The following is a 268,691-nucleotide window of genomic DNA, read 5'->3' as shown; positions in this document are numbered from 1 at the left end:
TGGGACAATAATACTGGTAGAAGAGCTATTGATAGCTCTCTTTCCTTAATGTTGACATGTTGATACCGCACACCCCAAGCAATGAGTGTGTCACAGAGAGAGGGAGCCTACACACACACACACACACACACACACACACACACACATTGGACAAGGATATATACCATTTATATTTTTTCCATTCCTACTCAGGACTTTGAAGTGGAGGGGCAGCTGAGCCCTGAGCAAGTGAGTGTGCAGGAAGATGTATACAATAATGCCAAGATGCTGTCTTGACTTAAGATGAGTTGGCAGAGGGAAAGTAAACAGGCGGGGTTCCCCAAGCGGCTGTTGTTATAATCGGGGGTGTGTTGAGAAGGGCTCAAGCTGTTTATTTTTATATGGGAACTCGGTGTCTTTTTAAAGTGCCCTCACTGCACTCTCTTTTCTCTCTGTGTGTCTTGACCCCATTTGCCCATTTCCACCAAAACCCTGCCGTGACCGTCCCACAACCACCGCCCACCACTGCCCCCACCGTCTATCCTCCACGGGGCTCTCGCCAGAAGCAGCTAATTAATAGCCGGTTCTGCTCCATCGTTCCTCTGTGTTTGTCCCACTTCTTCGCCGCCGCCGGTTAAGGCGTATGAGCGCGCCGCCTGCTTCACTGTGCAGTGATTTGGTGGAGAAATGTCAGGTGTGCGCGTTTGTCAGGTGCATCTTTCAGCTTGCGTGATTTATTCCGATCGCGCGTCTCATCTCAGCTGAGGTGAACATGAGATGTAATACGACACTCGGCTCCATTTATGTTTAATCAATAATTTGCTCAGGTTTTATAGTGTAATAAATGACTGACTTGAATATATAATATGTGGGGAGTAGTGCGGAAATACCAAAAGGTAACAGTTCACATTTTAATAATACAGTAGCAGTTTCAGCTTTGTCAGAACCTATTATTAAATACCTGTTTTTGATATTGGATAATAGGAGATAAGGAACCCATGAGTATTTGGTTTACTAACATTCATAGATGCCAACCATGAAGTTTTTCTTATTGTTCTCATAGTTGAGTGTCAGATGAATTAGACTGAATTAGACTCCCATGCTCTCAAACTCTTTTTCTTTTTTTTCTTTTTTTTTTTAAACAACATACAAACTGATGGAACTAATCAGACCACTAAGCATTAATGATGGATGATCTTGCAGTCTGGGGTCATCTTTCCTAGTTTGCCCAGTTTTTAACCCAACCTTGCCAATGTGGTGTACCTAGACCTAGGGTAGTGGGTTTAAAAAAAAAAGGCACAGGTTATATTGTTAAGAAGACATGTTGGCCTGGAATATTACCTGTTTCTAATTGGTTTGTTCGTTGGCATTATGTTTAATGTGCTCATCCAGTCATTAGCATATGAATGAGCTAGTATGCTAATAAACAATGTGTTTGGGGTTATATAGACTATTCGACAGTGGTGTTAGGCAACACTTTTAAAGATTCAGGACAGATTAAAAATTACCAGTTGTCCTCTGCTGGAACCCAACAACAGGACAATCTGGACAAGGTCCTAAAATACACGAAGAATTCTTTAAGAAAAGAAACACGTCAAGGTGGATTTCATTTGACATCAGAATTTGGCCACATAAGCATGGATTTCTTATTTAAGCAGATACTGCGTATTTTAAGGTCCCAATGGAGAGAATATTTTAAATTTAACTTATAAATCAGTAGTTTGACATGATCTCTCCAATTAATGAGTTTATGATAATTCATTTTATATTTCAGCTACAAGCTACAGGTGATGTTCACTAACATTTATTCTCATCAAACACTAGTGTGACTAATAACACTAATGATAACGTCCTTCCTTTAAGCTGTTTTTGGTTCCAGTACCTCTACTGTGTGTGCATGCAACCTTATTAACCTCATTACTAGCACTTGAGCTTTCCTTGCTATGACAAGTCTGGTTATTACTTTGGCCGGATTTCTAATTGTATGCATTTCTAATGTCTCTTATTATAAAAACTTTAAATATTATGAGTGGAAGAACAACACTAGTTTGTTGCTTCCAGATGGTCTGAGTGAAGAGCGCAGAAAAGGTCAGCGGTCTGACTGAGCGTTGCACGCGTTTCGCCACAAGATGGCGCCCTCTCCCCACTGAAAACCACGGTGGAGGGGTTTCCGTCTGCACAAGGTAAGCATCTCTTCTTGCGCCCAGCAGCAGGAGTGCCAAAAAATGAAGCGAGGAAAAAGCCGGAGGCTGACATTTTCTCCAGGGTGTCCGCCGCAGGGAACCCAGCGCTGAGAGCCCCGGGCTTTGAACAGACACACCACTGAGGCTTGTTTTGCAGACACAATCAGGACACTGATCCAAGTGCAACAACTCTTAAGGGCAGAGGAGTGCTCCCCGCTTGAATCCCATCTGACAGCAAGTGAGTGTGTTGCATGTTGTTGCTCTTGTTTTCTTTCATTTTGTCCAGTTCAGTCCTTCCAACCAGTGAGTGGGGAGATATTGTGCATGTTGGTTCTAGCTGCCGGAGCTCTATTTCATCAAATGCGTCAAAAACGGGCCCTCTCTGGATCAGTGCCTGGACATGGAATGTACTGCGACTGTGTGACGAGGACTGCGATTGTAGTTTTGAGCTTGGTGGCCTGTTAACAACATTTTGTACAAATACAGGACAGTTTGTTGCAGCTAATTTATGAGGGCCTGTTTGGGTATTTTTTCTCCTACTTTCTCAAAGAATTTCGCTCAGAACGTCCTCCTCACTTTAAGAGGAGATTGAAAGAGTTAACAGTGTCGAATGAAGACCAGTGAACGCTCAAAAATTAAATTAGTTGAGAATTTATTATAAAACTAATTTAGGCTCGTCGTTATTCGCATGGGAATATCGAGCAGAGGAGCAAGAGATTTAAAATTAAGAACTGACTAAACTAGTCTTTAAACAACAACGTAATACTACAAAAAAAAAACAGATGAGGAAAGTTATTGAGATAAATACACAACGGTGAGAGATTTTCAAGACGAAAATGGATAAAACAAAAACTCGTAATATTCATTGCGCACAGCAGAGAGACTATGTATCCAAGCAAGCGCTCATCGTCTATTTTAATCGAATGTAATTAATTGTAACCTATTTTTCATGAAGTTGGCACCAGTTTTTACTTCTCTTTTCATACCCATTAACTCGCTGTCTTTTTCTTTTTTCTTTTTTTCATTTTCATTTCTCTCTCCACCGCCTTTGTGTTCATTGACACCGTTAATTAGTGCTGGCTGCAGGTGTGCTCCCAAGGCTTTATATGCGCACGCACGGGATTGAGGTTAAACCTTATTATTTTTTTAATTCTCCGCGGGGTTTAATACGTGTTTAAACTGCCTTTGTTTGAGATTAATTACTGGAATAGAGGCACTAAAGCGCAGCTCGGTTGATTCCGGGACCAGGAGGAGACGAGCAGGGGGCGAGTCGAGTCAAGCCGGGCCGGGCCGTGCCGAGCCGAGCCGAGCCGGGCTGTTCCCCCCAGAGGATGGTACTGTGAACAGCCCACAGTAGGAATGTTGATCAGCTTACAGCGGAGCCAGGAGCCGCTCGGGATTTGATCGGCCGCGATGCTGGTATAATGAGCCGCCGGTAGGAAGGCTGCACCTGCAATAACACGCCGAGCAACACGCGAGCTGTCGCCTGTAAATTAACGGGAATCACAAATAGGCTTGTGGCCGTCATCGCGGTTCTGCTGGGCTGGTTTTACACGTGTAACACATGTTATTCTGTGTGCCTTTGCAAAATGAATTCTGCTGGTCGGATGTGATTTGCCGGGGCAATTTGAACGTCTTTACGGGAAAATCAATGAGCGCATTCAGTCCTCGAAGAAAAGTCAACACTTACGTTCTCTGGCTGCTTTGTGTAAAAATATCAACGGTACATGTCCAAATGTGATCCATTAGCCAACCGTTCACTGTGTCTGAAATGTTTTAACCTTAACTCGTCGTAATCTGTTGACCTCTCCCGTGCGCTTTTACGCACACTCCCCCGGACGGGCTATATTACATTGTGCACTCATCATGACAAACCACATGCTCTTTAACTGGCAGATTAAGAGACGGGTATAAAGCCATGTGAACGCAGTTAATGAGTTAATGTGATGTTGTCATAGCCAGGGGCACAGGACCACATTTTCTGTGCTAAAAACGAGCCTCTCTTAACACTCACAACCAATGAAGACCATCCCCAAGATGGAAATGCGACCCAAAATAGACAATATTTATTTTGATGCTGCGTTTATTATTACATAGTAAAGCCATCAACACTTAAGCATGGCCGGTACCTTGACACACGGGTGTGCGTGTGCTAATAAACCCAACATGTGTTGGACTGTTATTGGGATTAATAAGTTCTAACATTCTGCATCTGCCTCTTGTTTCTGTGGGCCCCGGAGCCCCGCCAAGCCTACTCTGTTTCAACAGGTTCAACGTTGTGTGCTCATTACGACCTCCATATGGCTGCCCGTGAACACAGCGAGGCATGGAGCATTTAGGGCAGGCGGCTAACAATCAGTCCGTAAAGCGGCGGAGGTATTTGTTGTAAAAAGTGAGACCAGTTGTGTTAGCTGAGGGAAGGGAAGCTGTTGAAACGGGTGGCGGTTTGGTCAATAGTTTATTTTGTTTGCGCATATTTCTGGCTACCAAGTGAATTTTACGCATCGCCAAATTACAGGTAAAATGAAACTGAAGTTAACTAAACACAGTGGGCTGTCCGATTCTCTCTCCCTCCCTCTCTCTCTCTCTCTCTCTTTCTCTCTCTCTGTCGGGCGCGCTCTAGCTGTCTTGCACACATGGTTTGGGAAAATCTGGGTTTGATTTTAATGGGGAGTAGCCTACCCTGCGCTCGCTTTACATATGGATGTACTGGACACTTTCAGTTGGTTTGAGCTCCGGACGCGGATGGGTCCACTTGTCCACCTCCTCTCGTCATCTTCCCACTTATGACTCTGTCGCGTTTCTTTTGTGCTTTAATGTTTTAAAGAGGTGTCCGCGAGAAAGACGAGACACCTTTGCGTTTGGAGAGGACAGTTTGACGGAAGGGGCTAATTGGTTTGGATCTGTCTCAAGGGACGTCTTGACACTGACGACTTGACGCTGGGGTAAGTTTTTAATATTTATCACGCGCGGCGCGTTTGTGTTTTTTGCGAGAGCAGAATTCAATTTTACGCATGACTCATTTTCTTTGAGGAGGAGTGAGCGGCGCGCGGCGCTTGCTGTGACGGGCTGTCCATTATCTGCCATTTGCTCTAAACGAAGGCAACGACTGTCATTATCTTATTACAGAGTGAGGTCGCGTGAATGTAAGTAGGGTATTTCAGTTGCTTAATCTGCGGGGCGCACTGGATCAGAGTGGTGGACACCGCGGACAGGTGTCAGCCTCCTCGGTTTACACCTGGCCCGTAGGTCGCCGTGAGACAACGACCAAAACCACCCGACTCGAGGATTTACCGGTGGTTGTAAGAAGTGGGCCATACGGAGCCCGTGAGTTTTAATAAATCTTGGAGCAGCTTCTCGGTCCGCGGTCCGCGTTCTGTCGGCACCATTCGCTCAGTTTCCTAGAGCATTTATCAGTTCTGATGTTGTTCTTTTTCGTCTAGACGTCACCACGTGCAAATCGAAAACACGTTTGTGCGCAAAAGTCTCATAATAGTAACAATAATAATGTCCGAGATAAACACATTGTTAAAGGTCAGGTCAGATTGTAGAGCAACTCTGCGCTTTGTGGAGCCTTTGAGTGACGACAAGTTTGCCTTGGCATTGACGCTTATTGTGAGCAAGGTGTGACAGGAAACAATTGCCCTGAAAATGATGATGAACTCCACCCTCTCCAAGCTCATCTACACTCTGCTCTCAAGTGGCTACAAGCCCCGAGGCGAAAGCGAGAGTCCCGTACTGATTGCTTATCTTAACTGCTTCAATAGACTTAAAGTATGCCCCTATTGCGCACTGAAACAGTGTCAGCCACTTGACCTACTTCTCACTCCCACCGCAAATGACTGGATGCGGTCCATGAAGAAGGCCTCTGAATCCGCACTGCTCACCATGGTCAGAAAGAATTTAAGATGTCACGCTTAAACCGGGGGATTGACTGCGTCTTAAGTTAAGTGCTGCTCCTCTGGAGCTCAGCCACCTCTTCCCTGTTTTTGCAAATTAATCATCATTATTTAATTGCATCTCACAGCGCTTCCATCAGTAACAGGGTGAGGGCAGGCTGAGCCTGGAGCAGCCGAAGGCACATGATGTGGAAGCTAATCCAAAGCAACATAGTGCAGATTTTATTCACTCCTGGAAATGTTTTTGTGTGTGTGCAGTTTTTGTGTGCGCGGTGCTCGTGAACCCCAGTGAAGGGCGAGTGGATGGAGCTGGAGAAAGCTGTAGTAACACAAGCAGATCGTTTTCCTCTGCCTTGAAAAGCAAGATCGCTCAGGACTCTTGGCTCGGTCCACCTGAGTGAGTAAAGTCAACACTTCCAATATATTTTTCTTCTGTGGCTCGAGCCGTTTGACGGGGCAGAGTAATGCTAGATCTCTCTTTCTGTCAGTTCATACTCTTCTGTTTTAGTTGAGTGTAACATCATCCCCTCCTCGAGTCAAGCATTTGTCATTTTGAATTAATGACAAGCCGATAAAAACAATTTGCACCGCTTTGCCACGACCCTGCTGGATAAGCTGTGAATGAACTCTGTGATCAGAAAAATCACATTTGTGCTTAATAACACAGCAAACACAGGGATCAAAATATTCGTGAATAACAGATGTGTCGGCTTGACACTATGCAAATTTTTCCGTCTTCCTACATCAGCTCCATGCCCATTTATTTTTAGACCGTGAGATGAATGCGGTGTAACAGAGTACCCACATTACACGCGCTCACTCACACATTCACTTCAGAGGTGAGAACGAAGTCGAAACGTTGTCTCGCCGCCGACTCGAGTGGCTCCGTGTTTTCTCTTCCAGTGACAAATTGGGTGCTTGTGTGTGCTTACCTCCCCTGTTAAAACACCCGTCATTCGTCAGCGCGACACCCAAGATGTTCCTCGCTGAGGGGAGAGGATCCAGGGGCAAAGATTCACATGCTTTATCCTGCTACTTCCTGCACCCTGCCGGGCCTGCATTTTCTAGCCACACATTTCGTCCAGATGCAGAGTGATATGTGTGTGAGGTCTTTTTTTTCTTTAAGTGTGTGTGCACTTACCACCGATCGGTTGTGGCTGTAGATTTCAGGTGTGATGTGTGGATAACTATATTAAAATATTACACTTCTTTCATTAAACTTGGCTACGATCTGACCATGCAAACACCTCTGAGTGTGCAGTGAAACTGGATGAACAGCAAAAAAAAAGGGGAGGAAAGTAATAAGGAAAGAGGGGAAAGGGAGTTGTCTGATTAGTCACAAGCCTTGGCATCCTTTACAACGTGCCAACATATGTGAAAGCCAACTGTGAACGCGGCTATAGGGAGCATGTGTTTGTCCGTCAACAACGTGTGCGTTTAAGTGTAATGTACGCAACCTTGCGAGTATTCCAGGCACTTAATAAAGTGATTTGTGGTTTTTTCCCCCTGTGAGTTCAAAGCAGGTCCGTGCTTTTGGCTGTGGGGTAGAGGTTGCTCTTGAGCAATGGAAAAAAAAAAATGGACTGTTTTCCTGTTGGGGGGGGGGGTTGCTTTTTTGGGAAAACCACAACTCTGCCTACCGCAGCCAACCTTCAAAGAGCTTTGAAAGAGCGTTCACCTCTCTCCTCCTTAAACCCTTCCATCCCACCAAACGAGCTACTTCCTCTCATATCCAGGAAAACCTCACCTGCCCCTCAAGCTTGCGGTCTGGGTCGCGCTTCTGTCCATGGGAAATGTTCAATCAGGGAGCCCTCGGTCCGCCCACATGCACTGAAAGCAGGCCGCTTTGGGAAGTTTAACCTCTCAGCATCTCTCGCATACCTTTATCATCTCTGTAATCGCATCGCATGACAGCTTCCGTCCAATAATAAACCGGGAGAGGGAATCTGGCGCTCGGCTCGTCATCGCAGGACTGTGGGTGTCATCCTGTTCTCAGGCGCATCTTGACAGCACATGTAGGGGGAATATTTCTTGTATCTGAAAGCGGATCACGTCTTGACATAGGCCGCTATAAATTTCTGGACTTTAGGCTCTTTGCTCCATCATCCTGTCAGTTAAAAATCCAAGACAAATAGGGCTTTTTTTTTTTCGTGCGTTTCACTCAAGTTCCAGCTACATTTTTTCATTCGTTGAATAATTATTCAGGCAATAAACTATGTGGGAGCTTCTTGGCTCCTCCAAACTCTACTTTTACTTTTGAAAGGTAGCGTATTTGTTAATACACTGACATCCAGATAGCGTGTAATTCAAATCTAACGGATTTGCGTAGCATGTGTTTTACTGACTTACTATTATACAGTACTATGATAAAGTTTAAATTACATTATTATTATTGATTTGGCTTTGGAATTCATTGTTTTTATGGAACCACGGATTTTATCGCGCGTTTATGTTGAAGTAGGTGAAAGCTGATATCAAGTTCTTGGTGAAAATCAGATTTTTATAATCCAATTCAAGTACCTCATGGCTGAACTCTTTATTATTTTTTTTTTCTTTACTTTAGAAGCTTGTACTTAACATCACCACATTTGCACTTTGTCTCCAAGTGGAAATATTTTGGCACTGCAATCCAATAAAAAAAAAAAAAAGTGCAGTATACGATTTCTTCTCGCTGCAAAAAACACAGCAGCTGTATTTGTGGAGACAGAAGTGTGTGAAACTACTGAGATGGAAAAAAAAAATCTTTATTCAGCGCATCAGTGTTTTTGCCTGGTTCGGTTCTCACAAATGATCCTTTAATCTGAGCAAAGTGAGTCACAAAAAAATTTCTGCCTGCTCATAGTTTAAAAAACACTGACCTCAATGAACCCTCCGTGTACAGAAAACCACACCACAACCTGTCCTATCAGCAGTTTGCGTTTGCGCTAAAGTGTGCTTGTGCATAAATGCAGAACACGGCGGCTGAGCACAACTTCCTGTCGGGGTGTGCGAGAACCAGCTTGACCTCATATTCCACCTTGCGCTGTCAGTCTTCTCTCCGCCCGTTTCGGTTCTGGATCGGGTTCTGTTGATTTAAAGAGCTGCTGTCAGACTGTGCGCCAGCCGTGTGGGCCGGGCCACAGAAGCTGCTGCATTCCTCCGCTGGGCGTTCAGTCTTTCCTCCCTGCAGTGTCCTTTTCTGTCAGATGGAAAGGTAGAGAACATTTCGCTTCCTGCTTTGTCTTAAGCCACACAGCGATGTGTTATTTGGTATCCCAGCAACGGAGAGCAACCGAACCTGTAGCCGTTTTCCCTCAAGTGAGGTGACGGGGAACAGTTTGGAAGTTTGGATCAGAGTCGAGTGAAATGAGCCCGTGGATGTTGTTGAAACTGCGCCTTTAAATTGAACCCGGGATGCACGCACAGAACCTGGGAACGTGCGTAAGTGGGCTTTAATAATTTGTCAGTGATCCCCCCGGCTAATGACGCCCTCAGCTGTGAGAGCTGACCCCCTCCTGCCCTCGGCCCTCCCTGCTCCTCCTCCCCTCCCCTCGGCCCCTGATGAATGCCAGTGAGGAGCTTAGCATGTCCCTCACCCCCACATCCACCACCCACTCTCTTTCACACACACACACACACACACACACACACACACACACATAGACAGAGGGATCCTCGACACCACTGCGGACGCGGACACCACCGTGTTAATTTCAGGCCGCTGAGATCTGACCCCTGTTACCTGAGGCCTGTCAATCATGGTGATTCACATGGAGGAACTTATTTTCTTATCAAACAAAAGTGTGTGTGTGTGTAGTATCAGTACTGAGAGGATATAAAAGGATGCTTAGATCACAGACCAATTTGAATTTTTAACACTTTTGATGGAATAAGACTAATTCTGATTTCTAAAGTAAGAAACAGCATCAAACGACCTGCAGCCTGTGTGCAGGGGGATTCCTCTCATTGTGCTCTTATTCATTTCATTGATATTCATACGGTCTATCTCTCTATAATGGTAATGAGAGTAAAGGTGGCCCTGTTGTGAGCCTATTAAAAAGAAAAAAAATCATCCATGACTCTTGGCTGAAAGTAATAACCCCACTAGGGATTACTGTACAGCAGGCTGGAGAGGTAGCAGGGCACCAGCCTGGACCCCAGCTTGCCGTCGCCTCGGACAGGCAGCCACAGAAGACGGCCACTCACCCCCGGCCCCGGAGCGTGGCCACCACGGCAACTCTCCAGAACAGCGTGAAAGGCTCCCACCTGGGCTACAAAGTGGCTCAGCTGTCTCTCTCCCATCCTCACCTCCCCTGGCGCCCTCCTCTACACCCAAGCCAAATAAAGCCTCTCAGCGGCTTCTGTTTTCCTAATCTGTGAACTCTGACAGAAGTGCCCACGCTTGAAAGAGAGACATCTCAACATGGGATGATCTCCCGGTGACAGAGAGAAGCTGAAAAAACGTTCCCTGGAATGTCTCTCGCTGAAACCACCAGACCACCCTGTCCTCTTCCTGTTCCTCCGCTTCTCTCGCTCTGTCTCCCCCACCGCCTCTCTCTTCCTGCCTCTGTTTTGCCCCCCCCCCCCTCCCCTCCTCCCCATTCCTCACCCACCTTTTTTAATCTAATTTCCCTTCCTTTTACCCCCATCATCTACCTCCTCTAATTGGGCTGTCACTGGTTGATTAAACCCACTGAATCTGTTCCAACCGCCAAATGGCCCAAGTATTGTGCGAAGCAAAAACTACTTATCCAAAGGGGGGGCTTCCACTCTGAAAGCCCCATATTTTCTCATTCTCTCACATACTGTACCCACATTACTAATGAGCTAATCATTTAACACTGCTGAGAGGCCGAGGATTGTAGCGCACCAGCACGAGTACATTTTCCTCACCATTAATCCACAGCGGAATGTTGTAGTGACAAATTGGCTTTGCAGTTTGTATTTGTCGCCGTGCTCCCAGTAGCCTTTCACTTGGAAATGACTTAGCTGCCACAGGAACGGTTTGTTTTTTAACTCGCCAGATGGTGGTGGGCATTAGATCAGATTCAGCACATGTGTAAATATAAGCAGAATATCACAAATAAAACTATATATATTGTATATAAATTCCACTTAATGGTTTTGGTAAAATGGGACTGCGTGAAAGTTGATAAATCTAAGAAAAAGTGTGTGGGCTGGTGCATGGTTAGCATGAGTGTAGGGATAATGATGGCATACAACTACACGGCCATAATAGTAGTTTTTCTTTTGTAGTTCAGATTAAATGTGTTAATGAATGAAGTTGTCTTTGACTCTTGACCTGATAGTGTGCTTCCCAAACATGTGAAAACATTGCCTTATTGCTCTCTGCATTTTTAAAGTGCAGTCTCTCTGAAAAGCTTCAGTCCTAACCTGAGCGACTCCTGAAAACGCTGCAGTTAACTCGACATTCCTGCGTGGTATTCATTGTCTTCTTCAGAAAGACAGAGACGTTGGCCTGCAGCAGCTGCTACTTTAACCACATTTAATAAAAGACAATTTCTTCTCCCACAGAGTGGAGCTTGTGGCTTGTTAAACACACTGTCATTGCTGAGAGCGGAGAATCAGTTTTTGCCGAAACAGATTCGCAGCGTTTCGAGGGTCAGCCAGCCACCGTGCTGACGCCCTGGCAGGGCTTGCAAATACTGAGAGATTTTGTGGACCTGGCTCACGTTGTACAGATTTTATGGTGATATGGAATAAGTTTGTAATAAAGATCAGGTTTTTTGCCACAGTAGTTGCCGTTGGACTGTCCCGGAGAGCTGTTAACACTTGCTGCGAGGCTAGCATCCATTTCAGAGGGCGGCCTGAGAGGAATTAAACAGCCAAGTCACTGTTCTCTCTCTGTTTAACCTACACGCTCATCTGACAGCACCAGACCCTGGAAGAGTCTCCCAGCAGGCCCGGCAGCACATGGACCGCACCATATTTAGTCATCCAAAGTCCAGACACAGGCCAATGCCGTCCTCCACCTTAATCTCTTTCTCTCTCTCTCTCTCTCTCTCTCTCTCTCATTTTTTATGTCCTTCCCTCAACTCCCTCCCTCCATCTCTGTCACTTTCCCTCTCTCTCCGACTGCTCCCATTCATCTCTGTCCTTGCTCGCCCTCCCTCGAGTCATTTCTGCTTTATCACTGTCGTGCCCCTCACCGTTTCTCCCCTCCTCATATGTCCCTCTTTACCTTCTTACCTACCAAACTCTTCTCTTGTGCCTCTTTGTCCTCTTTTTTCAGTCTCTTGCGTCCGTCTGTTACTTTCCCAACCTCGTCTTTCTCCCTCAACAACATGCCCATCAAATCTTAAGTCGGACTAATTCCCTCTTCCTGTTGTTCTTTTTCTCCTCCTTTCACCTGCCATAATTTCTTACCCTTGTCCCTGCTTCTTTCTACCCCCTCCTCCTTTCCTCCTCCTCCTCCTCCTCCTGGTCTATTTTCTCTGATGAACATACTCCTAATGGAAGCTGGGCCTCAATGCTAATGAGTTGCTAATTCTATCAGCCGTCTCTCCGTGCCCTCCCCAGTGGGTGGCAGGCTCGCCAGCTTTACCGTGGCCGGCCTTTTGATGGAGTGCTCTGGCTGATGAACTCCCGCCTGCGTGCCCACTTTAACCTCCTCGTCCTCAGACACATGTCGTTGATCACTGTCCTTATCTTTCCTGGCAAGGCCTCTTGCTCAAATCACTCACGGTCAAAGCCACTCTCTGCAATCCACACCGAATATTGTAATAGCATTTTTTTTGTAGAACATTTTCAGGATCAATCCTCTGGACTGTATTGCTTGAAAAAAAATGTTTTCTTTAAATTCCACGTAGTAAAAAGCCGCTGTAGTTCGGGTTTCTCTCACTCACAGCCTTTCTGCTTTATACAATGCCCTCCCACTATTTTCCTTTAATATCCAATCTGCGCTTGAGAATCGGCCAAATGGTTGGGCTTAAGCACTTGAGCCCAGAAGACTGGTCCTATTTACAGGCCACTCGGCTCTTCTTTGAGGGTCGCTAGCTTTGGACCCTTCACACGAGAAAAGAACAGAACTTTTGTTTTTTCCACCCGCTTTAAATCCGTCTGTCTGCCTTCCCTACTTGACCAAAGTGGATACAGAGGCCGCCTTTTGTTCTACCAAGATGAAGAGGGATGTTGTAGTATAAGAGGGTTGGAGGAGGTGGGTGCCATTCATTGTAATTTAATAAATACCTTGCAAAGATGGCCGGGGAGCCTTCTCAACCCCTCAGCTGTCTGTTTTGAAATGGGGCTCTTCAAGATTTGACACCCAGGGAAGTAAAAAGAGGATTAGGGAAGGAAAAGCTCTGGGCCATATACATCTCTTTCTCTGTCTCTTTCTTTGCTCCGAGGCTTTTCTTTCTCCCTTTGAGACCAGGCGGCCTCACGTCTAGCTGTGAGCATATGAATGATGCCATCCAGGTACTGTCTTGACCCAGAGGTTTAGAAAAGCTTGAATGGAGCCGTATAGCCGCAGCACTTCTAATGCAGACTATAATCCTCAAATAGCTATCACTTTTGGTGAATTTTCGGGTTGAGTGACTGAACATAATGCTGCCTCTTCTGCAGGGTCAGCACTGCGCAACAATGGTGTTGTAATGGTTGATTTCCTTTAAAATTCCTCCATTCTCGGTAAGAGCTAAAAACTGCAGCTACGTCCTCGTCTGTAAAATAGTTTCCTTTTTTTCATGACCAGCTCCTCCAACAGAGCTTTGACCAGGGTCATACATGGTCCACTGCTTTGCGGCGCTACCAGGGATTATGGGGTGACTTCTGCCATGGTGCTCAAGCATGACCAGAAGGCTTGGCCGGTTTTGACCTGAATAGAAGTACTGAATGAGAGGCTGCCATTGAAATTCAGGATGCAGTTGCTTGCAGTTACTAATGTCTCTCTTTAAATGGTCACATCCTTTCTCTTGGCCCTTCATCTGACTGTCTCCTCCTTTGACAGGCTTTTAGTCAATGAAAACATTCACTTGTAATTGGACAGCACAAAGATCTCATTTAATTTCCTTTATAAGGGCAAATATAAGTCGGTTTGAAGATACACAGCTTTCTTTTCATGTAGTAGATCAGGGTGTCTTTCCATTTAATATCCTATTATGGTAAAATATGTCTCTGACTTTGACCTTTCTGTTTATTTCTCTCTCTTACAGGAAAGACTCCGGTCAGCCCGAGTGAAGGGTCACTGAGCTCAGACTCTCGCCTTCCCCTGACTCACAACTGTACACACAGAGAAGAAAGTCACACACACAGACACATCTGAGCAACCGCGCACACACACTCAGTTTACACAAAGACTCTTGGATACACAAAACCTCATCCTTGCATAAGTGCAGACACACACTCAAACACAGGCCCTTCAAGCAGGATGAGGGAACCTTGGAGGTACCTGCTGGGCCTGTGCCTCCTGGCATGCACAGCCTCCACCCACAGTGCCACCAACCCCTTCGCAGGGCAGCAGACCCCTCCGGACCCCTGCTACGAGGACACAGGTGCGGCCCGCCGCTGCATCCCCGAGTTTATCAACGCCGCCTTTGGCAAGGAGGTAACGGTTTCCAGTGTCTGTGGCCGGCCCTCGTCCCGCTCCTGCAGCGTGGTGGAGCGGGGCGACGAAAGGCCCTCCGTACGCGCATGCCAAATCTGCGATGCAGCCGATCCTCGCCGCGCCCACCCTGCTTCCTACCTCACCGACCTGAACTCAGCTCACAACCTCACCTGCTGGCAGTCGGAGAACCTGAACGCCTCTCCGTACAATGTGACTCTCACCCTCTCGCTGGGTAAAAAGTTTGAGATCACCTACGTCAGCCTGCAGTTCTGCTCGCCTCGACCTGAGTCCCTGGCCATATACAAGAGCATGGACTACGGCAAAACATGGATGCCCTACCAGTTCTACTCCTCGCAGTGCCGGCGCATGTACAATCGGCCCAACAAAGCGACCATTACCAAACAGAACGAGCAGGAGGCTCTTTGCACAGATGGCCACACTGACCTCTACCCTCTTTCTGGAGGACTCATTGCTTTCAGCACTCTGGATGGACGACCCTCCGGTAAAGACTTTGACAACAGCCCGGTCCTCCAGGACTGGGTCACCGTCACCGATATCCGTGTGGTCTTCAGCCGGCCTCAGCTGCCCCGGGAGCTGGGGCCTGGGCCTGGAAGCAACAACGGAGGGAGGGACGACGACCCCATGGCAGTCACGTCGACACTGCCGACCTATTTCTATGCGGTGGGAGATTTCCAGGTGGGCGGGAGGTGTAAATGCAACGGCCATGCCTCACGCTGTCTGAAAGACAAGGAAGGCAAACTGGTGTGCGACTGCAAACACAACACAGAAGGACCCGAATGTGACCGCTGCAAGCCCTTTCACTACGACCGGCCGTGGCAGAGGGCCAATGCTCGAGAGGCCAATGAGTGTCTGCGTAAGTCCTTCCCTCTATCTATCATTCTCAATGTGCTTTTAAACAAGTATCATTTCATCCCACGAAGGAATCTCGACTCAGTACTTTCAGAACATTAAATTGAGCAAAAGAGTTTGTCTAATGAAATTTCTCTGTCATTTTCGGCTTGAACTCAAAGCAGTTTGAAGTGCACAGAAGTAAAACAATAGAACAACAGCTTAGGTGTGGATGAACACACAATTCATAATTATTTAAGCCTTTATTCAGTGGCTACAGTTGGACCGTGCAAATGTAAATACACAGCTCTGATTTTCATCCCACGTTCTTGTTTCTTTCGCAATAAATCTGCGAATTCCTAGTGAAGAAATGGGATTGAGGTTTTTTTTTTTTTTGCACAAAGATTGGTGCAACTGGTACAAATACCCCTTTCTCAGAGTGTATGGGCTGTTTATTTATAAGCTGGGCCTTTTCATGCCATGACCTTTCCACCACCCATTTTCAGAATACGCAGGATTTTCAGAATGAATACGCATTTTCAGAATAGGCATGAACGTAAAGTCAGGCCAGCGAACCGAATTTGTGTATACACACAGGGAAAGAAGGTAGAAAAGGACGGATTTAACTAGGAAGACCTGTACTTGACTGTCACAAGGGTAATTAATCGTGTTGCCAGAACTTACCGGATGGGTTTGTGTTTATACAGGTGGACAGCTGTAGTGGCAGCTCAGCGGCCGTGGTTGAGCTGGCAAATTTGGCAACGGCCCTCAAAACATAAGCCTGTACGTTCCCTTCATTTCTCATCAGCCTCTTGCGTTTAACGTTCCTCTACTGGGAAACGGCGTACTGTGTGTTTTCTGGAATTGTCTGTGAAGAAACTCTTTCGCACAAGCAAGTCTAAACAGTAGATGACAACAGCTCGACTCATTGGCACGCCGCTACAGCTAAGTCATCCAAGAATGTTATTTGGCAGCGTTCGCCTTTACCTCAAGACATGCTCAGTAAAAGTCATCCAGACGTGCTCTGAAAGCCTGCCAGGAAAAATTATAGCAATTTCTGTGACAATTTCTGTTAATGTAACTGGATTGTCTTTGTACGGGATTAAGCTGTTCTGCGATAACATGTTTTTGATGTGATCTTCAGTGCCGTTGCTGCACAGAGGGTTTCCATACGTGCCGCGCTGGTTGCATGTTTGTTTTCTTTTTAGCCAGATTCGTCCTTTAATAGATTTCTGTGGCGGTAATTTTTACAGCATTTCTCTGTTGGTATAAACAGTCATAGGCGGAACTTAATTCAGGTCAATTATGCTTGTCAAAAAAATTAGTTGGAGCAGGAAAATAAAATCATATTAGAAACCGCTGTCCCCGTTTTAACCTTTCCTCATAATGAAATGAAATTACAGCCAGTGAGAAAAAAAACAGGAGTAGAACATTGAAAACAGTGTATATTTTTCTAACATGTTGTAATTGCCCAGTGAGCTGGCCTGAGATCATATTTAGCAATGAACAGTGCCAGATTTGTTTAAAGGGGACACAGAGTGACAGAGCCAGAGGAGCATGAGACCGGCCAACGAATCCATCCCTTCCCCAGTCTGCGCTCCCAAACCTCCCATGCCAACTCTACCTTACTTTGGCTTCTCGTGTGTCCTTGACACCCTCACTTTACTCACGGACACAGGCAAACGCGCACACGCATATAGCCTCTATAACAATATCCTGTCAATCCCTCAGTGTTTTCTGTTTCATACTTTCGCCCACGCCCTCTTTCAAATGTCCTGTAGCTGAAGTGTTACACCCGCTTCCCGTAGATCTCTTCTCTGTGGGATTGACATGTCACTTCTATCCAGGATTTCTGGACTAAACAGCCCGGCTGCACTGGCCAACTCTGATGACCTAATCCCAGTGTTGATACAGGGCAGTTAAAGCCCTTTGCTAGCTGCACGCTATACCTGATCACACATCCGGACGTGCCAGAAAACGCCGTCCCAGTTGTCCCTAATTTCATGTTCCGAAAGCCTCTTTACGGCTTATTCCGGCAGAACTGCTTCCAAAATATCCGCAAAGTAGCAAGAGAGTCTTTAAAAAAGCCCCTCCAGTGTGTGTTAAAGAACATTTTTAAAGCGCGCCCTGCCCCTTGTTGATTTCTTCGCTTGTTTTTCTTTCTGACACGGTGCACAAATGGGGTCTGCAGCGCGAGCCCCGGGGCAGACCACTGTGGCTGAGAGGTGTAAGTATTTAGACTGGAAAAGTGTGTGAGAGTGACAAGCTGCACAGCCCGGGAGTCCCCGAGGTATCACGAGGGCCTTCACGAGGTCCTGGGGTTGTTTGGGTTCTGTGGGAGAGTTTGAGGGGTCGTGATCCTTTGTGCAGTGGCGACAGAGTTAAGTCGACTCGGAGACAGTTTGTGGATAATGAGGAATTCAGAGTGCGTATGTAGAGCCACGTCGATGGTTGTTTCATAGCCTAGTCACCTCTCATTGGAAATGATCTTCCTTATTCCTGATTCCTTTTTGCTCGGATTCATCTCAGTCTCGACTTGAAACTTAACCTGCACAACAAGAGCATTGTCTCCAACAGGCCTGCTTGACTCTTCCTGAGTTTCGCTAAATGTCTGACATGCCCCGCACCAAGATTACTGTCTTTGCCCTTGGCAAGCTCCTGCACCGTCTCCAGACACAAGCCATGCACACACACGCCCATCTGCCGCCTCCCCGCTCTATGAATCCTGCCTCGAGACATTGGTTTACAAATCCCTGCTGTAGTAGTCGGAGAGGGCAGCCTCGTAAAGAAGCGTGTCTGTTTGCATTGAGGGAGACATGATGGAAAAAGCCGTGATTTATCTGCCACGGGACAGAACGAGGAAACAGACGGATAAGAGCTATTTGGTTACTAGTTCTGATGAAGTATCGGCTTTTCTGCTGGCATGGCCGATGCCTTAATGTAAACACTTGATGTTGACTTAAAATCGGGAGACCCTATATCACGGCGTAATAGAGGCTGCCAAAATCACGGTATAAGACGAAGAGGCCTCTTGTGGAGTCGACGACAATGTGACATCCTGAGTAGATGATAATTTATGGTGTTGTAGTAGCTCTCCGCTCTTGGCCGCGTCTGCAGCCATTTTGGCCGTGTTTAAACCGCGGCACCAAGCTGCTCTATTCTCCAGTCCTTCCTCTTTCTCATTTGTACTCAACCTGCAGGAAGTCAAGAGTACTGCTCTGGGACACTGCGAGCTCGGGGCCAGACACCATCCATCCCTAATGGACCAGCCAAGCCACGTCTGCTCCCAGTGTTGTGGCAGGCACACTGGTATGCATTCATAGCGCTAAGCGCAGAGGTCATGTGAAGGCTGTTTGAACTGCCATTTCGGCTGATTGCCAGAAACGCAGGTGAGCCGCGGTTGGTAGCAGAGCTCCGCTTTCCGCCTCTGCTGCAGCGTTTGGGTGTGGCGTTGAATATTTTCGAACAGGAAATTTGACATATTGAGTCCGCTGGGGCAATGAGTGATACGCTGTTCTGTTTCTGCGCAAGAACCGGAGTTTCCTTTGAAATGAAATCAATCAGCGAAGTAACTGTTCGCCGCGTAGACGCTCGTTTTACATCGGGCCATTTCATCGCCTGAAGGAAATCCCACAAGTTAGTTATTACCTTAGAAAAACTCATTGCCTGTTATATAATAGATGCGATTAGATCATGTCTTCCAAACGAATTACATCTCCTTTTTTTTTTTTTTTTTTACCGTGGAAGGAATAGCAGCAGAACAGACAGATTTTGGAGTTGCAAACCTTGTCAAAAACCTGCTTAAATCTTCTAAGGGGTCTTTTGGCTATTTGGAAACTATTAGCTGGAATTAGAAAGGCATTGACAGATGTGTTTTTTACTGAGAGCAGTGTGATCCAGCAGCAGTGTATGTGTGTGTGTGTGTGAACGAGCGTGTGAGAGGAAGAGGCCAGCCAGGAACAATTGCACAGGACCGTGGCTCAGATGAGTCTCTCAGATCTGAACCGGGGCCGAAAACTCGCAAGACCACAGAAGCACAAACTCTCCTTTTTTTTTTTTTCGTTTCTCTCGCTGACAGGGGGCAGATGGTTATTTAATGCTGATTAGAATTTCAAAACAGGCCTCCATCCTTTCACAGCATCGCCCCCTCCAACCTCTCCTAGCGAGGGCAGGCAGGGGTCAGGCCCGCGTCCCGGTCGTGGAGCGGATTCGCCGGGACGCTTTTTAGGCGAGACGATTGAGAAATGACCTCATTCTTCAACACACCGCACATGAAACCACCTCAGCACAATTTGTGAGGTTGCATGATTTGGATAGGATGAACAACAGGATGTTGAAATTTTTGGTCTTAGTTTTTGTTCTTGCGACACAGTGTTATTCATGATGAATAAAACTGAGCTACCTTCACCAGAGACTTCCAGAGAGTCTGGGAGTAGTAGTCAGAACCTTAAAATCTCCAGAGAACATCCTGATATGAAGCTAAGATAAGCTGCTTCCATATTCCTGCATGTACGTAGCATGTCCACACTTTCAGTAAATGAGTCAAAAGTCCTCCCACCTCTGCTGCCTGTCCCTTGAGGCTAACAGGGAACCGACACTTCAATTACTTAGCGCGACTCTCAAATGAGCAGGAGATGTTTGTGTGCGTTGATGGGGGTTGCCGAGCGCAAGAAAGTGATTCTGAAAACGAACCCCCTTGTGCTTTCAAATAATTACACAGCCACAGAATGTTGTTCCAACATCATCGCTTCTGGGCTAGTTAGCGTGAGACGCTACGGTACGGAGAGAGAGGGAGCCAGCAGAGATGTAAGGGTATGGGTTTTGTTTTGGCGGCGGAACGTTTTGGGGATTTGAAGCGGCGAGACAGCGTCGGAGCGTCAGAGTCGGGTCAGCCTGATCGCTTCGTACTGCAGCTTCGCTCTCCGCTTTTATTCCCTCCGTCAGTATTGCACCTTTGGTCCTCGGCCAACCCGCGAGGGATAGATGCATTTCTCGCGAAGCCACCCATAAAGGCTTTCTGGCAAGAACGGGACGTGGTGAAACAAATGTTAAGGACAGCACAGTGTCAAATAACAGCCCTAATGTCAGCTGGGTTAAAACGCTGGATGCTTGAGAAATGCTCCGCGGCAGCCCGAGGCCCTGCGTGTGTGAGTGTGTGTGTCTGTGTGTGCGTGTGCGTGTGCATCTCCGTGCATTTGTGCATGTGTGCGAGCCACATGTAATCTAGTAGTGCGACGCAGCAGTGTTTCATCCCGGTGCCAAAGCAAACTGGCGGGGCTGCAGTGTGTGCCCACCCTGCTCTCCTAGGCCCACATCGACGCTCTCCCACAGATGGTAGCAATCACCTCCTGAGGTGCCCGTCACCGCCGGCGCTCTCTTCCTCTCTGTCCTTGTGTAACAGCCTCTTGTCAAAGATTAACTCTTTGCCTGGACATTTTCCCGCCGGCTACCTCTCATTCCGTAGTCTTCTCGTTTTGCTGAAATCAGCCTTCTTTTTTTTCCCGTGCTATTACTGAATTCTTTGTGTTTTGGTAACAGTTTGCCTCCCTTTGTGCTGTCGCAAGCCTCTGTGCTCTCTTGCCTGAGAAAATATGCGGTCTTTGGCTGCCAGCCGGTATCGCTGGTGGCAGCAAGATTCAGAGTTTGTTAAGACAAAATATATGTCTGTTTGTTAACCGTGCGTGCATGACAATGACTCTGCTCCCTGCGGCCGTGGTTCCGTTGGTCTGTGGCTATCTGACAGATCTGTCGCTGACTTGTTGTTTGAGATTGCACATGCATATGAAATCGAAGGTGCTGCGTCTGAATAAGATGGGTCTGGTGTCGGTGTATAAAAATGTTAAAATTTGGAACAGGCTAGTTTAAGATGTAATTCAGGATGCCAAGTACGCCGCACGCCAAGAGGAAAACTGCCACAGTTTGCCTTGTTTTGATCAATACTTCATGATAGTGTGATTGCGCAACATCCTCAGCCAGCTTCTTCCCCTGACTCTAGGAGATTGCCTTAGGAGGAAAAAAGTGAAGTGAGACAGACAGAAAGCGAAGGCAAAGCCAGGGCAGAGATAACAATGTTTAGATGTGGGTAAGTGAAGTGGACCAGTGAGAGGGAACGGAGCTAAGGCCTCGACTCTCCACTGACACCAGGCCCCCCAACCTGGCAACCCTCCAGTCTAATCTTGTTAAAATCTCTCCCTGCCTGATGCCATCCAGAGAGAGAGAGGGGAGATGAAGGATAGGACGGACAAGAGAGGGAGAGAGAGATGAGGAAGGAAGCAAGCCAAAAGACTTGAGAGGCGACCACTAGGAGTATTTGAGATGGGGTCTTATGAAAGTAAGAGGAGAGGGGGAGGGAGGGAGAGGAGGCTTATGGAAGGGGTGGGAGAGGAATTAAGGGGGCTCTAAGTTCAAAAGGGCTCCCGAGAGCCTGCTCTTAAGCCCACGGCGTGAGGCTAACCGCAGAAACCAGCGGAGGGGAGGGGAAGACGGAGACACGGTGTCAAAGCTAGAAGTGAAAGACGTGTCTGAGCGGAAGAAGGCGAAGGAGCAAGTGGAGCTGAAGTGGCTCCGGAACGACGACGTGTCCTCGGCCCGTTGTTTCCGTACCTCATTAGAGCTCTCAGTATTTACACGTCTCGGACTCGCTCCTTTTCCGTCGGGCTTGTGCGTTGAGTCACTCGCTCCTTATCGGTTCGTGAGGAATGAAAACACTGTCCGCTGCCTTGGCTGTAATGAGGAGCTCATTAACCGGGTGTTCCCCTCAGTGCCCTGAGCAGGTGGCTGGAGCAGCCAGGTGGAACCCAGCCTAAACACACGCACCACACACACACACACACACACACTCACTGGCACACACACACACATCATGGCAGGAGACCATATCATAGCAGAGCCTGTTTGGCCAGGCGGGGAGAGGACCTGAAGGGGGGCTGCAGCAGGTCTGGACTGCGGTCTGGGCCAAGAGGGGAAAGGTGGCGGTGTCAGCCGTCCAGTTTTCAAGGACCAATTTTAGCCATGGGATCTGGGTTTCGCGCAGGCATCCAAAATCAATTGGCTGTGCTCACCGGCTTGGCTTTGTTCGAGCTGGAGGAAAAATGAGGTTGGATTCATCCCTGACATATGGAGCGGAGAAGAGCGGCCACGCACTCCACAAACACGCTCGCATTTTATTTGTCCAGCGCAGTTTTCAAGGATTTGTCAGAGGACAGATGACAGATCTGGCTGAGAACTTGTTTAAAGCACATTTATTTACCGAGGCACCTGTTATGATATCTGAAAGTTTTCCCTTTCTCTCCGTCTGCCTCGCTAAAAAATCCCAATTTTCATGGATTTAAAACGTAAGCAGATGCGTGCAAACTATGCAGAGGAATAAATTGGGTAAAAATAAGCTTCACTCTAGAAGTTGTTCCACGCTCTTGGCGCTGTTCAGTTCGATGACAAGGTGGCGAAACAATTCTCTAATATTTTCCAAAGGATTCTTCCTCCTCTCCCTCCAACCACTCCTTCATTTTAGTCCCGGCATCCCCCCTGTTTGCCAAGCCTCGTGTTTGTTGTTGAATTTCCAAGACAACACGAGGAACCGGCGTTACCCATCCTTGAACGGGACGCTGACCCACGACGGAACGACTTCCCACCACCCACAGAACTCCTCTCCGGTGCCGTAACTTCTGTTTACTCCTGCAACAGATAAGAATTAGCGAGTGTTTTTTTTTTTTTTTTTTGCGGGGACGCAGTGAAGCTTTGATGTGTTAATGAATTGAAAAATGGCCTTCAACAGTGTTCGGTTATCCCCGCTGAGCCTAATTTGGGCGGAGGGGTGCAGGGGTGGGGGTGCAGGGGGGGTGGCAGGTTGGTGGGAGGTGGGGTGTCAGCATGTGTGAGCGCACAAGCACTTCAAAACAAACCCATAAACATTCCAGGATCCTTGGGCAGCTGTAGCTCTGAGCTGAGTTCAACTGCGCGCGGGTTGTAGAAAACACGCACACAGGTACCACACAAACATCTACCTGCGTTCAGCTGACGGATCCTATCACCCATTCACCTCAGCCCATGTTTTCTCTCGCTCTTCGCTTTTCTCTAATAATTTCCAGTCATGTTTCTCTGTCCAATCGCCTGTTCCTACCAGCCTCCGATCCGCTCGTTCCTTCTGTCACGAAGTATCTGGCTGCTGTTAAAGCCGTGCGCAGCCAGCGCAGTTCCACATGCTAAATCATTTAGAGGTTCAATTCTGGAGCTTTCTTTGCATTCTCCACACTTGAACGTAGCCACTCTCGCGCCGGACTTTGTTGGCCGATCCTGTTGCACGGCAGTAAATCGAGAGGATGCCATGAGAGGGTTCCGCCGGTGCCTCCCTCAGCTGGTGGAGAAAACGCAGCCCGTCGCTTTCATGTTCGGCTACAAGGTGTTAATGGACACAAGTGCTCGCAGCTGTGTGTGTTTGAGATGCTTGATCACAATCACATTCCCCCCCACACCTCCATGTCCCCCCGCCCTCGCAGCCCCAGCCGCCCGCTGGAGCTGGTGTGTTCTTTGTCACTTTTCCCTTAGAAGAAGTCGGACAGGCTGTTTAGTTTCTCTCTCAGAGAGAATGAAGCAGTTACCTAGCCAGTGTGTCATCAATTCGCCCCATATTGTTTTTTTCCTCTTAAAGCAGGGATAAACTATATCTCTACCACTAAAAACACACTTAAGGAAAAAGGCTTTGAACTCAGTCATGAAGCTTCCGTCACCATCCCTCGTTGCCATAGCGTCCCTTTCTCCCGCACGTCCCCTTCAGACGTTTCCCTCAGGTCGAGGGTCACCTCTTATCTCCCGCTCCGTCCGCTAAAGTGAAGAAATCCAGCGGCGTCTTTACACAAACAGAGCTGCCCCGATATGAATGCATTTTTACACAAAACAGTATTTCATTAAGCGCAGAATTCCATACAAATTGAGCCACATAACAACCAGATGGAATTGGGAAACAGTCTGGGAATGTGCTCCCCCCTTTTTTTTTCCAAGGAAAACTGGGCCTCTTTCCCAACCAGGTGCCAGGCTTCCCTCTGAGTGTGGATGGAGATGCATATTGTTCACTGCTTGTATAGTCCTTATTACTTAACACTTGTATTCAGGTGATAATTATTTTTCATCCATGAGAATACTGTTAGCACTTAGATATTTTTACTATGAGTGCAGAGGCCAACATAATAATTCTATTTTAGATTGGCAGTCATGTTTCAATAGCCGTTTATCGTAAAGCATAATATTGACGAGAAATAGTAATGATTTGGTAATGATTGACTAATACTGCAATAGCCGATTAAATCTAGGCTATTACAAAACATCTGTAACCTCTGTAGCTTGTAGGCGACATTTGTTTTTTGTTTATTCTTTTCATTGTGGTGGATTTTTCTGGTGCAGACTTTGAATCAAACACGTCATCTGCGTCTTTGCAGCTTGCAACATGCATCGGCTATGATACAAAAAAAAAAAACACATCTGGACCTTAATGCGGGTAAAATTTAGACTATTGTAGCCAAATTCAAGAACAGCTTGTTGAATATATTATAAGCTCATTTCAAGCTGTTGCAAAAGTTGAGCCGTCTGAACTTGGGAGCAACGACACCAGCGTCTCTGCATCCAGCGATGGCCTGTTCCCTGTGATCACTATTACAAGACATTTTGGCAAATTTTTACCTTGCGTGTCGTTTCTTTTCAATAACTGAAGGCCATTTTAAATAACTGTTCTTACTTGTTCCAACTTAAACCTTGCTTCATATAACCCAAGGCCTAACCTCAGCGAGCAGGCAGAGAAACGACTTTCATCTGCTGATGGGGGGGAAATGTCTTTTAAAGTCATTACGCTGCTGCAACCTTTGAATCTGCGTCTGTATTAAAAGTATTTAATTGAAGTTACCTAATTAAATTTGACAAATGTGGATGCATCTGGATCAGGCTCGTTCCAGCGCGTCCCACAGATACTTGATCAGTTTGGGATCTAGTGAATTAGGAGGTCAGGCCAACACCATGTGCTGTTCTTCATGTGTGTGTCTGTGTCAGGCTGCGTCCTGCTGGTGATGGCTGCTGCTGCTGTCATAGCCATGGGGTGAGGGGGTCTGGTCTGGTCCGGTCTAGGTGTGTGCTACATGTCTAAGTAACATCCAGATGAATGCCAGGTCACTCATTGTGTGATCGATGTATTAAGGTACCAGTGCATGAGTGAGGAAGCAAACAAACGTCAGAGTAATCATTTAATGAAGTCACGTATTAAAGCGCAAAATAAAAGCATGAAGTTTCTCGTTGACAGTTTGATCCCAGCTGTGTGTTACACGCTGTATCTGACATAGTTTTGATACTGAAACATTAACTGCGAACTGTGGAAAATGCTGTAAGGCCTCATTCATTATACTCACTTTTAGATATATGTCTTTAAGCCGACTCTCCAGTCACTGTGCTGCTCCAAAAGCCACACACACACACACAAAGACACACACACACAGAAAAACTTCCCAGTGCTCCAGTCAGTCTGTCTTTACTTATTCCCCATTGTTGTGTCTCATTCTGCTCTAAACATTCACTGTTAGTGAAATCTATTTTCTCAAGCACGCTCCCATCTAGCTTTACTTAATAATATCACTCTGTTGTGATCCCCTAATAATCCTCCAGTGCCACAACTGTTGACATTTTTGGTCAAACAGCTCCGCTGTTGTTTACCCCTTTCCAATTTATGTGCGGATAACTTTGAACTGGAACTAAGCTCAGTAACAGTCGACTTTGAAGCCACGGCCAAGTCTTCAGGTCCCAGGTCTGACTCTCATTTAACCAGCAGAGGGTCTGGATCATACTCCCTTACACAAACAAGAAGGGCAGGTTTCTCATTAGACATCTCGAATCCAAACCCCACATGTAGAGAGTGAACAGAGTTTATCAATACTGTCAGAGCTGGTGAATGTGGCCTTATGTAGAGGAATCAATGGAAAGACTCGTGCGCCAAGGAACCCATTGGATTTGGAGAGACTGTGAAGAGCCATAACCTCACTTCACATGTCCCATATATCCCGCTCACCTCATTTAGAAGACAGCGAGCTCGAGCCCACTCCTTTATCTGAACTGGCCGTGCTTTTAATAGATCTCAGAAGTCTTTGCTCATCAGTGATTCATGAAATGAATGTCTCTCTTTCCAGTGATTAATAACTAATGGGCTGAGAAAAGCTGAATTCATTAATTATGAAATGGAGAAAATGAGCTCTACAAATATCACTTTTGATTGATGAGCTCTGGAATAGCAGCCAAGCGCACCGCCGCAGTGTAGATATAAACCACTCACAGTTATAGTGCCTTGCTGGAAAATCTCTCCCAGCTCTCTTGCGGTACACATAGTAGCAAGCATATGTTTCACTGCAGTGTGCGCTCCATGAGAACATTTCATTTAGGCTAACTTCTATTGGAACTCTTAAATAAATACCTAAGAGATGGGTTTTGTAAACTTTCACGCTTTGTCCTGCTCTCCTCCGCTGACGCAATGACTTTCCTCTTCCCTCCCTGCAGCGTGCAACTGCAACCTCCACGCCCGCCGCTGCCGATTCAACATGGAGCTGTACAAGCTGTCCGGGAGGAAGAGCGGAGGGGTCTGCATGAACTGCCGTCACAATACGGCAGGACGCCACTGCCACTACTGCAAGGAGGGCTTTTACAGAGATATGGCCAGACCAATCACTCACAGAAAAGCCTGCAAAGGTAAGAGTTGACGGGGTTCACAGTGCTCCACCTGCCATTAAAATGATTGAACTGCCTGCCACACGTGTCCATGAACAAGGATCACTTTGTGTAATATCAGTCATTAATAGACCAACAGAACATTTCTAAGATTATTTCATTGTATAAAAACGTCACAGATTATTACTTTAACCTGAGCTCATTTGCGAACGCACCGCGCTAAATGTTTACAGGACGTTCAAACAGGAGATGATGTTCTAAACCCGCTAATACTCTCACAATCATTGCGTTTCTGAGAAAGTGTAAAAAGAGTAACGTGTTATGATCGGAAACACATGCAGTCATGGTAACTTTCAATAAAAAATAAAAAAAAAAGTAGCAACATGTCTGATTGGCCATACCATAGCAGGGAGAAACCAATTGATGCTGTGCCCGAAGGTTTTCTGGCCGTCGAACCAAATGTTTCCCCATACCACATGCACCACATAGGATTATCATCTGACCAAGGCATTTCTCATGGAAAAAAAGTCTTTATTATTTCACATTTGTAGTGAATATTTCTCAGCCTGATATTATGCTGGAAGAGTTGCAAAAATAACACCAGTATCCTGTAGTTGTTGCTCAGGAAAATATTAAAACAAACAGCGGAGAGTTTGTTTTGTTTTTTTTGTTTTTTTTCTTGCCCCTGCTCATAGTAAAGAATCACTTCCAGAGTATGAAAACAGCGTTAGAGAGAGCTGCCAACGCTCATAGCCGCGTAGATCTTTTGGTTGAAAGTTCAAGGCGAGAATCTCTCACTGGCTTCTGCTCAGTTTTCCTTCTGCGGCTGTAACACAACCCCAGGAGGTTAGAAATGGCACGACATCAGGCCGCAGTTGCCCATGTTAGTTGCACAGAGATGCTGAGCCATTCATCATGTAATGGCAAAAACTCCTCAGTGACTTGGACACATACCTTCAAACTTAAGTCATTTGACCTGTTACTGCACCGAAACAATAATAGAAAGAGATCCGCTGCGATCCTGACAGGAGATCAGTTCTGAGATGCGTGCCCCTCTGAGCAAATAGTCCCCTCGTCTTCTGTTTCCTGCAGTACCTGGACGTGTAATGCCTCACATGTAAGCACCTACAATTTGTTCCAGTCAAAGCCGAGTGCTCAGGTGATAAACAGTTTATCACCACGCTTCACAGAGGCTCCAGATGTAACATCCAAAAAAAAAAAAAGAAAAGAAAAGAAAACTCTCCTGAGCAGAAGTTGATGAGAACAATCCACCAGGCTTCTAGGAGCTGTCATTTCCCTTTTCTTCAGCCTTTGCTCTTTTTTTTTTTATTTCTATCTCCCCGGAAAGTTTACGACCACCACCACCAATTGCTCCCAGACTTCTCACTTCCCTTAACCATGACTCACTACAAACCTTTAAAACCTTTCTTTTATTCTTTCACCGTGACATCCCCCGATTTTATTTTTCAGCCCTCGCTCCTCTCCGTCTACATGTGTCCAGGTTACGGTAGAGGTCAGGGGTACGGCGCGGCTCGGAGGGGGCGAGTGTCGTGTCTGAAATAGGCTTTACGACAATAAAATACAGGTGTTTTCTACGGGGGAGACGGGAGCGGGGAGGGGGGGGCTCTAAGAAGATGAATGGGTTGTGTCTGTTTCTAATCAAACTCACTCTAGATGGGTGTCTATACACACTCTGAGGAGTATATGAAGAAATATAAACACGCACTCAGTCTTCCATGTGTAATACTGAAATCTCGGTTCAAAGTGATTCTGAAGGCCATCTCTGCAAATGCCAAAACAGCAGCATCTCTGTGAGGCCTTTAATGTGTCAAAGCATTAAAACATTCTGCACAATCGTAGAAACATTGCCACATGGCCTGGCTGTAGTATTTGAGAATTTAACACTATTTATGTGAGTCTTAGATATACAGATATACAGATATACAGCTTGTTGATCTGGAACAATGGTTACGTGTGCACTGGCACCAGTATTCCACTAATAATCTGAACAATAGCTCCATCGGAACAAAAACACCTCATGTAGCCACCTCAGTCAGGACCAGCTGGACCGGTCTGGCCCAATTTGGAAGGAATACTTAGTTGGATTGTGGTGTAACCTGTTAATAACCATATGTGAGCGCTGGATCTGGTGCTGTTTTCTCTCTGGTTGGAATAAATACAGTATCCTTGAGGGACAGAAACGCTGAGGTAGGAAAAGCTATTTGTTGTTCCAACAACAAAGCTGGAAACAGTTGCGTTGGAGTCTGTTAACAAAGTTATATCTATCAGGTTAAAGAAACATTGGCTGTATAAATGTAGCCATTGGTGAAAGGCATCAGGAATGAGCCCTTAGTACATATGAGGTAAAGTTAAGTGCATTAGATTGGCTTTATCGCAAATATAACACAAGAAATTATTCATTTCTAAAGCCGGGTGTGAGGATATATGTCGACAGAAACCACTGCAGACGAAACAGATTTGCTGAGATCATATCAAGTGAGTAGTTTTGTGTCTTACATACCAGCTTTTACCAGGACCTGTGACCAGGAGCCACTTAAAACGTCAGAGATGTAACGTGTGCAGCAGCTCAACTGACAGCTGTTATTACATGAAATGCTAATTTAATGGTAATATTTTATAACCCCTCAAACATCAAAATATGCACATTTGAACGCTTTTGTTTATTTTCGCCAAGAACTCGCCAGAAGAACATTTGACAATTAAAAGCACATTTCCAGCTAAAGGTACAAATAACACCATCCCCTCCAAATGTGACGGCTGCCAGTACCTGCAGACAAAGAGCAGTCCCCAACAGTATTTCAGCCCATATGCACTCACACATGCCCCGGGTAACACTAATCAGTTAAACTGAACAAACGCCTGTCAAAGGACTACAAATCCCAACGCGGTGCCTGTCACGGCCGCAGTCGCGCAGGCTTGAAAAGTCATCAACATCTGAGGACGTTTTTATTGCTTCTTAACTGGCTCTAGCGCCAGCACATAAAACTTCAGAAAAACAGTTTGAGAAGGAGAGCAGAGGGTGTAGATTGACACCACCAACCCCCCCCACCCCACACACACACACACACACACACACACACACACCCCTCCAAAACCCTCATCCTGCCCCCTCACCGCCCATTCAGATCTGGCAGTGGCTAGTTGTTTACTGAACAGTGTGGACAGTAAAGTCTTAACAGTCCATGCGTGTTTAGGAGGGAAGTGAGAATGTCAAACATCATTCCCTGCTTGTTTATACTGACCAGGTTGATAGCCTGTGCTGTTGGGTGATCAGCGTGGAAACAATGGCACGTCAGTCCTCTTGCTTTGCCACATGTCTCAGCAGGCGTGCTACACCAGCACCAGACTCGCATCCAGCGGATTGAATAACACGGGTTTATCCCATGTGTGCTTTTGGACATATCTATTCACAGGCAGAATAAACTTCACGAAAAACCTTCACAGTGGATCCAACAACAAGTACAACACTGGCTTCACAAGATTGACGTGTTGGTGTGGTAATCAGTTGGATTTCATGTGAGGACACAATCTTTAGAAATGCCAGAAATTCCCAAATGGCGCTGCAGCACCTGGGTTCGTTGGCAGTGGCTCGGGCCCTGGCTGACGAACGGGGCCGAAATTTTGGTTGGCGCAGAGCAAAGGCTGACGGTTTACATCATATCTGTATTCCCTTTAGGTTAGTCACAAAGTTTCACCAAGTGTCATCAAAGCTTAGGTTTCCTGGTGGAGCCCGCCCGACTCGAGCAGTGGGGATTTCGAAAGCACCAGATTTACATCTCCGCACAGCTTCAAACAGAAAGCAGCCACTTTGACACCTGTGGACTGGGCGGCCGTGCCCGGAAAAGGCGAGCGTGTTTTGTGAAGATCTGAGCTGCAGTTAATCTCTCCTCCACCCCGCTGCCAGGCTCACGCACTCTTGGGTCAGTTTCAGCCGCTTAAAGCCTCCGTTTCGCCCGTTCAACAGGTGGCAGGGTCCTCTCCTCTCTTTGTTGTAGCAGCTAAAAAATGTCAGGCGCAAATAAACACATTCGCAGCTCTGTCAGGTGGTGGGAAGGAACCGTGGCATGTTCGCAGCTGCCTTTCTCTGGCAAGCCCTGCAGAAAACTGTTGGGTTACAGGGTTTTTCCCCAAAGCGTAGCTTCTCGTCTTTTCTTGAGAAGCTCGGACAATTACGTCTATTGTGTTACAGTCGAATCTCCTGTAAGTTTGCTGCGTTCATTTTGCATTGAGCTGCATGTGATTTCCAAATAATTACATACAAGATGAGGGGAAACTCTGAGGAGCTTGCCTGTAGGTATGAGATGGACTTTTTGTTCAGGAGAGAGAGATAAAACTGCAGAGGACTCCACAAGAAGATCTGAAACCCTTTCATTTGTTTTTTCTTTAGTGTTGTGTTTGTCTTTCTGGATTGCTGTGAAATGATGTGACTGTGTGTTTATTACTTCAAGAGCAAATGGCTGTTTTTTTTTTTCTTTTAGCAGAGTTAGAGTGACCACAGTTTGGTTAGATTCACTGTTTACCATGGTGAGCACGACAGAGGCTCCGTTTGGGCTTTTACAGGAGCTCGTGTCATGTCTCCTGTGATGTCTTGCTTTCCGCCTCTGCTTCATAAACCTTTACCAAAGGCCTCCAGACCTCCGGAGCTTGTAGTTAACGGCTCTTTATACTTTAAAACCTCTACGTAGGTTAATGTGACTTGAACAAATCAGCCAAAACTTGCGAAACCAAGAAGAGTGTTGCCAGAGCGAGGTGACCGGAGCACTGCCTGTTGCTGTTGGCATTTGCCAGACATCAACTGAGCTTTCGGGAAGTGATGAAACCGCAGAGTGTGTGTTAGCAGGCAGGCGCACATTATTTAGGAGAGACTCAGCAAGCGCACAGGACAGAGGAGGGGACATCCTTTTCCCTCCTGCCATTGGCTGCATTCATGTAGACTGTAATTAATCATCAGATCAACAGCCAAGCCACAACAACAGAGCAATCACAACACACCCTGATTGCAAGGAATTTTTAATTGGACCGAGAGGGCTGGTGTAAATCAGTGGTTCCCAACCTGGGGTCCGCGCCCCACCAACAGGGGCGCCAGAGATCACAGAGGGTCCGCCAAAACTTGTCTGAGCTCCTCATCAGTTTTCACCTGTCTCACCAGTCGCCAGTTTTTATGTTGTATTGGTTGTGTTTCCCTACATGTATGATGCAGGTCTTAAATTATTCTGGCACCGTGTGGGATCTCCAGCGTGTGGCGTTCGATCACGATTACAAAAAAGATGAACCTTTAGAAAAAAATGTTGATGCAGTTGGAGCAGTTAATTGAGTTCGTCTACCAACAGAATAGTAATAGAGTAACGCAGCTTTCCCTCTCCAAACTAACATCACTAGCCAATCAGAAGTAGGGTGGGGGAAAACTGCATTCAAGAGAACTTGGGAAAAAAATTAGTTCTGAGTTGTCAAACTCAGAAATTACTGCTTCCAAAATAAAAATTAAAAAAATAGCTGCTGCACATATTTTAATGTTCAGCAAATGGTGACGATATACCAAACTTATTTTTTCTCCCCCGAGTTAACGTGTAACATGAACGCTATGATATCGGAAGTCTGAAATTTTCGAGTTGGAATGTAGAATTTCCGAGTTTTCCCAAAGGCATCATCTGTTGGTGAGGCTGTTGACTTAGAAGTCATCAAAGTCAGCAAGATGGAGAGTAAAATTTACGAAGCGAAGAGAATGTGTACAAACTACAAACATGGACTTAAAAATATTAAAAATAATAATAACTAATATAAAATGTTAGGATGTAAAGTTTGCAGTTTTTTCTGTTATATTTCCCACTGATTCTATGCTCCACAGCGAGCAGAACCACATTGCGCATGTCATAAATGTTAAACTGTGACTGGGATGTTTTGGGTGCATGTAATAACATACACCTTATTACATCATTGTTATTTAGCATACATGTAAACTTAGAAGTTTGAATATTTAACCACAATCATTTCAGTCGAGCTGAAGAGCTATTATCCATGTAATCATGAGCAGGGATGCACTACATGCATCACGTCATCTTATGTTCCCTGATGTCTCCTACGTTCACGCATACATTATTTCTCACTTACTGAGTTACTCTTTCTCTCTATAAAGATACACATGCAAAAGGTTTAGCAGTGCGTTATTCAGTGAAGCGCAAAAGGCTGCAGGAAAGAGGCTGCCTGAAGTCCTGAGCCAAACATTCAGTCCTAATGCATATTTGTTGCCCGCTGGCAAAAAGAGAAGATTACAAGATTTAACCCAGCGCCCCGCAGAGACCCGGGTCATTGTCTTGTGGGTGTCACTTTGGCAACACGTTTAAGGGACTGGCATCTAATAATATTTTCTCTGTTCTTTGTTTCTTATACCACCGCTCTCCCTCCCCCGTTTTTTACACCTGTCCCCCACCCCCACCCCCACCCCCACCCCAGCATGTGACTGCCATCCTGTGGGCGCAGCCGGCAAGACGTGCAACCAGACCACAGGCCAGTGTCCCTGCAAGGACGGCGTCACCGGCGTCACCTGCAACCGCTGCGCCAAGGGCTACCAGCAGAGCCGCTCCCCTGTGGCCCCCTGCATCAGTGAGTGACTCATGTGACACCGATAATAGTGACTATACTTTCTCTCCATCGATGGTGTAGATATAATTGCTCTAACTGACAGGCTGCATTGAGAAAAACTCAGCATATACCCAAACTATGGAGATTACAGAACATAATTGAAAGCACACTTTCTTGTAGCCTAAAGTAATACTGGCTGATCTCACAGATATACCCAACCAGATCTCTGCACTTCCTAGTACATGTGTTTTGTGGGTTTGCGTAGCCCTTTATAAGGCAATGAGTGAAACTCCTAAGACTAAAGAAGCTGGAGTTGGTTTTGGTTCATGTCAGTTAAGAGCTGGCAAAGTGACAAAGTGGCAAAGTTATTCCACTTTTTTTTTTTGTTTTTGTCTTTCCATGTCAACTGCCTGTCAGGTTTTTAATTTCCTGTGACAAGCTTGTGCGTGCGTACATAGTGGGTTATACATTTTCGCGAGTGGCCCAGCACATGCGGGCATGTGTCATCGAGGACGACTCTCCACCACACTGTGTGCCACATTGCACGCGCTCACAGGACAGCCACAGCCGAAGCGAATCGTGCGGTGCCGCCCAGTGCCGGGCCCAGCTCCGCCACACTGTGCCACATGGTGCCATGTTGTTTCTGTCACATACAGCTCCGGAGCAGATGGTGGATGGGCTACGAGGAGAAGACAACCGTGGTCATGGATGGCAGACCGCGCTAGTTTGAGTGCCTTCTAGTGAGAACAAGAAGGATACAGTGGGTGTGTGCGTGTTTAAGCGATGCACACGTTCAGATCCATTACTAATAATGTTAATGACAGCTGTATGCAGAATGGCCTCATGGTGAGCATCCCACCTCTCCTCTTGGGGCTCCTGTAACCCATGACAGAACACAAGCCCATTAAGCAGCCAATTAGTATGACGGCAGCAACCCACATCTGAATCGCCCTTTCATCATGTGTCCATCTTCACAAGACGTGGCCGTGAGGGCGCACAGACTCAAAGTGGCTTCTAGCAGCTGCGTCTGCCTCCACAAAGCTCTGTGCCCTTGTTTGTTTTTGTTGGCAGGGCGTCCATAATTTTGGAGAGACAACTGCTGCTCTTTTTCCTAAAAAACAGCTTTACAAGAAAGCCCCCCCGTCTCCCGCCAACACACTCCCACTCACTTGGTTCAAACCTTCAACCTCCAAATCCAATCAAAAGCAGATCCTCTGGGCGGACGCTAAGCTGGCGTTCCAGTAATTCTGTTTACGCTAAAAAGCAAAGGGTCCGTTGTTAGCATTAGCATTTGTATTGGAAAGTTGCATACAATTAGAGGAGAAGTCCTGGAGGAATTCCATAAGGCACTTTTTTGTGTAGCCAGCGGGCACAGCAAGGGAGGGCTGCATCTGTCTCAAGACGCTCCAACCAAAATTGCCCCCTTGCCATCTGTCCATCTGTCTATACATGCTCGCATGGAGATTACACAGCAGTGTTAACCCAGCATCTGTTAGGGGACAACGAGACTGATCTTGCGCGGCCACCTCTCCATTTTAATCAGCGGGACGCAAAGAACCAACCTCTGTCAGATGTTTCAAGTGGGACGACTTTGAATTCGCTGACTTCTTCGAGTTGGTTGCCGGCCACTTTTGTGCTGCGCCTCCTGAGTTTCGCTCTAAATTTAGTCCTCCGTGCCTCCATTATTTCTTTCGCTTAAACTGTCTCAGTGTATTCTTTAAACTGCACGACAGTGAAACCACCACATTAGTCCATGGCATGCACGGTTTATTTGAGCCTGTCTTCCCTCTGACCACCAATAAGTATCCCTGTCAGTGTTAACTTCCACGTCTGTCTACAAAGCCCCATGTGTTTGTCTAGTCTAGTTGACATAGAGTACATCACAGTGTAACCCGTCTGTTAGAAAACCCTGTTTTCCATTATTGATCTTGATGAGGAAAGGCAGTTCCTTCTATTTCCCAGTACTTATAATATAGTCGTAAAACATGGAGTCTGTTTTAATTTGGACAACTTCATATTTAGCTGAAAGGTATGGATTTACATTTAACCAGTGAAATAACTTTGTGTTTCTTGCGTGTGTTTCAGAAATCCCTGTGGTCAACCCCACAGCTGTGGTGAGCAGCACAGAGGAACCAGCAGGTTAGTGTACACTCTCTGCACCTCACCCATAAGAACCGCTGCTTTACGAGAGGAACAAAAACATAGTTTTTAATATTTCTGGACACGAATTTTAAGGTGTGGAATAAATATTAATAGAGGGCGGGTCTCGTCGTTTGATGTTTGGCGAAGAGAGCGAGCGCACCGGGGAAAGCAGAATTTTTCCATTGTCTTAAAAACCGGCGACCTTGGCACAGTTTCCCCAACGGCTAGCCTCACGTTAGTGGAGCCTGGCTGTGCTCGAAGTATAGCTGCGGCTTAAAGCCGAGGCCAGCCGATAGGCAGCAGAGGTGATTAGTTACAGTTTAGCTGGGAGATATATAGGAAGGCAGAGTTCTGAGGCGTGAAAATAGTCTTGGCAAGTGGCTGGGGGGGAAATTTGTTCAGTCTCTCCAATTCAGGCTCCGGTCATTTACCCCGTCTGTATTTTTCATCCTGCGACTGTTTGGTTTGAACTGTGGTGATGATTTGGAAATCCCGATTCATTAGTAGGTTCATAACATACATACATATATATATATATATCATCACTTGGCAGCAGGTTATGGTCCCCCCCACTTTGCCGCCAATGCTTTTCAAATCATAACATATTTTCACTGCTTTTACAGCCTTTCTCTTCTGACAGCTTTATTTTTTTAGAAACCTAACTATGCTTCTTTTTGATTTTTAGACTTGGCTTTAACTTTTGATTTATACATTCTTACTTTGCAAAGTTTAGGGTTAGGATTAATACATATAAAAAAAAAACAGGTTTGAGTTACAGAGATCAAGATGTTTATAATGGCTGATACCTTAACTCTAGCTGAAGGCCTAGTTTGGTAACACAGTAAAAACGTGTACTGTAACTACATAAAAATCTCTTATTAAATATAAAGGTATGAAATAAAATAATAATAATTTAAAAAAAAAAATTGAAAAAGAAGAAGTAGAAACTGCTTTCCTGCCAAAGTGCAATGAGAAAACTGTTACGACGCTTTTAGACTTAGCAGTTCTCTGGACTCTCTGAGCGTCTAGATGAGTTCATGGGGAGCTACCCGACAACTATTGAGCTTCAAAGATAATTTTTCTCTTGCATTCAACGACCACAGCAACTTTGAAGTGACATAATAGCTGACTGGCAGCTGGTGCATCAAAACCACTTAGCTCTGCGTGGCATACCACCATGTCACGTCATGTATGCTCAATAAAGCCTGGACTTTACACTGGGTCCATTCATCTGTGTCTTGACCCATTTTTAAGCACACAAAACATTTAGATCTCTTGTCCGCACAGCTAACATTTTTCTGTAAACTGTGGCTGCTGCTGCTGCATTCGTGTGTTTGACAAATCAACACAAACTTATGTTACCAGTGGCTCCGACTTAATGAGTATGGTCATGTTGTCTTTTCTAATAGTTTTGGGAACGTCTGAGGTGTGATAAGCTAAGGAAAAAACAAATTGTAGTGTACTGCAAAATCTGCAAAGAGAAATAGACTTGTAAGTGGATTTCTGTTTGCACAGAACCAGGCTAGCTGCTAAGCTAATGTAGCCAGCTCCATCGTCCAGTGTCATATTCACTCTACAGACACAACAGTTGCGTCAATCTTATGTGAATAATCCTATTTCTCATAATGCAACCTTTTCAAGCTGAAATAGATATTGGGAATACGGTTTTCACATTTTAATTACAAATCCTCTCATTCTTCCTCCTCTCATTATTTGGGCTGTTTCTTTAGCCTTTTGGACATAAAAAAGCAGAGTCCAGCCCTTTCTTCTTTACTACTTCCCTGGGAAAATGTTACAGGGTCTAAGAACACAAGAGTCATTAATTGCCAATTCACCTCAGCTTCTACCAAACGCACCGGAGCATTTCCCCATCTTTCTCCTTCCTTGAACTACCATAGAACTAGCTTCAGCATCAGATCCCAAGGCGCCCAAAATCTTTTTGTGTAAGGGGCGGTGGATGCAATTTGTCCTTGTCATGGCACCGTGAAAGGGGCTCAAGTGAAAGAGGGCACCGAGAGCCCCGGAGCCAATTGTGCATGTTTTCAGTGGGCAGATCTCATGGGTCATTGGACGATTCACCGAGAGCTTTTCCAGGTGAACAGCCAGCAGTAAGTGACTCTTCATGGGAAAACACACACTGTCCCCCAGCCAGCATTTCATCACTGATAAACTCCAGGTCAGCCACTGTCTACCGTACACACACACACACACACACACACACAGTGGCAGCGGCATTTAATGAAATCCATGCACCTCATCTCATACAAATGCATGCCTGTCACAGCTGCGTGCACACTTACATGATAATGATCTGCACATGAAAAACACACGCTCTTATTATGAAAAGAAAAAGACCTGTAGCAAGCAATGATATTAAACGTTTATTAAAGTCTGTGAATAAAGTAGAATACACATAAATCCGTCGACACGCACACCTCTGCGCCCATCCACATCTACACCTCCACTCGTGGTTTTTTTAACGTCACCCGTCTCAGGGTTATTGGAAGCTGCTCTTTCTTTCCTTTTCTGTTCCCTCTCTGGATAATAAAATCTCCAGCGCTCTGATATACAGCCAAACCTTCTAGACATTTTTATGGGCTCCTTGGTCCCCTGTTTCTTCCTCCTCCTCCTCCTCCTCCTCCTCCTCCTCCACCTCTTCAATCCTTCCCCCAAAAATGAACAATGCAACACCCTTGCACTCAAACATCAGCGAAAGCGTAATTTTTCTCTCTCACGACTCCTTTTTGTGTGTGTGTGTGTGTGTGTGTGTGTGTAATTGGTGCATTTCGTGTACAGCAGTTTTATTTGATTTGCTTTGGAAAGCTACATGACTGAATGGTTTTCCGTTTGAAGGCAATGAGAGGCCTGGCCGCAGATACCAGTCCAGTTACCAGCATGTGGTTTTTCAGTTTCATGCCCTGACATTCCAAGTGAGCAGTATGGTCAGCTTTTAACGTCCCCCCACTCAAACTGACTGAAACCGCGCTGAAAAACGGCCTCCATGGCATTCCCCCGCTATTTAAATCCGTCATTTTCAAATATTTTTTTATTAACTTTGTGTCCTTCTCATAGTTTTGTAATTGAAATAAGTGGAGCCAAAATTCTATGGTTCAGAAAATCTAGTGGCATTCGGTCAAGCACAACAGAGCCCCGCTAATGATCAGCAGTGTCTTTTCCATTCTTGTCACAGCTCCAGTAACAGTAGTTACCATGAGCACGATTCAAAAACACAGTGCAAATGCTTTGAATCTCATAAAGGATTCTTGCCATTCTATCTGAACGTGAGCCCTTCCATCTGCTTTTGAGCGTTCATTTAATTTTGCTTATCTTTGCTCCCCATTTCCCCCCCGCTCTCAACGGATGGAAAACGTATTCCACGAACCCAGAGAAGTAAAGCTTTTAATGTCGAGATGACAAAATAAATATTTCAGGATCACAGGAAAACAAACCATGGGAAATAATTACATGCATGTGCTCGACAGCCTTTGAAGGCTTCCATATCTGAATTAACTCATCTCCAACCTTCTTGGTCTATGGAAATCATGGCGTACAGTCATTATTCAACATCAAATTAGAAATAAATTCAGTAATGTCAGTGGTCATTTTTAACTCAAGCTGCACGTGTACATTTAGTGTCAGTGAGTGCAGATCAAATATGTTGGAAGAAAAAGGAATTTGCTTATCAATGACGACTCAGCTAAACCACGATCTGAGCTCAGTCAATGCGCCGAGAAACCAACTTTAACCGCCACGATCGTAAACGTAGCCCTGCATCGCTTGAAACCCCACCTACGACTGGTCAGTGAAGGTCATCTGTCCAGTGTGTGGTCCCAGTCGTCACAGTGGCAGCCAAGGCCTTTTCACATTCATCCAACCATGACCTGCTTCTACCGCGCTCTGTCTTTTCTCCACAATCCAGAAAACATGTCAGACCGAACACTTTTAACCCTCTGGTATGTTTCACTTGCCTCCCAGCACCGGCTGTAGCAGGGGTTTGATGTGCGATTTGTCAAAAGTAGTATTTTAGCGCACAAAAAGCACACCGAGCTCAACATAATCCAACTCTCCCCAGTTTTCCTTGGAGCCTTGGGCCCTGTCAGTGAATATGTATAACTCTGTGAGGGCAAGTGTCAACACTGTGTTAAAACAATACAGCAACACATATTTAAGCAGTAGATAGAGCTTTCATGCTCATACATTCACGTGTTAAAACCTTGGCATGAGTTCACGCGTTGGTTGTTCTCGTTTTGCAGATTGTGAGTCCTATTGCAAACCAGTGAAGGGCAACTTAAAGATCAACATGAAGAAATACTGCAAAAAGGATTATGGTAAGGGAGCAGGGTGATTTATCAGACTATAATCAGGGTGTTGATGTTTTGGTCTGACTTCATTTCTCGTTCGTGTTCTCTCAGCGGTGCAAGTCAACGTGGTGGACATGGAGACGGTGGGAGACTGGGCCAAGTTCGCGGTCAGCGTGGTGTCGGTGTACAAGAGCCGCGGCGAACCCCTGAAGCGGGGCGACAACATCCTGTGGGTGCACATGAAGGACCTGGCCTGCAAGTGTCCCAAGATCCAGATGAGCAAGCGGTTCCTGGTGATGGGCGGCAGCGAAGGCGGAACGGGCCCGGGGGCGGGTCCCGGAGTCGGGCCCGGGGGCGGAGCCACCAGTCCGGGAGGAGAGCGCATAGGCCTGATGGCTGATAAGAACAGCCTGGTGATCCAGTGGAGGGACGTTTGGACGAGACGTCTGAGGAAATTCCAACGCAAAGAGAAGAAGGGGAAGTGCGGCAAAGCATGATGGGAAAGCAGCGTCCATCCCTACCTCTCCCTCCATCACACACCTCCATGAACCCTGACTTTTGACCCCCCCCCCCGAATCCTTCCTCTCCTTCCACTGTGGGAACACTGCACATTACAAAGACGGCATGTACCCTACCTGTTTTAAGGACCACGTTTTGTGTATATTGTATAATTATTTTCCTTTTTATTTTTTGGAGATTTGTCTTTGTAATGCCACTTGTGTTTTTGTCCAATTGGTTTGCCTTAAAAAGGGACCGTTAAAAAGGGTTTGAAGTGTAGACAAAAGCAGGCGCCATTCCCTCACTCGACAAAAACAGCGGAATTGTCCACACGTCCCCCAACCGCAACCTTGTCCCCGTGTTAAAAGTACCAGTGTTCACGCGTCACACTCCTCTGAGGATTTTATTCCACAGTGTTTGACTGACAAGCCGGGCTGCACACCTTCAGCTTGGCGCCCTCATGTTTCATTTTTGAAACCAACCCCAGCACGAGCTGGACAACCTTTCCATGTTTGCTGTTAAAAATGTTCATATAAAATGGGCCTACTTGCTCCAGGTCGCCGCAGCTCGTTTGGACTGAATGAAAGCTTCTGGTCCCGTGAGGAACTAAGGGCTCCCTTTGCAGGGACACAGCAACGCTCAGTCACACCGACACCACGCAGCCCTCACAGAATGAACTGCTCATGTTCGTCAGAGTTGTATCTACACATACTGTATGCGATGCCACGGCTCATAATAGAGTTTGTATTGTTTGTGTGGCTTCTTGTTATCTCATCAGTCCATACCCCATCCATGTCCTATTTTGACGTTTGTTTCATTTCAAGCAGAAAAAAAAAAAAAAAAAAGAAACCCTGTTGGCATGTGTGAGTCACAGCCCAGGCCTCCGGGGCTGTGCCTCTTCACCACTGGTCCCTCTCATGAGTAGTTTATAAAGTCATGCATCACCATCATGACTCATTGCTTGTCACTTACTCTGGAAGATAGATTAAGCGGTGTGGACAAATGGCTGGAATTTCAGAACAATACTAATATTTCCAAGGAGACTTTTTGCCTCACGGATAATGTCTTCCGCTCGGTACTAGTCTTCCAGATGTGGCGGAGCGGCCGGTGTCGTTTCTTCGTCTTTAAGCGAACATTTTCTGATGCGTCTGAGGACTGGCGAGGCATCGTTGTGCCGTATTAAGAGATTGAAACGAGAGTTCCTTTTAATGCAGTATGAAGAAGAAGAAGAAGAAAAAAAAATCAACAAGTCACACAAACAACATGTTTTTCTCTGGTGTATTTTGACAAAATGAATGAGGCTGGAAAGTTTTTAGTGCTCACTGATTGTATTATGACATGAGAGGCTCATATTACATTCCGCATGTGCTTTGTTATGTTTGCATGTTTGTGGTTTTTGCTGGTCCATCAAAACCTTACAGCGAGCAGAGGGAGAACTAAACTAATACGAGCATCAAGATCCAAAGGAAAGCGTCTCGAGTCGTCCTCCACCGCTCGCCCCAGCCTAACGCAGAAGCCTGTCATCCTTTGCCAAATAAGCGTAGTCACTTTTTAAATTCAATTAAGAGCCTACGAAAGGACAGACGCAAACCACACAGAGAGCCGTCTGGTTGCCCCGAAGCTTTTTATCTGCCTTCTGCTGTTATTCCATTTTTGTGAAGGACGTTACGTTTTATTTAAGAGGAGCACAAGATAAACACGGTTCTCGAGGGGCACGCCGAGCTAGCATAGCAGCGTGTCCACAGGCATCTCATGCTAGCTGGTGGTTGCGTTCTTTTGGCCGCCGTGGTATGTTTGGCTTGTCACTCCTCCAAAAGTGTCTCTCCTCTGCTCTCGTCTCTGTGTCAGCCACCACCCTCCCCAGACTCGGCTTTTAACCCGTTTCGCATGTTGTGTATTTAGTGTCTTAGGTAGGCGACAGCACGGAAAAGAGGCCGCCGGACTCCTCTGTGGTGTAATAGTGCTGCACTGTAGTTCTTATTTTCACGTCCTCAGAGAATGTAACTGCAAAGAACGCGGCCACGCGGGAGAGCGGTCTGATCCGACCGCGTGTGAAACAACCAGAGTTAAGAACGTGGACGGCCGCTCCAGACGTGGTTACACGTCTTCGCGCCTATATGTCTGTGCGACATTTTTGTAGTCCAATCCAAAAACGACTCGTAACCAAAATGAGTTCTGCCGTGTGACAAAATAAAGCAAAGAGGAACAAAACGAGCATTGGAGTTTATGATAGCTCCACACCTGGGGCACCAATCCCAACTGATGGAATTTCACAAAAATGCAGAACCAAACAGTCAATTATTTGTGCGTCGGCCGTCCGCAAGTGGCCGGTCAGACAGGTGGTGTTGCAGCGGCACCGGCCTCCTCGCCCTGGTATGTGGGTCTGGCGTGACACATGATGGATGGTCGGAGTACGTGCCCGTGAGGCCTGTCTGGCACTCAGCTCCTCGAAGCATGGAGAAACCATTTCTTTCGAATAGCGTTGCACAAAATTCTGTACTGGCCTTGCTTTCTTTAAGTGCCCACCCTGAACGTTGGAATAAAATGTTCGAATCAGCCAGATTTTGTTCGGGGGGGTGGAAGCGCAGCCCTCGTGAAAACCATTTAGCGAGCCTCATAGGGAGAGCCGTCCTGTTGTTTTATATTAACAAGCCCAGCAGCTTGGCAGTGGAACTGAGGCCACGTAACTGCTTTACTTTGTTTCCCCTCCGCTTTTGAGCATTTATGGCGTTCACAGGTGTATGCGTGTGAGTTTGTGTGCTTAATTAACCTTCCAGAGCAAACAAGTCGCATTCACGTGAACTGAAAGCGCGTGGGGGTAAGAGGACTCTCGTTGTGAAGGGGCGAAGTCGCTGAGTTTTACAGCTGGTTAATGTGCGCGCGGGAGTCTGGAGAGTCCACGGCGAAGAATCATCACACACACACGTCCCGTCATCCTCCGTTCGGCCCGTTTGAGAAGTCTCGATGCATTTTTGACGTTGTAAATATGTACTGAACTGCCTCTGCCATTCATGTTGTCTTTTGTGAAGCGTCTTCTCGGGCCTGGGATGACTCACACGTATGGATGTACAAACCAGATGATTATGGATGTTATATGGATGTAGAAACCAGGAACATATGCTTTTGTGATCACGACCAGAAGATGTGGTTCAGATGTTACACAGAATGTATTCCCCCCTTTTTTTTCTCTTTTTTTTTTCTTGTTTTATGTTGTTTCCAGACAACAGCCGCCCAGCTGTAAACGACTTTGAGGTGAATCGAGTAAAAAAAAAAAAAAAAAATGTGACTGATCGGACCCTCTACTTTTCCCATAGAGGTGCAATCGAAAAAACCGACGCAACAGCTCACAATGTTCTGTTACATTAATGTCCCGGGAATGGTGGGGAATCATTCACACTAAAAATGTCCGCCTACCTTTCTTTGGGGAACAAAGGGAGTCCTTCCCTCAGTCCACAGCCCTGCTTTTCACTTCTGTTATATCAAAGTCTTCCTTGTACATTTTCCTCTGAGGCAATGAACCACTGACTTTTTAATCTAAACGGTAAAAAAAATAAATTATTAGTTAATGAACTGTGTGCTGTGTTGATCATCTGTCTCTATAATGGCAGCCATTAGGCCGTGCTGTGGGAATGATCTACTGTAAAATTGATATGTGTTTCTCATTGGAAAGTATGCTCACATACAGTGGGCACTGCTCTGGTATGTTTCCACTCACAGGGGCTGGACGGGGATTTGAAGGAGGGAGAGTATTGTGTGGAGCGGCTCCCCTCCTCTATGGACGCAGCGAGAGCTAAAGTTCTGTAAATAAACAAAAAGGAGGCGCGCGAACACACACACACACACACACACACACACACACACACACACACACACACACACACTTTAATGCATGCCTCACCTCAGTGGAAACCCAACTCCCAAGTCAGGCCCTGAGCAGGAAACTCTCTTTCTCCTTTTTCCTCTTCGCGCCTCCTCTCTCACCTACAGTCTCCTCTTTCCTCTTCTCCCCACCCTCTAACCAAACAGGCCAGTTCCATCCATTCTCCTGAAGGTAAATTACAGGAAAGCACCCATTTATCATCACCCTCCCCAGGCATGGCCATCAAGGCGCTGAGAAGGGGTTACCGAGACGCGGGTCCCTGCGTGGAGCACATCCCGACCTCCCGTCAGCCGGCCACCGAAAAGTTTTTTTTTTTTTTTTTCAACCGGATGCAACCAAACGGACGTCGAACATCCAGATTTATGCTCCTGCGAGAGACCGAGCTGTTCAGAGCCAGGCCTGAATCTCTCTAAGACACATTTTGTGACTTCACAAGATTAATGGAAATCTTTTTCCCCCTCTCTTCTCGCTGCAGTTGAGATGTCAACTGGCAAATCACGAGCCTCGCAGCGAGTTGTCAGGGTTGGGAAATAGCACAGAAAATGTTTTCTCTCAACCTAGAGTTGCCAAAGCCGTGACCTTAAACCCTGATAAAAGAGCGTATCCTGAAAGTGTCTCAAGCCAGCAGGCCAATACTCCACCTCTTAGCCGCCCTCATTGGGACCATGGGAAATCAAAGCAGTACTAGTGACTGAAAAAACTCTTTATCTGTCTGGTCTGAGGAGCTTTAAAAGTCAACAAGCAGTTTGCTAACACCATGCTATGTTAGCATGTTGGAGAACGTTTCCTGCCATCATGGAAAATGAGTTATCTTCACATCTATGATGTGTTTGTAGCTGCATCAGTTGAAGACTAGACGGACTGTTGAGAGTCAAGATGCTGCAAGGATACACAAAAATGAATATTTGGAGCCCTGTATTATTTTAATAGCTTAATATTGGTAAAGATATTATTATATGTATTAATATTCATAAATAGCACTAGGCTGAGTTTAATATAGAACACATATAAAAGGTAGAGTAGGGGTCTCTGCTTAACCTCTCCATCAATTTGGGGGGAAAAACATTGAAGAGCCCTTCACTAGAGTCTTAATGTGAGTGTTAAGGAATCCACCCCATTGTTTGTAGATAAACTGAATAAAAGAGTTTTTTTTTTTTTAGGGAAGACGTGATGCCTAGAGAAAAAGAGCAGAGCAGATCAAGCCAAATACTGTCTATTCTTCCCCTCCCTGTCCAACTGATACTACACACACACACACACACACACACACACACACCCAGCGGCATGAGGGGGGCTTACCAATCGCGCTTTCATAAGCTGCCAAAGCGGCTTCATTGGCTTTAAATGGAGCCTCATTACCACTGCGCTTCAAAGCTCGACAACGGCATTTTCCAGCATGGGGTCTCTCTGTATGTGTGCGTAGGTCTGTTTCCTAAATCTGCTTCTTTCACTTTTCACCACATTCACAACTTTCCATTCTTACGGTCCCTGTGACTTATTTCTTTTTTTTTTTTTTTTTTTTTTTCTCCCCCCACACGCACAAGAGCACATGTGTATGTGTGAACAGCGGCGCGCACACAGGCACATCCACCCCACCCCACCCCACCCCACCTTCCACCCCCCCGAGAAAAAACCGCAAAAAAATGTGGCGAGAAATCTGTGCGGACCGAGATCATAAATATTCAGTGGTGAAGGTCTGATCTCTTTCTCCGCAGCATGTCTCTTTCTGAGTGAAACCAGCTGTCGTCTGAAGAGACACCGCTCCCTCTGGAACTGACAACATGCGTGACAGCGGCCACGCCCCCGCTCGCACATCTGTCATCCTTCAATCTCTTCATCGTCCCATTTTCGCCGTTTACTTTAAAAAAAAAAAAAAAAAAAAAAAAAAGCACATATCTGCAGGAGCCGTCTTCGTCTCCCCCTCTCGGCCCTTCCACTCTCCCCGAACCGGGCTAATCACGTACGAGACAGATACAAACAGACAGTGTGAGGGGCTGCGCGGCACCGCCGTTGCACAATACTGGTATTCAGTGTTCTCTCTTCTGTCTGTTTTTATTGGAGAAACAAACTTTATTGGGCTAGTGAGTGATTGAAAATGAGCGAGGAATAAGGGGGTAATTTAAAACCAATGTGGTCCCTGATAGGAGCATTGTGCAGCACAAGCCTGCTCCTAATCCGCCCCTCAGCTTTGTGTTTGATTGGGTACTGTTGAAAATGGGGATGAGTCTGCCTCTTCAAAGCCTGTAACATAAGAGGAATGCGTGTGTGTGTGTGTGTTAAGGTGATCACAAAAAGCGAACTGTGTGCAGATGGACAAATAGACATTACACCGGTAAATTTTCCCTTTGTCTCACTTATTACACCACATTTTATTAATAATAATAAAAAAAAAATACTATTTTGGCTTTTGGTCCGAGTGACTGTTAAACAGAAATGCATTTAATCATGTATTTAAAAAAAAAAACGTGTGCTCAGTGTTGTGCTTGGCTAAATATCCTCCATCTGATTGTGGTGGTGTAGTTTAGGATCAGGCCCGGGGGAAGAATTTTGATTTGGGATGAAGGTTGCAAACCGAAAAACTTGGCTTGATTTTCATCAAATCTGAGGAGAAAGTAATGCCAGAAAGATTTCTCTTTTCAAGCGCTTTCCACGACAGTTGAGTTGGAAATATAACGACAGAAGACAGGCGTAGCGGATCTGGTTAAATTGGGATCAGTGAATCACTTTTGTGGGACATAAATGTCACAAAATCCAGATTACCTCTAAAATAATCACGAGGAAACTGCTCTCGGAGCGTGCTATAAAGACTCCAACATTTTATTGGTAAACTCTATTCTGATTTATTAGTTTTCTGAGAGTGCGATTAATTATTTTTAGAGGTGATGACAGATTGATTGGTGAAAATGTGCCATTTGAGGAATATCCACTGGACCGGCTTCAAGATAGATGGTTTGTCTCAGCCAAACACATGACGATAATGCATCACTGTGCACAATTCAGTGTGAAACCAGGGGGCAATCTGAATATTAAATGGATATGACTCATTTTTTGGAATATACAAACTATTGCCTTTTAACGTGGACTGGAAGAAAAAATGCGGTTAAGGTCTCCAAGTCCAAGGAGGAATGGTCTTTTAGAAGTTAATCTCAGATAAGTCCCAGATTCAATAGTTTTTCCAATAACAAAAACAAATTTCCTTCATTTCTGGAGCCAGATTACCTTGAAGGTTGTCAACTTTTCTCTCTGCAGCTTTCCACACTGCCAACTCTTCCACTTCTCGCTCATAAAAAGGCAGATTTAGTGAGAATGCTCCTCTTTCCTCCAGGCTCAGGCCCTTTTTTTTTTTTTTTTTCAGCTCAACGCCCCGGGCTGTACTGTAACACACTGCGTTAGTTCTGGGACGATCCACTTCAGGCCCCATCTGTTGGCATTTAGCACCAGCTTCCCCGCCTCTGCACTGATCTCCGGTCCACATTAACTGCCCTAATTTGTCTGCCAAAGCCCACACTGATTGCTACCATGTGAAGTTATGTGAAAGGTGAGGGATGCCTGCTTATCTGCGAGGACAGACGGAGAGACGGAGCAGGGGGAGAGTTCAAAACAAGAGAGGGCAAGTAGGGTTAGATAAAAAAATAAAAGCGAGGAAAGGAAAGTGACCCGGCAGTGACATGGAGTATACCGCGGGACAATGTGGGAATGGGGTGGGAAAATGGACAGCGGTTAAAGTTGCTCATAAAATGTTTAAGAAACTGACGTGTGTGGTTTTGGTGGTTTCGTGAAGACGGGGGGCTTTCCCTCCAGAGAAAACCAAGACAGTGATGGTTCCAGACAGATGACATCTGTCTCCACAGTCCACCAGGACCTTCGCTGTCACGCTCTAAGGTCTACAGGCCGAGACAAGCGCCGAGCAAAGAAGAGATATCCCGATTCCTTCGAAAAATTCAAATCCGCTCTCTATTCTCAAGCAGGGAGGCCTTTCAAATACCAGAGGGAATTGTAGGCATTTGTGTTTGTGACAGCTGGCAGAGGAGATAAAGAGTGGAAAGAGCGTCAGGGCCCATCTTCTTGTCGAGTCGTGCCTTGTTAACTAACGAGATTAAATCAGGAAGAGCAACACACGGAATCCCATCAGCTTCATTCAGATGATGATTTTGCAGAGCACCAGCTAAGGATGAGGCTGAATCTGTTTATATGATGGACTATGCAGATATGTAAAGATAAATGGAATTAGCTCAGTTCAGTGACAGCGTCTGTTGCGATCCTGGCAATGCTTAACTCTTGACTAATTCTAAAAGAGGCAAACAGGTGACATGTGAATGGATGGGAGGCAGGTAGGTGATACCTAGGCACACACTAATCACTCAAAGAGTTGTAATATGGTTAGATATGGAGGTCTATCACCCATTTTTGAAGCCACTCAAAGAACCACAGCTTTTGAAACTTCTATAGTGGGGTACAAATCATACAAATACCACGGAGCAGGCAAGTAGCCGCCAATGGCTCACTTGGCAATAGCAAATACTGGCCAAAGAATAGAAATGAAACATTTAAAATGGTTGGGCTTTATGTAATGCTTACTGCTTACTTACTCTAAAGCAGGGGTCTTCAAATTTTTTCAGGCCAAGGACCCACAAACTGATGGAAAGATTAAGAAGGGACCCCCTACCTACTATATGTGTTCTATATTAAACTCAGCCTAGTGCTATTTATGAATATACGTTATGATCATTATCATTTTGCATTTCATATTAAGCTATCCTTCAACCCTTTACTAAAGTATGTTGGATTCATGTTAATGTGTATTTAAAGAAATTTAAATTTGTGGGAGAAAATTTAAAAATATACATATGCATAAAAAATGTCTAATCAACCAAAGATTTTGCTGTTGAAGACCTGTACTTTAAACTGCTGTAGCAACTGCAGTCTTGTCCTCCATTTCTCAGAGTAGGGTTCTGGGTTTCACTCATAGACTGTATATTTATACAGATATTATACAGATATTTATACAGTCTACAGTTTTCTTGTCAGGCATTAACTTGACAGATGTTCACCGAGCCATAAATCTGGTCTTGAAGCAGAGCGCTGGACATTATATCACCTTCAAGGTCCAAGCTGACGGCTCATTCCTTGACGAGACGTCACTCCTTCAAAGAGATCTTCACGTCTCTCTTCAAACAGCTGAAACTCCAGCGTGCTACGGAGGAATGAAGTGTTAACAGTGCGGCTATCGCAGGTAAACTGTTTACATTCTTTGTCCCAGCTGCGTTGTCTCTCTGGCTTTACTGTGCTGATGGACGCACATTTTATGGTTTGAATTGTGAACTTGTGAGTGAAAGTGTGTCACTACGCGCATACATGTACGCATATGTAGTTGTGGTTGTGTGACAGCCCACTGAGACATTGTCAGCAAAGGTCCTCCACCAGGTGTTATGACTTTATTTATTTTTTATTTTCATTTTTTTGTCTGCACCTGTGTTTTACCTGAAAATAGACGTCCACTTCAACAAAATTTGAACAAACTTCAAGTCATTTATTGCATTTTATTTTCCTTCTTTTTATCCTGTGGGCAGTGCTGAAAGTTCAGATTTGTTGAACTGTGACCTTTTACATTTATGGGTGAACAGACAAATAGCCAGGTAGCCCACCTGTGTTTCTAAATTAAAATGCACATACAAAGAAGGACACACAAAACTGTTGTCCATAGCCGTCACCGTGTTGCCAGTGCTTGACTGGGATGAAGCCACATGTGACTGAAAGCCTTGATATCATTTAAATGGGTGAGCTCTTTAAAAAAGAGTTGCCTGCACAGCTGCACAGCTGACGGGGAATTAATGAGTGACCTGGCAGAGATCTTAGAGTGACGTACTGTCATGAATGGTTTGTCTTTTTCCATGATCACGGCTTGAGTTTCCTGTTTTATTTTGTTAAGTCCCTCGGTTTCCTGTTTTGTGTTACTCCCCGTGTTGTCCCTTGATTACTTTATTGGTTTCTCCTGGTGAGATCCGCCCTGATTAGTTTCACCTGTGGCTCGTCACCCCCTCAGCCCACTTGTGTGTATATATCTCCCCGTCTTCCCCTTCGTTCTCTGTTGTTTGTCATTTTGTCATCATCCTGCTTTTGTGTCTTTCTGCCATGTTTTTGTCATCTTGATAATTTGTTATCATTCTGTGGCATTACTACTTCTATTTTCCCGCGTACTCTTTTTCTTATTTTCATTAAATGCCTTTTGATTGAACTCTCCTCGTCTCCTGGGTCCCACAACAGCACCACCAGCAGCAGCAGTCCCTGACATGTACTGTAGTCATACACATCATCTGAGCGCCATGGAGCTGAATGTGTTTAAAACGAAATGGCTCAGATTGGTTGACTGACTAAATCTAATTTTCAGCAGAGGTATTTTCTCTCTGTGTATCAGCTGAGGACACATGATGAATCCAAGAGGCATGTTATTGACTCACATTCTGGTGAGAATAAATTACCTTGCTACTCCAGTACAGGTCCCTGTAAGACTACTGGGTTTATTTGACTCACTCAGGGAGGCTGCCTCAAGAGGCCATTAGAGGACCTGCAGTTTTTGTGTATTTTGTGTTGATTTAGTTTTTCATCCCTGGAGGCTGTCTAATATGACTGTAACAAAAGTAGTGTTGTCGGTGTTGGTAATATTAGCTGAAGTAGTGTTCACTATATTTTTGGCTGTTTCTAATAGAGACCTGTCAAAGCTACAGCTCCAGTCAAAATCTGGATATTTGCACTTAAATATGATGATGTAACATTAAAAATAGTCAGAGAGCAAATTACTTGATCCGTGGCGCTTTTTGACAGACATGACATTAACTCACTCACTGGCCCAATAAAGAAATGTCTCTTATAAACTTGGTAAGTAGTAAAAACCTGAGTCAAACTGTGCTGCCATATGTTACAATCTGGGTGCACTGTGCAGAGCAGAGGTGGTATCGCTCTGCACAAAATACTCGTTAACACAAATTTATTTATTGAAGGAGATGGACTGGTTAGACTCTGAGAAAGGACATTTTGAAAGAGAATGATTCTTAAAAGAGCAGAGAGACTCCTTTCCTCCTCCCGCCCCAATTCACCAGGGGAAGTTCTGGACAACCAGGGCCTTGTGTTTGCCAGGGAAAGCAGGAATCAGGCTCTTGGTTCAACAACACAAGCACCTGTGAAAATATGGGCAGCGCACCACGTATCAAACCAAATAAACTCACACTGGCGTAGAGTGTGGGCACTCTCTGATGAAAGATGCCACTCGGCAGGCGCACCCACGGTCCAATAAAACACCTCACTGGCGTGATGGTAGATCTGAGGACTAGATCTGGTTTTCATGGCACAGAGGCTCAATTTCTGTAATAGTGCCGGCATTCACTTTCTGGTTTTAGCAGTTGACAGGAAAAAAAAACACCGACAGTTCAACTATATGAAGTGTTCTGGACTGCAAAATAGCGAAGTGACATGAACAAAACACGAAACTGTCACACAATGAAAGCTTGACGCTGCAGTCACTTTTTAATAAAAGCAAATTCCTATGAGTGTATGTAACAGCTCAGTGGCTAGCAGGTCCGTGCAGGACCCAGGGCTTGACATGGTGCTGTAAAACCAGAGGAAACCACACTTCCTGTCCTCTACTCTTGTTTCTTTAGCGGTAATGGCTGGAGCTACGCTACGACCAGGGCAACACAAGTGTTGTGGTAGAACCAGGCAATTTAATCCGGCACCCTAACCTCAGGCCAGTGTTACTACCAACACTCACTGAGACTGCCACATGACATATTCAGGCAAGAACCATCCTTGTTTTGTTTTTCTTTTCTTTTTTTTTTTAAGGCATAATCAGAGTCATGCTTTGAGGCAGTGTGGTAAAAATTTACTGTCAAGGAGAAAATGTTCCTCCTTCTGTTGGCCAGAAATTCAGAACTGCTGGCTGCATCACCAAATCTACTGTTTCCTTTTTTAAATCATGAAAAAAACAAGTCTGACTCCATGGTCTTCAGGGAACCTCTTTCAGTCACATAATAAATACAGTTAATACTGGATGAAAGTCACATTTATGACATTGTTAATGATCCATAATCTCCTTGAGTCTTTCTTGATCCAATGATAATCTGACGTTTACCACCTGTAACCCAGTACTAGTAAATTATCACATTTGAAAGTTCCATGCGGTTTTAATTTTTGTGACCCATCTCCACCTTAAACTGCAGAACTTCAGGCATCTGCAGTTTAACATACTGTGTCCTGGTGTTTTTTTTCCCTCTATATTTGGAGCGTGTTATTCATATAAAAGCTTCCTGTGGAGATCCTATTCCTGCCACAATCGAAGTGCCAAACACTATTTTATTTATCATCCATACAATAAATTGAATCCTCCCCATTGTCTTTATCACAAGTCTCTGCTCACTGAAGTGAATCGATCTTGCGTAGTTTGGCTTGGAGTGAAAAACCCACAGTATTTGGCCTCACGCAAACAATTCATATCACAGAAGATGTTAATGCACGTGTTTGCTTTGAAGTCACTCGTCAAATGAGACGAACACCTCATGTATGAAAAAAGATGAAACACAGGTGTACCAACCTTCCAGCAATCCAAGGCCAATGATATTCTAAGATATGGAACTGTCAGTAAGGAGCAATAGAGAGGATCTTTGAGTAATGCTCCACCTGAATGTGCACCTGTAGTAGGTATCCCAGACCCCAGAGATAGGGGTGGGGTTAGGGAAACCCCCACTGGAGTGATTGAGACAGAGCCAGATGTGGTTCTTGGTGATATTTCAGACCTTGTGTGCGGAGGGGACCCATCTTATAGGTCGGAGCATGTGCATCTCGCATGCACCCTCAAGTGACCTTTGACTTCTTACTATATTTTCTGTGGTGCTTTGAAAAGTCAACATGATGTTCATATATGAAGGTTCAGCTGTTTACATAGCCCTCTGACAAAAGCAAGTCATTTCGCAGAAGGATGAAGCAGCTTTGCACATAATCAAAAACACAGCAGCCCCGAAAGCAGCGTCATGAAGAAGCACTTAACTCTACAATCCACCTCTATCCTATGTGCTACAGTGGAACAAAAAAAAAAAACCTACAAATGACAGGTATCTGCACGGTCCAAGCAATTGGGGCTCCTGCTCAGGGGCAGCGGTACCACACAAAAAGCACGCGTAATAACAACCAGGTGAGAGGGCTTCGTAAGCACACTGGAATGCAAAACACTCCTCAATCTGGCTTGTTATAGGAATAAAAAGGATGTATAAGTAAATTAAGAGAAACAAAGAAAAGGGAGAAGATAGTAGGATTTTCTATATCATCCATTTGTTTGAAACACTATACAAATTGCAAAACACGTACATGTGGGTAACTCAAACTTTCACCGAAGCTCTCTGGCACCTCACATGTTTCACTCCTCTGCCTTCCTTATTTATCTTTCAACAAATGTAACTACTTTGTCAGTCAGTTAAAGCCAGCATTCAGTGGGAATCAATTACAGGACACCTTTTGAAAAGTCCCTGAAGACCTGTTGGTTTGTGGTGCGAACAGCAGTATCACGTTACGCATTTAAAGTGGCCCGCAATAGGCTACCAGTCATTAGAAGGTGTTGAGCTACAATATGGCTAACACCAGCCTTACAATAACCACAGTGGTTATGACTTTTCAGCGGCGGTTTGCGGGGCCTACTGTGGAGTTTGATCAACTCAAGGGCTTTGGAGTGAATTAATGCTGACTTGTAGCCATTAACGTTTTACCCCAGAAATATATGGACCTGAATAGTTATTTGTAGCTAGCTGATTAAAAGCAGATTTGTGACATGTGTCATTGTTTTTTCTCCCCCTCTTTCAGGGTCTTCTGTAAGGTTTAGGTGAAAGGAGAATTTAGCAGATGAATGTGAGGTTTGACAATTTGACAGAGGTCCACTCAAAACTGGCATCCAACCTTTAAATGTCATATGTTTTCCTTTTACAAACTGCCAAACCTTTCACAGATCAGTCAAACCCTTCAAGCTCATTGTATTGTGATTCACTGAAAACACAAGATTATTTGTGTGATCACAAGTTGTTATTCAGGTGAGTGTCTGCGTTTTTCTAAGTGTAGAGCGTGCTTTCATTTTTCTTATTCTTTTTTTTTTTTTTTTTAACTGCCAACATCTGTTTTTAATTAAGGGGCCATATGGATACCCCCACCTCATACTCCCAACCCCCACAAAAGATGGAAAGTTACACATGTAGGCGCTCACTTTTTATACCTGAGAGGTGAAAGACTGGCCCTGATGAACACTGACAGACACTGTGAAGAGAGCTGCTTTAGCTGAGGTGTTTCTTTAATTTGGACTGGAGCTGAGTGGAAAATCTAGATGATATATAAATCAGCATGAATGAAAAAGAAAACTTGCGGTGATATGTAGACTACGGTTGTTAAAACTATTCAGAGTTGAGCCTTTATGGCTCCTGAGGCGACTCAGAGTACGCGACAACCTCGGAAGTTAACGCGGAAGTGCCAAAAACTGCAGTTCCTTAAATGGCCACTTGAGGCTGCCTTCAAAAGTGAGTCAATCCCCATAGACGTCAACGTGAAAATGTCCAGTGTGACAGCAGAAATAAATATGTTTATAGTCTGGTACAAAACAGTTTGGCTTCTCTAGGTAATGTTCCCATTCATGACAAGTGCATGGTGTTGACTTTTATATAACTTGCCTGTTTGAATTACATCAAGTCTTAAAAGTATGCATAATTAAGGGCGCGGCTACAACTATGGAGTGACAGGTAGGTGCTTTCTCACATTGCTAGCTGTCTACCTCAGCATGACCAGTCTGCCTCAGCTCTACTCACATTCTAACTCTTTGCCTAATTTTGAATTAGCTGGAGTCAGACTGTGCCAAGATGGCGGCAGCTGGTGCCACACACATTGAGCTTCAAAACTCCTCTATGGGCGTCTTCAAGGAGGTCCTTGACGACTTGAATGATGCTTGGCTGCTCGGCTTTGATTTGATGTGTTGGATCAATCGGTCTTCTCTTGTTATCTTGATTGATCATAAGCTTGGACCCCAACTCTAACCCATACGTCCTTCTAAACCAAACTTCATCAAACCTTGATGCCAGTTCTTATTATGGATTTTTTTTCTTTTATAATACATTTAGCCACCTTCTTCTTAAAATATAACTGTACAGTAAAAATGTGTTTTTTTTCTTCAGCAGTTGCAGAGAGGCCAATATCTGTGGTGCCACCGCAAACATCAAAAGTGCAGTGATTCCATTGAATCTGAGTCAAACCTTAAAGCCAACTTGCGTCCCCAACAGTTATCTCCTCGCCTCTGTTCTCTCAGCCTTGGCCTAACACAAGGATTCCACTCACTCCCTCTCTTTTTGTCTATTTGTCTTCACAACTTTTACCATGGTGCTAGATGCTGTGTCTATCTCTCAGCCTTTCTCCCACGGTGGGAGAAGGCAGGCTGCAGATGGCATGGACCTCCGCCCATTCAGAGTATTCCACCTCACAGCCCCGTGCATACCTGTGGCCGGGCCCAGCTGCAGTAGTACAAACATACAAAACGCCTGCATTCCTATACACACTGCCTGTCTGCTTAGCTTCAGCCACTGACTGTTGAACTGTTACTATAATGTTGTGGCAATGTTAGCGTAATGCTGGTTGATGCCCACTGTGAGCACAGTCACTGCAGCAACCATGGGCATGTAGTATACAAAGAGTTGATTAGTCCTTCAGACAAGATGCAGTGAACATATTTAAAAGTTAAATCAACTTCCTTAGACTTAGGCTTAGACTGAGTCTAGTCTTCCTATAGACCAGTATAGCCCAGACCATATAGAAAAGCCTAAAATTATCATACCAAATAAGTTTTCCAAACATCCACAAACCATACATTAGTTGCGGTATGTTCTAAGGCTGCCACATTTCAGTTGCATATCAAGTGAGCAGTCTTCACCTGCAGAAAAAGATCGTGTGATAGGATAAAATACTCCGGAACAGCTGCTAGATAGGCCTTGTGGTGAGATTGTTGGTAACCATGATTTTTAAGGACAAGAATGGACTTGTTTAGGACACCTCTCTCACTTCTCACGTAAATTGTGATTTTGGTTCAGGGAATGTATTTAGTTTGAGTTAAACAGGTTTACGTGTTTAAATGTAAATACCATGTAATGTTAAAATGGTCAACAACTGTACAACTGCGAGGAACAGAAAAAAGGTCCTTACCTTTCTGAGATGTCCTCGAGACGTCCTCAAAAGTCAAAGTTCCCACAAAGATAGCTGGACAAGAGCACACACACAGGCTCACGTGCATATACGCCTCTCTCCCTCCTATCATTTGCTTTAACTGGATGCATCAGGATCAGGACCTGGATCTCATCCAGGTGAAATAAAAGCCTCTTCTTGTTGAAACCGTGCTCAATTTAAAAAGTAAACTTGGCAGTGTCATGTTGTTATGAAATGTAGACATAACCCTTTTAACATTTTTGTATCACACTGTTGATGGATTTGTCTTAATCCTGACTTAATACCTTTGGTCTTTTATACCACCATAACAGTGCTGTCTTATTTAAAGATTAGGAGAAACGCTTTCATAAATGTCATAAGCTCATGTGTATCCCAAGTTAGCATTCTCGTTCTCCAAGTTTTACACAATACTGGCATATTTTGCCAGGTTTAAATTCTTAAGTGAAGTATTTTAAATTCAACACAACTTTTGAATTATGTTAATTTCATTTATCATGATACTTTTATAGATACTTTCAGTCCACTGCTGTTTAATCTGGGGAGATAATTCAAGGCGAGATCAAAATCCTAAAAGTATGTTGTGTCTCTTCACTGGTTAGAGACAGATGATAAGATCCAAGATAACACTCTCATACCTGATTGCTGAACACTGATCTACAACCAGAACAGCCAGAAGCCTGCACACACTAGCATTTAACAACTGTGAATGGTAAATGTAACTGTATTTACTCTTGAGCAGACATGATCTCAATTAACATTTTACTTCTTGTTTGATCTTATTTTGGGGCAAAACCAACTTTTTCACAAGACTCTAATTAGATTCAACTGATTTCAAATGATACAACTTCTGTGTACCATAGGTCTTCAACATGGCCCCTAGAGGGTTCATGGAGGTACTGCGGGGGGACATTTTTTAGATTTTATTTTATTTTTTAATTTTTCCGCACAAATTAAAATTTTGCTGAGCCTGCAATCAGAAGAGAAGCTAACAGTCCAGCTCACTCCCATCAGGATGGCTGGTGATTCACTGTCCCCACATTATTAGCTTTGTCAATAAATGTAGCATAGCAGTTCTGATTGTTACCAAGATGGCTGCCAAGTGGCAAGACTGGTTCATGAGGATATTGCGAGTTAAACAGCTGTCCAACCATTTGAAATTCATTGTAAAATACCATTTGGGGAATAATCTCCAAAGAGCTATAACAGCAACTGATTGTTTCTCCTGAATGGAAACATAATTGGTTTGTTGCGACTGTGAAAAAAGTGACTGTGATTGACTCAATCTATTATTGAGTCTTCTTATGTTTGTGTGCCTGTGTGTCAGCTTTTATTCCTATCGGACCCAGACAGCCTCATTAAATGCATCTCCACGCTTGTAAAGACCCTTCAGAGAACCACACCTGAGCCGACTCGTAAAGCCTCCAGCCCGAGCGACCTGTGCAGCTGTCTGCTTGCCTTGCTATCTGGCCATTAGCTCCCTGTTACACATCACTTTTACAGCTAACCCAACACCTGCTGTTCATGTACGCTCAGCTTCAGGGTCAGGCTTTTCATAATTGATTTTGATGCAACACATGCTGCTTCTGGGTGGACGCGATGAGTCGGTTGTGGTGGTACGTTTACCTTCAGAATTTCTTGTTTGTAATTCAGCCCTTGTCACTTTTATCACCACCACACACCTGCACATTCACTTAAATACCTGTTGTGGTTCCAGACCCTTCATTTACTTTCCCTCTGTGGCTTTTCCTCCCAGGCCCAATGGTTAAGTGCATGTTTGTGTGAGCTTAATGTTTTCTCACCACAATTATTTGCACACACTGAAATGCACACACACAGCCACAGTCACCTCCCTCCTGTGGGTCGGTCTGATTATGAGGGTGGAAGGTGAGCTTTTCCCATTGGGAGCGCTGCCAGTTTTCTTTTCATTACTCTACCTGGAGGCCGAACCCCCACTATCACAATAAGCTTTATTTTTATCGACATGTCCAGACGGAAGAGGCATTCCAGGGAATTAGGCTCAATTACACTTGGCCTCCAGTGTTTTTAGGGAACGCCGTACGCTTACAACTGCCCCCGTCTTCTTCTTAATTCTTTTGCATATGGAAAACGCAGCTCACTAAATATCACCCTGACATTGTATAGTGTTATTCCAGTGCTGAGAGTTATTTGCCTTTCTGAAAGTATTCACTGTAGCAGTTATTGTGCAGTCACCTGAAGACTCTGTTTACACCCCTCATGCTGGTATTCATCCGAACTTGCCAAAAAAGATACGCGTCAAAGACATCTTTATCAGATTAAAAGCAAAAACCTGCTTGGAAATATGTATCATGTGTTGTCTGATAAGACAGTGTGACATTCCACCTGGCAGCCAGAGCAGCAACTGCTACGTGAAATGTAGTATCTACCATAGCTTGCATACTTAGGAGAGCCAGAACGGCCACATACTTGTCCGGTATTATGTGTGAGCAGCGGTCCTCTGAGGAATGGTCACAGTTGTTGTCAGAAACCCAGACTGCTGTCGTCTGTAAATCAGCTTCTAGACGCACAGAGGAGTCTGTTTTTTGCTATCCATCACACTGCCACTGTTTAACACGTGTTCTCAAAATTGGCCACACTTGCAAACATGGAAGGAATAAGACCTAATTATACACATTAATCCAGTCCTGATGAGTAAGAACAGACAATAAAACTCTTGTGTTTTTTTTGTGTTTACCACTGTGTCAAATTGGGATACTTGATTGTAAATCAGATATTCCACAGAGGTCACAAGGATCTGTAAAATGAATCTACTATATGATTAAAGAATTCATCATATACCATTTTGACCACCTGGTGCTGTTGGAGCACAACTAATATAGGGTAAGGTGATCTAATGAAAGTGTTAATGTTGCTAAAATAACCTTTTTTTTCCCCCCAGAGAAACCTACCCTGTCAGGATGTGATGTTTTCTGTATCTCCAGCTGCAGCAACAGAGGTTGTTTTCAGAATAAAGAGAAGAACTCAATAGTGAGCTTGTCCAGGGTATATGCACTCATACGGAGGGTAAAGAGTGGGGACTGCGTAAAGTTAAATTTGATCAAAATTCGATAGTGTTTGGTTAATACTGGGAGTCTCCTTACCCATAATTTACTCTAGTGCGTAGGTCTTCAACACGGGGTCCACGTACGTACTGCAGGGAGTCGAACTTGATTGATTAGAATTGTTTTATTATATATATATGTGTATATATATATATATTTTAGCCTTTAATTGAAAGGACAGTAGAGAGAGACAGGAAATGGGGAGGCAGAGATGGGGGGAATGACGTGCAGGAAAGGCCGCTCAGGATTAAAATCAGTCATTATTAATCAGTCGATGACAAAAAAGATCCAAACACAAACCCATATTATGTCCCAGAGGACTACTAGCAAAGCACAATCAATATTTAGTCCAATAAACTTGTTGTAAATTAATAATAGAAAACCGCAAGTGTTCAATAAATATCTTCTGTCTGTCTAGTAAATGATGATGAGCAATGTAATTCAACATAAATCTTTTCATTATTTAACAAGAAAGTAAGCAAGAGAGCTAATGTATGGGGTGTAACTGCCATTTTCACTTTGACGGCTCTTAGTTTAATATACAAACGACTGTGGAGCTTATTCTTTGTGAACGTGTGTGGAATGTCTGGATGCAGTATAGTCATTTACTGCCTGTTTGTCCCACTCTAATGCAGCCAGTGCTTGAGGCACATCCAAAAACCTGGAGCCTCCAGACACAAACTCTCACACTCAAACAGGAAAGTCTGTCTGTTTTTCTTTCTCCCAGTTATTTTTTTTCTTTCTGCAGCGAAACCCGGGACCATAATTGAGCCGGCCTCTTTGTGTTTTTGATCATCATGGCAAAATAAACCGCGTTCCGTATTAATTTATTAAGTAATGTAACATTTGTTCCTTTAATTAACAGACGATGTTTTATGCAGCGCGGTTTGTAATTCCAGCCCGGACCATGTCAGCATGTCTGGAATGAGAGAGTGTGGGAGAAACACTGCTATTAGTGGCAGAGGTTAAACCACTGACTGTGGCAACTGTATCTGCAGCTTCTGGGTCAAACCACAAGTTGCAAGTGAGTGATTTACACAGTGATCCCTCAAACTGTGTAAAATGACCAGAAGAGAATTGCCCAATATATGAAAATAGATGATGAAGATGAAGTAATAATCATTTTTATCCACCTGTGAAGGTTCAGTTTCCGGTGTTATGATAAGGAAATAAACTTCTGGCAGCAGCAGCAGCATTAGCTTGAGCCTATTAGTGTTTTATCATTAAAGCTTAGAGGTAGGGAGGCTTGGTTGTGAGGGTTAGGGGCAGGTTGACCTCGCCTGGTGGTGCCTACTCCTCAGTCTGAGCCTCTGTACAGAGCACCCCACCTGTAATTATCTGGGGATTACCCCTGTATATGAGCAAGCTTTATAGCATCCGAAGGGAGCTCCTGCTTTCCCCCCGAAACCCTCCAATAAAAAGCCACCTCTGTAACATCGCAGCAGGGCGTCGGCCAATCAGTGATCCCTGATCCTGATCCCCAGATCCCTGGGTTGACTAAGTGGATTTTTAAGAAAATGAGGATAACAGCAAGTTGCGAAATATACTCAATCATTAACAGCTGCTCTATCAGTGTGAGCGAATGAGAAGGCGTGAGATCGTGAAGTTTGCTTCAGTTTCCTCTCTTTTTGTGTATCTGTCCGGATTAAACACGTTCCCAGGAAGAAAAAAATAAATAAATAAAAAACAGCTCCGATTTGAACCGATTTCTCTGGATGTTTTCTAGCTCAGAGCCTATAGGCTAAGCCACCCCTCCTAATCCAAGGGGACAAGGAAAAGGAAAGAACTGTAAAATCAGACAGGAATTCTGTTTATGGGGCGCCAGAACACAGCTGCCTGCTGGAGCTGGCGATGGAAGTCCATGTCACAGGAAAAGGTGCAAGCTGCTGGAGCTATAGTGGCATTTACCAGATGCTTAAGTCTTTTAAGCTCACAAATATATAGAGAGTGACAGATTTAACAACACCGCGGCCTACTACAGGTGCATCCACTGTCTGCGCGGTGCACAGAGCTACCCTACATCGCACCAGATATGTTATTGCTCCTGACCGCGCCTCTGCAACTTGTAGCAGCGCTGTCGCACGCAATGTGCCGACTGAAAGTCACAGAGAGAGAGGGGAAGCCAAAGTGGGAGGGAAGAACGGTGGGAGCATGCAAAGGATTAAGACACAGGGCACACGGGCATGCAAAAAGAAAAAGACTAATAAGTGACTTGTCTAGCTTTGCCAAACAACGTCATTTCGGTTCCAGCTATATTCCACCGACATGTCCGGTCCCCACTGTGAAAAATCATTTTCGTGGATCGAGATTTAAGTCTTCATTTAAAGTTGAAGGAAATCCAGGGGAACGTTCAGCTAAACCTCCATCCTGCACTGGTGAAAATATACAGCTTCTATTCCAAAAGTTGAAAAATTAAAACGAGTTTGAAAACTTTAAAATTAGAAGCCAGCGTGCGCAGGTGGCTTGGAGAAAAAAAATACTCACCAAACAGTCAGTTTTACAAGCCTTAAAAAACCCTACGGTGCATGTCGCGTGACTCATTCTGGGTTGTGCTCGGACTGTTTTCCTGGCCCGTAAAAGCGTGCATATTTCAAGTTAATTATGAGAAGCACGGAGAAAGAAAGATATGAAGAAACGGTTGTGGTTCTGCCCTCTTTACAGGGATTATTGTTGACCTTTAGAAGAAAGAACAAGAACTGTAGGCACCGAGGTGTAGGGCACGCTCTTAAACAGTACAAGTCTTCACTGGCAGTGACTTTTTTTGTAACTTTTTTTTCATTCTAGTTTTTATTCTGTAAACACACCACTGCCTTGTTATTACATTTTAACTGTTATGTAAAGCTAATTTCACAACGTTAGCATTTGACTTACGTTTTTCCTGATATTCACAACTTTTACCTCGACCTGCTTCTCGGGTGGAAATATCCAGCTCTTTTCAGGTGTCTGGGCATGTTAGAGTTTTTCACTTTGAAAAGAAAACTGATGATGATGAGAGTCATGAAAGTGAAATGGACACGAAACCAATAAAATAAACTGAAATTCACCAAAGCTACTGTAGAGCAGAGCACTCTGCGGGCTATCAAAATGAATCAGTTTGAAAGTATTTGTGCGTTTTATTACTCCTCTCCAAGTGAATTGTTTCTTTAGCCGATGGAGCAATCTAGCAAAGACAATAATGCAGCTTTGCTCAAGATACAGGATCTACAATTCTGGATCATACACATGGGGCTGGTTTATGTCATTAAGAATCTCCTCCTTTTTCGGTCTCTGAATGTCTAACTCTACTTAACAATTACAACCAGATGCTAACAGGTGGTCAAGAAGACTCATTCCTTTTTATTAAAGGGTTTATTTAAAATAATATTTGAGGGGGGTGAGAATAGTATGATACTCCATCATTTTTTTGGTGCTGTGTTTTCTTTGTAGCACATGTTTCCATAGCAGGTGCTGACACTGCTTCTCCACATCTCCCCTCTATTCCAAGACCCTTTCACTCTCTCCGTAGTCTCACACTCACTTCCTCTCTCTCCTCCTATTGTTCCCTTTTTAATTGCAGATATAAAAATGGCCAAATTCTGCCCTTTGATGGGGAGGCACATTCTTGCCGTCTCTCAGATGTCTGCGCTGCTCTTCGGTAACCCTACTCTGGTTGAAAGCATTTTCCTGGGGGGGGGGGGGGCAGCTCGCAGTCGGCGGGGCGCAGGGACACCTGCAGCTCTGGAGCAGCGGTGACTACAGATCAGTCTTGGACGTGACTCAACGCGGACCCGAAACGCATGAGCGCGAGCACACACCCTGACCCTTGCATTCGCGCAGAACAAGTGGCCCTAGCTTTCGCCACGCTTCCACACACGTACTGTACATTCCACCCGGTGACTTCCCCCACCTTTTCCAGCGGCCTCTGCCGTTCGTGCGGCGATGTCCAGGATGATGAGAGTTATACGGTGAAAATGAGGACAGCTGCTCCCATAAACCCTGTCATCAATTTGTCCCAGTCATTAAAATTGGCTGTAATTGGCCTAATTGTGGTCAATCATGCTTGCCAACGGTGCAGAAAAGTGCAGGGTATCCCTTTACAAGAAGAGAGGATGATGAAGTTGAAGCGGGCCGCTCTGCCTCAGAACAATGATTGCTAGGTATAATCTTTGTCTAATCCCCACCACAAATGGCCTATTTCATCTAAAGGAGAACAAATGATTCACTAATGGCAGACAGGCTGAAACAGCATGAGGTCGTCTTTCTTTACGTCGACCACATCTAATGTAATTCCCTCCGAGCGATGTCTTATTTTTACCCCATAAACCGAGCCAGTCGTCTGTTTAAAGTCACTATATTATTTGATCAGCCGCAGCACCTCATGACGGGAGCCGAGCCGCCACAGGACTACACTGGTAGATCTACACAGGGAGGTCTGCGGAGACGAAACAGTTTCAGGTACTGTGAAACTAGATTCCTCCAGCGGGGCCGTCCACTGTCACTCTCAGCCTTGAGATGATTGACTCCCCCAATACCTCTCTCCTCAAACATCACATCCCTTATGCACACAAACACGGACACGTCGGGCGTGAGGAGAATGTGACAGGCGGCCATGAGTGACAGCTAAGCATGCCGAAAAAGTGGGTGAGGAGGGAGGGGGCGGGGGGGACGGGACGGGTGAGTTTCTAAGGAGGTGTGCTGGGGCAGCTCAGGTCGTCCGAGACACATGACCGCACCGGGAGGAATTTGTATTAAATTCAGCCCCCTCCGCCACCACCCTTCCAAAAATTGTTTCCAGCCCGTGGCCATCAAACCTCCGTCAGATCACCAGCTCTTCTGTCCTTTTTATTCTGTTTCCTCCCCCTCTATCACACACACACATACCTTCACTCTTCATTTTGAGGGTTACGCAAACAGAGTAGGAAAGGTGTGTGTGTGTGTGTGTGTGTGCCTGTGTGTGTGCGTGCAGTCTGGCTGTCTGAGATGTGGCGTGTCTGCGTGCAGACTAGTTCTTGAGCCACTAAGGAAGGTCTAACCTCCAAACTGCAGCGCTTGGAATAATTTAGGTGGAGCTCACGATTTCATGCATGCTTGGCAGCCGTAATCAATCTCTTTGAAGTAGTGGCCCGTCTCATTTGGAAACCAAATAAATGGCCACTTGCGCTGAGCTGTTTGACATAGGGTTAACTGATTGTGTAAAATAGGACAATGATTTTAAGCCTTTATGTCACTTCAGCAACCCAAACTATTCCGTAATTATTTGAAGTGGTTCTCTTTGTTGTTCTTCTGCGCCGTCTTCCAAGCCTACGCCGCGCTGACGACTTGTTACAGAAAAGGAAGTCTTTCAGCACATTTTATTAATCTCCAGCAAAGTTCTACATCGCATTTATCGAGTCCGCCGCCGACGTATCAGGTGTTGCTCCAGAGGAAGCGAATCTGAGGAAGTTTCCTCATAGTTCTAGTGCAAGGTCATGGTTGCGGGTCCCAGCTGTGAGCGGTTTGATGGTTGGTTGAGTTCAGACAGCAAAAACAACCTCTCCCTTGCTTGTCGGTCCAAAGGTACAAGGCTATGTGCATTCAGTGGAAGGTGGGAGACTTCTCCTATTCACCATTCTGGGAGTGTCTGTGGAGATGCTGCATGGGGTTACTCAGGGCAACGGGCCACGCCTGACTGGGGGGCCTAGTCAAGAGGGTGGAGGTCAATTAGAAGCAAATGTCCTCCATCACGATCGTTCCATTGTAGCACGCCTCTTTCATGTTTTGTTGTGCGCTGGAGGACTTGATCTGACCCTGGCTGTATCACTCTCCCTCCATATCACTCTCAATAACCATCATCCATCTAGAAATGGACATAAAACCTTTTAGCAAAGCATCTTACGTCCCATTGCTTTCACAAAGTTACAATAGTGTCTGTAATGCGACTCCATTGTTGATTCTGTGATATGGGGAGTCCAGCTCAACCGTGACCAGCACCTTATTCTTTGAAACAAACATCCAGCAGGACAAGATGGTCTCCAGCATCGGTCCTTCTTTTGCTGTCACAGACAAATGTTAGGGGGGTGTGTGTGTATATATATATAAGGTGTTTTTTTTCTTAGTTTTGTTTTCCTTCAGACCAATAGAGAGATCCAACACTTCAAGACTCAACCGGGTGGACAAAATAAGTTCCATGAGGTGAGCTGGTCGACAAAGATGTCTCAGATCAGCCGTCTGCTTTTATCTCAGTGAGGCTCTCAGCACCCGAGAGGCCATGTGCCGCTCACACTTGGACACAATTACGCTTATAAAGCTGTGTCTCGAAAAACGGAAATTACCTACCCACTCACACACAAGCCTCAAAGATTCATGGTTTAGGAAACAACTATGACCACTGACACGCACACAGTAACATAACGTGAGATGAGAGGAGAGGGATGCTTTTGGCATGACTCTCTCAAAACAGTGGGACGTGAAAGGTGCGTCGTACATCCTGCTGTGACACAGTTGCAACGTTCCCGTAGGAAAATACATGGGAGACTTCAGAGGAGACGGGATGACAAGTACAGGGATTTTTGATGTGTTTGGGGTAGACAAAGAGGGAAGAAGGACAGCAAAGAGGTGAAACAATGTTGAAAAGATGTTGCCAAGGGATATGATAAATATGAAAAAGAAAAGATGAAGGAAAGGTAGACTGTTGTCAGAGAAGCAGGGATGGGAGCAAAGGCAAGATCGATGGGATGGATGCAGAGACACAAGTGGGTTTTGAGAAGAGGAAGAGATACAGATAGAGTGAAGGAGCCTGTCTGTGTACAATGGATTAAAACCACATGGGTCCGCCTGAGGTAAGGACACCCTTACATTGCACACACAGGCAAGGAACAAACGCCGTCTGTTTCACCCAACAGGGGCGTCAAACGAATTTATTCCTGCTGCCAACTAACTGCTGTTTGCAAAACTTTTAACATGTCATCTCTACAGCATCGCAAGACAAATAAATAAATACACTCTTTTCTTCCAAGGCCATCTTTCCTCTCACTCAGTCTGCTAACAGAACAATACTTTGGTGAGCGTTGCCATGACAAGAAGCTCCCTGGAGAAACCTATGCGGTCAGAGAAGTCATGGGAAGAGGGCAGCGGGGAAACCGGATGCCCAGGATACACTGGAGGGCCGGGTACTACGAAATGCGTCAGTTATGCATTGGATTTTCGTGCTCCAGATTTTTTTCATCAGTTCGATCATGTGTTCTTTATCTCACCGCGCCCTCCTGAAAGTACATTTGTCAAAACTGATCCTTCAAACAACTGATTTTGTAGATTTAGCATTTGAGGACTTTTCGCTGAACTTATATTGTGATTACTTTCACATATGTTAACATGCCTGTTCGTAAATTATGTCAGGCTGCCTGACTTATAACATATCATCGTCAGTAAAATGTATTTAGGACAGCTGTAAGAGAGAGACAGGGAGGGAGAGGTGAGAGGAGAGGGGTAGCTGAGAGAAAAAGGGGCGAGACAGCCATGCTATGGGAAAGTGTTTTGGGGAAACCAAATTAAGGGGAAGAAAGGCTGGACACAAAGGCCTTTGAAAGCGGCAGACAGTTCCCTTGACATGTGCCTTAAAAGAGATGCTGCCGCCGATGCCAAGAAGGGGGGAAAGGATCGTGAAGGGAGAGAAAACGGAGCGACACCGAGGGGGAGAAGGAAGGCGAGATCAAGGGAAAGATGGACTAAATGTAAGGGGCAGAGAAAAGTGAGCGCAAGAAAACACAGGAAACAGTTGAGGGCATGATAGATGAAATGAGTACGGATAAAGGCATCAGTACTGGTCTGTGGTCTGTGGAGCAGACCAATTCAAAACACTCTTCAAAGGTGCGCACTTTGTGAGCGTGTCTGTGCACATGCATGTGTAGTTACGAATGTGAGAGAGTACTTAAAAGAGGTCTGACTGAGTAATTGTCCACATTAACATTTTTTTTCTTTCGATGCATAAGGAAACGGAAAACAGCCTGAATTTCACTTGATGTTAAATGTAATTTTTTTTTTTCAAGATCTCACTGTTTCACAGTGTACTGAGAACTTACCCTAATGGTAGCCCATTGTACACGTGCAGTATTGTCCTTGTCTGGTTTTATCGACTGGTAGTATCTACTGAAGAATGAGTCTGTATTTGGGATACAGTTTGTTTTGGGATATTAGCAACATACAAGCATTTGTGATCATTGTGCAAGTGGTATCCACAAATTGCATTTGAGAAACAGCCACCAGAACATCCAGCGTTCATCTGCGTGATGCGAAACAATACGATGAATGAAACTAATAGCTGAAAACGCAGCTCGGTTGATCCGGTTTGGTATTTTATGAAACAAAAAGAATCTGTAAACAACAAACCCCCGCTTTTTGTGGTGCCTCTTGCTGCCGATGTCAGCAACGAAATGACAACATGTTTTTTCTCATGCAGATCCGGCCTCTTTGATGCAGGCCGGCCCCTCTCTTTTACCGTCTCTCCCTCTGTCCTTCTGCCATTGTTTGTCCCTCAGAATTCAAACTGGACTCTCTTACGCTCCCCTCTCTTCCTCACACACTCACAAACATTTCCAACTCCTTCCTCGGGGCTGTGTCTGACTCCGGCATGAAATCAATTTCAGAGCCTGCACCCTCCCACCCCTGTTCGGCGCCCATTTTCTCTCACCATGAAGCGAGACCGTTGCTGTGCCAGCCTGAGAATAAACCCCACCGCCACCGCCGCCGCCACCTTAATGCCCCCATCCCATCCCATCCCATCCCATCCCAGAATCCTTCAGTGCTCTGTCCTTCTAGTACCAGGCTCTCTTTCTTCCCAGACTTCTTTCAAGCCGTCAGCGTTCAGATTTTGATCACTATATCAACAGGAGTGTATATTTTAAATATGAAAATGCAGCCCACATGAACAGCTGAGACCACACACTGTGCTCCATTGTAACATTTTCTGTTATTCTCACGCTGGGAATGCTGTTTTACTATCAACTGTATGTGTGTCATACCTGTGAGAATTAACTTTACTGTCTGAGAAATTCAAAGAGTTACTATGGTATATCATAAAAAGCTTTCCTTTGATCGTCAAAATGCATTAGCAAGGCTAAAAAGGAGCCCATTAAATATCCGCATAAAAAAAAAATCAAAGCCTAACAACAGTTTGGCAAAGTGACAACAGCATGAAAAGGTTTGGAATCCCAAAATTGGTATTAAGTGACAAATAGTAAGCTGAAAGAGGGATGGACGTACAGAGGTGCGGCGGCACGGCTTTTTATCTCTGTTATTCTGTCCGCCGACACACACCGCTCTTTCCTAATCCACACTGACAGAGTTTTCATCATCCGAGGAGGTGGGGGACGACGGAGGACTGGAGGGAATTGGTCAAGGTGGGGACTTTCCTCCACTCTCTCCCCAGTGGCGGTGCACGTCGAGCGGCTGCAGCCGGGGCCACCAAGGCCCCCTTTGTGCCAGTAATCACCAAGTGGTGAGTGATGGCACCCGCGGCCTCCCGCTCTCAGAGAGGGAGCAGGGTTAGGAGGGGGGAGGGGGAGGAGGAGGGGGTGAAGAAGAGGAGGTGCAGGAGCGGAGCAGCCTGGAATGTTGTCAGAAGAGACTGAGGACGTGAAGGAGAGGAAAAGAAAGAGGCCGTTTGAAGGGACGGCAGTTGTAGCATCTGCGTTTGTCTCGCAGGTGCACCAGGAGGAATGTGCTTAGCTGTGATGACTCAATAGAGCTTTAACCATCAATAAAAAGGGAAAGAAAAAAAAAAACTAACCGTGAAGGAATAGTCAGGAGTTTTCACTCACTATCTTTCTAGTTCATCATGCAACCTTGTTTTATTTTACAGGCTCCAGTTTAACAAGCTGATGTCATCTGAGCTCTGACTAGGTCCACCGCACGTTTCCTGCTATGATTTCATGTCTTGAGCCAATTACGCTCACCAAGACGCGCTCGCATCCACTGAGTGACGGACGAACGTCTAGACAATGAGCACCCTAGACGTGGAAACACGTCTGAGTCGCTGGATCTTGGGAACTGCCACGGACGAAGCAAGAGGTCAAAGGTCAGCTTTCCTCCCCCATCTGTCGCTCTTCTCTTTCCACCTTCTCCCACGCTCCCTCCATCACCGACACACCTGTGTTCTCTCTAGCACCCAAGCCTCTTTTCCCTCTGTCTCTGTCATACAGAAGCATGAATGCACACTGATACCCGTGTCACAAACATCTCTTTCTCACACACACACACACACACACACATTCCAGGCCAGCCCAGCTGCCTGTGCACCTGGGCTGGCAGCTGTCATCGCCATACTAACTGGCAAACAGCGGGCTGTGTCACTATCACCTGGCTCATCTGCCTCTGAAGGAGAGAGACAAGTGGGCACAAAAGGAATGGAGAGGCAAAAAAAAAAAAAAGAAAGAAAGAAAAGGGTGCTGTGAATGAGACTGAGCAGGGGAGATGGAGAAAGAAAAGAGCAGTGAATGGCTGATGTAGAGATACACAGAGTAGAAACTGGAGGAAGCCGACGTGAGTAAACTGAAGCAGGAAGGAGTGAGCCAGCTATTGTTATAGCAGTCTGTAGCATTGTCTGAGCGAACCAATGCACTTCATAACAACTCATCTGTTTTCAAGAACGGCTTCCTTGCCATTTCAAGACCTGCTCCCCATTTGCCATCAATCAGACAAACCAGAAAGGTGGACTTGTGCTCAGTACTCTGAGTGTGGTGCTAGTAGAGACATGGAGGAAAGGTACACTCTGGACAGGTCTTGAGTCTATCCCAGGGCTAACACAGAGACAAACATCCATTCGCACTCACATCTAGTGTCAATTTAGAATCATCGGTCCACCCAACGAGCATGTCTTTGGAAGTTGGGAGGAATACCTGAAGAATACCCAAAGTCACGAGTCAGCTCGAACCCCGGCCCTTCTTGCTGGGAGACATCAGTTCTGACCACAGAGCCACTGTGCCGCCCCCTTCCTCACCATGAGCAGCACTATTCTGTTTCAACACCTCTGGAGTTTAAATACTCAGTTACTAGCTAACCAAATAATAAATCAAACAGCACACGTGCTGCTTTCAAATGGAACATGTGAGCTCTCGATTTGTAGTTTGAACTTGGACCGTTGAGGTTGACTTTCTTGTGAACATGGCAACGACGCCGTATGAAGGCAGCCCTTGAATTGACCAGCTTGTTTTTAACATACTAAGGTTGCACTAGTATGAGATTTCTATCCACAGTGTGTGTGTTACCTAGAGTAGGTGATAGGTGGAGCTCCTCTCATTTGGAGAAGCGGATAATTCAGTGAAATGCTGGCATCAGTGTTATAGGTATACACTATAATTTGAAAACTGATGCTACTAATTTCATTGTTTTCACTTGAACAAAGGCATTAAAGAGTTCAGATTCTTCTGGTTCTGATTCAGGACATCATGTCCTATGAGGGAATTGAAACGTTTATTTCACTCTTTCATATTTAAAGCCACCGGATGAAAACACTAGGCCAATTTTATCTCGTAATAAGCGGCATTACCGCAGTGTTAGCTGCTGTGCCAAAGAAAGAGCTCGGACATTAATATATCCTCCTTGTTGATTAAAAAAAAAAGTATAGTTCTGTTTAAACACAAATTTAGTGTTTCTTACACAATCTGCAAGATACCTGGTTTGCATTCACCATTAAAACCACAGATCCCCACCAAGAAACAAGCTGCCTGTATTATTCCAAGTTGTTCCACCAGACTCACCCTTTCCTTCCAAAAAGGTCAGGATCAAGGGTGTAGCAAAGCAAGACTTTCAGAGACCCCCTGAACGGGCGGCTTTAATTACAGCCGAGGAAGTGGCAGAGCTTAACGCGAACCACCCTGCATGGCTGTTGCATCTCATGACTCTGAATGAAAGCAGAAATGCACTTTAATATCTTTTAATGTGCCTGTGTGTGAGGGAGTCGCACGCTAGCGAGTGTGTGGTAAAGGCCCCGTGCGGCATATGGGCAGGCGTGTCTGCTCTGCCTGTTAAGCAGAGGGGACATCAAAAGGTGGATTTTATACCCCCTCCCCTCTCGCTCACCCCATTGCCACCCCTCACTATAAATCCCACCCCAAAAGGAGCCATTTATGGGACAATAAGAGTCAATTTATGGGCCCCCAGAAAATGAAGGCAATTCAGAGGTGTAGGATGAAAGATGACAAGGGCTTTCCAGGGGCTGCAGGCGTTAGCAAGTAGCTCTGTGTTTCTTCACAGCTTTCTGGAGTTGAGAGGAAGAGACTGAAAATGAGACCTCTGGAGGCTTTAAGGGACAAAAAAACAAAAGATTTCAGCTCTTCTCCAGGTGTTTCTTGGATTAAAGTGAAATGCAAAAGACTGTTTCTCGCCGTAGCTTTGGCAGCGTGTTTTTCTCTGACAAAAGTTTACTTCAGACGTCAGGTGTGATGAGCTCACTAGATATGAGTCATGTGGGGAAAAAAACCACTGAGCGGCCTGTGGCGTGGCTCAACTAGTCAAGAATATACAAGCTCTCTCTTTCGCTGATAGACATAAGAGCGCATTAGTCCAGCACTTTTGCTATTTATAACTCTTTTTTTATGCACTCACACAAATCCATATTCACTCAACAACCAAGTCATCTTGCACCAGAATAGCTCATCTCTTTGAGGGTGCCCGACAATGAGTCAGCTACCTACATAATGTCTGGAAACAACTTATGAACGAATCAACGTTTGCTCCTCTCCCCCTTCTCCTCTTTTTCTCTCTCTCATTCTTTTCCTCTTTTATTCATTTAGTTTAATAGTCTATAATAGTTACCAAGTATCATTAAGGCCAACCTCTGTGGCTTCTAAGAGTGCTGTAGGCAAGCCAAGTGTTTGTTGTCGGCATTTTATTGGCTTCCAGGGAGGAGGGTTGTTGTTGTTCAGTGTAATCTTGGCACGCCAATAACAGGTTTCAATAAAAGCAGCTGCTTTCGTATGGCAGTTAAGGCACCCCTTCTCCCTCCCCTTTTCTGCAAGTGTGTTGGTTGGAATAAAAGGAGAGCTTCCCGCAGAGGCTCCCCATTTGTCCCAACACACCTACAGTATTTCTGCTTCTTTACGGTGTCTGATGCACAAAAAAAAAAACAACAACAAAAAAAAAAACATTTTTTTCTCTTGGGTGGTTGTGTGTTGCGTATCTTTGTTTTCATCTCTGCCTCTCATTTCCTCAGCAGGTTGCTGAGGTTTGCAACTGGTACGATGTGATGTGGTACGATGCCGTTACATGCTTGACCACACTGCCCCCTTTAGGGTAGAGTCAGATATTGCAAATTGACCAACCTGGAAAGGAGGCTTCTTCAGGACTAGAGTGTGAGCGTCATTAAATGATATGTCAAAAATATGAAATCACAAATGATATGGTCATTTTAGGAATATATACAGAGGTGAGTGAATCTGTGAGGGTCAGACAGGAGGTGTTCCACTTATTATTACAAAACTAGTATGTTTGCAGATTGACGTCACTTAGCCACTGCTCTTATGCCAGACTACAGAAAATACAATAAATACACATATAATAAGTAAATTTAACAAGTGTAAATACAAACAAAAACAAAAGATTAAGAAAAAAGCTATAAATAAAAAACAATAAAAATTGTTTCATTTAGGTTCACATTGTTTGATCATTTACTTCTGTATTGATTCATTGTCTTCAAATTTAGAAAGTATATGTATTTTTTACACAGTGTCACTTATTTATTTTGTAAACCCTCATTCTTCCCTTCATCCAAACATGGCAAAATCCTTTACGACGGGGGATTGTAATATGGAAGCAGAGACAGCAAGGGAGATGAAAGTAAAGGCATTCACTCAGTCTGTTGTTTGACTGAACACCATAGGAATGTGAGGAAACACTTGAAGTCCTAGTGTAAACAGCGTGATGGATCATACACAATCATGCAACTATAATACAGCAATAAAATGTTGGAAGTTGCAACATTTTCCAGTAACTCGGAGGAAGAAAGCAACATGTATGAGTTATAGCTCTAATATTCTTCTAATGATGGAGCTTAACTTATTTCTGACCTCCGATACAGCGCAGTAATTATGGACTGTGAACGTGCTCTTAATTTTATATGTGAAATGGCTGTGAAATCTGTAAAACGCTGATTTTCTACATGAAAACGGTTTCGCAAAATAAATGTTTCTTTTATATAAAAACACAGACATGACAAAGGTTGAAAGTTTGAGTTGTTTTCTTGTGTAAGATCTCTCATTTTTCTTGGCAGCGACGTTTAAATCGCCACCACATTCCACAGTTAAAAGGTATAGGAGAAAGACTCCCCATGTGACTGAAAGAGTTCCCGTCTCTCATGTAAAATTAAAAAGCACTCAGATAAACATTATTGAACCTCTGCTGGAGCATGAACATTCCACGATGTCTGGCTGACCCTGACACAGGTTCATGTTTCCTCTCTCGCTTTCTCTGGGGTTTTATTTTTTTTTTCTGCTCCATCAATCATCTCTTATTTTCTAACGATCTAATCCTGAGTTCAGTGTTCAGAGGTGGCATGAAACACGCACGTGCATGTGTCATGGGTGGTCAAGCACGTTAATGACTGCTCGAACAATCCGATCCCATTTGACTGCACTTTTAGTTGTATCTCTGACAATGTTGTATAGACTGCAGTGTCAGTCTTTGCATTTTTGGGATCCTTACCTTCTAAAGCACATTTATAAGTTGACCTGACCCTCAAACTTCCACACCATAGTTTAGTAGTCAGTTTAAGGACTATGGGCGTTTTCAAAATCCTTCCTAATATTGAAATCTGGTTTCATAAAAGGAAAAACATCACATATATTATTTTCTCTGATCCCAAACATGCACAAATTACAAGATTTAAAGAGCTTTAAAACAGCGCAGCACACAACATAATATACTGTTTGGTTTAGCTCTGATTGCATCACCACACTGGATGTTACAGTGCCATTATAAACAGCTTAGCATAGAGTTAAACAGATGTGGTTTGGAAAATGGCTGCGGGGCACAAGGGGTCTAACTGTTAGTTTTAGTATCAGTTGGTGGTAGTATGCTAGCTTACCTATAAGCTTTACCCTTTATCGGGCAAAGAACCATATTTGGTAACTTCAGGACACAGTTTAAATTGGGTCCCTGTGGTTTTCACACACTTTCGCTAAGAGAAGATCAAAGAAACATTCTCAGGTCAAATGTGGTCTTCATGGTCCACCTCTGTATAAACGCCAAGCATAACTGGTTTATTAGGAATAAAGAAGAAGAGGCCTGATGTTGTCTAGTGTGATAATGTGAATGTTGACAAGTGTCTGAATCAGCACTTCATGTTCTAATGGTCTAAATCAGGGGTCTTCAACATTTTTCAGGCCAAGGACCTCAAACTGATGGAGAGGGCCCCCTACCTACTATGTGTGTTCTATGTTGAACTTGGTCCAGTGATGATAAATATACATTACTATCATCATTGTGCATTCAATATTAAGATATTAAGATTTTTTTTTATTTTTTTTTTATTCCCAACATGTACAGTAGGGTGGTTGTGCAACTGTTGTAAATATAAACATACCTATATATATCATGCACTTCACTTAGCTTAGCTTCCCTTCTCTTCTGCTAATATAGCAGAGTGCATCTGGGATTTCACTTGGGGACTGAACAGGTTCGGCCAATTGCAGGGAACCTGACAGAGTGAGCGTGTAATACGCAGCCTCGTGATTGGCTCAGTAGCGATGGGGGCAGGGCCTACTGTGTACGGGAGCCTTAGATTGACAGGTCTGGCTAGTGTGGCGCTCTGTGTGAAACGGTGCGCTGTTGAAACATCTCCCATATCACTGAATGAGTGAAGTGCTGATTGAAAAATAGCGTCTTCTGCCTCCATTTATCCCTTTTCTAAAATATTTTGGATTTATGTTAATGTTTATTTAAGGAAATGTGAATTGCGGGGGGAAATTGTGGGTAAAAAATAAAAATAAAATAAAGAAATATATAGTAAAATATCTAATCAACGAACGATTTTACGACCCCCCTGGGGTCACGGACCCTCTGTTGGAGACCTATGGTCTAAATACATAGGTTTACATAAAAAATCTGAAAAAATCATTAAAAATCTCTTCTTATGGCCCACAATAACACTCTATGGTTAAAATTTAGAATGTATTAGTATTTCAATGAGTGCCCTATAAATGGTTAAGGGCTCTATGTTCATCCTATCATCCTTGTACACTCGTCTATCTAGACTTGTCTATCTCTATTGTGAAACTGGTGACATGATCATCTAGATTTCAAATCCTAAATGAATCACATTGATCAGGGCTGATTTGCAGTCAGTTGGGGGCTTTTAAAACATTATCTGCATGCATCTTACATTATAAGATCATGTATGGTACACGGCGGGAGCTGAAACGGATTTGGCTATTGTCAAGAGGGGTTAATCTGGGGATACACTGGCCTAAACACTCTTGTGGTCTGAGGTTTGCTTAAAATGCCAATGTTAGCATTTAGCTCAGAACACCCATATGCCACCCCCAGAGAATCACAAAGCTGCTTGTCGTGGCTTTCACTTAATCTTTCACACAACCCTCCCGCTGTAATAAATATGGTCAAGGCCTAACAACATTCACCATGGTTTGTGGTTTGTTGAATTAAAGCAAGGAAATAATCAATCTAATATATCCTTAAAGTCAAACTCGATGCATAAAAGCAATTTGCAGCAATAGCCGCAGACCTCAAATGACTAACATTTGCTAGATGATCCAAATCACTGTCGTCTTAAGGAATATCACGTTGCCTGTCACTATCCAGTGGGTTTCTGACAAACATATGGAACTTGTCAGTCCTGTATTCATATACAGAACATTTAGCATGAGGTCAGTAGGCATCGCGTGGAACACTAAAACCTTTGTCCACATTTATATATTTGCTCCTTATATACTTGGTTCTGTTTCTGAGCCCTCGGTTTGAACCCTCTACTATCAGGCCCCTGGGAAGTGAGTGACAGCTTTTACAGGCTGTGCTATAACGTATGTAAATGATATAAATAGATGTGACTCACCCTGAGGCGACGCATCGTTTTCCAAAAATGCATTTCAGATATGTCCCCCTGACTTTTATTTTTCCTTCATTACAAATATTCCCTTGACCTAAACACATGTTAATTTCCATCATCTTTGAACCGTTCAGCTAATTAAACAAAAAGTCACATGTAACAGAGCCGAAAGAATTCCCCCAAAATTTACCATAGTCATATCAGATGTTGTTTTCATGCACCATTTCACAGCCATTTACCAGTCAGTCACATTTTGGAGCAGTCTTGTTGTCACAGCCCTGAGCGGTTTTATCCCTGAGTGACAACAAGTTCTGGTCACATGGAGTGTACTGAGGCAGAAAAGGTCTTTTTCCTGCCAGTTAACATTCATCAGTGTGTCGTTTCCAAGAAAAACCTCACATCAATCAAGTTCAAAATAGCAGCTTGTTGCCATTGCCGGAGCCATCTCTGCTAACAGCTGTGCCATGTAAGTGTAGCACCCCATCGCTGATATCACTGACGTGGGCTGTGGTTTGGCCTTTAGTTGTTATCGTTTGTTTCTTTCACATGTTGTTTCGCAGGACGGGATGATGAGATAAGTCTGTGTGGCTCTTTGAGGCTTCCAAAAATGGAAACTCGCACGCACTGTATGTAAAGTTCCCCTGAGGGGACCCTGAAAACCTACAGTTCCCAAATCCCACAGAATAATACAAACACAGGAACTCTGGGCAAAATGAGTCATTTGTTATCATCAAAATCATTTTGAGGTATAATTTCTACTAGAATATCTAAAAAAAAAAAAAAAAAACATAATTAATCCCGTCTTCTGTGACTTCTCCTTGGGTAAGGGACTCAATATGTGTGTTTATAAGATAAACAACGGCTCTGCTTCTACTGGCGGGGGGCATGGATTTAAACAGAGCTGAGGGGGCTTCCTAAATCAAAGACGGTTGGGAACCAATGGTTTATATGACAGTATAATCATGGTCATATGGCTGTGACCTCCCAAAGGCATTCAGAGGTTATCCATGATTCACTCAGATAATGAGCCTCATCACTTAGGCTGTCACCCTCTCTCCTTTGAGGCCCCGGCTAATATTTGCAGCCAGTGAAGCATTGAGGGGCTCCATGACCAGTAATCCCATGCAACGCTGACCAGTGTGATACATTAATGTGAGCGAGTGAATAATTAGATACTTATTTAGCCTAATACTGAAGTGTACAGCACTGCATTGTACAAGATAAATATATATAACTCACCGGTGCCGTTTCCCACTTAATTTAAATATCTCTAAACAGATTTCCCCAATGGAAAAAAAAAGCTTAAACATTATTTTCTTATGGGTTTACCAAAAAGCTACAGAAACAAGAGGGATTTTATTTGGCTTAATGAAACGCGAGGCCTTGAATTCATCACCCTTCAACGTTTCAAGTGCTTTTGAGCTGACAATCATTCATCGTTGCTTCCTGAGTAATGAGCGCCATTAAAAAATAAAACATAAAAACCATTGTCCAAACAACAGCACTAGACAAATCTACCAACTAAATACTTAACTAAATGAAAGGGGCGTTGACTGCGTTGTTAATTTTTCAGTAATTCCTTCCAGATTTTCTCATTTCTTTGTGTAAATAGAAATAAAATATGACCACGAACGAGACGACATGGATTTCAGTGGTTTTGGTGGGACAGCCTCGTGCATCTGCAGAGGATGCGTTGCGGATGGCTCCTTTCCTCTCGTCTCCCTGCTTTTTCCTGAGTCCTTTCACCGCGTTGCTTAGAAGCAATCAGGGCACAGTGCCAGCTATCCAGGTAGGTGAGCTCTGCAGGGACACAGTCTACGGTATGAAGGGTCAAAGCCGGCACAGCTGAACAGCAGAGGGTTTTGCTGAAGGCGACAGTGACGGCCCCATGGGCTATAAGAAGGAAACAGGTGGTTGGCTTCTTGTGCCGTGCTAGAGCAACCAAGTCCAAGCCTACAAAAATCACAAAAGATGATATGTTTTTTTGTATATCTATCAGTATGAGGGTTTCTTCTAGAACCACAAGCTCCTGTATGCAAATATGTTTATTGTGTAAAACGTGTATCTGAAATCTTGCTGATTTCTCACCTGGTAAATGTGTCAGGGGTGTTGAGGCGGTGAAACAGAGCGGGCTCACACAAGAGGGAGGACCGTCGACACGCACTTACACATGACTGACCCAGCGGACCCAGGAGCACCGTGAGAGCGCTTTCTGGTGGCCATGTTGAGGCAGATTTATTGCAGAAATTCTTGAAGGATTTACAAAAACAAGCACAGAGAAAGCTAAAATTAATATTTTTATTGAATTTAAATGCCGATCTTGAACAATCTTACACCCGCCCATTACAGTCAGGCTCACACCATAACATAATGTACAGATTCATCTTTGGACATAACAATAAAGAGATATGAATTGATCATTGTTACTTCTGTTAATATAAAGTAGACAAAATGTCATTATTTCTAACCAGATCTGGTCTGTATATGGCCAAACATTTGGTGGGGCAGCACCCAATAATATTATGCCAGCTCTCGCTATATCTCTGTACCTGGTGAGTGATGTAACCATGAACCCGCTCCAACATTCCTGCACAAGTGAACTCTTGAGGAGTGAAAGGCTTCACCTGCGAAAACACACACAAACACTTTTATTCAGTGCCACTGCAACTGGAATCCACGTGCGTGAAGTGGAACTGTTATTCTGTTTGCTCAGTGGAAGGTACCTCAGTGCTCAGAATAGCTTTGACTGCCTCTCGTATATCAGTCCTGTTGGTCACATCCACAGTCCACACATAGGGTTTACCGATGAATTCTTCGGCGTAAGGGTGTTGGGAGGAGATCTGAGCTCCAAAGCACAGCAGTGAATCAGAAAATGATTTATACGCGATGTTTATTTTAAATTCCAACATGGGTTTTTGTTTTAGCCAACTACCTGTCTTGTGGTGGGCTTGCCCTTGTAGAAGTCATTATTGTCAGATGAGTGTGGAGGATCAAACCGAGGCTGGATGAAGACGCAGCCCAGAGCTATCGCCTCGACAGGAGCCGGACCCTCATAGGGGAACCCGAGGCCTACAAACACCTGCAAGGCAAGCAGCAGAGAAAAGACAAACTATTTCTGTAATGCAGGAGCATCATATCATGCAACAAGCATTGTGATTTAAAAATATCAAAGATACATTTCAGAATATGTTTACCTTTACTTTAAAAGTGCAGCTTATGCAATGATTAAAAAAACATGGGATACATTTCCAGTTTTCCAGTGAACTGTTCTGGTAGGATTTTTCTTTTTAATAGCACGCTAATAAAAGAGACATGGGCCAAAAATCATCAGTCATCCTTTAGATGAGGGCTGTAAAAACATCTCCATGGAACACAGCGAAAAGGGTCATCGACCAACCAAGTACGGGACGTCCCTCCAACATCAATGAGAAGGCGAAGGATAATATGGTCAAGGAAGGGATCAGCTCTCTACTTGTATACTTCATCTGGCGGTAAGGTAGCAACGTGCAACAAAGAAATACTTGACTAAACCTGACTAAACGAAAACATTTGTGTCGTCTCCTTAAAACTGTGAGGAAGGATGTGCAGTGTTCTGCAGCTCAAAACTGTGAAACGTATCAAAACAGAGAAGCATGGTGGTGACAGCATCATGTGTTGAGGCTGAGCTTCTTCAGCTGTTTCTGGGGCTTTGGTGATAATGAGGGGAAATCTTTAATAGCTTCCAAATCATTTTGGTACAGGACATAGTGGCCTGAGCTACAAAGCTGAAAACTATAATAAAGAGCTTTCACCTCTCAGCATGACTGAGATTCATAAAACACGTACAAATTAACGATTAATATTTTCAAATGGTGAGAAGAGAGTCATGCACAGGAGATGAACTGACAGTGTGATAGATCTGGAAGGTTTTTTTTACACACAAGTATTAGTTCAGCTGTGTGTACACTTATGCAGGAAGATTAAATCATGTTTTTTTTTATTAAATATGTCATGTCACTCTTTTGCCACAAAAACCTGCTGCTTTAACAGAGATCTCTAAGACTTCTAATATCCACCGAAGATGCAGCTGATGCACTTCCCCTAACTTAATTGGGTTGTTCTGTGATAAGCTCTTATCTAACCTTGGTTCTACGGAGAAGACGCACAAAGTGCTCCTGACTCAGCAGCCCGTGGTTTCTGACGAATCTGGGTAGATTTGAGATGTGTCCCGGACGTTGGTAGACCGTGGCGTGAGTCTCCAGTTCCTCACTGACCACCTCCACATATTCAGATTTACCCTGATGAGGCAAACACACACACTTAGATGACACTATGGACTTGTGCTTTCTCTTCTTGTATAATCTTGTAGAGAGATACCTGCCACATGTAGTCCTGTTTTCCATAGACTACTGCTATCCTGTCTCTCCTGGTCTCCGGCTCATCCTCTCTCACTGCCTCTTCACTCGCAAAGCCCAGGAAGGAATTATCAGGAGTATGAGCTGGAGGAGACAAAGTACAAAAAAAAAAATAGCTGATGTGTAAATATAATCACTTGCCATTTCAAAAGCACACTCTGATCTTCTACCCCAGACAAGGGACAGACAATTAGATTCACTTGGAGGGATGAAATTGTGGGGAAAAAAGTGTAAGATGATCAATGCAGAGCTTCACTAAGGCTGATTACAGAGAATGTGACAAAGAAAAAAAAAACGCATACCAAAACTACAGGTGAACAGTTTATATTAAAACCTGCACGAGAGGAGAAACACGCGGCGCAGCATAAATCATCCGTCGGAGGAAATGAGAACTACATATTTGATAGCGGGAGGTGTTTGGATAGGCAGCTGCCACCCTGCTGCCCTCTGACACACTGACCAAGGTGTGAGAGATGAGTATTTACTTTACTAGGAATGTGCCGACAAAGGTGTGCGCTTGAGATCTGACTTCTAAACCATTTCGTACGTGTACGTGACGCTCTCCTCTGTCCCGAGGTATACTTGTTTAAAAGGCCTTTGCCAAATCTCCCCTCATTCACACGTGTCCGATTTCCCCGCCGGCTCCTTCTGGGCTCCACTTAGTCTCTGTATAGTTTAACCAATTTCCACACACACACTCCCGCAAATCATTAGCAGTGATACACAGAGCTGATGTGATCGAGCAGCACATGGGCGTTTTTCAGGAGACCTGTGAACGGATGAAGGGTGTTTGGATTCTCGGCTTAAGTGTCCGTTGAGCGGAGTCCTTCAGCCGACTATCTTCATCTGCAAAACGGAAGCACAAACACTTCTCTTCTCGAGCTTCTTTCCTTTCCTTTCTTCCCGTGTCTCTCCTCTGTTTTGCTTTCCCCCTGCTCTTTTGGTCCTCACGTCCTCAGCTAACAGCCGCCTCCCTCCCACGTCCGCAGGACAAATAAACAGTGCTCCGGGCTGAGGGATGAAGAGCGGTTCGCGGCCCAGTGCCTTCCAGCTTGTCTCCATCTCCCGGCAGGGTGGGAAAGATGACAGGGAGAGGTGTTGGAATGAAAGCTCTGTCTTGGCAGCAACTTTATTTAACCTCAGCTATTAATCCTCTCGCTGTGAGGACACCTAGAGGGGTATATGTGAGGGATTTGTATATACTTTTGTCCTTAAAGTTGGAACAAAATATGTTTTACCTCTTCTCATTAAATTATTATGACAGCGTGACTCATACAAATGGGAGTAAACAAAGGAATATGTCTGAAATATTCTAACTTTATAAGCAACCGTGTATGCGTGGAGTTTGAATCTCATATGTTACAGGCACATATATTAATACACACAGAGACTTACGGAACATGGTCATGTACTGCAGAGGTTGGAGACCCCAGCTGCCCCACAGCGTTTTGTATCCGTGGTCACGTGCATAACTCGCCAAATTAAAGGCTGGCTCTGTGCCGAATGAATCCAAGATTCTGAAGCGACACCTGAAAATGTTAAACAATAAACATAAGTAGATTGTTGTGAACATCTTTTAACAATAACAAGTTTAACAATAGGGCAGTTTATGGTGTGTAAAGCTGCTGTCATCATGTGCTGAAGTTACATGTTTGTTAGATTATTGTTTTTAGTGTTGTTACCCTGACGTCACGACTTCATTGTTTCATTCCTCATGAAGAGGAAAGAAGGCCGATTTATAGAGACAACAATGGTTGTTTTCTCGAGCTGATGAGATGTTTTTGTGGAAAGCTTAAAAATGAGTCTACTTCATTAGATTTTTAAAGAGTGCAGTCACACTGTCACAATGGCAGCTGAAACCTTGAAGTGTTGGGAAATGATTTATCGTAAACCAGACAATGATCCATTTCTAAAGTGAACCAGATGGATACTAAAGCAACTCAAAGTGCTCCAAAAAACAAAACAAAACAAAACAAAATACCCAACTGATCAGATATATTCACAGCTGCAAGCTCCGTCTTCTGCAGTCCCCCGAGCAGGGACTTCTTGCATTGTAAAATAATTTCTCTGGAACTTTACAATTTTAGAACCTGGTCCCTACGGTGTAAATAAAACCAACTCTAACTAAATTGTCCCAGGTTTTGTCACTTATTACACTACCGCACCTGCCTGAGGAAACAACCTTCTGTTATTCTCACAATTAACTTGATTTGATTTAAAGATAACAAGATGAATAAAAGAAACACACAGAATGAGCATTTGTTACATTGAGATAAACAAAATAGTTTGATTTTGAGATAACTGCATTAAGAAAAACATTTCTTACTGTCCCTGAGGTGTAATCATGTATTTATAAAAGTGTGCTCATACTGGTAATGCTGGAAAGCCAGTCCCATGGCTCCTTGGAGGTGAGCAAGGCCATGGTAGTCGGTATAGATGAGGTCAAAGGTGAGGGGCCTTTGGATTGGACAACTGCCCCGACCTGGAGCCGCGCCTATGAAGCTGAGTCGATAAACAACCTTTTATTTATCTGGAGATGCCAGCATGACAAATGAGTTAACAACTAAAATAATGTAGAAACAGAATGACTGAAACAGAAAATAACAGTGGTAATAACCTGTGGAGCTGGCTCTGTGAGGTGCTGAAGGTCAGGTTGTGACCCAGGATGGTCAGACAGGCACTGAGGTCGGCCCACTGCACCAGCTCTCCCAAAGGACCACCTCTCTCCACCATGGCTTCAAAACGCTGGCCAACACTCCCAGCGAGGGCACCGGGGTAAAGCAGCACCTAGGGGACAGGAGGTGTAACTACAGCAGCTTAATGAAATGAACCTTCTCATTCAGGTCAGTGAGGAGGTGTGTCCAAACTTTTGACTGGTACAGTATGTGTTGTTTAAATTACATTTACCCTCATCTGGCCTGAGACCGTCATGTTGCTGCTCTGCCTCATCCTTAGACCAGCCTGTATCCATCGTTCAGACATTCTTTCCACTCTGGACCGGATGAACTTAATGGCCGGGCTGCTGCTGTTGCTGATCGCCTCGTACAGTGAGCTCAGAGTTCTACGTACCTCAGCCTGTGTATGATCATAATGTGAGGGTGCAAAGGCTTTATATATCATTGATAACTTCATTTAGAAACATTTTCAGGACACTCAACACACAATGACAAGAAGAAGAAGATACCTTCTCTGTATAGGCATGAGGTTTCTGATGCCATGGCAGCACAGAGTGGTTCCTTCCAAGAGGAGGGGGACAAAAGTCCTCTATTTGACTGAGGTAAGTCAAAATGGAGCAAGTGGTACCATCCACTCCGTAAAAAGCGTAGCAGGGGTCTGATTGCCAGCGGGCGCGCAGGAACTGCCACAGACAATTGTTAAAACAGCAATTTCAAAAAGACACATCTGGTTCAGACTTGGAAGAGGATGTAAAAGTCAAAGCAAGTGCTTGAATGCAACTATAGCAGAGTGCACACGCAGAGCAATAAATCACCACGTTACATTTTCACTTTCTCACCTCCACCTTTTCCGCACACACTGGATATGCCGGATCTACTGGCACGTCGCACTTTTCACTGGACCCTACAGGTGAGAGTTTAGCAGTCACACGGTTTTTATTCCTGTGGCGTTGTTGAATGCATCATTATTCTTACGATATCAGCTTCAGTCCCAAAAAGGAAAAGGTTAGAGCTACTTCAACATGGGTAGTGAATTGAGGACAATGCATAGAGCTGCCATGCCCGTAAGATGCATTCCAGCGCTGGGGCCCTTTCCCGTAAGCCCCCCAACCGTCTCCAGCCAATGTCAATGAGCTGGAATGAACACATACACAAACCCACACCTGACACACCTGCCTCCCAACCAAACAATCCCGTTTACAGCGCCAGCCCTCGCCAAAATACACAGCCCTTAACTGTGTAAAACAACCTAGTAAAAATGGAAAGAGAGGAAAAAAAAGATAAGAAAACCTGCGGGCAGAGCGTAGGTGATGTGATATAGGAGCGCAGCAAAAAGAAAGAAAAAAAAGTTCCCTCTTTAGGAAAAACAAGAGTATGAGTAGACAAGCTGGTGAAAGGACTCCTGGGTAATACAGTCGTATTTTATGAGTGTGAGGTAATGTGAGAGGAAGGGGTAGCGGGGGGGCGACAGGCTGGTGATGGGGAAGTGTGCGTTTGTGTGCATGCGGGTGGCATGTGTGCACCTACAGTATGTGTATGCACGTCTGCAAGTGTGTGTGTGCGCACGCATGCATGGCATGATGTCTGCGCCCCGAACTTTATGAATTCCCTTTTTTAAACAGTAAGGTGAGTGTGCGCCCGCCTGCCTCCCTCCGCCTACACACACTAACACCTCTTCGCGTGCCGACCAGTGTGCGTAACCGGATTCTCACCTGACACCTCAGCGGAGGGTCCTAGCGTAGATGTTAGCTTTTTCCCTCCCCACGGCCGGTTGATTGGCACTGGCTCCGTGGGACTTGTAAAACTTCTATTCAAGGACTTCATCCCCCATAACCACCTGCACCCACTGCACTTTAACCCCCCACATTCACACCATCTATTATCACAGCTTGTTAATTTCACTGTGTGGTTAACCCTTACTAAGGCTATGAACCATGCATTTGGCTCAGAGTATCACACTTCCACTGTGGGCAACCACAAAGAAGTTTGCAACCACATTTAATTGGAATGTAAAGGCACATAATAGCTGGAAAAAAACTCAAAGTATGTTTAACTTGTAAAATTAAAGGTAAACTATGTATGTTGTTGTATGTAATGTCCTAATTACATCTGCCCTAGCTGTAGAAATTGCATCATGAGTCACGTCAGGCTTTGCTGAAATCGAAAAATGTAATGTAATTTTTGAAGAGAACGTGAGAGTTCTTTAAATTAAAATGAAAACACAGAAGGCTAATAATCCACAAGAAACTGCATAAATGTAACAAAGTGAGACTGATTTTTCAGACTTTAGATTAATGTGCCGTGCAGTGGTACAGGAACAGGAAAAAGGTCTGTGTCGCCCTTATGGATGAGGCCAGATACGAACAGGAAGCATATTCTTGTCAGCTGTTTTTGTAGCTAGCTAAGCATCTTTCAGTTCCTGATTTTCATTTTTTTTTTCTGCTACTACTACCACTTCTTGCAGATCACTTTAGCTTCCAAGTCACGTTTATGCCGTCTTTTTGTACAAGCAGTCAGCTGAATGTGTCTTTGTCGAATTTCAGCGTTCAGGTCAGGAAAGTGCACTTGCCATTCCCTAGCATGTCTTGACGTACTCGTGTGTTTTGTCTCCTGGCTTCCACCAACATGAACAGTCAGAGTGGTGTTTTTTCAGTCATGCCTTACGCCTTTGTCCAAAAATTAATTTTATCTGTCCACAGTGCTTGTCGCCAAATGCTTTATCCAGATGTTGATTTACATTCTTCGGATGTGAACTTTCGTGATGAGGTTGAAGGTAAGGTTTCCTCATCTTTCAGTCTGTGCATCAGTGCTGCCAAGTGGGAGAGTGATCTACCACTCCTGTCTCCCCTCACGGCAATCGCCGTTGCCCAGAAGACATGCAGTTGGATCTGGATGCTTTCTTTTGTTTCTGGATCGTGTCTCGAGTACCAGCTGTCATTCAAAACCTTAACTCCCCGCCAGTCACGTATGAACCGAAAACTAAAGAATCCACTGGTTGTTTTATTTTGGGCGTTCCCATGACCTGGATGATTGACAAACTTCACAGACAGTCGGCCTACAGGTTCGAGTTTACCCATGAGTGGTCCGCGGTCAGCATGTGGCGTTGGCGTAGCCTCGCGGTGATGGCTGTGACTGCTGAGCTGATCAAGCCTCTGGGACACTCTCTTCATCTCCCTTTCCACCAAGTGGGCCAAGCTCTGCTGATCCTGTCTGAAGCTGGAAAAAAAGCAGAAGCCCCACATGTGCTCATGCTCTGTCTAAAACATATCTGTCTTTACTGATATCCACATATGTTGAAATAATAACCATCGGATACCTCTTTAGTAGCAAACTCAGGTCGTTTCTGGTGAGCTGGGAGACATCTCTGTCCCTGCTGAGCCTCTCTACCTGAGTACTCAAAGCCTCAAAGCGAAGAGACAGCCTGCGGAAGCCAAGACCACGCTGGCCTGTGATGTAAATACACAGCACGGTAGGTGTAAGTAGTATTACAGCAACGCACAACACAAAACCTGTCTGTGTATCGTCATTCCCTGAATGCGATTCTTTCTTCAGAGGTGGATTTCGCCCCGAACAACAGCTGCTGCCATCCACATATTTATGAGTGTAACTGGACCTCTGCGGCCGTTTCTCTCACACACACCACACACAGCTCATGTTTGCATATTTCTGACAGTGTTTCTGTTTTCGTGGACGGAGGTAACGTCTCAAAATGCTGCCCTTATGTGCAGTGAGAATGTCACTTAAAGGTCATATTTCAAAAATGAAGTGAAGCTGTTCACAGGCAGCACATTTCACTGGATCTCAGTTGGTTGTTTTGCGTCTATTTACTCTGTGGTTTTCATCCACTTTGCCTTGTGACAAACATGAAAAATGGAAGCAATGTGTCTCCTTGCAGTGTGTCTCCACTTTTATAAAGACTTACAACGGCAGAACATAATATCATGCAGTGGTAGAAGAAGTATTCAGGTTCAGGTTGAAACAATGAATGGCGGCAAATTGTATTTAACCCTTATATTGTCTTCCCCTCAGCCAGTCAACATTTGTCCTTCCAGACTGAAACTGACCTGCTCTTTATGACTTTTTATGAAGTCTAAACTATAATGTATCACCTAAATCTGTGTTACACATTTTCATGGGTAGTGGACCAGGTTTATAGAAAACGTTGTGATATAAAAACATTTGAAAGAAGAGTCAAATATGATTGGGATGACAACGTGGAGGCTAAAGCTTGGTCCATTTGACCAAAATATCATATGTATGATATCCTTATTAATACTGTAGCATCAGTGTCAAAGCAGCACACCGCTATTGTAGCTGCTGTTTTATATCAAAGGACAGCAGATACCTCTGAGGGGTTGTCATGTGATTAATGGAAGAGAATTGAGGAAAAGTTCGGATTCATTCATCTGTTTTCAGATTTTTGACTTCTGCAACACATCTCTGGTTAAAAGCTTGTGACATTATCCATTATGTAAAATATTCATCTGAAAACTACTGAAGCTGTCACATAAATGGACGTGGCCCTTCTGAGGGTGTCCTATTGTGTCCTATTGTGATTACGATAAACATCATAATGAACATTGTACTGCCAGATGGTCAGTGTTCATTACTTCTCCTGTCAGTGGTTTTTATGTTGTGGCTGATCGGTGTAGAGGAGTGGAGGAGAAAGTACAATATTTCCCATAAAAAGCATCAAATGGGGATCTTAAGAACCTCTAAGATTTTATTTAAGCGCAGTATTTTCCATCTCTGTTTTCATGCGACAGAAACCTCATTCCTTTATGACTGTTTACCTTCCGGATTTATTATAAATTAGAAACACCTGCTAATCCAATATTAATGTTTAATGGAGACTTCAAACATTCACAGGATCCTTTTTAAACACGTCCATCTTGCTGTCCGGCCCCGAAGGGTTGATTCCAAGGACTGTATATTGTTATCATTGGCTCTAGTGTGAAGCTTGCGGCTCACCTACGGCAGCAGTGGTCAAGCCCCCTCCGCCGTCCACCTGCTGCATGTACTCCAGCTGACACTTCTTAAAGTCTGCTGCTGAGGCTCGAAGGGTTTATTTTACAAAGCAGGTTGAGGATTCCTTGGCTGAAACATCTGTGCGAGGAGCGGTGTCCGCTAACGGGTTGGCGGACGAGGAGCACTAAGTGTTGTATTGAACGCTGTCAGAATTATGATCCCCCTGGAGACGGCTCTTTAACGTGTGACACGCGGTAAACTCCCGCAGAAAGATGATGTCACTTCATCTGTGTTTGCTCAGCTGACTCTCAGCATGTCACTGCTACCACTGAGGCAATGAAAGGATAATTAATGGGGCAGAAGAGGCGGGAGCTTGCCATAATTTATGTGAGATACCTATGTGACTGTGTGTATATGTGGGAGCAGCATTTACTTGAAATTTATAGATATAGTAAAACATATAAAACTTGTGCAGGTCTGTTCATATAACTATTAGATATTAGATAGTATCTCAGTATAATTAGAGACCTTTTTAATGTCTCAGTTTCTGAAAACAATGAGTTAGTGGAGTACTGGAAAAACTATATAAGGACTGTGGTAAATGAATATGGACTGTAAATTCATACGGACTGAGATCACCAGCATCTACTCCCATGTTGTATATTTCCCACCGTGACAATTGCTAAGTGGCTTTTTGTACACAACTTGTGGTGGGTCCCTCTAAGTACAAAGCAACTGTGGCCGACTGCGGCCGAAGCCTGGATGAAACAGTGGGTTGCAAAAGGCAAACTTCCGAGAATTTGAGAAGAACAGGACTTGGATGTTTAGTTTATATATCATCTTCTGTGATTAGATTTTGCAGCGGATTCCCTGGTAAAAACCCCCGTTGTCATGTCACAAAACACAACGAGTCAGCGTTGATGGTGTTTTTATCCACTGCAGAGTCGCATGTTTTGCTTAAATGGATTCTTCAGAATGGCATCACCCAGTTTCACACAGTTTACGACTGAAATGAATCACGAAACTTGCAAAACATCGCGAATAAACGTTTGTATCAGATTAGACTCAAATACCACATCCAGACTATTGAAAACAGTCTGATGAATGCCAATTAGACTCTGACTAAAGCCTGCTGACACATGCTGCCAGAATGTCCACATTTGTTCAACTGGTGCGTAAAACACACAGCTCATTTTACAAATAAACACAGTGCAGAGGAGACCATTGACAACATGTGTCTCCTCCGTTCTCTCCAGAAAGAAAGATTTTGTCCAAACAACCCGGTCCACTCCCACTGAAATGCGCTCCTCCACAGCAACAGTTGAGACAGATTAATGAGCCTTGGTATATCTTGGCCCCAAACCCACAACTCAGACACATGCGAGGACCCACCGCGAATTGTGTACAAACGTTCATCTAATGTGCAATCGGATCAAATCTTAATCCCTGGACGCAAAGTACATTTCTGTTTCAGTTCATCACGTGCTTGAATTCATTTTCTTGTGTGTTTCGGTGCTTCCAACATAGCTGATAAAGTGAGTGTATACATATGTTATTAAAAAAAAAGTTTAAATGGCAAATCCTGTGTTGTTTACCCTGCTCCTCTGGTGATCTGCCAGCGGGTTCATCCCTGGTCCCCTCGAGCGGCACCCAGAGGCTCTGCATCAGCAGGGTGACCACAGACAGGCACAGACATAGCACCAGGCAACCACTAGAGGGCACAATACACAGAGAAATACCTTCAAGAATCAGCATAACACAACATCACCCTCAGCCTGATGTGCACCAATAGCAAAAAAAAAGAAAAAAAAAAAGAAAGAGTTATTTAGAGTAATCTTTCACACTGAAGTGGGCATATATTTCTTGTCAGTGTCATCTTGCTATTTGTATTGTTAGTTGACGCATGCATATTCTAACAAATGCAGAGTGGGAAAAAAAAAATGGAAGACCAAGCCCAGTTTTATGCGTAGAGACAGCAGTTTTTCCAATCGAACAAACAACTTATGCTATATGATGGTTATCCAGATGGTTAGAAGCAAGTTTCGGGTGGGTGGTACCCACAGAGTTTTTCCTATTTAAAACCTCAATTTCCCACACGTTTATCAGAACTGAAGAAGCTACTCGGATGAGTGGAGAAACGTCTTCAAGAAATTCTACAAGTCCAGCTGACCTTATTCAACCCTTTTTTGGATTACAAGAATGACTGAGAACCTTCACAGACTATATGATGGTTGTTTTTAAATAGACATGTTGGACATGACATAAAACGACAGTTTTTAAAATAATGTGCACCTTAATTAAATCTTCTATAAAATTCATACAACAGCAGCCGTGATAATAATAATAAAAGCTTACAGTACCTCTAAATACATTTAGAGAATGTGGAAAGCTAAAATTGTTCCATGACCTCAAGTGAAGAGACCTCCCTTGTGTCAAAACGAGTGTCTGATGTGGCATCACGCTCGCTGGGCCCTCAGCTTCTTTTTACTGGGGCAGACAGAGCCATCATTTCTCACTTTCATCAGGCCTGTAAAGCCCATCCACCCTTACACAAAGAAACATAGCAACGTCAGGCTCGAGTACGCGCACACACACTTTTTAAGATCTCCCAGTGCCCCGTAAAGCTCCCAGATTCAGATCCAGAAAGAAATCGTTTTCTTTCAAATGTACGAGTGTGCAATTCATCAGAGTTGTCAGAGCTGTCATCGCAACTCCTCAGGTCCTTGACCGAGTGGAAAGGCAGCGTAGCCGTGTGAAATCGCGTTTCCTGGAAACAATGCGATATACGGCCTGATGTCCTGACCTGTTGGTGGAGTCACATGGGAAATCCGGGGCCATGTGAAAGGAAGAAGCTCTTCTTTTACTCATCATGTTGCTGTCAGCTATCACAATATACGGTGGCTAAACTAAGTAAATCTAAATGCTAGTCGAAGATGAGCCAGCTTTCATGATGGGCGTCAGTAAGTAATCATTAAGACACATATAATACATTATAGTCAAGCCTGTGACTGTGAGTTAAAAGCCATACAGCCTGTAACAAACCAAGAAACAAATGATTCAAAATGAAAACAAAAATTGTTTGCTTATAGTCGCATTTACTTAAGCATCATATTCTGAAGTTTCCTTCTAGTGAATTCCAGGTGTTTAAGTCCACTTATGCAGGTTTTAAGGAGTATCACAATGGTGAACTCCCTGTAGTTTGTTGGCCAGAACCTTCATAATAATACTGTCAATGTGTTTGTGAAATCTTGGTTGAGAGTCTAAAATAATAGTTACAATCGTAGTCCTTTCTTCTTTCTTCTTACTTCTTACTTCCTACTTTCTACCTACATTTTTACTAGTTCCTGACTACTTCAGTGCTTTTAGCTTACCTGCGAGGCCGCATCGCAACACGCATGGCCATCTGTTTACAAAGTGTAGGATCCCACTGTCGAAACAAAAACATTAAAAGTATCAGTAGACAGATAGATATTTTATCAGTCATTCTTATGAGTTACATGCCCCATTATTCTTTTATTTTGGTGTAAGGTTAATCGTAGGTCCTCATCCCATTTCAAATGAATGGTCGCGCTTTTCACATGAACTGCATCAGTAACATTTACAAGCACGGCGATGCTACTGCCAGCCAGACTTGCTGTGAGAGCCCTTTTAATTTTTGTTCATGTTCATCAGACTGACAGTTCATACGATGGTTCATACTAAACAAGCCAGCATGCAGACAAATACACACACACACACACATCTCACCTCCTTGGGTCTTCATCCCAGCTCACTGGCAAACACCAGGCTTGTTTCCAAAACACACAAACTTTTTTTTTTTTTAAAGAATAAAAGGAAATAAAGCCGGGGCTGGAAAGTATCTTGCCTCCTCTTTTTATCTCCTTTGCGCTCTCTTTCCCTCCTTCTCTGGCCCGGCCTTTTCTCTGTCTCAGGGCCTATGGGGTAGGCATCCTGTGGTTGTCACGGTAACCTGACTCCCCTTTAGAGAAAACAATACCCAGGGTGCTGCTTGGGCCTTTCACATACACAATGGAGCCCACGCTATTGGGTGACAGCTCCTTTCAGCTGGACTTAAGCTTTCGTTGTGAACCGATACTCGAGCAGGGAGCTCATTTAAATTGTTCAAATGGTTCAAAACTTTGGCGCTGAATGGAATAATACAGACACAAGGTGGAACAAACTTAATGACAGTAAGAACAAAGACAACACACACGGTGGAAAGCGCATAACTACCAATTACAGAAGATACTGTAATTCCAGCTTTTGTGTTTTGTGCAGTTGTCAAATGAGTTTATCGGACAGAAAATAATGCCTTTTAAAAGGCCTCACATTGTAAGAATATTTCGTCAAGCCTCTGTAATAAATATTTTTGTCAGGTTACTCATTACTTCCAAGTAATATTCTTGACTTCCAAATCCTTTCCTGGCATGTAAGAAAGTAGTAACAGTTTAACCACAAATGGGTTCTTAGGGCACTGACAAACTCAAAGAGCTAGTTTGCGTTTAAAAGTACTAAGCTATTAATTCTCAATAAGCAAAACCGTCTTGAAAGCAGCCTCTGGCATTCTTTTAAATGTTTGCCTTGGCGCAGCGCAGCGTGTGTCACATGCAGGCAAATACAGATGAAAACAGCAAACATTCCTGTCAAGGCAGGCTCCTTTGGTAATTTCAGGCATGATTCGAAGCACATGAACTCTGCTATGGTGTTGTGGTCTATTTAGAGTTAGCCTCTGAGAAAAAGTGCGCAGGACGCCGACAGTTTCCACACCACTTAACTCATTAACAGTGTTTGGAACGAGGCAGGTCGGGCGCATATGTCACTTAGAAATGGATTTTGACTCAGACTGATGCTGCGGACGTGGAGAAGACAGCAGGTAGACTCCTCCGTGGCAGATTAAGTAAACCTGCTGAGCAGAAGTTGTCCAGTGAGGATGCCAGGTTAAATGAAGCACTGATCGTTGGACCACAAACGCCACATCTGATATTAAAGGACAAGGGCCTATGACTAATAAAACTTTATTATTTTCATTATCCATTCATATTCTCAATAAAATAATAATGAGTTATCATCCATATGAATAAACAAGCCACATATTCCACCACACGGTGTTCACAACTTCTTTTGCTTCTTTACATTAGATACTTTTCTGAATTTGTCTGATGCACGATCAAAAACAAAGGCACGTCTTCACATCTGCTGCCTGTCACCGCCTTAAATGAGGAGCGGATTAGCAGGTAACCAGTTTATGGGGAAATCTAACTGGTTTATCGTCACGCTCAAAGGTTGTAGCTGACAGGCATTAGAACTCAACGCTTATTTTGTCTTCCCACGTTTGCCCCCCTATATGTCTGCAAATATGTGCCGTGTGAGGCAGGCTGCAGTAGGAGGGAGCAGGAGGATGGGGCGGTGCTGGAGTGATGTCATTGAGCGTGTGCAAGCGGAAGGATTTGATGAGTATAAACCTCCATAAGCTTGGACCTAAGGGCTTACTGGCTTTACACCCATCTGCTTGCCTCTCTCTCTCTCTCTCTCTCTCTCTCACTCACTCACACATGCATCAATGCAATCGTATCTTACCCACCCATGTACCTTTTTTATCACTTTTCCTCAACTGCTTTAATTATCAAAATCAGACACACATAGGTGCACTGTGCAAGCGATGTGTTTACATGACCGATACACTACTGCCTGGCTGTAGTGTCTCCCAGATTGAGGCAGATGTTTGAAAGTGTAACCGTGAAACTGACACAATAGCACGGTGTTCCTGGAAATTAGGACTCTAGTTCATGGTGTTGCTCTTCTTTTCAGTACACTTCAAAGCCAGATTGATCCATCCAACTTATTCAAGGCACCACTTTGACTTTCACAAAACTTTAAGAGTTAGATCATTTATAATTATAATATATTCTAATCATAATATAATAATTTAATCTATCTATCTATCTATCTATCTATCTATCTATCTATCTATCTATCTATCTATCTATCTATCTATCTATCTATCTATCTATCTATCTAACAGCAGAATGGTTTAAGATAACAAGAATGAAAGAATAGTGTGATCTGATTGAGTTGTCACAGAAAAAATACAGATATCACTAATTCAGCTCTCCTTCTTCACCACCGGTAAACACAGTCCTAAAAATGAAGACATGAAAAACGTAGGTTGTACCAGAGCGACGAGACAAGCGCAAACAACATTTTTTTTTTCTTTGCTCTGGGTTCCTCTGGACTGCAATGGCGGCTCCACAATTAAATTATCAGTAATAAGTGTCATGTGTTGGCTGCTTGTGTTTTGGTGGTTGCTTTGAGTCCTGGACAAAGGCAGGGGTTGTTGATGGCCTCGCAACTGCACTTCCTGTCCTGTGCCTGTGTCATCACTCATTTTACAGACCAAGTCTGCAAGTAAACAAGACAAATCAAATACTGGGATCTGGCATTACAAAGATCTCTCAATGTTCCCACAAGTAGATCCTTAAGGTAAGGAATGAGCTATGTTATTAGTCATTATACACTTAGGCGATGATAGGATTTTGTGGTGTTCATTTGATACAGTCAGAACAGTTCTTAATTGCCTAGATATTTGTATGTGATATAAGTGGTTGGCATTGATTTATAAAGTTCATAACAGAGGAACTAGTTCTGTTGTTGTTTTATTTTATTATTTTTTTTACTTATAACCTTAAAATCCTGACATTATCTCCTAAAATAGATCAATAAAAATAATCATTAAAATAACTTAAATCTTCCACTCATGTGAAATAGTCCCAGAGAGGAGTGGACATTTATTTAACCAACCCACCTGAGCTCCCCTCTGCAGACTGAGACTGACCAGGCTCGGAGACACTGCGCATGCTCCAGACAACTTAATATGAAAGCTGCCTCACGTCTCAAGACATCTCACGTCCAGGTAGGGACAGCGGCCGCTTATTCCTCCGTCAGCGAGTTATCGTTCGTTCACCTGTCGTCGGTCTTGTGCAGTGCAGAAATTAATTTTACCAGCTTCACGTGAATGAACCGTTTTGTTGTTTTTTTCGTAGAAATTCATGCTGGAAGCTCTTCACGTCCACAAACTCCAAGACATCCTGTGGACAAAATTCATTTGTGGTGGACGATATTGGCGCTAGAAAGAATATTCTACCAGCGTGTTGTTGTGCCGGTTCGTATTTCTACATGCTTTCTGCTGTCTTGGGTGTTTGTGTCGTCGCGGGTTTGGTTCCGTGTGTCTCGCGGAGGCTTCGTTAGCAGCTGAACCACTGCGGCTGGAGCAGCTTGTGGCTAGCTGACGGCTAGCAATGCTAACTTGGCCAGTGTGAGTGGAAAAGGGAGTATCAGACCGACTCTGGCGGGGATGTTAAACATACTGTGACCCTGTGTCCACCGCGTCTTTCACGTCCACCTGCCTCCAGACCAGCTGACATTAATAGCTGACACGATTTGAAAGCACGGCCACTTTAAGTGTCACTTCAGTGTATGTCGACACGTTTCTGCCGTTCACTACTGTTATGTCAACATAGCGCCTTCTCTGCATTTGCTTAGCCCCTAGGATAAAACAGAAACCATTGGTTCGCCTGCAGCAGTCTGTCTAGTTCCGACGAGGTGCAGTTTAATCTTCAGTGCACTTTCACTTAAGGCTAATAATGCCGATCTTCCTGTTCCGCGCGCTACCTTGAATGTTTTCATTTACCCTCGATTTGAAGTAATCTTAGCATGTGAGGCGCAATGCGCCCAAAATGTGGACGCACGTTTTCAGATGCATGCGTTAAACCACGCTGATAATGCAGCTGCAGCACATTCAGTAACGTACAAAACATAGAGGATCTGTAAAGTCTCCAGCCCACTGTCAATCTCATCTCCACTGATTGGCTGCAGTGTTGTTATAGAAACGTGGTCAAGTTTTACAAATACTGCAGACACTGTGTGCTCCAAGGTAAATTCCCAACTCAGATAATAAGGTCCATCTTATCATATTTTATCATGTTACAGTGAAGTGAATTAGAGTAATTGCTGGAATTCAGGAAAGCCTGGGAGTCTAAAACAGGATTCAGTATAGACATCCATTGAATGCTCTTTGTTTAAGACTGGGATTTGTGTATGACTCATAAATGAGGATGTTAATTGTAATTATTCTGTAGGTTTACATTTTTTTGTTGTTTTGTTTATATATATATATAAAAAAAATAATTGGATTTGACCCCTGATGTTCAGCAGTTTAAGTGATTTTAGCTTAAATGCTAAATCCTTTACATAATTAGAAGCAAGACTGGATGTACGAGTGTTTTAAATTGATTGACACACTTATTTTTTTTTTCTTTCATTTTTTTCTCAGATTCATGTCTGCTGATTCATCATAAGTGCTTCTCGTTTTACATGTAGTATCCCGTCAGTGTCCGCCTGACTTAGAAATGACCTGAGCATTTTATGACGATTTATGACGATTTCCAGTGCTTGTGCAAATGATCTTTGGACATGCATCTCTCATGTGACTTGCTGAAAAACAGCGCAAAATGATCTGCTGATTATCAACCATCGCAAAATATGGTTTACTTTAAACGGTCGTTTGGACGCGAATCTTCCCGTGACTTGTGGATAAGCACTGGAGTGACTCGGAAAGAAATATATACTGCTGCCTGCTGAATTTTTCAGTGTTTTTATTTCCCTCAACACTGCAGATTCCAGTAGTCTCATAAATCTGTTTGAGAGATATTTGTGCATTAAAGGTCATCTGAAGAAGCTGTCATGTCAATAAGATGGCCTTTCACTGCATTCCACTGATGATAGGATTTACGTCAACACATGAACTGTACCAGGCTTTTTCCATGTGAAGATCTTTAGTATTAATATTAATTTAATCAGTGAAACTGGCTAATTGTTTTAGAAAGATATAATGGCTACTCTATAATAGATGCTACAAATCATCTCCTATGGAAACAGATTTAATCATATGTGTCATCCTCAAGTAATAGTAATGTAGGTATTTTCTTATTACAGAAAAACAGTTCCCGGAGGCTCTTGAGAGCTCCAACAGGTTTTGGAACATGTTCCTAATTTGATACATTATGTTCTATTACAGAGCAGTAACCGTGAAGACTGGGAGTTTGATTATTGTCTGTATTGTTTCTATATTTATCCATAGTTTATGATGATAAAACTCAATCTCTTCTTTTTTCTCTTTTGTGTTTTCCAGTGACCACAATGGGCAGTTAATAAGAATACGCTCGCTGTCTGCTGTGTGGAGGACAGACGCTTAGTGATACCTCAGAGCCTAGGTCCTCTCTTTATACTTGGGCCGTCCTGCAGGTCTCCAGCACCATGGCTGAAGAAGACTATGGCAGCTTCGTGGACTGGAAACAGATGGGGGATCTGGCCAACAGCAGCGGGCCGACCAAGGTGGACTGCAAAGACCTGAAAGAGTTCAAGCAGATGGCCCGACAAGGCTACTGGGCCAAGAATCACAAACTTCGAGCGCAAGTCTACCAGCAGCTCATCAAAGCCATTCCCTGTCGTACGGTTACCCCAGACGCAGAAGTGTATCGTGACATCGTGGGCAGTGCAGCTACGAAGAAGCCCTCTTCCCACATCCCGCTTCCAGAGTTTGTGGATGGAAACCCCGTGCCGCGGTACTGCCTGAAAGCGGAGGCGGTAACCTCAGCCCATCGGATTATAAACTGCCTGGCTGGACAGTTTCCAGACATCTCCCACTGCCCATCGCTTCCGGCTGTTACGTCGTTGCTCCTGCACTTCAGCGTAGACGAAGCTCAATGTTTTGAGCATGTCAGCCGCATCCTGGCTTGCAACGAGCCGGGTAAACGACTGCTGGACCAGACTTTCCTGGCCTACGAGTCCAGCTGCATGACTTTTGGCGACCTGGCCAACAAGTACTGCGCGGCCGCTCATAAACTGATCGTCGCCACGGCCCAGGATGTGTTGGAGGTGTACTCGGACTGGCAGCGCTGGGTGCTTGGTGACCTGCCCTTTAGTCATATGGTCAGGGTCCTTGATGTGTACCTAGTAGAGGGCTACAAGATTCTCTATCGAGTGGCCATAGCCCTGCTGAAGTTCTATCGCAAGCACAAAGCAGGGGGGCAGGCAGGCCAGCAGCAGCAGGATTCAAGCAAAATCAAGGCGGACATTCAGGCGTTTGTCGCGGGCATTGCCTCCATCGTCAGTCCTGACAAGCTGCTAGAGAAGGCCTTCTCCATCCGTCTGTTTAGCCGTAAGGACATCACCCTGCTGCAGCTCACGAATGAAAAGTCTCTGCAGCAGAAAGGAATCACTGTCAAGCAGAAGCGGTAATGTCGATAATATATTTTAATGGGTCAATTGTGACCATCCTTTTAGTCGTTTTCATTCAGAAACTAGGCTACACTTCTAGTAAGTCTAGTACTTGGCTCTGCACATCATTGTTATCGAGGATGTAGCATTATCTCATCTTAAAAAAAAAAAAAAAAAAGTATATATACTGTACAACTTTTTGTGCGTCTTCTTTAAGGAGTTTAAAAATAAGACAGAGTTCCAGGACTTTAAATCAGATCACAGTGGTATGCACAGAATGAGTGGCATGCAGTGTTAAAAAGAACAGGACGACTTTAGACTTTTCTTAAATACAAATTAGTGTGGATGTGATATTTTATGATAGATTGCAATCAAATCATTTCTCAAGCACTTTAATTCGTTTCATTGGCTCCGACGTCCTTTTCTTTCATGCATTTATATTCTGACCTGGGGAACAGTTTGTGTTTTTCTTCGCACACTTTTCTCATTGTCTGTTTCCTTTTTGTTTGGTTTGTGCCACGATTTTCCATACTCCACCTTCTGTCTCATCTCTACTGCACTCCTGTGTTTACTGCATTGGTTCTTTTACAGTCCTAGGTGGGTTCTCTTCTACATGCTTCACTTTCCATTTCATGTGCATGTGTGACTGGCTGTGTGATCTCCCCTTTGCTGGACGAGCCCCTCGTTCTGAATTTCTCCACCTCTTTGCGGGGCATCCCTAGGCGGAACGTGCAGCTGGCACTCAACCCAGACACCTTCTCGTCTGAGATCGTCAGTGTCAAGGAGATGCGTGACATTTGGTCGTGGATCCCTGAGCGCTTTGCCCTGTGCCAGCCGCAACTCCTCTTTACCACCTCCACCCACGGCTGCAGCTTGAACAGGTACGATTCGCCGTGCTCTCGGCAACACGAGAATCCTGCTTTGGGCTGTTCCTTTCGGTTTTTAAGCTGCTAAATTATGATCCTAGGTATTAAGTGCTCTTAAGAAATGTGTAATTTGTGTTTTCCTCCAGATTCTACTCGCATTGTGAAGGCTATGAACCAACTCTGCTCCTCATCCGGACCACAGATGGCGATGTAAGCAACACATTTTAGTGTTAAAATGTTTTGTTTTTTTTCCACACATAGCCAAATGGATTATTAAATATTATGCACATAGTATCTTTCCTTCGATTAGTTAGGAGAGGATTACTTTACTTGGATATCAGTCGAATGAAGACAGAAAATATTTTGTGGTGACTGCAACTGTAGTTGTGTTTGGCTAGTAAAAGCAATCCTAGCAAAACTAACATTAGGCATCTTCTTGTAGCTTCTGGCCTAGTTTTCTGCTGCTCTTAGTGTTTGCTGTAGTCTGTTTTGTGGCTGCTTCAAAGAACAGGATAGTTGTGCTCAGGATAGATGGCTGTGAAGAGTACCTCCATTTCAGGGCTTTTTTAAGGATGGAGTGGGTGTTAGTGGCACACTTCTGTAGTTCCCAGAATCTTAAAGGCCTCACTTGGATGTATCCTGTTGTGTTATCTCCTAAAGTCCACTGTCATCTCATTAAGCATGTTGAGCTACAGGCTGTTCCAATTGCACCAGAGCACCAGTCTACCTCCTGCAGATACGCAGGTTCATCAGCATTCAGCTTCAGGGGGTTAACAGCTGGGTCTTTGGAGGTGAAGTTGTTGGTGTTGAGGGAGAAGAGCAGTGGGGAGAGGATACATCTCTGGGGGACACCAGTGCTTAAAGCCTTTCTGCCACAAGTGACTTGAATCAGTTGAACCTGTTGTTTCCTGACTGCCAGGAAGCTGCAGGTACTGTGGTATATGGGGAGCTGGAGGAAGCAATTTATAAAATTATTGTACTGAATCCCAAACTGTTTCATCCACTAGCAAACTGCAGGTCCTTTCTGACCATAGTGAGCATAATGATTTTTTTTTCTCTAAGGAGATTCACAGTGGCCTAGTGCATTCAAAATAGACTTTGATCCCAGTTCACAGCCAGCAATGAAATAAATCAAAGGTCATGGCTGCACAGGTCTTGGATGATTGGATTATGCTGCTATGAAGTGATCCCAGCATGAACATTGGTACTTTACATACAGCAGTCTTTCACTATCACAGATAATTATTTTTGTTGTTTATTTTAAGTACTCTATGTAATAGATCCAATGCATGTGAAAAAGTCAAACCGATAAATCTCATTCATTGAATTTCCTTCTTTAGGTATGTGGAGCCTTTCTGTCTACAGACTGGGAAGAACGGAAGAGAGGAGGCAATAAGCTGAGCTTCTTTGGCACAGGGGAGTGTTTTGTATTCAGGGTAAGCTTACTAACATTATCTTGCCTTTCTTTCTTCATTTAAATATCATTTAGAGTCATAACATTTCCTAGGGGATCATTTAAAAGAGCAACGGTTTTACATTAAAGCAGTACCACTATGTAGCCACCAGAGGGAACCATCCATCCTGATTTCATATGTGCTGATCTCAGTCTGGCTAGATCTAGCTGCTATGTCGTCTTCCCCCATTTGGAAGCAGTTGCCTAATAACAATTTACTAAACACTGCAACGTCTTCCTCTATAAAAACACTTGCACGTTGCATTATTCTGGTGGCAACCGTGCGGCAACACCTGAGCTAGAAATAGAAAACAAGACTGGGCTCCTAATGCCTTCTATGAATTATTTACAGGACTGTCTGTGTTCATGTGTGTCTGTGGGCTGGCTAGGTCAACACACCAGAAAACACACTCATCTCAAACACTCATACTTAAGCACACAAACATCGGAAACTCCTGTAACCTGATCCAGTAGTATCTGACCAGGCCCTCACCTGACACCACACCTGAGACACATAAGAGACAGTCAGCTGGAGACAAGGAGAGAGGAAGGAACGCTGGCATACGGTCCCGACTTTTGCTCCTTAGACTTTGTGCTTCAGTACATTCAGTTTGAAATAAACTAATGTACACTGCGTCGAGTAGCTTTTTAACATGTGTTGCTCATATTGAATTAGTTTGAGGGTCATTGTCAATTTCTTGAGTAACTGTGTCATGTCAGTGATGGTCTGTGCAACAAAGGAGCTGATACATGGCTCACAGTGACAGTTGTTTGCCAAAATCAATACTGTTATGTAGCAAATGAAGAATGCTCTCCAGGATGCAGGTGTACACGTTTCAATCTGTAATCCATGTCACCAGGCTTTTAAATTATGTGCTAGTGGCAGAACCACAGTGGTTCAACCAATCAGCACCATGTCAGGGACTAGTGGCACCTAAAAGCATGTTTTGGGTGTGATGACAGATGACAAAGGAAAGAGAGATTTTGCTGAAGATGCAAACACGTGGTAAGCTTCAAAAACAATAAGGCCAGTTCACAAAATAACCCCAAAAACCTGCAGTGTGCATCGGCATGGAGCTTGAGAAACAGAAAATATGCAACTCCCTATTTTACTTTTGCCAGAAATCAATGTGGGATGGTGCGTTGTGTGCTTGCTTCTGTACACTTTTTGGTAACGATCACTGCTTTGTTTTACCCGTTAGATGAAGCCAGAGATGGAGCGCTTTGAGTGGGTGGTGATCCGCCACCCTGAGTTAGCCTCTTCCATTAAGACCCAGGGTCAGGAAGACACGGCGTCCTCCGAGGGCCAGAATACAGACAACAACAGCTTGGAGCAGCCAGAAAAACCTGCTGGAGATCTGTCGCCGTTTCTCGCCGCCCGCCACTTCAACCTCAATTCCAAGAATACTTCAATGTTCATGGCTGGAAACTTTGACTCCATCATAGTGGGTGAGTGGATTTTAACTGGGTAATAGAGTGGCTGTTATCCCATTCAGGGAACAAAACTGCTTTTTTTAAAAAATGTATTTAACACTACATGGTAATTTTTGCATTGCAATTTTTGTCTTTAACTTGCAACTCACGCAAAAACTCTGTAATCTTGTGTGTGATTAGGTGGAGGAGAAGGCAATGCTCTGTACATTGACTCTGAGCTGAACCACGGGCGCACTGGCAGGTGCGCCACCTTTGACAACCCGCCCCTGTGTGCAGAGAGCTTCCAGGTTGCACTGCTAGAAGTGTGGGGCTTCCAGGATGCCATGGCCTCATAATGCTAACAGCACTTGTTTACAAGCACACATCCACACACACTGCAGACGTGTGTGCATATCATGCAGACACATTTTTAACTATTAAAGCCTATAAAAGCATTATCACGTGTCCACATGTGTGAAGTCAAGTCCTAAAATATTGTAGGTGGAAAAACTCAGATATGCAAACGCAACAATGTCCGTCCTACAAATTGAGTTTAGATTATATTATATTAATGCGGTTTACCCAAATTTCAATGAAAATGTGATGCTTTTGTTTGTTTTCTGTTTTTTCTGTTGTGTTGACAGACTTGTGTTATGGTGTACTATGTCGGAGTTCATGGTCCTGCTGAGCTACTTTCATGCTTTGTGGTTCATGTCAATCTGCCAAAATTAGTGTATAGATAGCTCTGCAGTCTTAATAAAAAAATTACTTGTTAGGTCATGTTGACAAACTGAGATTCACAACATGTGTGAATTCATATTGTGGTAAATGTTAGTACTGTGGTAAAGGAAGTGAGATTTACATTTGATTTACTGTAGGTGAGAAATCTGATAAATGAATTAATGGAGTAAATGTATGTGAATATTAATGGTGATTTTGAGTGTTGCCATTTTGCACTTATATCAAAGCTTTCCTTTTGAGTCCATGGCAGTTTCCTGTATAGTATAAGGGTATTTATGTGGATAAGAAAACCATTTAAAGTATATGGTAAAGTTGGTGTAAAGGAGATAAATGCAGTTTGTTCTTCTCCCTTGTCCTCTCCTCTCCCACTTTCCTGTTCCTTCCGTCCAGTAGTTTAAAAAAAAAAAAAGAAGTCCAATATGGTGTTATTGGGATTACGCATCTTGCTTGTATGTTCAAATATGTGCTCCGGTGTCAATTGAGTAAGTGCAAATGTATTCTACATATGAAAATACAGCAATACGTTTTCAGTAGTGGCTCTTGTCTTTGTTGTTTCCCTGCTTCATAATGATATTTCTGTCCGTCACGTCTCTGTTCCCACTGAGGGAGGGTTAAAATTCTTAAGTGTCACAAAAGAGTGCCAGATGCCTTTTTAAAGTCAGCTGACTTTCAGTTTAACTCCATAATCCCCGTGTTCTTGTGTGTTGCTCCACTCATAGTTACATTAAAGTCTGTCTGTTCCCAAAGTGACTTTTCTCCATAAAACCCATGTCATTCAACTCAACAATATTTATGGCTTCTGTGCACATGTTTGGCACCAGTACAAATTCTATGTTTCTTATAACTCTTTACTTGGATCAAAACCTGTTAAAACCCATAACATTATGACCACCTTCCTACTATTATGTGTAGGAACACCACTGCTGCAAATCCAGTTGTGACTCATCAGAGAATGGATATGGGTCTTCTGAGGGTGTCCTGTGGTGTCTGGTAACACAGTGTTATTAATCGGGGCCTTTGGGTCCTGTGGGTTAAGGGGAGGGGCCTCTGTGGATCATCCCACAGGTACTTGAACGATTTGGGATCTAGTGAATTTAGAGGCCAGGTCAACACCTTGTGCTGTTTTTTGAGTTGTTCCTAAACTGCATTCGTGTCTGTGTCAGGCTGCATCCTGCTGGGGATGGCTGCTGCCATCAAGGACTGTCATTGCTATGAACTGGGGGTAACATCCACACAAATGCCAGGTCCTGAAGTTTGCCAGCAGAACATTGCATTGTCACAAGATGATCAGCGTAATTTACTTCTCCTTTCAGTGGTTTAAGGTCCTGCCTGATTACTGTATACGACATCAGAAACGTCTACGGTATAGGTCGGGGTCTAAACTGCAAAAACGATTCGACTGTTAAATTACTCAGACCTGCTTTTTCATGCACGCTGTCTATTTTTACTTGGACGTCTCCTCTTTGTGGAAGCTGACAGCAAGCAGCATGACTGGAAAATATTTAGCAGAAATGACTCAGATATATCCACAAATATAACCGTATTGGCTTTCTGTCCTAATACTTGTCACTTGTGTTAATGGTTGATGGAAGTCACAGTCAAACACCAACGGTGAAGCTGAACCCACCTCACAGGAGCTGGCCGCGCAACAGCGTCAGTGACTGGGGAATATACAACTCGATAAGCTCACACTTTTCTACCTGACATTTTATCCAACCTGCCAGCGGGAAAAGCATTTCACGTCGATCGATGTCAGAATATTTTGGCGTAGTAGAAATGCACGGTCAATTAATTTGAATGCCCTTCAGCCTGATGCATCCCGAGACGTGCAGTATCTTTAATGGCAAGGTGGTGGAGTAATTCCTTCTTTACAGTAAGTGGAATTGACTCCGTCTATCCGAGGCTGCGCTCTTCATTCAGGATTCACACTCTGCTAATCGTACGCTCCTATATTTAGCCTCTCCTTTGGGTGTTGGTCTGGCGCATCTCCTGAAAACCATGCTTTCCAGCCTCAAGGAGTAAGATGCTTAAGTGTTTAACTGTACACTGAGATGGGTGTCTCCTCGACCACCCCCGCCCCACAGACAACAAGGGGCAAAGGACAGGGGGATTAAACGGCAGACTAAGGAGGACCCAGTGAATAATGTTTTGATTCAAACACCGTATATTGCAGTGTGGCTACTTCTCTGAAATGAGAGGAAATTTTGCAGCGCCATTTATTATCCCACTGGGAGTTAACGACCAAATTCTGGTTTTGGTTACACACACATCAGACAATGAGCAATTGTGAGAGTGGCTTAATTCACAGACTTCCTTTATTGGCACACTAGACAAATCACAGTCAAGTTCTCTATGTAGAAATGTATCTATGCCTGGCAATATACAGTGTACAATACCACAATAGCTGAAAAAAAAGAAGGATTTTCATTGAGAATCACAGTATGCTGTTGTTGCGAAATGCTTTGTAGTAGCCTATAGACAGTATCTATCTAAATCATGGCCTCGTGAGAGTTTCTCATAGTTCCCCCTTTCCCTTCCTTAAACTGCATCGCAAAGACCAGCCATGAGAGCGTGGCGTATTCTTATCATGTCATTACAAGCCATTGATTAATGCCGCCCTTGAGGTTTCACCCAAAACAAACAGGAAACAATGTGTGGATGGCCTAGATACGATCACATTACTGCAGGTTGCAGGTTGCAAATGATTGCTGAGAATGTAACAATGATAGGGACGTTGTCTGAGTAGAGAGGCTAACCATGTGCGGCCGGTCACCAGACAAAGAGAAAACGAAACCTGTGTTGCTTTATAAAATACAGAGCAATGTGTTGGCAGAGTAAAGTGGTTGAAATGATGGAGGCCTGCGACGGAGCGTCAGGACAGACGGGGCTTTACAGAGATACTGGGGGAGGGGTCCTTTGGTGCTGACTTGACTGGGCAATGCAGGGAGCAGGATGGAGGGATGGATAGAGGAAAAGGAGGAGGAGGAGGAGGAGGAGAAGGCATGGGCGCCGCACGAGCCTCCTCTGAGTCACACACTGACATTTTTCATTTCTTCCATTGGGGTCCCAGCTCTCTTGACTCCCTCGCTTGCCAGGAGCTATATAGTGAAAAGGGGATTCTCGCTTCCCTCCCCCCACCTCAGACGCTCTCAACCATACACACCCGGCCTCAAATTCTCACACGCCACATCGCTGCATGTCACAGCTGACTGTAAACCACCTTCTGTGAGCTATGTGAGGGGATTCCTCGTGCCACCACATAGCTATACAAGCTCAATTTGCCAGGTGGATAAAAAGTGGTCCAAATAGTTGTTGGAGGGAGGTGACAGCCCAAATGTTGAAGCAGCACATTTAAACAACACATAGTCGTTTTTTTTTTTATCTTAATTTGCTTGGACATTTAAAATAAATCTAAGCATTTAATTCGTTTTTATTGACGGCTAGGTGGTCAAATATATATATATTTACACACACACAATAAATATATATATTTATCCACACCCTCTTGCTCATCCCCATCATTTTATCCTCCTTCTGAAGGGTGAATGCGTAGATATCAAAGGGAAAGCCTGCAGCGCGGACTACACCAAAGAGATGCCTCGCAGGGGTGGACCTCTACAAAATATATTAAAAAAATAAAGTGAATTTTAAAACATTTACCTTCCACTGAATAAACAATTGAGCCTATAATCCCCCATTTGTAGTTTGGCAAACGCTTTGTGTGTCACCGTGTTTCATTAACAGATTTTGTTTAACTGCACCCCCACATCACGCCAGTGATAGGTTCTATCCGTACGGCCAGTCAGGTGATATTTTCCGCTTCGCCATTTTGTGCTGCTGCGCCGGGTATTTATCGCAAGAGTCGTGACTGTTCCGTTTACACTGCTAGTTAGTTGGTCGGACGGTTCCTGCTGTACTCGGTTCTGCATTATTAGCCCGTGGCCTTCGACAGATTTCGCGAAGTGCGATTTTTTTTGACTCACCAGCGATAATTAATTTTGTATATTTAGTTTATTTTTATAAGTTATTGCGTGAGGAAGAATGTCGGCCCAAAACCCCCAGTACGCTCCGTTCTTCTCGGTGATGGGTGCCTCTGCGGCTATGGTGTTCAGCGGTAATTATCACACGATCATTTTCATATTTGAAATTCGTTCAAATGTTTTCTTCTGCTGCTAAAATAACATATTTTTTGTTTTTGCATAGACGTAGTTCCTAACAAGGTGCGTTAAAATGTCAGCCACGGTGCTCCTGTTAAAGCTCACTAGTAAAAGCCACTGGCTAGCGCTGCTAACGTTAACGTCTCAATGCTAATCTTGAGCTGTCATTTATTCAGCTTTACCTGGGGCATGCAGGGACTTTGGGTTCTTCTCAAGACTACAATATTTAGTTGTTGTTTGTTAGTTAGTATAATTATTAATGCCAGATTCTTCATTTCATTGAAGACTAGTCGAGACTATTTCGCTAGCTGATGACGACTACATAAGTTAGCTTCGACGTTAGCCATGGTCGGTTAACCTATGAGCTTTATCTGAAGTAACGTTAAAGGTACAACACAGGAAGTGACCCTAACAGGCCACGATAGTGAACGTATGATTAAAATAAATGCTCTATTTTCGAAACCATTAAGCTTTATAATGTCTGAATGTGTTTCATTCGTCCCCCACCTCAGCTTCTTCACGTGCTGTGTTTAACAGGAGGATGGTTGGATTAGTTGCCATTTGTATCTTAAATTAATAAATACACGATTAAATACCGTACTAGTGCGCTGAGCGATTAATGGTGCTTTGTAATATTGCATACGAAATGGTGAAATCCTCGAAAGTGAAGATCGTGAACCAGTGACATCAACTTTAATAATTAATTATTGACGTCGTTCTACCTAAACTGCGTCTGTTAAATCGATGTGAGGGCTGCTAATTTAATACAAGTTGGTTACAGTTGAAAGCTACGTTTTCTTACTACGTGAATGACAATTAGAAACTAGGATCAGCTGGTTAACTTCCTTATTGCTCAAAGGAATGATACATGGTCACATGATTATCACATGATGAGACTTCTGACTTGGGGTACTGATTGTCGATGAAATGTTATACCACTCTGGTGTTAAAGTATATGAATATGTGTGTGTATGGATATATGACACATATATACACAGTCAAGTAAAATAAAATCTGTGTAGATCTGAGCGTTTACACTCTTGTTAGTGTTACATACAAAGCAGGAAATGGCACAGACCATGAGCTTATAATTGGTGTTTCTAGTTTTAAGGATTCTTTTAAAGTTCACAATTTGACATTCTCTGATCGATTGTATGCTAACACAAAAATATGTCACAAAAATATCATAAGGAAGACTACTATAATTGGTGCATCTTCTCTGGGTTATCAGCAAGCTACTAATTGTGTTACACAGGCAACCTGAGTTGCTGTAATGCAAGAGCTTTGGCAGAAATGGCATAATTATGCTGACTTACTTTTTTTGTTAGTAAGAGGCATGTTAGTTTTCATAATTTAAAGCCTTAAACTGCAGGAAATTTGCCAACTTTTAAATCCCAGATGTCACCTTCAACTCAAGCTGTCAGGTATTTTGTACATTTTTGAGAGGAAGTTCACATATGGTTGACATTTAAGGGGGAAAAGTCTCCCATGTACTCATTTTTTATGTTGTTCATCCTTATCTGGAAATGAGAAGCAACTGGAAGCCAAAGTCTTATGATAGAGCTAGTTTAATAAGTAACAATAGGAAAGGCTACATGTTGAAGGCCTGTAAGGCTTGCCGTAGCACTAGTCTGTGATGGTGAAGAAGTGACAGCTGGGGAATTAGCTAGTAGGGAGGGGGATCGTGCTGGTACAAAGAAGGGTTGTGATGGTGCTGGGATGAACGGGGATTCTTGATGATTCAGGCTTCAGCTTGAAGTGTGTCATCGAGTCATTGACCTGAAATTGTAGCTTGGTTCTTTTGTGATGTCTCTCACTCTAGTATTAGCACACTAGACGATCATATTAAACTTCATAGTAATTGCAGTAAATCATTTATTCGGAGGTAGATCACACAGCTTTGTAGCATATTGAAAAATACAAATTCACAATCTCAAGTTAATTGGGGGGAAAAGAAAGAATAAGATTTACTAAAATGTCTTACTTTTTGTAATGTTAAAAGTCGGAAGAAAGCAAATATACAGTAGTTAACGATCGTAATCGAGACTGAAGGTGTCAGAAGACGTTGCATTGTACTAGTGGTCTGGTGATGGTCGTGAGGACTCAGTAGCTCAGACCAGGTGACACTCACAAGGTGTCATTATCTGTAGGAACAGGAGCACTCCTCCTTCTTTTGTTGCTGCTGCTCTCTTCCCACCCATTTTCATTGCGTTAACCAATACATTGTAACATTTTCCTCTGCCAGAACACTTAGAAATGATCAGCGTATAAATCTACACTATAGTTCGGCACAACTGATGAACATGTTCATACCACTGTACATTTTTTTTTAAGTCTGACACTAAGTCAAGGTACATGTGGATTCACCCTATTAGTGCCAGTTTTCTTTAATTATACATATTTGTATTTCTAACATGATAGACTAACAAATTTTGTTTCTAGTTCTTTGACCTTTATTTCACATTGTCTTTTTCTTCTCCCTTTCTTGGAGAGCTGTACTAATTTCCGTACAGCATGCAGTTTTGTAAGATGGGTAAACGGTTTTTATCAGCATAGACTAACGGCAATATCTTCCTGATGACATTGGTTCCTTAAAAGCTGCACTTCCTCATTCACCCTGTATTCAGAGTGGACCAATCTGCTGTCTGTTGCGTGGGCATTTTGCATGCAAGATCATTCCCTGCTGGAGGCACCTCCTGCTCTGACGTCGCAAGGCGTCACAAGGGCATCCCATATATCAAATATTCTGCAGGGAGGAAAAAAGAAAAGGGGCAAAAGCTCTTTACCTAAGCTCAGGGGATTAGGATTAAAACCCAGAGGTTGTGCCTCCACACCACTACGGAACCTGCTTCGCCGGCTCCGCTACACATCAGATCATTAATCGTCTGGGTAGAGTGACAGTATTTAAGGATTCTAGTGTTTCTCTGTCGATCCTCATCCATCACACCACAGTGTGGAAATGGATAATATTACTTACAGTCATTTATTACCTGTGCTTTTGGATGGATTGATGAATGAATGGGCAGAGGAAAGGTGTTTCGATCACCGTGGGCTTTTTTGTACTTGCCATCTGCCATCTTCAACAGTTTTTATATTGAACAGCCGCATCGGTTATAATTTGTCAAAATGAAAAGTACGACAATTTCTGCTTTTATTTGTGTTTGCAAAAACGATGCCCTTTTGTACTGGGGCACATCTCTGTAGACGGATGGGAGTGGTTTAACGGCGACTGACTGCATCATTCTGATGATAAAACAGTGCATGTAGCTTTGCAGCATGGCTAGCTGCCATGTGTGCATTTGAAGATTGGCCCTCATCTTGTCAGCCTCCAGATCCATTTGCCAGAAAGCCTCACAGCCAGTCTTGGAGTTGACCAGAGCTACCTCCAGGCTTGTTGTACATGAAAAAGAGAAAAACGGTGCAGCCTCAGGCTGTATACATGAGGCTGCCTGATGGTCTCTCGAGATTTTTTTTCCCAATTAATCATCATCAGTATGTTGGCTATGAACAGCTAAGAAATGATATTGCCAGGCCCTTATTTAACTCCAGTAATATTGCAAGATCTGCATCAGATCATGACTACACATGGGAGGAACAGGTTTTTTGTTGCGGTAGTTGTATTTCATTCACTGTTTTTTTCAGCCATTGTGACATTTGCTCTTAAGTGGCCTTTTAACAAATATATTAGAGGACAGTGGTTGTATTTAACATTAAGATCTCTTAAAAGAGATAACATCTCTAGCTCTTGTAGAATAAATGAAGCATAAATATTTGTTTAATGCTGCAGTAAAGTGCAGTAAGCACGTATGCACTAACGGATGTCAACACGGCCGTCACGTCAGAGCTTTCACTTTCTCTTACTTTCCTGTGGATGAGGAAGCGAACATGCTCACATTAACACAAGTGCTTACACTCGCCTCTCACAATGTCGCTGAACCAGCCTGTCTTTGGCACATGACACAGTGAACTGCTTTGACAGGCTTTTTTGGATATTTAAAAAGACTCCTTGTCACCTGCAAGGTTAGTTGTTAAGTCAAGTTAGTTGTGCGACTCTTTGTTTTCAAGCTGATTTATAACCAGCTGTTCTACACGTTTGTATTATGTTTTCTAATTTTGGAGCAATTCATTTTTTCTCTTCCACGCTGCTCCTGCATTCAGACTCGGTTCTGTGTGACGTAAGCAGGTCTGTGCTTTCTCCTCGGTGTCACAGGCCGATGGAGCTGAACTTGCTGATGGAGCTTTTTGTTCTCCTCCTTCGTTATATTACATTGATGTGGGCTGGAGACGGCACACAGCAGATGTTACAGGAGTGTGAACTGCTAGTCTCTCTGGTCCCCATCCTGTACTGGTACAGTCTCTAGAGACTCTCTGGCCTTCTGCTTCTTTTATCACAGAAACCTAATGATGTTTGCTTCAATCAGAGTGATTTTCAGCTCTGCAGCAGCCCGGCAAGAGTTGATTCTCACATTGCAATGGTTACGTTAGTATGAGATGAGACTGAAAATACACATTTTCGATGACATTACCTGCATGAGGACAAAACATCGTGACCTGTTCTTTCCTTTTGAACACGAAGAATTCCCTAAGTGGAGACATGTTAGATTTTCAGAGGGAACAGAAACCGTAGCAGTTGTGTTGTTGCTTCAGCTCTTATTTCACTTCTGCTTGGTTATTCAGCTTTGTCTTCTGTCAGCTTTTCTCGTCATCTTCACCTCGCCCATTGCAAGTATCGTGTGTACTCCAGTTTGTTTATTTAACTGATCATTTTCTCCATCTTTCCTTCCAGCCTTGGGAGCGGCCTATGGCACATCTAAGAGCGGTACAGGTATTGCTGCCATGTCCGTGATGAGGCCGGAGCTCATCATGAAGTCAATCATCCCCGTGGTCATGGCGGGTATTATAGCCATCTATGGTCTGGTAGTAGCTGTGCTGATTGCCAACCAAATCACAGAGGGACTTGACCTTTACAAGTGAGTTCAGCGGACTGTCACATTTTCACATATTTGAGCCTCATGTATTCTGTTCTAAGCAGCAGTGATATGGCCTTGTGTATTGGGCAATAATTGCACAGATGGTTATATTTGACGTTTTGTGAAAATGCTAAACTGACAAATTTAAATGATAAAAAATTTCAGGCTTAGGCACTGAAGTAGGCATCCCTAAATTCTCTTTTCAGAGGAGTCATTCATAAATTAAGTCCTAGATAATCGTGCATTAAGGAACTGATAATCTTTACAAATGTTCAGGTTCAATGCAAAAAAAAAAATGGCTAGAATGTGTACCGCAAACACGTTTCTACCCATAAGTCGTCTGTTGAGAAGAAAGGAGCACACAATGCTAAACTGCATAAACAAGGAATTTGTTCCTTGTTGTGTGTCTCTTTTGTGATTGCTCATATAAAACACAGCCCCTCAGTAACTGCTTGTCAGGACATGTTACACTGCCTAAAGTATCAGAACAAATCCTGATACCATGTGACTGCAGCATCGTGCTGGTTCTCATCACTACTTGTAATAGATACACAGGTTACCCATGATGCCACTGCCCTGAAAGGAGAAGCAGCTTCTCCTGCCTTAATGTCAATGCAGGATTTTAACACTTTGAATTTAATCTTTAACAAGATTTATGTTCAATATTAGTGTTATTACTTAGTTAATCTAAAGATTGTTAGGTTTGTAATTTAAAAAAAAATTACTTGACTTTGGAGTCCAGAGTGACAAGTTCACAGTGCTTTTTGTCCAACCAAATAGTTCAAACCTCAGAAGTATTCAAAAATTAGCCCAGTAAAGTTAAAGCTAAAAAAAATCCTGGCCACAAACCTTAGTCTAATCATCTAAGAATCTAAATTGAGAATCATTAAGAAACAAAATCGATGTGAAAAATTAAAATGGTTCAAATCAAATTCCTAGTATTACAGGTTCACTACCACAAACTATTAAACATGAGTCGTCCTTTTGAACTCATCAATGTAGTTTTCTCTTAGTCTGCAGCTGAACTGTCGCTCTTGTCCCACGTGATCGAAGTGATTTCCTCTAAACTGGAGTCTCAGTCTAGTGAAGGAACTTGTTTCATAATGCAGTCATGTGACTTTATGACATTTTATGGCTCAGACACAAAATACAACCAGCCTGATCCTTTAAAACCATAAAGCCGCACCTATTTAATAATAAACATGTCCATGACCTGTACTGCCTTCTGACACTGTTGGGTCAGTTTAAAATATTTCTGTAAAACATTTCCCATTGATGTTAACTTAAGCTTATTAAAGGCTCTGATCATAGCTCCACTAATATTAAAGATGCTCTGACCTTCACTTGTTCATGTCTTCTGCATGACTTGAATTGTTAACCCAGATTTCATGTGAACATCAATATGCTAACGGCTGCTCTTACTGTGCGCAGGGCTTTCCTCCACCTGGGAGCTGGGCTGAGCGTAGGCCTGAGTGGGCTGGCAGCAGGCTTTGCGATCGGCATCGTGGGCGACGCAGGCGTGAGGGGAACAGCTCAACAGCCGAGGCTTTTTGTGGGCATGATCCTCATCTTGATCTTCGCCGAGGTCTTGGGTCTCTACGGTCTCATCGTCGCCCTCATTCTCTCCACAAAATAAGCACCCAACATCTCCACTACAAGATATGTCCTTTATGTTGCTGCTGGAGGAAAAAAGTGTAAAATGGGGGGGGGGGAAATCGGAAAGTTTTGTTTCCACGCAAGATGAAAGAAGTGATGGCTGGGGGAAAAAAATGAATTGAAATGGCTCCATAAATATGGTCTTATCTCAACAATGTGTACAGTCGTCCCAATTTGATAGTCAACTTGTAAATGCGCAATGTAGTGATTTGTCTGTCTCGTGTGTGTGTGCGTATGTGTGTATAAAAACAAATGTATGATGAAGATTCCTTTTTTCCCTCCACTTATTTCAGGCTTTGAGGCCGGCTGAGGCAGCTCGGCCTCTGGTCTTAGAGAGCTGACCAAAGGGCCACACAGCTTTTTCTCCTCCCATTGATTTGGGAGTTGACACAATGTCCGCATTAAACTCGAGGATCTATTTGTAAAGAGAAATGTGTATGGACTAAAGATTTTTTTTTTCCACTGATCTTATTTATAAGAAATTGTTCATTAAGCTGTATAGTGCAGCAAAAGTCTTTAATTTCCCCAGGATATATACATATATATATACAGACATACAAATATCTATATAGATAGATTTAATGCACTGTGGGTTAATTGTGATAAGTGGTTGGAATTCCTCTGGATGTAATTCTTGGTTTAATAATTAAGATTGCCTTTAGTATGTGGCTGGTGGAGTGGGAGTTTTGTGTGTAGCTGTATTCTAATCATTACGCAAACATTCTCAAACATCAGTGTTTTTCCTGTAGTACTGCTGTTTGCATTAAAGGTGTGTGTGCCCCGTGTTGGGTCTCACAAGTGTAATTTCCACATTTCATCTCTCCTCATCTTATTCACCCACTCCCCCCCCCACTCCCCGACCCTTTCATCTGTGGCTGTTCTTCATCTCTTCCACATTCCAGACATTAAAATCCTGCATGGGTTTCAGTGTTTTGTTGCTGTTGGAATATGAACCTGACGAGCAGGCTAGTTTCAGAAGATCTAATCCAGATCACAGAGTTTCACGTACGTGTCCTCCAAAAACAAATGTAAAATTCCAAGAAGTAGCCTGCGACGAGAATTCAGTGAGATTAGTGTGCAAGTTTGGCCTAGTTTAATGAGGACTGGTCCAATTTGATCTGGAGTCGGTTTCCTGAAAGTTGTACTGCCGCTGACGCATTTTACTGAAGCGCCGATCTACAATCCTGTATCAAAGTTATCCTGATGTGTCGACGTGAATGTTTTCACAATTGAATTAAAGAAGATTCCAACTTAGATTTGAGTGGCTTCCAGACACACTGAACATAGTGCTTTCCGTTCATTGTGACAGACGTGCAGGCAGCGCGAGTTACCGTTTATTACAAAATCATGTACAAAACAGAGTTAGCTCAGTGACCTTTTTACCAGCATTCATCTCTTCCTTTTTACTGTGTAAGCTGGTGATCTTCACACCGCAACAGCTGGAACTGCAGCACTAACAAGACGGCAGAACAAAAAGCTTGTATTGTACAATAGGCAGACAATTTAAATAACAACAAAAAAAAAACGTATGGAAAAATACATTTAAAAACGACTAGTTATTCTCCATGATGGTGATTTACATTTAACAGGTCAACAATTTTAAGCAAATGAACTCATGGCTCAAGCTGCCTGGAGGCTGTCCAGCAGAGTCTGAGAAATACTGCTAATAGCGCTGAAGGTGGCACTGTCAGGAAAAGCCTGGATGAAGTCTTTGCCCTCCTCTATACTAGCGCTGAGAAGAGGATCCAAGGGCACGGCACCTGAAATGAAAAAGCAAAAGATGAGCACTTATTGCCCCGCTCAGCCCCCCCCTCTCTATGAATAGCCATAATCAGATGGATGATGAGGAGCACTGATCTATCAAATGCACTTCCATTCGGACCTCTGCAGCACTTTGTGGGATACAACTGGCTTCTCACTGCCACAGGGTAAGCTGCATTAGCTGCATCATTACTCACCAGATTGATCCACTCACAGAGCTGATAGCAGCCGAGATAAGCGGTTAAATGATCTATTCATCTGACCAAGAAGTATTGATTAACGTGTATTGTAATGGGGATCGACCATTTTGGCGGCATGCAAGGGACGTAAACGCCTCAGAAATGATGAATGGCGGTCGGGGAGTGGCGTGCGCTCGCAGTGACACCGTGTGGCTGCGAGCTGACACTACAAGCAATTCACTGCCCACCTAGGAAGACGGATCCGGTCAGTTTGGCCAGTTCTTCTCCGCCACCCTTTGAGAATATGTTGCTGCATTCCTGTGAATGAGGATATTTAACACAAGACATACAGTTCTGTCAGACAAATATACTGCACGTCTAAATATTTGTTGTATAAAAGATACTCACAGAGCAGTGTGGGCAAACAAAGCCGCTCATGTTCTCCACAATACCCAGAATCCGCACGCCCGTCTTCTTGCAGAAGGTGATCTCTCTTCTCACGTCTCCTGTTGACACCGCCTGTGGCAACATGAGACCCGGTTTTACTCGGTCAGGGGATTCTTGTTATGGAATATACAGTGAGTATAAAAAAAGTCTCTCGAGTCAAGAAGAAAGAGGCATAATAATTATGCAAACCTATGTTCTGCATGCACACACTTTTGTAATGGGGAAAATGGTCAAGTTTATGTAAAACATCCCTGTCTTCACCTAAAGTGGCTGATTAATCTCTTACGTTACAGTATTTTTCTGACACCTTTGCAGTTTTAAGAGACTCTTTATATACACTTGGGAATTGCAAAATGCGGAAAACTACAGTACAGAGTAACGTCACCTAGCCTCACTGCATAGATGACTAAAAGGGTAATGAGCACACGCCCATATTAGGAGCGTGAAACGTGCTTTATATAGTCTTTTTGCTCCATCTACAGTGTGCACTGCTGGGTCTATAATGTGTACCTGGGGTGTGGTGACCAAAATGGCCCCGTCCACTCTGTGTTTTTTAAGGTTTTCCAGCACGGCCAAGTGCTCATCGGACGTCCCCGGCGGCGTGTCCACCAGCAGCACGTCCAGCTCTCCCCACGCCACGTCGGACACAAACTGGCCAATCAAAGCTGCAGGACAGGAGGTTCAGACACAGAAAACATAGGGAAGTTTGATTTGATTATGTTATTATGATGATATTCCAAAAAAAATATGGAAATAGACAGAAGAGCCAGAACAGAGGGTCATATCAGTTTAAGGCTCATCAGTCGATACCAGCACAGAACTGTCCTGTGGCGTACTATTTATTTAAGTGGAGAATAGCATACCTGTTTTCTTGGGCCCCCTCCACACTACTGCTTCATCTGGATCCTCCATCAGGAAGCCGATGGACATGAGGGCCAGGCTCTTCTGGGCATCGGTGTAGACAGGCACCCAACCGGAGTCACACTGGTGGACATCGGGCCGGCCCACGCTCAGCATGCGGGGGATGCTGGGGCCACAAAGGTCAACGTCCAGGATGCCAACCTGAGGAACACAGAACTTACTGTGAATAAACGCATGCAGCTCCTTTCCTGTCATAAGTTCTTGACAGTAGCGGTGACCCACCTTCTTGCCAGCGTGCCTGAGAGCCAGGGCCAACTCTGTGGTGATGGTGCTCTTTCCCACACCTCCCTTCCCTGACAGAACCAACACAACGTGCCGGACCTGCGCCAAGCTGCCATCTTATATGAGAACGTCACCATGACATCAGCATTAAATACAAGCATGTTCAGTTTAAACGTTAAAGTTATGACACGCTTTATTCAATTTCCGTAGCAAGACATTGAACTGTCAAAATGTCGCAGTTGGAGATGTTACATCACTCGAGTTCACAAGTTCAGCACATGGATGATACAATGCATAACGTTATAACTATGTAATATCAGTTTATTGCTGTAACATATAAGGGGATATATATATATATAAATGCGTTTGTAAGAGCGACGGTTCTTCTCTCCGGAGTTTTAGCATCTGAAAGAGTTTGACAACAAACTTAAGCAGATTTTCATTTAGCTGCTGCTAACCGGTAAGCTACGTTAACTGTCAACTGCCGCGTCTTAGCGTGGAAATCTAAACGCGCGAATGAACAAGCTCCAAATAACCTAGACGGATTCCTCCGTATGCGTCCTCCGTATGAAACTTCGACCTACCGTTCATTTGCTCCATATTTTGGATTTAGGGTTCAAAGAAGCCCACGGCAGCACAGGAGTCCACTACTTCCGGCGTCGTCACTGACCAACAGTGCAATCACACCGCGCGTGATGAGCTTAAGCCCCGCCTCTCTTTGTAAACAACCAATAGACAGCCCGGGCGCTTCACGGTGCATTCAAGAACACCACATACGATCGACCAAAATGTTTATAAGTGCGTTGACTGCTCGACAGCGACGATAACAGCCCGAGATGGCGAAACACTAATGATCGGTTTTAACTTTTACAGAAGAGTGTACAAAACCCTTTTAATATTAGTTTGACTTGCCTGATTATCTTTAAAAGATGATACAAAAGATATTAGAGCGTGCTTCTTTAAAATAATTAGAATTAGGTAAAGAAAATGAGAAAAAAGTAGCACATGATGGTAATTTGGCTTCTTGTCTTATCAGGTTTTATCTGTCCCATGCACCCCAGCTGGGTAAGGTATACTAAGCCTTCTGTTATGTTGTGGATGAAGTTCAAAGTTAAAACAAACAAATAGAAAAAAAATAGTAAGAGATTTTAAACTTGTTCTGCTCGTCTTAATTAGTTTAATCGACACACACTAATATTCTCAGGAATCATTGCTGCTCCTGAGAAACGAACTTAACAGAACAGTCAACACACTCCTCCTCCACATATGTCTTATCCAATAAGCACAAGGTGAGGGCGTGGAGAAGTAATGTTTACCTCCTGTGCTGAGAAGTGGGACAGAGTGCAAACTGCACCTGTCACACAGTCGGATATAGATGCACACTGACAATCAAATGAGCCACTGCAAGACAGGCTACAGGAAAACTACAGTAAGGTAAGAGCATTTAAAATACTACTATGCTACTATCATTCTAGGAGATTTAGGGTACATGACTAACAGAGCAGACTGTAGCGGAGCATTTGTTTAACATACCAGTCGAGAGATTTGTGAGTTCAGCTGACAATATTATCTATAGTGACTTACACTTAGAATTAGAGTCTTGCAGTCTGCACTGGCTTGTCTTGTGATCAGAAGGTGAGATACTAATGCCTGATAACTGAAGGTAAATATGATTTGATTTTCAATACTTCTGTATCTCACACTTCCCTCATACTGCTGTTACAGTCCAGTGGTGACTGCATTCCTATCCACTGCCAAATTGACCGTCAAAGCTACAGTAGCTTGTCCTGACTAGGTCTTCCAGATGATGCCTTTGCAGTATGTAGGGCAAGGACCAATTAAAATGAGACTAACTCCACGCTAGCTAATCTAAATTAATGGCAGTTGGGTCCTGCACCTGTTTGTAAAGCAGTAACCAGCTGCTGTCTTCGGTGCTGGCATTAAGCTGAATTATGCTACCAGGTCGAGGCACGGAGAGTCAGTGAAGAACTGTAACGAGTTTATGTTATGACCGTACATAATACATCTGAAATAGGGAGTAAAGTAATGCTTTGTTATTCAGAAAAAAATAAGTTTTCTTGGGGTGATTTTTTATCAACAGTTCATTCGTAAACAAGTAGACATATCAGACATCACTACTGACACAGCTGATTGGTATTGATTTTTGACTGAAAGTGGTAAACAGCTCAACGAAGAACGATTTTTTTAAAGCAAACATCTAAGTCAGTCCTATTTTTGGACTCATCCATTAAAGGTTTTAGATACGTTGTAGATTTCTCATCAGGCAAAATGAAATGCAAGCCTTTCTGAAAGTAACCTACAGAATAAAAATACTTTGAACCTGATTTCTGGTACACGCTGTGGTTACTGGGTCAGACGTGTCCATCTGAAGATGAGGCTGTGTAACAGACGTGCTGTCATAGCAGGGCTGGGTTTAAAGGCTGAACGTGTGTGTGTATATGTGTGTGTGTGGAAACGCTTCCCGCTGCCAACTGTGGCTTTTGGCGTGGATAGAAATAATCAAGCTAGCACATAAAGGTCTGCAGGTGACCAAAGATGTTTCCTCACGAGTATGTTTTCCACTAGTGCGCACTGCTTTTAAGGTCAGGGAACAGACTGCTGCACTGGCAAAATGCCTACCATGAATGAAGTGCGGTTCACAGCTTTGACTGACCTAATTGCAGACGTCCAAGAAGTTTGTCGGAGTTCGGATTTCTTCTTAGAATTTTAGAGCAAAGTGGGGATAAAAGGATTTTTGAAGCAATGTCATTTTGTCATCTCACTTAAAAAATTGTAATTCAGTTGGAGCTTCCATAATTATTTATACTTATGTTCAGTGATGGCCTCATAAACATATGCCAGCTGCTCATCAGGTGTTGGTTTGGGGTGTCCGCAGAGCTGCCATGCTGAGAAGGGGCAGGAATGGCCGGGCTCGTCATTTGGCCTGGAGCGAAACGCGGCAAGAAGCAGATGCCATGGCAGTGATCCAGACATCAGACAGCAAAGAGTGGGAAGGCCAGGCGGCGTCACAGGTGAGACATTAGGGTTTGCAGGACAAAACAGTGGTTGAAAAAGGAGATGGTTGGGCATTAATACATGATTAAATCCAGTATTTTGGTGAAAGATGATATGACTACCTGGCTACCAGTAGCTTTCCACTGCCCTCTGTCTGTGCGGTGGACGTGATCAGGTCTCCCAAAGGCAAGCACGGGAGGTCCAGTATTTTTGGAAAGGCTTCTCATTTTACTTACTGCCGCACATGACTTGTCTCACCAATAATACTCACAAGCCTTTTAGGGAAAATGTTATGTTAACGAGTCTTTGAAATGTGGCATATTACATATAACGTACTGGTCCTTATATGCCCCGTTAGCTTGTAGAGTGCAAAGTTGCTGAATTGTGATGTTTCCGTACAGACTTGATACTTTTTTACTTACCGCTATCCAAGTCAAAAAAACCCTTCACGGCTGCAATCGACTTACAAGACGCTGATTGTACTGTTTGTTTCAACTAGACGAGTGACTTGGAGTCTGAGGTGGATTACCTGGCCCATTCCCAGGCGGTCTGCGAGGTGGTGGCCTTGCCCAGCACAGCACCGGTGACGGGGGAGTCGTTCTGCCGCTGTGACCAAGAGGAAGAGCTCAACCCCGGCCTCAGTGTCATCAGCGACTGCTTCTGTGGGGAGGAGGATCAGGGTGAGCGAAAGCTGATGAATTACAGGAATACACTGTATGAACACAGCATCATATACCATAAATGGGCACAGGTTCGATACTTAAAGATGTAGCACCCACCTAGACCAGACCAGGCACCCCCACCCCAGAGCAATGACACTCCTTGATGGCATCCCCAAGCAGGATGCAGCCTAAACACACACACACAAACTGTGTAGGACCAACTCAACATGACCTGGTCTACTGTGCCTCAAAAGATGTTTTCATCCATGTGGTAAATTACATCAGATAAGTACAAACAAGGCAAATGCTGCCATGTAATCTGTGAGGCTATACACACGTCATTTGTGCTAAATGCTAATACACGCACTGTATCAAATTAGCATGTTGACATCTTTAATGATCACAAAGTATACCTCAGATAGATGGCAGTACCATTAGATTTGATGGTATTTGGTCAGTAATAAAACATGTATATTTGGATTTAAGAAGCTTAAAAGTGAATAGAATTACGTAATTCAGAGACGGTAGCAATCCAACAAATAGTTGTCAAGATGTCTCCACTCCAAATTACAATTGTTGATGTAAATATAAAGGCATGGGAATCTCCAGAGTCAGCAGGCTTCATAACTAACGCATAACGCATGGATAATGGTAATCCATCCGGTAGCTGTCAAGTTAGGATGATGGTGGTGGACTGGGTGGCCTACAGCTAGCATGGATGTATGTGTAAAACCATCTGTTCTTGTATGGCGTGCTTTCAGGTTTCGAGTGGGTGTGGGATGAGCACTGCAGGTCCTCTGGAGCCTTCCTCAGCTGTGACGACAGGAAGGTGAGCTTTCACTCGGACTATAGCTGTGGCACCGCTGCCATTCGGGGCACCAAGGAGCTCGCGGACGGCCAACACTACTGGGAGGTCAAGATGACGTCCCCTGTCTATGGAACCGATATGGTGCGTATGCCTCTCGAATAACGCTGGAGCTCTTTTGGAAGAAGTTCGTGGCGTCGGTTTGGGCTGAGGGATGTTTAAACGAGGGGCTCGGTTTTCTCTGTGTAGATGGTGGGAATTGGGACGGCAGAGGTGAACCTAGAGAAGTTCAAGTACAGCTTTGGCAGCCTGCTGGGCCACGATGAAGACAGCTGGGGGCTGTCCTACACAGGTTAGAGCTCATCAGACACATTTGTGAGATGTTGTCCTTTTGTTTACCTGTTGTGCAGATCTGGCACATATGTGATAACTCACATATGTGTGTTTAAAGGTCTACTCCAGCACAAAGGGGACAAAGTGAAATTCTCCTCTCGGTTTGGTCAAGGCTCCATCATAGGTCTGCACCTGGATACATGGCACGGCACCCTGACCTTCTACAAGAACCGACACTGCATAGGTTTGAGTTTTCCTGCAACGTAAGCTTATTAGCGTTACGAAGTTCACTTTAGTGATGACCGTCACCTCTCCTGCTCACAGGTGTCGCTGCTACCAGGCTCCAGAACAAGAAGCTCTACCCTATGGTTTGCTCCACAGCAGCCAAGAGCAGTATGAAGGTGATCCGTGCCTGCTACACACCCACCTCCCTGCAGTACCTGTGCTGCACCCAGCTGCGCCAAATGTTGCCCTGTTGCCCAAACGTACTCAGTGCCCTGGAGCTGCCCCCAGGCCTATGCACAATCCTCCACGCACAGCTAGGCTGGGTCTTCAACCTCAACAGCAGCCCTGAAGCCTCAGAGGATTTGCACGAGGAGATGAGTCTGCCTTCCAGCCCCAGCCCCATCCCGAGCCTGGTATCCACACCGAGTGCCTGCGCCTCCCCCAGCCCCTGCACCAGTCCGTTTCCTGACACAGTTTGCCACCCCTGCCCCTGCCAGACGTTACCTCTGAGTCATTCCAGCACCTGCCGCTGTCCTCCGACCCCTCCCAGCAGCGACTACGACAGCTGCTGCTCTGAGCCAGAGGATCATCAGTGCAAAAGATGCCGCTGGACTTAATAATTCACACGATTGAGTTGTCTGATACACAGCTATTCTACCACTGCCATCAACGTCTCCTCTTGTAACAAATGGGATAAAAAAAGAGCTATTTTATCTTCCACGTAATATTTGAAGGGATTGTTGCTTTTCCCCTCCTTTTTAGCATTTTTTTTTTATCAAAATATCTTACATATATAATATGTAAGCGAACAAGAACAAAGGATTGAATGTGTGTACTCTCATTTTAGCCAATCTCAATAACTCAGCTAATACAGCAAGTGTCATGTTTTGATCGTCACCGTCTTTGCGATACTTACTACTGTCCAGGCAGGTTAGACAGAAGAGCACTGGAAGGTTTGTAGTAGTTTCTCCTCAGAGGCAGGACAGGAGCTGCTTTTTGATACTGTAAAACTTTTTGTAAACGTCTTTTGCAATCAGCGTTTGAAATGGATATGAGCAGTGTATTGAGTTGTTGTTGTTGTAAGAGGATTTAATACTCAGCTGTGTATGTTTTTTCTATTTCTATTTATGCTTTTGTTTATGAACTTTCTTACTCAGGCTATTCTATAAAGTAAAACAAAAAATGTTCTTTTGCAAGCTCATTTTTATACAGAAATTCATGCAAAAACACATAACAGAGAGCACCACATTTATACATATATACACACATACATAATATATATTAAATATATTCTATTCTTTGACTCTGTTGCAGCTCAGGTTAGTGTTAATTGAGCTTTACAGTAAAGTGAACATGATACAGTATCAGGGGCATATTTTTAGCATGTAAACATCTTATAAGAAGCCAAGTAGAAACCAGATTCATCCTTCCTGGCTAATATCCATCCACCCAGAGGACACATTAGTCCAGGACAAGTTGGGGGTTCTGGGCTGTGAAGCAGCGGTAGACTCGGGCTGATATCTCTGGTCCTATTCGTCTCTCTTTGCCTTTGCTTTTCACTAGGAGTCCAGCCAGAAGTGCCTTCTTCTCCTCCTCCGACTCCAAGCTCCCATACGCCTAAAAACATTGTGTATTTTACAAACCATTTTTTTTTTGTGAATTATTCTGCACCCAAGCTCCAGAGGACACACTCGGACGTACCTGCAGCAGCAGCTGAGGGGACGGGTAGGATGCAGTCACGGTGGAGGCCACAGCGGGGCTAACTCTGTTCAGCTGTTGGATCTGCCTGGTCCAGACCTCACTCAGCCCGGAGCCGTCTCTCTCCACCCGAGCACCACTGGCCCATGAACCGTCCACGCAGAATGGCAGCTCTGCTCGCTCGGTCAGAAGTCTGCAAGGACGGGCGTTTCATTTGTGAGGGACGTCATTCTATCCTAACTTTTTAAACCGCCACAGGCTTTACGGTTGATTAGATTTGTGGAGAGAATGTCTTTGTGGGTGCATACTTGAAAGGGCGTTTCGACAAAGCCTTGGTGACAGCGCAGATGTGGTCGGTGACGTCGTCCCAGCCACCCAGGAAGACCAGGGAGATATTTTTGTAAAGCTGTAGGTACACAAGAACCTGGAAAGAATTTAGTATTTGTAATTGTTAAAACTTTACCAACATGGAAATCCATCAACCTTCTGAGATATTTAACTGGTGAAATATCTATAAAATGATCACATAAGATCGATGGAGTCTCGCCGTAAACTGACCTCCTCAACGTCCAGATTCTGCATCCCCAGTTTGGATTGTACCGTCTCACCACTGTTACGAAAAATAAACCAGTGATGATTCTCACATGAAAGGGAATAAATCACTACAGAGATTTATAAGGATCATATATCTGGTAAATAAAGCTATATCTGGTAAAGTCAGTGAACACAATATAGGTCCATCTGCCACAGACAGATACACACTGACCTGTAATCTGGCTCAGAGTCCATCACCAGGAGATTTACCACCTTCTTGGCATCCCGGTTGAGACACTCGAGAAGAGGATTAAGAAAAGATCCCGTCTCTGCTTCCTCTCCTTCACTGTCCAACATCTGCAGAGCAAGGAAGTGCAGTCCAACAACTATAGTAGCACGTACTGTAACAAGGCAACCTTAATCTCTCACGAGATCACCCTGATCCTCCTCCCCACAGAGGCACAGAGGCAGAACGTATGTGTGGCTTACTTTTTTCACTGAGATCACAACGTCCATGAAATCATCCAAACCCAGGACCAGAACCACCTGCTCTTCCTCCACAGAGAGCTTTCCATCTTCTCCCTGCTGAAGTCAAAACACATGATTCACAGGACACAGCCTGAATGCAACAGTAGAAACACAGATGCGGTCAGCACACGGTATACAGAAACCTTTAATAATTAAAGTCTGGACTTCAGAAGTGACAGCTGCATACCCGAGGTAAATCTCTGGTCCAGGTGACGCTGTGAGCGAGCAGCTGACTCTCGATGCTAAACCTCCACTCAAAGGCGGTCAGTGTGTCCAGCAAGATGTCTGAGCCATCCTGTTGCAGGAGAGCTAATGGAAAAAAAACAAAAAACATACATACAGATTAACAAATTAGAATGTTCATGCATCATTTGAGTCTCAATTCTTTGTGGCAGGTCATAATCAGGTCTGATGATGCTTTTAAATGGTAGCTCATTTAAGCCTTCTAGGCTGTTGAAACAGGACTAAAATAAATCTTAGTGAGCAGTGGCCTCAGTAGTTCTGCTGGTACTTCAACTTTGTGTTTTTGAGTCCAGACAGTGCTGCAGAGATGTCTCACAAAATTTAATGAAGAGTAAAAAAAGCAAACGAACAGTCAAGCTTAAGATGTTTAAAAGGGTATTTCCACACTATATCAAAATTGAATCATAAATGTATCAAGTGGCATCAATAGCCTTTTGTTATTGTTTGCCATGTGGTCTGGTTGGCGTATGGTTTCAAGATTTCCGACTGCCCTTTAAGGCAGCATGGTTAACCTGGATCTATGCAGACGGTCAGACACTTTAGGCAGTTCTCTGGTCGGAGTCTTTTGAGGTTCTCGGCGGCTTCTCTCCTCCTCTGCTGCTCCTGTCTCCTCTCCTCCTTCTCTTGGGCTCTGGCTGCTCTTTGTCTCTCCCTCTCCTCCTTCTTCTCTTTTGCTTTCTGTCTGTCCGCCTCGATCTCCTCTTTGCTGCGGCGTTTCTTTGCAGGACTTGGCGTGCCAGAGCCACCTGGACGCGGAGGACACAAAGTCTGACCTGACTCCCTCTTTGTCGCCGACACAGGGAGACTTTTGCACTTCTCCTCGGAACTCTGATCTTCTTTTAACTCCGTGCTGCCTGGTGCTGAAGTTGGACTGACCCTATCGCAGTTGTCAGCCTTTCTTTCAGCATCGCTGTCCTCAGACTCAGACACTTCCCACGTTTTTGCTCGACGCAAAATAGACATCGTTTCACATGTTTACGAGATGATTAGACCCGCTTAATGTGTGATTTATAAATCACAAGCAGATCTTAAAAATGTGGAGTTGATCAGAAGCAATGTCTGTGTCCGTGCGATGGTGTCCGCGGAGGAACAAATCGTTCAAAACGCGTTGCATATATTCCATTGTTTTCATTACAGGAATCCTTCACGGTTCAGTTTAACACTTTTATTTTTTTATAATAAAAAAATAAAAATAAAGACGTCCACCACATCGTAGATTAAAAGTCTGTTGTTATAGCAATTTTTCGATGCATTTTTGTTTTGCAATGTGTACTGAATATTTTGCCATTGAGTGCCTCTTTGATGATTGAACATTTTAATACACTCAAATTTGAAGTGAATGGCGATGCAAGCGAAACAGTGATGCACGTATGCATTATTTCTATCCAAATAATATATGTAATAATGTAAAAATATTTTTTTACATTAACATCAAAAGATCTTTGAATCTATGTTAATATATATGAGACCCATTAAAAATATAATTGAAGTGAAAATGGCTTTTTGCTTTTAATTTGTAATAGAAAAGCGACCTGCATTCTGTCCACATGACTGAAATATTACAAATATATTTTATCATTTAATGACCATGTCCGTTTGATTTATTGCAAATACAGTGATGTTTACATTTTCTTTTCGCGGTCCTTAATTTTTTTATTTTTTATTTTATTTTTATTTTTTTTTGTAAAATAGAAATATTACCAAAACCATAAAACTTAAAATCTTTTTTAATTGTTGTATTTCTATCGTGTATGATTTTGGTTGTTCCGCCCAAGTTTCCTGTGAGGAAAGAGGAAGAGTACGAAAGTTCCGGGTCTGCGCAGATCTGTAAACTACACGCTACGTCACTACGTGTATATTTATATGGCAACAGATCCATCCATGTGGCTTTGAGAGCTGCGGTATACCAGCAAACAAGAAGCGCTGCTAACTCTGCTACACACGGCTGCACTAGCCTGTTCATGTCAACAACAACAAAGAATGTGAATTGAAGTTTGACTTTATAGCCAACACAGTTTCCTCGCTATGGGGCAGCCGGCGGAGAAAGGTACGTCTGACTATAGTGTTATTTCTCTTCTACATGTTTTTGCTAAACTTAACAAAAATCTCTGCAAAGCTCGTGGCTCTAAAGAAAACACTTCCCTGAAAAAAAAAACTGGGACACTGGATGACCAGCTCAGCGTTTTATTCTTAAAAAAAAAACCTCATGTGACCCGAGAAGGAAGCTGCCTTATAGTATTTTGTCTGATTTATTACCAAGAAAGTCACGCGGTATATTTTATTTTACCACCTCGAAGCTAATTCAGCTTTTTTCCTCCCGCACAAGCTGTGAATGTTTTAAGGTCATCGTTGGACTTTCCTAAATCACTGGAGCTATTTTCTGAAAGCGTCCGTCTAAAATGTGTTTTAAACAGTTTTAACCTTTGGTAAATAAAAGAAGAATCAAATGTATTTATTTTAGAGGTTTTGGCTTGTTGGTTGAATTTCTTGCACAAATTCTGTCTGAGTTGTTTATTTTCTCTGTATCAGTTTAGTGGTATGGGAGCACCGGAACCTTTAAAGCTATATAGTACTTATTCTGTAGTATTATGTTAACGTAAAGAATAGATATGAAGAGATGTATGGATATTAGATGAAGTTCCACCCGAGTACTAACATAGGCTCACATATATTGCATACTTATACACCGATCAGGCATAACATTATGACCACTGACAGGAAAAGTAAATAATATTGACCACCTTGTGACAATTCAGTGTTAGCATTCATGTGGATGCCACTTAGACATGTACCACCCACCTAGACCAGACCAGACAACCCCAAACCATAGTAATGACACTCCTCGATGGCAGCAGCCATCCCCGGCAGGATACACACAAATTCACTAGATCCCAAACTGATCAGGTATGTGTGGGCCTACACTGACACCACTAACATTCTGTTACCAGACACCACATGACACCCTCAGAAGGCCCATGTCCGTTCTCTGATGAGTCACAACTGTTTTGGAGGCACAACGGAGACCTACACAGGATTAGGAAGCTAGTCATAATGTTATACCTGATCAGTTTATATGTGTATATATATATATATATATATATATATATATATATATATATATATATATATATATATAGTTGGGGCTTCTGTTTCAGTATAAACCAATGTGCTAACATTTCTCTGGAAGTGTTTTTGTATTGTTCACTTCGTTCTTCATGTCGTTGTTCCAGTATATTATCGCTTTGTGGTACTCTTCTTCAACTGTCTGCTGACATTTGGCTCCTACTTCTGCTTTGACATCCCTAGTGTCTTGCAGGATCAGTTTCAAGGGGTAAGTAGTAAGAGGAAGCAGAGCAGGCCGACTTAATGACCTGATCAATGTTAAAGGATCTTTCCACACGAGCAAACAGTAGTTTGGTGTCAAAATTTCAAAGTCTGCGTTTGTGGTGCCGCAGGTAGTGATTTTTACCTCTGCTTTGTCCTCATCTGACAGAACCTGACATGTCCCAATGCAACAGTGATCAATGGGACAGTGGACTGTGTGGTTGGGCTGGGGATGAGCCCTCAGGAGTACAATCTCCTCTATGCCATCTACGCATGGACGTAAGCACATTCTCGCACTGACTCTACCTTATTTATATTGATAATGGCTTATTAGGGAAGAGCTACGATTGATGCTTCCCTCTCTTATCAACAGGAATGCAGTAGTGGTGATCATGGCTGGTTTCCTGATTGACAAATTAGGAAATCGCTGTAAGTCTACGTATACAATATGTACAAAAATGAAAAACAGTTGGATTGCTTTAAAATTATTATTTGCCAATAGACTGAAGGCACTGCCTGATATAGATGTACAGCCTACAAATCAGTATATCTTTTTAAACAAGAGACAAAATAAAGTTATGTTAAATTGCTTTCTCTTTCTCTTTGGTCCTTTTTGCAGTTGGGGTGTTCCTGTTCTCTTTTCTGTGTGTTTTGGGCTCCAGCCTGTTTGCACTAGGCTCCCACTTCAGAGGAACTCCCTACCTGCTGCCACTAATGCTCACAGGCCGTCTTCTGTTTGGATCGGGAAATGGATCTCTGACCAGTAAGGTCATGACACGTGTGATCTTTAAGGTGTCATCTGTACAGAATGCTCCTCAACCACTCTCTCGTCGTCCTCCTGCTCGTCAGTTGTTCAGAACCGCATCACGGCCTTCTGGTTCAAAGGGAAGGAGCTGGCCTTGGCTTTCGGCGTGACCCTGGCCTTCTCTCGCCTGGGCTCAGTCCTGAACTTCTTCTTCACCCAGAGGTTTGAAGAAAACTATGGCATGCAGTGGACACTCTGGGGCGGTAGGTCAGATCCAATAGAAACCTTTACGTTTTAGGTGTACCACTGCTTAAGGAAGAGTTTTTGATACCACCTGGCATGTTGTTGTTTGTTATCAGGTGCACTGTTGTGTGTGCTGGGCTTCGTTTCTGCTGTCATCGTCAGCGCCTTGGACAAGGTTGGAATGAAGCAGCTGGGTCTCGATGGAGCCATTCAAGAGGAGTCCCGCAAAGTGGTATAAACTCTATCCTATCAGACTACAATTACTTTTAAACAGTGCATACACAATGTGCTCTGTAGTGATTGTGTGGATATTATTTGTGTGTTCATAGAGGATTCAAGACGTGAAGCTCCTGTCGCTGAGATACTGGCTGCTGGTTCTTACCATCATGTTCTTTTACAACGGCATCTTTCCCTTCATCGCAGATGCCAGGTATTCCTTTAATAGACTTTGACTCTGTATACATCAGCACATTTGCATTCATGTCAAATTCGTAAATAACCACATTTTAACATATACACTCATATGTTTTCCTTTCCAGCAAGTTCATTCAAGATAAATACAACGACTACAGCCAAAAGCAGGCAGCCTATATCGCAGGGGCGGTTTATGACAGCTCTCTGGTCCTCTCAGCCAGTGTGGGCATTCTCATAGTAAGTACACTCTAAATGTGCTTCGAGTTTCTAATCTGGTCAAAACTCGCCACCTTGATTGTTCTGCTAGTGTAAAGAAGTGACAATATGTTTTGTGTGTATCAGGATTACGTAGGTCTGCGGGGAGTTTTCGCAGTGTCCTGTGCCGTCCTCACGCTGCCTGTGTTTGGACTCCTAGCTTTCACCTTTGTCCCTCCGCTGGTCTCCACCATATGGCTGGGTGTCACCTACTCCTTTGCTGCTGTGAGTTTGCCCCAAACATATACCCTTCCTCCAATCCCGTTTGAGACATTATCATTATTATTATTATATGGTGCATATTTTCTGTTATTATTATTATTAGTCCTTCAACACAGGTGTTGATCTGGCTAACTTAAACTAAAACACCAGAAATATTAACCTTTGTGTGTTTTTAAGATTATTTTTCACCGTGTTTTCAGTTGCTTTGCTAGTATATGTGACATGTCGAACCTTTTTTTTCCTGTGCTGTATTCCAGGCCAGCATGTGGCCATCTATTCCCCTTGTAGTACCTCAGGCGACTTTGGGAACAGCCATGGGCTTGGCCACCTCCATCCAGATGATTGGGATTGGAATCTCTAATCTTGTTGTTGGCCAGATACTGGGGACCAAGTCTAGGTAGTAAAAGCTTATCCGTATTTACTACTAGTTCATGCTTCAGATTAGGCTCTCATTGTAGTGCACTTACAATTCTTTGACTTATCCGTGTGGTTTCTCTTTGTTGTTCAGTGAAACTAAGATTCCGTTGTGGCGTTGGCAGAGGATGATGATCTTCATGTTGGCCAATACCATCAGCTGCATCGTGACCTCAGTGCTGCTTAATATTGTTGATCACAAACAGGTCAGACATCTCTTAGGAACTGCCCCGTGAATTCTCACCGTCTCACACACATTCTCTGTTTGCCAGCTGTTCACAGCAAACGGAGTGCTAATCGAATATTTCCTTTTCTGCAGGGTGGGACCCTGAACAAGACAACAAAGAGGTCAGGGCAGGCAGCGGGAGACTCAGACCGAGAGCCGCTCTATCAGGGGGAGGAAGAACCAAATGAGGATGACGACGACGATGACGATGATGATGATGATGGTGCCATCCGGTCTCATTCTGTCAACTCATGAGTTTTCCCTCTCTCTTTCACCATCTCTATTTTAGTATGTTTCATATTTAGTTGTGTCATATTCAACACAATTTTAAAAGTAATTGTAAAAGCCCTATTTGCACAAATTTCACCTGGGGCCCTCCGGTAATTTGTAATAATCACAGAGGTCATCAATGACCTTAATCCCTTAATTCAAAGTTTGGACAGATGTAAGGGTGCAAAGTTGAAGCGTTGGTGAACTATTCACCCATTTAGATGGATAAAATCATTAAATCAACCATTAATGTGTTCATCGGCAGATTTCCGTATCAGATAAACAGTATCAGAAATATATATTTTTTTATTATCCATTAGTTTGCAAAATAACTGATGTCAAAGATGTCAAAAAGTGTAAATTGTCCTCTGACATGCAGTGAAGCAGAAAGTAGCAGAGACATAACACTCAATAGGAAATTTCAGTAAAACACAGAGTTTGCGTATCCTGTGCGAATGCAGAGAAAACAATAAAAAAAAAATTAAAAAGTTAAAATAAAAATAAATAAAAATCAGATTTCAGACTAGACGGGGTCCGTCGTACACCTGAAACCCACAGAGAAGTTCATTGAATAAAACGAGCCAGTCGAACAGTATTCACACACAGACTCTACAAACAATATATATGGGTGTCATACACGTTGTTTATTAGATGGATCCCATTAGCTCCTGCCTTGGCAACCACTAATCTTCCTGGGGCCTTTAAAGATATTATACATAAGTGTTTTTTTTGTTGTTGTTTTTTTATGAGTAAAAAAAAAAAAAAACGGGTAAAGGGAAAAGTGAAATATCAGCAATTGACTTTACTGCCATAAATGCCTGAGTGGACGTTACTGAGGTTATGAAATCATTTTAATATTGTGTAAAAATACATGTCAGATGATTCTCTTTCAATTGTCACAATGAATAATTTGTAAATTTCCAAACTCTCTTCCGCCCTCTGTTTCATCGTTTTTGTCCAATCTCTGCAATGTTGCAGTGGTTGGTATTCAATAGAAACTAACAAACTTGCATATAACTCACTTTCAGATTTAAATGTACTTTTTTTCTATTAATGTAACAAACACTACCTGTTTAGCATGAGTGTAAAATATTTTATTATTATCTATAATAATAATGTCAGTTCAGGCCTTCCTGGGTGGAGTTTGCATGTTAGCCCTGTGTTCGCGTGGGTTTTCTCCAGGTACTCCGGCTTCCTCCCACCTCCAAAGACATGCTCGTTAGGCTAATTGGTGACTCTAAATTGACCCTAGGTGTGTGTGTGAGTGCGAATGGTTGTAGGTCTCAGTGTTAGCCCTGTGATAGGCTGGCGACTTGTCCAGGGTGTACCCCGCCTCTCGCCTGATGCCAACTGGGATAGGCTCCAGCAACCCCCGCAACCCTAGTGCAGGATTAAGCGGTACGGAAGACGAGAAGAGATGATAATAATGTTGGGAACCTGCAAATATTCTTCTGCTCAGCTCAGGTTATGTATGCAATATCCAGTAGGTGGAGCTCTTTGCCACTGATAAACTCCAGTTCATGTCGTGATTGTAGGATTGTGAAATGATTCTAGGTAGTCAAGGTAACAGTTCTTCTTCATATCACAACCATCCTAATGTCAACAACTGCAGGAATGTGGCCTTCATCATAAAGACAGCAGCATACCAACTATTAACTACTCACAATGAGATACTTGACTTACAGAATAAATTGCCAAATAGTCTGATCCCACAAGCACATGACCTTTTCCCATATGTAATCACTGTGATTCGTTTTTTTACTAGTATTTTCCATGTGCAGTTAAGTCAGAAAATATTCAGAGCCTTTAAAAACTATTGTACAAACATGGGGGACATTTAATGAAGCTTTAAATAATATGATTTTAACTCTGTGCTTAACTTATTATCTTATTAAAAGGCTACATCAATCATTAGCTTAGTATATATGGATAAGTCAAAGTGACTGGATGGGATGTAGTTTACCTGATAGAGCTTTCCCAGAGCTCAGACCCTCTGTTTGCCGTGAAGATAAACTCTAAAAATACTTAAGCTTCTTAAGGGGCGTGTGGCAGGAGTTGGTCTTTGACTGCCAGATGGATAACAAACACACGCACAGTTAGTCACAACGTCTCAGAGAGCACCTTAATTCTTGACGTTCACTTTATGGTTTCTAAATTGGGGTCGGTGTGCAGCCTGAACTGTTTGGCTGATAGTCTAGACAACCTGACCATGGCGAACCTTCTCAACCTCAGCAGCCTGGGGAAACTCTGCGGCTCCAGCCACACCAATGAAATGGTAGTTCTGGACCGGGTGAAGAGGAAGAACTCTGTCAGACGCATGTCAATAATTGAAGATGGGGAAATAGCAGAGGTCCTCTACCTTATTCCAAAACAGTCCATGATGGAGCAGCTGCCGTTCCTCAACCCCAACGACTACATCCTGTGTGAAAAGTTGGAAGGTATACCTGCAGACATGTCAGGTAATGAACAGTTCACTTCCCTGTGTGGTTTTTATTAATAGAAGTTTTATTATTAATGACCTGTCACCACATTTTTATCATTTAAAAAGTTAGAGAAATGCTCAATAACAATTAGATGACACAGAATTAGCTAATCGTTACTGCGGGCCCTTTCTATGTTTCACTATTTCAAGAGAAAATTGAAATCCTGTGGGGAACTTCTGAACAGTGTTGTGCATTGATAAAGGCTTCACTTGTATCTCAAATGATTTATTGTAATCACTAGAAATTTAGTTTTAGATTCTGCATAATGTTATGTAATACGGGTCCAGGCCAGCTAGTCATTGAGTTTTGCTGTTTAACACCCCAGTGATTAATTTTTGGTATAAAATATTTCAGTGTGCACAATATTGGATCCCCCGCTTTAGTGTAACCTACAACTCCGCTGTCACCACGAGACAAGAAAACCCTAGAGTCTACATTTTAGATAGTTATATAAAAACCTGTTGCTCAGATTGAAACACTCTCCCTGTCAGTATATGAGAGGGGAACAGATCCAGAACCTTTCATGGGACTCTTTTAGAGCACCCACACACAAGCACACAAACAAACACGCACACACTCCTGCCCGCCTTGTTTTGGGACCACCCCCTTTTCTCTTGGACCAGCCGTCCAGTTAGTTCCTCCCCTCACTCTGATCGGCTGCAGGGAACTTGACCACAGATGAGCAGGGGCCGACTTCATGAAGGCGAAAGGTAGACGAGAGAGAGTGAGTGAGTGAGTGTGTGTGTGTGTGTGTGTGTGTGTTTGTGTGAATGACAATGAAAGGACGTGGCTCCTTGTGCACACATGTTTACTTTTTTTTTTCATGACAGAGGCAGTTTTTAAAAGATGTGACATACTATTTAGCTTTACACTTCTGTGTTTCAAATTCTCATTGTGTTTAATTTGGCTTTTCTTGTAATGACACAGTAGATTAATCAATCATTTGATTGGTTTAAACTCCAAAACAAGTAGCATGTGTGTCTTCTATCAAAATCTATACAAAATTGAAGGTAATGGTATGCCGCACTTTAAGACGAAATTACATTATTTTATCCTACACTCCTTTCCCGTATCTGAAAACTTTGAGGTTTTGAGGTGGAAAATAAAAATGCCAAGTGGGGAAAAGTGCAAGTACAGCTGTTAGAGCCAATCACAGAGCATCATGCTTGGGTAAGAGCAGCATGTGATTTTAGAAATACTTGTGAATTAAGCTTGAGTAACCTATTATGCAGCGGCAGCGAACAGGCAGATGGTCTGTTGTGACTAAAATGTCAGTCATCTGCAGTAATAAGTGACACCTCTCACACTGATAGGTTGTTAGGTTGTGGCTGTCGATTTAAGTTGAATGTAAACAAGAGACTCCTGATACTAAATGTGAACAGGAGTTAGTCTGAGCTCTGATGTTTTTGTTTTTAAAATCCTTAATCAAAGCATGTAGACCTTCCATACTGTCATGTAGGAACATTTTCAGGGATTTAAAGATGTCTCTTATGTTCCATTGTGTTCGTGCCAAAAGGGCAATTTGTTACATAAAAATACCCATTCATGCCAGGCATCAGGATCATGCTGGTGCGATGGAAGCTGAAAGACATTTGTCTGACAATAAATTTGGTCTTCATGCTAAAACTGTCGCCGTCCATCCTTATAAAACAGGCAAACCCTTACTCTACCTCTTCAAATATCCCTAATTTAACAAGTTCAACTAGTTTAGTTTCACAACAAACGTAGTAATACTGCTTTGTTAAACACCTACATCAAAAACTGAATACTTTAAATAGATTCTCCCTCACTAGATAGCGGGCTGTGTGATTAGCTGCCCGTCTCGGGTTTCTCTCCATTTGCCGTCTTTCTAAATCTACCATTTGCTAATACTTGACACCATATCAGCTTCACATTCTGGGAGAGATCAAGAAAGAGTGGGAGGCAGTTTGGACTAAAAGCACACAAAGGGTTTATAATTTATGTTCCCGATAATACCGCGCCCATAGGCTGGATTATTTACACAGCGCAGAATAGTACAGATTAATCCATTGATGCCAACCACTCAATTTACAACAAAAAAACACGTCTGACCTGTGGTGGTGATTTGTACATGTCCTCATGACAAACGAGTAGCATGAAGCGGCTCTGTCATTAACAAATATCTGAGGCGCTCTGGGACTAATGCCAGTTTGGCTGGATTTTTAGTGATTGTTGGAAAGCTGTGGTCAAATTGATGGGTTACATTCTCACTGGGATTTTGTTAAGTTTGGCAGTGGTATTGTTTATGTTTGTAAGTTGTTGTTTTTTTTTACCCTTTTTTTCTTCTTCCTCTGTATGTGTCGAAATAATGTTAAATTCTGCAACATTTAAAGCTCTTTAGGTTTAAGTTTAAACCTTTGCAGAAAGATTGGTTGTTTTGCATGATTTCTGATTCATGATGATTCTCATCTGATTAAAAAAAAAATAATTAAAAAATTAAACTTTTAAAAAGCTTTTGTTGCAGCAACATACCTATAATGGAAGTTTAAAATAACTTATGCATTGTTCACATACATCATATCCATAAACTGTACAATCTGTAAACACTTCATTAACCATTAGGGGACAGGGTCTCTTAATCTAGTTAGTCTACATGCTTGTTGCCGTAGTAACAAATCTCTCCTGTTGTGGGGCAGACTTGAGGCCACATACCGATGGTGCTTGACTCATTTTTTTTTTTTTTTTTTTAAGTGTTCACAAGACCGCTCCGGGCCGTCAGTTCAGCACAAAAGTATTTCAGCTTCACACTCTCACTGTGCCCATTTCTGTTTGGTTCGAATGAGCTTAAATCGCCTAAATCACGTTAGTGGAGCAGAGGTCATTCTGGATCTACAAGGAGATTTGTGTGTGTATTTTTGTGGGAGTGCATGAAATGAGACAAAGTTCATGAGCCTGTTTATCTGTTTGTGTGCAGGGTGTCCACACATTGCAAGACAGGGCGCTCTGAATGAGCCACATTCTTTCCTCTCTCTCCTCTGCTAATCACATTGAGGACTTTTAAAGTGGGCTTTGATTAGACTGAACAGACATCCAATGCTTCTGCTGTCACATAGACATGAACAAGAGAGAGATTTCATAATTTTTCTTAATTCTAAACTACAGTATAAAACAAGGTTTGGCTCCTAAAGAGTATACCTACTAATATTGTTGATGTGGGATTAAGCTTTTTGGCTCTCCAGAGAATTATTCGTGAGCTCTTGTTGATCTCTTGTAGGTACTATTCACATGGACTTCACTCAAGATGTATAATTGTGTTTCTGTGTTATGGTGCAGATGAATTGCTGAGCTAACAATGTATCGTTATGAAGTGTTTTGGACTAAAAAGGAAAAAACCTAAACCTGTGAAAAAGGATCATACGTTGTGTGAGCATCCTAGTGTTTCAGTTCTTCCTGTTTAATGCCTTATTTCCTGTATCCAATTTTGAAAGATCTTTCTGGTTTTGCAGCTCATGAAAATGTAGCCCTTTAACCTATAACCTGTCAGACAAAGCAGATTTTTTGATTGTTTGTTTTGCTGGCGGAAAAAATTAATAAGAAAAGTCAACTTCCTTCTGTCTGTATTGGACAGATTCCAAATGAAATCTTGTACAGAATTGGGTAAATCATTAACTTTTCCTTTAGTGCACCCATCAGATTAAAATTCCACTGGCCAACTTTGTACCTGCATTGTTATTATTGGTAGGTTCGCATCCTGAATTCAGCATTTACAGACATGCCGTGTTATGTGGATTATATCCTTTGCAGAACAAAGGATGAAAAACAGACGCATCAAAAGACACAAATGAGACAGAAGTTACTTACATGTCTATTCTGCCCCTGTAGTGCTGCAGACCCAGGACAGTTGCAATCCATGTCCTCCAGTGGACAAGCAGGTCATCCAGTGCTTCAGATGTGGGGAGTCATGCAAAGGAGAGGTGCTGCGAGTCCAGAGCAGCTACTTCCACATAAAGTGCTTTACCTGCAAGGGTGAGTGTCATCAGTATGTCTATACGAGCAGAGCACATCTTGAAAATGGGCTGGTGTGTAGCATTGATGTGGACCTTGCAAATCTTTTTTGTCATTCATTATTTGTTGACTTTTTAACACAACAAATACAACAAACGAGAGGGAGTAGCCTCAATATCCAGTGAACACGATACAGTCACTGGAGTGTGCTACAAATATTAACAAAGATTAAACGAGTTAATTGCCATATAGCTACTTATAACACAAATGTTCCCAATAGCAGCAGCCATTTCACTCCATGTCAATAAAGTCTTTTATGTTATGATTGTGTGTTGTGATACTCGAGGTTTACAGTATTCCTAAGTATTACATAAAAATCTGCACGTCAAAATTAGAGGGACCAAAATACCATAAAATAGCTTTTTTTTATGATTAAACATTTTCATCATTAATATTAGAACCCAGACTAGATAAGCACAAATACCAGGGCTGACAATTTCCATGGAAACAACAGAATCACAAAAACGTTTAAAAGTTCATATCAAGACTCAAACAGTACCAAAAATGACTTTACATCTATTCCACTACCTGAAAACCCGTGAAAACCATTTTTCCCAATACAGAATAGATTCCAGGGACAGATAGAGAGTCTGAAAGTGAAGACAATAACATCCAATACGTTTTTTCTTTTTGAAGAGTGTGGCTCCTTTTCCAAGATAGAAGTAGAGCAAAAATACCCTCATAAGCAAGAATATATCTATAGTTAAGTGTACGGATATACAATGCAAATCATCCAGCCCTTTCATATAGTGAGCAATGCTTTAAAATTTGTATAATAGTTGTCCACACTCCCTGGATAGTACCTAGACAGTATCCAGATTAGAGATCTACCGATATATCGGGCCAATAGTTGAGGTTTTTTATACTGGCATCGGTATCGGCCGATATGCGGGTATGTTCGTCTTTTTTTATTTTTCTTCAAAAATAGTTACCAAACAAAGCTCTATTTACATTATCATTCAGCATCAACACATTACAGTATATTGTGTGTGTGTGTGTGTGTGTGTGTGTGTGTGTGTATATATATATATATATATATTAGCAACAGTCCTATCTAGCTGATGTTTTTTTCTCTCTCTCAATCAACCACAATAAATGTTTATGTTTTTGGTTAAATTGAGACTTGTAACATTTGTTATCATTGTGATTTTTATCATGTAAATGGAGAGAGAAAAAGCAATATCAGCTCCAAATATAAGCTCTGAAAGATCGGCAGCATGTATCGGCCAACTGTGATGTAAAAAACAAACAAACAAAAAAACCATGGTATCAGCCCCTGAAAATCCATATTGGTCGATCTCTGATCCAGATGTCATCATTCAAAACAACTTTTGTTGTCTAGTGTTAAAGCTAATTGTAGCTGACAAAGAGCCTTGATGCAGAGTAGTATTGTACAGTGTCGTCTGTATAAAAGGGTTAACTTGCATTGATCAACACCACTGATGTATAAAATAATAGCAGTGGTCCCAAAACTAAACCTTGGGTTGGTTTGGGAACATAATCAAACAGGCAACTCTGTCAAAATCAAAATATGTATAAACATGCATTTTACATTTACACAGTAACAAATTTGACTTTTTAGCTTCTATTCAAACACTTAATTTTCAACAATTTTGTTATAAATTCTGCAAAAGCATGGATTACACATCAGTTTCATAAACATTCTACATGTACAATAGGCGGTTGTGAGAACCTCCTGGGTCATTCATTCGAGTCACTCTGCTTCATGGAAACATATTTCCTCATCTAGCTATTGTCTTCACTAATCAACACTGACAAGCTTCTCATGTTGGCGCCCTTTCATTGCTTCGTGATGCTTTGTTTACAACACAGAGGCAACAAAGAGACTTTAAGGGAAGAGAGGCTTACAGTGCTGGCACAGTGGGAATGAATCAAAATTGTATCGCCACAAAAGGTAATGAAAAAAAAGAGAGAAAAAGTTTAGTGTTGCTATTGGAATAACTAGAAAATAGCTACACAGCTTTTGCTTTTATAATCATTGCTGTCATTATCATATAAGTTATTTGTAAATCCAGGAGATACTTTCTGCGCCTTAACTATATAGAAATATAATCTATGCAGGTCTTAAGTGAAATTAAAAATAGCATTATTTAAAATGTGACTTGTGTGACGTTGTGAGTCACAGTGGGACAGGAATAGAGCGGCACAAACCTGTCCTTGGCATCTCGGTGCATTCTGTTGTGGTTGGCTCAGAGGGACAGAGTGGATTTGGTGGTGTCGAATGACTCCCAACAAGCTGGGAGAAAACACTGCATCCTGTCAATAACCTGTCATTGAGCTGATCACACCTAGTACACACATAAACGCTTTAGGAAGCCTGGCAGAATTAGAAGGTCGGACAGCCCAAATACTATTTATCTCATCTCTTTGATGAGATGACTCACTACTGGGTCTGAGAGAAGGTGACACTTCAGAAAAAAAAGAAACAAACAAACAACTCTTCACTCAACACATGTGTATTATTATAATATATTCTCCTGAACTATAGACTGACAGACACGTGGAGCAGATAATCATCCAACACCATACAGAAGCTAAAAACCTCTGTAGGGCTGTTCTGAGCTGCAGATGACTCTCAGGAGATTTATCACCACAAGCTGTCAGTTAAAATGTAGTCCATGTATTTTTTATTTTATTTTTTTTTACCTCTATGTTGGTAAGCCCTAATTATCAGAATGGGCGTACAGCTATCTAAAAGGCCTCCAGCTCATCCAAAATACTCCCACAAGAGCATTGACAAAAATCCCCAAGAGAGATCACATTTCTCAGTTTTAGCTTCTCTTCATGGGCTCACTGTGAAATCCAGAATATAATTAAAAACCTTCATGACCAAGCTCCTGTTTAGCTTAAAAAAAAATCATAATTCATCGGCTAAAAAAAAAAAAAAATGCAAATTAGCTAGCTCACCGCATGCAACCAACAATTAAAAACACTGTCACTCCAACAACCCACAGGGAGCTAAAACATTATGAAAACCCAATAACATAAACCCCACTTACATATGAAATTAAGATGAATAATCAAACATAATTACGCACTCACCAGAGAGACAGCACAGCCTAACCGTTGCTCTCTCCGCGGGGGGCACGACCCTATGCAGCAGGGGTGTTGCGTTCAATGACAATAAAAAATAAATAAATAAATAAAAATAATAATAATAATAATAAAGTGTGAGAGGTGAGAAGTGGATTAACACTATTGACTTTGTTGCACATGTTGCTGTAAGCCTAGGTTGTTAAGTCAATACAAGACAATACAAGATATAACACAACACAACGTGACGTCTGCTTCTCTGTGTGTGTCCTTGCGCAGTGTGTGGCTGTGACTTGGGCCAGAGTGGCTTCTTCATGAAGAACGGGGACTACCTCTGCCCGGTGGACTTCCAGCGACTTCACGGCACCGTCTGCAACAGATGCGGGGACTTCGTGGAGGGAGAGGTGGTCACAGTCCTGGGGAAGACCTACCACCCAGCCTGCTTCGTTTGCACCCTTTGCAAGTAATTGGCAAATCATTCTCATGAGCTGTAGATATGTCAACATGTTTTAAGGGAAATGACACCTGTGCTGTGTCTCTTGCTGCCTTTCTTTTGTTTCTCAGACAGCCCTTTCCTGCCGGGGACCGTGTCACCTTCAATGGGAAAGAATGCCTCTGTCAGCGCTGTATGGAACCTGTGTCCCCTGCTGCTGATGACGTTCACAACCCCAGCAGTGAGTTTAATACACTCTCCCAGAAAGAAAAAAATAATAATTTGATGCGATGTTCATATCAGAACTACATCTTTGATCCCCTGCAGTACCAGAAAAGACTATGAACTGAATATTGTCCAGCTGTGGGTCCTAGCCACCTGCCTCTTTATTTAGTGTACCCTGTGCTCCAGAGTCATCCAGGGCAGTGCCACATCTGTCTACATACAGGGACACGCAGTCATCATCATCTTCAAATGTCAAACAGGAGATTACTTGTAATGTCTGCAAAGTCCTTTTCCTGTCTGGACACCGTCACCACTGTCAGGAACGTTAAACGCTGTCACTAGTTCCAGTCTAACCTCCTCCCGAGGCAATGGATTATTTCACAACACACAATCACCTCCCCACCTCGGCTCGACTTTGTTCACCTTATATATTATATATGCTGTAAATCGATGGAGGATTCAGCCTCTCAAAGCCTCGGGATTAAGAGGAGCTCTACGTAGGACGGTATAGAAAGGGACTTTGTAATCGTGTGGCGTCAGACGAACTTTGTTCAGTTTACACGTGCAGTGTTTGTAAGTGTGTGTGTGTGTGTGTGTGTGTGTGTGTGTGTTTTATCAGGCTGCACCGGCTGCGGTCGCGACATCAAGAATGGTCAGGCTCTGTTAGCCCTGGGTGGACAGTGGCACCTCGGCTGCTTCAAGTGTAAAACCTGCAGGAAAGTGCTGATTGGAGAATATATCAGCAAGTAAATACAAGTCTCTTCTTCTACTTCTTTCTTGAACAATGTCAGGAAATGTAATGTTCTGCAAAAATGATGTTAATAATACTAATCATGATAAACGAACAGATAAAATGGGCCACTGTTTAGCAAATGATCACTCAGATAATAAAATAATCAGTGCATCATATTTCCATATGCTGGCAGGTGTCTCTCTCTGTCAAAATAACAGCTGACAAACAAATAACTTAAATTATAGCGTCACTGAGACACTATTTCAGGTCAAATGGGCCAGTATAAGGAGGCAACTCATTTCCTAAATAATAACCACAAAGCATGGGATCTAACACATAGATGTGTTTCTTTCAGGGATGGAGTTCCCTACTGTGAGAGAGACTACCAGGTTCAGTTTGGAGTCAAATGTGAAGCGTGTCAGAAGTTCATAACAGGAAAAGTCCTCGAGGTAAGACGGGTTGAGCTGCGGGTTTTATCAGATTTTTCCGTCTCCTGTTATTAGAATAAACTTTGTGACGCAGCTCTCTGTGAAACGCTCCCTATAGATTCATTCAGTAATTAAGTTACTTTATTTCAGTTTAAAAAAACAAAACAAAAAAAAACACAAATTTAACGTTGCTGGTACATACATTTCTTGTATGTACGATAGCTGCATATGCAATGAACGAATGAATCAACGAATACTGTTAATGATAGATACAACTGTTCACGCTAATTGTAGGGAAATATTTTAACTAAGGTGCACATCCTAATTTTCATATATACAGAATGAGCTTCATGTTTGTCAGAATGGCTACTGAGGACAGTGCTAAAGATAAAGTTGCCACAGATTCATGTAGTACAAAATATCATATAAATTTGTAAAAACTGTACAAAAAGTTCTGTAATATGGGATGTGCAAGTATTCAAAGGATCTTGGGCAATTTGTAAACAAATCAATTTCGTTAAAAAAAAAATCCATTAGATGAAATATAATTCACCATTTAATTCTCACTCTTCATCTGCTGCACCGTAGGCCGGAGACAGACATTACCACCCCAGCTGTGCGAGATGCAGCCGCTGTGACAATGTGTTCACAGAGGGGGAAGAAATGTATGTGCAAGGTCAGTCTGAGATTAAACTGGAGCCGTTCAGTGAATACGCCGTACGTCTGTTATCAGTAAGGATTCGGATTTGGATGAAGGAAAAATGTGGCTGATTTTATTTTCTGCTTACACAGGATCAACAGTTTGGCACCCAGACTGCAGAGACAACAGTCGAACCGAAGACACCAACGGGGTAAGACATGACTGACCTAACATTCCTCTTAACCTGATATATTGTGTCTCTATGACCTCTGTATTTTCTTTACATGCTGTCTTCCTTCCTAGGTCAGCAGACCAAAAACACCCTGTCTTGATTTCTATTACCCCGTAAATGATCTGAAGGTTAATATTGTGAGCGGGCATGCTGTTTCCACTTGCAGAAGTCTCTGAGTGAGCAGAATGGGATTTCAGTGTGTGTCGTTTGTTTTCTCACCAGGTTGACCAATCGGATGCCGTGTGCCAATTCAAACTGTCAAAAAAAAACTCTTGGTTTCCAGACCAAGACGTTTTTTTTTTTTATGCACCCAAGTATAATTAAGAGTAACTCGACAGTGTTGCGTGCTTGCCTGTGTTTTTCACTAAACTTAGCTTTGTTTAATCACAACACAGACCAATACACATACGGTTTGCTTGTGCCACATCTGTACTGTGCACCTAAACCGATCCAGATGTGAGTACTAAGCTAATTCTGTCATTATTTATTTATTATTTTTCAAATCTAAGGCCACCAGATCATCGTCTGAAAGCTCCTGCTCCAGACCCGGCTCGTGCACCCCGGGGAGCCCCGGCCGGACGATCTGCGTAAGTTCCCGCTGCCGACGTCTGCTCAGCCTTGTGTGCACCGTTTCCGTGTGGGCTGACCCGTGTTTCATTTATCCCTTCATTCATGCAGGGGAGTCGCACGGACAAATTGTCTCGCTCGCAAGATAAATAGCAGAGTAACAAAATCGGTGACATTGTCCTGTAAATAATATTTTTAATATTTCAACTCTACCTTGACTGTTTGGGACTAGTTTCATGTCGCTTGTGTGGGACGATTCAATTGTGGTTGAATTTCTCATTCACATTTAACTTGTAGGAAAAGAGTCAACCACATATTGAAGAGGAGTTTGTTTGCTCAGTCAGTTTCATTCAGACTGAGTTCGATGGCAAAACACCAACGGCGCTTTTGGTGTTTTGTGTCCCTGCGCCCAGCCTCTCACCATCCACGATCACCCTGCTGGTCCATGAAACGGATCAAAACTTTACTCCCCTTTAAAACACCTCCAATTTTTACTTTTTTAATGTCTGAGCTATTCACCTCATGTGCCAAATTCAGACCAGTCGTGGTCTTGTGGGATTAAAGTTTTATTCCTCCCTCGAGTGATGTAATGAGGACCTTTCTCCTGATCTAACCTGTATCTGTGTGCTCCTTCTCTTCCCCTCTCCTCTGTGTCCTTCTCCTTACCCCTGCCTCCTCTCCTCTCTTCCCTATCCTGGTCCCAGGCAAAAGTAGATAATGAGATCATTGATTACAGAGACTTAGCAGCAATTCCCAGAGTCAAGGCTATATACGATATAGAGCACCCTGATATGATATCCTATAAGTCCGACCGCTCTCCTGCTCTGGACGAAAAAGGCTACAGACAGGACAGACAAAGCCCCGCAGAGGTAACTCCATCCAAGTTCTGTCCAGTGACATGTTTGTTTGACATGTGTCTTGGTGTTTTTGTTTTTTCTTGGTTTGACTCAACAAACCAAGTGAGGTCTTGTTTGGTTGTTCTCCTATTTAACTGTGTTTCGGCTCAGATTGCAATGGATTCATTTTGAAAGTGTTTATAGCTTCAGTTAAGAGGAAAATCAAAGATGGTCATTCATTCTACTTGATACAAAAGTAGCTTCGTGATCAAATCCTTGTTTCCTACCCTCCATGTCTTTGTCCTTTATGTGAAAACCTCATAAACACGTATTTAGTGTCCGAAGCAAGGTACTAAGAAAATGTTAATTTTAAATGTGACTTCAAGTAAACTCATAACAGTTGTCTTTTTTTAAGTCTTGTTTTAAATCAATCATTTGGGCGAATGACTCCGAAAACTGCGCTGTTGTCGGGACGAGGCTGTTTTGAGATTTTCACCTGAAGTCACGATTTGATTCCTTCTAGTTGACTCTGAATGAATGAACGGATTAAAGCACTGATTATTATTTTTCCTCTTCTGCCTGTTCGGTCTGGTCTAGTCACCAGGAAACGTATCTGAATCCACAGAGGTAAATGGCTTTTTATCTTACTTCAGAACATAACCCATAGTCGCAGAACGACACACTATTTACTATGAAACATCCACTATTTACTTTGTGCTCCGTTTAACACTGGCTTTGTGTGTTTTTTTTATTTTTTTTTTTTTATCTCTCTCTAGGAGAGTTTTGATGAGATGAGAACCAGCATACCGAAATCCAGCAGTCACGGATCTTTTGGCCTTTATTCAGGTTACAAACGTCCCAGCCACACTCCAACGCCGTCCAGGTCGCCGCAGCACTTCCACAGACCAGGTGAAAAGAGCACACAAAAAAAAACAAAAAAAAAAACCTATCTGAATTCTCAGAGCACACCTTTTAAAGTTATTAAAATATATTTCTTCTGCTTACCTTTTACCCCCGCATCTGCTTTTCCTCCACCGCCTCCTCCTACCTTCTCGAAATAACAAGGGCTGATCCCTTCTCCCTCTTTATTTTCTGGCACCAAATACACCTGCCCCACTTCTCCTTTACGTTACTCTCTTTCTCCCAGCAAAGGTAAGACTCCCATTTGCTCTGCTCCTCTTATCTGCACGTATTTAGCCTTCGCGCATTTAACTTTATATGTTCAGCGTATACACACCGCTCAACCGCAACATTAAAACCACCTGCCCACTATTATTTAATTTCAGGCCTTCTCAGTGGGAAGTGTGGGATACTGTGGATCAGGCTTGTTCCACAGCATCCCAAAGGTACTTGATCAGTTTACGGTATGGGGAGTTTGTAAGCCCAGTCAGCACCTTTCACTATGTTTCTTCTTCTTCTTCTTTTTTTTTAGTTCTTGTTAAGCATTTTTGTGTGGTGTGGAACGCCGCATTATCCTGCTAAGGATGACTGCTGCCATCAGGGAGTGTTGTTGCAATGTGGTGGGGGGGTGCCTGGTCAGCAACAATGCTATGTGGGTGGTACGTGTCTAAACAACGTCCACATTTATACCAGGACTAGATTTCTCCACACAGCATCACATTGCAACAGGATTATTAATGTTATTCCCCTCACCTCGCATTGGTTTTAATGTTGTGTCTGAAGGATTTATTCTGTGTATAAACTGTCATTTTTTACTCTAATGTACGAGGAAGTTTGGCGATTGCCATGTTGGAAGAATAATGTCTGCAAAAAAAAAAAAAAAACGCTTGGAAATTGGAACACTGAGCCATCTAGTGGTCAGAGGTCAGAGAGCTCGTCGAGGGGGCACGCTTTCTTCTCCCATTCTGCACATTGTGTTTTACTGTTCATAAAAGTGGCGCGATTGATCTGATATATAAATATTTCTGTGCCTCTTTCCAACTTCACTCACACGTCCCTATTTATAGCGGCGCCGTGACTCTCTTTTTCTTCAAAGGCCGTGTTATCACGCGTGGATGAGATATAGCGAGCTTTGAAGGGTAATCTGCCGTGTCTTTAGTGGGAGCTGAAGATCTCTCACAAACTGCTAACCACAACTGAACGGACCTAGTCTGTTACCGATTTGAAATGGAGTCTTTTGAACGTCTGAGAAACGCCGTGAAATTAAACTGCGTTTTCTGTTGTTGATGTTATTTTAAATGTCTTGTTTCTTAAATGCTAATACCACAGCTAGAGGTTAAAGGTCGTACTAAATTGGAATGCTTTCAATTTTAAGGCAGCGGTGGGATTTTAGGTTAGGAGTATGTGAATAAAAAAGGGACTGGCAATCATCTACTAGCGAGACACGGCAGTATTACTGTTGTTTGATATGATTGTGTCGACTTATTTGAACCAACCGTCTGATAACCTTGAATTCTTCTCCATCAGCAAACGAAGGCTTCAACATTTACAGGAGGCCTCCAATTTATAAACAGCAAGGTACGGTGTTCATCAATTCATTTGAATTAATAATGAATTAATTTTACTAATCAAATTTATAATATATTGTTGTATGGCTTGCTCTTAACACAGGTGACTGATTCTCTTGGTTAGAACTTTGATTCTTGTGTTTCTCAATCAAACTTTACTCCAAGTAAATGATCACAAATACAAGGCATGGGGATAAATGGTAAACAAACTGCTTTGAAGGATAATCTAGTGTAATCCACGATTTGGTGAACGTGGAAATGCGGCAAATCTCTTCTGGAAAATGGGAAATTTAAAACGTAAAAATAGAACAGTACTCAGAAAGTCAGTTTTGCGGAACGGTCAGTCAAAAGGTCAAGATAAGAACCTGGAAAGGTGTTTTGATCTCAGTAAGTCTGGTCTATTTTGGGCAGCGAGCAGAGTCTGGCTGTAAGTCGTCTCACGCCAAGCTTATCTGTCTGCTGTTTCACTTACATAGATCCAAATTCCTCCACATCCAAGACATCCTCTCTGCCTGGATATGGTCACAATGGACATAATCCGGTAAGAGGAACGTAACTAATACCTAATTCTCTCTTTAGAAATATTGTATAAGGCTATTAAGTAACACTAATCTGATTAGGTGCTTCAAGGAATTTTGCGCAAACATACAATTTCGATTTAACTAAATCAAATCAGTTTTATTAATTTTATTACTAGCTCTGACAACATATTAAAGGAAGCATTTGGGCCAACTTTGGGCATTTTGACTTCTCTTTTGTTATCTTCTCTTTAAGATTCAATCAGCTGAATTCTCACACTATAACGGCAACAGATCCAGAGGTTAGTAGGCCAGCACTCCTACTCTAGTGAGTTTAATTATTACTATTAATCACCACCTCATAAGATATTACCATAAATTAACCATGTTTTATGTGTGTGTGTGTGTGTGTGTGTTTCCCCTTTTGCCTTTCAGACGTCAAGGTAAGTGAGAGGAACTGAAGGAACGGAGCTCACTTCATTTTCCCCGTTTGATTGATTGCATTTCCAAACGATTAAACTGACCTCGCTGCATGTTCAGAGCTTTATTTTAATACAGCCGTCTACATCGTACATATTACATAACTGACTTCCACATGTTATACTCTTTACTTGATTGCAGTAATCTCCAAGTAATCTCCAAGCCATTAATCCTGCCATGATATCTTCCAACTGCACGTTTGCCTCTTTCTTTAGCTCCTCCATGACTGTCAACCTCCATTAGCACGAATGGCCAGAGGAGTGTCTATGCCTAATTTGCTGGAACTAAAAGCAAGTATTGTTTGTGGATTTGTTTTTTATTATGATTTTTTTTTTTAATTTTTTTTATTAAATCCCTTATTTAGTTATCTGCAAAACCTACAGCAATGCAGGTGATTTTTCACAGCAAAGGCTGCATAATCTGGACATACAGGCTTGAAAGGTTGAATACAAGGACAGCAAAGACAGAAATCTTAAGCGGATCTTAGGATAGATTTCAAATATAAACTGTGCACTGACACCTGAGATTTCAAGGACAATTTCATTATCTTCTCTCCCCCGGTACAGGCTGTCCACCGTGGACTTCATCTATCCATGCTAGCTGCGCTGTGCTTTTACAATAGATGCGCTCTGCATTTAACACAACTACTCTAGCGCTGATCTCCATAGCTTTTTGCAACTGTGTTTAGGTGCAGCACATGTCCTTTTATGATCTGCTTGTTTTGAGCCTGATGCTTGTGTGAGTCACTTTGTGACGTGCGATTAGAAACGTGCTCCGTCAATAAGGGTTATTATTAAGATTATAAAAACCGGCTTTTTGCTCTGCCAAGGTCTACCCATATGAAGTGCTCAAGGTGAATCACGGCGGGCGAGCCAAGCTTCCCAAGGATGTCGACAGAACGAGACTCGAGGTACAGCATGAGAAGCAGTCGTAAAATGTGACACAGTGTCTCTAATGTATTGTGCAATCATCCAGTACTCTTAACATCATAGGTTCAAAGATGGTGAGAAAATGGACCTTTCGGGTCAGTGTATGTTTTGGTCATTGAATATTTTGTGTTTGGGATATTTAAAAACACAAAAAATTCAATAATTAAAATTGTAATGCAATGTATTTTTCTTTATTGGGGTCGAGAAAGGATAAACACAACTTTAAAATCGCTTGCTTTCAATTTTCTGTTTCTAAAAACAAAAAATAAAATCGTCGGAAGACAGAAACAAGAAAGCGCTTTTTTCCATATTATGCGACCGGAAGTTGTCATTTTCAAAGTAAGAGCACGTTCGGGGAAGGCGCTGTGTAACAGAAGTTGATGGACATGGATCACCACGTTGTTTTTCGAAACAATAAAAGAGTACGTCTCAGGGAAGAGGACATGAGTGCAAAAAGACTAAGCCGCATATTTTAAGGTGAAAACTAAAAATAACTTATATTATCAGGGAATTGTTAGCTACTAGCTAACATTAGAGATTTCTGCAGATGACAAGCCTTGTTTTGCCATGTCAAAATTCATATCAGAGTGAAGTTTCAAATGCATTTTAGCTTGGGCTTGGGAAACCACAGATAGAAGAAATAGATAGAAGTCATGTATTTGGGCGCTCTGGCCATAAACACAGTAACGCCGCAATACGTGCCCTTACTTTGAAAACGGCAACTTCCGCTTTCAAAATATGCTTTTACGCTGTTTTGTTTCTGTCTTCTAACGATTTTATTTTTAATTTTTAGAAACAGAAAATGAAAATAGAACGGGGTTTAAAGGTGTCTCAACCCTTTGTAAAGAAAAATGCCTTGAATTTTAATTTAAAAATTTGAATTTTAAAATGAAAATCAAATAACCGCTCACTCTTAGTTTTTCTTTAATATCCTTTTCTCAACAGAAAATCCAACGACCAAAACATACACGGACACATTCGCTGCACAAAAACTGAAATTTGAACTAAAAGTTAATTGTTTCCTTAATATTTACCTACAGTCATATCAGAAAAAACAAAATGAAGCTGATTCACTTCATTCTCTACTACTCTCTCTTTTATAGTATCACCTATCCCCGGATTCATTCTTCCAGATCTTTGGCATGGAGATTCAACAATTTGACAGACTTCCGCTTTGGAAACGTAATGACATGAAAAAGAAGGCCAACCTCTTCTAAGCGCTGCCTGATACACGGCCGACCACTCTGCTAACACACAGTACATACATGGCAAATTCTAGGTCATAACTTTCCACAGACACAGCTCTTTCCTTATTAGCCTACTGGTGGAAATAATTGGCTAACAACTGGAACAAAAATGTCTCCTTACATTTGGTGGTAGATGTTGACATTTATGACACCCGCTATGATGTTTATGTAGCTTAGTAAAAACCAAATTGTATATGGTCTGCACTCAAATCGCACTTTTTTTTACTTTAGTCGTACTCAGATTGCTTTACAGTGTTTCTCACCCATTCATGCTCACAGCTCACAGGCAACGTTCTCACCTGCCAGTGTCTTGCCCAAGGACACTATGGGCAGGGATTGAATGTCAACCCTACAATTAGTGGACAGCCTCCTGTACCATCTGAGCCACAGCCTATAAATAACGCAAGGAGAAAGCAGCGTGTTCTTTGAGGCTTTGCATCCTGTGTCGAGCTGACATGTTGTAACGGTGAAGACAGTCTTTCCCTCGCCTTATCAATTTAACCGTAGATAACAGGTTTTTGTTGCTTATCTGAAAATATATGTTTTCACTTTACCGATAAGGGCACCATTATCGTTAACTGTTAGATTAGGGGTAAGGTTATGCACCCAGAAGACTTAAAACACAAGCATAAACAAATACCACAGTGTCATCACTGGATTCTTATGTTTCCCTTCTGATGATGGAGAATTGCTGACAGTGTTGCTGGTGAAGTCAGCCATGTATAAATGAGTCTTTGTAGCTCATAAATTCTCTGGCTTTTCTACATAATAGTCCACATGTTACTTGGTGCACAGTGTAATTTTTGGGTACCTGGACATGCCCCTCATTACCATCTAGTTCTGGGACAAGATGGTAAATGATCTACTGTAGGAGTGTGAGTCATTATCACTACATTTGATGTTAAATACTGTGTTAATTAGTGGACTTTGAGAAAATATTCAATATTCTTCCTTGGCAATAAATTGTCATTGAAATGTGCTTTATTTGTTGCCGAAAGATTAATTAAGGAGATTTAAAACTTATTTTTGCCGTCGTGTTTCACCCGTGCTCAGCTGTTGTAAATGTCGTTGTGTTTGTTACCTTGACTTTGCTGTCCACCTCAAGCGCCCTGAATAAAACCTTACACTTGTAAAAAGATGGATGTTTCTATCAACAGGACAAACAGCACACTTTTTTTTTTCCTCTGCATGTTTTTCCAGTTTTCTCCCCGTCTTGGAATTTGAAAAGAATGTCACTTTAAAGGGCACTTCAAAGAGCCTGCTGATAATGACAGACATTCTTGTGCTGGATTTCTCTGCTCTGCACAGATTTTCACAGAAGCTCCATGGTTCATAGCTTTTCTTTAATATCAACATTTTATTCATCTGTCTCCCTGCTAAAATCAGAAGACGCAAAGCCAGGCTTCAAACGGGTCCATAAAATTTCTGCGTGGTGTCAACTAAGCTTACTGCTCCAATTTAGTACCAGCACACCATGCAGAATGACAGCTTTTTTTGTTTATTCCAGAAAAGAACAAACCACCCAGATCTTTCCAGCTACATGTCTGCAGAGGAGCAAAATTCCCCAGCTTCACCTGCCGCTGTCTATCTCATTTTGCTGTGCCTCCAACAAACTCTAACTTGCCAACACATTAGGTAACAGTCCTGTACTAAATCCTCCTTCATGGCTGATATAAATAAAGTTTATGTTGAAACAAGGAAATGTGATAATTCAACTGTAGGATATTTCGTTAGGATGTAGTGAAGTAAAGCTGTATTGACACAAGACAATTTCTGTTATTTAACCTAGTCAACTGACTACAATGGGGCTGTCAAAATAATAGAAACATGTGTCAGTACAGCACAATACAATTCAATGGTACTAAAAACCACAACCTCAAAAAGGAAAACGCAGTTGAATCAACAACTCGTCCAATAACTTTAAACAAATGGTGACACCTTCACGAAGCTAAGATTTAGTACCAGACTGTTATATAAGGATGCATTCACTAGTGTACCCGATGAACTGGCAAGTGAATGCATCTATACCTGCTGGATCGAGCAATCTGGAGCTTAAGGCCAATAGGTGGTGCTCCTGAGCCTACAATTAAAAGAGCCCTTCAAGATTGCTCCCTGTGTTTAAAAGAAAAACAACAGACATCAAATTGTGTTTGAGAAATATGTTTCTTTATTTTTGTCTTTCAGAACACAATAAACTGCAAACGTCAGCAGGGAAAATAACCACCGGGATCTTCCCGTCCTCGATGTCCCTTACAACAAAAGAAATAAATTAGAATTGTGTTTGACTAAATGATAGGTTCCAGTATAATATGTATATTTTCAGGGTTCTCTCAAGTGAAATAGGACTACATACAGTATGACATGCAAAAGATTAAATGCCCTTTAAGTGGTCTAGAGACTGTGTGGTTTTAGACGTTGGCATTCAGACACTCTCTATTAAAAGTCAAATATAAATATACTGTTTTCAGTAGTTTTGACTGTTTAACAGCCAATTATTTTTGTCCACGTAGGTTTAAAGTAAAGATTTAGAAAGGTGATGACAGACTGGGGTGTCTTAGTTTCTAGTCCTAGTGTGTGTTTTTTGAAGATCAGCATCCCAAACACAAGTCAAACATTATCGGATAAAGGAACAATCTAATAATGATAGGAATAAATGTAACCCACAATGTATCAGCTCAAAAGGAAAAACAAAATATTACCCCGGGGTAACTTTAATAACATCACATTTTTCCATGGAAGTGTTTTTTTTTTTTTTTTTTTTTTTTTTTTTTGCTGTCATGGGCTCTTTAAAGCCCACCTAGATAGCGGTGTAAAAATATAGAGCGTTTTAGAGGCTTTCTATTGGACGGTTAATGAGACGTGGGCGTGTCAAGGAATATGACTGGTTAAAATAGCTGTCAATCAAAGCGCTACTCTCCTGGGCCCCTCCCCTTCCCTCCATCGACTGGGTGTCCGACCCGAGCGAGGATTTTCACGAAAACATCAACCGCAGACTGCGTATCACTGCCAGCGGGGACGGACCCGACGCTATGGACCTAACGGCGTGACAACCACGTCTATGGCGACTTTAAAGTTGGACAACATTGTTTTTGGCATTAGAGGGAGACGTTAGACGCGCTGTTAAGATTCAGACGGCGATGACCGCGGTATCACTTGTGAGATAGAGAGACAGAGAGAGAGGGGCCGGAGTGGACTCCCTCCCTCGGTAGAACCGTTCCGCCCGATGGAGGCTGACGGGACCTTTGCAGCGAGCTCCAGGCCCGGAATGTCACCTGTGAAACGTCGACACCTCGCCGGAGGACGTAATTACTGAGGCAAAACAACAAAAAACTAAACGCGAATATCCGTTTGCGCTTTCGACGAATTGTTTGACAACTTTCTCGCTGGCTTGTGCGCGAAAAGAAAAGTTAGCAGGTCGACGTTAGCCGCAGGAGGCAACATGACCATCACAGATATGACTTAACGAGGTCTCCAACGCCTCAGGTAACTTAGGACAGGAGAGAGAGAGACCCAGCACCCAGCGGACGTCTTTCTTCGGATGAGCTTGTTTTATAACGTACACATCAGCAAGTTGCCTCCAAACTATCTTGACTGCGAGAACTGTTTTTTTTTTCTCCCCCCTATAAAAAGACTATTTTTTTTGTCGCCTTCAAAAAAATAAATAAAACAGAATAATCATGTCATTCAAAGAGAATCCTTGCCGGAAATTTCAGGCCAACATTTTCAACAAAAGTAAATGCCAGAACTGCTTTAAGCCCAGAGAGTCACATTTGCTTAACGACGAAGACTTGAATCAGGTGAGCGAATGCCTTCAAAGTTGAGATGCTGCGTTGTGAAAAAGGAAAAGCCTCGCTGTGGCGTGGTGGTTGGATGTTTGCGTTGCAGACGTGTGTCAATAGACCGTGAAGTGCAAAGGTTAGGTTAATTGGACATAATTAGTTTCCAGCCCAAGGGCCATATTGACCTTAATTCATGCAGATACAGGCCCCCTCCACCCTGGCCCATGCCTTGCAGCGCTGGAGCCTACAATCAGCTGCTGTGCTTGAGTCATTGATTTATTTCTTTGATATTCACCCAATAACAATTCCTTTCAGAGTCTATGACTTATGACTAAGTAACAATGAGAGTTCACACCTAAAGGGCTACGATTGTGTACAGATTAGTTCAAAATTACATGGCAATTAGTGAAATGAGTGTTTTGTGTTGCGTGGTGAACAGCAGGGGAGCGCAGGTTGTGAATGGCGCCGTGCTCAACTCTGTTGACCTGTATGTGACCACTCCCGCTGCTAAGCTGTTTATTGGGAAAGGTTTACCTGTATCTAGGTTGACACTTCAATGAATGATCCTTTCGTGGTTGACTTTAATGCTTCCTGGGCACACGCCTCGCTCTCAGCGGTGAGCAGTGGCTTCAACACTGGGATGGGTGCTGTTTTTCCAAAAGTTTGAGACTTTTCGAGCCGCCCTCTCCTTTCTGACCACGCTGCTTCCGTGGCCGAGCCCAGTAAAAGATTAGCATTTTTTCCGTCATAGGCTCAAGACCAGAGGCGGGCCGGTCATGTAAATCATTGTTAAGCAGTCCTACTAGAGGAAGATACAGGAGGCCCGTGTCTCTCATTCTGTGCATATTTTCAGCCAGAACTCATTCTGTCATTCCTTTTGCCTCCCCACTAATTCAGCTCTCCTTAAAGGCCCGTGCTGTCGGTGCAGAATTACATCCGTCCTTTATTATGGGAGGGAATGGGGGGAACGCATTGCGAAACGAACACACTCAAATGACTCCGTTTAACCGCTGAACCATTGAAGGGTAAAAAATGACCTAGATTCATCTTGCTTATTTTTTCTGTCTCAAACAGGAACTCGCCATTCGGGCCTGTGTCAGGTCATGTGAGGAGAGATGGGACATTATTCTAAACATCTTTCAGCCTCTGCGTTTCCTTTAAAACTAATACACACGGACACAGCGAGTGTCCCTGTATTACCAACTTTCCCAGGGTCCTTCAGAATGTGAAAGTCTTTCCAAACTCCAGGTTATGATTGGGACTTATGACTGCAAACTCCTGTTATGTCATTGTGTTTACAGAGTCGCTCAGCTGAGAAATGTGCCGTGCCTCATGCAATCAAAGCAAAAGAGGGTTTTATGGTGGATTATACTTGGCCTTACATAGGATGAAGTTATGACTGTAATCAAAACCCCTGATAGAGAGGCACGGAGGTGCCAGGCGGCTGTAAATGTCAGAGCTTTTCGAATTGATTTGTAAGCTACTGTTTCACAGACTGGGGAGTGCAAGTGAATTATGTAAGGGACTTAATTTGTTAAGCTCTTAAGGTGTAGGTATGATTTGAGTGTAAACATGAAGTAATACCCTTCTCCTGTATACACAAGTCTGCAGTGGTTATGCAGGGTTTTTTTGGCTCGGCAAACAAGTGCTGACTACTAGCGTGGCTACGTTTCAAGTATGTACCAGAGCAATTTAAGAAACGCTGCCCGGCCAACTTGCATTTCCCCAGTACAAGTTTGCATTGCAAATCTGTAGCAACAAAAGATCCTCCCGAGGTCTGCGCTGCTACCCTCTTCTGCTTCTCATCCACTGTTTTTCTTGCTAAATTCTGCCTCTCGCTTCCCCCTCCACCCACCAGTCCACCCACTTAGAGGATCACAGGGAAAATCATGTGTGTTAGCCTTTTTTTTTTTTTTTTTTTTCCAGGCCAGCATGGTTCTCTGGAATCGTGCCAACTGGAGAATGTAGCCTACAGTCAACTCAAGGCAGCTAGTGACTAATATGCACCGTCTGTAGTTTAACTAAAATGTGTGTGTGTGTGGGTGTCAGAATAATACAGCACGATGTAGCCTGAACTGGTAGCCTGCAGTCATATCTGCAGCTTATTAAAATGTGCATAATTAAACAGCTAATCGGTATCTTAATGTTTGCTTTTAACGCCGTAATTGTGTTTTCCTCTCACCAGGCGAAACCTATATATGGAGGCTGGTTGCTCCTGGCACCCGAGGGAACTAATTTCGACAATCCCTTACACAGATCTCGGGTAAGTGTTCAAAGGGAGTGTTTGTATTCAAACCAAAGACTTATGTTTCTGGTCAGTGTTTTAAGTATATCAGTTGAGCTCAGAGGTTAGTGGGGGAAAAAATGGCACGACTGGGCCAACCTTTAATTTGGTCGTCCACCCAAGATAAACAAGAGGTCTTGCTGTTGTGGCTCCAGTAGCTGCTTCAGGTAATCAGCAGATTCCTGTGGGAGGCTTGGTGCTCCGTCAGAGAGGGCGTCATTGTCAGGCACTAATGAGCCTAATATTGACTTTATTTCAAGATTCGTACCGCCCCAGCGTCGTGTAATGGGAGCCTTCCTTTATCAGCTCCCAGATTATACTGTGGTGGTGCATCCCAAAAAGAGGACTGGGGAGAATGTGGGGGAGGAGAAGGAAGGTCCCAGTTCTCACAGCCACACTGATGGCTTCCATATGGGTTTTGGGAAAAGCACCTCTGAATCTGCTATCAGCAGTCTGCTGCTACGTTGACATCATCACCGTTACGTTCTGCGTATTCTTACTGTCAGCTTTTCATCGTGTGCGGCTATAATTGGTGGCTTTTACTCAGTGCTGAGGTGAGCAGATTGGTAAGGTTTAGACTGACAAACAAACAACAGAGGGAAAAAAGTGCTGACTTGTTGGATGAGTCATGTTTTAGGGCTCCTTAGTTTAACAGGTTCTGGGTCTGCGGCTCTGGCTCTGTTGTAGGTCACATACGTCTTTCTTTTTTTTTTTTTTTTTTTACTAGCTTCTTTGGATATGACTGCTGTATTCCTTTACCATCACTTCTTTGTCATCTCCTCACCCCCACTGAGACCTCCAGTGCCCCTTTTAGGTCACCCAACAGCTCTCAATATTTCATGGATCAGGCTCAGTTGCAATAGGACCCCAAGAAATTTAACACTGAGACAAAACGGTGCATTAGAATAAGAGAGTGACAATGGATAGCTTATTGAGCCAAAACGGAGACAAGTGTAAAATATCACAATATCATTTGCACAAAAATGGACAGAATTACCATTATAAACAAGAGACAAAATGGACTCCCCCTGTGTGATAAATTTGAACTGGTCCTTTTCAGAAATATGAGAAGCTTCATCCTTGTCAATAGCTGGTTTCCATTAACATTGAGCAGAATGGCACGTCACCGCCAGACATCAGTTCACGGTTGCCTGTAGTTGTCATGTATATCGTGTAGATCTGGTCAGGGTTAATGCTATCAGAAGTGTAATCCTATGAACGCGTTTACGCGTTTAGTCTTAGTCGTCGTTATACCTGCTGTGTTAAGCTGGGACATAAACATGTCTAATTTCTGATCAGGATCTTTGCCCCCATTGAAACAATCTTCAAAACTAGAAGAACTGAAGCAAGTCATGCATGTTGATAACATTCTGTCTGTCTCGCCTGAAAGCCTGGGTTCCTGCAGGGAGTGTGTCAACGATCTCGGTTTCCCCTGCATGACAACTGTCTCCCAAAGGCATGCACGCTCTTGTGTATCGTCTGTTTGTATGTCTTTACAACCTGAGGTGTACATAAATCCAAGATTTTAAACAGAACATTTACAGATCCAATAAAGCGAATCTTTGGCTTCATAAATGAAAAATCCTTCCACACATGAAAAATGCACGTATTAAAATTGCCTGGCTAAGATGTAGAATAAAGAGCGGCTTCCAAACATCTAACGAGGTCTCAATTTGTTTTATCCATTTATAAAATCATGATTTGCTGCAGGGATTGGGGCTGATAGCTCTCATGTGACCATGTCAGTAATCCAAGAATTTCTTTTTTTGCCTTTTACAGAAATGGCAGAGAAGGTTCTTTATCCTCTACGAGCATGGCTTACTTCGCTATGCACTGGACGAAATGGTGAGTTCAAGCTTTCTGCTGCAAGGTCTGATGCCGATTATTGTTGGTTTGAGTGAACATATCCAAATAATGACACGTTCTAAAATAAAAGCAGATACTTCATAGAAACGCTGCATCACACATAGATCGCAAACTAAAAAACTACATTTTACATTATTCCATAGCTTCACATGCATTGAAGATATCTCCTCTTCTGATTGGATTTCTCTGTGTTGACCTGCTGTTACTGAACCGGAAAGTGTGTATGTGTACACCAATGAAAAGGAAGTGATTTTGATTTTCTCACATAACTGTTGAGTTTGCATTACCAGCAAACCGCCCCAATTGCAACTTAACACTCAAAGAGGAACAGATCACATATCAGAACACAGAACTGATAAATGGATGGCGCACTTTTCTGTTGAGTTAAGCAAAGGCTATGACCCCATTTAATAATTTACTTTAGTGTTTAACTGAGTTTTTCTATGTGGATGTTCCATAAAACCAATGAAAATTGTAAATGCAGTTATCTATTCCTACTGTTTTCAACTAAAACGTATTTGGAGGGTATAACAAGCTAGCTGCCAAATGACCAGACAGTCACTACGCTGTTAACACCAGTAAACGGGCTAAACATTAAGCTTACTAGCACAGAAGTGTCAAAAGCAATGAAGAGACTCCGCCGGGTGTTGATACTTAAAGTCATGTGCCGAGGTGTGTGTTTGTGTGTGTTTGTTTAAGTGGCTGTGCACACTTATTGTGCAAAAACCCTGTGGCAACTTCCTCTTCAGAAAGAAAAACTGGAAAAACGACCCGGTGCCAGGAAGATGAATACCTTTTGAGTGATGTCTCTTGGTGTCAGGAGTTGTAGAAATATGTATGCATAATAATTTTAATATGCACACTTCTGAGGACCTCTTTGTTTCAGTATCATATAGTTTGTTGTTTTAGAGCACTGCACCCTGTGGGCAAGCTGAATATTGATTGACCCAACGCAGTCCTCAGCTGCTTTTTTCTGGACGTGGGATGTGCTTTGAAATGAGGTGAAAGCAGAGGTAGTTGAAACAGCACTTGCTTTATTGCCTCTGACCCTTTCATTTTGCATGTGGTATTCTCTAGTAAGGCAGAGAGATACTGAGAGGTTTTATGCAACAAGCACAAAGCAGCAGGGGCTGGGACTTTTCTTTTATTTCACACCATACTTGTTAAATTACTTACCTATATTTGAAAAGATTATACAAACGTTAACCAACGGGATAATTATGCTGAACAAGGAAACAGTTACTGTACTGGCCTCAATATCTTAAAACTGGAGCCAATATTTGCATTTATGAGTCGCTGGTGGAGGCTGCTGACACTGAAAGAAAGACGGATGATGTGTTTACAGGGAGAGACAAAAGAACGAGGCGAATGTCCTCTTTCCATTCATCGTTCTCTCTGGATGTCACTCTTCATCTTTTCATCTCCTTTCTGAATGAAGGATCAAAAGGAGAGGGGGTCGGAAGGGTCTGGAGCTGGAAATATCAAGTGACACTAAATATAGAGCTTCGCTTGTCTCACAAGGCACATTACAATAATTGTTTTGTGTTGAATAAACAGCTGCACAAACTTGGCTAATTGGCATATATATCTGGCATTAATATTGCATGTTAGTTAGTATTCATATTACAATTAGGTATTACCTTTAAGTAGCCTCAATCATCATTAAGACTGGTTCTAAGCTGTATTGTGAATGACATCAGGTCAAAGATAAAGGTTGCCAGCTTTTGCCAGTATAATGTTCCCCCAGACCACATCAGAGCCCCCATCTGAAAGCACTAGTTTGGATTTTAGATGAGGAGGTGCCCCTCGGTTTTCCTCTTAGCCTAGTTTTATGGCTTTTCTGTCTTGACTTAACCAAATGCAGATGGGCTGTGGTTCCAACCTGCAGGATGTGGCATGGCTCTGGGGGAAAGGAATGACCTGGGAGACATCACAGCACTTGGGAATTATTGATTTGGGGTTGCCCACCTACGGTGAACACCCACCATGACACACCACTACACCACTGCTGCCACCCTTTGCTGGGAGTGGTGTTGGCTTTGAAGAGCTAGTATGTAGAAGGAGAAGAATGGTTTTATTGTCATTGTAACATGTACACAAGACAAGTCGTAAAAATGTGAAAATGTAGCTGTAGTAAGAGTAAATTAAAGTGAAATGTGTTTGGTCTCTGATGGGAAGGACAGAAAGGGTAAATAGCTGTAAATGTTGGCCTGCATAGAACATGTGCTGCCATGCAAGGCTAATGAGTTACTGCAGCTTTAGTGGATTGTTCTTGGCATAGGCCTCCAAAGAATGGAGTTGAACTGCATTGTGTCCAAGTTAAATCACTCACTTGTGAGCAATATAAATATGGAGATAAGATAATTTTACTCACAAGGTCCACTTCTAGTTTAGTATTGCTCTATTTTCTGAATGTACAAGTTAGATTTCCCCAGAGGAAACTCACAGTTATGTCAGGGCAGCGTTTCCATGGCAACGTGTTTTGTCCCTTTGTCCAGTTGACTATGGTATGTGTAGCATGGACCAGATTGTCCATTTTGTGGAGAGCTCTAGCTGTCTCTACCCCGACTGTAGCGATACAGGACAGAACACTCTGGAGGCAAAGCACAAATGTGTGGGCTGAGATTGTCTCTAGGCTTAGTCATATGGTGAACAAGCCTATCTACAGTAGCTGTAGACAAAAAACACCAGACACAGCATCAAAATAAATGTGCAAGGCAGGACAAAGGCACAGTTTATGCTTAGCTGCATATGTTTCTGTGGGTTTAAGTGTGCGAGTGGATAAATACACTTGGAAATGATGGTGCTTGACGGGAGAAACCTTGTCAGGAACAGGTGTTTTCAGGTTTAAAACTATTCGTTGTCAGTGAAACTCGGTTAACTGGACACGATTAAGAGAATGTGGTCATAATAACATAGATAAATAAATCCAATAATGAATTATGTCAAGAAAAATAGCAAATTACAACATTATATGATTGAAGGTCCAGTGTGTAGGGTTTAGTTGCATCTAGCAGTGAGGCTGTAGGTTGCAGCCAGTAATCCCTTGTCAAACATGTAGGAGAACTTATGCTAGCTGCCATCGCAATGTAAAAAAAGCAAAGATTCTGTCTCCACTGCAACTTGGCACACTAGACTGAAGAAGTACTCCCTACATGAATAGAAAGGGGCTCATTCTAAGGTTACAAAAATACAATGATTTTATAATAAAAGCAGTTATGAATAATCCATTACTGCCAATAGATCACTCTAAATCACTTGTCCTTCAAATGTGAGAAACAAGCATACACACCAAATCCATTATCACTACAGTGAGGGCAGTTATGTAGGTGTGAAGCTACTTTGATGACATCAGTTCAAGTTAAATAGATCAACACCTGCACTCTAATTACTGAGTCACTGCATAGCGTAAATACCAGCACCCAACACCAAACTCCCATTGCCCATGCTCTGACCTAGGGCTGGGCGGTGTAACCAAAAATGTATATGATGGTATTTTTCAAATTCTGATGGTACCAAGGTATATGGTGGTATTTTTTTTTTTTTTTCATGCATAATCAGGTGTTCATAACATTTTGTACTGGTTGAGAGGAATTAATGCAGTAGAGTGACTAAGGATGGACTATTTTACTGTGATGATGAGTAAATATTGTAGAATAATTCCACACTAGTAGTAAAACAAGTTTGCGTGACCCCGTGTCAGCGCTGTCTTCTGATGTGGAGGGCTTTGACCTTAACTTCGTACATTCTTGATATTCCAAAAGGTGGTGGAGCAAATTGCTTGTGTTACTGCCTCCAGGGACAACTTTAGCCTGACAACACTTGAACACTTGGAGAAAAAAAATCTTTTTGGTCAATGTTTTTTTTTTTTTTTTTTTTTTTTTTTTTTTTTCAACCAGCACGGCACTTTTTTTTCTGGGAGGTTCTTTCGTGTCCTTGTGGTCTGCTTCATTGTCGGTCCTTTCCATCTTCACCATGCCTTATCATGCGTGTTTTGAACCACTACATTGAAAATGGTCTGGCGTCTCAAGTACACCAGTATGCCTATGTATTAAAATTTCATATCCTGATGAAAAATAAATTGTATTCAATATAGACCAGTATACCGCCCAGTCCTACTCTGACCTAAGTCTAACCTATTCTTGATGAAATAAATGACTCATCATGTGATGCACGTTCTCTTTTCTGCAATGTCTCAATCTGTGTTGTGGTTTTTGAGCTCACACTGAATCATGAGGCTATTATATCTTCTTTTAATGTTGAAGTTAGATTGTATACAATATTTCCTCTGTTTGCTTGAAGTTTTTCTGGGAAATGATGGTGGATTTTTGTGTTCTCATGCTGTTGAGTTAATATACTTTAGCCCAGACTGGACAAGGTCAGTGTACCTGATAATGAAGTGAGGCTACCTTTTGAGCTTCTGTACACAAAAGGTCCATTCAGAGACACTTGGATTGGACACTTTGCTTTTAGACTGCACTGACTGCATTTGACTTTCTGTATTGCAGCCATATCCCCTGTTTTTCCAATGAGAACATGATGTTCTCATGACGTTTCAGCTGCTGAAGTCATTCTCATTTCATCTTAGCTCAATTAATTTCCTGTGTTTACTGGAATTCAAATAGTGGACCTCTGCCCCATAGCCTTGTCCAAGAACTGAGAGAGGTTTGACAAACTTCCTTCCATTTCCCACAAATTTGTGCATTCTTTTAACTTGAGACACACAATCCTGCTGCCTTTCTCCTGAATCTTTCAGACATGAGGATATACAACCCCAGCCTGTGTTTGCCTTCGGACTTGTAAGACCTTTTGACATGCTGAAACATGCTGAAACGCTCTCCCCTCTCTACACCTGTGAAATGTGAAATCAAGGACTATTTTTTAACCAATTTTAAAGAGCTTTTGTCTCGTGTTGGTTTGGGAACGAGAGCTGTCTACGGGACACTGTGTTAGGAGTAAGTGGCGGTTGACTTCTCTGCTCCATCAAATTAGGACTACTTACATCCAGTCATCCACTCAGAGAAACCCATGAGAAACTGAGTGGAGAAGACTTAACCTAGTGTACTGAAGAGTTTGTGTTGCAATGTGTTACAAGAGGGAACAATGAATGGTTTATATTTAAAGAGTAGATTGGAAATACTTGATTAAAATGGAGATGTTGGTCAGAGTCCTTGTGTATAAGGCCGCATGAGCCGCCCATTGAAGAGCATTATGGAGTGTTTGCTAAGTGTGTGTCCAGGGTTAGATGTGTGTTGGCTTAGTAGAGATATGGTGCGTGAGACTCTTCTTTAACCCCTGCCCTTCCTTCCTCATGGCTCCAGTAGGAACTGATCTACTGGAATGTAAACATTCATGGATTACAGTGGGGTCACAGTACCCATTGCACAGAGCCACAAAACCATGGGAATACCCATTCTGCATCTAATAATCATGGTCTACAACAATGTAACTGCCATTCAATGCAATAGCAACCTCACATACCAAAGCTGTAGTGTACTTGAATAAATAAATAACATACCATTGGTCTGAGTACAAAGAACTATAATCATTTTCAGTTTCAGTTGGCCTTAACCCCAATGCAAACATAAAAAAGGGATGGACTTTTGCCAACAGGTAGGTAGACTGGGAAGTAAGAAAACAGCCTTTTTATCGACAGCTTCAGCAACATGGATCACAACCAACACATAGGACTTAAAAGTGTAGTCCGCCACATCCATGTCTTGATCAACCAAACCAAATTTTTGCTCTAATTATCTACTGATACTTTAAATAAATACCCTAACTTTGGATTAACCGGTGGAACAAATACTCAAAAGTTCCCAACCCCTGTGCAGCAAGAGATGCTTCACAAGCACACGACCCAGTGTGAACAAATAGTTTCACAAGTACACACGTTTTAAAAATAATACGACACACCCAACTGTTTCCTTGTTAAAATTAGTTTGTTTTGTCAGCGAAACACATATTGTAATGTGGGAGTGTTGCCACCAAAACATAGTGCTTTATCATTTGTCACCTTGTAACTTAAGATGCGCTGCATTTAATTGTTTTATATGTCTTATCTTAACCAAGTGTGATTTATTTCTGACACCCCTTCTATAGTCCAAGCCAAGTAGTTTCAGTTTGAGCCCATAAAACGCGACTAGAGTAAATCCCTTTAGAGACGCGCTACATGGGGGTTACTCAAAGGCATCTGGAAAGTTGTCCATGGAAACTGTTTCGAAAAGGCACTTTCACAATTATGAAATTATGTACTTTAAAGGGACATGCCATTGAATAAACGGTCTGTCCCTGCTGCCGTCTCTATATGCTGTCGACTCACAGAAAGCACGTAGCCTCAGAAAGGGCTGATTGGTTGAGTCACTGTGGTTTGACCACAAGGTCATAGCTTAAAGTCTCACAGGATGGGTTATGAATAGTGAGCTGTGATCATGAAATCAATGTTATCGCTTACGCAGAGGTATTTTATCATCCAATCACATTGATTACTCACCAGAGTCCTTACTGTCCACTGGGTGACCTGATACATGTGTCCACTATTCCAACTGTGAGTTGACATAGACACAAGTTTACTGATACAGGAGAGTATTGACTAAACCGAGCACATTGAAATATCTCAATGAAAGATGTATTTTCTTTTGAAAAATTACTAGTCTGTCTCTGTGTTTTCTTATTTGTGCTCCGTCGGTTTTGCCTCCGTTTTAGTGACTACATTATCCCGGATGTGGCAAAGATGAAAATCTTATCTCTTGTATTTGCTCACTGTTAAGATATTTCCACTCTTTTTGTCAGAAGTACGGTAACTGCCTGGCTCAGGACCAAGTCTTTTCTCTAAACATTAAACTGAGGTTAGCCTGGGTGTGAGACCCTATTACATGTCACCACCATTGGTCTTTTTTTATTTCTATTTTTTTCAACATAACAACTCTGACTTATCCTTCGATAGATACAAGCATCTTTGGAAGGATAAGTCAAAGCTATTATGTCGAAAAAACAAAGAAAGAAAGCTTCAAATAATGTAGAGCTAGTGGACACAGACCTCCAGTTCAACCCTAAGGTCTATAATTATTTTGGTGTTCACTCCTGCGTAAGCTTGTAGACTGGATCATTTAACATTTAACACACAATACTTGGTCTATCAGCACCTTGACCAAAATAGTACTTGATTGCTTATAGCAAAGGAATAATAATTTCTTATGTGGTATGAATTTTCTTTTCATGTGGTAATTCAGTTGATGGTGAACTTGGTGAATATGATCGCCATGTGGGGTTGATCTAAATTCTTGACGGTGGTCCACTGCTGTGCCATGGTGAGAAGTCCTTTAAAAGGCTTTTTCAGAATGTCTTTTTACCATCCTTCTCTTTGTACCCTCCTACATTTTCCTGTTCTTTTTAATGATTTCCAACCATTCATTAACCAGAGAAAGGCTTGCTCCCGAAGGCTTTGGCTGAACCAATACCCACTCTCACTTGCAAGGTCCTCACTTTCACTTTTCTATTATATAGTCCAACTCACTTTCCCAAGTTTTTACCTCTCACTTATCCTGCCACTCTCTGGTATCTCTTTCTTCCATTCCAGTCCGGTCTGGCCAATAAATCATTTGTGTTGGAGACTGCAACCACCAGTATTGTGTAACTTCTCCCCTCCACCAAACCCTCCCTTGTCTATAAAGCCAAACAGGGCCTGACTGACTGCTCACTCAGTTTGTTCTAAACACTGGACCAAGATACTGACAAAAGGTTTCATTTAAAGTATCAGGGTGAGGGGTTAGACAGCTGAGACAGAAGCTAATAAAACAGCGGGGTGGATGGAAAGGTGTCTGCATGTGAAATGGTGGTGGCTGGGAAGAATTCCCATTTTTTGAAAGTGAAAATGCAGCATTTGTGCACACACACCAATGATGCCCCAGTATATTTACTGTATCAGTTTGTCTTTAGGTCAGTTGCATTTTGAATACACAGCTCTTTATTAATACACATTTCAACTTACCTGGAAGCCTGCCTTAAGCAGTAACTAGTTAGTAGGCTGTTGAGAGGGATGACTGAGTTGATTATATGCATAATTGCATTCAGACGTGTCTTTTGGATGAAGTCCAGTCACAACTAGTCCTGAGATTGGGTGTCTAACAAGCTGTTGCCTTATGATAGCCTGACTGAGCCACAGCTGCAGTTGAATGTCTTTCAGGGTTGGAACAGGTGCAGTTGTATTAGATGACCTTTAGCCTTTTACCTCAGCTTGACGACCAGCCCATTCAACCACCTGTTAAGGTCAGGCCTCTGCAGCCAAGATATCTTTAGAAAGAAAGTGCAGCGTTGGACCTGGGTCTGGTGGTAGCGAGGGTAATACTTATACACATACTGTGTGCATGTGATGAGATTTTTAGGTTCACAGGTGAAAATATCTTCAAGTAAAGCCTCTAATAAAAACGCTGGGCCTCATTTAATGAGTAGGCCTTGCTTATAAATTTTACATTACCTGCAACGTAAGTATTTTGGCTTGTTGTTAATTGTTGTTGGGTGAGCCGCTCTCTCTTAAATAACACACTCCAGCTTCCCGAGGACCTGGCCCAAAATCCCTTTTCCAGCAGCTACGGACTGGCCTGCCTCCAGCCTCAGCGCCCTAATCAGCTTAGTGCTCTCTACTCTGTGCTTTCCCTTAGCTTTAAAGAAAAAGCAGCAACAACAAAAAAGCCCCATCTGCCTAAATTTACGATTATTGTTTTTGTTTTTTTATTTAACTACTAAATTGAAAATGGATCATTTAATTACATATTCAGGTATTTCAGAAAATCATAGTGTAATAACCAAAGACATAAGTACTGAAATCTGCAAAACTGAATGTTTCCACATATCAACAGAAGAGGTAGAACCAAGTAAAACATATTTTGCTTACCTAATGTATGTGGTTGATAAGGAGAATATCTTAAATATGTGATTTATTGGGTTAACTTAATAAGAAAGTAAACTGTAAAGTCTTGAAGTTTCCTCAACACTTTTCCCACCCATGAGCTTAGTATGGGATCTAAATACTTGTGTTACAAATATTAGCAGTAGCAGTCTAGTTGAATTCACATGTATGATGATGGACTCTGGTTTACCGTAGTTTTGTTAATTAAATACTGTGGGTTAGTATTTAGGAAGTTCATTTGGACTAGTTTGGTCCATTTTGAAAACCCAGAGCACCCACAATTTGTTAACAAATTAAGTTTTGTCATCTAATCAATCTTTTGTTTGGAATAATTATTAGCTGTCAGGTTAACTGATCACACCTTGGCCTGTGAGAAGCTGCTCTTCAGCTCTGTGGAGGTATTAACGGGTTCTCAAAGGAACACTCTCGTATCCCTCCTCCGTTTTCCCTTTAGCATGGCGACTAATTTGCGTTCACTTAGCAAGGCTTTGGCAGACTTTGCTGTTATTATCTAAGGGTTATTTGAAGCCTCCTTTGCATGTGTTATGTAATTTCTTCGCATTGTGACGACTGCGGTGCTGAAGCTAGCTTCTATTCAACTGTGTTGCTGATTTCTGTGTGGCCCTGCTTTTACTCGAAACCTTAACTTTATTAGAGACAAAGTGTATAATGGGTACAGGTTCACCTTGGCCTACTTTCCAAATTGCTGTGTCAGAACACCGCATGGGATGCTGCAGCAGTTGAGACACTGCTGTCTCAAGGCACCTTGTGATTTTACAACAACAGTTAATTTCCAATGGAAGCCGAAAGCTGGTCGGAGCTGGGGCTTTACGGTTTAGTGCTCTAGAAGTCAGTGAATGAGAATATTAACATACTCTACTACCAACAATTGTTAATAATGGTGTTGCAAATTAAAACCAGTTTAATGTGCAAGGTTTCCAGCAACCATTATGGGACTTGTAAACATTGCGTGGGCTTGTATTGGTGCTTGATGTAAATGGATGTGTTTTATGTGGATTTCTCTGTGGTATCGGTGTGACAGGCATTTGCATATTCTACTTCTAATTCTAGTTTTCTGAAAGGGTCATTCATTTAATGTGTTTTTTGGATTCGTTCTATTTAGTGGTTGGTTGCATAGCAGAAAACAACAAATATGCTCCTGTGCACATGCAGAAATTAGCACTGACTGTACTATCTGCAGTGAAGGTTATAAACCGGACTGATAAGCAGAGCAAGTAAACATACTGAAGGTTTCATTTCAGGTGCAAAGACAAAAGTGGCAGCTTTGACAAATGTTATAGGGAATAGAAATGAAAGGGGGGGAAAAAAAAAGTTGTCTGGGAAAACACACGGACGCACGCACACACTCACACCTCTGACTCTGAGCAGTCCAGGCAACATGACACAACTCGACTGTAGCACCTGTTTTTGCAGCCAGCCCATCTACTCACCACCCAGACACACACTGACAGTTTCCTCATGCCCTGTCTGCCTTTCCTTCTATTACATTAACTCTTTATTAACGCCATTGCCATCAACACCATATCTGATTGGCAATGCTGTATTATAACACGCATGGCTTATTTATTCTACCTTGTAGCAGGCAGCCAGCAATCTGTTTCACATATCTGGAGTACAGTTACACCTGAATGACCAAACACAATCTTATCCTCCATTTGAAAAGGATCTTGCTTCACTAGCAGAGAAAACTGACTTCGTCATCCATCTCACCCTCCTCTTCCTCCTCCTCTGCATTTGCCGGCTGCTGGCCTTCTAGCACACCATTAAACCACCCACATCCTCTCACCGTTCTCCATAAGAGAAGCACCGCTGCCACCCACAAGCCTCTCTCGAATACCTGGTACAAATATGTGTGAAATGCGTGATGTTTTGATTTTAGTTCCCCTTCTTTTCGCTCAGCATAGCGTGTGTTAATGCTTTGCCCTTTTTGTTAGATATCAGTGTAGCACTGTTGCTTTGTAACCATCCAGCGTGCATACCAGTGGGGTGAGGTGTATCTGAGAATGCTTGGAGGACTGCACTTGGCCCTGCGGCGGGATGTCAGATATCCACCATATGGCTTAGTCTGATTTTTATAGCGCTATATGTTTATCTAAAGTACAGACAGAGGTTATGGATGGTGTTATGGCTGAATCTGTGCTATTGTACCGACTTAAAGTCATCTCAATATAGGGGTAAGATTACAGGTGTGTGAGGGCACTGGGACTGTGATGATTGTAATCTTGTCCACGAGTCTGTCAGCTCCATTTCCTAGACTGATTGCTATGTATATCTGTGTTTGTGTGATCATTGTGGACTTGGGAAGGAGAGACCAGTGGTTGGATTGCCCTCTACAGCAAAACCAAAGGTGACTCTATTCATCTGGCACCTGAGGATATTTCCCCGCAGCTGGTTGTTGGCATACTCACTGGTATCAAAAATGTGTTTACCTCTGTTATCCTTAGTTGCTATGGAAAGATGTATTGCCTAATTGCTGCTATTGGTAATGATCAGAGGACAGACCCTGAAGAAAACGGATTCTAGGCTTTGTTCATGAGTCGGGAGGAAGCTGTGCCAGTTCATCGGCTTTCCTTTTGGCTCCGGCATCTTTAACGATCAAAGGCAAATGACTGTGAATGCTCAGTGAATAACTTGGAAACAGTGTGAGAGAGTCTTGCTGATGCATGTTTAAAGAAGAGTAATGCAACTTAACAAATGAAGTCATAGCATTTAAATTTGTCACCACACAGGCTGGCAGACAAAGTGGCAGCCAGTACGAGATAACAGATGTTTCTAATTAACATACAGGTGTTTGTAACTAACTCGGTTATTGAGCAATATTTTAGGTGTATTCTTACTCATGGGAACCTAACCACATGTGAATACATTGTAAAAAAAGAAAAAACATTGCAATTTGTGACTCAGTCACATAGTAAAACGCAATTTCCTTCCCTCACGCTCTCAAGTGAGCCACTTTAACTGAACTCTTGCTTTCCGTGACCAGAAATGTGTCTGTTGATGGAAAGAGATTTTGCTTCACAACCAAAAATCTAACCATTTGCCAGCTGCCAATGTAAGCAAATATTTCTTTCACTGTGTCATAAGGGAGAAGAGGATGTTTTTCTAAGCAGCAAATTGGACAAGACTAAGGGAAGCCAAGGGACATGCAGGCATATATGGAAGTAACTAATTACCATTGTAAACAAAGTGTTGATTCCTGACACTGTTACACAACATCTGGACATCATTCAAACGTTGCCTCCTAAGTAGAGGACTCGGCTATGCAGAATACCTGCATGTTTATGCCATATGGAATTAAATCTTTGCTTATATACAACCTGTTCATTATTTTTTCCAGTGTTCATAATCAGTATCACCTCCTGTCATTCCAATAAACAGTATTGAGACAGGCTTAGTGAGGTTTGGGTTAAAATAACACATGTGGCTGCTCATTCAGTTATCTGTCTCTCAGAATAGAATAGAAAGAAACCGAATCTCTCTCTGATTTGTCTTCCTTTGAGACTCTCTTCAGTGACTGCCATCGAGACAGTATTCATGCTATTGTGAACAACTTCACACAAGAATAAGTTTATGCTGGCTTGATAAATTTCCATGGTCCGATCACAAAAGACACTTGTTTGGGCCTCTTGTCTCTCGCTCATTTCCTTGTTGAGGGTTAACGGGAGGAGTGGCTCTGTGGACTGCAGCGGCTGACAATCCTACATTGTGTGAAGTGGTGCTGCTTCACAAAGGACCCATTGTGGAGAGCAGTGGCCCAGGGAGAGCGGACTGGGTCTAGGTTTGGTGACAGCGAGGTGTGGGTTCGGGGGGCCTAGGTCTGGGGGCTAGGGCCGTAGCGGCAGGCCCAAAGTAAGGACCTGTATCAACATCAGTGCTAGGCTGACACTTTGCTTAAAGGGTGCACATGTGTGACAGGACTCCCGTGCTACTTACATCAGAGGTCCAGTGCGAAGCGTATACTGTACTCCCACTCTGCCACCACCTACTTCAAATAAGCTCTCAAATCTGTCAGAGGTGAGCCGCTTTATGAAAATAGGTTTTTAATCAAAGCTGTTGTCAGTCTCTGATTTATTTTCTGTCCCAGAGAATCAGATGCAATGATTATAAAACCGGGGGCTTAAGCTGCTTGTACAACTGTTCCCAGAATTTGAAATATTTTGCTGTTTATCCTCTTCTGACTCCAGCTCAAGGACAAGCCCACATGTGCGGTGGACTCTGGATTTGTTTACACAGACAGATGGCCGCACTGTCCAGAGTCACAGTCCACAAACCCCCTTTTTTCTGCTCCATTTCTGTTCTCCTTGACCACCATCAAGACTTAATCTTCCTTCTCATACCCTCTACGTTTTCTTCTCTCTGTCTTTAAGCTCTCCCTCTCTCCCTGCCTGAGAGTGACAGGGCTCTCAGGTCAAGCTGACGCCAGTCTCTCTGTCCAGTCTGAAGCAGGCCTAGGTCCTCGCCCAGCTGTCCTGCAGTCTATTTGTCGTTCTGTGTGTCAAGCCCGGCTGTTGCCCTGGCCTCTCACCTTGGTGTCAAGAGCCCTTCAGTATTGGGCCACTTGGAAAGCCACAGACTCAAGAAGTTGAATCAAACAATGCTTGCGCCATGCTTGTATTTTACCATTCTACTGTACAAGGCAGATTTTTCTTTTAGCCCAGTTAGAACAACCTACTATACTTTGCGATGAAGTTTTTATTTCGATGCAGAGGAGATGAGAACGAAAGTGTCGCTTAACAGCAATGGAGTAAACATGGCCTCTTCCTAGGGTGGGATTGCCACAAACTGTTAACTATTGACTTCTCTGTCCACATTAGAGGCCATCCACGGATCTAAATTGCTCCGTTGCTGACAGGCTATAGTTGTTGCTGTGCAAATTAGGTCCTTGAGTCAGATTTATTTGGTCACTAGCTAACCTTTTAATTTAGTTTCCAGTTCTATCTCCTAATATATGCCGATTGGCTGAGGGCTATACTTTATCATCTGTGGCTTGGTGTTTAAAGCTTAGAACTACTGTGGTATTTTGATGTCTATCATTCTGTGTGCATGTTTGCTGCAATCAAGGTATATATATAAAAAAAGCTTTGGTGTGGTTAGTTACGCACTGCTCAGTTACTTCCTTGAACAAATATAAATCCCCCAGTCAGTGCTAGATCATCAAGGTCAGCCTTAGTGAAAGTCAGTTATCTGAACATGTAATGTTTGTGGTGCAATTATTTGCTTTCTTTGGTTCTTTGAATACATGTGCACATGTTTTACCAACGCGGCTAGAAAGCCATCATGTTACAACAGCTGTATAAAGAACACAGCAGGTTCACTTTTAGCAATGCAACACAAGAGACTACAACTAGATTATCTAATCTTTTCCAACTTCGCTTTGACTTCCCATTCAGCGCAAATGAGCCGTGCTTACATTCAAAGCCACTGTGTACTCACATAAACCTGCCTAAGTCATTGTACACAATGTAGTATTATTCAGGAAGTCCTGTGGTCGTGTTATTTTTTCCTGACAGATGTCAAGTGTGTGTAGCCAAATGTGCACGTTACAGCTAGGCATCAGAGAGATTCAACTAAACTGAACTCATGAACTTGCACTGTTTATGAAAAGAACAGACGGTCCTTTCATTCTTTTCCTAGTAGTACATTACATGGGTGTGAGATCGGGGAGAAAGAGTCAACATTGTAATGTACACACACGCAAAAAGAATGCAGTGTGGCTCATTTTTCAGTAAAACAGTCTAGTTCATTTGATGAATGATGCGGTGTCTTTTCATGCATCTACTTCCACATACACCCATTTTAAAAATAGTCTACATCAATCATAACCACCAAAAGGCATTGTTATTACTGTGTTAATTATAGGTTGCTTGTCAGGTACACATCAAATACATGTTCCTACTGAGTCCATCAGAGTTGAGAAGTTGTCAACTGCTAATTTCCCATCTCTAAAATGACTACATGCTACAGCAGTCCTTTATTTGAAGTGGAGCTCCTCAAGCAAAACACTGCATACGTAATGCAATTGTAATGTAATTACTAGTTCTACATTTTAAATCCTGCAACACATATCTGAAGTCAGAGACATAACAAAGTGAATCCTAGCAAGAACATTTGCTTTTGCACAGACTGTTACATCAGCGCTTGCTGTGCCAAGCTTGGCAGGGAAATTGACGCCTGGGTGGATTAGAAAAAGGCAGACCATGTGGGGGGGACTTGTGGGCACGTCTGTTCACTTCCCCACTTAACACTTTCTCTGCGTGTGTCTTCTGATGTGATCCTCCAGCCGAGCACTCTGCCCCAGGGTACCATCAACATGAACCAGTGCTCTGACGTCATCGACGGCGAGTCCAGGACGGGGCAGAAGAACTCGCTGTGCATCCTGACCCCTGAGAAGGAGCACTTCATACGGGCTGAGTGTAAAGAAATTATCAATGGGTAAGACAGAATGATCTCCTAAGTAATGTAAATACTGTGATGATGTGTTAAAATAGGATTTACACATATAAATCTCTGTGTATGCATATTACTGACTCATTATGACTTCAGGTGTGTGCTATGGTTTGTGTTGTTTTTTTGGATTGAGTAAGAAAGGGATGACGGAGACAAAGAGGAATAGTTGTGTGCATCTGCTGTGGCAGCCAAACTGCTCTGCCCCCTGCTGTCTCCTTTAGGCTGTGTCTTCTACCGAGTTGTAATTCACGCTGCAGTGACAGTGCACATTCTTGATCTGTTGCCTCTCTAGCCCTCTCTCTCTCTCTTCCCTCTCTCTCTCCACAAATTTCTAGAAACCACAACACACATCTCGATACACAAACTTGCATCTTCATAATTCACTAATCTCTGGCTCCTCTTCTCTGATGCTGCACATTTACAGCACGTTCCCGCACTGCTCTCTCTCTCCCTCCCTGTCCGTACGCTCCATATTATGGCTATTCTTAGTGAAGTGTGACTCACAACACCCACTCTTCATTTTGCTACCTGCTCTATCACTTCCCACTCTCCTGTCATCTGACTTCCATGTGTTGCTGCTTGACCATAACACAGCCATCCTAGCCCTGTGAATGTTAAGCTCCTCTTGAGTTTCTTTCGACTCATTGTTAGAGCATGAAAACGGTGCCGTGTGGGCACTCGTTCATTTCTAACCGTGTCACATGTTTGCATCTGTCACAGTTGATAACGTGACACTCCACCGCAAAGGCTTTCGCTCTTTACAAAGTGGGTGGATTAGAAAAATATCAAGACAATGCTGTGGTCACCTACTTAAATGTTCTAATAGCAATAGAAGCAAGGACAGTTGCACTGAATACACTGAGGAGCAGGGTCACTTTTCATTATTATAGACTGACCATGCTTTTCTTTCTGAACTTGCTAAATAATTAGTTTGAGTAAATTCATAAGTGAGAATTTTTCTCAAAATTCAACAAATTTCTTAGGGAAAGCCCTTTTATTGAAAGCATGTGATTGTGGTAGCATTATCTGTATCTGTATATAGCTGCTAATTAGCTAAAATATCTTCATGACATGCCGTTTTAGTAAATGATGAATCTTAAGAAAATGAAAGCAAGCAAACATATTGGACAATTAGAAGTGGCCAAACCAGCCCCTGAGTTTTTCTTTTTTGGATCAGCTGACTCTTTTGAGGAATGTTTAATGTTAATTTACTTCAGGCAAACATCATGTTTTGCTCTTTGGACTTTGCTTTCTTTGGACGGAGGACTTTGTTTTTAGCGTGTCAGAAACACTGTTTTTCTTTATTTGTAGATGGCAGGAGGCTCTGACCGTGTACCCCAGGACCAACAAGCAGAATCAGAAGAAAAAACGCAAGGTTGATCCACCCACTCATCAGGTAATGCACCTTCTCACACTTTCCAGTGTGAAGTGTTTGTATCCCCTCAGACTGGACTAGGATGAAGACTGTGTTTTGTTTTTTTTAAAGCAGAATATTTTTTCTATAGTATATGGATGGACTCTTTTCCCGAAAACTTAGAACCAGGGACTCATACATAGATATTATCAGTACCAAGTGCAAACACAAAACCATTCTCAGTATGTCTGTTTTGTTTTGTTCTTGTTTTTTTTTTGAAGACTTAATATCAAGTCTGTTTTATCTGTTTTAGATACTCTGAATATTATGATTTGCTGTGGAAATATACAATATGGAGGCTTCTCAGTCCTCTCAAACTACACTGCAGGGAGCAACACAGATGTATTGTTTTTCTGCCAGCAACAGTTTATACTGTCTGTGTTTCCAATCTTTACTCAAATGATGTCTCAACATTACTGCATGCCTCAAACTTGTCTAACATAATCAGTTGTCACTGTTATAAAGCAGCTACAGACTTAGAGTATGTGTGTGGACGCTATCGTTGGTATGGTAAGTAGTAAAACTTGGGTCACGCTCCCAGCTCTGTTCATCTGTTTTTATTGATATGGAACAATGTTATTTGGTTACCGAGCTATCAAAATGTTCCAGAGCAAACAGTCAAAGCTAATGATGACAGCCGCCTGCTATAACAACATTCAGCTGCAGCTCTAACCATGTGTCTCTTGCATGAGAATCTTCTGGTGCACACAGTTTCATTGTCATGTCCAGCACCTGCAAAAAAGTGTCATTCTGGATTGAAACCACATTGTCTGAATTCACACTTAGCAACATTGAGCCTTTGCAGTCTTAAAAAGAAGCACGTTTCAGTCTGTGAGACCGTAAATGCAAACTTGGCCTGTAAATCCTGGTAGCGCAGCTTATTAGCCAACCCTGCACATTTACTGTTTAGTAGAGGGGGCCAGAAAGAGAATTTCCCTTTGGAGAACAATGAAGCATTTAGAATTAAAATGAAACATTAGGGGCAACAGTTGAAAGGATAATAAGTATATTTACACAAAGTCTAGAAACAACAAAGAAAAGTTGAGTTCCACAGTCTGGGAGCAAGATTAGTCGAGTTGTTCACGACATTCATGTAACATCCAGATACAATTCAGTGAAAGCTCAGTCAGACTTCTCTTTGGTAGGTAGAAATAAAACCAACAACTACATAAGACTCTGTTACCATAATAATGGTTTTAATTATGAGAGCAAATATAGGCATGACATAAAATAATATTGTGCAGACCACCCAGCGTGGAATCCAGAGCCAAACCCCCCCTTCCCTTCCTCTTGTTTGATGCCAGGCCAAATTTGTGGTGCGTGTGCACAAAATTCAGTCTGAAGTTCATTGTCCGCTTCCTCTAAAGACTCTGAATCAGACAGTGACCTTTCTGGGCTTACACAAACAGGGCTCATTTGGAGAGGAACAGTGGTGACACAGTGGTGACTTTGACTCTGTCCCAGCTGACCCCATCGTTTTGGTGTTCATCCATTGTGCATTCATGTTTAGATAAAAGAACTTGCTACCATGATGTTTCCCCACATCAATTGTTTTTGGATTGTCACTGTTAGCAGAGAAAGATGTAAGATACCACCCATAAACGTACAGTGAGCAATAGAAAGCGACCTCAACCACTGCTCTGTAAATACAGTGCAATCGTTTTACTTTCATACATGAGTGAAATTTATGGTGCTTGGATGTGAACAATTACTCGTGCGAGTGACTCTCACAAAACCTTTTCTGAGGCACAGTTCACTGCTGTTGCCTGTCAAATATTAATTCTGAACCTTGACTGTTGTTTGGTTTGAGTCTCTCTGCAAGCTGCTCTCTGTTGTCTGCGTGAAAAGAACCGTCACTCTGTACTACTATCTAAGTGTTTCTGTAAATATGACATTTTTTCTAATATAACCATCCGCTAGTCACATTAAATCAAGTTCCTCATCGTAGATTTCGAAAAAGAATAAAGTGAATCTATATTTAGTTCTGATTCAGGAGCTATTGTATTTCCAGCAAGTAGATTTTAATTTGAAAATAAGTTGTGCTAAGATAATACTCTTTATTTCATATGTAATTACAAAGTTATTAATTAATTGATATATTCTGATGCTCATCATGACCATCTTTCGTCGCACAAAGAGTTATTTGAAGATGATCCCCTTTTTTTTTTTTTTAAATCTGTTTTTTCCACAGCCCAGTCCTGCTAACACCTTTAGGTGGCGTAGAACAGTGATTCCATTTTATCTGCTTCTCTGCTTTTAACGATCCTACTTATAGAGGACCGCATTGATGCTGTGGAATAGGATTTGTCAAAGCCAAACCATGTAATTAAGGCTCACATTTTCCACACCTTACTCTGCACCACTTATCCACCTGAAACCTCTCCCTCTGCTCTCACATACTTTACTGGAGACATACGCTGGGAGTCTGTGTTGAATATCTGAGCACAGTAACATGTTTGCCTTGTGGGCAGTGCAGTTTAATGTAAGCACCTGATCTTGATGAAATGATAGGAAACAATGTGTCACATATTGTAACTGAAAGCGGTCTGAAAACTTTGTTCTTATGGTTAGCCATAAAACATGTGATTTCTTAAGCTTAATATAATGATGCATTGTTTCAAATGACGCAAAAAGATATTAAAATTATTATGAGACAGATATACCCAGCACTGATTATAATCAGCAGGCATTAACACCAAAGGCTTTTTGTGATTGGCAGGGTGGAGTAACTCCAAGCCAGTGTTTTTCCACTGAAGACATGAATGGACATCCAGTGAGTTCAGCTTTGGCCAAACTGTTTTGTCCTGCTTCACCTTTAAAAGAAAAAGAAAAAAAAGAAAGAAACAGACTTTCAATCCCATAAATTTAAGTTATATTTATTATTATCCAATCAATATTGGTGAAGGGTGCAAAAAAGAATAAATTCTGTGAAGAATAATTCAGCATGTTTGTGGTGATTGGAGGAGGCTGGATAAAAAGTGAATGTTTGTGGGTTGCTTTGCTTTGAAAATCTTGCTTTCTCTAAGTAAGTCAATGATTTCGTGCATCTGCTGATCTGGAGGGACTTTCTCAACTTTGAACTTTTTTTTTTCCTTTGAATTTGTTGATCTATTTGTTAATTGAAGATGATGACATGACATGATTTATTTTTTTTATATATATCCTTTTTTGGTTTCAATTTGTTGTATATAGAATGTCCAGGTTTTTTGTCTGAGTCCATACATATTACAGGTGTTTGCCATGAATGAAATCTTTGCTCTTTGTCAAACTGTTGACCCCTTCTCTCTTCCAATAACATAAAAAGAAATTTCCTTTTTTATATAACACAAATTGGATTAATCTGGCATGAAAAATAAGAACAAAAACAAACCAAAGATGAGGGATCTTCTGTATATTGATACAGTGGTATTGCCATTGGCCCGTGAATAAACCTCACTATAGGTTTGGGTGGGCAAACAATGGTGCACCTGTACATCAGGTCCGGATAAAGACAAATATACTATTTGAATTCTCACATTTACATTCATCTCTTTCCTTCTCATACTCCTCTTTGTAGTCTCTCTGTGACCTTACCTCCCATTATGTCCTTTCCTCTATTCATCCACTCCTTCCACCCCAAACCCTTGCCCAGGAGCCCGGTCCTGCTAAGGTAACGGTGACCAGCAGCAGCAGTGGAGGCAGTATCCCATGCTTGCCCAGCAGTATCGCCAGCGCCGAGCGTGTCCCTATGAGCCGTGCCACTCTGTGGCAGGAGGAGAGCCGCTGGAGCAGGGCCACCATCCCCTGCAGCCGCAGTGCCTCCTGTCTCAGCCAGTTGAGCCAGAGCCAGCCGGACTCCAGTATCACTACTCAAGATGGTGAGGGCTAGGAAGAGGACGTGCAGTTGCTGCAGCTTCCTGTGTATATAATAAAGAAATCTAGGCAACTTCAAGAAGATGTCTTAAAGGCATATTTGTAGGGCATGTCATACTTTTAGCAAATATTCTCACCTTGAAACAAAATCTGCAATGACTTGGGTTTAAGTATGACCTCCTTCTCGCACTCTCAGTACTAACTATTCAATGTTGTAGTGCAAACCATGTTTGTTTAATGCCATGTATAGACAGGCTGTTTGACATCTGTGGTGGTGTTTGTTCGTTTCAGATGGTGGCACTGCGAGCACTGGACGAAAGGTGCGCGTGGAGAGCGGTTACTTTTCCCTGGAGAAGACCAAGTCGGAGCCTTCTCCACAGTCAGAACATCAACCACAGCCTCCCCAACATCTGCCCCTGTCCTCGTCAGCATCATCCTCCTCTTTAGGACCTCCCAGTTCAAGGTACAACTCCGAATCAGAACCCCAAACCTCCCCTAATCAACCTTCCCAAGACCCTCTCCCCTCTCCAGGTGCACTTGTTTCCCCAAGCTACTCCACCATCAGCTCCTCCCAGAGCTCGCTGGACTCTGAGCCTAGTGGGACTACACCCACCTGGGAGGGTCGCAGTGGTGGTGGAGGGAGCACTAGTAGTGTCAGTGCCGGTGGAGGAGGCAGAGTTGGCCGGAGTGGCAGGGAGTACACAACCCTGTCAGATGTGCCTCGGGCTCGCAGACTGAGCTACCGCGAAGCCTTCCGCTCTGAGAAAAAGCGTCAAGAGTTGAGGGCACGCACAAGGAGTCCTGGGAGAGAGGAGGTGGCTCGGCTCTTTGGGGAGGAGCGCAGGTGAGGCTATTTGCCATGCTCAGCATGCTGTAAAAAACATTTGCAGAGAGATTTTAAGTTTCTTGCACCTGCTTTCCGATGGATCAGATCAGTACTAAACACATAGCAGGAGAAATATTATGCAAATTCACGTGTGATAAGGACGGCAACATGACTAATAATCATTAATGAGCCACTAGTTGTTAGCCCTCGGCAAAGCCTTAAAACCTGTAGATGGCAATTAGTAGATGCCAAGTAATTATGTGAAGCTTATGCATTGCTTAAAACATTCAGCTCTTCGATTTTTAGCACCACCTGGTGGCTGCTCTGTGGAACAGTCCTGTCTCCACACATCCTTTGCAGCTAGTGCCCAAGCTTACCAGTGGTTTGCCATTAATGATTCGGGGGGATTTATGTGCATGTGTTACTTTATTTTCTACTGGTCTCTACCTTTTACCCTGGCTACCTTGCTACTTTTTGTTGTTTCAATCTTTTCCAGGGGCTTCTGAACAGAGCTCATGCTCAACCAACCCTTCCGCCCCTGTCCCAATGCTGTTCCCTGCTGGTCACCGCTGATTCCTGCTTTCTATCATTTCATCTCTGCACTGCCTGGGAGCACTCACATGCACTGTTTAATGATAAATTACTTCATTTGCTGAAGCATACTGGTGGTTGGTTATACATAGATTTTAGTGTCTCCTACTTTATTCTCGGATACGTACACATTAACAAGTGCAGCGCCTTAAGGTAACGCCGACTGTGCTGCCATGTCTGCTTTACTTCTAGAGTGTGTTTAATCGACCATCCTAGTGCTTTTCCTTCTATTCTAAAGTCTCTGATCATATAACACCACTCTTTATTCTTGGGTGTATCTCATTGGGGGCATTTACTCTTCTTTGTTTTGCATATTGTTTACTTTGGAAAAGACTTTTGTCCAAAGCATCCAATATGCACACAGTCCCCCCAGACTTCTTCAAATTGATTGAGTCAGATTTGATTTCATACCATGCTTGTTTTTATGCTTTTTGTATCAGATTCTGCTGCATCATGATAATACTTTTGAATAATGAATCTGTTTTTGGTATGCTGAACATGTTTTCAAAGAATTATCTTGCTATTTTGCTCATTGTTTGACTGTAATGCTTAGTGAAACAATGACATGTATTAATAAGTATAGTCACTGTGTGTCTCCTAGGCGGTCTCAAATCATCGGCCGGTTCGAGGATGGTCAGTATGTTGAGCGTATGGACACAAGCGGCTCCAATGAACCCTCAGCTAATACAGTGCTAATCCAGAGACAAGGCCGCAGCGAGAGACGCTATCTGCCTAACAAACATGTATGCTCTTCTCTACATCAATTAAATGAAACCACATAACATGTTTCCCTGTTTATTGTTCACTGAGTTTAACACAGATGACTTGAATTTCTAATGTAAGATTTATATTTTTAGGAGATGTCACTGGATTCAGGAAAGGACCGTTCAGTCCCTGATGTGTCCAGCTCCAGTTTAGTCAACTTAAGAAGAGCCAAGTCATTGGACCGCAGAGTCACAGAGTCCTCAATGACGGTGAGCGCTCGCAGTACTTCTTAGATGCCAAAGACAATAGAAGCATAGACTGTGGGCTATAAAATTATCAAGTCCCTTCAAGAAGCACCGAACTTGAGATTTAACCCCATTTCACTGCACTGATGACCCAGGCTTTTTTATTTAATGCATTTTTCAATAACTTCGTCTATACTAAAGTCTAAGTTATAATGTAATAGCAAAAATAAATAATTTACATGATTTCTATTGTGCAATGAGACGCATGTCGCTTCACATGCTGTGAGAACAGTTCGTGTGAAACATGAGGCGGATGTAAATGACTGTCCTTCTGTAGCTGGTAATGTCAGACTATGAGCAAGAGCTTGCTCAAACATGGTTATTTGAATCACAATAGAAGAAGAATTGTACCAGATGGATGTAGGGCGAGCTCACACGGAAGCGGGGGTTGCTACTGCTGGTGCTAACAAGTGATGACGTGGGTAGATTCACCCTTCTGTGCTGTGATTTGGTTGATGAGTGTATTTAGGTAGGTGGGTACATCCATGAATTTACCCAATTTTCTTGCAAACACATCTCAATGTATTTAACGCTTTGATTATTACAAGCTGAATGCCATCCAGGTCTTTTATTTAAGATGAAACAGAACTCTCTATGGCCGATATCTCTGAACTTATGCAACTTGCACCAAAACAATCTAGATGTGCAGCACTACAGGCCAGAGGAAAATCACGCATGTTAGATTTTGTTGCCAACTGTCCCTTTTAAAGTAGCCTTCAAGTTAAGGTTGTATCTTCTGGTCAGGTCGGAGAGAGTTGCAGGGCTGAGTCAGTCGGCGTGTGGTTGGTCTCTCTGTGACTGACCTGCAGCTGCCTAACCCCCCACACAGTCAAACACACACGTACACATGTACACACCGCTACCGCCTCCGCTACCGATGATTATAAATAGCCAGCAGAGAGGCAGCGGCAGTCGTGTGTATGTCCCCAGGGCAGACTGAAAGAAAGATAGTCAGCTTATGAAGTGAAGGCAGTTAGCCATCAGAATGACTCTCTGCCAGGCGATGACACCACACCTGATGAAGCTCAACAAAAACAAGGTATTGTTGAGTGAGGGGAAGCCAGGTTTGGGACAAACGGTTTACTTTAGAGTCTATAAACAGACTTGAGCTTGGTTTCGATGGACGGCAGTTTGTGTTTCACAGGGAACGTCCAGCTCCCGCCAGTCAGTCTGTGTAGCTGGAGCCACTTATTGGTACTTACCCTTCTTGTGCTGAGGTGGCTACCAAAATGACAACAAATGCACATAAATGCAGCCGTGTGTAGCAAGATGTCTGTTATATTCTGACTACATCAGGCACGAAAACTCATCTAATGATGACTTCCATTTTAGAGACAAAATATTTCAACAGAATATGCTTTACTTTATTTCCCTCTTTTGTTTTAATGTGCCTAATGTTTTAATTGTTTCATATTGTTGTGTACTTAACGTTACATCACTTGGATCTCTCCTCTTTGCAGCCAGATCTGCTGAACTTCAAAAAAGGATGGATGACAAAGCTGTATGAGGATGGAATGGTAATTATTTTTTTCAATTGTACAATTTAGTGATTGTCTACTTCTACTCGATAGATTCATTCTGAACGGTAATGGTGAAATTTCAGAATTTATGCATAGTCTCTTTTGACCCCCTTAGTGGAAGAAGCACTGGTTTGTCCTGACAGACCAGAGTCTGAGGTACTACAAGGACTCGATAGCTGAGGAGGTAAGGCTCATTTAAACACTTATTTTGAATAAGCAGACAATTAAGAAGGGATTGAGTCTGTTATTGCTCTGTTTGACTGTCTCTATTAGGCTTCAGAAATGGATGGGGAGATTGACCTTTCCACATGTTATGATGTCAAAGAGTTTCCAGTCCAGAGGAACTACGGTTTCCAAATACTCGTGAGTGTTGATTCTTCGTGTCAACAATTGCCGTGTGTCATTAATCACCAGTAAAAATGAGACTCATTGTCTATACAGTTTAGTTATGTGGTCTCCTGCCAGTCTATAAACAGCCTTGAGGTGTAACTTTACATATCAGGTTTTAACATTTCTCTTTCTGAAACGATTCTTCGCCCGTCATGAAGGATGTCACTTGACTTGTCATCTCTGTGTGACAGGCTGACATCACAGTGGTCTAAATCTGCTTCGGCCGTTGCCAGCCCTTAGGTCTCCCTGCTTGTCTCTATGAATGCATGTAACCTTCATCCTGCATAATATGTTTACCTCTCACATTCAGATTCACATTCATGTCCTTGGCTACAAATCCTCAGTAACATACATGTATGTATAAAAAAGGCTGCATGGATCCTGTTGTGAATGAGATCATATCATTCCTATCATTTCCTTTGGCCATCAAACATTTTTACTACTTGTTGTTGGCAAAATATTATTTGGACACATATAGTTGCTTGCAGTGTGACCTATTTGATTTCATTGGTGCTTTTGTTCCTGCTGCATATAGATATAAGCTCCCTGCACTAATCCTGTATAAGGAGAGCGACGGCTACAAGTTCTCTTCTTTTGTTTACATTTGTGTGAAGTATCTCCTGCAGCCATTTTCCTGGTGAGGTCAGAAATAGAGTAGTGAGGAGGATCCTTGTCTCTTTGGCTGAGAACACCGTGGGTTTGGTGTCAAGAAATTAATAACTACAGTATTTATATCCGCTCTTAGAGCACCATGGTCAGACTGGACGGAGCTGTTGTCATTAGCTATGCTGCTATGTTCAGCTGATTTTAAATCCCAAGAATGAAGTACCTGGTATCAGTGTGGTGTCCTCACACACAACAAGCGCAAGGAGTGTAAAAAAAGAGTTCAGCTGCTGGATCAAGGAAGTAGTTCTGATCGAAATGTGATACTGTGTAATTTTATACATTAGTGTGTTACTTCTGCAGATGATTTTATATATTAATATAAGAAGTATTGTAAGATTCAGTGTCATTGCTAGTGTTGAGAGAGTTGAAAAGTCTTTGAAAGTCATTTAAACCACTCTTTATACCATTCAACTGGTCTTTGTAATTTCTAAGTGTTATACGAGCAAATACGTTCCCAAATCTTTCCACTGGTCTTGCATTGTTTATGTTTCCACCTTTGTAAATAATAATGTCCTTCCTTGACCCCCGTAGAAACTGGGTAACATGTTTTTCTTACGCCGTCAGAAAGTTATTTTAATCAGCATGTTGTGTCACCTTGTCAGTCATTTTAACACCTGTATGTTTTCAGTGTAAAGATGGAGCGAGCACCCTGTCGGCCATGACCTCTGGAATACGCCGCAACTGGATTCAGGCCATCATGAAGAACGTGCGACCCATTATTGCCCCCGACGTCACCCGGTAATCCCCAGCGAGGATTAACACAAACCACTGGCAGATAAAACCACTGCTCTTCTCACCTTTTTTTATTTTTTTATTTATTTTTTTTTTTAAGCTCAATTCCTATCTCGTCCTCACCCTCTTTTTCTTTCTTTCTCTTCCCCTTCAACTTGTATTTTCAACCTGCTTCCAGGAAAAACATCTCTCTGAAACTATCCGTTCTGAAGCCCAGGTTGGAGTGCTTGTGTGTTAAATATCTCCCCCTCCTCGAACAGTGATGTAATTGCTCAGCAATGTCAGCCCCAGCGTGTTTGTCGTCCTGCCATGTGTCATGTGATTATTGAGTAATGTCTCCCCCGTCAGTTATGCCAAGTAGTGACACTCACAACTGTGAATTCTAATCTGCTCAGTGCCACCGTCTGGTGTCAATCATCTAGTAGCAACAGCCTTGAATGAATACTGAGATTTTTTTGATTTTTTTGGAAACATCTCCAAACAGCAGTTTACCTGAGAATGATTTAACTGCTGAAGTATTTATTATTATCTACAAAGCTGAGCATTGACCCTCATACATTCCCTTATCTTGTGCAACATTGTCTATGTTTTAGGCACCTTTCTCGGAGGGCAGAATGTTTGGTATTTTTGGTATTTCAGTAGACACAGCATTCTCTCCTTCCTGAGCTCCGTCCCTTCTTATTTTCTCCTCACACATCCTGACACCTCTGTACGTCGTGGTGAACATGGATTATTCCCTTTAACACTACGAGCGCCAGTGCTCATCAGTGTCATTCTAAACATCGGCGACGATAGAAATTGCGTTGACATCGCGGCTAAATGCAGACGTCTGCCATTGGGCTTAGTTCAGATCATGGCTATTAACACCCGAGCTGCTTACAGTCACATAGTGTGCCTTATAAATGTTTTTTTGTGTTAATGCTTTCACTTGGATCCATTCCACTGATGTTGATGTTTCTAAAATCAGGGTGTCTGCTGGTCTTCTAAAGTAAAAAATAATAATTCTGCTTCAGTCATCATTTTAGTGTACAACATTAATAATTTGTATGTAATCTTTTGTTTTGCAGCGAAGAGATGATGTTTTTTTATTAGGATTCCTAATCTGTCCATGTTTTCCTCTCAGAAAAGGGATTTGTGATATTGGGCTATCTAAAATAAAATTTATATTTGACTTGATAGTGGGTTGTATGCAACAGAAGACTGGATCTTTGTGGTCTTTCAGTCAGCACCATCAAATGTCCAGCATGCACTGCCACAAGTGGTTCATACAGTAACTTGCTAAACATGTTGTCCAATGTGAGACAATGAGATCAAAGACTTGTATTAACTGATCATGAAGCTAATTAATCTATCTGTCCATCCATCCATATGTTGTATGTTTCTTATCCAGTTCTAGATCACACTAATTGTCATCAAAAAGTTCTATTATGGTCTTCGTTTAAGTCACTGAACCCTGCAGAACCCTGTACATGCTTAATTGAAGCTTCATTACCAAAAATGTTGTGGTGTTTTGTCCAGCAAAGCTTTATTTGTAGCTTGTAGCTTGTCAGTAAAAACATTTTGCTGCCTGTATATATCTTTTCATTAGTTGTGTTTTTCTTCATTCAGATCTCTGCCTGATGGGACGATAAAACGTCATGTGATGCTGGAGCCGTGTCCACAGGCCACCCCTGAGACAAGCCCCGGTCCTGAGGTCCCTAAGACTGACGTCCACAGACAGCCTGCTGGCAACCACGTCGCTCCCGCTTCCTCTGAGCCACGTAAGAGCAGAGTTCGCGAACGCCGACGAGACGGCCGCTCAAAGACCTTTGACTGGTCTGAGTTCAAAATGCAACAGACGGAGAAGCCTGCAAAAGAACGAGCAGACACAGTTGACCTCAGCTCATCTTTCTCCACAACCTCCTCCTACTGCTCTCCCTCTTCTTCTCCTTCATCATTAGCGTCCTCTCCTGTCTCTACCTCCTCCCTCTTAACCTCATCTATATCAGGTGCTCACCCACCTTCTATGACAGATGAAGCCGAAAAGGAGAATGTTAGGAGGGGCATCTCTCCGCACAGCACAGCCAGTGCGACACACATGCCAAATACTGTTACTGTCACTGTAATTTCAACGCTAAATGCTCCACCGCCGGTACGACCATCGACAACTGAAAGCCAAGAGCAAGGAAAGATGGAAGTAGACCACCCTACTGCTATGTGTCCTCCAAGTGAAGAGAAGGACAACAGACCTCCAGACGTTCAAGAGGAGATTGAACAGCGATGGCATCAGGTGGAGACAACACCGTTAAGAGAAGAGAAGCAAGTGCCCATCACCACAGCTTCAGTAAACTCTGATAGATTGCCGGCAAATGAACTTGCTGCGCTGCTAGACAAAGAGGTGTGTTTACACAGCCCCATACAATTAAGCAGATTATCATTTTCTGTGGCATGCATAAGAATTCTGCACCTAATTCAGATTTTGTTTTGAGAAACAAGAGGAAAATAAGGTACAGATGGCAGGAGCTTTAGTCACAAACACTGCTCATGTGGCTAGAGTTTCACTAGATGCAGTCACGAAAGGAACATCTACACTTTGATCCTTTAAGATTTATGGGAAGGACATCAGTAAGTAGTCAGCAACTGTGGTAGACAGAATGCAAATGATACAGCGTTAATTGTGCACTACTACGATATATAAAGAAAAAGAGAAGAGCAACTCTTCCCAGGTGACTATGTAAATGGGCGTGGAACTCAACTCAAGAGACTAGACAGAATTACATTTAGGACAAAGCTAAGGATCTCACATGACTGCCCAGGAAACTTTTAGTGTGTTTATATACTTTACAACACATCAGTTTATTATTTCAAACTGAAAACGGTGAACCTGAAGAACCAAAGGAAATTATAAATGTACAAATACTTGCAGTCTGGATAGTATGCATTATTGGTGTATTTTTTTCTGTCTTTGTTCAGTTGGGACAGAAGCAGAGGGAGCTGGACAAACTACAGAAGCAGAACAACCTTTTAAAAGAGCAACTGGAGGATGCACTAGGAAGAGAACAAAGTGCCAGAGAGGGCTATGTGCTGCAGGTACTACACTCACCTTTTTCAGCTTGCTGGCTAGTAGGTGTTTTAAATACCCACCACGTACAAAGACAATATTTATTTACATTTGGACAAAGATATCTTGAGCTAGATGTCATTAAGGTTAGCATTATACATGTACTGGTTAAACATCTGGTGCATCTACACATTTCTGCTTAGATTGTATTTTTGTATGCAGGCTACTGGTTCACAATAAGCTTAAGTGTGGCTACTGTTCTGTTTTTAAAAAATTGCACTAACAGGTGTGGGTGCTTATTCTCTGAAACTGATACGCATGGTTGTGGTGCTCTTAGCATGAGTTTTCACTAACTGTTTTTGACGGAGTTTCACATCTCCTGGGAAAATAACTGATTTGATCTGATATTCTTAAGGTAAGAATCTTGATCAAGAAGCCTTGCGCTGTGCTTTTTCTTTCTGTTCACGTGTGTGTCCTTTCCCAGCTTGATTTCTGAATGCTTTGTGTTTCAGAATTGCATGTTTTAACTAATTGATTTGGGTCTTTGTTTCTTTTTACATTGTGTCCTTTTAAGTTATACAGCAACATTTCATCATGTTTGGTCTGGTATTCATTTTTATAATCACTGTAGTAGTCACTCATTTTACTTTTTGTTTGTTTTATTTCGTGGGTGGGGTTGAACTCACCAGAACTTTTCGTTTCCAAGTGTCCTCTGAAAAAGCACAGTGGAAGCTTGTCGAAATATTTTTACGTAAAGAAAGATAGAGGAAAAAGAAAGAAGAAAACTTATTTTCCTGGTAACCTCCGAGATGTGGTTCTCCGCATATATGGTAAGGAGCTAAAGTCATGTCATTAATGAAACTGTCTCATCAATCTTTTTCAAGAGTGCAACAACCCCTTCCTCTTCGCCGCACAAAGTGCCATGGCAACACTTGCACAAACTTAATCAAGATTTGCAGGGAGAATTGGAGTCCCAAAAACGCAAGCAGGACCTTGCTCAGCAGCAAATCCGGTCGTTAAAGAGAAGTTACACTGAAGCCCAGGATGCCGTTGACCGCCATGAAGCCGATATTCAAGCTCTGCAGACTAAACTTGCATCTGCAATGGCCGAAATCTTAGCTAGCGAACAAGCTGTGGCCAGAATGCGGAATGAACTCAAGCTAGAGCAGGAGCGCTCAAAAGAACAAGAAGAGGAATATGGCCGGAGCGAGGCCACCTTACGAGCCCAGCTAAAGGACAGTGAAGACAGACTCCGTGAAGTCGAAGCCAGTCTCTTGGAGAGAAACCAGGCCCTTAGACAACTAGAGCGCCAGCAGGCCCTCCAACGAGACCACATGAGAGAAATACAGAGGTTGCAGGAGAGGCTGCAGGAGGTTACTGCTCGACTAATAGCTACTGAAGAGGGTCAGGCTCTGAAGGAGGAGCGCCTGAGGAACGAGCAGTATAGCATGCAAGAAAGTCATGAGAGGGAAAGACAGAATTTGTGTAGACGATTAGCTGAAGCTGAAACTGCTCGTAAAGAAATAGAGAACAGACTGTTGGAGGCTGAGCAGCAGGTGGAAGCCTTGCTGAGAGGGAGGCAGGCTTCGGGAAGTAAAGATTGCAGAGATGAAATGCTGAAGCTACAAGAGCAGCTTGCGCAAAAGACTGACATGGTTGAGTCACTGAGGGAAAGTGTGCGTAGGCTGGAGGAAGAGAAAAGCCATCTCACTTGCCGCTGTCAGGAGCTTATCAACCAGATTGCAGAAGCAGACCGAGAGGTGAACAAGCTTCGCAATCGTCTGGAAACTGAAGAATCTGATTACTACACTCTTGAGCACTCGTATGAGAGGGCTACTCAAGAGTTTCAGAAAATTAGCCAGTTCCTCAGAGAAAAAGAAGAAGAGATCCGACAGACCAAGGAAATGTATGAGAGGCTGGTGGAACGCAAGGAAGAAGACTTAAAAGAGGCCCTTGTTAAAATGACTGCCCTTGGCAACAGCTTGGAGGAAACTGAACAGAAGCTGCAAGCTAAGGAGGACCTTCTTTGTCAAATGAGTCAAAGCCTCTTAGACAAAGTTGGGCCGTGTAATGCTGAGAAAGATCTGCAAGCCAAGCTTGTGGTCGCAGAGGACCGCATTGCAGAGTTAGAGCAACACCTCAACGCCCTGCAATTGGGCTACGCTGACCTGTGCTTGGAAAGGCAGCAGATCTCTGAACAGAGCAAGAAGGGAAACATTAAAACACCATCCTCATCAAACACAGATGCTTCTCTTGACAGTACATCCAAGATGGACAGCTCCCCAGATGATAAGGAGTCTCAAGCTAAAAGACCAAGGATACGCTTCTCCAATATTCAATGCCAAAAATACATCACATTCGACTGTCTGGACACTAGCCATTTGAGCGGTAGTTTTATAGACAAAGGACAAAAAGTTAAGCAGGGTGAAAGTGAAGACATTGGAGTAACCGAAGGAAACTTCCCCTCTGATATTACATTCCCACATACTAATGACCCAGAGAAGTTTATTTCCATCATACATGCTTTAGAAACTAAACTGTTAGCCACTGAAGAAAAGCTAAGAAACCTCACACAGAATCTAGAAGTGCAACAATCCACCCCAGCAGAGGACGGCTCTGAAACTGATCTGAAGATGACAGAAAAGAAGCCTTGCCCAGAAAAAGAGACTAGTGGTGGAACTGAGAGTGGTACTGCCATTAAGCACTATACCAAGGCCCTAGAGTGTGTGGAAAATGGCAGAGAAAAAGTAAGGGCCGTTCTCAGTGGCTGTCATGATACCACTGATGCACAGCTGCACTCATTGTCAGAGATAGAGAATGATTTGTTCAATGCGTCATTATGCATCCGACAAGGACAAAAGTCGTTGGAAGAGGAATCACCAGTGTTGCCCCAAAATCAAACCCCTGAGACTATAGATAAAGAGGCGATGCAACTCTTTGCCAAAACCTTGTCTTTTGAGGCAGTAGTTTTGAACAAGATGGCGTTGTTAATACAAACTTCAAAGTCTGACCTGCTGGAAGCTCTTTCAGAGATATGGGAAGACATAGAGCACATTAAAAGGAGTGACAAAGATTGCTTGGCTATAGTTTATGCTGATGTCTTAACCAGGAAGTTGGTGTTAGAGAGTGCGTTCTGGAAAGAACTAGAGAAAGCTGAAACGGATGTTGCTAAATCCAAAGAAGGTAGCGTATTAGCTGATGTAGATGTGGATGCTACGGTTGTCTTTAACACATTCATTAAAGCAGAACTAGCCTACTCAATTCAAAACCTTAAACTTGGCTATGAAGAGAAATTCAAAATACTGAAAAAGGAGTTGGTTGAAGCCCATAAAAACCTGCATCAAAGGGAAATGGCTCTTAAAGCTATTATCGAAGCTTCCAAAAGGCCAGATTTGAAAGCTGTAATAAAAGAAGTCAAAAATAGCTTGGGGTTCGGTAAACAAAAGTTAGCTGACATTAACCCCCCTGAACTGGCTCCCTACATGGAACAAATTGAAATGGAAGAATCTAGAGGCTTGGCTGAAGAAATCGTAGACAGACACTTGGCTGGTGAAATGCCCTCTTGTGGTGTTGACTCTGTTGAATCACTACAAAATGCACATGATAACCTAGCTAATGAGCTTCAAAGACAAGCAGCAGTCCTTCATAAATATGCTCAAGAGATAGAACACGGTGGAAACCTCCCTGGACTATCTAAAATGATCCATGTTCTTTTAGGACACCAAACTTCACACAATTTCACAAGCACATCTATTTGCATGCGTGAAGCCCTCATCCAGGCTCAAGTGGCATATGTGGCATGTAGGTTACGGGCCCTTCATGAACAAGATTTGGGCTGGTGTAAACGGACCAGTCAGAACATGGATGCACTTGTGCAGCAGCATGCTCACAACGTCACAGCAATCCAAGAGAAATACGAGTCGTCTTTACAAGAGGAGCGCTTGAACTTCACACAAACAGTGGCTTCTCTCCACAGAGAAAATCAGACCCTGAAGAGTGAGATCAGCAAACGGGTGAACCAGCTCTCCCAACAGCAGGAGCAAGTGGTCATCCTGGAGAAACATTATCAGAAGGAGGCTGAAGAGCTGAAGCAAAGGCATGAAAAAGAGCTAAGTCAAGTAGAGCAAGGCCGTGCCTCAACAGAGCTAGCCCTAATGGAGACAGCCGCTGACAGTCAACGAAAACTAGAGGTTCTACTTGTGGACATGGACTCCATAGAGGAACAGCACGAGTGTCATGTGAGGAAGCTGGAGGAGCAGTTTGAACAGAGAATCTGTGAGCTCCAGCATATCCACAGAGAGGAGATCGAAAAGTTACATTCTCAGTATGTAGAAAACGTTAAGCATGCCAAAGAGTGCCAACCGGATAAAACCAGCCCTGAGATTTCAGATTTGCCTCATTGTGATGAGGTTTCTACGCCAATGGAAGAGGAGGAGCAGGGGAAGGGGGAAGATGCACATAATATGTCAGAAGTGGACTCGATGCTGGTTCTGAAGGACCGAATCCAGGAGCTGGAGACTCAGATGAATAGCATGAGGGACGAACTGGAGAACAAGCACCTTGAAGGAGACGTGGCCAGCCTGAGAGAGAAATACCAGAGAGACTTTGAAAGTCTTAAGGTTTTTGCTCTTTCATTTTACCTTAGTGAATTAAACGTTTATTTAAAGGAGAGAGATATAGATGAATAGTGAAATAGCTAAATAACGTTTACTTTGGTGCTTTATTCTACTAATATTGACAGATAAAGTGGAATTTGGGAAATGGTGTGTTTAAAACTGAAGACAGTTGGCATGATTGCAATAGTAGCTTATAGTCAGCTTCCAAATATTTTAAAATCCTTGATTTAATAGTCTTAACAGGCATTAGATTGGATTTAATTTCTACTTTTATTATCAACCCATGGTACATTAAAATGCCTTTGATGACTTGTCATCATCAACCAGGCTGGTTTGTACTTTGTGGTTCTTCCTGTGGGTGTAAACAAAGCAAACCTAAGTAATTCCTGCCACTTAGGTGTAAAGATGTGTTTGTCTTCAGTATTGCCCTTTAATTTTGGGCAGAAATAAACACACCATTTCTCAGATCCAGTTACAGGATGAAATAGTCTGACAGAATAGGAGTCTTTCTGTAAAACATGCAGCTTTGCTGGTCTAGAATTCTGCTGCTTTAACTTTCTCTCTTACTAACATAGCTGGGCTATTGGTTATAAAAATTTGCATGGCTTTTGTATCTGATTTTGCATGTAGCCTAGTAAACCATTAATAGATATTGTCCTTGATCTGTATGTGCAAATTGAAATCGTGGTGATGATAAGAGATCACTGACCCTCTCTTCCTCCAGGCTACGTGTGAACGTGGCTTTGCCGCAATGGAAGAAACTCACCAGAAGGTGATAGAAGACCTCCAGAGGCAGCATCAGAGGGAGATCTCTAAACTCATGGAAGAGCGAGAGAGATTATTGGCTGAAGAGACTGCTGCCACAATTGCTGGTAAGTAAACCAACTTACCACCCATTAATGTTATGCTACAAGAAATAGTGAACACGTATTCAATTTGTGTGATTTGTCTTGAACGTAGCTATTGAAGCTATGAAGAATGCTCACAAGGAGGAGCTGGAGAAGAACCAGCGCTCCCAACTGAGTGGACTGAACTCTGACATTGATGAACTTCGCTTGGAATACGAGTATGTTTACATTTTTGTGATTTGTGACGTTTCCTACAAAAGAATGTATATGTCTATTACACTCTTTTCTTTGATTATGAAAAATAAATGCGAATAAGGAACTTTTTGAAATTTGGAAATCCCCATTATCTAAGGATCCGTTCACTACACAAGAATTCAAGTTGATAGTGTAACCATCTAACTGTCTAGAGAGGAGCTGCAGTCCATCCACAGAGAACTGGAGGTGCTGTCTGAGCAGTACTCTCAGAAATGTCTGGAGAACGCTCACCTGGCTCAGGCGCTGGAGGCCGAGAGGCAGGCCCTCAGGCAGTGTCAGAGAGAGAACCAGGAACTAAATGCTCACAACCAGGTCAGAAGCCACAGCCCCGTGCGTGCACTGTACATACAACAACTTCATTTCCACAAGCTAAAACTTAATCCCTCCAACAGGAATTAAATAACCGACTGACCACAGAGATCACTCGGATGCGCTCCTGTTTCAGCGGTGAAACAGCTCTGTCACCACTTACCCAGGGCAAAGATGTGTATGAACTGGAGGTATGTTGTTTAAACTTCAACACGCACACACACACACACAGAAACACTCACTTGCTTGTCAATCTAATTGTTTGTCTTTATTTTTTTTAGGTGTTGCTGCGAATAAAGGAATCAGAGATCCAGTATCTTAAACAGGAAATCCATTCTTTGAAAGATGAGCTCCAGTCTGCTTTGAGGGTAAGTCTTCCTCTGTTCCGGTTTATTGAAAGCGTGTGTCTGTAGATCTTCATTTAAGAGGCTGTGCGTTCATCACCAATTATTTTACTAGGACAAGAAATATGCCACAGACAAGTACAAGGACATCTACACAGAACTCAGCATCGTGAAAGCAAAGGCTGACTGCGACATCAGCAAACTGAAGGAGAAGCTGCTCATTGCCACAGAAGCTTTAGGGGAGAGGACTGTGGACGGCACTGTTACATCTGGATATGGTAAGGAGAAAATAGATAGTATTTCATTGAATTCAACTATTTGCACTGCCAAAGATTTGGGATTATTTTGATAGAGACTGCCATGAAGTGTAATCATAGTTTATCTACTGTATTTTGCCACTGCAAAGCTAAAATTCTGCATCTTCAAAATAACGACTTGTCTTCAATTTCATTTTAGATATCATGAAATCAAAAAGTAATCCAGATTTCCTGAAAAAGGAACGATCATCAGCCTCCAGGCAATTACGAGGTTTAAGGTCAAAGGTGAGTGTCAAATTCAAACATCCAGCCAGCAAAATACACACACTCCCAAGGATTCACACACCAAGTTGCCTATGTATTTTGATTAGAATCGAGTCTGGCTATGCAACAACAGACCACAGAGGTTCTTTAAATTCTTCATTTCCATATTCTTCACACTGTCTTACAGTAAAGATGTGAAGTGAATTAGTTTATCACAAGCTCTTTTTGTTAGTTTGTATGTATGGTGATGAAAATGTTGTCAAAAATGCATAAAATTGCATAAAATTAGACCAGTTCCAAACCCTGAAAGGATTTTATCAGGACTAGCAGACAAGTTGTTACAGACTTGGTAAGTGAAACCCTTAAAGAAACTCTTTCACAACACTTCTTTTGTGACACGATGTTTCCAGCTTTTGTCGTGTAGAGTTATTTCACTGTTAGGTGTTACATGTGTGTGGCCGTATGCTGTACATCAGAAGTGTGTTCCTGAGTCGGTCCGTTAGGAAGGTTTTTACTGACGGTCTGTTGTCCTTCGAGTTTGTCAACTGTCTGTTCTGTCCATCAGTCTGTCACTGAACAGGTCTCATGGGATAGCTGACACTCTCATTGTGGGGTGATTCCTCCCCAACCCCCGCCCCAAGATGTGCTGTAGGTATAGCATGATGTAGACCAAAGCATGTCCTACTTATCCTCGCATGACCTTCCCTCCCTCACCCCCTAAACTCTTCTTTTCGTCCCACAGTGCACAACTAATAGCTGATTTCCGTGTCCACTTCTCAGTTGAAACTATGTATTGGTGTTTATGTACGGTGCTTCTCATCAGCGGATTATTGAGCTGATCTCAGATCTTTATTCTGAAGAGTTTCAACTGTTAACACGTTTCCTTTGTGCACAAGAGGAGATTCTTTTGTGTGGCATGACCATGTTTCGTCATTTTCTTGAACATTTTATACTATGACCTGAATTAGTGTCATTCCGGAAAAAAACGTCTGGGATTCCCAGCTTCCCAGTAACACTTGAGTGTTTCGCTGTGTCTGTTAAATGCTCTTCTGCCTGTATGTGCACGGTAATTCATTAACAATAAATGACTTTGTCTTTTCAGAGCCTGAAAGAGGGACTAACCGTGCAAGAGCGCATGAAGCTTTTTGAGGCAAAAGATTCCAGAAAGATTTGAACACCTTAAGTTTCTTTTCTGATTCCTGCCTTTTGTGTTTGGTCACAGCTGTCCCAGCTTCAGCTTCTATTGAAATCTAGGCCTGGACCTTCCACTTTTATGCCTCTGATTCATTTGTTATTTCCTACTTTTTTTTTTTCTTAAGTTGAAAGAAAGGTCTACAGAAACAATCCTGTGTACGGTTTCTTTAACATATAATCTGGACAAATAGGAGATGTGTCAAATAAGCTGAGGGGATTCATGACAGCATTTATCTTGATCCTCCTGGATGCCAAAAGAGACAGCAATACACATAGTATGAGTAATATATATATATATATATTTCCCAATATGAATCAATATCTGCTGTACTTTATTATTATAACAGTGTCTATATCTAAGAATTTTTAATGTGTTTAATGTTGCACCAGTTCTCTTGTACATAACTACTGGATACGTGTAGGTTATGGTTTGCCATTGATTGTTGGGGCATCTGCTGTACTATAACTATGGTTTGATTGATAGTGAAAAACAATGTGACGCTTAACTCGCTTACGAATGAAAGTTTTATAAAATGGTGTGTCTGCGTGAAGAGGGGGAAACAGGGGTGAGATTGCACTTATCACTTGACTACTTGAGGAAGCTTGTTTTTATTTGTCTCAAATTGGTGTAGTGAATTCAAGTCAATTATTGCAGTGCAACCAAACATCCTGACTTAGGTTATATTTAGTGAACAGCCGTGACTCGATGGTGATACTGGATTTTTTATTATTATTATTATTATTTCTGAAATCCTGACTTCGTGTTTGCTCAGTTTTGACTTTGGTGTGAGAAAATCATCTCATAAAAAAACTATTTAGGACTTTGCATGACTGTACAGTATACTTTGAATAGCAGAATGATCCTGTTGCCTCATTTTCCTACTTTTTGCTTTAGTGTGGAACCCTTAACTCTAAAAAGCTTTGCGAGTCCTACTGTTTAGATTGAATTGTTTTACTGTAAGCAGCAGTCCTGAAGCACTTGGCCCAGTCCCTGACCTCACTGAAATCTAGTCGTGCCTCAACTGAGTGAAGAATATAAACATCCATGAAACCTGTGCAGCTATGGATACACACTGTATAGTATTCAACCCACGCCTTGTACATACATACCACACGGAAGTCTTCTGTGTTTTGTTTTAAACTTGTACCTTGCTCACTAGCTCTATATGAAATATATATGAATATTTTTTATTTTCATTTGAATGTATAACGTCAAATAAATGAAGTGTTTGGAAATCTTTGAGTTTTATTTTCTTTTGAGATGAATGCAGACTCTCTAAAAACAAAAAAGTTGAACTATTTGGAGAATTTGACACTGTTTACCTGTACATAGATCTGATACTTAACCCTCAGGCAATGTTAGGACATTTTTGTCCATCTGGGCAAAATTTTCCTCTTCATTTGGCTGCCACAATTTTTTTGTAACAAAGTCTATCTCTGCAGAGATTTTGAAATGGGGGGGGAAAACAGGTCAACAGAACACTGAAAGGAATTTACCGGTCTCTTGTAACCTTGGCCAAAAATTGCTATAAAAATGTAAAAGATTAGTGTTTTTTCATTTTTTTCTGTATAAATCTCTTAAAACACTTCAGCACTTAACAAAACTGCCAAAAAGTCAATCATTTTGAGGAATTTTAACCCTTTAAATGCTGGTTTGATTACTTGAAGTCAAAAAACTATAAAGAATGAGCTATTTTCCATAAAGCTAATGTTGAGTGGCTGAGGCATTTTTTATTTATCTTTCAGATCGGTCTTGGGTATGACCAAGATTATATTAGAGTATTAGTTTTTGTGTAGCAACAGATTTAAAATTTACTACCCTCTTGTAACCTTAGCAGACAAAAATGTCCCATTGACTTCCATTGTAACTACATCTCTAAGCCATGACACAATAACATCATTCTGGAATATTAAGGTTTCATCTGTCACAAACTGTTTGGAGCTTGGTTGTCCTGTTATTTCATTCCTTTGACAACCATGGAGCAATAAAAACATGTTCTGCTCTGTGGAAAACAGTCAAGGAAATACGTGTGGCCACAAAAACATGCAGCCTCTAACTCCCAGAGACAAGCAGGAAAGTGGAACATCTTCGGACAAGACTCTGATGTGGACTTTGTGGTGGAGTCTGATCATTTCCTTCCTCTCCTGACCTTTCTGTTTTTGTCTGCTAAGGTTACAAGAGGGTAGTAAAGTAAAAGAATGCTGGAGGGTTAAGCCAGCTGATTAATTTGATTCAGTTTGTGTGTCAGTATCGAGTTTCTTTTAAATGTGTAGGATTTCGTGACCTCTAGTGGCTGGTCTGCAGATTGCAACAAAGTGAATACCATTTCCACGCATGAATGAAAACCTGCAAAAGCTAGCATTTTTATTTTTTTATTTTTAATAATAATAAAAAAGGACTCATACTAATACATATACTACAAGTGAGTCTGAAAGGCTACCCTGTGGAACTCAAAATCAAAAATAAATGCCCAAACCCACAAGCAAAAATTAAATGCACAAGCCAAAGTTAGAACTCTTGCATTTGCTGTTTTCTTACTACTTACCAACTACTCTCACAAAAAAGAAAACATCAAACAGCTAGCATTTGATTTAGCCAATTAGCCGAGCCAACTCCCCCTCTCCTCCCGGTCCCACGTCCTCCTCATTGTCTTTCAAAGCATCGATCATCCTGATCCAGAAAGCACCCCGCTCTTGTGGCTCCTCGGGCCACAGCAGGTAGGTATTTTTGTGGACAATCTTGCGCAGGCGCGTGTATGGAGACAGACAGTGTTGAGGGATCTCCTCCAGGAACACCAGCAGCAGCACGTCGCTGCCGTCACACAGGAGCCTCAGACTGGCCAGCTGAAACTCCATAGAGCACCACTCACTCTGCAGGTAGTGCCGCGTGACCACGCAGATGGTGTGCCGAGAGTTGTAGATGGCCGCCTCGATGTTCTCCAGAATTGCAGTGCCGGGGCGGAAGTCTCTGTGGTGGAGGCACAGTCTGAGACTTGGTGCACCGCAGGCCGGCCTCTCTAGGTTAGGTACCAGTTCTCCCATCACCCAAGCCTCATCCTTAGAGCTGTAGGAAATGAATGCATCATATTTAAATTTGGGCCCCGATGCCCCCCTACGTCCACCAAGTTTTCGTTTAATAATGAGCATCAGGTAGCGCAGGGTCGGGCCTTGTGTGTGCCAGGTCAAACACACACATACAAACAACACATTCAACACAGAGCAGGTGATGAAGAGGACGAATGAAGCCTGTTCATAGGAGCAGGCCTTGTCATCAAACTGCCACAGGTAGGGTGCTTTCTTGCCATTGTCACACTTCAGACTGTACAGGTAGGAAACCTAAACAAGAAACATCATTATTTCCAGATATGAAACATGCACTCTGGTCACAGCGTGTGCAGCTTCTGTTACCTGTGTGTGGACATTGTTGATGGCCCAGTTCTTGAACCAGGAGGTGTCACAGGTGCAGCTCAGTGGGTTTTCTGTGATGTCCAGTATTCGCAGTCTGGAAACACATGCACCACATTCAAATTCATACCAAATATATACAGCCTTACACATGTGATGTGGGCACAGAAGGATAACAAATGTAACATCACTATGCTGAACTGTACAGCTGTTCATGTACAGAAAGTTGATCATTTTAAAGGTCACCGAAGCTTTAGACTCCAGAATAGCTTTCACATGAGAAACTGTGCAGACATGTCACAAAATCCACAAAGGGTTTATCGGTTTATTAAAACAAGACACTTAACCAACCATGCTGTTTTAAGTACATTGTGCAGTTATCACTGAGGTGGGATTCACTGCATAAAGCTGCTGATTTAATCAGGGACAATGGCAAATAACTGCTTTGTTAATAAAGATGTGTTGGTTCATATATTAAAGACACAGAGGTGGCGTTTGTTACAGATGGACAGAGCCAGAAGAGCTGTTTCTTTCAAAATAAAAATAGCTGATGAAGATGGCTTCAAAACAGTTGTGACTCATCATAGAATGGACATGGGCCTTCTAAGGGTGTCCTGGGGGTCTGGTAACAGGATGCTATTAGTGGGGGCCTTTGGGTCCTATGAGCCAGATACTCAGTTTGGGATCTAGTGAATTTGGAGGCCAGGTCAACACCTTGTGGTGTTCTTTATGTTTTTGAGTTCTTCTTACTATGAATTTATGAAAGTCCTCTCCTAAATTATACAGTCCAGTGGTTGTAGGGTGTTCAGTTGGTACATTGGACCTCTAGAAAGTGTTAACATCATTATCACTGTTTGTCACATATTTTAGTTTCATGTACTGTAGGTGTGTTTACAGATGATGTTGATTTGTTACCTTGGTAGAGCATCCAGCATTGATTTGTCCACATCGTGGATGTGGTTTGACTGCACTTTGAGAGTCTCTAGTACGTTATCTGGGGGCAGAAGCCTTGCAGGGAGACTATCAAGGTTTGCCTGGTAAAGACTGAGCTTCTTCAGCCTTTTCAGAGGGGAAAACACCGCGGTCAGATTGGTTGCTTTCATCACCACTCCAGCTATGTACAGGTTGGTCAAATTAACTAGGGGAGCAAAGGCGTCAGGATCTATGTCCATCCTGATGCTGTGCCCGATGGTCATAGAAGTGAGTCGATGGAGACCTTGGAAGAAATGAGGCCCGATGTCTCCGATGCCTTGACCTCCGGGCCCCTGGTAATTCATGTCAATATGCTACAAGAGTATGAAAGATACACAGCAAAATAAAAAAAATACTCTTTTAATGATCAGTTTTAGTGTAACTTCCTCTAGTAAAAGCATTTACCTTAAGTGAAGAGAGGTTGATGAAAGGACTTTCGTAGGATTTAAAATGGAGGCGGTTGTTGTACAGAACAAAACCTGTCAGACTCCTAAGCCCAGACAGAATTGCTGGTGTCAGTCTCTTGATGCGGTTCCCACTTAGGTCCAGGTATCTAAGAGATTAAAGGATGTATTAGATAAATAGACGTAGACGAACACTTGAAGAAAACTGAATACCTTAGACTTGTCAGATCCTGGAAGGTGCCTTCTTCAATGAAATCAATGATGTTTAAGCTGAGGTTGAGTTTTTTTAGCCTCCGCAGTTTACTGAAAGGCTTCCTGGTGATGTATTTCAGCAGATTGAACTGCAGGTAGAGCTGCTCGAGCTGGACGAGGTGACTGAAGGCCTTTGGCGCCAGCTCTGTGATTTGATTTTTTACGATTGACAGGACGGTCAGCTTCTTCAGAGGGACGAACCATTTGGGGTTGATGTCACGAACTGTATTCCTTTCAAAGCTTAAAAAAATGAGCTGAGTCAGGTCTTTAAATGTGTCCGGCTCAATGACAATATTGTTTTGATTTAGCTCCAGTCTTGTCAGCTGCTGGTAACCCTCAAACGTCGTGCGAGATATCTGCCTCAAGCCACAGTTGCTGAGACTGAGATTGTGCGTGTTCCCTTTACCCAGCGACAGTTGAGCTACGTTCCCAAAATGTGCATCCAAAAGGACAACCCCTGGTGGAGTTGGACAGTCCAGTAGACTGAAGTTTCCTTGAGGCAACTTGGATCCCTTCAAATCAACCTGTGTTCAATAAAATTCAAGCAAAATGAATCACATTAAAGCAACTGAAGCTATGAATGCAAAGAGATGCTGTGTCACATGGAGTACAAATACCTCTACTTTCTCAAGCTTGTCCATTCCTCTCAGCAGTCCACAGATATTTGACGGAGATTTCTCTACAAACAGAGAGAATGACACCCAAGTGAGATTCCTCTTTGTCTGAGCAGAGAGTCCCAGCACCAATTTTGCATCAACTCCCTGAAGAATCAGCGTCGTCAGCCTTGGGTTGAAATCAAAAGCATCAGCCTGCAGCTCCAGTTTGGTGTTGTTGGAGAGTCTGATGTACTCAAGGGCGGGGTAACAGCTCACATTTAACGCCTGAATCTTATTTGCCCAAAGGTCAAGACGCTTAAGAGTGGAGGAGCTTCCAGAGTCTGCACAGCTGAAAGACTTGAGTGAGTTGAGAGAGAGACTGACTTGGTAAATCGCAGGGAGGAAATCAAAGATGGCTGGTAGGCTACTTGCAAGTGCATTGTGGGTCAGAAGGAGTGTTTGTAGCATGGTGAGTCCTTCAAATGCATTGGAGGTGATGTGTGAGATGTTGTTGCAAGTGAGGTTGAGAAATTCCAGGAGGTTTGCACCTCTCAGTTCTCCACCTTTTAGGGAAACTAGCATATTCTGGCTCAGGTCTAGGTGTTTCAGCCGGGTCACCCGGCTGAATGACCCAACTGGGATGACCTGGATCTTGTTCTTGGACAGGTTAATTGTAGTTGTGTTTTCTGGTATCATGCTAACGACAGCCGTGAGGTTGACAATGTTCTGGTTGAAGCACCACATGATATCTGTCCTGGGCATATTTTGAGCGCAGCCCCTGAAGCCAAAACCGCAACAGGACGTGATGCTGAGCAGAAGCAGAAGCAGAGTAGTTCGCACCATCTTTGCGCCACGGCTCCTGTACGTCAGTCAGGTCAGAAAAATCTAAAAATAAAATGTGTCATACATATATGGGGAAGTTAAGAACAGTTCAGTAAAGAAGCAGGGTCACAGCAACATGTAGATATAAAAGCATTCAGTTACTGTCTTTTTGATGGATATATGACTGACTTGTCCTTGTAATTACACCAATCAGACATATCATTATGAGCACCTTCCTAAGTTTGTGTAGGTCTCATTTGTGCCTCCAATACAGTCTGTGGATCATCCCACACACACTTGATCAGTTTGGGATCTAGAGAATTTGGAGGCCAGGTCAACAGCATGTGCCGTTCTTCATGTTTTTTGAGTTGTTCTTGAAGCATTTTATGTGTGGCTGCATCAGGCTGCGTCCTGTTGGGGATGGCTGCTGCCATCATGGAGTGTCATTGCTATGGGGTGGGGGTGCCCGGTCCAGCCTTGGTGGGTGGTACATGTCTAAGTAACATCCACATGAATACCAAAAGTTTCCCAGCAGAACATTGATTTGTCACAAGACGGTCAACTTTATCTACTTCTCCTGTCAGTGGTTTTAATGTTATGCCTGATTGGTAAATCTAAACGTTTGACTGCATGTTTAGATCAAAGGTTAAAGACGTTTTTATTGTCATTTCCACCCAGCAGGTGCAGTACATAATGAGATGAGAGGACGTTGCTCCAGGACCATGGAGCTACATGAAAACATAGGACTAAGTACAATACAAGGACTGAGCACAACGTGTGTGTGTGTGTGTGTGTGTGTGTGTGTGTGTGTGTGTGTGTGTGTGTGTGTGTGTGTTTGTGTGTACGTGTGCGTGTGTAAAAGCTCATGCACACAAAACAAAATAGTACAAACAGTGAGTGAGAGACAGTGTAGATAAAAGACAACAGTACCAAAACACTTATTCACTCAAAAATTCAATTATAAAAAAATGACATTACACAAAAACAGGGAGGGGGCTTACTAATAAGCAGCCTAACACTGTATGAGCTAGGGTTAAGCATAGAACCAGAAAATTAGGACTTACTGTTTTATGCTCCTCTTTTGCTGCTTTACTGTACCACCCTACTCTACTTTAACTGCATTTGTAAATTCACAAGTTCATCTACTTAAATATCCGTCTTTCAGAAAAGATGTTGCCCACAGCATGTTCGCTCACCCAGTTCACACTACTAAGTACAATATGTGCGTGATATGAGATGTGAGGATAAGTAACAAAGTACAACTTTGTCTCACTTTTAGACGGCTAGAGGTAGTGCGTGCTAATTCAGTCCCTCTGACTTTTGTTCCTTTTTCTATTTTTGTGTGAACTGTGCCAACCCTGACGGTAAAGCTCGTCTGGCTTTGTCCACTTGAGGGAGCCATCAGGCTGTGTCGCTAGTATGTAAACAGTCAATGGTCTCTACTGAGACTGAAGAAATGAGCACATGAGATGCACCAGAAAATATGCATTTAGAATATGTAATTATAACATTCGGAGCGAAATACCTCAAGAATCTGTGTGTGATCCTAAACTAGTGACACAACACAGTAGATAAAACATTTTAATGGTAATGTACAGGCACTGTGTTAATAACACAAAGAATAATTTTATGACTCTACTTCAGTGAGAAAATCTATAAACCAAACATTTCAATTTGTATTCTATAATTTACATGATCTATTTTATTATTAGATTTATTCTTATTTATTATATGGTGGATTATTATAGATACACTATATATCCTTGTAAATGTATTATTTATGTTATTGAATGTACATTATTATCAATATTAGTTTCAAAATGATATATTAATATATATACACATTTTTTTAATTTCTTTATGAATTATATTATGCTATTTTGTATTGTTAGAAAATATATAGGTATATAAAAAATAAAAACAAAATACAATAAAAACATACAGATTTTCTGTGGTTCACACATTTTCCGTGTGATGGCTCAATATTTCTTAAAACTTAAACTAAACTTCAGTTCAATCCAAATCATGAACGTCTATAAAATGCTTTTTTTTTCCTTCGTTTTTTAATTCCTCAGTTAAAAAAATAAAATAAAATGCTAAAACAGTTAATATCAGTATAAACGTGGGGGTTTACAAACGGTTCAGACAGTCGTCTGACCTCCTCAGGCTGAGGTGACTCTTCTGGTCCTGGCAGCTGACCTTTGCTGCTGTGTCTAGAGTGTGATGGTGGTGAAGGGGGCAGAGGACATGGGGCAGCCCTGCACTCACTGCCCGTCCTCCGGGCAGACAGGTAGTCTTGAGTTCAGTCTTTGTGGAGCGTGGCCCCGAGGCCCCTGACCTTTGCGGGGGGGAGAGGCTCCTGGAATGAGCAGGAGAGGCACAGGTAACTGTTGAAGGTGATATGGCTTAAGGAGCTGCTTCACCTTTAGAGCTACACAGCTACATGCGTGTGAAGAGAATCAGATGGTGCTGACACATTTGTGTCTTTATTGGTTTCTAAATGATCTCATATCATCTTCTACAACCACTTATTCTCAATGGTTCTAAATGATAAACAGTAAAACCACAAAGCATGAATATGTTCAGAAGAATATTCAAATAATTTTACTTGATCGAATTTTTTTATCATTTTATATATGTCTCTTATTCCTTGCTCTGTTCAGTTTTTCCCTCTTATTGTCCCACCTCCATAAAATGAATACAACTTTTATTTGTGTATAATACATTTTATTTTCATCATCGACATCGTTCATATAAAAACGTTACCCTTTAAAACATTTTACATTAATTACATTTGCTGTCATTACAGTATTTACAAATCCATTCAAAGGATTGTCTCTCAGCGTGATTTTCTTGGACTAAAGTGATCAAATTATCCTGATGTTACATTTGAAACTTATTTTAACGAGGACCTTGTGGTAACAATCAACGTCCCAAGTGCATATTAAAAAAACAACAACAAAAAAAAACTTATCGTCCACATTTTTATTCATTCTCTCTTCGTCTTATAAGGTGCAAATTCTTTTAGTGAAAGTAAACAGAAAGAGTGACAGTCTTTTCCCAGCCAGTGAAAATCAAAGGCATGCCAGTAACGATGAAGACGGCTTCATCTGAACGTCCGGTTGGAATCAGTTCATCAGTCAGTAGCTGTCAGCGGACTTGGAGGACACTGGGCTTCCAGTCTCTGTATGGATGGGGGTCTCTTTGGGGGTTTGGCAGAGGAGGGGATGTCGGCGAATACGACTGATCGGCCATCGGGGCACAGTAGGACGCTGGAGTCTGCCTCGCACTTTGTGGTTCTGCTCGGCCATAACGCCTCGGCCGGACTTGGCCTCAAGCCGAGGCCAATGGGAGACAGAACGTCTGAGTTCACCACTGACGCCTGACTCATCTTGATCAGCATGTCCAGCGACTGCTTCCGACTCTCCAGTGAAGCTCTCAGCGCCTTCCTCTCGCTCTCCTCCTCCTCCTCTTCCTCCCGCCTGTCTCCCGGCTCCTCGTCCTCCTCCTCTGTCTCCGTTGTGTTGCCTTTAAGGCTGCCGTCCTCTCTCGCGCTCTGGTCTCCGGCCGAGTCCGTGGAGTCCCTCTTAACCGACAGGTCGAGAGGCCCGTCGCTCTGCCGGGCCGTACGCTCCAGCGCCTGGTGAATGTGGGAGAGCTCGCTGCGGATTTTGTTCAGGTGCTCCCAGAGGTGTCGCTGGGCGGGGAGGTCCTCGTTTTCTAGGTGGGAGATCTTGCGTTCAGCCTCCTGGTACTCCTGCAGTGCCTTTGAGAGGTCACTGAGGAGGGCAGCCACGGACTCCGAGGTTCCCTCGCCGGTTGTGCTGGCAGCTGCCCAGTCTTGGCTTTTGGAGCCTCCTCCGCAATTTGCAGGAGAGGATGTTTCACTGTTGGGAGTGGCGAGGCGATCGTGGTACCAAAGTTCAGCAGGCCGCGTCTGAGGCTGAGCATCCTGTAGGCTAAGAATGGAAAGGAGGTTATAGCTTTTCAAACTGGAAACCTCTAGCGTCACAACAAAATGAAACAGCTGTGCCCTATCCTACTGTTATCTGCTTGTTACTCACAATAATTGTTTTAAGTCGTTTTTACCTTTTCTGGATGAGATGTTTGTCTGCGGCCGCATTAAAAGTTGATGCAGTTTGGATATTCTTCAGAAGGTCCAAAGTGAAGCCCATGGCAGGCTTCTTCTCAACAGGCGCTTCGTGGTTTCTCAGAGCAGATCCTGTCCTCTTGAGACCCCAGCTAGGTTTGCCCTCCTTGGCTGCAGCCTGCAATTTATTGCCCAGCCTGTAGCCCTGGTCCGGAGAGTCTCTCTGAGGTGACACCCAGCCAGCAGGGGAGGCAGCGCTTCCCGGCCGCAAAGCAGGCACCTTCCACAGACTGACTTTAGGCTGGTAGCCGGACAAAGAGCTCGCCTCTAGGCTGTTCGTGGACGGCTTGAGAGATTTGCTTGCATCGCTCTGGCTGGAGGCCGGTCCGAATGCGTGCTCGCACAGGAAGGGGTAGTAGAGACGAGGGGGGATGAGAGCTCTGTCTGTATGTGCACTGGAGGCCGGGTGCATCAGCTGAGCGGCTGATGCCAGGAAGGGAAGCTGGGCGAGCTGGGTGTGAGTCTGGGCTGTGACACTGGAGGCCGCTGAGGGAATGGCTGAGTTCATGTAGGAGAAAAGGCTGGGGCTGATGGGGTAGCCTACCCCGAGCACGGACAGGTTGAGCCCAGTGGGGTCCTGGTAGTCCACCAGGTTTGATGGAGGAGGGTAACAAGGGATTGAGCTGCTCACTCTGGGCTGAGCACCGTCCGCCTTTGTCTTAGTGTGGCTGGATGCCAGCAGCCTCCACTGCTCCGACAGAATCCCAGGAGCCGTTAGACATGTCTTTGATAGTTTATAGTGCCTCAGCTGGGCCTCGACCTCGACTGAGCGTGCTCGTAAAAGCTGATCTTCAAGGGAGAGCATGTCAGCCATCAGAAGCTCTGACTCCGGCTGTTTGGTTTTCTTAGTAGCGCAGTCTGTAGCGTCTCCTCTGCTGCTGTTACTGGAGCTTTCTTTGGTCAGCCCAGCGATCTCTGCTCCCTCTCCTCCATCTTCCTCATCTTCTGGTCCCTGGGTCTCTCCCCCCTCACCCTCCTCCTCCGCAGACCTCCGCTGAACCTGCCTCTCCTCAGTGCGCATCGCCTGTTCTAGCTCATCCTTGCCAGCAGCATGCAGGCCGTGCGCCTGCTGGAAGGGCCGCAGTTGCTCCGGGTGCAGGATGTTGCCCTTTTTATACGGCCAGTCTGATTCTATGAGCAGCGACAGGGAGTTTTTACAGAGGCTGTACTTCATGTGGTTGTACAGGTGGGACTTCTCCATGCAGGTGAAGGGGCACTGGAAGCATTTGTAGTTGTAGGGCTTGCCCCATGGCCGTGGGATATAGTGAGGCTTCTTAGGCTTTCGCTCCTTGTGTTTGCTGGCGGACGTCACCTTGCAAGCGTCGTCCTTGGACATGGTCGAGTCTTGATTCTTGAAACGGGACTGCGCAATTTAAACTCTGATTATTCGCTAATCGCTAGAGCTTTAGATATTTTCATTTGATGCAAGTTTTTCCTCAATGTTGTTGGTAGATATGGACGACAAAAAGCATCTTCTTGATAAAAGTGCAGTCGAGTCGTACCTGTGAAATAAAGACGACAATGATTTATGAATGAGCCTAAACATGAACCAACTTCTGATTTTTATCATTTGCCAATGTTTATCACATGCTTCGGCAGTGAGGTAAAGTGGTGTGTGCAATGAAGGGTCCTACATATCATTATGCACATATATGTATTAAGAGAGCACATTTGTTGTCTGCCTAAGCTGAGGTTTGCCACTAACCTAACTGCAGGGAGGCCCACGCTGCTCTGTTCTCACTGTACCTGCCACTACTCATTAGTTCCAGTGCAGTACCGGCCGCTAGCTGGGTCCACGGCCGGGGGGCAAAAAGGGTCGTCACAGGGGATCCTGCACCTGCGCAGGGGTCTCGCAACACTCACAGGCTTGCTCGAGTTTAGGGGACGGACCCTCGAAGGCCGGCTACAGGCGCAGCTCGCCAGCGCTGAGGATTGCATGCGACGGGTAGGGAAGCTGGAGTAGATGGGGGTTTGAGGCCTGATTCCTAATGAGAGCCTGGCGTCATGCCTATAGGGCGTCATTAGTGCCAGGACTGGGATCTGGGTCAGGACATGGCGCATAAGTTCAACTGTTCTACTGTACCGTCTCATCTTACTACCTCTGGTCCAACTTGATAACACTTTGTTCAAACAGGAGTCATTAAGGGTTTACAAAAGAATGATTTATTAGTAATTATGTCTTCGTAAAAGGCTGAAAATCTTTATACCTGCCTTTTTGTTCCTGAGACCGTCTATTCCATACATTTATAAATTTTACCCCAAAAACCTAAATTCAGTTTAGTTTCTTTTATCTGGATAATACATGACTTGAGTACATGCACTTAGTAAAGAGTTTGTCCTTTGGATTTACTTAAAGCTCTTCACACTTCTGCTTCTCAAAGTTGTTTTCGACACCGCTTTAATTAATATCCCGGGATCCATACGCCTAAAATAAATTCAAATATATATATATATTTTTTAAAACCTGATAAATTACTGAAACTTTCTGATCTTTTTCTACTGTGAGCCAAGCCGTTGGGTGAAGCCTGCAGTGAAAGAAGATGTGAGGAGGAGTGCGCTCCTCATCTTAAAACACTCTGCTTTCAGGCTTTTGTTTTGCCAATTTCCTCAGGTCATTCGGAGATGAAAGCCTGATGGAAGTTTAGGGTCCAAGCAGAGGTAAGATAAAAATAAACTTCCCCAACTCATATTTTTATTTTTTTATTTTTTATTTTTTGTCCTTCACAGAGGGAGTCAGTGTTCTAAATTGCAGGCCAGAGAAGCAAACACGGGCGGTGATGTATTGAGAGTCAAAAGACAAGCTCATCTATAAACCCGTGGAGGCTGAGGATGAAAGACACACTGAGTGTAACGCAGGATGGCAGGCGGTCGCCAACCGCCCTCCCGACTGGACCGTCAGAACTGGCCCTGTTAGTGGCCGACCGTTTGATTGGCTCACTTGTCAGCCCCGGGGCTCTGACCTGAGCTTTGAGCTCATAATGGAGCCTAACAGCTGCTGCTACGAGCAAATCAATAAAAATCATTTTTGCAGCACTTTTTTCCCTCTCTTCTGGCCACAGCTATCTGCTCCTCTCTCCACTGGTTGTGCACTTTGCCCCCCCCACCCACCCACACACACATTCACATCCCCCCTCACGCTCCCCATATCCAAACCCTGCGGTCGTGTTTTAAGCTTTTAGGGATGATGATCAAACAAGTCTAACCGCTTGAACATCTATTGTTGCAATTAAGGAGGCTGACCACACTAAAAGCTCTGACAAGTTACAGCGACCGCACTGCTCGCCGCCTACAGGACGGGCTATCTGCACAATGAAACGCACGCAATGACTTGTTCTTCTTGCGTTACAAATAAATTAAATAAATAAAGTCTTTACCTAAAATGTTGATGGTGATGTGCTGTTTGTCTCCCTCTGAGAAAAGTTCTGGAAAAGAAGAACAAAGAATCATGACTTCATGTTCATTTATCAGTATGATAATAAGAGTATTTTTTTTTTAAATACAGTGAATTAATATTTGAATAAAAGGCCTGTAATTACAGTAGCTATGAAAAGTTGTTTTTCTAGCATTTAAATTTGTCAGCACAACAGTAGACGATGCTGTAGCTGGTACATTTACACAAACTGACACTAAGTAAAACATGAAAAACACCTTTTTAGACCACCACCCTTTTACAAAATGTCAAATTAAAATTTTATAGCACTAAACCAGCTGTACAAACATGGAAAATGAATGCTCACATTTACATCTTTTTTCTCTTTTAACAAAACACAAGCAGCTAAAATGAAACAGCACCACGGAAACCTGCCTTCACTTAACCTCTTCCTGAGATATCACAAAATCCTCAGCGACCAACCTGCTTCGTGCGCCAGCAGCCACTTGAAAGTAAAGAGGAAATGTATTCGTCCATACCTTGAGCGCGTCCCAGCGTGGCTGTCTGTCACTCCTCTGCAGTGGCAGGGCAGCGCGTCCCGCTCAAATGGGAGTGCAGGAGCAAGTGTGGAGATATATATTGACTGGGAGCATTGCCCTGAGGCACTACAATACAGCAGCTCACCCCCCCTCCTCTCCTCTCTCTATAGCCCCCCCTCCTCCCTCCTCTGGATTGTCAAATGCGGTCTCTACCTTGCAGCCAGGATGCCATATAACAACTTACACAGAATTAGGCAAAGGTTAGAATACTGATGGCTATAACGGAGGATGAGGACGACACTAGTCTGGGTTATATCCACATTATGAGGTCAAATGCAAGCTCTGTTTTAAAACCAATCGCGAAAATAAAAATTCAATGTCCCCTAAAATTCAATGAATCTGATTAGTATGCTCTGAAATGAAAATTCAAATAACTGATTCTAAGATTATTATTCTGTACTATTTCTTTATTTATCCTTTCTTGACTTGATCCATCTATTCATTGGGGAAGTACTGTACAGTTTATCATTGTATTTATTTATTTTACTTGCATTTTTATAAAGTTTAATTTAGAAGAATAGGGATGAGTGTGCAAATCCCCCAGTGGAGCTATGGTCCCAACAATGCTGAGACAGTTCAGGGTCTTGTGGTGACATGTGTAGCTGTATCATTCCTAAGGAGCTCAGTCATACAGAGAACTGGCTGATCTGAGCCGCAAGATCACAACAACAAGCTCTGACTGACATATGTCTCAACTGAGACTTTACACCCCCTTCTTCTTATTTATTCCTTTTCTTCCCCTCTAAATCTAACTCTCAACCCCTCACTCTCCATTCCCTCTCCTCTCCTCCATCTCCATCCCCGGCTCCTCTCGCCCCGTTGCGGGCTTTGGGTCGACTCCCGGTCCTTCACATCCCTCCCCTCGGCTGGGTGGGATGCGCACACACGAGCCCCTTTGAGAAATGTCAGCGTCCGTGTGTCCCGGGAAAGTCGGGGGCCCTTCACGAGACATCGGGCCCGGCGTCACGCGGGGGCGGCCAAATGGAGAGTGACAGGCCGCTCCATAGAGCCTAACCATCTGTACCAAATGTGACAGCAGGGGAAAGAGGATGTCTGGTGAATCGGGAGGAACGGCAGGAGTGCTCTGTGGCATGAGGAGGAAGAAGAAGGAAGAGGAAGAGAGAAGCTGGAGGAGGAACGGAGGAAGATCCTCCGCTTCAGACATGTGGGAGTTGAAATGTACACGATGTTTTTTTTTTTTTCTGGGAGAGTTTCTTTCCAACAACAGAGACACTTGAGGGAAAGTGTCAGTTTCTCCTGTTAAGTGTAAGCGATATAAGCGAGGACCGATGCCACTCCCTTCGTCATATGTGCTGTCAGATCCTCAATCCCATTGTGACTGTGAGAGAGGGACCGTTGATTGGATCTGAGATTAAGGCTGGAAACTATTCTGGTAGAGACCTCAATATTTGTGAAGGTTCAAATATTTCATGAGGAAATGAGGAAAAATAAATAGAAAACGTATTTTATTCTAGAGTTGTCTAGAGTTGCACCTGTTTTGGTGCTTTTTTTTTTTTTTTTACTTAAACATTACTTAAACATTACACTATGTGACAATGATACAGTGAGGAAATATATATTTTTTGTGGAGTAGGAATTAAGATTATTGGATTTACATATTTTTGAAATTAATAATATGTAATGTTTTCCATCTGACTCAAGTAAACTATGACACAACGGCCATCGGGTGCATGCTGGGTAAGTTAACCGGTTGACTGGTGTATAAATGGGTACATGAGATTCTTGCTTCCGTCAAATCAAACTGCTGCAAAGTGTCAGAAAGTCAAAGCTCACACGCTGTTTCTTGTATGTGGCACTGAAAGCTCTGTTTTCACACTAACCCGTTACCATGAGTCAAGTCAGACAGAAAGGACTCATCTCTTTGAGCTGATGTGTTCCAGGTTCACTGAAATATCAGCAGATAAATCAACTTCATTTTAAAATTCAGATCTCATCCTCCCGCACCTGCTATTTCTTTCGGCCTGTTCTTCCGCCGCACATCGTTTTCCCCGGAAACAGTGGGAGCGACGGCGCGATGCGTCTGCGGTTCACAGAGTGTTTGTGACCAATGAACGTGTGGTCTGATGTAATGCATCATTCAGCTTAAGTAATGCTGCAGTTATAAATGCCGAAGCTTAAAGTACCGCAGATATCTCAGCACAGCTGACTGGGACGTCTTAACGCGCTGCAAAAACAGCATTGATAGAAAGAAGCTAAATATTCTTATATTCAATCAAAACATCTTGTGTTAAGAAAAAAAAAATCTGGAGGTGGGTTAAGCTTTTTTTACCTGACAAAAATTCTTAAAAAAGTTCTTGTCTCTGAACAGAATACAAGATGCATTTCTTTGATACGAGGATTTTATTTTATTTTATTTTATTTTGCTTTCTTGAAATTAGTTTTTTGCAGTGTATCGTTTGTGCACTCTCCTCTGAGTTATTTTATTTTTTTTATTTTTTTTGAACAAGCTCTTTTTATTTGAGATTTTCACCATATGCAAAATACAAAATACAAACAAAATACAAACAGTAACTAACCCCTGGTCACCACCCCCCACCCACCAGATCTGTACCGCTGAAATAAAGATAGTCATTTCACGTACTTGTTGATGGGGTGAATCACGTAAGCAAACATAGCAGAGTCAGAAAACATATGTGACAATAAAAGTAAAGGGTTCCCATGTGTTACAGGGTTACATTTTCTGCTTCCTTTAGATCCACAAAAGCCAAGAAAGGCTGCCAGGTTGCGTAAAATTTCAAAACAGACCCTTGGAGAGAGTATCTCATTTTTCTAGCTTCAGATGTTGCATAGTCTCTCTGATCCAGTGGGAACATGACGGGGGAAGAGGCCAGACGTCTGGCCAGTAGTGTACAAAAGGCCACCATATTGGACTTACAATTACTTAAGTTCACAGCCTGTGGAGTGACACCAAATAAAGCAGCAAGAGGGGATGAGCTCCATTAATATTTTAGATAGAGTATTGAAAATTGACTGTCAGAAGTGATGTAGTTTTGGACATGTCCAAAACATGTGTAATAAAGTTGCATGAGCTTGCTTGCATCTATCGCAGGTAGGGTTTAACTCCAGTCTAATCGTGTTATTTTAATTTTAATTCCATTTTTTTAACAGATTGGTGTGTGTTTGAGTTCAAAGTTTTTTCAGAAAGGTAAGTATCCTGTACCATTATATAATTTGATTCATTTGGGAGAACATGAACTTGTCAGAAGCTGAACTACATTCTTCCACGCCTAAAAACATCGGTTAAATAAATGTCCAGGCCGAGCTTGCTGTCTTTGCTCTTTTATAGTTTTTCTCCCCCTTTTGTTTGCATGAAGTCATAAGTTGACATGCAGCCCCCGCCCCCCGCTCCAAAAAAAAAACTTTGTGAGCTCCAACTGCAGCTTTTACCTTGAGAGAGAAAAGTAAGAACGTGAAGAAGTAGCAGCAGAGACTTTCCAGCGTGAACACAAAACTCTCCTGGCGAGTCGGGGGTCCTTATGGAGCAGCATCTGGGGAGGCTGACAGGAGCACTCTATTATCACTCAGAGAAAGGAACCTGAGGGCTGCAACAACACGGCTACCAGCGAGATCCAGCTGTGCAGACGCCTCCGAACACACACACAAAACACACGCACCAAACCTGTGCAAATGAAGAGAAATCTCCAGAACACACGCGCAACTTCTGCCAAGACGAAACGGAATTCTGTAAAAAGAAACGCACACAGATAGAAAGATGAATGACTGAACAACAACCAGCAACCTTCAGCGGGTCTTCAGCTTTTTCTTTCTTTTTTTTTTCCACTGCCTGAGTTTTAGGCCTGAGGTAGAATAGCTAACAGCTCCTCTCTTAGCCTGCGCTGCTGGGCACATTAACTAAACTCATATCGCTCTCAGCCACTATCAATTATTCACCACCCCCTCCCCTATTTCCCCTCGGTTTCAAAGGAGAAAAACTCAGACAGCCATTCCCAGCTTTGCCACACAGTGACTAAACAAACCCGCGCCTTTGGTGACTTCCTTTGGTCTTCAGTGTGCGTTGACTCCAAGTCATCATTATAATCTTAATAGCATTCTTTAACGTGCTAATAAAGTTCTTACATCATTGTTGCAATAATAAACTTTATATACTTTGGAGCTGCTTCGTGTCTCTTCACGCAAAGGCAAAGGAGGTCACGACACAACACAGGATTGCGCGCAACCTCTGAAAAAAACACACACACGAAGCGAGCACAGAAAACCAGACGGAGGCGAATATGCAGCTAACACCACAGTGCAGGAGAAAGCACATACCACTTCTAAAAAACATTTCCAGTTTAAAATTTGATATCACTTAAAGTGAGAGAAGAGAGAAAAAATGTCCCAATTAAAATGAGGATTGATCTCCACTGAAAAGGGAACACGAACTATATCGGACAACGTTATCCTTAAAGCAGGTGATTCTGACCTTTAACTGGACGTTGATTCCCAGCTTTTCTGGGGAAAAAAAAATAAAAAATTAAATAAATAAATAAAAACCTACAGTGTCTCAAACTCTGATTTCACTTCTTATGGTTTTTGAACATTTCCACTCATGTCACTGGCGTCTCACACGGTCTCATGAGGACAGACGCACAAACAGACACAGAGTTTGTTCTGACCGAATTCATTTTTTTGATTTAGCCTGTTTTTAAACCAGAAAGCAAAACGTAAGTCTTCTAACAAAATGCTAAAAATAAAAAAATCACTTCATTTGAGCAGCCTTGCACTGAAATGAAAATTTAAAGTAATTGTTTCTTCTTTCTTTTCAACAAACTATAACTAAAATAATTTAAATGAAACAACCCACCACATAAGCATTTTTTTTAATTAGATTTAATTTTTTACTTTCTTCATTTGATGTAATTCCATCTCTTAGAAAAATGAAATGCAGTGGACACAACCTGAAAAAATATATATTTTTTTAAGGGTTTATTTTATATATATTCTTTATGAACTTAAAAGGATGAGCGTGCACATCCTTCCTCACCTGCAACTGTAACTAACTGGATGCAGTTTGTACTGTACTGATATGTAGTTATTTGTTTTTTAACAAAGAAGATGATTGATGCAACGTTTCAACCATTACAGGTACAGGTTAGCTTAGCTTAGCATCAAGACAGGAAATAATGGAAATCAGCTAACCTTAAAAACACCACTCACTCACCAGCATGTTTTGTTTTAACTGGGAAATAATTCAGCGTAAAACGACAAGTTGTTGGTTTCCTCATTCAACACAAGGTCGTCATTGTTTAACCGCATCTTTTCTGAACCGTGTCCCAGATCTTAAAACCTTGACAGGATGATGGACAAGTGTCCTTTTTGGAGGTGAACTGCCCCGACAGTATGTCAGGCACCAGCGCTGGGAGCGCACACGGAGACATTTTCAGCTCGAGTGAGCACACACAATTATACGGACGAGGCCCGGACGAACGCTGGCCGCCTTCCAGGGTAAGACCGCAGCCTTCCATGTGAGCCGGCTTGATTTCTGAAAAGTGCAGATGTCAAGGTTTAGTCATGACTCTTTGGATTTTTCTCTGCAGATATCCCTGCCCTTCTCCGACATCAGGAGGGGCGCAGGATCGGTAGGCGAGAGGCGCGTTGCTCCCAGAGTCGTTCATACGGAACGAGCCGCAGCTGAGGCCCATTATTCAGAGCTCATCATTTGTGAGCGTGATGAGCGTTGGACTTCACGCCGGTGCCTGTGCTGTGGGGTCACTGACGGGAAGCAGCTGGTGCCTCGGCCTCCCGCTTTTACCGCCCGCCGTCGCCATCATCCCGTTTTCACCAGCTGACCCCCCCCCCCCCCCCCCCCCTTCCAAACACACCCGCAGGACGCCGGGTCTATCACCGAGGCACCTGTGGGTGTCACCTGATGGGGGAAAGGCAAGTGGAAATGAAAGGAAGCAGCCGATTCTGTCAGAGCACATCAGGGCTGCTGTCTGTCACGACGCTGACCTTCGGGCTGTGCGCGCTCGTGTGTGTGTGTGTGTGTGTGTGAATCTATCAACAACAGTGTGTTTGCGTGTGCGCATATTAAGTCACTGACCCACGGGGAGTATATGTGTGCATATGCTTGTTCATCAATGCAGGCTGTGTGAGACCATGTGTGTGTATTAGCGCCTTGATCCCGACGAGGGAGTGTGTCCGTAAACACATAGACCTTGAGGGTGTGTGTGTGTGTGTGTGTGTGGGGGTAACTGTCTATATCAGTGCAGTGATCTGTGTAAGATAGCTGCAGTAGCTGGTAGGACATTGACAACCCTCCACTCCCCGAACCGAAGCTCACTCAGCGTCCGATTTTCTGACCAACTCCCACGGCGCGGAGTATCCGTTACCTGGCAAACCTGTGGGAAAATCTCGAAGGCTAACGTGCAGCAAACGTCCATATGTGATGGGACCACAGCACCAGCGTGTCCTCTTGCCGGGACCAGTGCTTTTAGTCCCTCAGCAACAGGGCTCAGAGCAGCACCACACTCTGGGGAGCAGGGACAAGAAGATGGTGTCAGTCAGATTCCCAGCTGCAGCCCCCCCAACGTACGCCCCAAAGCCAACGTAGCCCCCCCTCTCCTCCCCACCTCTTCACCATCGCTGCGTTGGAGTGAGGATGGGTGCAGGGGTGAGGGCGGCGGCAGCAGGGAGAAAGAGCGAGCGAGAGGCTGCGCTGCGCTCCTGACTCCTGGAGGACGGCTGTTCGGCTCTGGCTGCCCAAGCGGGAGATATTGAGGGAGACAGGGACCAAAGCCCGTCAGCTCCATCCCTTAGGGTGCCTCGGCCTCCCAACTACAAGTCCATGTTTTAGCAAACCATATGTTCGCCCTATCCCCCAACCCCCCTCACCCACCCACCCACCCACCCAGTTAGCAAATAAACAAGTGAGGAAGCCATAGCTAGAGGGAAGTCTTGTTTCCCTCTCACTGGCTTTCGTTCCTTGCGTATTCTCACTCCTGCTCACAGACTCTCTCCTCTCGCATGGATTGGAGCTGTAATGCATAGAGAATGTGAACTATCTTCTATCTGTTCACGCGATTCCTCTTTCCAAAAGAAATATACACTCAAGAGTGTACACTAAAGAAAGCAGAGTGTCCTTTATCGTGCAAGATACAGCCCAGGCTTTAATCCCTACAAGGAAAATTATAAACAGACAGGACCCGAAGGAAACCGACCAGACATGAGAAGATGAGAGGTAGTGAAGTGAAGTGGTGAATATGGAAAAGATAGCGAGACAAAGAGAAGGGGCCACGTCTCAAGAGGCTTCTGTCCACAGCGACAATGATTTGTCACAAATCTTAACCAAGTGTGTCTAAATTCAGCCACAGCCATAATTTATTTATCAAAACCTCGAACCTTGCAGGATTTTGCAGAATCATCTATATGTGTCCGTTAATGTAGATTATTTAAGTATTAGTATTAGAAGTAATCGTATATTTAAACTAAACTAGAGTTGAGTCTGTGCTCAGCCTATGAGGCTGTGCTTGGGCTCAACAAAGCTTCAAGCTAAATAGCTGAATTATGCTGAAATTAAGAGATGGAGACACGTCCATATACAGTGACACATTTCTGTTATTTTAGCTGTTTACCAATACCACACTGAAGTCACGGTGTTAAAGTGCAGGGAGTGCACTTTCAGATTTAAGTTGAGAATTCCCACATCCAAAGTGGAATTACAACCATTTTAATGTACATTTCTCTTTCTCCGGGAGCTATAAAACTTCCATTTTAGCAGACAGTGAACCTGCAGCATGAAGACTGGGTTTCATCCTTAGAGATGCTTTTCAAGTGCTTAAGTAGGTCTACAGCTAAAATAAAATACTGCGTCAGTGTCATAATCATTTCTAACATCATCTGTGAACTTCATATGAAGGCCGTTCATTAAGTGGAAGCTGAGATATTTCTCATCGTCATTATTCTATCAATGACACCAAACTTCACGGCAGACTTCCCAACGTTTGTTTCTATATTTCACTTTAGGTCAGCGTAAAGAACTGATGGACCATCTCTAAGGCCACACTGTCATTTATCTAAAATAGCCCTTTAACTGTAAATCTGGCAGCCTGTGTCAAGTCTTTTTCACTTTTTGTGGAATAAATAATTCCAGTTTGAGATGGCAAATAAACCCTCAGTGACTCGGTCTGCATTTATAATTCAAAATGAACCAAGTTGTCTTTTTCTGTTTTCCAGGGGATGAATGAAAGAGAGCCTCAAACAGATGGGCAGTCTGTGTACAAGGTCCGCAGAGCCAGTCGGTCCTCCCTTTGGGCAGAGAAATTGTCCAGAGATGGACAGCTGTGCCCAGGGCAGGGCACATAGGAAGTGAAATCACACACAGTATTTATGGCTCCCTCAGGCTGCAAGGACTCGCTGACCTGGCCATGCAGCAGCGGACGGGCACGCAGTCGGCAGCCCGAAGTTTTTCACAAGGTCAGCCACCGGTTTTAGCCTACGTGGTTAGCTACATCCGTTTTGCTTGACGAAAATGAACTTCTCATTTCTAACTTCCCGTGCTGAACATTCAGCAGGGGAACCCAAGAAATGGTCCAAAGAAATGCACTGATGTAGCACGTGAGTGTCAGGATGCTCCGTGCTCTAAGTGCCTTGGAGGTTTATGAAACATTAAAACTTTAAAAAGGTATCGCACGCCAGCAGGAAATAAGGTGAAGGAAGGAAGCGCTAATTACAAAAAGCAGACGAAGGACCGTAAAAATAAAAAATAATGCGTAATGTCGGTCACGCTGACTCTGTGCTCATACAGGACTTTGGATCATCTCCTGATCTAATGCCACAGTGACTTTGAATCAGAGCAAGCCCGGACGATCTTATGGAATTTCTGACACTGTGATCACATCTTGATAGATTTTGTTGTCATTGATTTTGTTAGAGAGGGGGCCTGGCCGCCCCCCCGTAAACACATACACACACTTACACACAAACACGTACACGCAAACATGGACACACTCATAGTGACATGACAGCCTGCCTCACTGACTGGTCCATTGAGTCATCAGTGACCTTCCGTGGGATTGGAGTTGCCAGGCCAATTGACCAAATCACTGATCTTTAAAAGCAGCTCTGCGGGCAGGAGGGGGGTTGAGCCACACACACAAACTCACACACACACACAAACACACACACACACACACACACACACACACACACACAAACCAACACGACTCCATCCACCTCACTCTCTAATCAAGGAGCAGGGAAGCAGGACTCTGGGTCGCCACAGCGACACTAACGAGAGGCGACAGCTCCTCAGCGCTCGGGGCAACGACCAGCTCGGCTGTCGAGACCGCGGAGAGAGTCCGCCAGGCACGCACTGAGGCAAGGTTTGCTTTGGGGAGGAGGAGGAGGAGGAGGAGGAGGAGGAGGAGAGATGGAGGAGGGGAAGGGGAGGACAGGGAGCGAGCTGGTGGTGTCGCGGCACGAAGAGTTAGTGAGGAAGTCTGGATCTGACGAATGATACAGCGCTGACTTCCTCCATTGATCCAGTCACTCACTCACTGTCTTTAGGTGGACTCCAGCGCATTTACCCAATGCTGAACAGAGAGGCACGCCGAGATGCACCACATACACAAGAAGCACAGGCGCACAAGCCGAACTCACCCTCGCCAAGCCATCCAGCCCTGGGGCCTCCTTGCAGAGTGCTGTTGCCCCCTCCCCGCTTCCCCGGCTCCGCCACCCTCACCCCCATCTCCTCTGGAACACAGTTTAACTTCTGTCATTTAGATGAAGCAAGTGAGTCAGTCTAGCAGCGTGGAGACGATGTGACAGGCCGGTAATGGACAGGACAAAGAGGGGATTTATGAAGTATTAGTAAACCTTAATAATTCACTAAACGGAAGACCCCAGGAGTCCCCCTACCGACCCCCTGTCTCTGGCTCTCATCCCAGCCATGACATTCTCTGGATCTCTCTCTCCATCTCAGCGCCTGATAACAGATAAAACCAGGATCCGGACTGACTGACAATTGAATTCAGGATCTTTTAGCTCCATTCAATTTGTTGCTGCGAATGATAACAAACCTCAGGAAGTCTAAAATATTAAATGCGTCTTTCTGGTTCAGACAGAATAGGGTCAAACTACTGAGCTGTTGGGACTTTGTCTGGATTATATATATATATATATAGATTTTCAAACGTTTAAATAATCATTCATCACCCAATACTCCTAAATTATCATCTCCTCTGATTTTATGAGCGTGCCTAAACACTGTGACGTGCACAAAGTAGTCAAACTTGCATCCTTTTAGCAAAACATTTTGAACCTCTAAGATTAAAAATTGAAATTGAAAATGCACCATTTCCTCAGACATATTAATACCAATGGTCACACGATGACACTAAAACTCAAAAGATAACTGATTTATTGTTTTGCATCCTAAAGGGAAAAGGTTGCTTCTCTTAAAGTGTAGGTATCCATTTAATTTAATGGCTCTACAGCTACTTTGCAGCTGGTGTGACTGAACAGCTGTGACTGTTTCTCATCTGAGTGTAAAGGGAACAGGAAGCCTGCTTCGTGTCTGTAGATATAATCAAGTCGTACCTTCCGTGTTTCGGACTTCTCCTTCACCTACCTAGGGAAGCACACAAAAGAAGAACACAAATGTAGGGTGCGTCGCCTGAGCACCGACGGCCACCAATTAACTGTGATGTGACTTTAGCAGGTCACTATCAGTCAGACAGGTGGCCTAAAGGGAAACACACACACACACACACACACACACACACAGTTACCCCTGCACAAACGTCTCTGTCCCAGCTGCTCCGCTGTGGATCCGTCACCAAACAAACAGTTAATTCTGTCTCTCAGCCGCCATGTCTGTGGCGAGTGCAGCCATGGCTGTGAGTGGCAGGCGCAATCATTAGATCCCTGGATACCCCCACTGGCTGCTCTTTTTACCCTCCTTTGTGTGTGTACGCTGAGTGATAGCAGGGCTGATGGTGGTGGTTGGTGGGTGGGGGGTGGAGGGGGATTGCATGGAGGCAGTGACGAGTGTCAGTACTGAGGCCTGGTCCAGTCTGCTGTGGACTGGTGTGACAGCACTGCTGCCTGACCACTGCAACCCTGACCCCCCCCTCCCTCTCGCTCGCTCGCATCGCCCCGAGAGACGTAGAGGGTGATGGGGACTGGCACCGCAGGGGCCTCCCTGGCTGGTGCCTTTGCTGGTGGTCTCTGTGGCCTATTAGTGTCTTGCTATGGGCCTGTCAGACTGACAAAACAGGGGCCTGTCAAATTAAGTAGGGGCTGAATATCGGAGATATGTATTCAAACGCACCAAGGGGAGATGGTGGCAGGGAGGGGTGAAGAGAACCAGGATGAGGAAACCACCGGTGCTAATGTCGACGCTAAGTGAGAGTGACAGGTTGCGAGCTGATCGGAGGGAAAGGACGGGGAGAGAGAACGGGAGAGAGCGAGCAACAGTGGGAGCAGTTGATAATGGTGGTGTGGTTGTCCTGAGGAGACTTGTTAAGGGCCAGTCCAGACAGAACCAGACAGCCACCATTCCCAGGGATCTGAACGCAGGTAAACTGCTCCAAGTTTGGCCCAAACAGCTTGGAGTTACAGCTCTTCCCCTTAATGAGATCAGACTGATGAGCCTTGTGTGCCGGTGTATGTGTGTGTGTGTGTCCTCATATGCACCAATGAAACATCCCAAAGCACAAAAGTATTTACAGGAACAATAACTATTTCCTCTGCTGGCCAGCACATCTAAGCCCAAGGCCCCACGGACCCTTTGTGTTAGCATGCACATGAAATGAAAACAAGCATTTATCAGGGCACTGAAGACACCTTACGCCATCTTCGCTAAATCACAGCCTCAACTTTTTCTCCATTTCCTGTTTGTGTTGCCTCACCTCTGGAGACAGGCCGGTTGCCGATGCTTCAGGCCAGGCCATTATAGGTGCCATACACAGTGCACCTGCTCGAAAATCTCCACAATAATGTTACCGCACAGATTAACGCGGAGGAATCCAAATCCACCGCCGTGTTGGGACGCTCCAGCCCCTGCGCTTTCGGCCCTCAGAAGACAAGACAGCGGGAGCAGGTGAAAGATCAGCTGCTGGATCAAGTGCTTGCTGTGGCAGTCGCATGGCGAAGCCCTGCGCGAGCACACATGTGCGCGGGGGAGCCGCGGCAGTGTGTTTCGGAGAGGGCTGCGACTCTTCCTCTCATGTCGCCGTGCGTTGCCGAGACTGAGAGGCTGATGCACAGTGGCAGCTCCCCCCTCGCAGCCACAGGCCAGCCCAGAGCCACTGCAGATGATAGTTTTAATTGCTTTCAATCTTTCAGGCTAGTCCCTGCCCAGTGGCGCAGAGTGCTTGCGTGTGTTTGTGCATGTGTAACGTTGTCTTCGGCTCCGTGCGGGTGCACATGTGTTTGTGCTGAACAGTTGTTTTGTCTGCGGATGCCGTACACATATGTGGTGTGTGTTTGATGAATGTGTTTGTCCATTATGAGAGGGAAATTAACAGAGAATTAAGGCCTCGCAGTGCTACATCTGATGCACAAGAGGAAGACCGAGAGAAACATGTGTTTATCATACAGCCACTGCCACGTCCGCCGCAGAGGAGCGCTCAGAGAAGGTGGAAAGACGGAGAGGCTGGTTTAATAGACTCCTTAAAGCTCACGTGTGTTTATAAATAATAAAGTTCAGGGTTTTCATGCAAAGACCTCAAAACACGCGCTCACGTCCTTAAAAGCATTTTAGACGCGGTGAACTACAAAACCAGCTGATCAATAATTCAGAGTGGATGTCGAGATGGCATAACAGAACACAGAAAACAGCCTGCAATTAAGCAGACAGTCATTTATTCCATGCGCGAGAAGTAAACAGCCCTCAAAGGGTGGCGGCTAGAATCACTCTGAGCAGGTCGCAGCTTAGAAATTATCTGTGAATAGAGTGCATTCAGATGATAAAGTCACAGAAACAGATCATTCAGTGGATAAATCATCTAAATAGAGTACGTTGTTTTCACTCTGCGGGTCATCAACTCTGAGACCTACGTCCATTAGTACAGAAACAAAAATAAGCAGGCTATGGATCCCAAGAAGAAGTCCCTGTAATTAATTAAACTGTAACTAAATTAAAAAATAATTATATGATATAATAATGTCGTGACTGTGGTTTTACAAGCTACGCACCAGACTAACTGCTGGAAACAGTGAATGCGGAACAGGATATTTTTGTACATGAAACATTCATTCTGCAAAAATATACCTTGTGGCAGACTCTAGGGACTCAAGGCACACACCCAAACAAAGTACCTGGAACTTTGTGTCCCAGGAACTTTCCGAAGGAAATAAACATTCAGTGGTTGTCTGCATTTCCACTGCAACCTGAAGACACGCTAAGATTTAACGTTAAATCTGTTATTGCCCCTTAGACTGTTTTACAACCTGCTCCACTCCAGTCCTGTAGGTGGTGCTAATGCAAGACACAATACAGAGCCGTGAATGGACCAGCTGAGCTATTCCTCTATGCTAATGGTTCTGAGCTGTCACGTGTTACATGGGCGCCATGTTAGATACATCTAGCTTAAAAAAATAGCAGCTACCATTACATGTGCATGTAATTTATGTCCATGTAGATAGACTAATTTAACTGATACGTAACTTTGCCTCAGTTACTACTATTATTATGGCTAGCGTGATAATGTTGTAATGATAATACTAAATGACAGTAAGACTAGTTTAATTTTTTACTAATTCTGGTTATTTATAATTTCTCTGAGTAATTTCACAAGAGACTGGGGAGAAGGTAAACACAGCTCTGTAGGCTGCTGGGCTACAAAGCATTTTACAGGCTAATTTAAGATATTTAAAGTGAGTAGAATATTTACGTGACAATAGCATTTATAGGCCTGTTAATGGTGAAAATAATTTATTTCAACACAGCACATCTGCCCTGTTGGGTTACACTGTAGAATCTTCCCTCCGACATATCTAACATGGCGCCCATGGTGTGAATTAGCCAGATTCTCTCTAACATATGGCTGCGACACAATACGCAGACGATAAAAGCGAAGATTAAAGAAAAGATTAAAGCGGCAGCGCTGCAATGACAGCAAGACTGGAGGAGATTTAAGTTGCGCTCCTGTTAATCATGATTTCCCGCTATGCAAATGTGAGGCTGAAAACTGCAAACACTGCCAATCAGAAATGTTCGGTGCTGCAAGTACAGGAACTTTTTGCAGGGTAGAAATCCTCGAAACTAGTGGAAGTTAATTCAGACCACGTTCCCTACGGTGGAAGCTCAGCAAGTACATCCTAAGGTTTCTAGCGCCTGAGGAAAACGCGGCTATAATTCAATATAATTGGTGGATGCGGGCCCTTTAAGGGTTTGGGTTTTCCGCTGCTATTAGTTAACAGGGCTGAGAGTTGGGGCTGGCAAAAGAAATAAAGGAGAGGGAGAGAAATTGTCCGTGCTCGGTTGCAGTTTGTAAAACCTTTACTTTTTGCTTTGCTTCTTGAAGATGAAGATCATCTACAATGTTTTTTTAAGATAATTAAATGCTAAACCTTCTGCATGTGGCTTTATGAATGCACTCAGCTGGTCCTGCTTTCTCATCTAATTCATCCAAACATGTCCCTTCAGTTTATCGTCTTCATTTAAACAAAATTGTTAAACATTAAAGAGTTCAAAAAAACATTAAAGAGTTCAAAAGTGGAAAGTAATATGAGACAAATTTAATTAGTATGTTGTGAGAGCACTAATCCTGTTAACCTGCTCAGACCTCTGGACTGCTGCAGAATATTCACCCTCCTGAACCCGCAGCACATCCTCCACTGACCTACTCTGGAAAACATGTAATCCGTTCACACTGGGGCACACGTACAGCAACCCCTACCCTCTCTGCCTGGCCTTCATATCTACACAGACACACACTCTTTCTTATACACACACACACACACACACACACACCCCTGGCCGGGGGGTAAATTAAGCCCTAACATTCCCACAGAGGCTAATCTCCATCCATTTAGAGGGCTGTAATATTTAATCAGGAGGCTCTGGACCATCTCCCAGTGCCACACGCTGTGGCATGGCTCATATGTTCACAGGAGAGGCCAGCCCAGAGGCGACGGAGGGGAATTCACTGCTGAAAGCCACAGTGCACTCAAACACGGAGCCTCTACGCTGTGATGCTGCTTTCCTTTGCTGTGGAGAGGCTGAAAATTTTCTGCAAAACATTTGGTTTAAATAAAAGTCTATTTAACAAATGCTCCCTGGTGCCTCCCTGTTCCACTGCCAAGCCACTATGTCCTATAATATGGACAGGATCACTTTTTAATAAATTAATCAAAACAATGGGGATGGACAAAATAATAAGAACGAGTCTAATCCATCTGAGATATTTCAGGAACAATGTGGCCGCAGCCTGAACCCGCATCTTTAAATTTCTTCTTCATCTGTCTTAAAAACAGAAAGATTTAAATTATTTTATGAATATATAGAAAAAAAAATAGCATTTGAAACCAATGAATTGTTAGCAATTCAACATTAAAGGTGTACTCCAGTGCGTACGGTATTTCAGTCAAAATCAACCGGAAGAGTGAAATATTTAGTCCCTAGTAAATTTCCGCAAATCTTGGATTCTGTATTTCCCATAATGCACTTCCTTCCAGCCTTTCAGAGCAGTGGCTGACAAACACATTTTTCAAACAGAGACTTTGAGGTCAGACCACAGAAATCTGCAGGAAAATTCTTCCACAAAGCGCCAGTGATAATACGAAAGAAAAAAACAAGCTTACTAAAAATGTAAGAGCTGAATCCAGAGCTGATCTAAGCTTTTTTTTTTAATCTTCAGTGCCAGTAAATTACTGTATTTATTTAAATCTACATTAGCATAAAACCTCTAATTTTTTGATGGCCCTCTACATTTCTTTCTCTTTTTTTGGTAAAAATTAGTCATTGCCAGACTTGACAAAGCTCCCCCAGATTGTTTTGCATGATGCATACTACACATATTATATTTCCAAATTAGATGTAACACAACTAATGTATTTGTGTAATTGTTTTATCACTAAATGTAATAACAATGCAATAGTTAATGCCTTTTAAAAAAGAAATCAGAGTTGATTCGTCCTCTCTCTGACAAAATTTCTTGACATTTCTTCTTCCATTTTAGTCCAGGGCTATTGTCTCGTGTTCCTTTTTTTCTTTTTCCATCCCCCGTACACCCACAACATCTCACACACAGGACAGGCAGCGTGCTCAGAGGTAGAGAGCACCGCGTCCCGCCTGGAGGTATCACACCGGACACAGCCGACCGCTCTCAGACTCACACCCAGAAAAGGTCAGATCTCGCACCGCCAGTGTGAAAACCCTGCACTGAGAAGTCCATCTGCTTGTCCAAACGGGTCGGCACCGCTGACGGCTGCGCGTGTGCACCTGACTGCACAGTACACGAGGTGCGCGCTCGGCCTGGCCAAAAAACGTGGGCCTCTGCCGTGATTTCGTGTTTTCTAAACATAACGTTTGCGTCGCTAAGTGTCGAGTGATAAAAGTGCCATGTGAGTGGCCATTGTAACGCCTGCGCCCTGATTCGGACTGACTCTAATGGGAAGGCCTGGTGAATTTTTCATACAGCCCAGAGGGTGAGGACGAGCGACTATAGTGGAAGATTACAACCTCTAAGAAAGAGAGGGAGAGAGTGCAGTAGAGTGAAAGAGTAACCTGACATCCAGGTCATATTTTTACTCAACCCATCCGGCTGTAGATCAAGATGAACCATGTTTTAATTTTTCTGTCACATAATTATGTAGAAAAACAAACTTAAAACTAAATGTATTATTTGAATCGAGACTGCATGTGATAAGTAAGAAAACGCAACCAATTTAGAAATTTAATCTTTGACTTTCTGCTTTTGCGCAGTCTACAAGTAGAAACTGTGATAAGAGTTTACAGTGTTTTTTTTTTACTCAACTTAACATGACCATTGTTTTCCACTGCTGTGTTCAGATGCATTTGTTAGTGCATGAATTTGTAAGCTGCCGCTTTAAATGTAACAGATTTCCTGCAGTGTTTGTGATCCTGCCACTATAGTCACCGTGTACTAGATCTGCCTTACGAGAGCAGCCGTTTCTCCTCATCTTGCTAATTCTTTGCGAGCCTTATGAATAAAAGCAGATTGAATAATGCCCAAGATCTCGACTTAATGGGCTGAAATTTCTGCAAGAAGGCTCTAAAAAAATTACCCATCTGTTCAATGCACACATGCCGTGGCTCACTCGGATAGCTCGTAGCACTGTCCTGCGTATGCAAATATGTTTTGCCTGGAAATCTATTTGGAGTTGCTCGAAGGAATCCAGAACGGCCCTCCTTCTGTCTCCCCTCGCCGGCTCACGCGGGGCTCCCTCTCGCCGTCTATCTCCTCTCGCACGGAAAATATTTTCACCAGCCCCACACGCATGGACATACAGTCAGTGGCGCCGCCTCGCCTCAGACAGCTTAAACCACCATGGGCCAATATGCAGATCCGATAGGCCCGCGCCCGGCAGTGCTGTCCGCAAGCAGGACAAGGGGCCCTGCAACTGTTTGCTCAGTTGGATAATGCATGCAACACAGGGACGAGGGGGATAATTATCCATTCTGTGAGGAGGCCGCTGATTTTGCCCTTATGTTAAGTATTTAAAAAGCCTATTTTGTCCCAAAATGTTATCTTTTCTACAACCAAGTCAAAATGTATAATTAATTAAGGAGAAATATAATTTTATCCACTACATACAAGCTATATAAATGTTTTAGTGAAAACTATCATGGTGTTAAGCATTTATAGATTTATTTATTGTTTTTTGCATAAGTGTATATATGAAGGTTTGGTTCTCCTTTTGGGCAGAGATGCAGAAAGAAAGAAATAACGAGCTGTGTGTGTGTGTGTGTGCATGTGTGTGTGTACCAGAGGGCTGAGAAGCCAGGCTTGGGCAGATGGTCCACAAAGGTGTTACCACACAGTGAGTGGGCACCGCGATTGATGCATTGCAACATCCAAGAAGGTGGAACATTTGGCTGCTGACCCGCAGTCAGAACTCATTGGCCCTGCCTTCTCCTTATTTAGCTGCTGCGAGAGAGCCGACGGGTGATTCGGTCAGAATAAACACACACACACACACACACACACTTGGAACAGCAGCACTTTCCCACCCTGGAGGAAGCCTGGGCGGGCTGCGCGCTGGAAACTTCTCCCTGGTCTCTGCAAGAAGGAGGTCACGGCGGTGGTAGTGGTGGTGGTGGTGGTGGTGCAGGCAGGGGGGAGAGATGAGCGCGCAGAGACGAACGGAGATGAACGGAGACGCTGGAACTTACTGTGTTACACTTGGGTGGAGAAGATCTGACCTTGAGTCTATTCTGAGGGGCCTTTGTTAGCGAAGCAGCTACATATGACTTGATATCTAGTAGTAACGTGTGACACGTGTCTCGGCTTTGTTTCTCAAAAACGTTTCTTTAGGAACGCTGGGGAAAAAAAATAGGAAACGTGCACGGTATTAGGAGAGGGAAAAAATATCGATATGACAATTTAACCTGATTTTTCTTTACTTCCAATACAATATCGATTTTGAGTGTCTTAATATCAATTTTAAAAGAAAAAGAATGACTCCGACACCACTTTTTCTGTACATGTGCAATAAATTGGATAATTTGGATTAATATTGATTTTGACTGAATTTATCCAGTGAATTATAACTGTCACTTGTATTTCTGTATTTTAAGCTGCATTTAAAATTACTCAGTGAAAGATGTAGAATATTGCATTATATCACAATATCGCAACAACGTATCGTGTCGTGACTCAAGTATCGTAACGCGTATCGTATTGTGAAGTCATTGCCAATACCCACCCCTACACAATATTCTTAAAGAAGTCATGCTGCTACTCCAGCATTGGTAAATGAAAGTTATAGGATATTTTCTCAAGGAAACAATGATTTATAAATAATTCTGGGACGATTTCCATATGTAAAGGAAGCTTCTTCACATATTTAGTTCCTTTATATATGTAATCTTTCTTCCACTTTCTCCCGAAAAGGTGAAAAAACTGTTGGTCCTGAACCTTTACTTTTGGTCACATTTACCCAAGTCTGAGATTCTCATAAAATGCATGAAACAATTAGGAAAAAAGTAGCTGTGAGAGTTCAAAGACTAAATATTCTCTTTTAATTACAAACATTATTAGTTACGCACACGGCAGGACTTTATTTCAGACCCAAAAGAGCTCTTACATCAGCTGACACATGGAAAATTTACGAGTGAGTTCACGAACTAATTTGCTGTTTGTCCATTAAGTCCCTGTTTGCTGTTTCAATATCTCCTTAATATTTTAATCATCAATGTTATTTATGTGGACAGTTTTTTTTTTTTTACAGTGTGTTAATTTTGAGAATTTTAGTTAGGTGATATTATTTAAATCAGTTTTTACTACTAAAAACTTTTTGATCATTGATTAAATTTGTCCTTAAACACATTATAGCAATCTTTAGATATTTTCTTATGTTCATCCTGTGCAAACAAAACTAAAGTCTAGAAATGAAACAGGTTTAGATTGTGGAAACATAATATGTTACAGGTGTTGAATCCAATTAGTGGATGCACATGGGGTATGATCATGCTTAATTTGAGACAAGTAGCAGTGTGATGTGAACTAGTACAGAGTGCCACCCTATGGATACATCAGGCACATCAACTCCCATAGTCCGTATTAGTCTGAATGTTCTCCCAACAATCAAGACAAGGGATCTGAGACACAGTGAAGGCTGCTATGAAATGAAGAAATTAGATACTGATTTTAAAGTCATGCAGCATTATAGAGAGTTGTGGATTTCATGGATGCACAGCACTGAATCTAAGAAAGACAGGAACACATATGAGTCCAACCCCGACCTCTAAAGCCTGATCCCTCTCTGCGTTAGACTTCACATCGAGTCAGTCATCGTCCACCACCATCACATTCCCGTTCAGCTCGTACTCGATGGTGGCCCAGTCGAAGATGTTTCCCTTGGGGACCTTGTGCCCGTAGTGCCAGGCCTGGATCATGCTCCTGGAGAGCACAAAGTCCCACATGTTCAGATCAGTCACCTCCCCTACGAAGCTCTGCACGGCCTCCAGACCCCCCAGGTGCTTGTCAGGGTCCTGCCCCAGGAGGATGGTGCCTTTGGGGCGGATGATGTGCCCCGGTTTGTACACCTGGTAGGTGCTGCGCTTCCCGTCCACCCAAAAGGCGGCGAGGCCGGTGCGAGACTCCCAGGTGAGGCAGAGGCTGGTGCGGAAGGTGGTGATGGGAGGCAGGTGAAAGAAGGCGCCGTCTCCGCTCATGTAGAAGGAGACGCGTCCGTCCTTTTCGCGCCACACGTTGAGCTCGTCGTAGTCGGCGGTGCGGTAGGCAAACAGGATGATCTGCCGCTCCTCCGGCAGCTCGGTGGCCACGCGCATGCAGAGGGTGAAGGCCTTCAGACCCATCTCCTTCTGAGGGATCAGGGCCACGAAGCTGAAGTCCGTCTCATAAGGGAAGACCAGGACTTTGTCAGGAAGACCCACTAGAGTTAAGAGGACAACAGCACAGTGGGTGAGTCAGATCCTCTGAAAATGTAAAGGTTTATACATTGAGGGTTTCCTGATTATTAAAGTTACATGAACGCATCATGAGTGATTTTTATTTATTTATTTATTTTTTCAATAAAATTGGCACCTATGTCTAATTTGTCCACTTAGAGTTGAGGACGTAACACAACACTGAGACCAGGGACTAAACAGCAGATGGCAGCAATGCAGTGAAATTGCACTTATTTTTTCTAATGAAATGTAATACAATCATATCAATGTGTAGGGTCAACTCCTGCGTAGGGCAGGATTTGCTGACACAGTTATAATCATACTGCAACGTAAACCCTTGATTGTTGTATTTGGTAAAATGAGAAGGATAAAAGAACCTGTGTCAAAGCAAAATAGCTCAAAAATGCTGGAGGCAAATAGCAGCATGAAGCTCAAATGTTTGAAAGCGAGGACTTGCGTGAAGACATGATGAAGGCAGAATCAAAAGTATCAATACAGGTTGAGGAGAAAACAGAACAAGTAGGAATTTGATGTCTGGAAAGCTGGCTGCATTCGTTTTTAGCAAAAATTACGTAAAATCCGAAGGGGATGTGCACAGGGAATGAAATGAGACGCCTGCAGAGATCTGGGAGTACGGCAGAGTATTAGGGCCATCCATGAAAAAGAAAACATTAGAGGAGATAGAAATTTTTCTTTTTCATCATGCAAAGTTGAAATTTCAGAAAAAAGTTGACAGTAGGCAGTTCTGTATGCATATGATACCGCCGCTCCTCCATGGAAGAGTATCGGGGCTTAATTAATAAATATATTAAGAATTTAAAATTGTATTATGATTGTTTTTTCAGTTCATTGCTGATATATTATATCGGACTGTTGCGTGTCAACAGTGGCCTGGATATTGTCACACACTGTTGTCTTGTCCGCTGAGGGTGGGATGTAAACTCCAAGGCTCAGGATCCAATAGAGCCCATACAGCCCCGAAGCCAGGCACAGACACACTGTGGTCCGGGAAGTTGCAACAAGCACAGCTGTAACAACTGGCAAACGTTAGGTCTTTGGCAGGATGGATAAACTGTGTGCGCTTGTTGGGACCCAGACCATGGGCAGTGTTTGTGTTTTGCGGAGACCTGGCTGCTCGAGGCTTCCTATACTGTGCTGCTGGTTCTACTTTGTACTTTCGACTTTTTTCTCGCAATTTTGTCTTTTTTCACACAGTGCATGATGAGGCATGAAAACAATCTACATCCTCTAATACTCTTCTGTACTGGGAGTCTGTTTGTGGAGAGATGAGACTCAACAGGAACTATTCAAACCTATCGGTCAGCAGTATGTCTGGTGTAGGAAGGCCTGTATAACAACAATGGATCCTCTGAGATACCAGGTCATTTTAAAATCGATTGAAGTTACAAATTGACTAATCGCTGGAGTTTCCATCAACTCACTGGTAGCTTGGTTCAGGAATCATTACTAGAATACCCTTGAATGGCCACCTTAATCGCTCAATTTGAATACAGTTTGAATAATATCTCGGCTGCAATTAAAAAATAAAATAAAAATAACAAATGAAGCACAAAAGCCAAAGAACATTAGGGAGCTGGAAGCTTTTTCACCTAAAGACTATGTTGAAATTATGAAAGAGACAGAAACATTTACTCCACTCTTTGAGTTGAATCTTTTTGTCTGGGTGTCACTGTGGAAAAGGCTGGGTCTAACAGGGAGAATTCTATGCACACAATGAAATAACCTCATGAAGTTAAGTTTTTAAATCCGTACTTTGTGTAGCTGAGGAGAGAGTCGAAGGCAACATAACACCGAGCAGCACCACAGCAAACTTCACGGTGTTGACACTCTGCAGACACACACAGGACATCCACGGTTACAAAGTAAAATCTTACGGGTCACAACAGAGACTGAATGAGATGAAAGGTCACACAGAGTCAAAGAACTTTTCTTACCATTTTTAATGCTGTTTTGTTGATCCTCCGTGTTGCTAACTCTGTCCCCTCACCAGTGACTCGTGCCCAGTCCTCTTCCCTCCTAGCACAGGCCGTCACGTCAGCTCTTTAATGGAGGCTCTGACAATAGGCCCGGTGTGAGAGGGCTGAGTGACGCTGTCCGTGTGACCGAGACACACACATCATTCCATCATGATAGAGCAACTTACAGGGCAAGTGACCGCCTCTAGTTCCATTTTAATAGTTGTGCATCTTTGCATTTGATCCCAGTCATTGCAGATGTGTACATGACTGAAGGGTTAGTTCACACATACTGACAAAGACCTAATTCCTTCATTGACGTTTAGTGTGACGCAGTTACATCGATAGATTTTAGAACACTAGTTTTTGTTATTTTAGACATTTAAACATATATTTATAGCTTTCGTTGTGCAGACACACACTGTTATTTTGAGGGTATTTACAGTTCACAAGTGTATATTGATGATGTGACAGAGGAAGCAGGATGGATTCTGAAGTGTATGTGGATACAGCATTTAAGCATAACATTATGACCACCTTCCTAATATTGTGCACGTCTCCCTTGTGCCTCCAAAACAGTTGTGACTCATCAGAGAATGGACATGGGTCTTCTGACGGTGTCCTGTGGTGTCTGGCAATAGTGTTGTTAGTGGGAGCCTTTGGGTTTTATGTGTTGAGAGGAGGGGCCTCTGTGGATCATCCCACAGACACTTGATCAGTTTGGGATCTAGTGAATTTGTAGGCCAGGTCAAGGCTTCATGTTTTTTGAGCTGTTCCTAAACTGTTTTTGTGTGTGTGTGTGTGTGTGTGTGTGTGTGTGTGTGTGTGTGTGTGTGTGTGTGTGTGTGTGTGTGTGTGTGTGTGTGTGTGTGTCAGGATGTATCCTGCTGGGGATGGCTGCTCCCATCATTACTATGTCTGGTCTGGTGTAGATGGGCGGTACATGTCTAAGTAACATCCACATGAATGCCAGGTCCAGAAGTCAAACATTAAATTGTCAAAAGATGGTCAGTGTTATTCATCTGCTGTGACTGATCAGTGTATAGTGTGCTTATGTGGACCTGGACATAAAAAGTATTTTTGTAGGTAAAGATGTAGAAACATCTGCACTGCAGTGAGTTTCACCTGCTGCAGACAAAACTAAAGGTAGAAAAACACAAGCAACAACAGCATTTAAGGACTTGGCAAAGCACCACATCTCTGACGATGTCCACATGTTCCAGAGAGGAAACCAAGCCACACATCAAAAACAAATGCAATTATGGTTTGGTTCATTTGCCCAGTTAAATTCAAGCCCTTGGAACTAGGGAACTTTGCATCGAAATGGTCCTCAACGTTTCATATCATTTTCAAAGGTGAGCCCATCTAAGGCTTTTCAAATCTGACATTTTAACACGTCTGACATTTTTTAATAGCTCTTACCAGAACATGTAGAGAAGGGAATTTCTAGGACTTTAAGTAAGTATGGCTGTTCTTGTTTGCCCAGTTGACCTGTGCATCTTAGTCTGTACAAACTAATTTGAGTAAGTGCATCAGCTTAGACTCAGACACACGTCTGGTTTAAAGTTCAGTTGCTGGCCGAGCTGCGAATATGAGAAAGTGATACAGGAAGTTGAAAAATACCAATTTAAAGAGCATTGTTATCCGCTGTTCTTTAAATTTGGTGTTTTTAGACTAAGAAGAACTACACCACTGTTGAGTCAAAGCAGTAATCAGACATTTTTGTGTTTGAAGTCAGAAGGTTTCAGATATACCGTAGAGCCGTACGCCTTAAACTGTGAACTAAGCATTTATTGCACTGCACAGATTTATTTGCACGTTGGAATCCATTTCATTTTCATTCAGGGATTTCTAATAAGCAGCAGAGTTGCATTCACACTTGGTACGTCTTTAATTATCATCTTGCGTCAGAAACAACCACAACAACCTCAAAGTTCACGGTTTAATGGGGACATAATGGAAACGGAATCAGGCGTTTATGTTATCAACATATCTACATTTAATACAGTTTCTCAAGCTCTAGGATTTCTCAAGAACAAGAAGATTAACCCTATTTTGTCAAGAAATAAAATCTGAGATACACAAGCAAATTATGTACACTGCCTGGCCGCACCCGACACCGACCAGCAACTAATTCACCACAGACACATTCAGCTGAAAAACTGGTGACCAGACAGACTAATGCCAGAGAACTAGCACGCCAACAGAAAGAAGAAAAAAACTTGGACTGAGGTATGGATGAGATAAGATGGTCGTAACTCTTCCAGCATTTCTATAGCAGAAGTTGGGGCAGTGATCTTAGTGAACCTCAAAATCCCTGTAACACGATGCTAATTTTTCTTTTCTTCCACATTGTGAGGAGATGGTGCATAAACTTGAAAAGGTGAAAAAAAAATAATGAGAAACAGCTCCTTGCTTGGCGTAAAGGAGAACAAGATTCATGCTTGACGTGAGAGTCCAAAGTCATTCCAGGCAAACAGCACGAGTCAAACACAACGTCAGAGCACATTTTTGTTTCTAGGAACGTCACAGACAGCGCGGACCATTCTCCGAACAAGCTTCAGCAACAACAACATCTTACATCTCTCAACTCTCAAACATTTAAAAGGTTTTGAATTCATTTCCAGCAACGTGAAAACTTATTTTTTTCCTCATTTTCCAGTTCAAGGCTTTTTCATGAGGACCTCACATTGTCTCTTTTTGTTAAAAAAAAGCATCTTGAATTACTCAAAGTCGTTTCTAAACCTAAAGAATATATAATGCATACATTCAACTTATCTCAATTGTCTGTAATGGGGTGTGATTGATATTGGAAGAAAACAATCCACTAGAAATCTGAGAGTATGGTGATAAGTGCGGGTGTTTGAAGTGAAAAGAGACTCCGATCCCTTTTCGGTTATCATCATGTAAAACTTGCATACAAACAACCCTTGTTCAGAACAGGATTTTTGGCATTTTAGTTACCACTTCGACAAATATACACTAAGAAGTGGGAAAATGCGCCGTTGCTTAATGAAAAAATGATTACAAAATACTGGAGTAAACACCAAATAAAAGGCCAATGTTTTGTTCAATTCTGCCACCAAAACGCAGATTTTTTTTTTCTTCCTTTCTTCTTTTTGTTTATTGGTGGAGGAGGTGAAACACTGGAGTGCAATGCTGACGCCTTCCGAGGATTGTGGCACTCAGAGAAAGAGAGACGGGGGGTTACAGTAAGGAGGGTGCGAGAGAGACCTGAGAACGTGGCCCCTATCTGAGAACAGGAAGGCTGAAAAGAGCAGAGACAGCATGACAGAGATGAAAAAGCAGAAGTAACTGCAGGATGAGAAGGTTTTAAAGGGAGCAGCAGGCCATGAACGCGCAGCCTCGGGAAGTTGTACAGCAAAGGATGTGGGGAGGAGACAGGCGGAGATACGCGGCTCCCATCTGGTAGTCCATAGTGTGGCTTTTCCTGCGTAAAGTACGTATCCAGGCAAGGGGTGATCTGTTCTCTATAGTCCTGCGTTGTCCAGGCTTTGGGTTGAGTATCGGGGGGGTATGAAGGACAAATGGGAGGCTTCTCTTCAGTAGTCCTCCACCCAGCCGTTCTCCTGGATAAAGGCATCAATTACTTCCTTCATGGCCAGGTTTGGGATCAGCTGATCCTGGGTCAGGGGGCTCCTGGTGACTGGGTCAAAATGACCTACCCGCTGCACAGGGAGCAGGTGAAATACTAGCATTAGCATCTGTAGTTCATTAATATACATAATATATGCAAATGACAAGGAGTTGAAAATTCACTACAACCGCATCTGGTTAATAGAATATCCTTACTTAGCAGTAGCGTATATTTTTAGTGTTTATTATTTAATTTTTTTTTAGGTATACTTTCCACAAGATGGAAGAGAAATACGGCTTTTAACAAAAAATTTGTTAATTAAAAGAATATGGAAGAAAATAATGGCTATAAAGAGGTTATCTTCATCTGCAACTGACTACTTAATATTGCAATTTAAATGTGTGCACGGTGATATTTTAGTGTGAAAACGTCTGTCTGACTATGGGGTATGTGACCTAAGCTCACATATTTAAGCTTTTGTATTTAAATTAATGTTACATTCAAGCTCTTGCCAAACAAGTCAGACTATGCTGTGTAAGCTTATCAGAGCCAGTAGCAGTGGAGGTTTAATTTGGCCTCTTTGGCAACACTCCCGCACCGACTGGTTTGCCAGTGCTAGAGAGGGGGAGCAACCACCAAATGCCAATCTATTATATCATAGGGAGGTAGCTAGTGCAGTTGGGATTTTTGAGACAATAGGCATTATGATTAGTAAAAAAAACAAAATATCATCATCTATAAACTGGTGCAAAGTGAAAGGGGACGTCTGATATAATTCTCTCTTAGGTCCAATCCAGGTTATCCCACTAGTGTTCTGTGACCGATCAGAAGCATGTCTTACACATACCACATATGTACTTGTCAGCAAGTGGGAGACAGATGTTACACACTGTACTGTAGCTGTGAGCAACAGGAAATGCCAAAGACATAATCATGTTCCCTACTTGCTCATAAGACTCAAGCCTTTATAGTTACTACTTGTTTCCTTATGAGACATTTGACGAACTGTAATTAAGACAGCCTGAAGACATCGCCTATAATCTGCTTGATTTGAATTTGACACATCATGAGCACGGTTGTTTTTAAGAAACTGCTGGAAACCAAACTAGATTTTTAGAGAAGCAGTATTTTCTGCTTCTACTCCAGCAGTTCCAGTGATCTTTGATGTGAGCTTCTTAAAGCGGCTGCTTTAAAGTAATTTTTTTTCAGTATTGTGTGTTCAACAATAACTGTACCTGCAGGTGCTCCTCAATGTCTTTGCGATCATAGGTGATTCCACTGGGTGTGATGCAGGGCTCCCTCATCAGCTCAAAACTGATCTTCCCACAAAGATAATCTGGAATCTCCCGCTTCTGCTGGGACAAAAAGAAAGAAAAGAAAAGCAGACACAGCAATCAGTTCAGTTACACACTACAATATACTCTGACTTACCAAAGGTACACTAGTGAAAATTAAAACGGTCCTGCACTGTCCTCCTTCATGACCATTCAGTTTATCAACAGCATTCTTTAGTTCACTGACTCACTGCCTAGTAGTCCTCTATTTCTGAAAATAAATTTTATTCTCAAACCAAAACACCAACCGATTTTCAAAATGAATGTTATAAAAAAACATTATTGTTAAGGATAAAAATATCGTCAAACTGTTTTAATCAAGGCCAGACCTATTTTTGTATTAACTTTCATCAGTCATCACTAAACACCTCCTGAAACCAACAGAAACATCCCAATGGCCGACCGTGCACGGTCATTTCAACCGACAATTACCTCAGACCAGTCAACAACTATCTATAGCAAGAACCTTGATAAACACACAGCAGTTACCATAGGAACAGTTTGGGCCAAAAATAAAGAGTAGATGTAAGTCTTCAGGTGACTTCATAAGTGCGTTTTTATCAGATGCAGAAACAAGGATCAGTGATAAGGAACTTGGCTGAATATACAGCAAAGGAGAAATGCAGCTGCTGTTGCTGCTGTTGCTATGCCAACCATTACAGACGACAGTCTGAGATTGGTGTGTGGGTGAATGTCATCTGTGTGTGTCCGTCTAGGATATGTGACCCGCAACCATTACGTTTTCCTCCCTTTTACCTCCTGTGTGTTATCTCACTACACAACCAGTGGTAATAACTTGTTTTCATACTCACTTTTCTTTTCTCATCCACCTGAGAGAAGAGCTCATCCATGTCCACCAGATACTTGTCCTGAGCAGGCCACATTTTTGTGTTACCAAAATATTCAGACATGTTAAAGAATATCTAATTGTGTGTTAAACAACATAATTTCAACATTTCTACATGAAGGGTTTAATAAATGAAGTGTAAAAAGTGTAAAAACATACATGTTTTGATGCAATCTTGGCAGCATCGCCTCCATTTTGATTGTCATCCTGTTTTTCTTTGTATTCTTCCAGTTCTCTGCAAGAGGATGAAGTTAATATAAATGATCTGTCCATTTAAAAAAAAAAAAAAAGATCTACACAGCAGACTCATCTGAGCAATTTGCAGTGTTCATCTATCAATAATTACCACCTTACCACCTACAAATAATTCTCACCTTTCCTTCTCAGCCAGTATGAGTTTGGTCAGATAGGCGTGTAACTCGTTCTCTTGGTTGATGCGCTTCTCTTCGATGCTGTTCCAACGCTTTTTCTTGGCAATGCGCAAAGCGCTGGGGATGTCATCTCCAAAATTCAGCCTCTGTTCTTTTGCCAAGTTATAAGCTGTAAAACAAAAACATCACTATAGCGACTCTACACTGCGAAACATATGCTTCGCCCACATGCCGCCTCGTGGTCCAACAGCTTACATAAAAGGTGTCATCATTTTGATTATTACAAACATCACAGATAGTAAAAAGTTGCAGCTGATGCCGGGCTCAGCACTCAGCACTTTGAACTTTTACTCTGCGACCAGTGACACCGACTTGAGTTCACAAAGAAGTAAATGTGTGATCTTAAATATGAAAGAGGAAATAAATGATTAAGATCGTGTAGGACACGTATCAAACTGCAACCGAAATGTTGCAACATTTTCATCATCATTTAAATGTTTGCTCTGACCTTTCTGCAGGTTTCCGATGGCCTCGTCGTAGTTCTCCAGCTCCAGGTGACACTGGCCTAAGAAGAAGTGGGCCTTCACAGACTGACTGTCCAGCTCTAATGCGTGCTTACAATCAGCCAGAGCCTTGTCGTGCTGCTGCAGCTTCACGTGGCAGAGAGCCCTGTTGGTGTAGTACACTGCCACAGATGGATTACGGTTCTGTGAGACAGGACACAGTATAAATTACAGTGCGCTTTGTTATTATTTGTAATCACAATAGCATCCAAAGGGAAACCACGTCTACTTAACAAGATCAGACAGGACTGAGTGTTGAATCAGTTACAGTAAAGAGCCTCAGCGTTCATGTTGCACAGTTAACTCACAATAGCTTTACTGTAACACGTAGCAGCTTCCTGGTACTTGCGGCAGAGGAACAGCCGGTTTCCCTGCTCCTTCAGCTCCTGTGCGGTGGAACTCTTCTCCGGGCTGCCGGCCATCTTCTCCACCGGCTCCGCGGGGCCCGCCTCGCCCTGCTTCCCTATCCTGTTCCCCGTCTCTTCGGCTGGCTAGAGGACAGGTTCAAGAATGCCCCGTCCGCCCTGGATCGCACTCACTGGATCGGAGACACAGTGGGTGTAAAGTTGGGGCAACATCCACGACGTGCCCTCGCTGCAATACACCTGCAATGCGCGTCTTCCTGGGCGAAATTAGGCGCAGCGCTTGATGCCACCCAAAAGGCATTCGTTTAATTCGCTGACTGTGCACACGGCTGAAAAAATACAACGAGGTGGCTGGACTGCCGGCGAATTAACTATTCATATGACGGACACGAGCCAGCTATCCAGCCCTCAGAGAGCAGGGTTGTAACACTACTCCACTGGAGTGAACAAGAAACATTAAGAATTCATTATTAACACTTTGCGCATCTGACATAAAGCTCGTGTAGCCTCAGGCAAAGACCCACTGTGACAATGTTGTCAACTTTAGTCAAAAGCAGACAAGAAATTGGTGCTATGCTATGCTATTTTGGTAAAGCTAGCATTAAAAGCTACGCTGTTAGTTTACGCCGGGTTAGCTAAGAAAATGACAATGTTGCTCACTAGACTGTATTACTTGTGCTCACAACACTTCGCATAGAGTCTGTGGATACTTACCACGTTGGGTGGCAATTCGTTGTAGGTTTTATTAACGTTTAGCACAAAGCCGCTAAGCTACACAACCTCAGCAAACACAAATGAGCTAATGCTAAGTGTTAGCTTGTTTCCTACACAGCCCATTTTTACTGCTTCCATTCAAGTCAGAGTCTCTTTCTAACATCCATGGATTCAAGTTCTTACCTTTAATTAGGAATCGTACATCCAGCCGAAACAGATTTGATATAATTTGATATCAAATTTTAATCGATTATCTTCTTGCTCATACGAGCTGCTGTCATGACAGGTTGTTGTTATGCTGACGTCAAGCGCTTTACGTTGACGGAAGCCGAGAGGAGGCTCTTTAGTCCAAGAAACACATTAATAGAAACAAATTGCGTTATTTGCAGCACTACTGTGTCTTGTCCCAGGAACTTTGCACGAAATCAACAAAAAAAACAACAATAAAAATAAAATACAATGCAATACAGTTGACTTCTCTTATAAGAGCTACAAATGAGCGCGATGTACATACACGTGTATACATTTTATGATGTATCCCTCACACACAACATGAAAACTCAAAGTATTTACATAAACTGCTCTTTATATACCACCCCACCCCAGATCACAAGTTATGGTACATCCCCTCCCGTATGGGAGCCTGACTGACTGGAGGGGAACCACAACTCGAAGTAACCAGCAGATGGCGCTCCACAATAAAAATTTGTCCAAACTTTAATTCTGACACCAATGTAATTATTCACTGGGGAAAATAGGAGAGGGAAAAGAACTGGTCCTTTTTTTTCTTTCTTTCTTTTTTTGATGTTGAAAATGTTTGATACATTACAGACTACACTACTACACTACACTGAATCTTGTGAGTTAATGATAGTGATAGTTAAAGTTGCCCACTTAACCTAATATTGATCATTAAGGTTATCAAAAGGAGCAAAAATATTTTTCATATTGCAAATATTACAGACAGCTTCATTTTGCCGGTGGATTCACACATTTCATCACAGTGTTCAGTTGGAGGGATCTTCAGGGAGAGGGTCTAGATTATGATCAAGAATTTGGGATCTATATTGTCAGGGACATCCCACCCACAGAGTAATCTATAGATGACCTTTATAGAGCTTAATTCCATGAAAACATCCAAGTTCAGCAGCAGTGGAATTAGCAAGGCTGTGATTGTGGACAGGGTCACTTTCATCCCAGCCTGCCGGGCCTCCGCATAGAGATCAATGTGTGAAGATTAGACCACATCCACTGAGCAAACACACAGATAAATGTGTGAAGGGAGACGTTGAGCCGCAGACCCACCAGCACTGTGTGTCCCCAGCTGTGTTTACCTATCTCCGCCAGTCTGGTCCCCTGATCCCCCCAAGAACACCCACCTACCCAACTAATCTGTAGGTCACAAGAACACAAAAGTCTTCACCCATTGATTTAAATGGGGATGGACACAATATTAGAAATACCTCCACAGCTTACAAAACAGCCATGAAATTCAATGAATCCCTCTGAACAGTTTCAACAAAACATTGTAATCTCAGTGAAGGCGGGCTTTATTAAAGGCCCGGAGCTACGTTTATATCTTAACTGTAACTGTGTGATGGGAAATGTGTATTTTGTTACTGGAGAAATTAGTTTCAGGGTAAAACTAAGTTGATGCTGATGAAGTGAGACAAACATATATTTTTTTTTCTTTTCCAAATTATAATGTTGCCGGAGTTTTGGCACTGTAGGGGCACCAAAAATGTACAATAATGTATTAGAGGAAATTATTTGACCATAAACTCTGCTTAGGTTGCCAGAAATACTCACCCAAAAAGTTTAAGGACAGACCAAAACATATGTGAGTGATATGTGGGGAACTGTTTACATCTCTTACAAGCATTGCTAACTGAGGTATAGCTTCTGGCCAGTGTTCAATTCATGTTGTGCTATGTTTAAGGCAGCATCCCATTGCTGGTCTGTTGTACTCAGCTCATCCTCCCACACACTCCTTATTGATGTAAGAGGCCCAAAGGAAACTGCCACAGAGTTATACGATATAGAGATACATTTCGTTTGATTAGGGTCTACTGAAGGGGATTTAGTGCAGGACTGTTAAATTAGAATGCACTTGTTTTCACTAGTGTACGTAATCAGCTGGTAAGTGAGTGTACATAAGGTTTAGATTCTACATAGCATCATCTGTGTGTATCTCAGTGCCATAAAGATGGTTATGAGTAATGCCTCTGTATGAAAAGCTGAGGGAAAATAGACTACAAGCACACACTCCATTTAAAGTACCCATTGCTTTCTTTTAAACTGCTCATTCATTACTGTAGCTCTTCATCCACTCCTTCCATCCACCATCCCAACCGTCACCCTACGCCATCCCGCCCATCAAACCCAACGGCTGCCCACTGCACCAGCTGGCTGAGCTTCCAGTCACCTTGGCAACGAGACCAGGAAGTTGCCCGGCTCCTCTGGCACAGCTGAAAAGCTGCCGCTTCCTGATTGAGTCTGGTCTTTCTTTCTGCCTGTGTAGTCGTTTTCCCATTTGGCAGTGTCCTCGGCTATTTAGCGCCAAAGAGCCTGAAAAGAGAAAAGGGGCGAACACACTCTCCTTTAGTGTTGAAGGAAACCTCAGGTTCAAATGGGTAGAACAAAAGCAGTATTTATCCACAATGGTGGCCTTTTGTTCGGTGGGTTTGCTCATTTCGAGAGAGGGAAAGTCTCATGGCAGTTTGTTTAAGTGGGTCTGAATGCAACATGTAAAAACAGTGAAAGAATAGTTGTACTGTCTACACTGTATGAAGAGGAATAATTTATGACACAGGGTATTAGTCAAATTTTCTTCACTGGACAAACGTATATGTCTACCAACACACTCTCATTAACTACCTCACTGTGACGCCACAGAAAACATTAAGCTCACACCTACCCTGCTGTTAATCACAACTTTCCATCTTTATCCATCTACTCCATCAGTCCTTTCATTCGCTCCTCAATCGAGAACCAAGAACCTACTGTGCCACGTTTACGCCTGTTTGTTTGACTGCAGTTTGAAGGCACTCTGTAAGATGCAAAGGTTCATTTTGCCAGCAATGTAACATCTAATACTGAATCACCATAATTCTTAATGCTGATGAGTTGCATTGTCTCACCAAAAAAAAAAGAAAAAAAAGTGAGGAGGTATTTCATATCAGCAGCTCTGCACGTTACAGCCACTTTATACCTAAATCTTTGACAGTCATTTAAAATGACCAAGTGGAGGTGTAAGTGTACATTTACGTACATAAAACTGACTCCTTAGAGTTAAATTAGGGATATCCTGATATTACCCTGAAGGCAAGTAAGAGAAAGGCCAGAGATACCCAAGGGGTTAAAGGTCATCTACACACCTCTGCAGCCCTGATTAAACTTCCTGACAAAGGGAGGGGGGTGGAACAACTCAGCTTACCTCCTAAGGATGGATCCATCGCTTTTATTATGGCTTTGCCTGTGCACACACGCACGCGCACACACACACACACACACACACACGCATGCAGGGGAGGTGGATTTCTAATGCTCATTATTTTTTACACTAATGCATGTATTGTTACTATAATTGTCTTCTTACTCTTACTTATAATACTTATAATTACCAATACCATGGATTTAAAATGCAAATAAATAAAACCACAATATTTGAGGAAATATCATGATTAGCATCAACTTATAACTTTTAATAAAGCTTTACTTTTAAGACTGGGCACAAACGTCTCCAGTGTGTTTGGCAGCACCAGTTGATTCAGCACCTAAAAAAAGCTTAAGCAAACTAAAATCAAAGAGTTTGTTTTTGAAACTTGCAGTGTTAGTCCAAAAATCCTTTACTCTCTGGAGGGGGTTAACAGCTGAGTGACTGAAACACCCCCGCTTCCCAAGACACCCACACAGCCTCGGATTGACGGGTGATGGCTGTGGATGGAGGCAGCTGCCGTTTTAAGTGGCAGTGAAGAAGTGTCACAATAGAGTTTTTGGAGGGAAATCAAACCTCCTGTGTCTGACTACTTCAAGGATGTGGAGGGAAATTCAACTTTCCCTCCTTCACCGCGACAATTCTAAATATAAAATAAGCAGCGATGCAACAGACAGCTACCTCCTGATGGAAACAATATTTGTTTACTTATTGCAATTAAGTGCAGGCTGCCAAAGACTGAGACTTTTTTTTATAATTATAATGAGCTTTGTTTTAGTTGTATCTCATCACATTATCAATTCAAAAGCAGTCGTTCTGTTAAAGCTTGAGCAGTTTACTCATGATGACTAATCAGTGGGTTTTTCACTCTGAAAATCAATGGGGATCTTCCCAGGAGATCGGACAACCAACCGGGTCACCAAGAAGTGACTTTCCCTCCCTGTGTCTTGATGCGCCCTCCATCTCCCCCTTCCCCTTCCCCACTGTGCTGCTCCCCCCTGAGGACATGCTCTCCAGGGTCACAAAACTCCACCCTGCCCCAACCCCCCTCTAAACACAATCCAAAGGAGCTAAAGCAGACATAATGAGCTATGGGCTAATTGTGTGCAGTGTGTGTGTGTGTGTGTGTGTGTGTGTGTGTGTGTGTGTGCTGGCCAGACAGAGATTTGTTTGGGGGCGGGTGGGGTGCGATCTCACACAGTCCTTCAGGGCGATATGTGTGTTTTTAGATATCTGGTAGTCATGCGCAGAGGAATTTCTATAAGAGGAAACCCAAACTGATTACAAAAACAATTAGCTCATTTATCTCAAAGTTCCATGCAAAGTCGGTTGCTTGGTGAACCTTGACATGCAAATTCAACCCATTTCTGACAATTGAAAAACGCCTTGATAGTGGAGATGTGCGATCGAGACAGGGTGAATCAAATAGTTAAACGACAATTAGCGAGCCAGCTAACTGTAAGAGCTTTTTTTTCATTTTATATTAACTGAAATCAAACACACTCAAATGTTGTTTTATCTCCTTAACCCATGATATTAGCACAAGTGTCAGCACCAACTGACAACATAGCTTCAAGCTAGTTAGCTTGGAGAGTGTTTATTTATTTATTTATTTATTTATTTTCTTTCAATAAAGTTTGATGAGTTGATATCCAGTCCCGAGAACAAGATGTTGAGCAAACAAGCCAAGCACGAAATAAAAAGAAAGAAGCTTGGGCAGCTATTTTAACACTTGTTTTTTTGCTAGCCTATTGGCTAATAGCTTTCTAGTCATTTACGAGCTAGCCTTTCAAGTTGTCTCTGCGTCTCCAAGATATGCAGCAACATTATTTTGCCACTTTTGGTTGTAGGTTTATCTTGTAAGGTGAAAATAAAGATAGACGTGGTAATGGTTTGCACGGGAGTACGTTGAAAAGAATCGTAGCTTCTGGTTGCGTGATAAGGGGTTTTCCCTGATACTTCAAACAGAAGCAAACTTGCAAGAAACACAGACCAGCCTGCAAGTGGGTTAATGTACCTACCATGAATACAGTGACCTGACAAGGTAAACAAAATTAAACTAGATATTGCACTGTGGCATCACATGGGGACCTTGTTAGAGTTATTTGTTAATCTCAAACACCACAGAACTGTACATCTGAGGAAAAATCACTTCTTTAGAATCTCCAAACATCTGAGACAAGGCAAGTTCAGCAGCTTGTGAGCGTAGTATTTGTAACCTTGTAAGACTAATCATCAATATTTGCACCACTTGATGCTCAAATCTTGTTTTTCTTTAGCTTTTTGTTCAGTATTGGATTTGTTTTAGGGAGCCCGGCAAAGTTCATTTCAGACACACAAAACGGCTAAGAAAACACAGGGAATCATTTCAGAACCACTTGAGCATGAAATTAACTGCGCTGGTTTGGACTAATATAAATACTGGCATACTTGAATGATGAACACAGAATATTTTCCTGTGTCTGGATGCTGTTAATCATTAAGTTTGGATGGGATCAGAATGAGACATGTTTAGTTTGGATTACTCTGTTGATGAGTCATTTGCTCAATATGTACAACTTTTCTATCTGTCCTCTTTCTGTTCGTGGACTGTGATGACTAATAGGTATCAGTGCTTCATTCCACGAAGAATGTGTATATGTGCCATTAGTCAAAACCAAGGTTTCCGTCTACCCAAGGTTTTGTCTGTCTTTCTCTGAATAGAACAAATACTCATCTCTTTATTCTTCCCGGAACAGTCCAGCTATTTGTTGTTATGTAAAGTTGCTGAAAAGCCGCTTTTCTTGATCCCAGAAGTGTGTAGTCGGCAGATCCCAAATTGGACGGTAATCAGATCAGTGCAAGGAGTTTGACAAATGACCAATGACAAGCACTGGACCCTGGAGGATGGGAGGGGTTGAGGCTGGGGGTCAGAGGTTAGCTTTTCAGAACCGCTCAATCGAAGGGCCATTAAATCCCATCTTTGTGAGATTTCTCAGTGAGGCGCGGTGGTTCTATTGGATGCCCCCAATCTATGCACGGCATGGCATGCAAAAGCTACATGTCTTGCTGAAGTTGCACACACCAAAGATCATTCGGCCGCTGGAGCAGTTGTCACAAACACTCCCCATGTGAGGGAACTCCGAGAGAAAGGACATTGGCTATTTTTTAAAAAGTCATGCATTCAGTCGTGAACCATGATAAGGATGTCCAAGATATTTGTACCATGATAAAATTCTACATCTGTGCTCACAGTTAAATCACGTGCAAAAGTTGTTTTAAAGTGCAACTATTCTGTGCTATTATTTTGTACAATTTTGTGCAAACGTCTGCAGTGAAGGTCTTTATCAGCAGCATGAATGAAAAAAATTCTGTGATTCTATTTAAAAAACATTTTTTTTGTAACTCCTCAGTGTGTGTTATCTCATGTGTAAAGTATGCCGTCTCTGGGACGTCTTGTCTCTAGCTTTGTTTTCCTACGCCTGCCGTCCAAATTTCCATCACAAACATCTCACCCTGAGTGACCCTTCGCTTTCTATCTGTGAAGAGGCCCTGATTAGCCTGCATACATGTGCAGATAGGAGCAAAATCCTGCAGTCGGGACCGTGCATGAATGCAAAGCCTCAAATGTGTGTGCGCGGCATAGCAAAGTTTTGGTGAGTGCATGCGCTCATGCACATGCGTGCGTGCATGAATGCGCCCAGCGATTCAGAACATACTATGCACTGTGATTGTTCAGCAGGTCCCCCTTTCCTCTTTTCCGACTCTGCTTCGATGTCTCACTTGTCTGCACTGCACAGTTCGCTGCAGAAAGAAAGCGCCTCCATTGAAGAGTCACTCAGTCTGAGGACAAACTCGGTTTTGTCTGTTGCCTTTTCTCCCCCTCTGTCAGCTTCTAGTATTCACCAGACTTGGGTCAGATGAAGAAAATGGAGCCAAATAACCACTTGGAGCTGAGATAAATATTTATCGCCTCTGCTATGCTTCGGATCCCTAATATCCTCCAAGTAGGAAAACAAGAATTCAACAATCCTATCTAAAATGTAAACAACATTAAAGTGTTCATTCTAATATGTGACGTAGAACTAAAACAAAAATAAATGCATGTTAGAGCCAAAAAAATAGTGGTCGACTTCTCTTCCGGCATTTATCCCACCTGTTATATACATTCAAATACACCTGTTATCATGAGAACGTCCAGCCTTGCAGACCGCTGCACCCCGAGGGAGCGGTGATACGATACCCCTGAAGTAAGAGGTGTGTGTGAAAGAGAAGTGGGGGTCGGGTTTTTTTTTTTGTGTGTGTGTGGTTTTTTTTGTTTTTTTTACTGGAGCCAGGGACAGAGACACTAGCGTTTTTGGCGGTCCCCTCAAGGGTTTTCCCCACCAACAAAGGCTCCCCCAATTTGCAACAGATGTATAGATTTTTTTAAAAAAGCAGGTTCACCGACGAGCTGGAGGACACTAAATTGCAGGTGCTGAGGGAGAAAAGGGGGAGGGCAGGACGCGCGCAGTGGCATTGAAAAAAAAACAAAACAGAAAGAAAACAGATCAAAAGAGAGTCAGGGGCGAGCTGCAGGTCACCGAGGAGTCTGGATGTAGCTGATGAAAGACGGTGGGAGATAAAAGAAGCTGTGGATGCAGGTCTGCTCCCACTGAATCAATTTTTTTAGGGATTTAATTGTCATCTGCAAGGTGAAATGTGAGGATTCTCCAAGTACTTTTAACACTGGAAGAATGATCATTAATGCACTTCATATTATAATAGTAGAATTACAGCTAGTTCGTGCCTTAATATTGTTATTTTTAGGTTTTATTCTCTGATTCTCTGATTCCTGGGTTAAATACATTCCAGATTTTTGTCATCAGTGTTTTAAAAAATGGTATCAGCACCATCTCTGGTTCACAACCCCCAGCTTTGAAACCATAGCACATGATTAACTTTATCGCTTGGAACTTAGGTGTGTAATCCAGCGGCAAGATTTCCAATCTCCACAGGAACAGCTGAGATTCAGCACCGGTTAAGCTCCTTATTATTTCTATAATGTGAAATGTGATAGGTAAAAATGTAATCTTATCAGTGTCATTATTCTGCTGAGGGAGCATGCAGGGAGGGCGGAGAGCCTGAGGATGAACAGGGAGTTTTTTTGTGCATGGAAAGGTAGCCAAGGGGGTCATAGTATTGGCATGTGTCTATTGTCTGAGCGGACCATTGTGTAAGGGGGGGGGGGTTTAAGGTTTAAAGTCTATGTGTGTGTGTGTGTGTGTGTGTATGTGTGTGTGTGTCTGTGTCTGTGCATGTGTGTGTCGCCAGTCTAATTATACGCTGCACAGCCAAGGATGACCTGGGCTGACCAAACTTAATTCAGAGAAGGATGCAGTGTAGGGGAGGAGGGGGAGAAGGAGAAGGAAAGGGAGGTGCCCGAGTGCAGTCAGTCAGCAAAGAGAAGAAAATGACCATCAACACTTTTTGTGAATACGTTTGTAGCGTTTTGGAAGAGTTCCTTTGTGGTCTTCTAAAATGCAGTGTAGCCAGGTGATTGTTTAAAAGTGAGACAAGGGATTTTTAGACTTTTTGAAACCCAGTATTTCATGAAATCAACATATTAGTCAATAGATTCAATTGTTTTCAGGTTGAGAATCAAGACACGAAGACTGCAGCTAGACTCACTATTGTTAAATATCAAAGTGATAGGGCACAAGGCTCATCCCTGCAGAACAGTCTATAACCCATACAACCTTTTCAACTTTCATAATGTATATTTCAGTCCTGGTATCAGAGTAGTATGGGCTTTTCAATCTACAGGGGCATACACGCACTTTAAGGCAGTTGGGGCACCAACCTATGACAGACACTGTTCCGGTTGATTAACATATGACACAGAGTTCCCTAAATGTATGACTTTGGTTCCTACCAGCAGAACTTAACTATAAGCGAGATAGCTGGACTTGTTTGTATTCTAACTAGTGAACTGAAAAAGCCACTTGGACCAGTGTGGAACAGCTTCAAGAGTCCAATGTCCTTGGTTTTAGCTTCTATGACCTTTACAACTAACTTCACCATCCTAATAATGGGCTTAGCCGCAGTTTATGCTTCTGCAATAAGTTGACCCGTAGGTGTCTGCGTTAGCCTACATACAGTCTAGTACTGTAGCTGACTAGCTCCTCCTCAGAAATATAACTACTTGCTGAAGAAGAACTGGAATTGGAATTGGTGCACTTAGCGCTTTAGTATTTCCGTCGCTTATCCATCTCCACTATTTTCTAAGTCATGGTTTTGGATCAATAAAGAATTGGAAAGGTTAACTGAGCAGGTTTGGAGACACAGACATTTGTATGAAAAGTTTCAGCCGCCGTTGCTGAAAGTGGAGCAGGAAGTGGAAACAAAAATTAATCCAACTGACACCATTTTTTAAGTTCAACTTATAAAGCTTGAGCTGTCTAGAAAACAGTGCATGCTGAGAAGCATTGCTGAGAAGCACCAAGTTACTTTGTGTGATTAAATGTTAATGGCTACAGCATTTGCAGGATATATAAGATATACAAAAGTGGCTGATCTTTAGCAACCACCTCAAGAACTCTTCATGGCTTCTAAAATTATGCATCTCACTTGACCGCCAAAACCCATTGTATATTCCTCCATTGTATCCAAATAAAGGTATTCAAATGTGGATGTGGTCGAGAGCCACAACATCTGTCTTTCCTGTGGACATATGTAAAACAGTATACCTATTGTGAATTTTGGAGGGATCCTGCTTCTTGTTAAGTTTCCCTCCAAATTGATTCGGCCAATTAGAAGGAGTCTGGGGGGCAGGGGAGCCGCAAACAAGACAGACAGCGGTGAACCCCTGTCTGACCCCCAGTTGGGCTCCAACAACACTGCCTATCAAACCCACCCGCCCCAAGGCTTTACTATAGCACCGCTGGGCTGCTGATAACAATACACTCATCAGAATTACGAATAGTAAAACTGGGAGATTCTTTCTTAATTGCAGCTAATGAGAGCCATAAATGTGAAGTGAAAGGAGCTGGAGATGTTGTCTTCTAAAGGACAATAACTAAGTGGGTTTCCCTCCAAAAACAGACAAACCCAAACATTCACAGACCTTATTTTGCTAATCAGTGTCAGACAATCATGACGAGCTCACCCACACGCTGCCATGATCTAATGAGCGAGTGTAGCATTCATAAAGGATTATGGTACATGCTTGCTTTAATCTGGATTTAATCAAAAGCTGTAGTGCTGTCTGCTAATGCTTTGTAGTCTAAATTTACCCTCAAACCTCATATGCCGCAGGAAACTTCCTGTGCATTCTGCGGCGACAGCAGTGTGCTTTGATTCGGCTTTGTCACCCCTGCATGCTGCTTGCAACCAAGTTTTGACTGTCAAGAGTAAAACCCTGAGTTAACTGACAGCGCCATGTAAAGGGACCACTTAAAAAAAAAAAAAAAAAAAAGTCTGGCCTGTTTACCCTGGAGCTAAACTATTCCCTTGTGTTCATTTGAACACTGAGGAATGTGAGAATCAACGCAAAGGACATCGAGGCTGGTCGCACTGTTGACACTTTTCCTGTTTAAAGTCAGTCTCAGTTCAATGACACTATCATTATCTATTTACACTGTGATAAGATAGTGGATCTAAGCTCTTTATCATGACAGGAATACAATAATTATCACGCCGATAATCAATTATTTTATCAACACAACTCTTTAACAGATTAAGTACTTAGAAAAAAACTGTGGAGCGCATGATCCCCCCATTATATTATTTTTATTTAAATGCTATGAGAAATGAATGAATGCTGGAAGTCTGGTGGAGGCTGAGTGCATGGAGAAGAGCAACAAAAAGTCAAAGGAAACTGAATATCTGCAGATGTTTATGGAGGTTATAGAGGAAGTTACCTTATAGATGCTGCAGTCATCTCGATGTTTCTGCTGTCTTAGGGTAGCTACATCAAACCGACATCAAAGAACTCCCACCAACCAAGGCCAAGTGTGGCGCCGCCTGCGTCTGCACCAAAAAAGTTGCACGTCAACACTCTGCAAGGACTACAGCCGGCCAGGAAATAACTCCCTGACGGTGACAGCGATCTCTACCGATGATCCGAACGGGGAGATCCGAAGCTGGCCTCTCCCAGAGCATGACGATAAGTTGGAGAAAGCACACGATCATGAAGATATCTGCATATTGAAAAGTTCAGATGAGTCGAAGATGAAAATGAGATCAGGCTTCTTCACGTGCCCTCTTGACTTTCATCACTTTGGGTTTCCTACTTGGCTAATCAAACCAATCAATGCAAAGTGACTACGGTGTAGTAGTCAGAAATTTCTAAGTGTTGAGTTATTATTATTTACTAAAGATCTAATTGCAATGAATTTATAGTGTTTGCAAGTTTAGTCTGATGATCTAAGTGTTATATAATAATATATAACTTAATGGTCAATTAGGTACTTCATAATTGTAGCTTTTTACTTTGGTTGATAAACAGTAAAATTCAACTGATGCCAACATTCTCCAGTGACTACTCAGGCTAAACCAGATGTGTAAATATATATCTAAACTAATATGTTGCATATGATGCACAAGTAGTAAACTGTTAGAAACTGATGCACCTAAAACCTTAAATCCAAGCATGGTAGGCTTGGGGACAATAGATGCTGCCTCTTCCCTCCATTTTGCTAATGAAAAGTCCCCAGGGCACCCAGCTGTGACCTTTGACCCCGGACACTATAATTAGGTTATATTTGGAGTTGCTGAGTACTAAAAAAAAAAAAAAAGGCCTACAAAGGAAAATCTTAAAGGCACCCCTGAATACAAAGTTGTCACAAAATTTCTTAAAACCACAGATGATAAATGAGACACAAAAGCACAATAAACTAAAACACATGTGACCACATGGGGGGGACGCAAAAATAGGAAAGACATAATTGTAGCAACACGCAGGCGATGTCCTCGTGAAAAAATGATGTGAGATCCCGATGGAGAAGATTAAAGCACACGAGGGCCGTATGAGAGTATTGTGACAGTGGAGCTAAGTGATCTATTACATGTTTAGGGAAGCATTAGAAAGCATTCTCAGGGTGTCTCTGTGCGTTTCCAGCTGCGTTTGCTATCAACCCTGTCCGACTCTGTTTATCTGCTATACGACCCTCTTGTGTTCCGTTTCCCACCGGGCTCTACACTAACACACACACACGTAGTCACTCTCTCTCTCTTCTGTGTCACACACATAAACACACGCTATACAACCAACACGAGAGGCACAATGAGAAATTTACTGTCACACAAACAAACACTTCCACAATCGGGATCCTGAGAAAGTGCAATGAGAGAGCAGGTGTCAGTTTTCACATGCGGCTCTCATGGGGGCTCGGACGGTAAACATCAGCGCAAGTTTTTCCGAGCTCCGAGCGCTGGCTTTTCTCACAGCCTCTGGACGCCATTCGACTCCTGGCTGCGGACCGGGCTGCAGCCCTTCACCTGCATGGAGAGGTGGGAAAATGCCAGTTTCCCTGCTCCCACTGACTCATCACCGGGGGAGTAGCTCGGCTTGCCTCTTTGCTGCAACACCATGTGTCGCCAATAGATCTGAAACTCTGGCGTTTGACTGGCTGCTCTTTTGCGACGGAGGGCTTGAAACGTTCCTTTTAAAACCTGATGTGAGCGCTGCCATTGTGAATGGTCCATCACTGCATCAAAATCCACACGCCTCTGGTGAAATAAGTATCTTTGCTCTTCTTTGAATTTGACTCTTTAATTCCATGTTCCAGTGCATTCTGACACTCAGGATATCAAGGTTTTTCCTCATTTATGTGTCTTTGATTTACCTTAAAATAATTTCCCATGACCATCCTCCGAACTAACACACAGCTCAATCCTGGGGCGAGAAGGCCATGTTTACTGCCTCCCTCACTGTAGGCCGATTATCAGAGCATCCCGACAAGGTCTTAGATCTCATTACCAGCTGATGGATGACTCTGTGCAGCAAAACAAACAGCGGTGATTTCAGATCTACCAGATTAGCGCTGAGGTGCCATGGGAAGCTGCAAGAAAAGTCTGGGAACGAGGACATCTCAGCTTCTCAACACCATATCTTTGCTGATGCAGCGAACTCTTCTGAAAGATGTACCTGTAGGGTTTCCTTCAGTCCAGTTTGTCCCTTGTAGAGTTTGCTCATGCCTATGTCACATTTTGATCCTCCTAGGATTAGGGTATCAAACCTCAGCAATATCACACAAAGGTGCAAAGTTTTTTAGCTAGCAATTGGAAATTTAAAGGCTGTAATCAGTATCAGTATCAGTATCCATTATTAGGCTGCTAACTTTGAAGAATTGACATTTACAACCCAACCCTTAGCAATATAAGGGTTACATTTTGCAACATGTCATAATTCTGTATTAGTGCCTTTTAGCTAACTGTGTTTATATTATAAAAATGTATCTTTCAGATTTTCTAAAAAAAAAAAAAAAAAAAAAGTTTAGAGAGGCCCTTCCATTTGAAAAGAGCTGCTTTGTGTGTGAAACAGCGAGAAGGGAGAAAGTTACACACAATGTCAAGGTTCAATAAATACCACTGACACCACACCGCCACTACATCCTCTCTGTGTTTGGACGTACCGCCCTCACAGAGGAACACAGCGCACAGAGCAAACAGACACTGAAGTGACACATGCACGCAAACTCTCGTATGCGTACAGCGGCGCTGTTTGAAGACATTCTCATTGGCGAGGCGGTGAGAACGCGGCGGACGCCGAGAGCACAAACTCAAACAGGAATCCGGGTCACTGGTTAAAAGTACAAGGACAAACAGGTGGCCAGTGTTTCATTACAGTCAAAGATGGCTCTGTTCGGAAACAACAAGGTCTGTCTGTTCACGTACACAGACTGACCTTTAGTTGTGAGTCAGGCACAGTTTGATTGTAGCTCTTCACACTGATGTGTAATGTGATGTTATTGCGTGTAGTTGAAGACACAGTTGGTGAAACAACATGTACATACAATATACATGAAGGATTCTAGTAATACAACAAAAATGTTCAGTATTTAGTCATTTTTTTTATATATGTAAAGCATAGGTCTTCAACATGGGGTCTGCGACCCCTATGGGTCCGCGGAGGCACTGCAGGGAGGTCACAAAATATTTGGTTGATTAGACATTTTTTATATACACATTTTTAAATACACACTAATCTGACATATTTTAGTAAAGGGATATCTTAATAATGAACGCAAAATGATAATAATAATGTATATTTATAAATAGCACTAGGCTGAGTTTAATATAGAACACATATAGTAGGTAGGGGGTCCCTACTTAATCTCTCCATCAGTTTGGGGGTCCTTGGCCTGAAAAATGTTGAAGACCCCTGATGTATAGGAATAGGCTAAACAATTCTAGTAAGGCATCATGAATTTCAGTGTGTATTGGTGTTATGTTGGTGCATCAGTGCACAAAGCTAGAGTCTCACCAGTCTCAAACTGGTTGCCTGGAAACTGGTCTCAGAGTAGTGTAACAAGAAAGTGCTAGAGTGCTATTTGATTTCTGATATTTACATGCTTTCTGCAAAAGCAGGAAGCCAGGGAGTCGGTAACTTTCCAATAAGGCCCTGTCTGCTCTGACTCAGCTCTGATGGTCTCAGAGGATATGTTTCAGAGGAGAGCGGGCAGCAGTGTTGCTGATGAGTTGCCTGGCATGAAAGTAGGTTGTTTCATCGGCTGCAAAATTAGTTTATGCCTCCACATGCAAGATGAGGAATTAAAATCTCATTAGGAACACCTACAAAATTACTTGTTTGACAATGTTGTGCCAAGAATATGAGTGAGAAACCATTGAAAATAGGTTGGTATGGTTAGCTGCACTTCCTAAAATGTCATATTATTTCTTTATTCCCTCACTTACTTTGGTAGAGTAGTGATAAAATAGTTTAAAGCCATATGAAATCAGTATGGTTGACGGTTAAGTTCCTTCTCTGGGTACACTTACACTGCATGAAAACACTGAATATGATCCAGCTTTGATAAAACTGCAGCACAGGTGACACCGAGGTCACATGACGTGTGTGTGCTTTTGTTTTAGTGGACACTTGCCAGAATCCTTGCGTGCTGATGCGTTTGACAAAGTGTGCAAATCGGACTGTCCAAGTCTGAGCACTCTGTGCACATGTGGAGGCTATGACATACTTGTGAAGTGCATAGCTAACTTTAAGCACTAATATATTCATTTTTCTTTGACTGGGTCACCCCCCCTGTCGCTTACTGCTTTAAACTCTGCTGCTTTGAAATGCCCTGCAGAAAACAAAGCCCGGTCCTGCGCCAGACAATAAAGCAGCTGGATTTCTGCACATGTGCCTTTGTGGCGGTCTGAGGCCTTGTCATAACTCCATCGGAGGGGCACAGACATTCATTCATCTCGCACACGCATGCAAACACGCACACATACGTAAGCAAAAGTCGCTGACTCGGTCAGATGGATGGCAGCGTTAGCACAAAAGAATATTTGATTTGGTTATAAATACTGCAACATGAAAGGGAAGCCCAGTGGGGGGAAAGGCCAAAGAGCACAACAGCCAGGGGAGACCACATCTTCAGCGACATCACCATCACGCACGGTGCCTGAAAACCAAGTCGGCAAAGCTGAACTGTGACCGCTTCTTCATCGCTTCTCTTTTGCCCCATATTTAATTTGATTTAGCCTGCATTCACTTCAAAGCACATGAAGAGAAATGTATTTTCTAACAATTCAAAAGTCCTTGAAATGACCACAGCTTTGTTGAAATGTTGCAGAAAGAAGCAACTAGACTATAAAAGAATTAAATGAAAGACTTTATAAAACTTTAAAAAAAAAAAAAAAACTTATTTAAGTTTTAAGAAATTTACTCAGTCTAGCAACTTTGTCATAACCCTTCACTCAGAAATGTGTTTAGCCTGTTGCTATCTCACTTGGATGTTTGACCTTTGCAGGAATAAGATGTGTGCAAAGTTTGACATTGACAATCTAGACAAAGTTCCTCTGTGCTCACTAAGTTTAAGGAATGCATGCATTGTTTCCTCCCAGTTTGGAAATCTATGGTGCATTTTGGAACAAACCGAAAAAAAATGACCACTTTATATATTTCATAAAGGGCGCTATAAGTAAATGTAGAATAAATTAAAAGGGAATGAAAATTGGAAAAACATATCACACATAAATGATTGTTTAGAGTAGAGTAGTTGTCTGTCCTAAGCGTGTCTAAAGTGGGTCCTCGGGCCGCAACAGTGTCTGTAGACGCACCAAGTTAATTTGTATTTTCAGTCCAGACAGGTCCAACACAATAGCTAATTGTAACTTGGTTTATCCTTGCATACAGTTACTCTCTCTCTCTCTCTGCGGGTCAGACGTGCCTCCCCCCTCCGCCGTGTGAGTGGTTTAAAGTTTCTCCTCTCGGGCTCTGATTGGCCCGTGAAGTTTTTCTGAGGGGGAATAACTTCAGAGCTCCGCGGACCTTGACGCACAGCAGCCCGGAGAGCGAGAGTAGCTGTGTTCTCTTATCGTGCGGCATCGGGGTAGGAGGATGCAAAGTTATGGAGGTTTTCGGTCATAGTATATTATTTGCTTAGCACGGGATTTGAACTCACCGAAGGTTTAGGACATCGCAGCGTTGGAATAGTCTGTGTGATTTTTGTTTTTAAAGTACGCATCATCTACCAGCGAAAATGTCTGCGTGTGGGGTTTGGATTAACGCAACCTGGATTTTACTTTTTGCCATTTTTGACATGACCCTTTCAAATTACTCCGAAGACCAGTGCAGCTGGAAAGGCAGGCAAGTGTCTCATGTGTGATCAGCGGTGTTTGTGTATTATTTGGCGCACTGAGTAGATTGTGCAAAAAAAAAAAAAAAAAAAAAAGTATCGTGCATCTCAGAGATGCTACAGGTGCTTGTTGTTATTTTAGACCAAGTGGTCGCGGGTGAAGGACAATGTTCGTCCTGCACGCAGCATGCCGACACTTGCTATTAGGGCGCAATTAAAATGTTTGTGGTGCTCTGCAGCGATTGCGCCTCTGGGCTGTCCGCAGGAGGCATGGAGGGTCCAGACAGGCAGGAGACAGGAGGATTAATTCAGACACACACACACACACACACCCCTAAACCTAAGAAAAAACACACTGTACATGCAGCTGGTGGATGTTTCTTATTAAAACCATGCTGTTAGAATATATCTGGAGAACTTTTAACTTATTCACAGTTTGGCCCTAACATGAATGAAGGGCCCTTAGCATCGCAATCTACCAGTAGGTGGCGCATTCTATGAGTTTGTCTTATCTACTGAAGTTCTACTAATGTTGGATTGTTTCAAATTATTTTAATGCTATTTTAGGTTTACACTAATTGAAAAATAAAGGGGTTCTTGTTAAGGGTTAAAGTTAATGTAGCTCAGAACCTGTTCAGTTTGATGCAACTCTGCATCTTTATAAATCTATATAATCTTTAACCTTGTCTCCTCTCTACTCTTCTCCTCACAGTGGTTTGTCTCAGCAGCAGGGCAGCGTGGAGCAGATCTCCCTCCACTGCTCTGAGGGCACGCTGGACTGGCTGTATCCCAAAGGAGCCCTGCGCCTCACCCTGTCGCCTCGCCTGCCCTCCGTGGCGGTGGGCCCCGGCGGCAGCAGCTCGGGCCTCATCACGGCCTGCGTCAAGCCGTCGGAGGAGTTCCACGGAGCCCAGCTGTACCTGGAGAGGGACGGGGTCCTCGAGCTCCTGGTGGGGGACCGGCTGGAGACCTCCCCACCTCCCAGGGTGCGCTGCTTCAGCCGGCTGCCTGGGGAGAGGGTGGCCCTCTTCCTGCAGGCTACGCCTCACCAGGACATCAGCAGGAGGATCGCCTCCTTTCGCTACGAGCTGAGGGGGGACTGGACGGCTCGACTGTCGCTGGACTCCAACCCCATTAGCAGTGAAGGTGAGGCACTTTTCTTTAGTTTTTCTCATTTCAGGGTATTTCAGGTCAGGAAGCAAACAGAACAGTTGTGTGACCGATTTTACCTTTTTACAACAGAAACTTATAATCTTTGTGTCACTCGCACCCAAAAATGGAAATGGTTTCAAAAATCTGACTCTTCGGTTGAAATTACTTTCCTTCCTTCCTGAAATTTATGGGAAATGCCTGCTTTTGATCCACCACTGATGACATTACACCCTGTAAAACCCTCTGTGGATGACTCATAATTCATAGCAGATCTCTGTGGGCTGGTTTGGACTTTCCGCGGCCAATGCAGAGCGCAGGGAGGAGGAAGTGGCCAAACTTTCCACAGAGGCGTGCTGGCTTGGAGTAGGAGAAGGGGAGCTGTAGAGTGGGGAGGAGGGGCACAAAAGCACAGTATGTGGGGCTTTCTCCAGAGTCCAGAGCCCTTTGAATGGGTGCCGCATGAGTATTCTGGGATTACTGCCGTCGCCTAGGCGACAGGGAGGCCTCTGCCCAGCTGAGATGCTCCCCTCTTTTGTTGAGCTGCCTCTCTGTGGGGAGACTTGTCTGTAGGAGTATGCTCCCCCCACCCCTACATCTTTCTCTCTTTCCCATACACACACACTGATTAGGTTGGGAAGAGGGGGTTTGCTGTGGACTCGAGAGGAAGGAATCTCATTTATCAAGAGGTTTTCACTAAGGAGAATGTGTGGGGTGGGCAAGGGGCCTCCAAAGAACCACCAGGAGAACTTTAAAAAATGCCAGCGCTTTTTTTTTTTTTCTTTTTAGTCAGAGTTCAGTTAGCGGAGGCAGCCAGAGCTTTAGTAGTTTTTCTTTTTCTGGTACATCCATCATCATTTTAAAATAATAATAAAATAAAATGTGATAAGGTGTAATTTTTTTAACAAAAAAAAATGTCAGTTCTTTACAAAAAAAGAGAGAGTAGTATTTTTAAAGAAGTGGGATCATGCTTCTCCTTTGAAGTCCTCCCCCACTCCCGCTCTTCGGCCCCTGTCTAGTCTTTGATGAGGTGTGACTGTAGACACCCTGGAAGGCTTATGGGAGAGGGGGTTTCATTTGGCCTTTAAACTGTCTGCAGTGGAAGGGGTCTCACACCTTAAAGCTCCCCTGGTCCTCCTCTGCCCACTGTAAAAGTAGCAGCTGTCTGTTAGGACGCTCTGATTTGTAACCGCCCGGTTTAAGGCCCGGGCTCGAATCTCACATTCCTGTGCATGTGGCTGGAAATGCAGTCTTTGATTTCCAGGATATTAGCATAAAGGTGTTTTTTTTCCCCCCAGCAGTTTAAAGCCTTGTATGAGGTCACCGACTGACTCTTTCTTCTTCCTCCCCTTGTTGTTTCTCCAGATGCCTGCAGACCATGCAACAACACAGAGATTCTGATGGCTGTTTGCACCAGTGACTTTGGTAAGTTACCAGACAACAACACAGCCAACCTAAGTACAAAAATCTTAGACCTAACACACACAAACCTTAGATTCATCCAACTTATTAAACCTCCAAACGCCAAGAAGTCCTTGAAGCGTAGCCGTAGAGTGTAATGATTTCTGCTCAGGATCTACAAATCGGTTGTGTCGAATTGGTTTAACACCCCCGTGCCTGCAAATCCGCTCCTCTGAAAAGTGCAAAGGTTAAAGTTGAAACAGCAAATCTCTGCACCCCCCCAAATACACACCCACTGGAACCCCTACTGAAGGCACTGTAGTGGACTAATCCTAACATTACCCCCCCCAGAGAGGGAGCGGTGGACTAATCTGCAGGCATCTGATTGAGTTGTAATGGGACTGAGGAGAAGTTCAGCTGGCAACAAAAGTTAGAGGGATTAGTGAACGGGCCAGGGTCTTACGACTTTCCATAAAGAATCACATCTGAACCAAGGCTGAAACAGGACAAGGCATGCAACTGGCAAAGTTGTTGTCCCCTTGGATATACCTTAAAAGAATGTGTTAAAAAGTAATAAAAGGATTTGAATTAACGTGAATGTCCTGCTCTTTCCCAGTGGTGCGCGGCAACATCCGCTCGGTGGAGGAAGATGAGAACCTGCGGGCGGCAGTGATCAAGGTCAGCGCCACCCGCGTGTTTCGCCAGAAGTACGCCCTGTTCACCGGCAACAGTCGTCTGAGCAGCCGGGGCGAGATCAGGACTCTGCTCCAGTGCGGCGTCAAACCAGGACCTGGGAGCTTCCTCTTCACCGGCCGAGTTCACTTCGGCGAGGCCTGGCTGGGCTGCGCTCCCCGCTACAAGGACTTCCAGCGAGCGTACACTATAGCCAAAGCAGCCCAGCAGATACCTTGTGAGCTGCCCGTGGACTGAAACAAAAACTCTGCAGCAGCTCGTCCACCAAGCAGAATTGAAGCTGTACTGAAAGCCCGGCCAAGCTCAGCCTCGCTCCGGGAAGAAGACACGGTGTGCAAATGTTGGCCAGCGTCGCCACAGAACCGCAGACGGATGTCATCGTCATCTTTCCCGGGGGACTGAGGAGTTGAAATGGACTTTTTCCAACACCATTTCAGTGCAATATGCAGTCAGCTGGTCCTAAAGACCTGGCTGAGTCATTACTTGAGGGAAATGGTTGGACAGAATCACAAACAGTGATGCCACAAAGCTGGTCAGAGTAAAACTGAAAAGCTTTCCATTCGGGGTACAATAGGCGAAGCCATTAATTGAGTCAAACTGAGAGTCATTACTTTGAAACTCAGGAAAATTCATGAAAAGTTCTGTATGAAACACTTTAGGGAAGGTGTTGAAGAGCTCTTCCCAACAGATTATTTGTTCAGATAATGATTAGCAAGAGATGCTTAGCTGGCTTCCTGTTTACTGGGGTCGTCTTCAGTGTTACCATTAACAAGGAGATTATTATGAAGTCCTCAATAATGGAAATGGAAAATAAATAAATAAATAAAAAATTGCACTGATAAAGGAAAGGGAATGATCTGGAAAGTGACGCTGCAAGCACTAAAAACCAAATAAAAAGCAACTATATGTAGCATAGTGGAGCAATTTTAATATATGTACAGATAATGTGAGCGTGTACAGTTACTCAAGTTTCACAGTTCAGTGTAGTGCTTAAAGCACTTTGATATTCCAGCCAGTTTGAGATTTTACTTTAAAGAAAGAAGTGCTGCTCTGAATGAGAGATTTTTTTTTTATTAAACAAGATATAATGTTTAATTTGAGTAGCACATCACAACTAATTGGACTTTAATTGACTTATTTAAAAATGGATTCAGTTGCGAGAGTCTTGCCAAAGCAGTTTGAAATCTGGTTATTTTCTGCTCTGTTTATAATCAGCTGTGTTCCTATAATTAAAGACAACAGCCATCCATAACTCAAGTCCAGTAAAGCAAATGTACAGGGAAGAAAGACTCAACTGGACGAGGCTAGCTCACTAGAAAATACAAAATATGCATCTAATGTGTAAACTTCTGTTCTGTAAAGTGATGTAATGTGCACTATAGCGACACGGAGAAGGGGGTCATACCAAATTACCACATTGTGCTGATGTCTTAAATGCATACACTGCCATTTATGTTGTGTCTGATGTGAATATATGTTAATATCAATGTGAATGTAAATATGTCGATAAGAAATTCTAGGAACAAAGGATTGAAAGAAACTACCTTGTCTCAGTATTGTGGATTATTTCTATGTTGGTCTGTGATATTAAATATTCTGTAAAGGAAAACAAAATCTTTTTTTTTCCTGATTCATTTATTTTCTACTCAAAGCTTTTTCACTTTAAACCGACTCTTTGAAAGCAACTACCCAACGCATCAAAACTGTTTAGTTTGCATTAAAAACCTGCGAGTTCAAAGGTTTCTTCCAAGGTAAAACTTTCTCAGACATAAGTCAGTTTTAAGTACTCATGAATCAGATTCCTGAAAGCCTGGAACAAATGACATGCCTGACAGAGTGAGAGAGCCTGAAAGGCAGAGAGATTTAAGGACTGTTTGGAACCCTGAGGGCATTTGGACAGGGAAGGAGGTAAAAAAACAGCAGTTGGAATTCTGTTGTCCTCAGTCTCCCATTTTAAGGATTCAGGAAGCAATAAATTCCCATTAAGGGAGCAGCGTGGCAGACTAGGCTGAGGCGAGGTGCCACACAGTCGCACACTTCATCCTGACCAAACGTGTGCGCAAGGACACAATCCAATGCCTCTGCCAAGCAACGGCCTTCAACCTGGAGCCTTTTGTTCTCTTAACTTAGATCCAACCTGCATAACCTCATACAGCAGATCTGTTACAGCCATAGCTGACGATGGTACATTCTCCGCTCGACACATCCATATTCCTGAACCGCTATGAAAAATTCACCACCTGTTTCTCCTCCATGCAAAATTCTGCACACACACCTTAGTGAAACCTCGGTTTTACAGCGTGCAGAAGTTAATCCGGAGAAAAAAGAGCAGCTGGGGAATTTACATGGTTTTCAGGTTAAATGGAAAAGAATCACAAAAGCTCGACATGCTTCCTGCGTCCGGCCCGCTATCTTCCCACAGAACTGCTTTGCTACTGCACCGGGAGCTCATGCGAGCGGACCTTCAACCTCCTCAGCCATTTACTGCCTCACTGCACCTTTAAAACATCCTGTAGCCAGGGGGCCCTGAGCTGCCCAGCGCCGCACACACATCCACAAATGTATACACTCTCCTGCCCCTCCTTTCCAGTCCATCTGAGGTTACTGCTGCAGGCCTGATAAGCCAAAACAAAGAGCATTCAGATTATGCTCCTAATACATCATGTGGCATTTTGACAAAGCTAAACTTGTTGCATTGTTGTCAGTTCTTTGTGACCCCAGCTTGAACCCCGAAACATTAATGTCAGTGCAGACATGCAGTTTGCTTGTATTTATGTGAAATAAAAGCTATTGTTGGTGCTGACAAATGGACAGCCCATGCAGGATCCAAACAGAGAAACAAATAAAAGGTTTTCTATAAACAACTTCATCGAAAGAATTGGCACTTTTAATGATTGCCTGTACTCTTTCAATGCTGACTGATTTTCATTTGTTCAGTGGCGACTCTGGAGACCGTTGCAGACACACAATAAATGCAATCCTTTATTTTGTCCTATAGTGCAGCTGAGGCAGGAAGCACTTGGGAAAGGACAATCCAAAGAGGTGGAAGAGAGTTGTTGGGTGTGGATTCGTATGAGCCCTTGGGGGAGTTTTACGGAAGTGGTCGCAGACAAAGCTCCAGAGATGAAAGTACAGGCAGGGAAAGGTACGCCTGGATTGAGTACACAACAGCACCGCACCCAGCGTTCAGGTCCTGTTTTCCAGCAGAAACTCTACCTGTAATCTAACCATAGAACAGTTGATAAATCAGAGCTGCAAACCCTCAAACCCTTGATCAAAACAGGCACGAGCAACATACACTAATCAGGCACAACATTAATACCACCATCCTAATATTGTGTAGGTCTCCTTTGTGCCTCCAAAACAGTTGTGACACATCAGAGAATGAACATGGGCCTTCTGGCACATGGGATGGGGGTGTCTAATCTGGTCTGGGGGGTTGGTACATGTATAACGCCTACCTTGGCTTGGCTTCGATGTGAACAGGAATGCTGCGTTGACCGGCTAATTAACATGATGATGTTGATGCACCTGCCTGTCACATTCTGATTTTGTTACTGGACGGCCCACCAGACTGTGTCATTGTAGAAGCTTCAGGGCTGCGAGCAGTTCAAAAACAGAGCAAAGTTTTGGTATGCTCCCTTAAGACACCGATCTCTCTTTTTCAACAAACCAATCAAACAAACCAAAACTGTTATTATACAATCGTTAATGGAAGCGCGTAGGTGAATTAGACCACGTCATGTTTGGGAAATTGCGCCTGGAATCATGATGTGAACTGCACATGTGCGGTTGTGTTTATCTACAGCTTGTCTAGCGATATGGCACACTTTTTTATTGATCATGGCAGCGCACTGGCAAGACAGTGAGATCCAGTGCTGCATCCATGGAGAAGAGGAGATTCAGTGCACTTAAATGTGTAATGACAACGCTGTTGACACAATGACATATCAGAGGGAAGAAATAACAGACACACAGCTCTCACAGCAGGAGGTCAGACCCAGGACTGCTGGTGATGTGAAAGCACACCAAAGGCGGGCCGAATCAGGTCTGAAAACCCCGTGTCAACCGGGTATTTTCAATGTGAAAGGGGTATTGGTAACATGCACATGAATGCCAGGTCCAAAAGGTTTGCAGCAGAACATTGTCATAAGATGGTTAATGTTATTGACTTCTCCTGTCAGTGGTTTTAATGTTGTGGCTGATCAGTGTACATGTACTGTTATGAATAACTGAAAAACTTGATCTATCTATCTGTCAACTAAATTGCCATTTTGTCTTTAACAGGCCAGATCTAAAATCAGCTTTGCTCCCATTTGTATAACTGAAGGAAATTACTTCTGTACCTTATGTAAACCAGTGCCCAAGTGACAATCATTCCTTTTGTTTTCCACTTTGCTTTTGGTACACAGTAAAGTGTGTCATACTTCTTCATCTGGATGATTTTCCACTGGAGAGGACTTTCCATGGTTTTGTCCTCCAGTCGTTCTCACAGCCTGGTCCACAGCTGCTGGTTGTTGTGCTGCTGTGGATCCAAAACAGTGGTTGCGACGCTCTGACACACTCACACGATCTCAAATCGCTCCCCTTGTGCCAAACGGCACTTGCGGCTGCTGAATCTCTGCCATTCTGTGGCTGCTTCTTGTTTTTCCCCCAGTGATTCACTTGTCTGGCAGGTGAGAATGATCTGGGTGCTCAATGTGTACAGCACATTGACCATATGAGGTTCTAGCTGTCTTTCAGACATGCAGACGAGACATAACAATCCATTCTTCACTAGAATGTGGCTGTATATTGTGTTCATCTAGTCATGTAGTCTTTTGCTTTTATGCCAGTTTGGCTTAAATAACTTGTACATTATTGTTGCTTTTGCTTAAGCTAGGTTAGTAAGAAGTAATAAAGAAACAGCTGAGAATCTGAATGATTTTGTTCCACATACAGAAAATGATTTTCCATACTGGCCAGTCCATGGTGTGGTCCGTCAACCTCTTCCTGTGACTCAGTGGTTGTGCATCTTGCAGCCTTGAGCCCATCAGCTCAGCACCAGCTGAGAGTCTCTGACCACACGTTGGCATCCCAGATTCCCAGCTGACAATTCCTCGTTCCCATAACCCCCCCGTAACAGCTGGAAGTGATAAAACTGTGAATGATCAGGTCTGAGAACTTGATCTGCACTTATTCTCATCCTTGGGCCAAAAAAATCAAAGATTACACTTCACGCCCTGCTTCTACTTTAATGGGAGTCGAATTTTAAAAAGCATTGAGTCATTCTGCTCTTTTTGAGGAGGCAAGAAAACTGATGAGTACAGAGTGGGCTCTATTCACAGGGCACAGCGACGACTGAAGAGAATAACATGGTCAGCTTTAAAGCAGAGTGGGCAGTTTGGCGAGGTTGAGAGGTCAAAACAGAATAGAGAACAAGTGTAGAGCGGTGCAAGAGCATGTTTATCTGGCCGTGTTATCCCTCTGAAGTACTGAAGGGAGGAGAGCGAGGAGCCCCCTTTGTTCCTCAAGAGCCTGCAGATGGCTGTAATCCCTTCCCAAATGCACACTGAAAATCAATCAAGGCAGGGTGGACATGGTGTATGGGTGTGGAGGCGGGCGACACTTTTCTCAGGGAGGGAGGGGGGTCCCACCAAGAAACACAAGTTCGGTCAAACAAGCGTCTTTGGGGCCTTCCCGCCAAAAAAAGTATTGTAAGTAAAGACAGAGGGAATGAATTGCAACCCCCTCCATTGAAGGGCCGCTTGCTAACCCTCTGCTTGAGCTGAACACAGCTGCCATCTCCTCAACGTATCCTGGGGCTGACATCGCCTGCAGGGGGTACAACCACAAAAACCTCCAAACACTGACATCACACTCTAATAATGCTACTTAGAGACATTCATTTGGGATGGGTCCTAACCATGTTGGCTTACCAAAGCCTCCTTAGACATGTGCGTGGCACCAGATAAGAAATCACCAGAAAACACAAAAATAATTAAGTGACATCCACTGAGTACTGTGGATATGAATACAACATTTAATGGCAATCCATCCAGTTATTTTCAAGAGAGTTCACTGAAGAAGAAAAAGGTGACCCCCTCCCCATGCCCCATGTTGGCACCAGTGACAATGTGAAAAATTCACATCAGAATTCATATTACAGTGCATTAAATAGGTTCTGACATGCAACTGTGACTCTACATAAAGTTTGAAGACCCATTATGAATCCTGAAGGGCCGAGTGGTGGCAATCAGTCTATGCAAAGGGTGATATAGCAGTGAAAGTGTTTGTATGCGTGTGTTGGTGTTGTTTGCACTTGTCAGCAGTTTTGCTCTGTACTTCATGCAATGGTGGGTGGAACTGAATGGCTCATGTTGTAGTTGAAGTTAATAAAAGTGGATCAGCAGTAAGTTTCACTAAAATCCCTGCAGAACAGAGCATAGAGAAGACAAATGAGTAGATGGTGGTGCATGAGCCTGAACTGA

At 43.2% G+C, this 268,691-nt stretch overlaps 15 protein-coding genes across 40 annotated transcripts; 8 read left to right on the top strand and 7 right to left on the bottom strand.

Annotated features, from left to right (window-relative positions):
• The first annotated feature begins 2,198 nt into the window (after window positions 1-2,198).
• On the top strand, window positions 2,199-44,254 carry ntn2 (netrin 2). Of its 4 annotated transcripts, XM_047609959.1 has the most exons (9): window positions 2,199-2,400; window positions 4,990-5,107; window positions 6,320-6,458; window positions 14,212-15,477; window positions 26,976-27,164; window positions 33,615-33,764; window positions 35,829-35,882; window positions 40,139-40,213; window positions 40,298-44,254. In XM_047609959.1, the coding sequence occupies exons 4-9, from the start codon at window positions 14,427-14,429 to the stop codon at window positions 40,681-40,683; spliced, it is 1,905 nt and encodes a 634-aa protein (XP_047465915.1). In that variant the 5' UTR covers window positions 2,199-2,400; window positions 4,990-5,107; window positions 6,320-6,458; window positions 14,212-14,426; the 3' UTR covers window positions 40,684-44,254. The 4 variants fall into 4 exon arrangements, with proteins under 4 accessions (XP_047465915.1, XP_047465914.1, XP_047465916.1 ...); XM_047609958.1 differs by lacking the exon at window positions 6,320-6,458; XM_047609960.1 differs by lacking the exons at window positions 4,990-5,107; window positions 6,320-6,458.
• Window positions 44,255-78,223: 33,969 nt separating this feature from the next.
• Window positions 78,224-92,815, bottom strand: LOC125022112 (alpha-1,6-mannosylglycoprotein 6-beta-N-acetylglucosaminyltransferase B-like). The gene is made up of 18 exons (XM_047608425.1): window positions 92,671-92,815; window positions 92,295-92,350; window positions 90,519-90,634; window positions 87,272-87,401; window positions 87,029-87,171; window positions 84,795-84,859; window positions 84,465-84,638; window positions 84,188-84,355; window positions 83,898-84,067; window positions 83,651-83,782; window positions 82,676-82,809; window positions 81,243-81,364; window positions 81,008-81,163; window positions 79,819-79,965; window positions 79,610-79,726; window positions 79,436-79,510; window positions 78,975-79,135; window positions 78,224-78,839 (listed from the first exon to the last, which is right to left on the bottom strand). Exons 2-18 carry the CDS (start codon window positions 92,324-92,326, stop codon window positions 78,668-78,670), a joined length of 2,214 nt encoding a protein of 737 aa, XP_047464381.1. The 5' UTR covers window positions 92,327-92,350; window positions 92,671-92,815; the 3' UTR covers window positions 78,224-78,667.
• A 2,875-nt stretch (window positions 92,816-95,690) lies between these two features.
• On the top strand, window positions 95,691-104,204 carry tbc1d24 (TBC1 domain family, member 24). 3 transcript variants are annotated; one of them, XM_047609832.1, is made up of 9 exons: window positions 95,721-95,833; window positions 95,964-96,082; window positions 98,111-99,215; window positions 99,790-99,795; window positions 99,921-100,079; window positions 100,211-100,274; window positions 101,405-101,500; window positions 102,720-102,966; window positions 103,132-104,204. In XM_047609832.1, the coding sequence occupies exons 3-9, from the start codon at window positions 98,236-98,238 to the stop codon at window positions 103,284-103,286; spliced, it is 1,707 nt and encodes a 568-aa protein (XP_047465788.1). In that variant the 5' UTR covers window positions 95,721-95,833; window positions 95,964-96,082; window positions 98,111-98,235; the 3' UTR covers window positions 103,287-104,204. The 3 variants fall into 3 exon arrangements, with proteins under 3 accessions (XP_047465787.1, XP_047465788.1, XP_047465789.1); XM_047609831.1 differs by lacking the exon at window positions 95,964-96,082 and having other exon boundaries at window positions 95,691-95,833; XM_047609833.1 differs by lacking the exons at window positions 95,721-95,833; window positions 99,790-99,795 and having other exon boundaries at window positions 95,840-96,082.
• A 3,292-nt stretch (window positions 104,205-107,496) lies between these two features.
• On the top strand, window positions 107,497-115,266 carry atp6v0cb (ATPase H+ transporting V0 subunit cb). Its single transcript, XM_047608443.1, has 3 exons — window positions 107,497-107,785; window positions 112,615-112,798; window positions 114,230-115,266. Exons 1-3 carry the CDS (start codon window positions 107,713-107,715, stop codon window positions 114,432-114,434), a joined length of 462 nt encoding a protein of 153 aa, XP_047464399.1. The 5' UTR covers window positions 107,497-107,712; the 3' UTR covers window positions 114,435-115,266.
• A 509-nt stretch (window positions 115,267-115,775) lies between these two features.
• On the bottom strand, window positions 115,776-118,720 carry nubp2 (nucleotide binding protein 2 (MinD homolog, E. coli)). The gene is made up of 7 exons (XM_047608442.1): window positions 118,569-118,720; window positions 117,985-118,100; window positions 117,705-117,903; window positions 117,352-117,506; window positions 116,803-116,913; window positions 116,643-116,712; window positions 115,776-116,214 (listed from the first exon to the last, which is right to left on the bottom strand). The coding sequence occupies exons 1-7, from the start codon at window positions 118,582-118,584 to the stop codon at window positions 116,075-116,077; spliced, it is 807 nt and encodes a 268-aa protein (XP_047464398.1). The 5' UTR covers window positions 118,585-118,720; the 3' UTR covers window positions 115,776-116,074.
• A 487-nt stretch (window positions 118,721-119,207) lies between these two features.
• Window positions 119,208-124,209, top strand: LOC125022123 (SPRY domain-containing SOCS box protein 3-like). Of its 2 annotated transcripts, none has more exons than XM_047608437.1 (7): window positions 119,208-119,418; window positions 120,881-121,016; window positions 121,499-121,679; window positions 122,423-122,610; window positions 122,716-122,818; window positions 122,918-123,043; window positions 123,124-124,209. In XM_047608437.1, the coding sequence occupies exons 1-7, from the start codon at window positions 119,360-119,362 to the stop codon at window positions 123,639-123,641; spliced, it is 1,311 nt and encodes a 436-aa protein (XP_047464393.1). In that variant the 5' UTR covers window positions 119,208-119,359; the 3' UTR covers window positions 123,642-124,209. The 2 variants fall into 2 exon arrangements, with proteins under 2 accessions (XP_047464393.1, XP_047464394.1); XM_047608438.1 differs by having other exon boundaries at window positions 119,292-119,418; window positions 120,822-121,016.
• Window positions 124,210-124,234: 25 nt separating this feature from the next.
• On the bottom strand, window positions 124,235-127,127 carry LOC125022124 (probable crossover junction endonuclease EME2). 2 transcript variants are annotated; one of them, XM_047608441.1, is made up of 8 exons: window positions 126,540-127,127; window positions 125,972-126,093; window positions 125,746-125,838; window positions 125,489-125,613; window positions 125,281-125,332; window positions 125,031-125,146; window positions 124,726-124,915; window positions 124,235-124,641 (listed from the first exon to the last, which is right to left on the bottom strand). In XM_047608441.1, exons 1-8 carry the CDS (start codon window positions 126,988-126,990, stop codon window positions 124,486-124,488), a joined length of 1,305 nt encoding a protein of 434 aa, XP_047464397.1. In that variant the 5' UTR covers window positions 126,991-127,127; the 3' UTR covers window positions 124,235-124,485. The 2 variants fall into 2 exon arrangements, with proteins under 2 accessions (XP_047464397.1, XP_047464395.1); XM_047608439.1 differs by having other exon boundaries at window positions 124,237-124,641; window positions 125,746-125,841.
• Window positions 127,128-127,908: 781 nt separating this feature from the next.
• On the top strand, window positions 127,909-133,065 carry mfsd1l (major facilitator superfamily domain containing 1-like). The gene is made up of 13 exons (XM_047608244.1): window positions 127,909-128,074; window positions 129,258-129,358; window positions 129,521-129,630; window positions 129,725-129,780; window positions 129,971-130,114; window positions 130,201-130,359; window positions 130,456-130,571; window positions 130,669-130,769; window positions 130,879-130,990; window positions 131,096-131,233; window positions 131,488-131,627; window positions 131,739-131,850; window positions 131,964-133,065. The coding sequence occupies exons 1-13, from the start codon at window positions 128,053-128,055 to the stop codon at window positions 132,123-132,125; spliced, it is 1,473 nt and encodes a 490-aa protein (XP_047464200.1). The 5' UTR covers window positions 127,909-128,052; the 3' UTR covers window positions 132,126-133,065.
• A 981-nt stretch (window positions 133,066-134,046) lies between these two features.
• On the top strand, window positions 134,047-152,575 carry LOC125022866 (actin-binding LIM protein 1-like). Of its 9 annotated transcripts, none has more exons than XM_047609823.1 (21): window positions 134,069-134,599; window positions 138,467-138,610; window positions 141,983-142,166; window positions 142,268-142,377; window positions 142,981-143,107; window positions 143,450-143,543; window positions 144,111-144,198; window positions 144,315-144,373; window positions 144,466-144,522; window positions 144,904-144,981; window positions 145,666-145,830; window positions 146,395-146,424; window positions 146,574-146,706; window positions 146,863-146,949; window positions 148,225-148,275; window positions 148,742-148,806; window positions 149,040-149,085; window positions 149,219-149,226; window positions 149,479-149,553; window positions 150,093-150,173; window positions 151,296-152,575. In XM_047609823.1, the coding sequence occupies exons 1-21, from the start codon at window positions 134,284-134,286 to the stop codon at window positions 151,407-151,409; spliced, it is 2,112 nt and encodes a 703-aa protein (XP_047465779.1). In that variant the 5' UTR covers window positions 134,069-134,283; the 3' UTR covers window positions 151,410-152,575. The 9 variants fall into 9 exon arrangements, 7 of the variants coding, with proteins under 7 accessions (XP_047465783.1, XP_047465781.1, XP_047465784.1 ...); XM_047609830.1 differs by lacking the exon at window positions 134,069-134,599 and adding an exon at window positions 135,244-135,333; XM_047609827.1 differs by lacking the exon at window positions 145,666-145,830 and having other exon boundaries at window positions 134,063-134,599.
• A 1,786-nt stretch (window positions 152,576-154,361) lies between these two features.
• On the top strand, window positions 154,362-198,108 carry si:ch73-103b11.2 (myosin phosphatase Rho-interacting protein). 11 transcript variants are annotated; one of them, XR_007114396.1, is made up of 27 exons: window positions 154,362-155,236; window positions 157,404-157,481; window positions 159,282-159,347; window positions 174,578-174,729; window positions 176,056-176,140; window positions 178,878-178,931; window positions 179,790-180,015; window positions 180,302-180,854; window positions 182,029-182,170; window positions 182,285-182,401; window positions 183,898-183,954; window positions 184,073-184,141; window positions 184,231-184,320; window positions 185,642-185,751; window positions 185,924-185,962; window positions 187,354-188,122; window positions 188,698-188,814; window positions 189,670-193,404; window positions 194,126-194,273; window positions 194,362-194,467; window positions 194,657-194,816; window positions 194,897-195,004; window positions 195,095-195,181; window positions 195,273-195,435; window positions 195,614-195,699; window positions 196,244-196,326; window positions 196,781-198,108. XR_007114396.1 is itself a non-coding variant. In XM_047608277.1 (27 exons), the coding sequence occupies exons 1-27, from the start codon at window positions 155,117-155,119 to the stop codon at window positions 196,850-196,852; spliced, it is 7,329 nt and encodes a 2,442-aa protein (XP_047464233.1). In that variant the 5' UTR covers window positions 154,362-155,116; the 3' UTR covers window positions 196,853-198,108. The 11 variants fall into 11 exon arrangements, 8 of the variants coding, with proteins under 8 accessions (XP_047464233.1, XP_047464230.1, XP_047464234.1 ...); XM_047608277.1 differs by lacking the exon at window positions 196,244-196,326 and having other exon boundaries at window positions 187,354-187,505; window positions 187,686-188,122; XM_047608274.1 differs by lacking the exon at window positions 196,244-196,326.
• Window positions 198,109-199,245: 1,137 nt separating this feature from the next.
• On the bottom strand, window positions 199,246-204,515 carry LOC125022091 (toll-like receptor 13). The gene is made up of 7 exons (XM_047608392.1): window positions 204,388-204,515; window positions 202,523-203,386; window positions 201,867-202,429; window positions 201,655-201,802; window positions 201,193-201,563; window positions 200,281-200,374; window positions 199,246-200,208 (listed from the first exon to the last, which is right to left on the bottom strand). Exons 2-7 carry the CDS (start codon window positions 203,342-203,344, stop codon window positions 199,465-199,467), a joined length of 2,742 nt encoding a protein of 913 aa, XP_047464348.1. The 5' UTR covers window positions 203,345-203,386; window positions 204,388-204,515; the 3' UTR covers window positions 199,246-199,464.
• Window positions 204,516-206,053: 1,538 nt separating this feature from the next.
• prr35 (proline rich 35) lies at window positions 206,054-211,513 on the bottom strand. Its single transcript, XM_047608393.1, has 4 exons — window positions 211,383-211,513; window positions 210,848-210,895; window positions 207,413-208,975; window positions 206,054-207,282 (listed from the first exon to the last, which is right to left on the bottom strand). The coding sequence occupies exons 3-4, from the start codon at window positions 208,807-208,809 to the stop codon at window positions 206,460-206,462; spliced, it is 2,220 nt and encodes a 739-aa protein (XP_047464349.1). The 5' UTR covers window positions 208,810-208,975; window positions 210,848-210,895; window positions 211,383-211,513; the 3' UTR covers window positions 206,054-206,459.
• Window positions 211,514-230,593: 19,080 nt separating this feature from the next.
• Window positions 230,594-234,114, bottom strand: crp1 (C-reactive protein 1). Its single transcript, XM_047608396.1, has 3 exons — window positions 233,964-234,114; window positions 233,782-233,857; window positions 230,594-231,992 (listed from the first exon to the last, which is right to left on the bottom strand). The coding sequence occupies exons 1-3, from the start codon at window positions 233,964-233,966 to the stop codon at window positions 231,382-231,384; spliced, it is 690 nt and encodes a 229-aa protein (XP_047464352.1). The 5' UTR covers window positions 233,967-234,114; the 3' UTR covers window positions 230,594-231,381.
• Window positions 234,115-235,856: 1,742 nt separating this feature from the next.
• On the bottom strand, window positions 235,857-242,227 carry stub1 (STIP1 homology and U-Box containing protein 1). Its single transcript, XM_047608395.1, has 8 exons — window positions 241,960-242,227; window positions 241,006-241,235; window positions 240,643-240,841; window positions 240,138-240,303; window positions 239,923-239,998; window positions 239,729-239,785; window positions 238,818-238,934; window positions 235,857-237,673 (listed from the first exon to the last, which is right to left on the bottom strand). Exons 2-8 carry the CDS (start codon window positions 241,117-241,119, stop codon window positions 237,548-237,550), a joined length of 855 nt encoding a protein of 284 aa, XP_047464351.1. The 5' UTR covers window positions 241,120-241,235; window positions 241,960-242,227; the 3' UTR covers window positions 235,857-237,547.
• A 16,436-nt stretch (window positions 242,228-258,663) lies between these two features.
• On the top strand, window positions 258,664-263,835 carry metrn (meteorin, glial cell differentiation regulator). Its single transcript, XM_047608394.1, has 4 exons — window positions 258,664-258,989; window positions 259,691-260,124; window positions 261,493-261,552; window positions 262,145-263,835. Exons 1-4 carry the CDS (start codon window positions 258,883-258,885, stop codon window positions 262,456-262,458), a joined length of 915 nt encoding a protein of 304 aa, XP_047464350.1. The 5' UTR covers window positions 258,664-258,882; the 3' UTR covers window positions 262,459-263,835.
• The last annotated feature ends 4,856 nt before the right edge of the window (window positions 263,836-268,691 follow it).

This window comes from Mugil cephalus, chromosome 16 (assembly GCF_022458985.1).
Source record: "Mugil cephalus isolate CIBA_MC_2020 chromosome 16, CIBA_Mcephalus_1.1, whole genome shotgun sequence".
Classification (NCBI taxonomy): Eukaryota; Metazoa; Chordata; class Actinopteri; order Mugiliformes; family Mugilidae; genus Mugil; species Mugil cephalus.
The sequence above is the reverse complement of the archived record's forward strand: the minus strand, read 5'-3'. Positions and strand labels throughout refer to the sequence as shown.

Excerpts from the sequence above, each read along its gene's own strand:
- LOC125022123 (XM_047608437.1), top strand. The coding sequence starts at position 119,360 with ATGCACACTGACAATCAAATGAGCCACTGCAAGACAGGCTACAGGAAA. Across the intron at positions 119,419-120,880 it reads TACAGGAAAACTACAGTAAG|AGCTGCCATGCTGAGAAGGG; the intron begins GTAAGAGCATTT and ends GGGTGTCCGCAG. Across the intron at positions 122,611-122,715 it reads CTGTCTATGGAACCGATATG|ATGGTGGGAATTGGGACGGC; the intron begins GTGCGTATGCCT and ends TTCTCTGTGTAG.
- prr35 (XM_047608393.1), bottom strand. The coding sequence starts at position 208,809 with ATGTCCAAGGACGACGCTTGCAAGGTGACGTCCGCCAGCAAACACAAG. Across the intron at positions 207,283-207,412 it reads AAACATCTCATCCAGAAAAG|CCTACAGGATGCTCAGCCTC; the intron begins GTAAAAACGACT and ends TTCCATTCTTAG.
- mfsd1l (XM_047608244.1), top strand. The coding sequence starts at position 128,053 with ATGGGGCAGCCGGCGGAGAAAG. Across the intron at positions 129,359-129,520 it reads TGCAGGATCAGTTTCAAGGG|AACCTGACATGTCCCAATGC; the intron begins GTAAGTAGTAAG and ends CTCATCTGACAG. Across the intron at positions 130,572-130,668 it reads AAGAGGAGTCCCGCAAAGTG|AGGATTCAAGACGTGAAGCT; the intron begins GTATAAACTCTA and ends GTGTGTTCATAG.
- si:ch73-103b11.2 (XM_047608274.1), top strand. The coding sequence starts at position 155,117 with ATGTCATTCAAAGAGAATCCTTGCCGGAAATTTCAGGCCAACATTTTC. Across the intron at positions 180,855-182,028 it reads CTCTTTGGGGAGGAGCGCAG|GCGGTCTCAAATCATCGGCC; the intron begins GTGAGGCTATTT and ends TGTGTCTCCTAG. Across the intron at positions 195,182-195,272 it reads AGCTCCAGTCTGCTTTGAGG|GACAAGAAATATGCCACAGA; the intron begins GTAAGTCTTCCT and ends TTATTTTACTAG.
- metrn (XM_047608394.1), top strand. The coding sequence starts at position 258,883 with ATGTCTGCGTGTGGGGTTTGGATTAACGCAACCTGGATTTTACTTTTT. Across the intron at positions 260,125-261,492 it reads CAACCCCATTAGCAGTGAAG|ATGCCTGCAGACCATGCAAC; the intron begins GTGAGGCACTTT and ends TTGTTTCTCCAG. Across the intron at positions 261,553-262,144 it reads TGTTTGCACCAGTGACTTTG|TGGTGCGCGGCAACATCCGC; the intron begins GTAAGTTACCAG and ends GCTCTTTCCCAG.
- nubp2 (XM_047608442.1), bottom strand. Across the intron at positions 116,914-117,351 it reads TTTTGGTCACCACACCCCAG|GCGGTGTCAACAGGAGACGT; the intron begins GTACACATTATA and ends ATGTTGCCACAG. Across the intron at positions 116,713-116,802 it reads TTGTTTGCCCACACTGCTCT|GAATGCAGCAACATATTCTC; the intron begins GTGAGTATCTTT and ends CCTCATTCACAG.
- tbc1d24 (XM_047609831.1), top strand. The coding sequence starts at position 98,236 with ATGGCTGAAGAAGACTATGGCAGCTTCGTGGACTGGAAACAGATGGGG. Across the intron at positions 100,080-100,210 it reads CACGGCTGCAGCTTGAACAG|ATTCTACTCGCATTGTGAAG; the intron begins GTACGATTCGCC and ends GTTTTCCTCCAG. Across the intron at positions 100,275-101,404 it reads TCCGGACCACAGATGGCGAT|GTATGTGGAGCCTTTCTGTC; the intron begins GTAAGCAACACA and ends TTCCTTCTTTAG.
- atp6v0cb (XM_047608443.1), top strand. The coding sequence starts at position 107,713 with ATGTCGGCCCAAAACCCCCAGTACGCTCCGTTCTTCTCGGTGATGGGT. Across the intron at positions 107,786-112,614 it reads TGCGGCTATGGTGTTCAGCG|CCTTGGGAGCGGCCTATGGC; the intron begins GTAATTATCACA and ends CTTTCCTTCCAG. Across the intron at positions 112,799-114,229 it reads GAGGGACTTGACCTTTACAA|GGCTTTCCTCCACCTGGGAG; the intron begins GTGAGTTCAGCG and ends TACTGTGCGCAG.
- LOC125022866 (XM_047609823.1), top strand. The coding sequence starts at position 134,284 with ATGGTTTCTAAATTGGGGTCGGTGTGCAGCCTGAACTGTTTGGCTGAT. Across the intron at positions 144,199-144,314 it reads GGAAGAAATGTATGTGCAAG|GATCAACAGTTTGGCACCCA; the intron begins GTCAGTCTGAGA and ends CTGCTTACACAG. Across the intron at positions 150,174-151,295 it reads TCGACAGAACGAGACTCGAG|TATCACCTATCCCCGGATTC; the intron begins GTACAGCATGAG and ends TCTCTTTTATAG.
- LOC125022091 (XM_047608392.1), bottom strand. The coding sequence starts at position 203,344 with ATGGTGCGAACTACTCTGCTTCTGCTTCTGCTCAGCATCACGTCCTGT. Across the intron at positions 202,430-202,522 it reads ACAAGCTTGAGAAAGTAGAG|GTTGATTTGAAGGGATCCAA; the intron begins GTATTTGTACTC and ends TATTGAACACAG. Across the intron at positions 201,803-201,866 it reads CAGGATCTGACAAGTCTAAG|ATACCTGGACCTAAGTGGGA; the intron begins GTATTCAGTTTT and ends TTAATCTCTTAG.
- LOC125022124 (XM_047608439.1), bottom strand. The coding sequence starts at position 126,990 with ATGTCTATTTTGCGTCGAGCAAAAACGTGGGAAGTGTCTGAGTCTGAG. Across the intron at positions 125,333-125,488 it reads GACTCTGAGCCAGATTACAG|TGGTGAGACGGTACAATCCA; the intron begins GTCAGTGTGTAT and ends TTTTCGTAACAG. Across the intron at positions 125,147-125,280 it reads AGAATCTGGACGTTGAGGAG|GTTCTTGTGTACCTACAGCT; the intron begins GTCAGTTTACGG and ends AATTCTTTCCAG.
- stub1 (XM_047608395.1), bottom strand. The coding sequence starts at position 241,119 with ATGGCCGGCAGCCCGGAGAAGAGTTCCACCGCACAGGAGCTGAAGGAG. Across the intron at positions 239,999-240,137 it reads ATACTGGCTGAGAAGGAAAG|AGAACTGGAAGAATACAAAG; the intron begins GTGAGAATTATT and ends ATCCTCTTGCAG. Across the intron at positions 238,935-239,728 it reads AGGTGGATGAGAAAAGAAAA|AAGCGGGAGATTCCAGATTA; the intron begins GTGAGTATGAAA and ends TTGTCCCAGCAG.
- LOC125022112 (XM_047608425.1), bottom strand. The coding sequence starts at position 92,326 with ATGGCCATGCGTGTTGCGATGCGGCCTCGCAG. Across the intron at positions 87,172-87,271 it reads CTGAGTTTGCTACTAAAGAG|CTTCAGACAGGATCAGCAGA; the intron begins GTATCCGATGGT and ends CTTTTTTTCCAG. Across the intron at positions 81,365-82,675 it reads GCAGTACATGACCATGTTCC|CTCATACTCCTGATAATTCC; the intron begins GTAAGTCTCTGT and ends TGTCTCCTCCAG.
- crp1 (XM_047608396.1), bottom strand. Across the intron at positions 231,993-233,781 it reads TCTCTCCTCAGCTACACAAA|TGGGTCTTCCTGACAAAGTC; the intron begins GTACGGATTTAA and ends TCTTAACTCTAG.
- ntn2 (XM_047609960.1), top strand. The coding sequence starts at position 14,427 with ATGAGGGAACCTTGGAGGTACCTGCTGGGCCTGTGCCTCCTGGCATGC. Across the intron at positions 27,165-33,614 it reads TCACAGAAAAGCCTGCAAAG|CATGTGACTGCCATCCTGTG; the intron begins GTAAGAGTTGAC and ends CCCCCACCCCAG. Across the intron at positions 40,214-40,297 it reads ATACTGCAAAAAGGATTATG|CGGTGCAAGTCAACGTGGTG; the intron begins GTAAGGGAGCAG and ends GTGTTCTCTCAG.